Raw genomic sequence first — 243,793 nt, 5'->3', positions numbered from 1 at the left:
GCTAGGCTTCAATACAAGGGAGCATATAAAACGAAAACATTTATGGACTTACCTGAAATTTGGCGAGATCTCAATGTGATTCTGAATGTATGGGCTGGCTTTGGACATTGAAATATGTGATGCACGATGTGGTTCCAGTACTACAGGTCAGAAATGACAGGCCTTTCCGTTGTAGCACTGGAAACTCTGTTACGCACTCGGCTATGCACACTATCCTACGGAGCAACTCTATGGTAATTCTGACTACATGAAATTTGACGTTATCTAAAAGCTTGTAAAACACAATGGGCTGCTAGCTATGTTGCACCAGTGGACTTATGAAGTGCATCCGCAACAAACATTGCTTCACGCGTGTGAGCATAGCCCTGCACGTGGCATGCAGTGGTTACTCCGCAATACTGGAGCCGCAGATTCTGACTGACATGCCTCTTGTCATAGCATTCACTAGGAAAATTAAACTTTCAGAATATGAAAATAAAATTGTAAAATAAGAAGGTATACATTAAAATAAGACTGTCCATCAATAAAGGTATTTTAAGCCCTGGTCAGGCCAAAAATACAATATAAGTTATAACTGAAAATAAATTTTAATGTTACAATTTTATGTAGAATGGACACCGCTACTGTAATCCTTTTTTCTCTGTTCAAAAAACTTTTCCAACAGCCGTATATTTTCGGTTATTTTATTTTATATATCGAATGCTACCAGTTTCGGCAACTCAATATTGCCATCTTCAGGCCCCATACGCTTATTTCGTATTAACAAGCTTATCGTATGGTGCCATTAAACTGGAACTGTGAATCCGACTGTTATGCAACTGATTCATATGAAAGGGTCACACCGATTTGTGAATCAGTTGCATAACGGCCGGATTCACGGTTCCAGTTTAATGGCACCATACGATATGCTTGTTAATACGAAATAAGCGTATGGGGCCTGAAGATGGCAATACTGAGTTGCCGTAACTGGTAGCATTTGGTACATAAAATAAAATAACCTAAAATGGCTGTTGGAAAATTTTTTTTGGATGAAGAAATACGTACCAGCCGATGTCACCTGGCCATAATGGACTGACAGAGAACTAGTGTAAACTGTCGGTCCAGTAATCGGGGATCACGCCTGCACACGGTGGGGGTGGGGGTTGTGCAGATGTATTGGAACTTATGCTGGTTTATCTATATGGGTCTATGTTTCATTTTTATCTGTTTATTTCATCCATTCATTTGCCTGAGTAGTTTACATCAGATATTAAAACACGGTATACCCACAGCAATCAAGCCTGTGGAACTAGTGAGAAAAGATGAACATTGATTTTCTTATATCTGTAAAGAACTCCTATTAGATGTTCATCGATTTTGCGCTGTCTGTCTTTGCCAGTCCATGATAGAGAGAGGATGTGGACTTCTGTTTAGTTCACTAATAACGTGAAATACATTAATTCTTATAGTACAAGGTCAACTTCATTTACTAGTTCCTTACTTCATCTGATCTATCTGTATTGCTGGTATTTGTAATACTTTGGAGAAGCACAAAATTTAAGCAGAGCAATCTGGATGCCATAACATTGTCTTCAATGAAGAAGAAGTGCTAAATAACATAAGACTCGAAGAACTATCATCTAATAATTCAATACTATACGTTACAGATTTTTTGTGTACATGAAAAATGTGAGCATCACTGTGCGTAAATTATTTAAGACACACACTCTGGAGTGAACTCATCACTGTTGTATCTCTTGTGCGGCACCAGCGAGTTTCCATAGTAATACACTCCTGGAAATTGAAATAAGAACACCGTGAATTCATTCTCCCACGAAGGGGAAACTTTATTGACACATTCCTGGGGTCAGATACATCACATGATCACACTGACAGAACCACAGGCACATAGACACAGGCAACAGAGCATGCACAATGTCGGCACTAGTACAGTGTATATCCACCTTTCGCAGCAATGCAGGCTGCTATTCTCCCATGGAGACGATCGTAGAGATGCTGGATGTAGTCCTGTGGAACGGCTTGCCATGCCATTTCCACCTGGCGCCTCAGTTGGACCAGCGTTCGTGCTGGACGTGCAGACCGCGTGAGACGACGCTTCATCCAGTCCCAAACATGCTCAATGGGGGACAGATCCGGAGATCTTGCTGGCCAGGGTAGTTGACTTACACCTTCTAGAGCACGTTGGGTGGCACGGGATACATGCGGACGTGCATTGTCCTGTTGGAACAGCAAGTTCCCTTGCCGGTCTAGGAATGGTAGAACGATGGGTTCGATGACGGTTTGGATGTACCGTGCACTATTCAGTGTCCCCTCGACGATCACCAGTGGTGTACAGCCAGTGTAGGAGATCGCTCCCCACACCATGATGCCGGGTGTTGGCCCTGTGTGCCTCGGTCGTATGCAGTCCTGATTGTGGCGCTCACCTGCACGGCGCCAAACACACATACGACCATCATTGGCACCAAGGCAGAAGCGACTCTCATCGCTGAAGACGACACATCTCCATTCGTCCCTCCATTCACGCCTGTCGCGACACCACTGGAGGCGAGCTGCACGATGTTGGGGCGTGAGCGGAAGACGGCCTAATGGTGTGCGGGACCGTAGCCCAGCTTCATGGAGACGGTTGCGAATGGTCCTCGCCGATACCCCAGGAGCAACAGTGTCCCTAATTTGCTGGGAAGTGGCGGTGCGGTCCCCTACGGCACTGCGGTCCGGTCCCAGGTCGACGGGCACGTGCACCTTCCGCCGACCACTGGCGACAACATCGATGTACTGTGGAGACCTCACGCCCCACGTGTTGAGCAATTCGGCGGTACGTCCACCCGGCCTCCCGCATCCCCACTATACGCCCTCGCTCAAAGTCCGTCAACTGCACATACGGTTCACGTCCACGCTGTCGCGGCATGCTACCAGTGTTAAAGACTGCGATGGAGCTCCGTATGCCACGGCAAACTGGCTGACACTGACGGCGGCGGTGCACAAATGCTGCGCAGCTAGCGCCATTCGACGGCCAACATCGCAGTTCCTGGTGTGTCCGCTGTGCCGTGCGTGTGATCATTGCTTGTACAGCCCTCTCGCAGTGTCCGGAGCAAGTATGGTGGGTCTGACACACCGGTGTCAATGTGTTCTTTTTTCCATTTCCAGGAGTGTATTTATTCTAAATATTATTTTATCAGTAGATCTCCTTCCTGCCCTGCTCCCTCCAACAGGTTGTGGTAGGGACTGAAATCCCCAAGTAGGATAAAATGGACAGGGTGGGTGGAGGGGAATTGAGATATTTAAATGTGGAGCTGCACGACCCACAAGTAGGAGGGCCTGCCTCCCTCATGGGCTAATTTTCTTGCACGAGTACTAGAGGTCAGACACTGAGGGAATGGACGGAGTAAGTAACCGAGGTACCGACGATCTAGCCTCAGTAGTGGCTGCACTTTTTCTGGTTTCCAAATATTACAGATAATCGAAGGCCTTTAGTTTCTGGGTTTTACGTTCTTCAATTAAAGTAGCACACTTTGGAGATGTGTGGTGGTGTGTCTGCAAATGACACAGAATGGTGATTGGTCACATGTTGAGTTTTCGAACAGCTGACCAGTTCCTACAAATTCATGGAACAAATAAAATGTACCCGAAGTATAGTCGTGGATGTGAAGTATGGCTTTGCATCACAATCACAGACTTGTTTTTATATTTCTCAGAATATAGGACAAATATTCTGGCCCCAACTTTGTTGTATGTCAAGCAAAGATGTACACAAACTACAGAGTGACCCCTCACTTCTCCAGGTTTTTGTAATTCCTCATCCACCTGCAGCTGTTAGTCCTTGTGACAAAATTACACCCTGTATCATGTTCAGGCTCTTAGAGGTGTTATGGTAATAGGTATGTCACCAAGTTTCTCAGAGGTAAATAACATTTGTGACTGGGTAGGAGTTGCTGTTTTAATTACGATAGAACCACTTTGTAGTTTACTGACAGAAGAAATTTTTCCAAATACATTTTCAATATTATCTATAAAGATTGCAGACTTGATAGATAAAAATGACCCTCGAACAATTAGGGTGCAAACCAGGAAGTGAGGGGACCAAGTTTCTACACTTCACTTGATTTTGCAATCGTCTCACTGTGTGGTCAAAGAGAGAATGTTCTCAGTGTCCTAACAATCTGCACTGAATGATTGAGGTCTGTCTGTAGATACTGTCAGAAGCTCACGGTCACTCCATGATAACTCTGGCCTTCTTACTGCACAAGATATCTGCTATGGAGCCACCTGCTCTGAATGGGCTTATCGCACCAGCACAGTCCAATCGGAGCAATGACCACACGGCTTGATGGCAACTGCTCGGAGTCCACATGCGCCCAAATGGGCAAGCACCAACTCTCTAGCATGTGCAGGGAGGTAACAACTCCAATGTCAATAATAGTTCGCTCCCTTGTCACAGGACTGCCACTGTACAGGTACCTGAAGAACTGGCATGGAGTGGCTACTGTGTTGAGTATTGGGCAATCTTCCCTGTCACGAGCTGCACTTCTGTAAAAACTTGTGAATTGGAGGTCAAATCCACATGCTGGGGACTAAACATGAGTAAACCAAAATACTTGTGAGAAAAAACAATAATCCATGTCTCTGTAGGACTGGTTGCCAATGTCAATAAAATAATGCAACTATGGATGAGGGTACCTTCAAAAGACAAGTAGTGCATATTTAATTGGCTAGGAATGTTTAAGAATATATAGGCTTTCTGAGTATAGTAATTATCATTGCTAATTGTAGACATACCTGTAAAACATTTTCTTGAAATATATTTGGAGTGCCAAATGCTTGAACAAAGAAATAACACGTCTTACATGTGCCTCATCTTGGTAACAATAGAAATTATATATACATTGGCTGTTTATGATACAACAATGGGTAATACATGCATTCAGCTGGCCTTGAAATAAAAATACACTTTTATTGTACAATGGTAACTGACAAATCAACAATCCACCAAATTTTGTACAAATTTATGAATGCAATATGTTAATGTACAGATGAGATTCCCTGCGTAGGTTCATCACATAATATTTGTGGCATCCAACTTCAGTATGAGCATTGATCTAGCATATAAACACACATGTACTCTTTCATGAAGAGCAGAAAGTCTAAAATGAGGACCATTCATTTTGAATGCAAGGAATAAGTACAGAATACTAATTACCACAATCTCAAACTGTCAATCCAAAAAAGTTATACTGATACATGAAGATTAATGTTTTCATGGCACTTTACAGCGGAATCACTCACGCAAGTAAATGCAATTACTGTAAGAAAAAAATCAACAGAGATACAAAGAGTGGAAAATGAATCTTGACTATTAGTCACAGCAAAAAAAATCTATACAATGATACAGACATCTACAAAAATTACTTGAGCAAAGGAAACAGTGAAATTTTACAATACAACAAGAAGAATGCAATTCTTAAACATTTACTACAAAAGCAGCAGCACCACATATTTTTAAATATGTCCTTGAGAAATTTTTAGATGATATCTGTGAAAAAATATTCACACAAGTTTGATATCACAAGATATTGTGCTATCAGAAATCATCACCTTCTTCAATCTTTTTTGCTCCTTCAACACATTTACAGCTGGGTTGCCATTTTAAGTTTCCTTTATCAGAAAATAAATCACAGAAAACTTGCTTCACTACACCGAAAATAGACCTAGATACCATACAACCCACTGAATGACACAGAATAATACATATTTTTTTCTTACAAAGCTGACACTATTTCCTACATCCTAACCGCATACATAAAAAAATACAAGTCTTATAATGTATTCAATTTCTGTTGATTTTCCTTGCAGGTATGCAGCAATTACTAATGAACATCAGACAAGCCTCTTTTTGAGTTAATCAGCTCTTATTTGTAACTGTTAACATTTCACAGCACCAATAAGTTGGCATTATCGCAGGCGTTTTCACTAAGCAAGTCCAAGAAAGTTTGGATATTTTTCCACCACCGATCAAAGTTTTGTCAGTGTAAATCAATGAGTGAACCACTTTAACAATCCACTTTATCACCATCATCTACTTTCACATGACTTTTTGTTTCCTGATATTTGTAAGTATGTTATTTGCTGTATGTAGAAACTAACCATCTTTCCATCAGACACTGCACTTTCTCTGAGGAGCAGCTGCTTTGAGGTTTCTTCATCTTAGGACAGAGTAGGGAAATTTTTCTCTTTTCAAAGAGATTTATCATTAGGTAAATGACAAAGACAAAGCTTCTGAATGGCTGTGGTGCTCCCTGGTAGTTATTCACATCTTGGAAGCCTGTTAATGTCTGCAATGAACAAAAACAAAATCTGAACAGGCCTCGAAGGTCCTGCGGTACTGACCGTCCGCCATGTCATCTTCGGCTGGGGACCCATCCAAGAACTAGTCCAGCCCGACATTGCTTAACTTCAGTAATCTGATAGGAACCAGTATTACCATTGTTGCAAAGCCAGCACCACATAAATCAAATTATATGGCAATGACACTAAGTATGAAGGTAGCTGTGGTGCACATGACAGTTATTAAGAACATGTAAAAATATTATTTATGTAACTGGAATGTATGTCTCTTATTTACCAATAACATGTTAAGTGTACAAATCACTGACAGAATAAATTTTTAAGCTGTTGGACAATCTAGACATTAAGCATTTCTCATTATTTATAGCAAAAACATTCTCTCCTACTGTTTACTACACACTCGATGATAAGTGTAAGTAATAATGTTTATTTACTTTGTGTTCTTAAAGTATTTTCTCTTTCCAACATTTTATAAAAGATTGGGCAGGCTCTGAATCATTCCTGCAGAAAAAATTTGGTGCTGTTAATAATCAATACTACTGATACTAATTTTGGGGAACATCACAAACTGTGAAGCAATATTGTTTATAGAATTAATAATTTTATGAGAAGCTTATGGCCCGGGAAAGAAATTTATTACACAGGAGAATCTGGTTCACTATATGTAGAATGGTCTGCTTCATCTGTGTCAGTGACACCCATACAATTCGTAGATACAGAAATAAAAGGCCAAGAAATTTTTCAACAGACCATTTTAAAGTGGCAAACATTTACACTACACAGTAAATCAAATTTAATGAACACTCAAAATTCTTCCATGAATAAATCAATAAAAATGTTCTCACAAACAAGACAGGTGGTGATGTGAAATTTTTTTGTTAATAAAAAGACATTTGTATATTTTTAAAGAAAACCTCTTTCTATTTAAATATGGAAGATTTATAACACAAAGAAATAGAAATCAGACTGGTTCTATTTTCATATTGTCTAAGAATAATGACAGTAATTTTTTATTTTGGAAATTTCAAGAACACTTACAAGATGAGTAAAGTAGCCACTCACACTGACAGAGAATCACAGTATCTATTTGCAGTACAATCCTACATATTTGACGCTGTCAGAAGGTCATATGGAGATGGACAGGATCTTACAATAATGCAAAATGAATAGTGCAAATACAGCTGTAAGCTGGAGCAAGCCGAAGGATAAAGATTGATCAAAGTAAACAAGTTCATGCGGCCAGTTTAAAAACATGGTAACTTTCTCCAATGAGAGAAAACATTGTGCTTACTAGAGCAGTAACCTAAAGAAAACTCATTAATGATACAAACTGGATAGAATGCTACTCACCACAAGAATGCATTAAGCATCAGACATACACATGACACCCCCCCCCCCCCCCGCCCCCCACACACACACACACGGCCACTGTCATCTCCAGGCACTAGTGTGTGTGTGTGTGTGTGTGTGTGTGTGTGTGTGTGTGTGTGTGTGTGTGAGCGCGCGCGCGTGTCCCCCACCTGATGACTTCGTCTGGAAGCTAGCATTTTCCAACAGACTACTTTTAAATGTGCCCATATATCACTCAATGCCTCCCCTGTGTAGTGAGTATATCCTATTCATATTGTTATCTCATTTTGGACTTTCCATTCTTTCACAACATTATTATTTCAGTATGCAACACAAATGACTGTACTGATCTTGGACTGTCAATACACTTATCATCTTATCACATCAACAGCAACAGTAGCAATCACCTGACAATTGAGCTTGAGAATAAGGCATATAACACAGTTTGTCATAAGCAGTCATATCAAGTACAGCTTGATAATGATAGCATTTCAAGTTACTAAACTGTATATTTTTATTCTTAATTGTTTCTTGTGATCACCAATATGCACAAAGAAGGAACCTGTTATGAATTTTACATATATTCATAAAATGTCATCCTTTTCGAAGAAACAGACAATTTAATGTCCAACTGTTCTTACACAGTTCCTCCAAAAGAACAATACATAATGCTCTTTGATGCCAAAAGCTCTGAATGAATCTAATTAACAAGCCTCTCCTGAAGTGGAATAGCATATCTTGAGTTTTCACTGTCATTGTAGATTCAATTACACAGCTATAAAATTGGTTTATTTATATAAAAATTTTCATGTGAAAATGATGGTTTCATAGGAGTGCACATCAGCTTTGCACACAGACACACGAAAAATCACAAAGACAGGTCACTGTTGGGATACGCGTCATACCTTCTGCTTACACCTTTGCTAAATGTAAGGCCAGATTCTGAATAAAACAAGGAACGATTCTCAAGTATACAGGACAATTTTTAAAAGTAAATACAAAATTTGTTACCTATCTGTCATCCCCCCTTATTTACAGGTCCTTACCAGGCTCAAATTAGTGGACAATGTCCACATACTTATACGTCTGTGTGTGACGAACAGTCTTCTTAATACTCTGTTGAATCCTCAGTAGTCCAGAGCCCATTCATTTTCTTGCAAAAATCCATCAACAACTTCTTTCATGGCAAAATTTGGGATCAGCTGGTCTTGGGTCAATTTTACCCTTGTAACTGGGTCAAAATGGCCAACTCTCTGCAAAAGATATACTAACTATGAGACTGAGATCATGTGATATGAGAAACTTAAGATACCAGCAATAACACAAAAGCAGTGATGAGTCAGTCTGCCTCTACAGAGAAATGGAAATGTGTAACTGGAAGTAGAGATCAAAGCATTCGAAAAGTAAGCCTTGACAACATTACACATATAAACCTGAGAAAGTTGTAACATTAAGGAATTACCAGAAAAGCACAACCATACCCCATATATAATGGGTACTAGGAAAAAATCTGCAATACACCCTACTTTATTTAATCTCTTCAAAATAATCAGTTAAGTCAATACATCTTTTTAAAGTGATTTTTAGAACTCACTAGACTGCTAAGTAATATTCTGGATGAGATGAAAAGGGAATGGCATATGAACACAGTCTGTTAAAACCGAAGTGCAATTATAGAGTTCATTATGAAAGATACATGATAGAATGAAAAAACAACCTTTGTGTGTGGTATACTAAGTGTGTTCTCAAAAAAGAATATTGGTACTTAAGATATCAAGTTAGTAAAAGTCCGCCCGAAAACCTATGGCTGTCATACATGTAATAATATTCGAAAGGAGTACAAAGACTACCTAGTAGTAAAGGAATAATACAATATTCAGGTTTATATAATAAATTAAATATGTAAATAATGTTTTATGTGTAGCAACCACTATACATATCAATTGTCGTAGTTGCGCATGTGAACATTTGCACCATCCAGCGAAACTATTGCAGTGAAGTGCTACAATCCTCTTTCTGTATGTTCTTTTGTTGACATGTTTTAGAGTCGCCCTTAGCAGCAAAACTTGTCTAGCTTTCCAACTGATCAGTATTACAATAAAGCTGCATTCAGTGTATTTTCAGTATGCATACCTGAACATTATCTCAAGTATGGGAGCTTTAGGTACAATTATCCCATCAGTGGTGACCCCAATGTGATATACGCAAAAATACGGGTTCTGCAGAATTGTGAGATGGGCCAACCCTCAGTGTCATGACTGGCCATTCGTCTATCCCCGTTGTGGCCACATAATCCGGTACCATTGCTCAGGTGGAGGACAGTTTTTGTTACGCTGGTATCACAGCAGACGCATCAAATTTGTACTTGTAGTGAGTCAATTAGACCAACGTTACTCTATGCGTTATAAGTGCAAGAGATTATTACAGATCCAATTTTATGCATCAGGCAAGTACTGACACAGTAGGACACTGGCTACTGGAAACCATCACAGTACCTGCAGCATCTCATGGGCAAGGTGGACACCGGGACCAAGCCCAACAATCTTCTAGGCACTTTATGGAGCAGCTGGCTGTCGTTGTAAGTAAAGGAGATCATCACTTCGTGAGCAGTGATGCCCTGGAATATGGTGGACCGCATGCAAGAAGCCATCACTCCGTGCCAGATCAGCGCTGTGTCAGTGACAGCCCGTAAAGCAACCACACATTCTACAGTCTCAAGTTGTGATTTTGATGCTCTGTCAAGAAAGGTTGATATGCTGAGCACTCAGACTGGCACATTACTGTAACAAGGTGATCCCACACAGTACGAGGAAAGTAACCGCAGACGATCTAGGAGCCGTTATGATACCAGACTGTCAATATGTTGGTACCTCAGAAGATTAGGTGGGCAGGCTAAGAAATGCACTAGCCCCTGGGCACATTCAAAAGCTAATGGCGGTTGGTCACAGGTGCCTCCGATCATCCAAATGCGTTAAGAGACCTGTTTACAACTGACAAGAGTATCTACCTGGAAGTATTTACCAGATTCAGGCTCTGACCTCAGTAGTCTGCCCAGGATGTCTGTGCATTGTTTTGGCCACCAACATCATTTCATCTGTCAGTGGCAAACAATTCTGACATTGTGATGTATGGCATGCAACGAGAAGAATTAAACATAGTGCAGCACTGGCAATTTTCATGGTATTTCACAGTAGCGGACATCGTCAAGGTGATCACTGGAGCAGAGTTTTGGCACATTACCAACTCTTGCCAGACATGACCAACGCTTGGTTAGTGGACACTGTTACTTGGGGCCATCAGGTACCACCATAATGCAGGAGACCACCATGTCAAGGTATTACAGGTCGGCAACGAAGAGTTTCTGATCTGGTGCACCACAACAAATCTTACATGACACTGTACACAGCATAGACACCACGATGGACCACCTGTGTTTTGTAGACCTCAAATGTTGCGAAGATGTGAGGGGGTATTGTCAGACCTTCAAATAGCGCATGGGAATCTGCCCTGTATTTAATTCCAAAGAAGGGAGGAGCCTGGCACTCACAGGCAATTATTGTGTACTGAATGCCCAATCTGTACCTGATCGCTACCCAGTGCTGTTATTGAGGGCCTACAACTACGCACTCCACAGGGTGAAAATGTTCAGTGTACTCGACTGTGCCAAATCCTGAACTCAGATTCCTGTAGCAGGAGGATATACCAAAGACTATAATCATCACACAATTTGGGTTATTTGACAGCAAATATGTGACATTTGGACTACACAATCCGTGCAAACCTGGCAGCAAATTATCGACTCTGTCTTGTGTGGGCTGCTGTTTTGCTTGCAGAGTTAGATGAAGTGCTTGTGTTTTCATCATGCAAAGACCACCACTGTCAACATCTCATGGAGGCTTTCCAGTGTTTAGAACGTTATGGTGTGGTGTTGAACATGGCCAAATGCATGTTTGGACAGCCAGAAGATGAATTTATAGGATACCAAATTCTTCTGCAGGCTGGTCGCCACTGAAGTGTAAAGTCAAAGCCATTTTGCAGCTGTCGACCAGCTACAATTAAACAACAGTGAAGGTACTTAGGTATGCTGAATTTCTATTCATGGCATTTACCACAGGCAGCAGAACAACAGGAACCACTGACAGCAGCACTGGTTTGGCTGAAAGCCCAGAGCAGTTACCCAGTGCAGTGGACCGAGGTGATGATTCAGCATTTGATGCAGCAAAACACAGCTTGGCAAAAGCAGCACTGCTGGCACACCCCAAACTCAATGCTGGTGGGCATAAGTCAGTCAGCTACTGGCGTGGCTGTTTCCACAATGGGTGAACAATGCACGGCAGGCAGTCGTGAATTTTTCTCACAAATTATCACCACCACAACAGAGATGGAGTACCTATGATTGAGAGCTCTTGGCTGTTTATGAAACAATCAAACATTTCAGACCACAGATCAAAGCAAGGGAGTTCATTGTATACACCAATTAGAAACTGATAACTTACGCTTCAAGAGGAACAGTACCACCTGCTTTCCACATCAGTGCAATCACTTGGAATTTATTACCCATTTCAGCACCTACACCCATCACATTTTGGGCATTAATAACGTTGTGGTGGACTCTTTGTCTCGAGTAACCAGCATATCACAACCTGTGCACACTACAGTACTTGTCAAGGCTCAAGAGGAGGTTCTGGAGTTACACGCCCTGCTGCACGATGACACCAAAGTCTTGAAGTTGCAACTAGTTTATGCTCCTGGAGAAGGCACTCAGCTATACTGTGAAGTGGCACACAAATGATCTCGCCCCTTCGTACCAGCCATGTTCCAGAGATTAGGGTTCAACAGTTTTCACAATCTCTGTCATCCCAGAGTTCTACCAACATTCCAGAGTTCTACCAACATTCCAGTTGGTGTCACAGTGTTTTCTGTGGCCAGGAATGGAATAGACTGCCTTGAATGTACATGAACATGCCAACTCTAAATTTCCAGCCAACTGCAGGCACTGGTAGGTTATTTTCCAGATGCATCCTCACATTTTGCTCACGTTCACCTCAATGTGGTGGGACTGCTTCCCCTTTCAGACGGCCAGTGGTATTTGCTAACTGTGACAGACATGTACACACAGTGGCCAGAATCAGTTCTGACTGATGACATATTGGCAGAAACCATAGTCTCTGTGTTTACATCAGCATGGCTAGCAAGGTTTGGCCTCCCATTGCATATAACTGCCTATAGGGGCCAACAGTCTGAATCAGGCTCGATTCCCCAGCTCGTGAAATTCTGTAGCCACATACAATATAAAACAACAATTTACCATTCAGCCAGCAATGGCACAATTGAGCAACAGCATAAAACACTGAAGTCAGTCCTCATGTGTCACTGAAGTTCATGGACATCTGCACCTCTGCTTGTTTACGGTGATACACTGTGTCTGCTCAGAGAGTTTGTTGAGTCCGACCCCCTTACAAATGAAACACAGGATCAATCAGAGTTGCTGCATTGTTTGAGGGAGCATATCAACCTGATCAATCCTTCCAAGGCCTCCAGGCACGGTTCTTTGTCAACTTCTGTGCACGATGATCATGAGGACTGCTCGCATGTAATCCTACGGACAGACTGAGTCAAACTGCCACTCCCACCTCCGTATACTGTACCATATTGAGTTCTATGCACACAGATTCTGGACACAGCAGGTGAACAGGAAACCAACCACTGAGCCACTTTACCATGTGCAACCTGCTTGTGGCTTCCAAGAGATGTCACCTATCATGATGCCATTAAGAGTATTCTGTTGTTGTTTTTGTCCATGAAAATTTTACTAACACTACAGCCTTTGGTAGTGCACTCTTCTGTGGGCAGAATAATATGTCAGTTTTACTATCTTGACCTGTTCTTTCGTATTTTTCCATCAGTCTTTTATTGTATTTGTCAGTTACCTTCAAATTTAATCTTGCATCCCAGGAAACCCCGCTGGGCGACAAAATCTACAAGAGCAGCACTCATCTTGCACAAAGCCTTCTCGTTGGAAGTAAAATAAGCCATATTCTTTCTATGGTGCGAATGACTTCAAACAAACAATACTGTATATTTTACTGAGCTTTTCAATTATTGCTGCAGTTTTGTTATTTTCCTCAGATGGATCAATTTTCAGAGAAGTTCAGCATCTCCAGCTACCATAGGTTTCTTAACTGTTAACAATACAGAAGTACACTCCTAACAAGCTTTTGATGAACTTCTGTTGGTAATCAATCCTCACAAACAAAGAATATTATGATATTTCAGGTTCATCACAGACCAAATTGAAACTTGAACCATTTCACTGCAAGTGTACCATCAAAAGAAAATGCTGATGATTTCAGCATCTCTGTGCCAGGCTGAGAACTTTTCACCTTACCCTTACAAACACCCACTCTGTGAACAAAGGGAACATAATATTCGTCAGGCTTATTTCTAAAATTTTATTGGGCCATTTGTAAGGTGCCTCTTACGTGAGGAAGACATTTTTACCACTTTTAATAAACTACTGTGTCTTATTCATGTATTAACGATAGTTAGGAAGTGCTGTAGTCCGTAGCCGACCACGAATCGGTGAACATTTCCCACGCTGGCTGGCTAGATGATGAAGCGACCATACGTCGCGCGTAGTGGGGTGGGGCTCGGCGCTGGACCGTAGCAACAAGCGTTAGCCTGGGAAATATACATGATGGGAAGTACCGCCATCTTGGCGCCAAAGTCACCGATTTTGTTTATTTATATTTAATAATTAAAGTCAATTATGACAACATGAATACTAGGAGGAACCTCTGGATGTTTAAAACTATTTATTATAATTCTGCCTCGTTAAAATTCACACCCATTCATTAACAAATGCATATCTTAGTAAGTACAAACTTGATTGGAAATCCACGAACTATTACGAAACTAGTAAGAGATACGGACTGTGTGCCAAAGTCGGCAGTCGGCATTAAGAGCTCTTCCTGTCTTGTTCGATGGTAGCCATGCTCTCGGTTACGCGTAGTTTGTGACATGGGCGTTTCATTATTGATGTAATAAGAATAAAAGTGATATTACGGCATTCTGAATGTTAATTTCGAGTAAATAGATACCCCAAAGTTGATCGACGGCAATTTCAGATAATTAGCTTCCACCAACAGAGACAGCCAATGCGCCAATGATGAATCTCCATGGGACGACATTTATGAGAGCTGCACCGCGCACAGGTAGGAGGAAATCCGACGACACGACTCACCAAGGCGGATCAAGGAAGGTCCGACTCACACTCACAAATTCCAGGTGGAAATGCTGACCAGTTATACTGTATGTCACATATACCACCCTCTACGGACTCGTGGCTAAGCTGAGTAATAACAGTATCAGTTTAGAAGCAAGGGGATCTTGCACATTCCACACCAAGTGGTTTAATTTCAGAGAAGATTCCTTCCTGCATGACCACCAAGGATATTGTTGAAATTTTGTTTGAACATTCACACATTCCCAATGAACACAGCGAAAGTTTTACTTTCACCAATATAATTCTTTCAGAGATTTAAGCATTTGTTTAACCTTGTTATGTAGCTATCGACAGTGCACTAGTGAGTTTTTGGCAACTTTGAAACGTAGTATATTCAGAAATATTTTCTCGCAAGAAACAAAACTTTGTCACTTGTACAACTTTTTGGGCTCTGTCTTAAGCGAATTAATAAAAAACATGGATTCCTGTGTGATTTGCATGTGGGTAATTAGAAGCAAAGACAACTGACAAAATAGACGCATGAAATAAATGTGAAGTTTAGCTTTTTATATCTCTGAAAGTAACTGTGGGATAAACCTGAAACAAAATTCTTTTTATAAAAAAAAAATTAATGGAACAAAGAATCCAATAAAAATCATTATCTCTCTCTCTTTTGCGGCTCTAATAATTTGAGGAAATCACTTTTGAATGTGTAATTTGTTGGGTTCTGTCCCATCAAAATTCCTTTCCAAACAATCCCATCAGTGACAACATCTAGATGGTAGTATAGTTTTCCTCAGGAAAGTTACAGCATATTAATAAACGTCTAAAAACTTCAAGTAGCTTGAATTAGACATAAGCTTAGGGCTCTGAAAGAGATCTTTTCTACCTGTGGCCTCTGATGCTTGTAGAAATGTAACACCTGCTTGGGATCCTGAGTAAAGAAACCCTTAGGTTGTTGCACAGCAATTGGGTGTAGCCCCTATGGTGATGGGGATGCTAATTTTCTCACTTTAAAAGGAACCAACAGTGGTTAAGCCACCATGAACCATAGCAACACATTTATACAATTTTTTGTGTGTATACTTATGTTCCACATTAATTGTAAACTATGCTAATGAAAAGTACGGTATTCCATAAACCAGAATTAAAGTAGCGCTTCAGTCACATTACACAGTAAAAAGACATACTAGTAATTCTCTATAACATAAAAAGGGTCAGGAACACTGCTGTGAACTTCACCATACGGGCTATTTATACAATGTGTGCCACAAGTGTTATGTAATAATTGTACTGTCATCATCTCCATAGCCTTGGTAATGCACAGCTGAACTGTGGGTTTTACAACCAGTTTGATTCTGTAGCTACAACAGAAAAAGACAATGTCACGATGAGCAGTGGCAAAAGTTTTGAAGTTTTCTTAAATTATTAGGATTTTATCTCATTTCCTACTCATCAAGGCTTTTGATATTGTCTTCCCAAGAGAGTACAAAACAACTGTACAACATAATGATAAATGTCAGATATAATGTGAGTACCAGTCAAATATGGGCTCATTTTCAGTGCAACTCCATCTTGTCGTTTTTTACGGCCTTATATGGTTGCATTGCAAAACCAAATCTAGTTTTTCAGGTGGTTAAGAACATGGTCTTTCTAATGAAAATACACTACTGGCCATCAAAAATGCTACACCACGAAGATGACGTGCTACAGACGCGAAATTTAACCGACAGGAAGAAGATGCTGTGATGTGCATATGATTAGCTTTTCAGAGCATTCACACAAGGTTGGCGCCGGTGGCGACACCTACAACGTGCTGACATGAGGAAAGTCTCCAATCGATTTCTCATACACAAACAGCAGTTCACCATTGTTGTGATGCCTTGTGTAAGGAGGAGAAATGCGTACCATCATGTTTCCGACTTTGATTAAGGTCGGATTGTAGCCTATCGCGGCTGCGGGTTATCGTATCGTGACATTGCTGCTCGTGTTGGCCGAGATCTAATGCCTCGTAAGAATAATATGGAATCGGTGGGTTCAGGAGGGTAATACGGAACTCCGTGCTGGATCCCAACAGCCTCGTATCACTAGCAGTCGAGATGACAGGCATCTTATCCACATGGCTGTAACGGATCGTGCAGCCAGGTCTCGATCCCTGAGTCAACAGATGGGGACGTTTGCAACACAACAACCATCTGCACGAACGGTTCGACGACGTTTGCAGCACCATGGGCTATCGACTCCGAGACCGTGGCTGCGGTTACCCTTGGCGCTGCATCACAGACAGAAGCGCCTGCGATGGTGTACTCAACGACGATCCTGGGTGCACGAATGACTAAACGTCATTTTTCCGGATGAATCCAGATTCTGTTTACAGCATCATGATGGTTGCATTCGTGTTTCGCGACATCGCGGTGAACGCACATTGGAAGCGTGTATTCGTCATCGCCATACTGGCGTATCACCCGGCGCAATGGTATGGGGTGCCATTGGTTACTCATCTCGGTCACCTCTTGTTCGCATTGACGGCACTTTGAACAGTGGACGCTACATTTCAGATGTGTTGCGACCCGTGGCTCTACCCTTCATTCAATCCCTGCGAAACCAACCCTACACTTCAGCAGGATAATGCACGACCGCATATTGCAGGTCCTGTACGGCCTTTCTGGATACAGAAAATGTTCGACTGCTGCCCCAGCCAGCACATTCTCCAGATCTCTCACCAATTGAAAACATCTGGTCAATGGTGGCCGAGCAACTGGCTCATCTCAATACGCCAGTCACTCACTACTCTTGATGAACTGTGGTATCATGTTGAAGCTGCATAGGCAGCTGTACCTGTACACGGCATCCAAGCTGTGTTTGACTCAATGCCCAGGCGTATCAAGGCCGTTATTGCAGCCAGAGGTGGTTGCTCTGGGTACTTATTTCTCAGGATCTATGCACCCAAATTATGTGAAAATGTAATCACATTTCAGTTCTAGTATAACATATTTGTCCAATGAATACCTGTTTATCATCTGCATTTCTTCTTGGTGTAGCAATTTTAATGGCCAGTAGTGTAGTTTAAAAGAGTTTGTAGAAAACTCTTTTTTGTAGAAGTGGGCCAAAAACAGCCTTTTGGCATTTTTACAAAAATCATTATCTTTGCCCTCAATTTTTCAATTATTGAAAAGCGGTAGGAGAATGAAATATTATTTTCTAAGACTTTGTATTTACAAGTTATCACAAGAAAAGTTTCAGCAATTACTTCCACTGCTCACAAAAACTCATGGTTGCATTGTCGTCGGTAGCGGTACAGGGTCACACAAGTGACTATACCTCTGAAGTACTGAATTCATGATCGTGAAACTTTACCACAGTCCCCCGGCATCATGGGCAATTATTCATAGGAAATTTCATCAAAATCTGTGATGGTGATGTGGGCACCTCTAGACCAATTGGCATGGAATGACCCTACTGTGTTCCTCTTACACACTTGCTACAGGTTGTGTACAAATCTCCATTATTTTTAATTTGCTACTTCTCTTTTGCAATGAAGGATTCCTTCCACATTCACTTACAACTAGCATATATGTAGAGGAAATAGATGACTGTTCTTTCATAAATTCGTGTTGCAACAGTTTGCTGAGTGGGATATAATGTAACGGATCTAACATTACTGTATCTCAAATCCAGTTCACACATCTGGATTCTCAGAGTGCATGCTGCAACTATAAAACTAATATTTTGATTGGCTCTTAATTACTAATTTAAGAGCAATTACCAGACAGCTAAAAACAGATTGTAACATCAGCAAGTTACAATGTCGTAAATAGCAGGCCTACGAATAAAAGAGAATTGTAAAATTTGTTAAGCAATGGGATAAATTGCATCAGTCACAGGAAGATTAACTGATAAAAATAGTAATTTTTATTACTTTTTAATAAAACTCATTTTCCTAGTATCATACAGAAAAAATAATACACAAATTGTGTAGGGAAAGAAAAGCTGTTTGGCAATAAATCATGGATGTGTCACAGTGAGAGACAAAACTGAACAAAAAATTAACCAAAAAGTAGTCGCGTTAATAACCAGAGTATCATATGACCTATTGTATTACACTGTGAACACATATTTCATTTGTGGACTAGGTTGTAGGTTGGATTAAACATATTGTAACATGAAATGAGTTCATAACTTGAGCTTTTTACACACACACACACACACACACACACACACACACACACACACACACACACACACACACAGAGAGAGAGAGAGAGAGAGAGAGAGAGAGAGAGAGAGAGAGAGAGAGAGAGAGACGGGGGGGGGGGGGGGGGGGGGGGCAGACGGGTGCGAGGGGGATGGGGGGGGGGGGGGGCGAATCGAATCAATCACACATCATCTTTCAGTAGAGTCCACGCAGGATATGGTGGCCAATGTGCAGTGACCAACTTTTGTACAAAAGTGCTGGGTGAGTTCATTTGTTTGTTCAGAAGAGGTGGTCACCTTTCAGCTGGTCAGTGATGACAGAATTGACACCTTTTTGCAAGTACACAAATTATTGTTTTGTTTTATCACCTAAACATGTTTCACCACAGCTGTTGCTTCCTCAGTCAGTTTATCACTGTTTTCCTGAAATATATACTCACAGGTTATTTTTAGGTTAAGGAATATGATAAACAAGATTTTGCTGTCATTTAAATTGTAAGTGGACATTTCCTTTTATTTTACATTGGGTGTGTCCTGGACCTGCCAACCAAACTCAGCCACGGGTCTAAAATAGTATACCATGTCATGTGTAAATGTACAGATGACATTGTGTACTAATTTAGACCTGTGGCTGATTTTGGTTGGCAGCCACAGGTCACACACAATGTAAAATAAATGGACAAGTGCACTTACAATTTAAATTACAACAAAATCTGATGGATCATATTCCTTAACCTAAAAGTAACCTGTATGTATGTACACTATGTGATCAAAAGTATCGAGACACCTCCAAAAGCATACATTTTTCATATTAGATACATGGTGCTGCCACCTACTGCCAGGTACTCCATATCAGGCAACCTCAGTAGTCATTAGACATCGTGAGAGAACAGAATGGGGCGCTCCGCGGAACTCACAGACTTCGAATGTGGTCAGGCGATTGGGTGTCACTTGTGTCATACGTCTGTACGCGAGATTGGTCCACACTCCTAAACATCCCTAGGTCCACTGTTTCCCATGTGAAAGTGAAGTGGAAACATGAAGGGACACGTATAGCACAAAAGCATACAGGCCGACCTCGTCTGTTGACTGACAGACCGCCGACAGATGAAGAGGGTCGTAATGTGTGATAGGCAGACATCTATCCGGACCATCACACAGGAATTCCAAACTGTATCAGGATCCACTGCAAATACTATGATAGGTGGGAGGTGAAAAAACTTTTCTTTTTCTGATTCCTTACTTCGCCGAGTGTTTGGCTCTGTTACACTTCTAATACAATTTGTGGAGTACCCATTGCTCCTGTAGAAATACAAAAATACGCGAACACCTTCAACAAGAAAGAGGAAAGACTTAAGGTAAACAGATCCTGGCTTCCCATACTGCATCGAACAACCGTCACAGGTAGCAAGAGGAGAACTGCACCAGAAACGACCGCGGAGAAGCCCTCGGACGTTGGCGCGCCAGGTACATATAGTCTGTGGCCGCGAGCTCGGCTCCGGTTCACCACCGGCAATGGACGGTGAAGCTTCGACTATGCCAGCCACTCGTCAGTAAAATCATTAGATGAACATCGGCCGAAGAACCCGAGATAGAAGCCAATAGGCAGTTTGTCAACAAGTGGCCACGAAAGCCTTAACAATTTTGAAATGCCACAGTAGAGTAACTTCAGAACAATGCACTAATTCTAAACAAAGGGCTGGATTATAGTGATGTTACCTCACAGCAGTACAGACAGATACAAGCATTAGCTTTTGCTCACCACCTGATACAACAGACACCAGACAGAAACAGCCAAACAAGTCTTTCAAGCTGTAACAGGATGCAAATTATCAATTGGAACAGTCTGTAAATGTTTTGTAAAGATGTTCTCTAAGCAAGGAAGCACATCATGCTTCCATTAACAACATAACCTGACAGTGAATGAAGACATGGCCATAGGAACCCTGTTGATGACAACACAGTGAAAAATCTTTTTATCTGAGGAGTTGTTATTTAGTACTTAACCTGAGAATCAATATATCTCAGATGGTAATATACACTCTGTTTTCAGAGATCATCCAAACTGATTTAAGGAAATTATGATTAACATAAATTGAAATGCCCGGTCTCAGATAATGCAAATCCCATGTGCTAATCAGTGTGTTAGTTTGCACAGTAGATTATCCTGAGTGAGGAAATATTCTTAAGAAACTCTTTAATAATCTCTGTGTAGTTGTGGAACAGAAATGCCGGACAGTAATGATGACATAGTGTATTCAGGAGCAGCAATGGTAACTGCTTCATTTATTCCATGAATGCAGACATTATCCTCTCATCTTGTGGGTAATGTAACAATAACAGCAGAGCACTTACACCAGTAGTAAATCCACAAGAGAGATGACTAAGGAAAAATAATTGGTAATTTCTATTTATCCATCCTTTCTCAGGCTGTACTTGAAATAACTTTCATCACTTGCCCACCAGTTTAAAATATTTCATCTTTGGTTTTTCTCAGACTTCCAGAAAGGCAATTCTGGTACTGCAAACATTATGAGCTCTTTTGCAATTTGTATGAATACTAACATAATCAATTTACAGTACATAGCTTATGCTGGCAACGTCTCACAAGTACCATTCTGATATCTTATGCTCCACTGCACAATTTAATTTATCTTTTTATCAGAAAGATCCTTCATCACGAAAAGTTATCAAGCTCTGTATTAACTTGTATTTACCGAATAATTATTTATATCATTCCCTGTTTATTAATGGTATAATACTGTGGTCTGATATTTCTGGCATTTTTGTTTGCACTAACAGCCTTCATTTTCTTTCTCCGTCTTCCTCCACCTTTCCAGTTTTATATTGCTCAAAAGAATTAATTAATAAAATACATTTTAGTAATATAGAACTAGTTTACCTGCAAATGTTCTTCTATATCCTTCCTCTCATAAGTTATACCACTAGGAGTAATTACTGGTTCACGAAGGATCTCAAAGCTTATTTTTCCACACAGATAATCTGGAACATCCCGCTTCTGTAAAATTAAACTATTAGACATAATACTCAGGTTTCACATATAACATATGTGGCATAAACTTCACAAGAATAATAAAAGTGGAAAAAACAGCATCGCTTATAAATGAACAAATTTATAGTTTTAGAATCTGGATAGATAATTTGTTTATATGAATTAAGAGTGTGGTTATCCAAACATAATCTAAAATGTTACATTTGGTTCTAAATGAATTAAAGATCTTACACTAATGCATAATGATAGGCTTCTACAGTTGAAGTCAATTTGGCTGGATTTCACAAGCACCATAGAAGACAGTGATCTACTGAGGCAACATTCTACGAATTAAATACAGAATGATACAGGCCAGAAATTGTTATTCTTCAGAGTACTCTACTCATCTTTTAAACATACCACAACAGATATTCCAGTGATGAAAACATGAATCCATCCACTGTAAGTTTGACTAGGCATCCAGGTAAGTACTACAGTCTGAAAAATGCCTAGAAAGGTCTGTGCAGGGTGTTGCATAAGGTTACAAAAATGTAAGGACTACGAAGAAGAGTAATGGTAACTTTCTTCAAGGATTCCATGTCGAACATCAGCATTCAAAATTTGCACAATGATTGTATTTATAGGACACTGGCCTCAGATTAAAGAGGATGGAGGCCCATGCTGTGTCTGGCCATCCCGATTTCTTTTATCACTTAAGGCAAATACTGAGATGGTTCCTTCAACAAGGCCACAACTGACCAACTGTCCTGTCCTAACAATTGTAGGTGAATATTCGAGTTATGTTTGCAAACAATGGAAAACATATGGTGGAATAACAATATGGCTCCTCCTGAAATTCAGTCCTGCTGGGTTTCTTGTAGACCACCTCTCCTCCTCCCAGTCCTAGCAGTGGAAACCTATTTTTGCCACCAACACTACCAATCACACTCAACTCAAAATGAATACTGAACTCTGTCTTACTTTACTCCCTTTAACCATAATCCACCACTACTTGCACTGAATCATCCCCTGATACCAAAATTTCATAATCTCAAAAACCTCCCCTCACTATCAGCCCCAAACCCCTCTACTACGTGAAAACCAATGTCAAATCCTCAGAAAGAACTGCAAACCACCACCTAAAAACTGATCCAGACTTTATAACACTACCTGCCAAAAAAGGCTCCACCACTGTGGTTACAAGCCACAGGGGTTACCAGGTTGATGGGCTCCTACAGCTGTCAAGTCATGCCCACCTATAAGCTCCATAGTTATCCTATTTCAGAAATTCAACACAATCACCAGTCCCTCCTCAAATCCCTTGACCTTTTCCAGAAACACTTCCCTAAGTCCAATACACTCCTCACCCTTGCAATCCCTGGACTCCTATCTACTACATACTTCCTACAATATATATTTTTTATTTACACATCAAGTTCCATAGGACCAAATTGAGGAGCAAGTCTCCAAGGTCATGGAACATGTCAGTACATGAAATTACAACATAAAAGTAATAACAAATAAAAATAAAATGTTTATGAGCCCGAAAAAAGTCAATCCATAAGTTTAAGTAAACGCAATCAACAATACAAGAATGAGCTTAATTTTTTCAAGGACAGAACAGAAGAAGTGATCCATGAGGAAACTCTTCAGTTTCAATTTTGAAAGCGTGTGGATTACTGCTACGATTTTTGAATTCGAGTGGTAGCTTACTGAAAATGGCTGCAGCAGTATACTGTACACCTTTCTGCATAAGAGTTAAGGAAGTCCAACCAAAATGCAGGTTTGATTTCTGCCGAGTATTAACTGAGTGAAACTGCTTATTCTTGGAAATAAGCTAATATTGTTAACAAGAAATGACAGTAAGGATTATATATATTGAGAGGCCAATGTCAAAATACACAGACTTGTGAACAAGGGTCAACAAGAGGTTCGTGAACTTACACTACTAATTGTCCGAACCCCCCTTTTGTGAGCCAATTTTCTTTTAGAATGGGAAGAGTTACGCCAAAATATAATACCATATGAGATAAGCAAATGAAAATAAGCAAAGTAGACTAATTTTCATGTCGAGCGATCACTCACTTCAGATACTGTTCGAATAGTAAAAATGGCAGTCTTTGAGCAAGATCCTGAACATGGGCTTACCACGACATTTTACTATCTATCTGAACACCTACAAATGTTTCGCTAATCATATGCCTATTCTGTGAAATTAAAATGTCACATTTTGTTGAATTGTGTGTTAGAAACTAAAAATTGAGTCTTACTGTCATTTAGTGGTAGTTTATTTTCTACAAGCCATGAACTTAGGTCACGAACTGCGCTATTAGAAACCGAGTCAATGTTGCACACAACATCCTTTACTACCAAGCTCATGTCATCAGCAAACAGAAATATTTTGGAGTTACCTGTAATACTAAAGGGCATATCATTTATATAAATAAGGAACAGGAGGTGGCCCCTGATTCCTGGGGCACCCACCACTTGACTGTACCCAACTCAGACCCCACATCACAGCCATTCTCAACACTGTAAATAATGACCTTTTGCTGCCTGTTGCTAAAGTAAGAGGTGAACCAATTGTGAGCTACTCCCCATATTTCGTAATGGTCCAACTTTGGACCAATATTCTCTGATCAACAAAATCAGACACCTTAGTTAAATCAAAAAATATGCCTAGCGTTCGAAACCTTTTATTTAACCCACCCAGTACCTCACAGAGAAGAGAGAAAATAGCATTTTCAGTTGTTAAACGACTTCTAAAGCAGAACTGTACATCTGATAGCAAATCGTGTGATATAAAATGATCAATTATCCTTACATTCACAGCCTTTTCAATAACTTCTGCAAACACAGATGGCAAATGTTTCAAAATAAATTTAGTTCTAGTGGTACCTGCCGAACCTTTGGGTAACATTTTCTTAAATTGCTCCAAAAATGTCACTGAGCATATAGAAACATCTAGTTTGAACTTTATAAATTCCTTCTGGTGTACTGCAATATTGTCCATATAGTTGGTGGCTGTGCTAGTAACCTCAAGTCTCTCTCACCTTTGGTTCATCTAGTTCCAGTAGGTGTTTGTTCAAACTAGCCACACTATTTGGGGCACTACTTACTTTATCGAAATCTCTATTTTGTTCTAATGTCTCCACACACACACACACACACACACACACACACACACACACACACACACCCGTGTGTCTGAGATTTGATTATACAGCAACTTGGGGTTTTCATGTACCTCTTTGAATGGCATATTCACTTTGTTTCTACTGCGTTACTAGTTTGGCATGTAACATCTTAATTAAATATAAGATTATTGTTCCTACATCAAAGTTTTTTCTACTTTTTAGATATCCTTTCCGCTTTTGTTTTTAAACCTTTAATACTATTACATAATTCCTGTTTGGTGACTTCCCCTCGAGTCTGACACACACTGAAAGATAGAGATAGAGATAGAGATAGAGAGAGAGAGAGAGAGAGAGAGTAGTGGCAACTTCTGCCACTGAATGTATCAGGATGACCAAATGTAGCGGGAAGAGGTAGAAGGCACCGTATTAAGACTTGTCCGAGCTTTCCAAATGATTTATTGTTTCCAACCACAGTGCCCCTGTACATCCCGTCTACGTTCAATGCAAAGCTGTGTCGAGCCGGCCTTCGCACGCCGCAGAGTTCCAATGGCGTCAGGGTGCGCCGGCTGCCATCTCAGCTGCCCCTGTCATTGTTGCCTCAGCGCCGTTTGGAGGAGCCGCCGAGCGGCCCGCTGAGAACTGCAAGATGGTCCGCGCCGTGTTCCCTCGCCGGCGTGGCTTAGGACGGGGCGACAACAAATGCCTGTAATCTGCAGCCGAATCTACAACCCTCGCCCTGGATGTCACCAGTGTGTGTTGGAGCACGGAAGACTGCCTGTGGTAGTGAGTAGAAGAGTGGCTCGCTGCTGGCTGGCTGCCTATAGACCCCGCATTGGCCTCAGACTGTCGAACCAGCGACCTGCCGTGGACTGGAACACTGGTGCCCCGTCTGCTGCTGCGTGTAGCTGATGGTGTGTAATGCCCCGCCGTCCAGGAGAGCTGCCACACTCGAATGAATCTCGTTAGAAACCCGCACCTGTTTATACACTGCCATGTGCCTCTGTTTTGCCACATGCGCCGTTTCACATCACGTACTCGTAACATGCTATTTTGAGCAGTGAGCCCCTTCTGCCTGTGGTTTGCAACATGCAAAACAGCTACGTATACTCTTTCAGCAATCTTTCGGCCCTGTGACCTCTATTCTACATCGCACTGTCAGTACACGTAAGTCACTGCAATCCGGCCGGCACCTGGCTGTAACTTGTGCTCAGAATATTGTGCAAAACTGACTTTCCTTATCCTAAACGGTGGTGCCGCTACATTATTCCCCTCTTCAGAAAGACCCGGTCCCAGGGTTGACCCTTAACTAACTCTTAACTTGCTTGGGTTGACACCTATGGCATATTTCCTTAATATTAGAAAACTTAAATGTAGTCTAGTGCCCCTTAAAACCATGACATGAAACAAAACATAAAAATTCCTTACTCGACTACCACTGGTCGATCGACCCCTTACCTACTCGTCTCACGTCCTCGGTATCCAATCCACTGGGACTTGGACTACCCTCGGTTCTCTACTGGAATTAGCTCTCCGCCTGATCAGAAAGAAAACAAAACATAAGGCTGCGATGACACTTGGCACAGACTTGCTCAAAATGATCGTTATTTGCCGTTGCCTTTCCCTATAACAGAGCGACTTGTTGCACAAGCTGTTTGGCTGCAATGCGGCCCTCTTGCTCTAAAATGATCTGGTTTACGGATCTCAACAGACCTGGCTCCAAAGTTTGATTTAACAAGGTCAGGTTCTGCCTTGGCAAAAACTCTCAAGTGGCTTCTGGCCAGTACAGCTGTGGCTGTGTAACACTCAATTGTGAAACTCCTGAAATTGACGCTGGCAGATGGAAAGTTGGACCTATTATGTTACACTTAGGTCCATAGATTAAAATTCCACTCCCCTTTGGCTCTATACATTTTGCTCCTGCAAATACTCCCCGCGCAAAACAACTTGCTACTCCTACCACATTCTCGTAGGTGGAGAAGGTCCAATGCATCCCGACCTGTTGCAAGCTCAATTTTTTCTCTCCATGATGTCCCTTGGACAGTCTATTCCATTCCTCCCTCAACAAAAAGACTGCTGTCCCTAGCAGGCTCACAATACTTGAAAATACATATGACATATGAAAATTCAATGCCTAATTACTCTACGCAAACCCAATGATACATGACAAGAAAAAAAAAGTACAAATACTCTACTACTTTCTGCATCACAGAGCATACGGTACTTAATGCTGTACTCTATCTTCCAGGTTTTCTCTGTGCTTAGCACCCCTCTTCATTCTCTCTTTCTTCCTCTTTCCTTCCTGTGACACGCCTGGAATCACATCCGGGCAACCCTTCAATGGCCGTACATTTCAGATTATGCTGATACAATAGCTCCCTACTTAGCAATTATATACAACCGCTTGCTCATCGATAGATCTGTACCTACAAATTGGAAAATTGCGCAGGTCGCACCAGTGTTTAAGAAGGGTAGTAGGAGTAATCCATTGAACTACAGACCTATATCATTGACGTCGGTTTGCAGTAGGGTTTTGGAGCATATACTGTATTCAAACATTATGAATCACCTCGAAGGGAACGATCTATTGCTACGTAATCAGCATGGTTTCAGAAAACATCATTCTTCTGCAATGCAGCTAGCTCTTTATTCGCACGAAGTAATGGCCGCTATCGACAGGGGATCTCAGGTTGATTCCGTATTTCTGGATTTTCGGAAAGCTTTTGACACCGTTCCTCACAAGCGACTTCTAACCACGCTGCGGGCCTATAGGGTATCGTCTCAGTTGTGCGACTGGATTCGTGATTTCCTGTCAGGAAGGTCGCAGTTCGTAGTTATAGACGGCAAATCATAGAGTAAAACTGAAGTGATATCAGGTGTTCCCCAGGGAAGCGTCCTGGGACTTCTGCTGTTCCTGATCTATATAAATGACCTGGGTGACAATCTGAGCAGTTCTCTTAGATGATGCTGTAATTTACCGTCCAGTAAGGTCATCCGAAGACCAGTATCAGTTGCAAAGCGATTTAGAAAACATTGCTGTATGGTGTGGCAGGTGGCAGTTGATGCTAAATAATGAAAAGTGTGAGGTGATCCAGACGAGTTCCAAAAGAAATCCGTTGGAATTCGATTACTTGATAAATAGTACAAGTCTCAAGGCTGTCAATTCAACTAAGTGCCTGGGTGTTAAAATTACGAATAACTTCAGTAGGAAAGACCACATAGATAATATTGTGGGGAAGGCGAGTCAAAGGTTGCGTTTCATTGGCAGGACACTTAGAAGATGCAACAAGTCCACTAAAGAGACAGCTTACACTACACTCGTTCGTCCTCTGTTAGAATATTGCTGCGCGGTGTGGGATCATTACCAGGTGGGATTGACGGAGGACATCAAAAGAGTGCAAAAAAGGGCAGCTCGTTTTGTATTATCACGTAATAGGGGAGAGAGCGTGGCAGATATGATACGTGAGTTGGGATGGAAGTCATTAAAGCAAAGACGTTTTTCGTCGCGGCGAGATCTATTTACGAAATTTCAGTCACCAACTTTCTCTTCCGAATGCGAAAATATTTTGTTGAGCCCAACCTACATAGGTAGGAATGATCATCAAAATAAAATAAGAGAAGTCAGAGCTCGAACAGAAAGGTTTAGATGTTCGTTTTTCCCATGCGCTGTTTGGGAGTGGAATGGTAGAGAGAGAGTGTGATTGTGGTTCGATGAACCCTCTGCCAAGCACTTAAATGTGAATTGCAGAGTAGTCATGTAGATGTAGATGTAGAACTGCCCAATGTGTACTATTGTTGTTATAGTTGGCAGCTGAAGCTTAACATTAATGGGGAAAGTGGTTTCAACAACTTGGTATGGCCCTTAATACCTCTTGAGGAACTTCTTCGTTTTTTCCTTTTTGCATACAGGTGCTGGACAGCATTACCCATTGCCTTACTCTATACTGCGGTAAAATTCCTTTCCACTTTACTGCATCTTCCTGCCTTTCCAAAGCCTTTGTATTCATTCACCTTTTGTACCCGTTTACAAACATCCCGAATTGTGCTTGTGAATTGATGTACAGATTCACCGGTCCTTCCTTTCTGTAGCCTCACCAAATCAAACGTTGATGGCATTTTTCGCCCGTACAGTATCTCATATGGAGACAAACCAGTATTTGTATGGACTTTTGCATTGTACGCACATACAATATGCTGCAAATACTCGTCCCACTGATGGTGGTGATAATCCACATAAAAACTCAGCATCTTCCCGATTGTTCTGTGTACCCATTCTGCCCTTCCGTTGGCCTGTGGATGCAACGCACTCATCCTCAACTTCTTTATGTTCAACAATTTATACAGTTCCTTCATTAAATCCGACATGAAGTTGGTCCCTTGGTCAGTAATTGTCTCCGGTACATCAAACTTCAAAACCCAGTTGTTTACTAATGCTTGCACGACCATTGCTGCTTGTTGATTTGGCATAGCCACCATCTCCACATACCTCGAAAAACTGTTTATTGTCAGAACGAATCTGTTCCAAGATGGTGTTCGCCTGAAAGGTCCTAAGACATCAATCCCCAGCAAGGAAAATGGACATTTCGCTTCCGGTTATCGTTGTAGCTGTATCTGTTTCCGACTCAAATCTGCTCTCTGCGCACGTGGTATACAATTCTTGACATACTGATCTACATCTACTTTCCTTCCTCTCCACCAATATCTCTCCATCACTCTCCTATTTATTGCTCTACACCCTCCATGACCAGATAACACATGATCATGTGCTTCCTTTACAACCTCATCCCTCAACTTTACTGGCACTACTACCCTTGACCCTAACTTCGTTTCTTCCCTGCACAGAAGACCATTGTACATACTAAATTGTGGCTGTGTCCGATACATTTTACAAACGTTGTCTGCATCCTGTAATTCTTGCCATACTGCTAGGTCATAACCTATGACTTCTACTTTTGCCACCTTCCTACTGTGCATCCGCATGACCGTGCTTCTTCCCAGGCTTGTGCACCACCTCGTAGTCGAATTCACTAAGGCTCACAGCCCATCTAGCGAGTCTAGTGGACAGATCCTCCAACTCCAACAACCACTTCAATGCAGCATGATCTGTCACTACCTGAAATCTTCTCCCATATAAATAACATGTAAAATATTTGATTCCATGGATTACGCTGAGCATCTCCCTCCCTGTTGTTGAGTAATTCCTCTCTGTTGCATTCAACTGCCTAGACGCACAGGCTACAGGATGTTCTTTCCCATCAATTTCCTGACTAAGAACACACCTTAATGCTCGATTCGATGCATCGCATGCTAGTATAAACTGCTTTTCAAAATCTGGAAACACACAAACCGGACCTGATGTTAACACTTTTGTCAAACGCTTTCTCACACTCTTCTGTCCACTCAAATTTCACACCCTTCCGTAACAATCGTATTAACGGCTGTGCTAAATCTGCAAAACCATTCACGAACTGTCAATAGAAATTGCAAATTCCGATGAATGACTGCACTTCCTTAATTGTTTTCGGTTCCCAAAAATCCCTTACAGCATGTGCGAACCTCGGATCTGTTCGCACTCTGTCCTTACTGATAATATGACTTCTTCTAAAGCAAAATGACACTTCTCCCGGCTCAACGTCAAACGAGCTGCTCTTTACCTCATAAAGACTTCCCTTAACCGCTGTCTATATTGCTCCATACTACTTGATAACACTATAATGTAATCCAAATACACCAGACACTCCGTGGTTTCAAACCCCACAAGACACTGTTTAGCAATCTCTGAAACATTGCCAGAGCGTTTTTCAAAGCGAATGGCATTCTAATGTACAGGTAATGGCCTCCAGGAGTACAGAAAGCAATTTTCGGACAATCCTCTGGAGCCACCTCTAACTGATGATAACCATTTGTCAAATCCATCATAGAAAAGTACTGGCACTGTCCTAAGTGATCCAAAGTCTCTGATATGTTTGGAATGGGGTATGCATCTATTACTGTCTTATTATTGAGGTATCAGTAATCACAACAGAACCTGTATTTCTTAGTTCCATCCATAGATTTTTTTTAGGCACAACGACAATGCCCACTTCCCAGCAACTATTATTAGGCTTTATAATACCATCCGCAAGCTGCTGATCAATGAAATCCTCCACAATCGGCTGCAAATACCTCGGTATTCTGTATGGTTTATGGTAAACAGGTGCTTCATTCCCTGTTTGTATCCTATGTTGAACTAATGGAGTTGCTGGTAACAGCCTGTGTGGAAATAACAAATCCTTAAATTCCCACAATAATTCTTCCATATGCTCTCTCTGTCACGCAATGCAGTTCTATCGGCAGTTAGTGGTTGATCACTTCGCCTACCTCTCAAACACCAGTCTTCGTCATCTGGCACATCCAAATTTGCTACTAAAACTCCTTTCCTCAAATTCGCATCTACAGAACTAAACTTATCCACGTTCATGGGAACTACTCATCGTTGCCCTCCTGTACGCGTACAACACTACGTTCCACAAAACAACCAAATGGACCCAAAACTTCATTATCCTGCAATGGTTCAATAACACATACTGTACCCACTGTTATATTTGACTTCACACTTACCCAAAGCGACTTCCAGGTGCTACTAGACACACACTGATGCGAATTAAGCCTTAACGCTAATGTACGCGGTTCAATTGGTTTGTTCATTACGTTTAACGCCACTCGCGACAGCTCTGCATTGACAACAGTTTCCCCTAGCTGAAATAACAATCCACCAAGTTCCACAGTTCTTTGTCCAAGGTCAATTTTGGTATGATATTCATGTTAGAAATCTACTGCTGGGATCATGTCGTAGCCCTCGCTTACCCGTGGTACTACTTCCATGCATGCATTAAATCGGACTTTCTCTATTCGCAAGTCAACTGTCACCGACCCCAAAGGCGCGACCTACCTATCCCCTACTCCACACAACCTATAACGTGGTGGGTCTAGCTTCCTTCGTCCCATTATATTCCTAGTAGCCACTGACACTTGCACCTCCATGTCCAACAAAATCTTAAACTTTTAGTTCCTACGGATCCTACCACTGCACATTCCAACTCTGCATACATATTCGTAGCATTGAAATTAAACAGGAGCTCCCTTAGGTGAGTCTTGGGCCCCCTCTCCTGCTTAACGCTTGTCCACCTCTCCTATCTCCACTTCTCCAATCTCCCCACTGACGATTTCCACCGCTTTCTTTATTCCTTGGTGACTGGGTACATTGCCTCAGCACATGCCCCGTGCGACCACACTCAAAACATTTTATACCCACTGTAAACACTGTTTGTCTATCACGTACCCCTGTTGCCATGTCTGTTTCCTCGCATTGGATTGCCAGTTGAATGGCTGAATACAAATCTTTCGGAGTCCCTTCACGCACTTTCTGTGACATATGCGCCGGTAACCCTGTCAAAAATACATCAAGTGCCCTTTGCTCGGCCTCCTACAACAGAACACTATTTGCGTCATCGCTCTGACCCAACTCATAAGTATACTCATTAATTTCCCTTATCCTGTCTGCAAATTTCTCCACCATCTCCCCCTGTCTCTTTGACATGTACCAAGTTTTATTCTGTTTTTCGTACCTTTGTAAAAGCCATTCCTTTAACTGCTTAAACTGTCCTGCCTTCCTTAAGGCCTCAGAACACCTTACATATGTTTCCCTTCACCCATTAATCTAATCTTGGCTATATGTAACAACTGCTCATCAGACCAACCATTCATCACCGCTGAAGTCTCCAAGTCCTCCACAAATGCATCCACATCCTCAGATGCCTTGCCAGAAAACGGAATAATCAAACTCGCGGCAGCTGGATCAATCTCCTGCACCCAAGGCAACAATGATTGATCAGATTTGGTTTCCCACGCACTTCTAGATGTTAATTCATTTCTCAACTGTGTACTGTCTGCTGTCGATTGTGCTCCTTTTTCCAACAAAATCCGTACCGCTTCTGGTTCCGACACACCTCGCGTCCCTGACTCTGCCATTGTGTTGCTTTCGTTTCCAGTTATTCCTGAAACAAAATATTTAAGTACAAGAATAACCCGACTCCCTACACCTCAGTATCATCATACTCGGTAACATCATACTCAGAACAATACAAAAGTAATTAAATGCCAAGGAAAAAAAAAATAAAAAATCTCACTGCCCGGAATACACTTATTCTGACAATAAATAAATAAATAATAAGCCTACACAAAACATCAAAAATGGGGCCCCTGGCAGGCCATACTCGAAGCACAAACAAGAAAGAAAACGCCCAACACTCAAAACAAAACTGGTCAAAACTAACCACATCTTGTGACTGTAATGCAGGCAGTGGGCTCGAATGTCGTACTGGACAGATGACATCCGCTATTCTGACACCAAATATTGTGACTACTTCTGCCACCGAATATATCAGCGGGAAGAGGTAGAAGGCACCATATTAAGAGACTCGTCCGAGCTTTCCAAATGATTTATTGTTTCCAACAACAGTGCCCTCGTACACCTCATATGCGTCACAGGGCCCCACAATGCTGAGGAAGCACCCCAGCGGCCTGTGCAATGCAAAGCTATGTCGAGCCGGCCTTGGCCAGCCGCGGAGTTCCGATGGCATCAGGGTGCGCCGGCTGCTGACTCAGCTGTCCCTGTCCTTGTTGCCTCAGCGCCGTTCCGAGGAACCGCCAAGCAGCCCGCTGAGAACTGCAAGATGGTCCACGCCGTGTTCCCCCGCCAGCGTGGCTTAGGACGGGGCAACAACAAATGCCCGCAATCCGCAGCTGAATCTACAACCCTCGCCCTGGATGTCACTGGTGCGTATTGGAGCCCAGAAGACTGTCCGTGGCAGTGAGCTGAAGAGTGGCCCACCACTGGCTGACTGCCTACAGACCACACTTCGGCCTCAGAGGGTCGAACCAGCGACCCGCTGTGGACTGGAACTCTGGTGCCCCGTCTGCTGCTGCGTGTAGCTGGCGGTGTGACATGTCCCACCGTCCGGGAGAGCTGCCACACTTGAATGAATCCCATTATAAACCCGCACCTATTTATGTGCGGCTGTGCGCCTCTGTTTTGCTTCGCGTCACATACTCTTAACATGCTAGGTTGGCCAGTGAGCCCGTTCTGCCTGTGATTCGTGACATGCAAAACCCTTACGTAGACTCTTTCAGCAATCTGACAGCCCTGTGGCCTCCATTCTACTTCGCAACTGTTGGTATGCGTAACTCACTGCAATCCGGCCCGCACCTGGCTGTAACTTGTGCTCAGAATAATGCACAAAACTGACTTTCCCTACCCTACAGAGAGAGAGAGAGAGAGAGAGAGAGAGAGAGAGAGCAGTTACTGCATAATTAGTTAACCTGCTGCTGTCCAGTGAAGTGAAGTAGTGATGCGGTTGGGTCAGTCGGTTTCTACAGAATGATTCTCAAAGACTGCTGCTGCAACTGCAGCCTCGGAGTCAGTACACTAAAACCTTCTGTTTCACCGACATATTTCCAGACTCACATGCAAACTGTTGTTTCAACACGTACATATTTCTGGTCATTGAGTTGGTTGCTATGGTCAACTAATCTTGTTTATCTTTTCTGTTGTGATAATTCCCATTCATCTTGTTTTTACCAAATCACGTGATTACTTTCCCTTAAATTTTGTAGTTACATTAGGCAAAATTGCACTGTGTGCTCATCTAAATCACCTCCAGTTTTTACTTTAAGTTGCTCTAGGCAACAATTTCTTTAAGATTCTTTTTACTGTCACAAAAGTTCTTTTATTTTAGTGTTTCTTATCCGCATGCTGTCAGAGACACCAGAATGGAGTGTTTTTCACTTTAATCGTGGGTTTTAAGTGAACCAACAACTTCACTAATGATATTTCACCCTGATATTATCCTTGAGCATTTTACCACTCATTATTTTCCTACAGCAACCTTCTCATTGTTGTGAACATGCTATGAAGTTGGTTGGTTGGTTGTTTTGGGGAAGGAGACCAGACAGCGTGGTCATCGGTCTCATCGGATTAGGGAAGGATGGGGAAGGAAGTCGGCCGTGCCCTTTCAGAGGAACCATCCCGGCATTTGCCTGGAAAGATTTAGGGAAATCACGGAAAACCTAAATCAGGATGGTCGGACGCGGGATTGAACCGTCGTCCTCCCGAATGCGAGTCCAGTGTGCTATGAAGTGATACTCCTCGTATCGTATGACTTTGTCTCCACGTACAAAGGGTTGACGGATGTAAGAGAGCTTACACGCCAACTCTCTATGAAATTATGCAACTGCCTTATTAGAGAACCTTTCTGTATTCGTTTGTTCTCGTATTTAACATTTGCAATGTTAGGTGATAAACCTTTTATTACTGAGAATTGACTGAATCTCAGGACAAAACATACGAGAATGATATTTTTCCTCCACTTCTTTCAGCCGTTCTTCCAACATTTACATTGTTAACGGAATTGCTTGCTCTGTGCTTTCCAAAACATTGCTAACAATATTTCATCTGATAGGAACAACCTGCTAAACCACATTATGAAGCTAAAAAACCCCTTCAAGTTATCAACCAACTGTGAATGTTGTAAGATGTGATTTTTTTCATCTAAGAAATGAAAATTCAAACCTGCAGTAAGTGTGTTGTGTTCCAAACAATGGAGCACGTCAAATGGGAAAAACCAGAGTTATGAGAAACACAAAGGAAGTGCTAAACAGGTTTCATATTTAGCACATGAAAAAATGGTCCTAGATACGAGCAGGTACAGCGTACTGTAGTACCAGCAATGAGTGTGAGAAAGACGACATAGTTTCATGAAGAACATGTGGATACAAAAACAAACTAATCTTTGAAACAAGAATACAACAGAAATCTATCTCCAGTGACAAAAGAGTAGTGAACTTGTACAACCAGATGGAAAATAGTCAACTAATGGAGTTAATAAACCCTGTGAACAGTGTGAAGGAGGTGGCAACTACCACTGCATCAAAAATCTTCAGTGACGTCCAATGTATTTTTGCTTACTGATAACCATGCAAGAAAGTTAGCTGATACTCTACAAAAAATAAATAATAATATGCCAGTCTGCAGTGTGGTGTAGCCAGGAATGAGAACAAGAAATACAGTAGATGATGTAGATTTTGAAGGTAAAATGTTGCATGACAGTGGTTCTGTTGTCAGTGTATCAGTTACAAATAATGTGCTTGCAATGAAGCTGATATTTGTATTCTTCACTGGTAAGACCTGGTATATACCTCATCTGTTAACAGAGATATAAGCAAAATAAATACAAGAACTGAATTGATATGCTCAAATTATGAAAGATGTTTGCCTCTAGACACAGGTAAATTAGATGAAAGCCTGCACACGAAACACACGTTTGAACTTCAAGGATAAGCATTTTTTTGTGTGAAAAATTGAGCAAAATAATTATGGAAGAGCTCAAACTGAACTGTCTAACGTATGAAAACCATTCACCTGCTAGTAAACTTTAATAAAAACGGCGTGGAATATAGTCCATAATGAATGGGAAGGGAAGGATATCCCAGCTGTGCCATACTGAAGACATGGCGAGAGTTTCACCCAGGAAGGGCACAAGCACCGAGAGGGCACTGAGGAAAGAACGAAAGAAGAAAATGTGTAAGTATTAATCAGAGAGATACACAAATTTTCCTACCATTCGTGGTCCTATCTCCTGTCGGCAAGAAAAAATCTCACTCACACACACACACACACACACACACACACACACACACACACACACACACTGTTGTCATAGTGTCATATTGTCCACGTAGCATACTAAAGAAGTGACTACTGTCCAACAGCCGTCCATGGCTAACGTAGTTTATGTGACGACAGTGTGCTTTGTTCACACAACTGCCACCTACCAGCTTGATCATATTCAATGGTGGAGTTCTTGCTGATACTTTGCCACGGTTTTGCAGGATGTCAACAGTCGGCAAGCTGGTTTTGAAGCAAATATACTGTTCAACTAAACGCTTCCAATTTTTCGCAATATCTGCTGATTTCTGATGACTAAAGCGAGGCGCAACGATGGAGGAAACGAGCAAAATAGGTGTAGGGCATAAGGTATGTAACTCACTTGTCCCCTTGGGCACTACGTTTGCTACTCAAAGTTTTGGTTAGTATTATCTGCTGTGTAAATAAAGACAAATTCAAGAATAAACTTTCTGTGGCTGATTAATAATATTACAGGAGCTACCAGTCATTGGGCCTAGCCTATTCATCTAAGCTCAACACTCACGTAAACAAACATTCTTTGTCATTGGTCACGCATCTGGTGTCTGGAGACTACTGGATATAGGTCTTACTTATGAACTAGGTATTTTGCTGTTACTTTGGTGTGAACGAAACTCATGACACAATCTAAAGCAAATCAAATCTTAAGTTTCTTTGTTAATCACTAGGCTAAATGATTAGCCCATGTATTTCTTGCACCAAATCTCACTGTACAGCCAGTTGCACTGTGCCTGCCAGTCATGCCAATACAGATGGGTCATTCTAATGCACATATGCATGCAAAGTGCATCAAGAAGGTAGCGTTGGGTTTGTTTCATGACCGCCCGACTGTTACAGCAGCAGGGACGCAACATAAAATTCCACAATCATATGCAAAGAGGAAAGTCCAATGATGTAACAGCACACACGGAGAGGAGTACATAGTGCATTGCTGGGAACCACTGAACAGTGTATAGTGACTGCAAGGTACTGTGCAAGTTTTTCAACAGTGCACTACTGTGAAGCTGTGCACCTCATTGTCATTATTTGTGCTCTTTGGTTATTAGAAGTATCACTCTCTCTGTACCTATGAAAAATTAGCTGTTAATTGTTTACCATGTGATAATATTTTTATTTCTGAAGTGAATGAGAGTCACTGTTTTCTATTTTTTATTTTACAGGTGATGTTTCCAATCATGAAATATTGAAGTAATCTCAATTTCAGGTTTTTTAATCAAAATACAGGGTTCATTCGTTTCCAAAGCTCCGCATTTTACAAAGTAGTACATGAGCAAATGAGAGTGATGCATGAACACAACTGTAAGCTCACAAAGTTTACATTTTGCACTCTACTAATGTTGTTCCACGAGGGCCCCTGTGGTCACCCAATCACATATGTCCAAGTAGTAGTTGACTTCGTTCCATACTTCATGTAGCAAAATCTTGTCACTGGTCATCACAGCAGCATGGTCAGGAAAGAGCCCCGAAGCGAAAGGTTAGGCAACCTGGGAGTGATTGACGGGGCATGTTTCAAGGGAACAGAGCCAATTTTTCTTCACCAGTATGCCCAGGGCAGCAAGCGATATGGAAGTTTAGGTAGTGACAAACATCAATGCTCCAATGAGGGAGTGCCTCGTCTTGCGAAAGATGAAATTATCAGATTCAGCAGTTAGCTACGGTAACAATCACAATTGCAACATAATATGGCAAGACGTACCTATCACAGTCTTCTGTCACAGAAGACATGCCCGTGATGGGTGTACAGAAAATGTTACCTTCCAGAAAATCATGTTCATGTGCCACAGTTTTATGAGGATTTTCAGTGCCACACACACTCATAGTGTGGAGATTAACCTCCACAGATAAATGGAAGGTTGCTTCATTGCCAAATATCAGCTTGGAGGCGAAATGTTCATTTCCAAGTGCTTCCAGGATGGTGATACAAAACTGAAGGCACCGGCTATAATCTGGTTTTAATTTTTGCACAAGCTGCAGGTGGTGGGGTTTTGTAATGCGACTGCCATCGCAAAATCTTCCGTGCAGTTTGTTGCAGTATTCAAGGTTCATGTCTTAAAGAGGACCATTGCTTTTCTGTGGACTGCATATAATATATATATATTTATTATTATTCACGTTTGGGCCCTACTGGACCACGCGAAGTACAATCACGGGGCATTCAGTTATTTTCTTTTAGACTTTCTCTCTGCCCAAATTGTTCTCATTCTCTCGGAATGAGCTCTTTTCCTTTCATCAGACCATGTGGTTCCAGTTTTCTTTGGTTTTTCAGCTTGACCAACTACCCAGTCATGAATTTTTTGCCTAAATAATTTTCTGTCTTGAATTTCATCTTGTTTTATATCTGCCTCTTTCATGTCCTCTTTTATAGCAGCAATCCATTTTATTGTCTCAAATTTAGCTTTACTTCGATTTTCGTAGAATTCCACTACTTGTTTAGTTAGTCTGGTAGCATCCATTCTTTTAATATGCCCATAAAATTTTAATCTGCGTTTTTTCATATCCGAATATATGCTGGTGTATTGTTGAATTTCACTATTTGCTCTTAGCCTGTATGTTCCTTCTTCAGTATATTTTGGACCTAGAATTTTTCTGATTACTTTTCTTTCTCTTTTTTGGATTTCTTGAATGTCCTTTTTTCTGTTTAAAATTAGCGTTTCAGCCCCATAAAGGCACTCTGGTTTTATGACCGTGTTGTAATGTCTCAATTTAGAGTACCTCGAGAGACATTTTTTGTTGTAGATGTCTTTTGTAAGTCTAAAAGCTGTCTCCATCTTTTGACAACGAATTTCATTTCCAATTTTTTCTAGACCAGTCTCTGAGATTGTTTCACCTAAATATTTGAATTGCGAAACTCTTTTGATTTTTCCATACTTAGTTTCCAAAAGTTTGGGTGCCAGTTTGTTGCTAGTCATATACTGTGTTTTTTCAAATGAGATTTGGAGACCTACTCTTTCTGCTGTTTCTTTAAGAATTTCTATTTGTTTCTGAGCAATTTGGATGTCCTGCGTTAGAATAACCAAGTCGTCTGCAAAGGCCAAACAGTCTATTCGAATATTTGTTCGTCCTAATTTCACTGGTTGGTCAATTTTGAACTCCAATTTTTGTTCGCGCCACTCTTGTATTACTTTTTCTAGAACGCAGTTAAATAGCAACGGAGAGAGTCCATCACCTTGCCTCACGCCTGTTTTTATTTCAAAGGATTCTGAAATTTCTCCTCTGAACTTTACTTTTGATTTTGTACCAGTTAGCGTGTCTCTGATAATTGCCGTGGTTTTAGGATCCAGGCCTTGTTCTTTCACAATTTGGAAAAGAGATTCACGATCCACTGAGTCATACGCCTTTCTAAAATCTACAAAGGTACAAACTAGTTTTTTATTGTAAATTTTTTGATGTCTGAGAATTAGTTTGAGGACTAAAATCTGTTCTGGGCAAGATCTATTTGGCCTGAAACCTGCTTGATATTCGCCAATTTTCCATTCAAGTTGTTGTTGTGCTCGGTTCAGAAGACATTGAGAGAGGATTTTGTATGTGACTGGAAGAAGAGAAATTCCTCTGTAATTATTAACATCAGTTTTGTCTCCCTTCTTATGAAGTGGGTGAATCAAGGCGGTTTTCCATTCATCAGGAATTTTTTCAGTTTGCCAAATGTTTTGCATGATTGAAGTAATTTCTTTAACGGTTTTTGGACCAGCTGCCTTTAAAAGTTCTGCAACAATTCCATCTTCACCAGATGCTTTGTTGTTTTTCAACCTATGAATTTCTTTAATGATTTCCTCTTCATTTGGTGCAAGTGGAACTGGATTGCATTGTTGGGGAATTTTTGGTGGAAATCTTTCTGTGGGCTCGGGGCAATTTAGAAGATTCTTAAAATATTTAGAAAGTTCTTTGCAATTTTCTTGGTTGTTAAGAGCCAACTGTCCATTTTCCTTCTTGAAGCAAAGATTCTGGGGTTGGTACCCCTTTATTTTGGTTTTAAAAGTTTTATAAAAATTTCTGGTATTGTATTTCTGAAAATCTTCTTCAATTTCTAAGAGTTGACTATTCTCATATTGTCTTTTTGTTTGTCTAATTAGTTTTGAAGTGTCTTTTCTAGTTGTCAGGAATGTATCATATGTGTCTTCTGTCTTGTTGCTATTCCATGCTTTAAATGTCTCTTGTCTGGCTTTGATTGCATGATCACAGTTTTCATTCCACCAAGCATGTTTCTTGTGTTTTCGTAAAGGAATTTGATCTTGAGCTGTTTTGATAATCTTGTGTTTGAGTTGTTCCCAATTTTGTGCACTTGTTTTGTCAAATTCGTCTGCTAATATATATATATATATATATATATATATATATATATATATATATAAAAACAAAGATGAGGTGACTTACCGAACAAAAGCGCTGGCAGGTCGATAGACACACAAACAAACACAAACACACACACACAAAATTCAAGCTTTCGCAACAAACTGTTGCCTCATCAGGAAAGAGGGAAGGAGAGGGGAAGACAAAAGGAAGTGGGTTTTAAGGGAGAGGGTAAGGAGTCATTCCAATCCCGGGAGCGGAAAGACTTACCTTAGGGGGAAAAAAGGACAGGTATACACTCGCACACACGCACATATCCATCCACACATACAGACACAAGCAGACATATTTAAAGACAAAGAGTTTGGGCAGAGATGTCAGTCGAGGCAGAAGTGTAGAGGCAAAGTAGTTGTTGAAAGACAGGTGAGGTATGAGTGGCGGCAACTTGAAATTAGCGGAGATTGAGGCCTGGCGGATGACGAGAAGAGAGGATATACTGAAGGGCAAGTTCCCATCTCCGGAGTTCGGATAGGTTGGTGTTGGTGGGAAGTATCCAGATAACCCGGACGGTGTAACACTGTGCCAAGATGTGCTGGCTGTGCACCAAGGCATGTTTAGCCACAGGGTGATCCTCATTACCAACAAACACTGTCTGCCTGTGTCCATTCATGCGAATGGACAGTTTGTTGCTGGTCATTCCCACATAGAATGCATCACAGTGTAGGCAGGTCAGTTGGTAAATCACGTGGGTGCTTTCACACGTGGCTCTGCCTCTGATCGTGTACACCTTCCGGGTTACAGGACTGGAGTAGGTGGTGGTGGGAGGGTGCATGGGACAGGTTTTGCAACGGGGGCGGTTACAAGGATAGGAGCCAGAGGGTAGGGAAGGTGGTTTGGGGATTTCATAGGGATGAACTAACAGGTTACGAAGGTTAGGTGGACGGCGGAAAGACACTCTTGGCGGAGTGGGGAGGATTTCATGAAGGATGGATCTCATTTCAGGGCAGGATTTGAGGAAGTCGTATCCCTGCTGGAGAGCCACATTCAGAGTCTGGTCCAGTCCCGGAAAGTATCCTGTCACAAGTGGGGCACTTTTGTGGTTCTTCTGTGGGGGATTCTGGGTTTGAGGGGACGAGGAAGTGGCTCTGGTTATTTGCTTCTGTACCAGGTCGGGAGGGTAGTTGCGGGATGCGAAAGCTGTTTTCAGGTTGTTGGTGTAATGATTCAGGGATTCCGGACTGGAGCAGATTCGTTTGCCACGAAGACCTAGGCTGTAGGGAAGGGACCGTTTGATGTGGAATGGGTGGCAGCTGTCATAATGGAGGTACTGTTGCTTGTTGGTGGGTTTGATGTGGACGGACGTGTGAAGTTGGCCATTGGACAGGTGGAGGTCAACGTCAAGGAAAGTGGCATGGGATTTGGAGTAGGACCAGGTGAAACTGATGGAACCAAAGGAGTTGAGGTTGGAGAGGAAGTTCTGGAGTTCTTCTTCACTGTGAGTCCAGATCATGAAGATGTCATCAATAAATCTGTACCAAACTTTGGGTTGGCAGACTTGGGTAACCAAGAAGGCTTCCTCTAAGCGACCCATGAATAGGTTGGCGTACGAGGGGGCCATCCTGGTGCCCATGGCTGTTCCCTTTAATTGTTGGTATGTCTGGCCCTCAAAAGTGAAGAAGTTGTGGGTCAGGATGAAGCTGGCTAAGGTGATGAGGAAAGAGGTTTTAGGTAGGGTGGCAGGTGATCGGCGTGAAAGGAAATGCTCCATCGCAGCGAGGCCCTGGACGTGCGGAATATTTGTGTATAAGGACGTGGCATCAATGGTTACAAGGATGGTTTCCGGGGGTAACAGATAGGGTAAGGATTCCAGGCGTTCAAGGAAGTGGTTGGTGTCCTTGATGAAGGATGGGAGACTGCATGTAATGGGTTGAAGGTGTTGATCTACGTAGGCAGAGATGCGTTCTGTGGGGGCTTGGTAACCAGCTACAATGGGGCGGCCGGGATGATTGGGTTTGTGGATTTTAGGAAGAAGGTAGAAGGTAGGGGTGCGGGGTGTCGGTGGGGTCAGGAGGTTGATGGAGTCAGGTGAAAGGTTTTGCAGGGGGCCTAAGGTTCTGAGGATTCCTTGAAGCTCCGCCTGGACATCGGGAATGGGGTTACCTTGGCAAACTTTGTATGTGGTGTTGTCTGAAAGCTGACGCAGTCCCTCAGCCACATACTCCCGACGATCAAGTACCACGGTCGTGGAACCCTTGTCCGCCGGAAGAATGACGATGGATCGGTCAGCCTTCAGATCACGGATAGCCTGGGCTTCAGCAGTGGTGATGTTGGGTGTAGGATTAAGGTTTTTTAAGAAGGATTGAGATGCAAGGCTGGAAGTCAGAAATTCCTGGAAGGTTTGGAGAGGGTGATTTTGAGGAAGAGGAGGTGGGTCCCGCTGTGACGGAGGACGGAACTGTTCCAGGCAGGGTTCAATTTGGATGGTGTCTTGAGGAGTCGGATCATTAGGAGTAGGATTAGGATCATTTTTCTTCGTGGCAAAGTGATACTTCCAGCAGAGAGTACGGGTGTAGGACAGTAAATCTTTGACGAGGGCTGTTTGGTTGAATCTGGGAGTGGGGCTGAAGGTGAGGCCTTTGGATAGGACAGAGGTTTCGGATTGGGAGAGAGGTTTGGAGGAAAGGTTAACTACTGAATTAGGGTGTTGTGGTTCCAGATTGTGTTGATCGGAATTTTGAGGTTTTGGAGGGAGTGGAGCTGGAAGTGGGAGATTGAGTAGATGGGAGAGACTGGGTTTGTGTGCAATGAGAGGAGGTTGAGGTTTGCTGGAAAGGTTGTGAAGGGTGAGTGAGTTGCCTTTCCGGAGGTGGGAAACCAGGAGATTGGATAGTTTTTTGAGGTGGAGGGTGGCATGCTGTTCTAATTTACGGTTGGCCTGTAGGAGGATGCTCTGAACAGCCGGTGTGGAGGAAAGATTAAGGACTTTTATTAAGGATAGGAGTTGACGGGTGTGTTCATTGGCTGAGTTGATGTGTAGGTAAAGGATTAGGTGGGTGAGGGCAATGGATTGTTCAGTTTGGAACTGGTATAGGGACTGATGGAAGGAAGGGTTGCAGCCAGAGATGGGAACTTTGAGTGTGAGGCCTTTGGGGGTAATGCCAAATGTCAGACAAGCCTGAGAAAATAAAATATGCGAGCGTAATCTGGCTAGGGCGAAGGCATGTTTGCGGAGGGAATGTAAATAAAACTTAATGGGGTCATTGTGGGGGTGTTGTGAGGGTGACATGGTGTTAGAAGGTGGAAAGTGTAACCTGAGGTGAAATGAAAATGAAAATAAAAATATATGGGGAGAGATAAAGGTGAACCGGAAAGAAACTGGAGATCTGGAATGAAAAAAGGCGAAAAGGTGTTGGTTACAGCTGGGCTATGTTGGACTTGGGTTGGTAGACAACGATGTGCATAAAGGTTAGGTGGTTGTGTTGCCGCCAAAACACGTTAAAGGACGGAGAAATTCGGGAAAATTTCGAAAAACTGCGTGTAGTATACTAAAAGGAGTGGTATTGTGGTGGCAGATTATGAAAATGAGGCTAACAATTGTCTGACGAAGAAATAATGGCGTTAAAACCTGTGGGAAGCGGCTAAAAATGATCGGTGATGTGGGAAAAACGGAAATGGAAATAAAGCGAAAGTTATTAGAACTGGCCGAAATGGTTGTTTAAAAGGTGAAAGGAGCTGTTTGTGAACTAGAAACGGTGGATATTATATATCCAATGGCCAACTTCACACGTCCGTCCACATCAAACCCACCAACAAGCAACAGTACCTCCATTATGACAGCTGCCACCCATTCCACATCAAACGGTCCCTTCCCTACAGCCTAGGTCTTCGTGGCAAACGAATCTGCTCCAGTCCGGAATCCCTGAATCATTACACCAACAACCTGAAAACAGCTTTCGCATCCCGCAACTACCCTCCCGACCTGGTACAGAAGCAAATAACCAGAGCCACTTCCTCGTCCCCTCAAACCCAGAATCCCCCACAGAAGAACCACAAAAGTGCCCCACTTGTGACAGGATACTTTCCGGGACTGGACCAGACTCTGAATGTGGCTCTCCAGCAGGGATACGACTTCCTCAAATCCTGCCCTGAAATGAGATCCATCCTTCATGAAATCCTCCCCACTCCGCCAAGAGTGTCTTTCCGCCGTCCACCTAACCTTCGTAACCTGTTAGTTCATCCCTATGAAATCCCCAAACCACCTTCCCTACCCTCTGGCTCCTATCCTTGTAACCGCCCCCGTTGCAAAACCTGTCCCATGCACCCTCCCACCACCACCTACTCCAGTCCTGTAACCCGGAAGGTGTACACGATCAGAGGCAGAGCCACGTGTGAAAGCACCCACGTGATTTACCAACTGACCTGCCTACACTGTGATGCATTCTATGTGGGAATGACCAGCAACAAACTGTCCATTCGCATGAATGGACACAGGCAGACAGTGTTTGTTGGTAATGAGGATCACCCTGTGGCTAAACATGCCTTGGTGCACAGCCAGCACATCTTGGCACAGTGTTACACCGTCCGGGTTATCTGGATACTTCCCACCAACACCAACCTATCCGAACTCCGGAGATGGGAACTTGCCCTTCAGTATATCCTCTCTTCTCGTCATCCGCCAGGCCTCAATCTCCGCTAATTTCAAGTTGCCGCCACTCATACCTCACCTGTCTTTCAACAACTTCTTTGCCTCTACACTTCTGCCTCGACTGACATCTCTGCCCAAACTCTTTGTCTTTAAATATGTCTGCTTGTGTCTGTATGTGTGGATGGATATGTGCGTGTGTGCGAGTGTATACCTGTCCTTTTTTCCCCCTAAGGTAAGTCTTTCCGCTCCCGGGATTGGAATGACTCCTTACCCTCTCCCTTAAAACCCACTTCCTTTTGTCTTCCCCTGTCCTTCCCTCTTTCCTGATGAGGCAACAGTTTGTTGCGAAAGCTTGAATTTTGTGTGTGTGTGTTTGTGTTTGTTTGTGTGTCTATCGACCTGCCAGCGCTTTTGTTCGGTAAGTCACCTCATCTTTGTTTTTATATATAATTTTTCCCACGTGGAATGTTTCCTTCCATTATATATATATATATATATATATATATATATATATATATGAATATAATAGAGGGAAACATTCCACGTGGGAAAAATATATCTAAAAAGAAAGATGATGAAACTTACCAAACAAAAGCGCTGGCAGGTCGATAGACACACAAACAAACACAAACATACACACAAAATTCTAGCTTTCGCAACCAATGGTTGCCTCGTCAGGAAAGAGGGAAGGAGAAGGAAAGACAAAAGGATATGGGTTTTAAGGGAGAGGGTAAGGAGTCATTCCAATCCCGGGAGCGGAAAGACTTACCTTAGGGGGAAAAAAGGACAGGTATACACTCGCGCACACACACACATATCCATCCACACATACACACACACACACACACACACTGCTTGTGTCTGTGTATGTGTGGATGGATATGTGTGTGTGTGCGAGTGTATACCTGTCCTTTTTCCCCCTAAGGTAAGTCTTTCCGCTCCCGGGATTGGAATGACTCCTTACCCTCTCCCTTAAAACCCATATCCTTTTGTCTTTCCTTCTCCTTCCCTCTTTCCTGACGAGGCAACCATTGGTTGCGAAAGCTAGAATTTTGTGTGTATGTTTGTGTTTGTTTGTGTGTCTATCGACCTGCCAGCGCTTTTGTTTGGTAAGTTTCATCATCTTTCTTTTTATATATATATATATATATATATATATATATATATATATATATATATATCCCTCTACGCAGCTGATATTGCCACACTTGTCGACTGGTACCGCGGTGGTCGATGACGTCACCCGGCAGCAAACCCGTAAGTTATTTGAACATTCAAATGGCTCTGAGCACTATGCGACTTAACTTCGGAGGTCATCAGTCGCCTAGAACTTAGAACTAATTAAACCTAACTAACCTAAGGACATCACACACATCCATGCCCGAGGTAGGATTCGAACCTGCGACCGTAGCGGTCGCTCGGTTCCAGACTGCAGCGCCTAGAACCGCACAGCCAATCCAGCCGGCCTATTTGAACATTCAATTCGCCGCGAAAATTTAAGGTCTCACATGGTACTTTCCTGCTGACAATAACAACCAGTATTCATAAATCATTGATACAAATTCACAAAGCTCTGTATATGTGAGGTTATTTTGAATGTACACTGTGCTGTTGTAACACCCACAAATCTCACATTTCCAACAAGCAAAAACTCTTTTCTCTTCACATCAACTGTTGGGCACGGTGTAAACTCTTTGAGTTTACTATTTGGAACATAGTGAAAAGCGAGGCACGAAAATGTAAACAGGAAACTGAGGACATTTTTACAACTAATTAAGAACAGGTCTAAGATAGTTCTGTAAGTAGCATTTAATTTATGTGAACCACGATCTATGTGGGGAGGCTACAGGTTCCAATCAAAAATATTCTAAAACAAGTGCAACACATTTCAACCCACATTTTTGTGCGTATCAGTCAACATACCCAGTTTTGGTGAATGTAGCAGATAATTTTCAACAACAGAATTTCCTGACAGTGGTGTTCAAAATATTGGTTAAAACTGCTCGGTAAATTGCTCGCTTGTGACCCCATTGCAGATGATAATTGCTTGGAACATTGACAGCAACATATATATTGCGTGTGGGGCACTCAACGTGCTTACCATCGACAGAACTATTATCTGCATCAGCTAGCCGTGTACACAGTGGCGTGAAAAAATATTCAAATGTGTGTGAATTCTTATGGGACTTAACTGCTAAGGTCATCAGACCCCAAGCTTACATACTACTTAAGGTGCTGCAGTCATAGACTGTGCGGTTGGTCTCGGCGGAGGTTCGAGTCCTCCCTCGGGCACGGGTGTGTGTGTTTGTCCTTAGGATAATTTAGGTTATGTAGTGCAGCGCCTTGGTCAATTGGAATATGCATACTATGTCAAAGTATGACTCACAAATGAGCCCTCAAACTTTCCTCAAGATTACACGGTTTGCAACAATTACTTGCTTCAATCACTGCACATAAAAATGATCTCCCAGTCTCATATCCATTCACCTAAACTCACATAATCTCAACAAACTGTGTAAGTTGTTGACCAGATGAATGCATACGACACAATCTGCTGCTGGAGGGAAGAAGTATTTCCGTGTTGCCCCGTGAGGAGAAGCGTTTACTCACCACCCATAGCCACAGTAGTGATTCCTCATCTAGCCACATAAGCCTCGCTTCTGAGCCTACACAAATTTCTACACACCAGTGAATGACTTTACAATATTCCATCTAATTGTATCCTCGTAAATAATCCAACAAATTCCCAAGTTGGCAATAGTTTTGCAGTATTAACCTATAAAAGGATGTAGCTTTTAAAAACTCTGTCAAATGTCATCTCTATCCAGTACAGTTTTTCTCACCAGCCAATGCTCTAGGCTCCACATTTGGATTTTATGAAACTAGCATCCAACTTCTCCTCTCTGCTAAATGACTGCTGTTAACCAAAATGCTCTGCTGCAAATTTTCAGCAAGTGACCTCCCTGCCACTAGTGGAGTCACCATACCACAAAGTGACTGCTGTCTCGCCCCGCTCTCTTCTGGGAAGGACTTTCCATCAGGAAAACAGACTCCTTTTCAATAGTTACAGTCAGCTGCTCGGCTTGTTAAATCTGTTGGTCATCACAAATTCAGGCTGTCATTCAATACGTTATCTGCTTTTCTCGAGAAGGCACTGGGCAGCTGCTACACAGCCAGCAGCAGGACTGATGCAAAGCCTACATAATGCCATGGCTTGGCCAGCACAGTTGCACCAGATCACGCCACCTCCTGCCTCCTAAGCTAGACGGGTGCTTGTCCCTGTGGACCTTATGGGATCTCGATGTAGCTGTAGACAGACAGAGTTCCCATCTGGGATTCAGCAACTCCAAGAAATTTACAGAAAGAACTGCATGCAACAGATGTAAGATGATAATTGGCATCCTAATCTCCACGAGCACAGAGGTCTCTTGCTATAAACATGAGCATGACCACGTTTTTAATTCATTTAAATTCAAACCAAATAAATAAAATATGGAAATGAAACATCTGATTTGTCAGTACAGCAATGGACTGTCATGTAACAATTTGTGTGTGTCCCTTCATTCAAGTTACATTATTAAGAATCTACTACTAAAGTCTATAGCTAACAAAGGTTAATGTGTCAACAATGCTCTCAATACATTCAGCTGCCGCCTAGACAGCTCACTCGTGTTCAGCAATGCAGTTCTTGCTACTGCCTTGCTTTTGGTATTGTAGGATCTCATAGGTAAGTGAGTGAGTGCCGACAAGTATGCTAGAGGTTCCCAACATTTGCGTATTTCTGAAAGACTGGACAGAGACACGATGGTGAAGGAAGCAAGCAAAAACAGCTAGAGAATACGTAATTTACGTGTCCCTCTAGACAGTAATTTTGCTGCTCTTAAGTTTTGGGTGGTATGATCTGTTGTATAATTATACAATTCAAGAACAAGACTTCCGCAGTTAATTAATAGCAGTATAAGAGTTCTTAGCCCTTGTGCCCATAGACAGGTGTGTTCTGTTCATCCACACTGAACTGTCGTGTAGACAAACAAAGGCTCTGTCGCTAGTTGTCTGCTGCTTGCTGAAGCATCTGGTGTTGAAAGATTTCTGAAAGCAGGTCTTACTCATGTATTTTGTATACGTAATTAGAACAACAGTGGCATTCAAAACTGTTGCATATATACTGTAACTCACATGTAAATCAATTTCCTCCTCCTTAAGAGGACGTACCACTTTGCTTTGACTGTTTTTTTTATGTTGACTGTGGAATGCTGTCCATGAACTGATTTTATTATGATACATGCTAAAACATGTAAAATGTTAAGTTTCTTTGCTGTCACCGCGTTAAATGTTTAATCCGTGTAGTTCTTGTATTAAATATTACAGGGCAGTCAATTCCTTCGTGCTTCATTTTTATTAACTATACTTACAAATTTACTAAACCTACGTAGAAAAAATTGTGGGAAGTTAGTTTTATTGGGGAGGGAGGGGGGCACCTTTGGCAGTTTCTGCCAAGGAAACAGGATTGACTTTGCATGGCTCTGTACCAAGGCTGCAGTAATGTAGCACTAGGAAAAAATGGAATGTTGATGAGTGAACCAAAGACAGTATGCGAGAGCTTCTTACAATATTTTAGTAAAGCATGTACAAAAGAAATACATGAACAGACATTAGCAATAAATTCAGATGAAATGATGAATTCATCTCTCCTAAAAAATATAACAGAACATGAGGCACCGAAAACACTTCTAAGCTCAAAATAAAAACTTTTGGTCGCTGAGATTACGAATCACCTAGACTGTTTAACGAAAGGAGAAATGCATTAATAAAACCACTAACACAGTTCTTAAACAATTCATTTTGCCAGGCAACTTATCCTGGTCTTATTTTTAAGAATCACTGATGTATGACAAGATGGAGAATTTACTGACAAGTAACTATTGGCTAGTTTGACTTCAGTGTTTGGCTAGTTACTTGAAAGTGTAATTCTAGACCAAATGAAACTTTATTCTGTAAACCCAATCTGTTACACACCTCACAGCACAGATTCTGAAAGAAGTTATTCGCAATACCAGCAAAAGCAATTTCTCCCCCCCCCCCCCCCCCCCCCCCCATAAACCGCTAAACAAAGTGAACGAGGGAAACACAATCATTGGGAATTTACTAGATTTGTCTACAGTCTTCAATACTGTGAATCATTTGGTACTCTCATGGGATGTAGTGGCACTACATTGCCTAAGTTCTTATCTTCATGATAAAAGACATTGTGCTAAACTTTATAATAAAAAGGAGGGCAAGAACCTAACAATAAACTCAACATACAATACTCTTAACTGTGAAATTCCACAGTGAAGCATTCTTGGGCCATGCTTGTTTCTTGTGTATATATTAATGACATAACACAGACACAAAACTCAAAGTTAGTGAACTAAGCTGATCATATACTATGTCAAAACATGAGAAGAGTGACATACATTGAAACGTAACGACAAGCTCACTCAGCTGGAAATGTGAGTGCATTATATCCAATCAGCTTGCTGAGAAAGGCAATGAGATCGTATCCAGTACCTCTAAAATGAATAAATAGTCTTCAGTGGCACATTGCAGCAGAAGCCGTGTATCAGAAAAATTAAGCCTCTTAGTGTCCTGACCATTCTAGAACAGTTTTGAGACATGGAAATCTTTCATCAATTTACACATCTGCAGCATCTTGTATGACAAAAAGGCAGATTTTATGCTGCAGAGACATGGTCATTGTCAGGGAGCACATACATTACACGTGCTGAACAAGACTGCACGTATACCACTTCGAGTCACTTGTGTCTTGCCACAGAACTTGACAAATACACGGGGAAGTGGTTAAACACCACTTCATACAAAACAAGGATGACAAGACTGGCAGGGGTGCGGATGCACAAACCGTGGTAAGTGTTGTATCCGCCCAGTAGCCGCTTCCTCCACACAATGGGCGTATCGTGTGGGCAGCTGCCCCACTAGGATGCCAGCTCTCACCCAAACAGATACATTTCCCTCGTATGGTCTTGGCTGTTTACCCTGGGGTCACACGATGCCTCTACAACATCTGGGGTTGACAACCTCATCGACACGCAGTGTGCCTGTCACAGCAAAGGGCACTGTCGGCAGGACACTATTTTGCTACACCAGGTCACGTGCCATCACAACACCACACGAATATCCATCTGCACCAACTATTTAGGCCATCAGCAGACCGTGCAAAGTCAGTTACGGCCTATACTTCAAGGCAGCAGTACCGGCAGTTCTGTCCACCCACATCAGCAGTTCAGTCCTAGTCCCACAAGTTAGCACTACTAACAATTTCATATGTGAATGCAGGCTTTCCTGCGTGTACTGTTGATGAAATCTTCCATCTGGGTCGCTACGTTCAAATTCCACAATGTTTTGATGAGTGTCATTCTTATCTTCTTCTGAAACTTCACCAGAAGGCGATGAGAATGACACTTGTGGAGATGTCACAGAATCTGAATGCAGTCACCCGGATTTCATTCATGAACAGTTTTGTCGCAGCACTCCATGCCTGCAGAACTGGTCCAATTCACAGTGGTGTTCACCAGCAGTACAACAGCAGTCATATGCCGGCGGACCGGCCCAGTATCGTCCCGGTTCTTCACCCCTCTGCCTACCACAGCTCTGGCATTTGTCGTGTAGGCACATCACAGACAACATCAAAGGAGAGACATTTCTGTTGCATTAAGTTGTACGGATATTCACCCAAGGACATAGCTGAGTTTTGGTTTTGTTAGTGAACAGTTATTCTTTTGAAGTATCTTTGATCACTCCTTGGTACGAAGTTACCTAAGTAAACCTCCAAGACAAAGAACTAAATGCAGCGACAAAACCAGTGTCATCCAAAGGCCTTAATTTCACACTAGCTCTGAGAGCTGTGCCACATAACTGGCGTGGAACAGGTCATTCAGGGTCTGCCCCTGAAAGCAGCAAAATGAGATAAAGCAAAAAACCTGCAGGACTGTTAGTAAATCAAAACTGCCAAATACAGACAAAACAGCTGCAGAATGTAAAGCGCTTCACACCATGCACGAGGATAGAGGCACTACTGTGCTGTTTGTGGGTAAAGGCAATGTAATGGTTTTTTGCTCCATATTGTTGCAAGACCAGGCATACCAGGAACTCACGAAGGATGTGACATCAGCTGTGATAAGAAGACCATTGCCCTTCTGAAGAACTCTGACTTGCCACCAGAAAGGGTAAATCAGCTACAACTTGAGGCACCAGCACCTCCTCGCTTATGTGGCTTTTGAAAGTACATAAGGAAGAAATGCCCTTATGGCTGATAGTAACATCAGCAAACTGCAGTACAAGCTGGTGAAATACCTAGCAGAATTATTGAAGCATTTATTGGGACACTATGACCATCACATGCAGGGCGCCTAAGAGTTTGTGAAACTACTGAAGGACATGCAGTTCAAAAAGGACGACCTGCTGGTGACCTAATGATGTAATGTCATAATTCCCCAAGTGCCCCTGACGGATTCGTTTGCACTCCTGACGCAACATTTTGAGCGACAGATGGTGAAACTTTTCCAACTTGCTCTCAATACCATTTACTTTCAGTGTGGCAGGCATTTTAAGGAGCAGATGAAGGCTGTGTCTATGGGGTCCCAACTGGCACCAGTAGTAGCCAATATACAAGCTGTGATCAAAAAGCATTGGGAATTTTTGTTTTTCTTGAATGGAAATTTTTGTTTTTCTTAAAGACACTATTTATTCATCAACACCAAATTTGTCCCCTTCAAAGTAATCCCCCTCAGATAAAATGCACTTGTCCCAGTACTTTCTCCTATCTTGGGAGCTCTTCTGGAACTCACTTTTCATTATGGTGTTCAGCTCCGTCAGCAGTTCTGTTTTTATCTTATCAATGACGGCAAAACAATGACGTTTCACGGTTCTCTTCGGACTATGGAACAGAAAGAAATTTCAGAGGCCACGTCCAGCGAATACGGTGACTGACGCAACATAATGTTTTTGTTTTTTGGCAAAAAATCACAAACAAGCACTGAGATATGAGCGGGGGCATTATCGTGATGCAATTTCCACGAGTGGTTTTTGCCACCATTCTGGCTGCTTTCATCGGATTGCTTCATGCAAATGGTGCATAGCTCCCAGGTAGTATTCCTTATTAACTGTACAACCACAAGCCAGGAACTCATGATGCACTATCCCACTGTAATCTTAGAAAATAGTGAGAAGAACCTTCTGAATGAATTCAACAACTAACTTCGCTGCTACACATGTCGCGCCATGACTGGAAGCACAAAAAATAAATATTTAGGACAATGGGATAAACCTTATGGGAAAAACCTTATGGAAGTTATATTACAAACAATTTGTATTTAGTGAAGTATAAATTCTGATATTTGACATCACTGTTAATATTTCACCAAAATGTATTTTAAAAAGCAAGATTTGATATTGAGCCCAGACTCCCATAAAACTTAACATTTCACTAAGGCTGAATGTGCCGTGCTACTCGGCCAAGGAAATGCTGATGTCCACTCACATTCTTACACTGATATAAATTACACAAAGATTCACAAAATGCTCATAGCAAATAGGTCCCCCTTTTTCTCTTCACTTAATTTGTTTCAAAGTGGTAGTCAGTGCACATTTCCTAACGACAGCGGATCACTGAAGTTCTGTCCCTTTTTGAACACATATGACTCGGTCCAGTCTGCTTCATCAAAATGAGTTTTCATTAGAAGCTTGCATTTCTTGTATGAAGTAGAATGTATTGCTGAAGTTCTGGTTATCTTTAGCTTGATGATAAGATACGTATTAGCTAAGCCAGATCCAAGGATTCACTTTCGCCCATGTTGATCATCATTAAAGGATTTTTTTTTACACAATTTGTGGTCATTGTATTTTCCAGTTCTTCAGGCTCCATGCATTTAACATTCTTTTCTCTATAATAAAGTCTTTAATGAAAGCATGTAACTATGACCAGACACTAAAAACTTGATTTCCACACTTTCAAAGATATCTTCTGAAACAAGCAACATTAATGTCATCAACATCATATGATTTTTGTTCTGCCAGACATGGTGATCACACTGCAAAATGAGTTTCTTTTTGTGTATAAATCCCAAAGCCATAACCTTTAATATACAGGATACCACTTCATTATCTCTTCAACCAGCTACACCCTCATGCCACATGTACATGAATGAATTGCCTAAATCAGCATATATGCCCAAAGTTACAATTTGAGAGCTGTTACGAGTAAAACATGCTGTCAGTATGGGTTTAAACATAACATTTTGCATACCTATGGATATAGTGCATGTCTCAATGTCATCTGTGAATTTGTACAGTCAATTTTCATCAATTCCTGAGTTTCCTGTCATTTTCATGAGTCTGCATTGCTGACTCAGCAGATTCATCATGGCAAATTTTAGCCTGCAAACTCAGCTTATCACATGGTTCACATGTGTAATTTTTTGGCTTGCCAAAAGATATATTGCTGAAGAATTCCTTGAAGGCTGTAGAATAAAATTTGTAGTAAGTCACATGTTTTTCTTTAAAAGAAGCACACATGTAGCTTATATTCAAGTCCGGGCTGAAATGTTCTTCACTCGACTTTCCTTCTGTCATTGTGACTTTCTCCTCTGGGAAAACTGTTGATGTGTGCTTTAATTTGATTCACACCCCCACCCTTGAACTTTTTTGAGGTTGAGAACTTTCAGTGTGTCCTCTACAGTCCTTGTAAATTGTTTCCCCCTGTTTAAGTTTCTCTTGAAGAGTCTGTAGCTGTCAGGAAGAAATTCTAAAAATATCTGGGAACATTTTACTACATAACTTGCTGTTCTTCACAGAGTGGGTAAAAATGCAGAAATGGATGTTCTCTGTGTTTATACGGTAATGATTAGCAGGAATAGCTACATTTACACACAGAACCTGAAAACAAACTTATATAATAGCAATGAGAATACTATTAATGAAACTAAAATAGGTATATTCCTTATAGGTATTTTATTATGTAAAACACATTGTAATACCTATGGTTCGAACTTATATCAAATGTTGGTGGCTGCTCAAGAGCAACAGCTGTCCTTTTGTTCTTGAATATGGACTTCCAAGAATTCTTAGCTCCGAGTTTCTTTTTAAGTCAGCAACCTTTCTTTTCCTTTCTCTTATAGCAATAAACAGTACCAAAACAAATACAGAATATTCAAAGTACAACAATGATAGGAGCTCACACCAGAGAGGTTACAGCAATCACTGCCTTTAGGTGAATGACACCATGCGGCTGCCGATGGAACACCCATTCTCCAACATATATTGGATGTTTTGTGAACTAAAAGAAAACCTTTGTGGTACTGCCAACTTTTCCCATGTTATTCGCCTTGGCACGTACAATGGTTTCCACCAAAAATCTGACACTGCACAGTTTTGGCGCTTCGGGGCATTTCTTATTTCCTGTCCAACTGATGTGCTAGGGCATGCAGGGCAGTCGTCGTCCTCAATGTCTTCTAGACACTCTTTGAAATGTTTCTACCATATGTAAACTGCTGTCTTACTCATAGTAGATTTGCCAAAAGCCACAGTCAATATTAAAAATGTGGTGCTGCACTTTATTCCATTTTTCAAGCAAAATTTAATGCAAATTCTTTAAGCCATCTTTGTCGAACGTAAAAATTTGCCGAGCAGTCAAAAACACATATAACCCTTCCTACTGTCAACAATAAACTAAACATTCAAAACCACTGAAAATGCAAACATACATCAGGAATATGCGTAACAGGATAAAAAAAAAAGTTTGAAAATCGTATGTATAAAGCACGCAAAATTAAAAAAAAATTCCAGTACTTTTTGATCACGCCTCATATACGGAATATTATGAGGAAATTGCTACGGAGTCTGCACACCTCAAACTCCTTCACTTCTATGGATATGTGGATGACACTTATCGTGTGCCAACATGACAGGGAAGCTCTCTACAAATTTCTTGGAAATATCAATACCATCCACAAGAAAATACACCATGGAGGAGGACAATAATGGCTGTCTCCCAATTCTAGACATCTGGGTGTTCAAGTAGCAAAATAGCTTATTAGGCTACTCTTTGTAAAAGAAATTGACACTCGCTTGCCTGTATTTGCATGCATTTAGCTGCCAACATCCAACACAGCCCTGGTTTGAGAACTTTGTGTACTGGGCTCTGATACACATTTTATAAAGGCAATGCATATCCTGTGTAGCTCCAAAATAACACAGGAAAAGGGCAAGTGACTTGCAATGCAATTCTTCCACACAGCAAAAATTGCAAGGATATGACAATAAAACAATACTTCAACCACCACAAAATATTCACGACGTAACTGGCTTGGCCGAGGATCCAGTGGGGCTGCATATGCCTGGCAGCAACATAATTCAATTTAGTGTTTCACGTCCCATTGACAATGAGGGCATTAGAAATAGAGGGCAAGCTTAGAAAAGGGGAGGAGGGATGGGGAAAGAAATCAGCCATACCCTTTCAAAGGAACTATCCCAGCATTTGCCTGAAGTGGTTTAGGGAAATCATGGAAAAGAATTCAATTTGTTGGAACTGCAGTGAATCAGGCACACACAGCACTGCATTCCACAGTGCTTCACAGAGCATGTCAGGTACATCTACCTGGGGCAGAAACAAATAGTGATGGTCACTGAGCATAGTTTGGAAAGCAGACACGGGGTTGATTTTAAGTGGGCAAGCCAGGGCACTGAATTTTGGGAAAAGTGTAAAACAGAAAGCCATTGAAATTACAACTAATAATGGCCACATAAACATCAGAGGTGGTGGCTACCACCTAAGGTCTCCTTGGGACCTGTTTGTGGACACAATACACTGCACACACTAACTGTCAATATGGCATGGAAAGTGGAGACTAACTCAACTTGCCAGTTTTGAGAAACAACATTTCAACACTTCACCAGAAGACAATAGGATTGACACTCATTGAAACATTGCATCATATTGATGAACTCACTCAGCCACACATCCGAGAGCTTCAATTTGCTGAGGAAGACATTGATGTATATTGTTTATTAGCTGGGGTCATACTGAACAGCTTAAATTGCTAGACAATATCCATAAATTTATCTTTTCACAGAATATCTACTCACGAATATCCTTCATCAAATAAGCGATGAAGTTCTTGTTAAATTATAACCAATTCAAGTGGGCATAATAATGAATCGCTATCTAAAGCCAAAACATATGATAGGTATAAATCTCTAATCATTGTGATGGTTGAACATCCTACACAGATACAGTACATACATCAGTTAAAACTGCAAAAATATTATCTGTGCCTTTCACTTTTTTTTAACCTTACACATGTAATAACTTCTCCAGTCTTCCTAAAACAAATACACTGTGATTAATCCACTCACATTTGCAATGCAGTACTGAAATTTGAGGTGGGGCACCCACAGTCTACATGTATTGGGTACTCAGGTGGTGTGTGTGTGTGTGTGTGTGTGTGTGGTTAAGCATACATTTGTTCCCTTTTTTGTAACAGGCTCAAGCATACACTTGTTCCCTTTTTTGTAACAGACTCATGCCTTAATAGAACTACAAATGGTATATGTAAATAACGATAAGTGGATCCTGGTTGCGAAGGTATTATTGTTGGGATATATTGACTGTAGCTGAAGTTAGTGGTTTACATACCAGATAGTGATTGTTTTAAAATAAAATACATCTAGGAAATAGCTGATGTAATACACGGAACAATATAAACACTTGGATATACTCTTAAGCAGGCTGAGGTTGACTTGGTTGGTATGTCAGTGAATCTGTTGGGTTTTGTAAGGCCAGCCAACTGCTTAAATAAACTACCATGGAAACATGCAAATCACTAACTAACTATCAGTAAAAAAACAAATTCAAAATACTTAATACAACAAAAAAATTCAACCATCCATAGGTCCCATTAAGGAGAAGAAACTTCCATGATGTGCAATGAGACAAGGAATACATTAACATGAGAGACAGACATCACAGAAACTTAAAATGATCACTACATTATATAATGTTTTTCATACTCATTCAATCTAAATAATTAGTAAGAAACCTGCTAATCTGGAAAGAGCTGTTGTTTCCCCAGTCTTACTGTGCAGCTGCTGCTTATCTATTATTAGATGCTTCATTCAGGATATTTCAAAATGAATATGCACATACATTTTAAGGCTTTGTAGTACTTATTACATTCAAATTCCAATTATAAATCAAACAATAGAAACCATACGTTGGAATATCAACCATACAAGGAAAAGGATTGATTGCTACTAACCATAAATATGATGATGAATTGCAGACAGGCACAACAAAAAGACTCATTTAGCTTTCAGCCAAAGCCTTCTTCAGATATGGAAACACACACATTCATTTACACATGTGAGCACACCTCACACACACCCATCTGCCATCTCCATCAGTTTGGACTGGAATGCAACTGTCGTGTGAGCAAAAGCAGAAATCTGGAAGAGGCAGGGAAGGGATAGCAGGGTACGGGTGGGGAGAGAAGAGCACTGCCTGACGGAGCATGCACGGAGGCATGAAGAGACTCCCACTAGGTGCAGCGTCGAGAGGCTCTGTGCGACAGAGGTGTGAGGCAGAGGAGAGGGGAGTGGAAAAGAAGACAAATGCGGAATGGGAAAGACTGGTAGGTGCATCGGCAGAGGGCAGCACACAATGAGAGTGAGGAAGTGAGAATAGGGAGCAAGTGACAGGACAGGAAGGTGGAAACTGTTGGGTGCAAAGTGTAGGAACAGTAGGTTACCATAGGTTGAGGCTGTGATATTTTCAGGAAAGGAGAATATACAGGGTGAGTCACCTAACATTACCACTGGATATATTTCGTAAACTACATCAAATACTGACGAAACGATTCCACAGACCGAACGTGAGGAGAGGGGCTAGTGTAATTGTTTAATACAAACCATACAAAAATGCACGGAAGTATGTTTTTTAACACAAACCTACGTTTTTTTCAAATGGAACCACCTTAGTTTTGTTAGCACATCTGAACATATAAACAAATATGTAATCAGTGCCATTTGTTGCATTGTAAAATGTTAATTACATCCGGAGATATTGTAACCTAAAGTTGACGCTTGAAACCTCCGACGTTCAGTTGCGTGTTGTAACCAACACGGGCCACGGCCGGCGAGCAGCATCTGCAGGGACATGTTTACAATGATGACTGTGTTTGCGAGTGTGGCTGTAGTGCACTGTTGTGGTTTGGTCTAGCTGTCGTAGTGTCAGCATGTAGCGCTTGCTGCTATTGTTATTCTGCATTCGTCTCCGCACGCAGACCAACTGTAGTACATTGTGTTACCAGACGTCTGTGATAGTGTAGTGTTGTAGGAACTGTGACCATGGTGTATTCGAACTCTGAAAAGGTGGAGATGATACTCATCTATGGCGAGTGTTGACGAAATGCAGCTGAAGCCTGTAGGGTGTATGCAGAACGGTACCCGGACAGAGAGCATCCAATGTGCCGCACATTGCAAAACATCTACCGCCAACTGTATGCAACAGGTATGGTCGTAGCACGCAAACGGTTCCGTAACAGGCCCGTCACAGGAGAAGCGGGTGCAGTTAGTGTGTTAGCTGCTGTTGCCATGAACCCACACATGAGTACATGGGACATTGCGAGAGCCGGTGGACTGAGTCAAAGAAGTGTCATGCGCATACTGCATCGTCACCGCTTTCACCCGTTTCATGTATCGTTACATCAGCAATTACATGGTGATGACTTTAATCATCGAGTGCAATTCTGTCAATGGGCATTAACAGAGAATGCGTTGCAGTTCTACCTGTTTACCGATGAAGCGGGTTTCACAAACCACGGGGCAGTGAATCTACGAAACATGCATTACTGGTCTGTGGACAATCCTCGCTGGCTCAGACAGGTAGAGCGACAGCAACCGTGGACTGTAAATGTATGGTGCGGAATCATTGGCGACCACCTCATTGGTCCTCACTTCATTGCAGGGGCGCAAACAGCTGCAACATACATCGTGTTTCTACAGAATGATCTGCCAACGTTGCTCGAAAATGTCCCACTGGAAACGCGTCACGTATGTGGTATCAGCATGATGGTGCACCTGCACATTCCGCAATTAACACTAGGTTGACCCTTAACAGGATTTTCGACAGGTGTTTCATAGGACGTGGAGGGCGCATAAATTGGCCAGCCCGTTCTCCTGATCTTACACCTCTGTACTTCTTTCTGTGGGGTACGTTAAAGGAGAATGTGTTCCGTCATGTGCCTACAACCCCAGAGGATATGAAAAAACGTATTGTGGCAGCCTGCGGCGACATTACACCAGATGTACTGCGCCGTGTACGACATTCATTACGCCAGAGATTGCAATTATGTGCAGCAAATGATGGCCACCAAATTGAACATCTATTGGCCTGACATGTCGGGACACACTCTATTCCACTCCGTAATTGAAAACAGAAACCACGTGCGTACGTGTACCTCACCCCTCATGGTAATGTACATGTGCGTCAGTGAAAAAGACCAATAAAAAGGTGTTAGCATGTGGACGTAATGTGCTGTTCCAGTCTCTTCTGTACCTAAGGTCCATCACCGTTCGCTTTGGATCCCTACGTAATTCGGTGCTCTCCAATACACACGATCGAACAGCGGAGGAGTTGTACTCAAGCGTCAACTTTAGGTTACAATATCTCCGGATGTAATTAACATTTTACAATGCAACAAACGGCACTGATTACGTATTTGTTTATATGTTCAGATGTGCTAACAAAACTAACGGGGTTCCATTTAAAAAAAACGTAGGTTTGTGTTAAAAACCTTCTTCCGTGCATTTTTTTTATGGTTTGCATTAACCAATTACACTAGCCCCTCTCCTCACGTTCGGTCTGTGGAATCGATTCGTCAGTATTTGATGTGGTTTACGAAATATATCCAGCGGTAATGTTAGGTGACTCACCCTGTATAGTAAGGGCGAATCCTATATGCGCAAGGACACGATCCCTGCGGCAATGGGCTGGGGATGAGGAGAGGCATAAAGCTGTAGTAGGATGTTGCGGGAGTCAGTAGGAGATGTGGGATGGATCTCAGATAAGATGCCCCTCATTTCATTCACGTGACAGTTGCATTCCTGTCTGAGCTGCAAAGATGGCAGCCTTGCATGCACGAGGTGCGCTTGCTGGTGAGACTGAATGTGTGCACATTTCCTTTTCCGAAGCATGCTTTGGCTGAAAGCTAAATGTGTGAGTCTATTCACTGAGCCTGTCTGCAGCTCAAAATGTCATCTTTATCTACCCTTTCCCTTATATTGTTACAATTGTAAATAATACCTCCAATTAAAGAGCAACACAAACAGTTTTTCTTACAAGTGTTCAATGCTCATTTAAACACACAAGAGGTCCTGGTGGAGAATGTGATTCAGTTGCTACAGTGCTGGGATGCACCGAATCGAGAGGGAAATGCTCCTCTGCGGCCAGACTGTGGGACTATGGGAGGTAGTGGGTAATTGGAGATAATGCACGGGAGAGCTCTCCACTCACCCACCACTTTCCACCATCTGACCATAGATGAGCATTCCCCTCTTGACTCAGTGTCTCCCAGAATTGGAGCAACTAAATCACATTCTCCACCAAGGTATCGACTACCTCTCATCATGGCCTGAAATGAGCAATGTCCTACCCACCATCCTTCTCACTCCTCCCACAGTGGTATTCCACTGCTCACTGAACCTACACGATACCTTCGTCTATACCTACACAACCCCACCTCCCGAGCCCTTGTCTGTTGGTTCATATATGAACTGACAAGCTGTCTGTCCACACAAATGGCCACCAACAAACTGTGACGAAGAAAACCTGGACCACCCAGTCGCTGAGCACACTACCCAATACAACATTATTCATTTTAATGACTGCTTCACAGTCTGTGCCATCTGGATCCTTCCTACCAACATTAGCTTTCATGAATTGCACAGGTGGGAACTCTCCCTCAATGTATCCTATGTTACCATAACCCACCAGGTTCCCACAAGAGACAATATTTCCAGTTGGTGTACTGAAGGGCAGCCAGCTCTAAATGAGGAAAAATGGAAGTTAATGCAGTTGAGTACGAAGAACAAACATGTAATGTTCGGATACAGTATTACTAGTGTCTTGCTTGATACAATGTTGTCATTTAAATATCTGAGCATAATGTTGCAAAGTGATATTAGGTGGAATGAGCATGTGAAAACTGCAGTAGGGAAGGCAAATGGTCAATTTCGGTATACTGGGAGAATTTCAGGAAAGAGTGGTTCACCTGTAGAGGAGACCATATATAGGGCACTGGTGCGACCTATTGAGTATTGCTCAAGTGTTTGGGATTTGTACACTCTCAGACTGAAGGAAGACATCAAAGCAATTCAGAGGCGGAATGCTATATTTATTACCGGTAGGTTTGAACAACACGATGCTTCGGGAACTCAAAAGGGAAACACTGGAGGGAAGGCGATGTTCTTTCCAAGAAACACTATTAAGAGAATTTTAGACAGCTGACATTTGAAGCTGACTGTCAAACAATTCTACTGCTACCAACATAAATTGCACATAAGGACCAGAAAGATAAGATACAGGAAATTAGGGATCATACGGAGGCATATCGACAGTCATTTTCCCCTCACTCTATTTGTGAGTGAAACATGAAAGGAAATAATTAGTAGTGGTACGGCATACCGTCCGTCACGCACCGTACAGTGGCTTGTAAAGTATCCATGTTGATGTAAATGTAGATCTAGATGTAGATGATAGAACGTGAGAGGAATGACTGTTTAAAATATTCTGTTTGTGCATGATGTAATTAATCTAGTCTTGTCCTCACGATCTCTATAGCAGTGATATGTAGGGAGTACTAGTATATTTGACAAATCTGTTGTTGCCAAACACAGCCTTATGGACAAACATATGACAGTGTTTGATGAAACAGATGTGTTATTCCATGCATCTACCTACTGTGTAAAAACAACTTTAATCAGAAAGATCTTACTGGTGCATGAAAACACACTTGATGCTGGAAGGTAACGGAGAAATATGCTGTCATCCACCATCTACCAAAACCTGCATCACTATCAATGTTCTTCCATCCATCAGACAATTGGCATGATTTCTGGCAGCATGTGGTAGTTCTGCAACTTTGGGACATTTCCAAGACATAACTTGGCCACCTAAATAAAATACATAATAGCCTACTGAAATCTCCTGACAATGGCAACAGATAAAAGTCAATAAAACCGCAAGATCGAATACAAATATGACGTGGCAAGAACTTTTGTGAGGCATTTATTTGAAAACGTCGCAGCAAAACACTACGTCGTCATACTGACATACTTCCCCCCCCCCCCCCCTTTCCTTCTTCTTCTTTCATTTCCTTCCTTATAAAGAACATCTGTTGTTCTCTGAAACTCATACCAATACCAGATGATTCAAAAAGGAAGTGCCGATTTCAGCTGTTTATTACAGATGAATTACAAATGCCAGAAACACATTGCAAGTCACTAGAGAGACAAAGGTTCAAAGTTTTGACGCAGCTGCGCTGTAATATGTTGGCAGCAACATGGTACCAACATCACTATAGAAATCACTGTGTGTGTTGGGATTTGCAAGAAGTCATCCATAGTTCAAGTGCAATAGGCATTCCCGTGCCAACTCAGCAAGAAGCTGCCTCTGCACACGCAGGTTTACGATTGGCACAAAAAATTCTTGGAAGTTGGTTGCATATGCGAAGGGACTGGACAGCCACCCACATCTGAGGAAAGTGTCAAGTGTATCCGGGATGCGTTAACATGGAGCCTTCAGAAGTTCACAAGATAAGCAGGCCAGAAACTTCAATTTCCTTGAACTCCTCCAGAATATGACAAAGGACTCTCTGCGAGCGACTCATCCTTTTGGACGAAATGACATTTTGTGTATTGGGTAAAGTAAAGCATCATAATGTATGAATCTGGGGGTCACAAAATCCTGGCATCATCATAGAATAAGAAAGACACTCACAGAACCTGAATGAGTTTTGTATTGTTTCCATTCATTAAGTTTACGAACCTTTCTCTTTAACAGAGAAAGCTGTGACAGGATTGTCATGCTTGGACATACCGCAAAGTAGTTGTTTCTTCAACTTCACAAAGATTCCAATGATTACTTTTTGATGCACGATGGTGCGCCACCCCACTTTCAACTTGAGGTGCAGCATTACCTCAATCCCACAACATTGGATTGGAAGAGGTGGACATCAAGATCCTGTTCATCGCCTTCGGCCTCCCAGGTCACCAGACCTCACACCTTGTGATTTTGTTCTGCAGCAGTACATAAAAGACAGAATCTTTGTCCCACCTGCTACTCTTCAAGAGCTGAGAAATTGAACTGCTGAAGCTGTCAATTCAATAAATAGGGACTAGAGTAACATGTTAGTTCATGAAATATTCCATACATAAAATTTGTGTTTCTAGAAATTTCTTGGAGTACTTTGCTAGAAAACAGGCCTTGGTGCTATTCTGCTATTTGAGAGGAGTGAACTGTGTACCACTATCTGGTTTCTTCCCCTTCATCCATAACACAACCACCCCAAAACTATACTGTCCAGGTATTGATCACAATAATCTGCATATTGCAGAGACATACTTCACACCATACAAAAGGTCGGAGAGAGAGAGAGAGAGAGAGAGAGAGAGAGAATGCAAATCATCTCCAACGAGATTCCTACATCTGCTACCACATGCTTATTCCCCAAATATCGAATTGCTCTGACTTTTGATGTGTTTATTTAAGTTGGGTTCCCTGAAGTCTCCATGCATTACTGATTTGTGACAATTATGAGTCTCATTATCTGCAACTGTACCATCAATGTGACCAGTAACAATATCCGAGCAGTGTTCGAAAATTAAGTTTGATGTATCGATTCATAAAGAATTGTTTAAAGCGCCAAGCAGTCACCTACTGGACACTGACTGAAGATGATGTATGATGCCGCAAAAAGTCCGTCCTGTAACAGGGTCCAGCACAGTTAGTTGCTTTCAGCAGCATGAAACTACATCACCTGTCCAAAGTACTGCCACTCAGGCCCATTAGGGTGCCTGGTCATGTGTATGAAAGTGCACTCTCACACTAGAAAGAATGTGGTAGCTCAAATGGTAGTGGAGCTACTATCCTGTTACGTGCATGTATGTGCTGTGCATCAATCAGCTACATCTGAGACTGATGACCATAGATGTTAAGTCCCATACTGCTCAGAGCCAGAGCTACATCTGAGTGATTGGCTACCCGGGAGGTTTGTTTGTAACTTTCATTATTGTAAGATTATTAATGTTGTTCATATGAAAATATTAACACCTGACAAATCTGAAAGTAACTTAAGTTCAAAATGCCATGGGAGAAAGGAAGGAGGATTACTGTTTGACGTGCTGATACTTACAAGATCATTAGACATATGGGAGCACATGCTTGGATTGGGAGAGAAAATCAGTTGTGTTTTTTTCAAATTAACTATTTGCCTTAAGCAATTAAGGATAATGATGGAATACCAGATTCTGGATGGATGGACAGTGATTTGAATCACAACCATTCCGAACTTCGAGTTCAGTGCCTTAACTCTGTGCCACCTAGCTTGTGTTAATTGTGTTTAACACTAGAACTGCCAGACCTAAAACCACCGATGCGGTCATTTTCGCCGCTATATTGGAATTCTTATTTTCGATTTCATAATAATCATTTCAAATATGTATTACAAAGTTCAGAAAACATTAACTATGGGATGTAACACTAAAATGAGGAAAATTTATATAATTTTATTGCAAACTAAATATTTTCCCCATTTATTATAAAAATGAATGTGTTCCCTTTTTTTGGGAGTTCTTTTATCTAAAAAATATGCACAGATTTTATTTCAAATTCTTGTAGTACAGAAAGCGACATAGTTATTACATACTCATTATCATAAAATACTGCAGTGCTCTATTTAGTGCAATTAAAGTTACGAAACAGGTTTGCCAAATACACGTACCACCACATATTTGTAAAACACTGTCTTATTTTTTCTTCAGTGTATTTGCACATGCTGATGTGAATCGTTTATCTTTAGTAGCGGGAACTACATACCATGTCCTTAGTTATGTCCTTTGAGAAAGAACTACACACGTATAATTTCACTTTTTGAAGATATAGCTTGTCTTATCCCCCCCCCCCCCCCCATTTCTTCATTTATATTGACTCCTCATTTTATTCCCTTCCACACGCTCTCCAAATTCTGGTTCTGTTTCCACTGGCTTAGGTTTCGAACCAAAGTATCCTGCACAAAGCTCCTCAGCTAGCTTCAGGATGTAATTAAGTGATCCTCTTCCCTGCTACTTTCTTGAAAATGAGCCATGAGTTGATAGCTGCCAACGCAAAAATATTATTCAGTACATGAACTGGCCATTTATGTGTACCGGCTCAAGCAGTACATTTTCTTCCCACTTCATCCACCATGTTTTGTATTGTCGGAGAAGTCTACGGCTTCCAGAATTCTTTTGGGACAAGCTTGACATTCAACTTCCGAGACAAGGAGAACAAGGATGTTCATTTCTTTCCTCCCCTCCCCACAAACCTTGAAACATTGTGAGAGTGCCATTGAAATGTTTCAAGAGAGCTGTGTCATAAAGATGAGCTTTCATTCCCTTTCAATCATTAGGAATGCCTCTCCTTGATTGCGTAGTTGTTCCAAAAAGCTGTTCCATTATGTTTCAACTTCTTGCCATGTTTCGCTTATTTTAGTTGTCTGTGGTCATGTTTTGCCTCTTCTTTTGAAATGGCTCACGAACTTCATTAATACAATTTTCGGAAGAGTCTCATCACATGGTCCGAGATAGTCTTTTCTTAGGTACAGAAACCCACTACACAGAAGCTTTGAGTCCACGTCCACATGAAGATAAAATATTATGTCAAATTTATCTCATTCATTGGGCATATACTGTAAGAATGGCCACCTTGTTTTGCTTGGGAAAAGCTGCTCATCAGCACTCAGATTTTCATCTGGAATATCTATAAAATGACAGTTTTTTAATGAATTTGTTCCAAGTTTTTGAAGGTAATGCAAATTTATCTGTATTCATGCATTCTGGTCTTATGTTTAAAATGTCAAAATGCAAAAATCTTAAAGAGTTTCTTGGAACCATTTACTCCTCATTATTTCACTGAAGAAAAGTAGCTCAAAAACATCACAAGCTTTCAATACAGCAATGAAGGCCTCAAATTTTTCCAAACTTACACTCCACAATTAATTTTTTTAGAGCATGTTTTTCCTTCCATTTCTGTAAAGTGTTTTGTGTGTTTCACTATTGACTCATCAACAAAAAGATGCCATGCACTCGCTACAATATCATTAGAAACTGCCACTTTGAATATGGAGTAGATCCTGAATTTCCTTTCGAGATGTTATGACACGCCAATCTGTCAGATATAGTCTTTCCAAACACAGCTACAGTCCGCTACGCAAAGCCATCTGTACTTAGTAACACATTACGAGGTCCTGGGAGACACATATTTATATGTCCCCTCTGATACCTAGTTTTGTGTGTTACACTTTCTGCTGCTGTAATAGAACAATAGGAAACTTCAAATTATAAGCATATGCCCAGAACAACAGCAATCTAAATAGTGAAGTTTATGCATTAGTTGAATGAAAATAACAATATCAATAACCAACCTGGCTGAACTTCACCTCAATAATCAGAATCATCTGAATCACTGCTTTCAGAATGGTCATTTGGTTGGCAGTAATCTTCATCTGCTGCTTCTTCTCCTAAGTCCTCTACATCTAGGTCACATTCTGCTCAGACATATGATCTGGAATATCATGCAATAGAAGCGAACAATTCTGCACCGGTAAGGGACAGCTCTTTAAGAGCCACGATTACTGTGCTGTGACAAGCTGAAGAATAACAACACTACTGGAGACGAAGGGGAAAACAACTGATGTGAATAAACAATAACAGTTTCATTGTCAATCATATTACTGCAGTTTAGAGAATAATTATAACAGATTTAATCTCAACCATAGTAAGGAAGGAGGACATGTTGTAGCATGTTTTATTATAATAATCAATACAGTAGTCGAAACGACTGCTCCGGCAGTTTTAAGTATTCTCATTAACATCATCCTGTCCAATTATATTTTGTATGGATGAGTCTGATTGGTAATTTGAAAAAGTCACTGAAGCCCATAGCACTACGAAAAAATTGCAGTCAAAAAATGTTTTCAAAGTAATATGCAAAAGTCACTGAAGCCCATAGCAATACGAAAAAATTGCAGTCAAAAAATGTTTTCAAAATGTGTAGCAGTCATTCTGACAGCTATGGCTGTTCTAGTGTTAACTAATTGCCCCTCCCCACTCTCCCCCTACGCACGCGCACGCACACGCACACACATACACACACACAAAGAGGATACTTTCTGAAAGGTTGTGTCTAGTAAGAGAGGGGGGGGGGGGGGGGGGGGGGAGAAAGAGAGAGAGAGAGAGAGAGAACAGAGACTTATTCTTTATGGAAATCCGACGTACAATAAAGTCAACATGGAAGTGCGTGATGGGCACATTTCTAATGCTGTGAACCTTCTAAAACAAAAACAAAAAAACACTCTGGTAGCATGGCTATGCCTCAAATTTTAGAAAAAAAAAATATCTAACAGAATCTCTCAGCAAATAGGTCTCCTACACCTTTCCACCTGGGGTTTGTCTATAACTGAATGCTCCTATACAACACCACTGCACTGACCTGGTGGGAATCAGAATTTATCTTTGATGCATTAGCTACAGCATTCGAAACAGTTGTTATTTATTTATTTATTGTATTCTGCTTTATTTTTCAGTGTGTGGGGGTACCTTCCTCCATCACCACAATGGCTGCAAGTAGTTGTAACATTCTTCATGAAATGGAACTATCAGAAAAGAAATTGTGACACACAAATAAATGTGTTATTTTTTTTAGGAACCTGTCCTATTATCCAAAGAGGTTCAGATACAACATTTGTAAAGCCTACGCGAATCTTACCAAGTTCTTCTATTGTTATAGCTTCAAAGTAACTTACATCGTGTTAAAAAGAAACAATGCTGCACTACAGAACAACTAATCTCATAAGTTCCAATAATGACAAATCCAAGATAGAAGATAAAAAGGCATAAGAAAGTCTATACCACTACTCAGTAAATAGTGGAGGCACTGAGCAATGGACACGCATGGAAAATCAAGGAGAAAATGCTTAACCTTATCCAAAAGTTAAAATTTTCCATTCTCTCTCCCCTTTTTTACAGTTAAGTCTACTGCTCAGTGCCTCTATTTAGTGGGTAGGGACTCATCAACTTGCACCCAAGTTCTCATAATTTATTTTTCTTATTACTTACTCTTCTCCTTTCATCTACTTTGGCAAATATAGCATTTAGTTCACTTGTATTGTTGTCCTGAAAAAAAAAAAAAGAAGAAAAATACTTAATTTCAAAACAAGGCACTGTACTGATGATTCTTTCTTTTCTTTTTTTTATTTTACAAAACAGATCAACACACAGATACATACACACTGTTGCTCCAGCTCCATCACTTTGTCCTGGACAAGTTCTTCATTTCCACCACTTTCTTCACGCAGTTTTTCTATCTGCCGCTCGGTGTCCTCCCTTATCAATCTGTTCAAGTAAGACTGAAATGTAAAACAGTATGCCTTGAGATAAGGGGTAATTATATCCTAACCGTTACTTAGACTTATATTCAGAGGAGATGTAATAATGTGTATTCAGTTTTTTTATAACATATCACAGTGAAACGTTACTAATTAGCAAATACTGTCATGCAATCACCAACACAAAAAAGGTAAAAACTTTACTGAACACTGGAAAGCATTAACAGCACAGCAGATAAGGTGACAAAGCATACTAATTCACATCACAAACTTTCAAGAGAAATCGGAATAGACCCAAGAAAGACGATCAAGAAAGTTAATTGCAGTTATTTCTGTTCACGAAAAGAATACAGCAGTTAAATAATTCCTCAATGCAACTCACAACTAGTAAGTACATGTTACTTTGCAAAATATGTATACTGATTTACAAAACACAATATAAGGAAAAGGTAGATTGCTACTCACCATGAAGATGGCACATGAAGTTGCAGAAAGGGACAATGAAAAGACACTTGCACGTTAGGCTCCAGATAAGGCCTTCTCCTGAAAAAGGAACAAGCATGCAAGCCCCCCCCCCCCCCAACACACACACACACACACACACACACACACACACACACACACACACACTATCACCATCTCTGGCAGCTCTGCATTCTGGCCCAAGCTGCTGATGATGGCGGTCTTGTCTAAATGAGGTGTGCTCACTTGTTTAAATCTCTCTCTCTCTCTCTCTCTCTCTCTCTCTCTCTCTCACACACACACACACACACACACACACACACACCGTGTGTGTGTGTGTGTGTGTGTGTGTGTGTGTGTGTGTGGAGAGGGGAAGGGGCGGGTGGGTGGATCTGCAAGTTTCCTTTTCTAATGAAGGATTTGGCCAAAAGTTAATGTGTCAGTGTCATTTTGTTGTGCCTGTCTGCAAGTCAACATGTCTTCTATATGGTGAGTAGCAATGTATATTTTTCTTATATTTCAACCTGGAGTTTCCACTATGTAATTTACAAAATACAAAATTTAGGAAACACAAAATTGAACTAGTAATAAGTATAACTTCTTTTTATGCCTCGATCTTCAATGACCCTTCTTACACTAGTAACAGGTTCCCTTCTTACACTAGTTACAGATTCTGTTACAGAACAGCAATAATTTGATTTTGTTTAATATGTGTACAACAAAAGTTCTGTGCAACTGAGAAATTGCACACTGTATGTATACAAACAGTGACCTGCCAGGCTTTCATTCTACAGATCCTAAATGGTATGCACTGGGTGCAATCAAATGAAAACTAGCCATCAAGATCAGAAATTCAGAAAATTACAGCCTACTATCGCTAGGGGCAGAGGATAAGGTAACAACAGATGCCAAGGATGCACACAGGAGTGCTCAGCTACCAGCAGCTAGGTATGTGGCCAAGTGTCAGGGACACAAAATTCCCTTCTACCATGATATGTTAAGCCTGCATGCACAGAACGAAACAGGTGTCACGGCGAGAACAGTTGTTGAAATAAAACATATCAACTCAAAAATCTTGGATATTTAGTGTCACACAATCCAGTAATGCTACATAATTTCAAAGCTACTGTACTGGGTGTGCCCGCAAGACAAGCCCATTGCTACTTATAATGTTTTCTACTTCAGAAACTATGCGAGTTACAGCTACATTAATTGTCATTTACACTAATTTCCTTCACAAATTTAATTATGCAAAAATGTGATGAGCTACGGAGTCAAATGTGGTAGCAACTGAAATTTTTACTATGACCTCTGAGACATATGCTCTAATACACTAAATAAACTACAACCAATAAATAATTCTGAACTTAAAAAAAATTCAAGTTAGACTATGCAATTTTCCACAACAATACATTTTATGAAACCATCAAGAGTGCAGGCATATCCATTAGCTGTTCTTTGTCTAAGTGAGTCTACCATATTCAGTGATTTAACAGTAATATTAAAATTGTTGTAATCAGCTACTAAGACAGGCGTTTGCTATATCTGAAAACTGATAAACGTCTTTTCTTTGCATAAGGCAATGGTCTAAATTGTCTCACCGTCTTTTATCAATAGTAGAAGAGAACCAATGGACTTTAAACATACTTTGCTGGCAGGAAATGGCCACAACAAAGGGGGGTACCTTGGCTCTGAGCACTATGAGACTTAACTTCTGAGGTCATCAGTCGGGGGTATCTTCGTACAGGAATAGTTTCAATGTTTTGTTTATGAAATCCGAATGGTGGTCATAAGTGTAATGTTCATCATAACACACACGACAGTGAGCTCAATGACGTTCTGTAAATGCAACATGCGAGTGACAGGGCTTTGGGATTTGTGGTAAGCCACTAGTCTCGGTGGTCAGTTTTGTCAGAGTTCAGCAGTAGGAAGCATTTTGTTTCACTATTGGCATGTGATAAAGTAGGTTGCAATTGCGAGAACTTAAAACTTTCAATATGAGTTAAGGGTTTGGAGTGAGCTGAAATATTACTTTTTGCAGTGTCGCAATGTGTTGCAGTGAACTAAAGACCGTTCAAAAATTTTCTCCTGAACTATTATTACCACGCAGAATCTAAATAGATACTGTAAGCGTAGACTTCGACGTCAGCTGTCACGTCACTAAAATTCTTTAGTGGATTTGACTGCATTGTCAATACATTAAATTCTTCTACGTTTCAGCCACTGCTGCAAGTGGCCTTCCTCTGGATGTTCTGCTTACTGCTGAATGAGAAAACTTTAATCTTACACAGTAGTGGTAGAAGCTGTTTTCATAATACGACAGTGTACTGGGGATGAGGAGGAGGGGTGTTACAGACGTCCTTTACTCGCATCTGCTTTATTTCTTGTTATCAGCGGAAATAAGACGTGGAGACATTTGAAGGAACAGCTCTTCATTCTGCCCCATTATGCCCAGAACGCTTATTCCAGTATGCCGATGATACCGTATCTGGCCACGTGAAAAACAACAGCTACAGAATTTCCATCAACACCTCAATCAACAGCACAGTAAAATCCAGTTTACCATAGATATAGAAAAGAAGGGTCACTGCCTTTTCTCACATGAAAGTTTACCAAAACCCTGATGGTAAACTTGCCCGCAGAGTATATAGAAAATCCACCAACATCGGGAAGTACCTACATCCCTTCTCCCACCGAAATCCACCCTGCTCACATTAACAACGAGGGCCCACAGGATCAGCGATAAAGAACACCTGAATGCAGAACTGAAAAATCTCAGGTCCACCTTTGGACCCTATGGTTAAGGGATGAAGATGATGAAGGCAACACGGAAGAGCAAAGGAACCCATGTTTTCTATTTAAGAGGTTTAATCTCCTGTATTGTAGCCGGAAGTGTACATTCATTCAGTTTGCAGCATAGTAGTTGCTAATTTCTTTTGTTTTCAAGAAATCCGTTCATTTAGTAAGGCATCCGTTCATTTAGTAAGCCAGCCAGGCCCTCCCTCAGCTGTTGCCTCGTCACATCTCCACAGCAGCCAGTTACGTAGCTAGCTTTTCCTGTGTTTTCCTAGTACTATACTTCTTAAATCTCATGCATATTTTTCTATTCACAAGGTTTCATCTCGTGTTCCTAAAGGTGAGTGTAAATTCAGGCAGCCCATAACACAGGTTCCATTTCTTTTGAACAGCCAATCATACAGTTCATGGAGGTATCAAGTGTCCCTTGGTGACACGTCAGGAGTATAGCGAGTTGCACATCTAGGTTTTTGTCTGTTTTTATAGTTTATTTGTTCAGTTAAATTTACTAGGATGGGCAGGATGTGTTCCTGCCGTACAAGGATGCTGGAAGAGCAGGCCACAGTTCGTGAATTGTTGAACGCACTTTTGGCTATGATCAGCTGAGTTCAGGCTGCAACCTAGGAGTGAGTTTGTTTTGTTTTAGGGTGCAAAAACAACTAGGGTAATATGCACCAATGCCAAAACTGTGAAATACAAAGACAAAGAGAGGAGTTAAAAACAACTATACGTCACTGCCAATCGACGGAAGATAAGCCAGCTAAAAACAGGTACGTGGAGAAAGGTCTATAAAGTACACCCTAGAGAAACGGAGGTCCAGAACTAATATTGCTATGACAGATAAAAAAACATGGTTGGCAACCCATGCATCGTTCGCTAAAACAGCCGATAACTCAGATGGCAAACCCAAACAGGAATGTAAACAGTTTTCTTCTTTAAAAAAGAGGAATTCAGTCACGAAACGACAGACAGTTAAAAGTTGGGTGCAATGTGCACGAAGTGATGGGGAAGCACCACTTAACATATGGAGATGGCTAAAAGGGCGTGCCCAATATGCAACCTAGTTAAAATGATCACCTTGTGGCAGGAGGGCCAAGAGGAGGTTGTCCAAGCTGCTGTGAGAGGCTTAATGACCTGGAGCTTATCCCCACGAAGGGAGCAACAGTGGTGATGCCAAAGCAACACAACCTCCTGACAGACGACAACACACAGATCGACAGAGTGAATATAAGAACAAGTAGGCTGAGGTACGAGGACTGTAGCCTTGGCAGCAGCCTCATTTCCCATCAGATTGGCATGACCACGAACCCACACAAACATCACAGCGGCTCCATCAAGAGTGAGTAAGTAACACTTTTCCTGGACGCGTTGCATTAATGGATGGACGGTGTACAGTGCACAGAGAATTTGAAGGGCACTGATAGAGTCTGAGCAGATGATACAATTGAAAAGCCTGTGTCGCCAAATGCACTCCATGGCCTGATACAGGGCGAAGAGGTCTGCTGTAAATACTGAGCAGTGTGTCAGAAGCCAATACTGAAAAATGTTGACGCCAATGACGAAAGCACACCCGACAATGCAGTCAGTCCTAGAGCCATCAATTTACACAAAGGTACTATTACGAAGTTCCGTGTGAAGGTCGGGAAACTGATGGCGATAAAGAGAGGCTGGAGTAGTGTCCTTAGGATAGGAATGAGGCCAAAGTGAACACGGGCCACTGCACGAAGCCAAGGTTAGAGCTGGGTTCACACCCACCGGGAAAGTTGCAGGGAGCGAGAAGTTAATCTGCTAGAGCAAGAGCTGAAAGCGAACTCCAGGAGGTACGATAGAAGAGGGATGCACCCCATACTGGCGATCAAAGGAGTCATCGAAGAAAGAGACACGGGACGGGTGGCCACACGTGGCACACTAACAGCACGCGTATCGGCTGAGGAGAAAGTCACGGCAGTAGAACAGCGGTGGTTCGGCAGCTTCTGCATGCAGACTTTCAACCGGGCTAGTGTAAAAGGCGCCAGTGGCAAAACGGGTGCCACAATGGGGGACAGTACTGAGACGGTGTAAGAGGGATGCACAAACAAAGCACCCCCAGTCTAGTTTTGAACAGACAAGGTATCATTACAAATGTATAAGGGTGTACGATCTGAATCCCAGGAAGTACCATTATGGACACACAGGACATTGAGGGACTGCATACAGCAGGCTGCCAAGTAAAACACGGGGGACGACAAAGAAAGTTGCCTGTCGAGCAGGAGCCCCAGGAATTTTGTAGGTTCAACAAACGGAAGAGCAACAGGCCCGAGATGTAAATATAGAGGGAGAAACCAACAGCGCTGCCAGAAATTCGTACAAATGGTTTTGTCAGTGAAAAAATGAAAGCCAGTGTCAATGCTCCATGAGTAAAGATGATCTATACTCACTGAAGACCTCGCTCAATGAGACAGGTTCGTGCAGAACTGCAATAGATGCAAAATTGTCAACAAAAAGGGAGCCCGAGATGATCGGGCAGGGGACAGGCCATTATAAGATTAATGGCGAGAGCAAAGATGACAACGCTCAAGATGGAACCATGAGGCACACAGTTTTCCTGGCTAAAGGTATCTTGAAAACTTGGTCTTTTAAAATTTCCTCAAGGAAATGGGGCTGGAGCTCACGGTAGCCACATGTGTACAGTGTATAGGGGATACCAGTCCTCCAGCAGGTGTTGCAGGCTTTCGGGTCATTCCATATCAAATCACCCAATAAAAAATAAATTTTACACCCACCTCCTTAGATTTTCATGAAATTTGGCTCAAATGGTTCTAATACCATCCTGACAACAACTGCAAAATTTTTTGCTGTATCTCTTATAGTTTTTTTTTATAAATTTTTAAAGTTTTTGTTTTGCGTTTTCCGAACCTTTGGAAATGGTAAATTTAATTTGTATTCAAAACTTTAAAATTGCTTATCTTAAAAACTCTTTTAGATAACATCATGAATTTTTGCAGCAAGTTTATTTATTATACATATTTGAAGATAAAAATGATACTATTAAAATATATTAATATTTTCTATGAAAAAAAATATATATATGTATTTTTTTTTTTTTTTTTTTTTAACGGATGTTTTGTTTTATAAGAATTGCAATATCTAGAGTCTCAGACCTGATAGAATGCTCAAATTTGTTTTAATTTACTCTTAAACATATAGGCTACTTGATAAAACAAAAATAATGATGGCTTTTTAACATGTTTATTAATTATAGTAGATTACATTAGAATTATGTACAAAGATAGTGTTCTTACAACACTTATGTATAACCCAACTGATTGCTTGAAACATTGAATTTTTTGAGTAATTTTGTCTTTTTAATAAACATTAATGCTGATTCAAACTGTTTTTCCACTTCATCCAAGAGCTTTCAGGTCTTTTGATACAGTCTTTTTTGAAGTAATACATTCTTCCAGTGCCGCTTGATTGAGGTGCGTCTACTACACAGACTATGTGCTCCAAAGGCACTATGCAAGAATCTTCTCTTTCAGGCCAATAAAATGATGCAGCTGGTCCTGAAGGATGTAGAAATAGAATTTCTGCATCTTCTTCATCATTGAATATTGTTTTTACCTGTCCAAAGTACCAGTTACCATCATGATTTGCATGGTTCAACACGAATCCAATCAGAAGAAGAATGGAAGGAAAAGACTAAGGAGGGTCTTACACTATCTGTAGTCCTTCTTATTTCAAGGTTGTTTGTTGGAAGTGGTTTGAAGTTATGAAAACTTCTTGTTCCAGGTATGGTTCGGGTTGCTGAAAAAACGATTTTCTAGTTTTAACCGTAGCAAATCAGCTTCTTTTTTGTCAATAAAGTGAAAATGAATGTTTTCAATATTTTTTTCACAAAACTTGTACACATCGACTGCTGTCATTATTTGTTCTTCATCTGAAAGCTGTAGACTGGCATTCCTTAAAATTCTTTTAATAGTTCCTACTAGGCCATCACAAATTAACTTCCCATGACTTGTTGCAAAAAAAGAGTGTTGGGCCTTCAAATTAAAGTCTCTCAAGTGTTCAGTCAAATTTTTAAAACTGTTTCTATTTTTGTACTGCCCAGCACAACCATCTGTAAAGTAGTGAACTGAGTCAGTGTCAGTATGATGTAATGACAGCCACTTTGTAATTTCTTTTTGTACAAAGTTAACAAAACCAGTGTCATGTTCTTGGTCATCACTACTAAAACAGTGGTTGGAAACAAAAACATTGTTTTCTTCATTTCCTAGGAAAACTCCAACTGGGTGTAGAGTAGAACCACCTCTATTCCAGTGGTAACTTTGGATCTCATTTGTATAACAAAGGAATAATTTTCACTGAAATCCATCACAATAATTGCTGTTTTGGGTGGTGGGTCTTCTTTCAATCTTTTAAAGGCTGCTGATTGGGATTTTGCTATAAACGAGTGCGAGGTGAGCTTTTCCAATGCCCTAACCAATAAAGAAATGTAGTCTTCAACACTGATAGACTGTTTGATCATTTCTGCCCTGTCTGTGTTAACCCAATGACTGATTACAATTTCTTCTTCTAAATCATAATCTTCGCTTAGTTTTTCAATTAAGTACTCAGTTAGTGCAGCATTTGCAGGACAGCTGTCGCAATGATGTAGCATGCAGTTTTGGTTTTCCGTGTTGCACACAAGCATCTTAATTAGGTCTTTATAAGATTCTTCAATTTTCACAGCATCCAATAATAGTTTAACATTCTGGTGGATACTGCATACACATACAGTGTGTGTGCCTGCAGCACCAGCAAGGATACACCATTTAGGTCTTAAGAAACAAAATTTTGAAAATCCTACTTCTACCTTGGGATTATCCCATTTGAAAGAATAATAGAGTTCTCTCAAGTTACACAAAATGAGTCTTTTTTGCATGTACACATTTTTTTGAACACTTACTTTGTCTTTTGTTCCAGGTAGCACTCTGGAACTTTCATCCTTTTCATGAAAATCTGTTACAAGTCTTACTGTATTTTCAGAAAGTGTTTTACCTTTTTTTTGGACCAGGAGTTTCCAAAATACCCTTTTCAGATTTTAACTTTCTAGCTTGTCGCACCATGTACTCACTTACATTAAATTCTTTCATCACTTTATTTCGACTCCAAGAATCTGGAGCCAAGGTCAGAATCTGGATTTTTCTAGACCTCCAACAGATGACATCTTCTCTTTCATAAGAGAAATCATTACATCAAAATCCTTTGCTTTCTCAACCACACTTGTATCTTCTTCGTCGTCATCAGAACTTGGTGCATCATATTTTAATGCTTTTGAAACCGCCTTTTTTGCAGTCTTTTCAATACTACTAACCTTCCTTTTAAAATAAGACCCTTTACTTTGTTCTGACAAGCCATGAAGCTTTATCGGTGTTAAACCTAAATTATCAAGAGCAATGTTTGTTTGTACAAGGGATTCATTTCTGGATTCCCATGATTCTAATTCAACCATGACTTCATCATCTGTTTCACTTTCATTGACTTCAACTCTTAATTTTTCCTCACAAAAGTTACGGCATGTTGAGCAAAGCTTTTGTCCAGGTTTTATGCTACTATTTTTTGTCAGTAATTGTTTAGAAAGATCCAAGCCTACACTTCTCAACGACTTTTGATGGGCTTTTTGTGTTGTGTTTTTTTTTTTAGTGGGTCTACACATGTTGTTTGATACTTTTCAAAAACATTTAAAAAGTAGTAGCTGTGGTGTGAACATATATTCTTAAATTCACACAGATTAATTCCAGATCGTAAGTGGATCGAATTTTTTTCTTCCTCACTCAATCCAGGTACCGGTTGTAACTTTTTTGAAGGTGTGTAGGTTGTTTGGAAACAGTCAGATTTTTTAAATAACCCTACGCTACGGGTCTGAATATCTGACATACTGATTTCACTTTTGGTCTGATTACTGTTCTGGTTACTTTTATAGGATATTGGAAAAGAATCTCTGTAAACTAAGTAACAATACTTACTGAAAGTTCGAATAAACTTAATAAAATACTATCCAAGCACTATTTAACACTGTAATAATTTTTTACTTCAAAACACAGGAATAACAAAACAAAATCCAAGCATACATTGTTACTCCAAGAAGACAAAAACATATTTTTGGTGTCTAAGTCACTTGGTAGTTTTTATTTTTAAAATATAATTAATATTATTTAAAAAATTAGATAACTATTGAACAGGTTAAAAAGCCAACATAATTTTTCTTTGATCTAATAGCCTATACAATTAAGAGTATTTTAAAACAAATTTGAGCTTTCTATCAGGTCTGAGACTCTAGATATCGCAGTTTTTGTAAAACTAAACAAAACAAAAAACCAACAACTACTTGTAATTTTTTTTCATTTGGAAGATTTTAATATATCTTTATGGTAATTTTTTTAACATTTAGATACAATACACAAACTTATTCCAAAATTTCATACTGATATCTTGAGTATTCTTTAACATACAAATTTTTTTAGTTGTGAGGACACGTTTAAGTTACGATTTCCGACTGCTGAAACAACGCCAAATCTAAAAACTTTAAAAATTTATTAAAAAAAACTATAAGAGATAGAGCAAAAAAATTTTACAAGTGCTTTCAGGATGATAAAAGAAGTAATTGTACCAAGTTTCATCAAAATCTGACATGGTTGGTGTCAAGGCTTGGGTGACTTGACATGGAATGACCCTTTCTCCAAATCAAAAAACATGGCCACAATCTGGTATTTCTGCAGAAAACCATTCATGACATGGGTTGACAAGGTAACAAGATGGTCAACTGCAGAACGGAGCACCTGAAATCAAAATCCACACTGTGTAGTGGTCAGGAAATTGTGAGACTTGAGCTACCATATCAGCTGGGCATGAATCATACATTCCATCACCTTGCAAAACCAGCTGGTGAGAAAAATGGAGCGATAACTAGAAGGAAGGTGTTTGTCCTTACCACGCGTAGGTATGGGTACGACAGTGGCTTCACGCCAGCATCTGAGAAACATGCCCTCTGCCCAGACACAACTGTACGTGTGAAGGAGAAGGTGCTTGCCCGTAAAAAAGAGGTTCTGCAACTTCTGAATGTGAAAATTTTACAGCCCCCGGGGTGGAGGATTGGGAAAAAATGAGAGCATGGTCTACCTTCCTCATAGTAAATGTGACATTGTAGCACTCATGATTCTGAGAAAAGAAGAGTATTGCCCAAACCTCTTCCACTCATTTCCAATGGAGGAAGGCAGGGTGATAGCGAGCAGCAGCTCAAAATCTCCACAAAATGGCAGCCCAACGTGTTGGAGATAGCAATAGGGTCCATTATAACACCGTCTGCTACTGCCAGGCCCGAAACTCTGGAACGGACCGTGGTCCCAGACAGCCATCAGAGGCTGGACCACACAACAAAAGAGGGAGTGGAACTGTTAAAAGAACTAGCATATGAAATCCAGCTAGCTTTTCTTTGCATCCAGAAGAACACGACAAAACTGTACACACAACTGTTTATAACGAATGAACTTTGTCATTGTAGGACGATGGTTAAAAATGGAGAGAGCATGTCTCCGCGCATGAATGGCATCATGGCATGCCTAAGTCCACCAAGGGACCTGGACACAGCAAGGTAAAGAGGAAATGTGAGGAACGGAAGATTCTGCAGTGGTGGGGAGAACACTTGTAAGATATGCTACCTGGTCACCACAACTGGGTAAATGTTAGATGTCGAAGATCACCAGGGAGGAGTAAAGCCTCCAGTCAGCCTTAGAAAGCTGCCTAGGTGTGGACGTATGTAGAGTACGAGTCAGCAAACTGATAGCACACGGGAAATGGTCGCTTGAGTATGTGTCAGAGAGAAGAGACCACTCGGGTCAATGGGCAAGCTGGGCAGTGCAGAAGGATAGTTCCAAATGAGAATAGGTGTGCGTGGAATCTGAAAGGAACGTGGACGCTCCCATGTTAAGGCACATATGGTTAAGTCGATTACGATCAGCAAAGAGGGCACCTCTCTAACAGCTTCTGGGAGAACTCCAAAGAGGATGGTGCACATTAAAGTCACTGAGCAGCAGAAATGGGTGAGGTAGCTGCCCAATACGTTGGAGGAAGTCTGACAGAATTATGGAGGGATGCAAACGGTACAAAGGGAAAAGCTCAAGGGAGGAAGGAAGAGGTGAACTGCAACAGCTTGAAGACGGGTAGTCAGGGGATGGGTTGACAATGAACATCATCCCGTATGAGCAGCATGGCTCCCCCATGAGATGGAATGCCGACCTCGAGGCGAATGCCAAAATGGACTGGGAAGAAGCGCGAAAGCTCAAAGCGGATGTGAGGGCACAATTTTATTTCCTGAAGTAAGACTACAAGTGGGCGTTGCAATTCCAAAACAGGGTGTATATGCGGACAAGGAAAAAAATTCCCAGATTTCCTGGTTAAAAATACATTTTCTCCCGGGTGAAAACATACTTTTTCCCTGTTAACTGACAGTATATTTTCTCTCGGAACTGTATAACTTACAGTCCTTTGAATGGTTATGGTTTTATACACGGGCGTAGAATTTCCTGGCACTTTAGAAAATGAAACACAGGGAAAAAAACACTTTTAGGAAAGATCTTGGATGTGTAGCAACTTGTAGGCTGCATATTTTTGTATTACGAAAGTATAAATTCAAATTCCATCAAACACTGCATGTTACTTTCCGAAGCATTGAAATCGAGTTGCTATGCACTTTTGTAAGCCAGTCATAGTTCATGTCATGTGATCTCGCCAGCCGATGACAGCGGGTATTCAGGGCTTAGGACACGTGATGTAGTCAGCCAATAGCAACATCACTGTTCAGTAGCGCGAACACACAAACAGAAAAAGTTAATGGTTTACCTTATACATAGTGTTGCTACACAAAAAGTAAAGTTTTCACATATAACATTGGTCTATAAGATTAATACAGTGGAAGAGAGGCTAAGCTTTCACATATAATGTTGGTATTTTATGCGCGTACTACAATTTAAGATACATCACACAAATGTGCTGCTAAAATTTTTAATAACGACATAAATGTCTGATCTTCTGGGCTCGAAATTCATCTAAATGGCTCGCCACCAAAGAGTTTATTTTTAAATGAGAGTCAAACTGTCTGTGATTTAAGAAATTCATCGTACATCCTCGCACATAGTTCAACTTGTGTAAAAGGAAATTTACTTCGATAGTAACGTTTTTCAAACCACCATTCGAAATATTTTCCTGCAACCTGTTAGAAATAGGTTTGTTTTTGCAGTTGCCAGAGAGCGCCAGATGACAGGCGTAACCGCACGTGTGCAGCTACGATGTTGTAGGGAGCCCTTGTGTTCATACGTGTAAAATATTAAAAGATCTTACATTATGTCATTAAAGAAACAAAACATAACATCAGAGGATACTCCACGAGCATTGGAATTTCGTTACCCATACTAAAATGCGCACATTCGTTTGTCCAGATTCCTAGTGAAGTAGGCCATGACCTGATATTAAGCTTTTCAATGTGGTTTTCAGAATGTAAATTTTCTTGGAGTAGCAGTACTGTGTTATCTCATGTTTGGTTCTTTTTTTTGGCACAATGCCATACGTGCTAGAAGTTGAAAATGTGCACTTGAAATGCAGCAAACAGTGTGTGAAATTAAACACTTTGTTTCAAATATATTGTTTGCCCCAGCAGAAAATATTAATAAAAAAAAATTTCTTTAGCAAACTGACAAAAAGAACTTCATAGTTCTGCAAGGCAATTAATGCTTGACTGTCAGAAAGGTGGAAATAAAATAAAATCTGAAACTAATAACACATTTTAGCCTTCTGTAATTATGTAATTAGAGGTCTGCTTGTGTCTGTATGTGTGGATGGATATGTGCGTGTGTGCGAGTGTATACCCGTCCTTTTTTCCCCCTAAGGTAAGTCTTTCCGCTCCCGGGATTGGAATGACTCCTTACCCTCTCCCTTAAAACCCACTTCCTTTCGTCTTCCCCTCTCCTTCCCTCTTTCCTGATGAGGCAACAGTTTGTTGCGAAAGCTTGAATTTTGTGTGTATGTTTGTGTTTGTTTGTGTGTCTGTCGACCTGCCAGCGCTTTTGTTCGGTAAGTCACCTCATCTTTGTTTTTTTATATATATGCCTTGGTGCACAGCCAGCACATCTTGGCACAGTGTTACACCGTCCGGGTTATCTGGATACTTCCCACCAACACCAACCTATCCGAACTCCGGAGATGGGAACTTGCCCTTCAGTATATCCTCTCTTCTCGTCATCCGCCAGGCCTCAATCTCTGCTAATTTCAAGTTGCTGCCACTCATACCTCACCTGTCTTTCAACAACTTCTTTGCCTCTACACTTCTGCCTCGACTGACATCTCTGCCCAAACTGTTTGTCTTTAAATATGTCTGCTTGTGTCTGTATGTGTGGATGGATGTATTTGTGTGTGTGCGAGTGTATACCTGTCCTTTTTTCCCCTAAGGTAAGTCTTTCCGCTCCCGGGATTGGAATGACGCCTCACCCTCTCCCTTAAAAGCCACATCCTTTCGTCTTTCCCTCTCCTTCCCTCTTTCCTGATGAAGCAACCATGGGTTGCAAAAGCTAGAATTTTGTGTGTATGTTTGTCTTTGTTATTGTTTCTATCAACGTACCAATGCTTTCGTTTGGTAAGTTACAGAATCTTATGTGATTTACCAAACGAAAGCGCTGGCAGGTCGATAGACACACAAACAAACACAAACATACACACAAAATTCTAGCTTTCGCAATCTCCCATTTCATCTTTTGGAGCCAACGGTTGTGTCTATCAACGTTGGTTGCGAAAGCTAGAATGTTGTGTGTATGTTTGTGTGTCTATCGACCTGCCAGCGCTTTCGTTTGGAAAGAACATCATCGCTTTTGATATACAATCGAGGACACACAGCTTCACTTTTCAACAAAGTTCTTTTATCTTCTTTTCGGATAGAGGTAGATGACTTAATCAAATTATTTGTTTTCTTAAGTACACTGGCTGTAGGATCTCTCGCAAAAGAAACTTGCGGATATGTACACCTGAACATTTGGACGCTGAAGTGAAACATCTGAAGCAGGCTTTTGAAAAAAACGGCTACCCAAGAAAAGAGATAAATAGAATTTTGCATCCAAGGAACAGAAGACCAAAAGATAAGAATGAACCACAACGACAGAGAAATACAGTAGTTCTCCCTTTTATTAAAAAAGTAACAGATCGGATCGGTAAGATTTTACGAAAACACGACATAAAACCGGTCTTTAAACCAACAAAGAAAATAAGTCAAGTACTACGATCTGTGAAGGATAAACGCCCTCCCCTGTTGACATGTGGTGTGTATAAAATTCCATGTACCTGTGGTAAAGTTTATATTGGTACTACAAAAAGAAGCGTAAACACGCAACTGAAAGAGCATAAAAGTCTTTGTCGACTTGGAAAAATAGAAAAATCAGCTGTAGCGGAACACGCTCTTCAACCAGGCAACCACCAAGTGAAGTTTTCGGATACCGAAGTTTTATCTACTACGTTAAATTACTATCCACGGCTATATAGAGAAGCTATTGAAATTTATAAACATCACGATAATTTTAATAGGAAAGAGGAGGCTATGAAACTTAGCGATACATGGACAGTGGCTCTACAAAATTGCTAACAATTTTTATCTTTGACAAGGTGGTAATCGATAGTCAACCTTATCTTTGCTACGGATTATCACTGCTCATCACGTGTTACCTGAACCACGCCCTCTTTCTCACAATATATAAGTCGCTCTCAGACACCCAACCAGTCAGTCGGCAAGACTCAGCGGAGCAGCGCCTCTGAGGAAGTCCAGCGCAGCCCTGGACGAAACGTAAGGAGCAGAAAAGTGCTTGGACCACGACCTCACATCCCGGAAAGTATATCAACAGCCATGTCACCCGGTCGTGAAAGCCTTCATCCTACAGTCACATCATCTTTGTGTGGTTTTTTTTTTTTTTTTTTTTTTTCCAGAAAATTTACACTCTTTATTCCTTATCAGCTAACAACTTGCTACTTTGTGTGACATAACATTAAATATGTTGTTGTTGTGGTCTTCAGTCCTGAGACTGGTTTGATGCAGCTCTCCATGCTACTCTATCCTGTGCAAGTGTCTTCATCTCCCAGTACTTACTGCAACCTACATCCTTCTCAATCCGCTTAGTGTATTCATCTCTTGGTCTCCCTATACGATTTTTACCCTCCACACTGCCCTCCAATACTAAATTTGTGATCCCATGATGCCTCAGAACATGTCCTACCAACTGGTCGCTTCTTTTTGTCAAGTTGTGCCACAAACCCCTCTTCTCCCCTATTCTATTCAATACCTCCTCATTAGTTACGTGATCCACCCATCTAATCTTCAGCATTCTTCTGTTGCACCACATTTCAAAAGCTTCTATTCTCTTCCTGTCCAAACTATTTATCGTCCATGTTTCACTCCCATACATGGCTACACTCCATACAAATACTTTCAGAAATGACTTCCTGACACTTAAATCTATACTCGATGTTAACAAATTCCTCTTCTTCACAAACACTTTCCTTGCCATTGCCAGTCTACATTTTATATCCTCTCTACTTCGACCATCATCAGTTATTTTGCTCCCCAAATAGCAAAACTCATTTACTACTTTAAGCGTCTCATTTCCTAATCTAATTCCCTCAGCATCACCCGACTTAATTCGACTACATTCCATGATCCTCGTTTTGCTTTTGTTGATATTCATCTTACATCCTCCTTTCAAGACACTGTCCATTCTGTTCAACTGCTCTTCCAAGTCCTTTGCTGTCTCTGACAGAATTACAACCTCAAAGTTTTTATTTCTTTTCCATGGATTTTAATACCTATTCCGAATTTCTTTTGTTTCCTTTACTGCTTGCTCAATATACAGATTGAACAACATCGGGGAGAGGCTACAACCCTGTCTTACTCCCTTCCCAACCACTGCTTCCCTTCCATGTCCCTCGACTCTTATAACTGCCATCTGGTTTCTGTACAAATTGTAAATAGCCTTTCGCTCCCTGTATTTTATCCCTGCCACCGTTAGAATTTGAAAGAGAGTATTCCAGTCAACATTGCCACAAGCTTTCTCTAAGTCTACAAATGCTAGAAACATAGGTTTGCCTTTCCTTAATATTTCTTCAAAGATAAGTCGTAGGGTCAGTATTGCCTCACGTGTTCCAACATTTCTACGGAATCCAAACTGATCTTCCCCGAGGTCGACTTCTACCAGTTTTTCCATTCATCTACAAAGAATTCGTGTTAGTATTTTGCAGCTGTGACTTATTAAACTGATAGTTCGGTAATTTTCACATCTGTCAACACCTGCTTTCTTTGGGATTGGAATTATTATGTTCTTCTTGAAGTCTGAAGGCATTTCGCCTGTCTCATACATCTTGCTCACCAGATGGTAGAGTTTTGTCATGACTGGCTCTCCCAAGGCCGTCAGTAGTTCTAATGGAATGTTGTCTACTCCTGGGGCCTTGTTTCGACTCAGGTCTTTCAGCACTCTGTCAAACTCTTCACGCAGTATCGTATCTCCCATTTCATCTTCATCTACATCCTCTTCCATTTCCATAATACTGTCCTCAAGTACATCGCCCTTGTATAGACCGTCTATATACACCTTCCGCCTTTCTTCTTTGCTTAGAACTGGGTCTTCATCTGAGCTCTTGACATTCATGCAAGATTAAATATAGATTACATAAAACCAGTGAAGACACGAGACAAGCAAGAGAATACACATTTCTTCAATTCTTAGCTCCTAGAATTTTTTTCTCTGATCTTGCTAAAGCTTTACATGGCATGCTTTCCTTTCTGCGAAAGAATCTATTACCTCATCAAAGTAAAATCGAAATGTCATCGTTTAATACTGGAAAAGCTGTTAATACAAATAGGACCCAAGACTGGTGTGATTTCCTGATCTGATTACACCTATTTTGTCACTGTCTGCTAGCTAAAACAAAATAGGCCTTTCTAATACTGCGACAATTGTAACACACCAAATAAACGGGACTGTTTTGGCACAAACGGTCATTTTTATAATGACAGAATATAATTCACAAAGTACCAATATCAAATGTTTGTTAGGTCTACTAAAAGCAAAAAGCTTTACGTTAGGAAATAGTTTCACACTTCATTCATACGCTCCAGTTTCTCAGGCATGATATCGAAAAGTAGTACGAAATTTTTATACAAACTTGGAATCTTCATATTCTTCCATAATTTGTGTGATGTCCCCGTTTCTTCTCCTTCCTCATTCTAACAAACAGTCTTGTTACCACTAAGTCCGTAACTATTCCTGCTAATGTCAAAGCTTATTCGCCGGTTAAGTTCACTAACTCTGCCAGAATCACTGGGACCACGCGATTATGCCTCCGTTACGCGTTATTACGTGTTCGTACAATGCGTTTTCCGCCCTACTTCCAGAATACAATTTAAAGCGGCTGTTAGCCGTGGACTGTACAATTGACCCTTACTAGTATTGTGATCTGGCCAAAAATTTTGTGTCAAAATTTCATTTTCTTGGATACACCGAGAAGGTAATACGTAATCTTTCTTACCTGTTATTCGTTTATTTCCACTCCGGTAGTCTGAATCAATGGATTTTGCTAGTAATTATAACAACACTCATCATTCGCAAACCCAGTGAACTACACAATCAGACAGCGGTTGGCATTCATCCGTTCGGCCTTACTCCGCTCAGCTCGTATAGCCCCTTTTGTCTGTAGAAAAGTTTGCACACATTCACAAATCAACTTACAATCCATTCAGAAATCAACTTAGAATGTGTTCAAAAATTTTCAAAAACCATTTCAAAGTCATATGAAAATTCGATAGAATAACGTGCGCTAGATGCTAGGCGCTTTGTGAAACGAGGTTGTTTCCCTCAAGAATATGGATTTGCCCCCACCCTCCCTCCTCCCAGATCTGGGCCTGCTGCGCATGTATGAATCTGGCAGCTTGGATGCTCCAGTAAAATTTTTCCTGGTAGCATCTAGCTGCTTGCAGCGTCTGCTTACACATTTCTGTAGCCAGAATCGGGAGAAGGTACTACTCAACTGTGCATGCGCATGATCCCGCTCGTGACTGCTAAAACGAATCTAATGTAAACAGTTGTGACGTCACGCTCATCGGAGGCAATTTGTTGTTACGAAGCATTGCATATTCTTCCTAAAGCCTTTGACATGTTTTGGTGTTGGCAGACGCTTGTATGAGCACTGTATTTTGTTGCTGTATATGGTACATTTCCTTTTGCAGTTTAAGTTTTATTTTCCTTTTTTTCTCTCGTTCATGTTTTATTGCGGCAGTATTATTCTGCAGTAGCGGGACGCAGTAGTACCCTTTGTTAGAGTATCGGTTCTTACAAGTTAAAATTAGAAAAATTTAACTCGAAACAAAAGCAATGAAAAATTCCCGGAATTCTAAAAAACTCCCGGGTTTTTCCCGGTTTTCTCCTGGATGAAAAAATTCTCGGGTTTTTCCCGGATCTCCCAGTTGTCCCGGGTCGTATGCACCCTGACATATAACTGTTTGTACAGAGGAGAACATGCTCGCCATCGGAAGATAGGATCCACAACATCTGGAGCATCATGGAGCAGGTTCATGATGATGAAAGGGCACATTCTATCTCCATCACAGTAAACACAGCACTGTAGCATTTGTGAGATAGGTAGGCGGAATAGTAAAGAGCAGAACTTAAGATCTCTGCAGAGTGCCTGTCCGAGGAGTTCGAGATAGCGACACAACACACTATTCCCGTGTTTGCAATGGTCAGATGGGACATTGTAAGAGGGATCTTTCAGTCAGTAACGTGACAAAGATTATACCAAAAAGCAGAAGGAGTTAAATATTTAAAAGAATCAACAAAAAAGAACCAAGATGCCTTTTTGCTATCTTTATAAGTTTGACATCTAGTCACACGAATTTGTTTACAAGGCTCACAGTTATCCTCTTTGGAAATTGGTTGAAAGACACGGCACCTCTTCGCACAAAACTGTGTCTGGGATTCGTCATGGAACATTCACTGACAGTGAGAGTGGTTTTTGTAAGGTACTCTATCTGATTGTCACTGCTGTGAAATTGTTTGTCCAAAGTCACCAATAAGGAGCAGTGCCTACAGTCAGCTTTAGAGAGTTGCCAAGTCTATCGTGTTGACACGAAGTTTAAAAACATGTTCCTGTTTGTAACATTGTTTATGACTGAGACAACATGTTTGCAACTTAAGTGTTCATTGTTCACATCCATGTCTATACTAGTCCAAACATTTAGGTTTCTGTATTCGTATCATACTAAACAGTGAAGCTGGTCACAAACATTTCACGATATGTTTTCACATTGTGTACTGCACTACATCCAGCAGAGGATGAATTATATGTTGTGCTGCATTATTAATAGTTAATAATATAAGCTTACTAATGCAAAGCCATAGTCACTGGTATGTCACATTCTGATTTTAAAAATCTAACAAATTTTATGGCGGAGCAATTCCTATGAATCAGAGAATCCGTGTTAGTCTTTGGCTTTCGCCAATAAAAGATTCCTTTCAAAGCTTTGAAAGTTTATTCAGTATTTCAAAGCCAGGTACATTTTTCAGTCACGGCATAGCATCGACAGTGCTGTAACTGCCAGACAGTGATAGAGACAAGTTTATATGAAAGGTTGCCAGTCCACATCCTGCTTTCTGCATACATTATATATAAAAACAAAGATAATGAGACTTACCAAACAAAAGCGCTGGCAGGTCGATAGACACACAAACAAACACAAACATACAACACACAAAATTCTAGCTTTCGCAACCAACGGTTGCTTCATCAGGAAAGAGGGAAGGAGAGGGAAAGACGAAAGGATGTGGGTTTTAAGGCAGAGGGTCAGGAGTCATTCCAATCCCGGGAGCGGAAGGACTTACCTTAGGGGGAAAAAAGGACAGGTATACACTCGCATACACACACATATCCATCCGCACATACACAGACACAAGCAGACATTTGTAAAGGCAAAGAGTATGGGCAGAGATGTCAGTCGAGGTGGAAGCAAAGAGGCAAAGATGTTGTTGAAAGACAGGTGAGGTAGGTGTACACGATCAAAAGGCAGAGCCACGTGTGAAAGCACCCACGTGATTTACCAAGTGACCTGCCTACACTGTGAAGCTTTCTAAGTGGGAATGACCAGCAACAAACTGTCCATTCGCATGAATGGACACAGGCAGACAGTGTTTGTTGGCAATGAGGATCACGCTGTGGCTAAACATGCCTTGGTGCACGGCCAGCACATCTTGGCACAGTGTTACACCATCTGGGTTATCTGGATACTTCCCACTGACACCAACCTGTCAGAACTCCGGAGATGGGAACTTGCCCTTCAGTATATCCTCTCTTCTCGTTATCCGCCAGGCCTCAACCTCCGCTAATTTCAAGTTGCCGCCATTCATACCTCACCTGTCTTTCAATAACATCTTTGCCTCTTTGCTTCCGCCTCGACTGACATCTCTGCCCATACTCTTTGCCTTTACAAATGTCTGCTTGTGTCTGTGTATGTGCGGATGGGTATGTGTGTGTATGCAAGTGTATACCTGTCCTTTTTTCCACCTAAGGTAAGTCTTTCCGCTCCCGGGATTGGAATGAGTCCTTACCCTCTCCCTTAAAACCCACATCCTTTCGTCTTTCCCTCTCCTTCCCTCTTTCCTGACGAAGCAACCGTTGGTTGCGAAAGCTTGAATTTTGTGTGTATGTTTGTGTTTGTTTGTGTGTCTATCGACCTGCCAGCACTTTTGTTTGGTAAGTTTCATCATCTTTCTTTTTAGATATATTTTTCCCATGTGGAATGTTTCCCTCTATTATATTCATATATATATATATCTAAAAAGAAAGATGATGAAACTTACCAAACAAAAGCGCTGGCAGGTCGATAGACACACAAACAAACACAAACATACACACAAAATTCTAGCTTTCGCAACCAATGGTTGCCTCGTCAGGAAAGAGGGAAGGAGAAGGAAAGACAAAAGGATATGGGTTTTAAGGGAGAGGGTAAGGAGTCATTCCAATCCCGGGAGCGGAAAGACTTACCTTAGGGGGAAAAAAGGACAGGTATACACTCGCACACACACACATATCCATCCACACATACACAGACACAAGCAGACATTATCTGTGTATGTGTGGATGGATATGTGTGTGTGTGCGAGTGTATACCTGTCCTTTTTTCCCCCTAAGGTAAGTCTTTCCGCTCCCGGGATTGGAATGACTCCTTACCCTCTCCCTTAAAACCCATATCCTTTTGTCTTTCCTTCTCCTTCCCTCTTTCCTGACGAGGCAACCATTGGTTGCGAAAGCTAGAATTTTGTGTGTATGTTTGTGTGTCTATCGACCTGCCAGCGCTTTTGTTTGGTAAGTTTCATCATCTTTCTTTTTAGATATATATATATATGAATATAATAGAGGGAAACATTCCACGTGGGAAAAATATATCTAAAAAGAAAGATGATGAAACTTACCAAACAAAAGCGCTGGCAGGTCGATAGACACACAAACAAACACAAACATACACACAAAATTCTAGCTTTCGCAACCAATGGTTGCCTCGTCAGGAAAGAGGGAAGGAGAAGGAAAGACAAAAGGATATGGGTTTTAAGGGAGAGGGTAAGGAGTCATTCCAATCCCGGGAGCGGAAAGACTTACCTTAGGGGGAAAAAAGGACAGGTATACACTCGCACACACACACATATCCATCCACACATACACAGACACAAGCAGACATTTGTAAAGGCAAAGAGTTTGGGCATTTTTTGGGCAGAGATGTCAGTCGGGGCGGATGTACAGAGGCAAAGATGAAGTTGAAAGACAGGTGAGGTATGAGCGGCGGCAAATTGAAATTAGAAATTAGCGGAGATTGAGGCCTGGCGGATAGCGAGAAGAAAGGATATGCTGAAGGGCAAGTTCCCATCTCCGGAGTTCTGACAGGTTGGTGTTAGTGGGAAGTATCCAGATAACCCGGACGGTGTAACACTGTGCCAAGATGTGCTGGCCGTGCACCAAGGCATGTTTAGCCACAGGGTGATCCTCATTACCAACAAACACTGTCTGCCTGTGTCCATTCATGCGAATGGACAGTTTGTTGCTGGTCATTCCCACATAGAACGCTTCACAGTGTAGGCAGGTCAGTTGGTAAATCACGTGGGTGCTTTCACACGTGGCTCTGCCTTTGATCGTGTACACCTTCCGGGTTACAGGACTGGAATAGGTGGTGGTGGGAGGGTGCATGGGACAGGTTTTACACCGGGGGCGGTTACAGGGGTAGGAGCCAGAGGGTAGGGAAGGTGGTTTGGGGATTTCATAGGGATGAACTAAGAGGTTGCGAAGGTTAGGTGGACGGCGGAAAGACACTCTTGGTGGAGTGGGGAGGATTTCATGAAGGATGGATCTCATTTCAGGGCAGGATTTGAGGAAGTCGTATCCCTGCTGGAGAGCCACATTCAGAATCTGATCCAGTCCCGGAAAGTATCCTGTCACAAGTGGGGCACTTTTGGGGTTCTTCTGTGGAAGGTTCCGGGTTTGAGGAGATGAGGATGTGGCTCTGGTTATTTGCTTCTGTACCAGGTCGGGAGGGTAGTTACGGGATGCAAAAGCTGTTTTCAGGTTGTTGGTGTAATGGTTCAAGGATTCCGGACTGGAGCAGATTCGTTTGCCACGAAGACCTAGGCTGTAGGGAAGGGACTGTTTGATGTGGAATGGGTGGCAGCTGTCATAATGGAGGTACTGTTGCTTGTTGGTGGGTTTAATGTGGACGGACGTGTGAAGCTGGCCATTGGACAGGTGGAGGTCAACGTCAAGGAAAGTGGCATGGGATTTGGAGTAGGACCAGGTGAATCTGATGGAACCAAAGGAGTTGAGGTTGGAGAGGAAATTCTGGAGTTCTTCTTCACTGTGAGTCCAGATCACGAAAATGTCATCAATAAATCTGTACCAAACTTCGGGTTGGCAGGCCTGGGTAACCAGGAAGGCTTCCTCTAAGCGACCCATGAATAGGTTGGCATACGAGGGGGCCATCCTGGTACCCATGGCTGTTCCCTTTAATTGTTGGTATGTCTGGCCTTCAAAAGTGAAGAAGTTGTGGGTCAGGATGAAGCTGGCTAAGGTAATGAGGAAAGAGGTTTTAGGTAGGGCGGCAGGTGATCGGCGTGAAAGGAAGTGCTCCATCGCAGCGAGGCCCTGGACATGCGGAATATTTGTGTATAAGGAAGTGGCATCAATGGTTACAAGGATGGTTTCCGGGGGTAACAGACTGGGTAGGGATTCCAGGCGTTTGAGAAAGTGGTTGGTGTCTTTGATGAAGGATGGGAGACTGCATGTAATGGGTTGAAGGTGTTGATCTACGTAGGCAGAGATGCGTTCGGTGGGGGCTTGGTAACCAGCTACAATGGGACGGCCGGGATGATTGGGTTTGTGAATTTTGGGAAGAAGGTAGAAGGTAGGGGTGCGGGGTGTTGGTGGGGTCAGGAGGTTGATGGAGTCGGGTGAAAGGTTTTGTAGGGGGCCTAAGGTTCTGAGGATTCCTTGAAGCTCCGCCTGGACATCAGGAATGGGATTGCCTTGGCAAACTTTGTAAGTAGTGTTGTCTGAAAGCTGACGCAGTCCCTCAGCCACATACTCCCGACGATCAAGTACCACAGTTGTGGAACCCTTGTCCGCCGGAAGAATGACGATGGATCGGTCAGCCTTCAGATCACGGATAGCCTGGGCTTCAGCAGTGGTGATGTTGGGAGTAGGATTAAGGTTTTTTAAAAAGGATTGAGAGGCAAGGCTGGAAGTCAGAAATTCCTGGAAGGTTAGGAGAGGGTGATTTTGAGGAAGAGGAGGTGGGTCCCGCTGTGACGGAGGACGGAACTGTTCCAGGCATGGTTCAATTTGGATAGTGTCTTGGGGAGTTGGATCCTTAGGAGTAGGATTAGGATCATTTTTCTTCGTGGCAAAGTGATATTTCCAGCAGAGAGTACGGGTGTAGGACAGTAAATCTTTGACGAGGGCTGTTTGGTTAAATCTGGGAGTGGGGCTGAAGGTGAGGCCTTTGGATAGGACAGAGGTTTCGGATTGGGAGAGAGGTTTGGAGGAAAGGTTAACTACTGAATTGGGGTGTTGTGGTTCCAGATTGCGTTGATTGGAATTTTGAGGTTTTGGAGGGAGTGGAGCTGGAAGTGGGAGATTGAGTAGATGGGAGAGACTGGGTTTGTGTGCAATGAGAGGAGGTTGAGGTTTGCTGGAAAGGTTGTGAAGGGTGAGTGAGTTGCCTTTCCGGAGGTGGGAAACCAGGAGATTGGATAGTTTTTTAAGGTGGAGGGTGGCATGCTGCTCTAATTTGCGGTTGGCCTGTAGGAGGATGCTCTGAACAACAGGTGTGGATGTGGGAGAGGAAAGATTGAGGATTTTTATAAAGGATAGGAGTTGATGGGCGTGTTGATTGGCTGAGTGGATGTGTAGGTGAAGGATTAGGTGGGTGAGGGCAATGGATTGTTTGGTTTGGAACTGGTATAGGGACTGATGGAAAGAAGGGTTGCAGCCAGAGATGGGAACTTTAAGTGTGAGGCCTTTGGGGGTGATGCCAAATGTCAGACAAGCCTGAGAAAATAAAATATGGGAGTGTAATCTGGCTAGGGCGAAGGCATGTTTGCGGAGGGAATGTAAATAAAACTTAATGGGGTCGTTGTGAAGGTGTTGTGAGGGTGACATGGTACTAGAAGGTGGAAAGTGGAACACGAGGCTGAAATGAAAATGAGAATAAATATGAAAAAATATATGGGGAGAGATAAAGGTAAAATTAGAAAGCAAATGGAGATCTGGTGTGAAAAAAGGCGAAAAAGGGTTGGTTAGGGCTGGGCTATGTTGATCCTGTGGTGAACTTGTGCAGGTAGATAATGATGTGCATAAAGGTTAGGTGGTTGTGTTGCCGCCAAAACACGTTAAAGGGTGGAGAAATTCGGGAAAATTTCGAAAAAACTACGTGAGGATGTATTAAAAGGAGTGGTTTGGTGGTGGCAGATTATGGAAATGAAGCTAACAATTGTTTGATGAAGAAATAATGACGTTAAAACCTGTGGGAAGCGGCTAAAAATGATCGGTGATGTGAGAAAAACGGAAATGGAAATAAAGCAAAAGTTATTAAAACTGCCGAAAGGGTTGTTTAATAGCTGAAAGGAACTGTTTGTGGACTGGAAACGGTGGATTTTATAGCAGCAAAGCGGAAAAAAATTTTTTTGGTTATGGTTTGGAAGTGATTTACGTATTATTACGTATTATTGAGTGTATATCGACGGGATAAAATTGTATACTCCCACCACCACCTATTCCAGTCCTGTAACCCGGAAGGTGTACACGATCAAAGGCAGAGCCACGTGTGAAAGCACCCACGTGATTTACCAACTGACCTGCCTACACTGTGAAGCGTTCTATGTGGGAATGACCAGCAGCAAACTGTCCATTCGCATGAATGGACACAGGCAGACAGTGTTTGTTGGTAATGAGGATCACCCTGTGGCTAAACATGCCTTGGTGCACGGCCAGCACATCTTGGCACAGTGTTACACCGTCCGGGTTATCTGGATACTTCCCACTAACACCAACCTGTCAGAACTCCGGAGATGGGAACTTGCCCTTCAGCATATCCTTTCTTCTCGCTATCCGCCAGGCCTCAATCTCCGCTAATTTCTAATTTCAATTTGCCGCTGCTCATACCTCACCTGTCTTTCAACTTCATCTTTGCCTCTGTACATCCGCCCCGACTGACATCTCTGCCCAAAAAATGCCCAAACTCTTTGCCTTTACAAATGTCTGCTTGTGTCTGTGTATGTGTGGATGGATATGTGTGTGTGTGCGAGTGTATACCTGTCCTTTTTTCCCCCTAAGGTAAGTCTTTCCGCTCCCGGGATTGGAATGACTCCTTACCCTCTCCCTTAAAACCCATATCCTTTTGTCTTTCCTTCTCCTTCCCTCTTTCCTGACGAGGCAACCATTGGTTGTGAAAGCTAGAATTTTGTGTGTATGTTTGTGTTTGTTTGTGTGTCTATCGACCTGCCAGCGCTTTTGTTTGGTAAGTTTCATCATCTTTCTTTTTAGATATATTTTCCCACGTGGAATGTTTCCCTCTATTATATTCATATCATTAATTTGAAGCCAACAATCACGTTTGTTATTGTTATCGTTATTGTTATTGTCACTGTTACATTTCGAAGTCTTTTCTGTCGTCTTATTTCCTCCTCCTGTTTTTGCCATCACTTTCTATTCACCTTCTCCTTTTTTACCGTAATCCAGTATACAATTTTATCCCGTCGATATACACTCAATAATACGTAATAATACGTAAATCACTTCCAAACCATAACCAAAAAAATTTTTTTCCGCTTTGCTGCTATAAAATCCACCGTTTCCAGTCCACAAACAGTTCCTTTCAGCTATTAAACAACCCTTTCGGCAGTTTTAATAACTTTTGCTTTATTTCCATTTCCGTTTTTCTCACATCACCGATCATTTTTAGCCGCTTCCCACAGGTTTTAACGTCATTATTTCTTCATCAAACAATTGTTAGCTTCATTTCCATAATCTGCCACCACCAAACCACTCCTTTTAATACATCCTCACGTAGTTTTTTCGAAATTTTCCCGAATTTCTCCACCCTTTTTTCCGCTTTGCTGCTATAAAATCCACCGTTTCCAGTCCACAAACAGTTCCTTTCAGCTATTAAACAACCCTTTCGGCAGTTTTAATAACTTTTGCTTTATTTCCATTTCCGTTTTTCTCACATCACCGATCATTTTTAGCCGCTTCCCACAGGTTTTAACGTCATTATTTCTTCATCAAACAATTGTTAGCTTCATTTCCATAATCTGCCACCACCAAACCACTCCTTTTAATACATCCTCACGTAGTTTTTTCGAAATTTTCCCGAATTTCTCCACCCTTTAACGTGTTTTGGCGGCAACACAACCACCTAACCTTTATGCACATCATTATCTACCTGCACAAGTTCACCACAGGATCAACATAGCCCAGCCCTAACCAACCCTTTTTCGCCTTTTTTCACACCAGATCTCCATTTGCTTTCTAATTTTACCTTTATCTCTCCCCATATATTTTTTCATATTTATTCTCATTTTCATTTCAGCCTCGTGTTCCACTTTCCACCTTCTAGTACCATGTCACCCTCACAACACCTTCACAACGACCCCATTAAGTTTTATTTACATTCCCTCCGCAAACATGCCTTCGCCCTAGCCAGATTACACTCCCATATTTTATTTTCTCAGGCTTGTCTGACATTTGGCATCACCCCCAAAGGCCTCACACTTAAAGTTCCCATCTCTGGCTGCAACCCTTCTTTCCATCAGTCCCTATACCAGTTCCAAACCAAACAATCCATTGCCCTCACCCACCTAATCCTTCACCTACACATCCACTCAGCCAATCAACACGCCCATCAACTCCTATCCTTTATAAAAATCCTCAATCTTTCCTCTCCCACATCCACACCTGTTGTTCAGAGCATCCTCCTACAGGCCAACCGCAAATTAGAGCAGCATGCCACCCTCCACCTTAAAAAACTATCCAATCTCCTGGTTTCCCACCTCCGGAAAGGCAACTCACTCACCCTTCACAACCTTTCCAGCAAACCTCAACCTCCTCTCATTGCACACAAACCCAGTCTCTCCCATCTACTCAATCTCCCACTTCCAGCTCCACTCCCTCCAAAACCTCAAAATTCCAATCAACGCAATCTGGAACCACAACACCCCAATTCAGTAGTTAACCTTTCCTCCAAACCTCTCTCCCAATCCGAAACCTCTGTCCTATCCAAAGGCCTCACCTTCAGCCCCACTCCCAGATTTAACCAAACAGCCCTCGTCAAAGATTTACTGTCCTACACCCGTACTCTCTGCTGGAAATATCACTTTGCCACGAAGAAAAATGATCCTAATCCTACTCCTAAGGATCCAACTCCCCAAGACACTATCCAAATTGAACCATGCCTGGAACAGTTCCGTCCTCCGTCACAGCGGGACCCACCTCCTCTTCCTCAAAATCACCCTCTCCTAACCTTCCAGGAATTTCTGACTTCCAGCCTTGCCTCTCAATCCTTTTTAAAAAACCTTAATCCTACTCCCAACATCACCACTGCTGAAGCCCAGGCTATCCGTGATCTGAAGGCTGACCGATCCATCGTCATTCTTCCGGCGGACAAGGGTTCCACAACTGTGGTACTTGATCGTCGGGAGTATGTGGCTGAGGGACTGCGTCAGCTTTCAGACAACACTACTTACAAAGTTTGCCAAGGCAATCCCATTCCTGATGTCCAGGCGGAGCTTCAAGGAATCCTCAGAACCTTAGGCCCCCTACAAAACCTTTCACCCGACTCCATCAACCTCCTGACCCCACCAACACCCCGCACCCCTACCTTCTACCTTCTTCCCAAAATTCACAAACCCAATCATCCCGGCCGTCCCATTGTAGCTGGTTACCAAGCCCCCACCGAACGCATCTCTGCCTACGTAGATCAACACCTTCAACCCATTACATGCAGTCTCCCATCCTTCATCAAAGACACCAACCACTTCCTTGAACGCCTGGAATCCCTACCCAGTCTGTTACCCCCGGAAACCATCCTTGTAACCATTGATGCCACTTCCTTATACACAAATATTCCGCATGTCCAGGGCCTCGCTGCGATGGAGCACTTCCTTTCACGCCGATCACCTGCCGCCCTACCTAAAACCTCTTTCCTCATTACCTTAGCCAGCTTCATCCTGACCCACAACTTCTTCACTTTTGAAGGCCAGACATACCAACAATTAAAGGGAACAGCCATGGGTACCAGGATGGCCCCCTCGTATGCCAACCTATTCATGGGTCGCTTAGAGGAAGCCTTCCTGGTTACCCAGGCCTGCCAACCCGAAGTTTGGTACAGATTTATTGATGACATTTTCGTGATCTGGACTCACAGTGAAGAAGAACTCCAGAATTTCCTCTCCAACCTCAACTCCTTTGGTTCCATCAGATTCACCTGGTCCTACTCCAAATCCCATGCCACTTTCCTTGACGTTGACCTCCACCTGTCCAATGGCCAGCTTCACACGTCCGTCCACATTAAACCCACCAACAAGCAACAGTACCTCCATTATGACAGCTGCCACCCATTCCACATCAAACAGTCCCTTCCCTACAGCCTAGGTCTTCGTGGCAAACGAATCTGCTCCAGTCCGGAATCCTTGAACCATTACACCAACAACCTGAAAACAGCTTTTGCATCCCGTAACTACCCTCCCGACCTGGTACAGAAGCAAATAACCAGAGCCACATCCTCATCTCCTCAAACCCGGAACCTTCCACAGAAGAACCCCAAAAGTGCCCCACTTGTGACAGGATACTTTCCGGGACTGGATCAGATTCTGAATGTGGCTCTCCAGCAGGGATACGACTTCCTCAAATCCTGCCCTGAAATGAGATCCATCCTTCATGAAATCCTCCCCACTCCACCAAGAGTGTCTTTCCGCCGTCCACCTAACCTTCGCAACCTCTTAGTTCATCCCTATGAAATCCCCAAACCACCTTCCCTACCCTCTGGCTCCTACCCCTGTAACCGCCCCCGGTGTAAAACCTGTCCCATGCACCCTCCCACCACCACCTATTCCAGTCCTGTAACCCGGAAGGTGTACACGATCAAAGGCAGAGCCACGTGTGAAAGCACCCACGTGATTTACCAACTGACCTGCCTACACTGTGAAGCGTTCTATGTGGGAATGACCAGCAACAAACTGTCCATTCGCATGAATGGACACAGGCAGACAGTGTTTGTTGGTAATGAGGATCACCCTGTGGCTAAACATGCCTTGGTGCACGGCCAGCACATCTTGGCACAGTGTTACACCGTCCGGGTTATCTGGATACTTCCCACTAACACCAACCTGTCAGAACTCCGGAGATGGGAACTTGCCCTTCAGCATATCCTTTCTTCTCGCTATCCGCCAGGCCTCAATCTCCGCTAATTTCTAATTTCAATTTGCCGCCGCTCATACCTCACCTGTCTTTCAACTTCATCTTTGCCTCTGTACATCTGCCCCGACTGACATCTCTGCCCAAAAAATGCCCAAACTCTTTGCCTTTACAAATGTCTGCTTGTGTCTGTGTATGTGTGGATGGATATGTGTGTGTGTGCGAGTGTATACCTGTCCTTTTTTCCCCCTAAGGTAAGTCTTTCCGCTCCCGGGTTTGGAATGACTCCTTACCCTCTCCCTTAAAACCCATATCCTTTTGTCTTTCCTTCTCCTTCCCTCTTTCCTGACGAGGCAACCATTGGTTGCGAAAGCTAGAATTTTGTGTGTATGTTTGTGTTTGTTTGTGTGTCTATCGACCTGCCAGCGATATATATATATCTATATACACACACACACACACACACACACACACACACACACACACACACACGAGTGCTCTCCATTCAGGAGTGAGCTTGTCTGACAGATGATGTAAAAGCATTTAGCAGTAATATTGCAGTAAATAAATGATTTTTTGACTTTGTCTCTAAGAGAGACTGTACCCTTTAGCCTTTTATGGTCTTCACTGATACTGAAGTTTCCATTTGCGTGTGCTACAGACAGAATGCCGAAGCTAGTATTTGGACATGGATTTCAATAGAGCTTACCTAGCAATTTTACACATATCCATTTTCGTAAACAAACTTTTTGTGCCCCAGTTATAGTTAACAACTACTGCTGGAGAGTGATGAGAAGTATTTTACACTGTCATTGCACCTCATTTCTGAGCATTCCTCAAGCACGACGAAAACAATGAGAAACACATTCTGTTACAAAATACTTCTCTATTCTTAAATTAAATGATATTCCTTTAAGTGGCTGGTATATTGTACAGTATGAAGCAATGCTCACTCGATTGTGCAGGTAACGGTTGTTGTTGTTGTTGTGGTCTTCAGTCCTGAGACTGGTTTGATGCAGCTCTCCATGCTACTCTATCCTGTGCAAGCTTCTTCATCTCCCAGTACCTACTGCAACCTACATCCTTCTGAATCTGCTTAGTGTACTCATCTCTTGGTCTCCCTCTACGATTTTTACCCTCCACGCTGCCCTCCAATGCTAAATTTGTGATCCCATGATGCCTCAAAACATGTCCTACCAACCGATCCCTTCTTCTAGTCAAGTTGTGCCACAAACTTCTCTTCTCACCAATCCTATTCGATACCTCCTCATTAGTTACCTGATCTACCCACCTTATCTTCAGCATTCTTCTGTAGCACCACATTTCGAAAGCTTCTATTCTCTTCTTGTCCAAACTAGTTATCGTCCACGTTTCACTTCCATACATGGCTACACTCCATACAAATACTTTCAGAAACGACTTCCTGACACTTAAATCTATACTCGATGTTAACAAATTTCTCTTTTTCAGAAACGATTTCCTTGCCATTGCCAGTCTACATTTTATATCCTCTCTACTTCGACCATCATCAGTTATTTTACTCCCTAAATAGCAAAACTCCTTTACTACTTTAAGTGTCTCATTTCCTAATCTAATTCCCTCAGCATCACCCGATTTAATTTGACTACATTCCATTATCCTTGTTTTGCTTTTGTTGATGTTCATCTTATATCCTCCTTTCAAGACACTGTTCATTCCGTTCAACTGCTCTTCCAAGTCCTTTGCTGTCTCTGACAGAATTACAATGTCATCGGCGAACCTCAAAGTTTTTACTTCTTCTCCATGAATTTTAATACCTACTCCAAATTTTTGTTTTGTTTGCTTCACTGCTTGCTCAATATAAAGATTGAATAACATCGGGGAGAGGCTACAACCCTGTCTCACTCCCTTCCCAACCACTGCTTCCCTTTCATGCCCCTCGACTCTTATAACTGCCATCTGGTTTCTGTACAAATTGTAAATAGCCTTTCGCTTCCTGTATTTTACCCCTGCCACCTTCAGAATTTGAAAGAGAGTATTAACATTGTCAAAAGCTTTCTCTAAGTGTACAAACACTAGAAACGTAGGTTTGCCTTTTCTTAATCTTTCTTCTAAGATAAGTCGTAAGGTTAGTATTGCCTCACGTGTTCCAACATTTCTACGGAATCCAAACTGATCTTCCCCAAGGTCCGCTTCTACCAGTTTTTCCATTCGTCTGTAAAGAATTCGCATTAGGATTTTGCAGCTGTGACCTATTAAACTGATAGTTCGGTAACGGTTGGCACAGATAAAATTTTGAAATAGTTTGTAGGAAAAAGGCAATTAAACTTGCCACCGACAGTGACTATCAATATTGCCACACCGTTAGCTGCAAATACAAGCTGTGCCACACAGATTTTTTTATTGTGAAATGAAAAACAGTTAATCTTCCAATCTGAAAATAACTATGCTGACACTGTAGTACAGGGTTAAGTCTCACCATAAGCCAGTGTAGACATTTCTTTGTATCTTCAATTGTAATCCAGAAATCAAAATGTAAGTTCTGAATAATAACTATAGTAATCTCTCAGTCCAATTCGACACACCTACAATATTTATCGTGAGCGATACAATGTCTCAATATTTCATTTGTTTGCAAGAGAATTGATAATGAATGAAAGACTGGCAGCAGCAAGCATAATATGCATTGGGCACAAATGATCAGTACTACAGAGACAATAAAAATTCTTGCGAATAGGAAAATCTTATCTCGTAATACAACACGATATGCTGTACTGCGTAATGTGTGAGGACGCCTCTGTGTCACATCTCCCGAACTCCAGACGGAAGAGTCAATTAGTGATTGGGAAGATACCAACAGCTCAGGCAATTACACCTCCCTGAGCCTGGACTTTATCGGTGGTACGCACCAGCCCTACCTGCCAACCTACACGCTGGGAGCTACACGTTACTCACCCACCGTGCATGAAACCTGTGAGCTGTCCCTCGGGAACCCGCAGTAGTCAAGAAGAGAGGCAAAAAAGAAGACCTCGATTGCCAAAATGGAGGAAAAACTTCAGAAGTCCGAACAAGAAAAGAAAGAAAAGACATTCTCGCACAAAGAGAGTCAAAAGAGTCTGTTGCAACATCAGAAATGAATAAGCAGTAACTAGCAGAGAAGATGAGGATAGAAGAGAGGACCTGGCATGAGGAAGGGTAAACAACAACAGCAGTACCAGCTGGGGACCCAGTGAGTACCAACCACTAGCTCACCCCATGTGAGGTCTCTGGTGGACCAAACGTAGCATTAGGTGCTGTAGCCACAAACATTGTGGATCCGTGTTCTTACAAAGAGACAGCTGCTAAGTTCAGCCACACATTCTCTATAGCCACCTCCTGCCATAGAAAAATTAGATTCTTCTTTACCAAAGATCCTCTCGAGCTACTCCCATATTGTGGAATGATCGACGAAATGATGTTTTCATTCTGTGATACACTGACCAATCAACTTATCACTGGAAAAAGAAAAAATTGAAAAAGAACTAGATCTTCTCTGAATCCTGACTACAAATACCAAGTTAACCTAAAAGCTTAGAGGACACATTATGCAAAAAGAAAACCAATCAAAAACACGTCAATCTCGTAGATAAAATAACTTTAATCAGAGACACAAAAGAATAACAACCAAAAACAGTTTTTAATGTTTGAAGGATACAAAATTATACACTAGCAACAGAAATACTAACAATCTGTACGATTATTGAGACATAAAAACAATTATATAATATCACAATGAAGATGGAGTACGTGAGCTGTTATATTTGTATCTGCTCATAGATAAGTCACGATTTTGCTCCCGAGGTTTTTAAAATGATGAATTATTGGATTTTATTCCACCACACAATTAATTATACTCAACTGATAAGCCAAAAAGTGACCATTCACGAACTTCACGTAAATAAAAATGCTGCTGTTTTAATAGGAATGCCCATTACATACCACTATTCTAGGACTGTTGATATTTTTTAAAAATATCGCGAACCCGATATGTCGGTATTTAAAGAAATATCTTTATCGGCCATCAGTATACCGAAAAAAGTATCGATATATCACCGGCAAAGGTACTGAAGTACTGATTTATAAAAATATCAGCTTCACACTGTAAATATACTGCCCATTTTCGTGCTGTATATTTAAAAATTGATTTATTATTATATATTCTGTACATCAACAAGCTAGCAACCTGCTTGTCCGCCTTAGAGCAAGTACTGAAAGGAAAACGAGGCATGCTCACACTCTGTGATAAGCACTTTGCTAACAATGACAACTGCATGTAAGTGGCACATTAAAAGGTGTCCAATGGCTCCATCACTCGGTTTTGTCACATATCGGAACTGTCTGGAACACTTTATGTGACTTCCCAGTTTTTTTTAATTTTTCCCTAGCAGTTGTAGTGTCAAAATTGCGTGATGATGTTAAACATTATGGTTTCTGTTAGTAACATGGAGCGGCGATTACGTCAGCATTCCCTCTCACACGTCTCCACCCAACACAATAATCAATCATGTCATTTAGATATTTGTTCATAATTTACAGCAATTGTTTCTGAAGAATGTCAATGTGAGGAAATAGCACACTACTTGCGTTAAAAAATTGCATCTGGTATGTTATTTCTTCACATCGGAAACCTTGTTATTCCATTCACACCATCAGCCTCCCAGTGCAATCTGACTACTCCTTTGCGCCACCGATGCTTGCTTCACACAGTCAAAGGGAAAGACTGGATGTGTGAATGTAGTAAGGCTCCTTCGTGCATTGAGAGTAAAACTATGTTCTACTACAATTTTAAATATTTACCGAAAATTGTTTATATCAACATCCGTATACTATGCAACTGATAATACTTCAACAAAATTGAAATATCAAATCTGTGGTAAGCTTACCTGTAGTTCTATCTCTTGTGCAATTCGTTTTTCTTCTTGTACATTCCACCTCTTTTTCCGGGCTGCCCTTAGCTGACTTGCAATGTCATCACCAAAATTTAATTTCTGTTCCTTAGCTAGATCATTTGCTGAAAGAGAGGATTACCAAATATCAAATAGAAGTTGAAGATGTAGTGGAGCGTATAATTAAAAACTAACACAACTGCAACCCAACCTCTCTGTAAATGTTTTATTGCTTCATCATAATTATCCATTTCTAATAAAGCTTGCCCCAGAAAAAAATGTCCTTTGACTAAATTTGGATCCATGTCAAGCGCTCTTCGGCAGTCCTGGCACGCTTCCTCCCACCTTTTTGTCTTCAGGTGGCATAGTGCTCTGTTTGTGAAGTAAGTTGGCACATTTGGATTTTTTATCTGAAATATATTTAAACAACAAAAATTTAGAAGATAAAAATATAGGCTGCTCTCCTTCAAAAAAGTACTAACTGTTAGAAAATACTGGCTTATTTGTAAGTTTACTTCGAGAAACAGCATAAGTCACTGAATAAAAAATCATTACAGAGAAATGCTAATTCTACTTTTTAATGGAAACTCCAGACAGGAATATCAATGACGTAGGGAAAGAAAGATTGCTACTTACCATAAAGAAGACATGTCAAGTAAAAGAGGCGCACACGCACATATACATGACTGCCAACTCCAGCATCTCTGCCCTAGATGCTGAAGTTGGTGTTCGTGCGTGTGCGTGTGTGCTGTGACCGAAAACTATATGTGAATGTCTTAATTGTGCTTGTCTGCAACTTGGAAGTGTCTTCTTTACAGTAAGTAGCAATCCGTCTTTTCCTAATTCGACTTTTCAATACGTATATTTCACGAAACAATGAAAAGATTCATTATAAGGAAAGAATATAAATACATCAGGTGTATGGAATGAGTAGGATCCTTTAAAACGTAAACCACTGACAAAAACAGAACTGAGTTCACTCATCAGCAATCCTTTCATTGTGGTCCTGCCAGCTGACGAGGGCAACAAATCCATAACTTTGGTTCCAGCTGGCTATTGAGTGCAAACATTTGGATGACGGTAGGAATTTGAAGAATAGTAAATGAAGCAGATGCATAAACTCCCTTAACCTATTAAAATGGCATTATGCTGACATAAAACATGGATAACCTGCCATGTGTAACACATCTAAAACTACAAAAATTATATTCAAGGAATATGCTAAATAGTGTTCTAATATAAGAAACTTCATATTTTACTGATATTAATGTTTCAGCAGAGTGTTACAAGTTATGAGTGAAGAAATGTGTTACATGTGATTGTCAATTTGCCATCCAAACAGTGTGAACAATACATTTGGTAAAATTAGTTATACAGCTCCTAACATCAAAACATTGCAAGCACCAGAGAAAATTAAGTCCTCTTTGTATTCTTGGAAGAATATGGTGCTCATTCCAGAAATAATTTATTCTTCTACTTGTTGACAGGGTCTCATTTGCAATGATACTGGACTACACTGGTTTCACATTTGATCACCTGCCTATGTGCAGTGCACTGAAGTCTGCCACGGTCAGTTTTTTGTACAGCAGCTGCATTTCAGTTTCAGTGAACGAGTTTAGAGCATCACAATTCCAGTGACTAACACTAGGACTGCCCGATTTTTCCAATCCCTGAAAGCACTACTGGGAGAAAAATATGCCCTTTTCTTGTTGATGCATTTATGGCTTGTTTTTACTCTTTATTTTAGGGGATGAGTTTTTTTGTAACAGTCACTCTAATGGTCTGTTATTTTATTTTAATTTTAAACATTAAGTACAGTCATGTTAGATACTTACAAATTCTTTTGAAATATTTCACTGTAACTAAATAAAAATTGAATATTTTTATTCTTGTCCAAGTAACTTTAAATATGCAAATCTTTGAAATTTGTCCCAATTGTCATGAAGAAACCTTGTACTCTTTACAGAAATACATCTGAATCAAAATGTTTTTGGTATAAAATGATATTTTCCACAAGTAGCAATAAATCAAATCAATAAACGGAAACCAGCAATAAATCAAATCAATAAACGGAAACCAATGTTACCATAGTCTAATACAGGTCTAATTTTGACACAAATTGCCTGATCGCAAACATTTCAGTCTACATGAATATGTTCCTTTAAAATACCTACAGATCATTATCATCAAATAGTCTGAGATTTACAATTGGCACAGAACAGGAAAATATTATACAGATCTTGCAAATTAATTTGCCACGCAACACTATCAACAACGCAGGAAAAGCTAAATTGCTACTCACCATAGAGAATACTTGTTAAGTTGCAGACAGGCACAATCAAAAGACACTTACACAAAGCTTTCAGCCACAACCTTCAGCAAAAGAGAAACACACACCATTCATACACACAAGCAAGCACACTTCACCTCACAAACTCACGACTGCCACCCATGGCAAGTCAGGCCTAGCCCGAGCTGCAGGGGTTGGCGGTCATGTGTGCGAGAGATGTAGGCCTGAGCTGCTGGAGATGGCGATTTCACGTGTGTGTGTGTGTGTGTGTGTGTGTGTGTGTGTGTGTGTGTGTGTGTGTGTGTGTGTGAGAGAGAGAGAGAGAGAGAGAGAGAGAGAGAGAGAGAGAGTGTGTGTGCTTGCTGTTTTTATGAATGGTGTGTGTTTCTCTTTTGCTGACAAAAGCTGTGGCCAAAACCTTTGTGTGTCTTAACTGTGCCTGTCTGCAGCTTCTCATTTATATTGGTATGCATATGACAGCACGCGTACCTTGTATGTTCCAAAATGCCGCACATTAAAATGGGATTTTCTGGTGCTCGTAACTCAGATCTTATTGGTGATGATACGTGTTTTGGATAGCCCTTGCACTAAAGAACATTTGAATATCCATCAAAAGAATTGAGTTACTGTCATGATCCTCTATTACAGGGATAAAGTATGATATTAAACACTACCTCTTTCCTAGGCAAGTGGAGCAAATTAATTGATTCTTCTTGTATTTGATGTGGTCTACGGTGGGCTTGATCAGAATTACGGAGGCACTATTAGTTCACGGATGGTTTCTTGTAAAACACCACAAAAAGATTTTTTTTTACTGTATTTTTGCCATTACCCACAGACCAAAATTCAGGCGAGGATTCCGAGACAGTCACGCACAGCAGTGGCTGTAATTTTTACATTACATTCCTAAGATCCTGATCTCGAACAATCTTGAAAATTTTCTTGATATCTTTATCCATTTCCAAGATATACGAGGTTCAGAGTTACCCTACTTCTACACACAAAAGCTAGTATGAGGCGAAATCTAAACAATAAATAACTGCAGCAAATTGCTTGAATTTTAACAATACATTCTTTAAGCATTGTCTAGAAGAGCCATCTTCCCACTTTCAAAAGTCTTTACCCATTATCAAGAAATGTCTCAAAAACTAGTGTTTTAGTACCAAAACCTGCTGTGGATTCTGAGATGGCTATGCACAGCAAATGGTTGTAATTTTTACAATGTATTCCTCAGATCCTGATCTCAAACAAACTTGAAAATTTTCTCGATATCTTTATCTCTTTCCAAGATGCAGATATTAAAAGTTACACTACTTGCACATGTAAAATACACACATAAAATCTGATGCGAGGCAAAAACACGGTTTATAAAGTGACGTAGCATGGAGAAATACGCTGTGAAGTGTCTCCATTAACATCTGGTAACCCCATGTACCGAGGCACATGTAAAAGATATTAAAAGTTACACTACTTGAACATGTAAAATACACACATAAAATCTGATGCGAGGCAAAAACACGGTTTATAAAGTGACGTAGCATGGAGAAATACGCTGTGAAGTGTCTCCATTAACATCTGGGAACCCCATGTACCGAGGCACATGTAAAATTTTTTTGCACATGTAGTCTTGTTTGAAGTATAAAATTAGTTTTGTGTTATTTCAATTTGCCATAATTAGAAACTATCTAAATTTTACTGACTACTACATTTTCTTTCATATGAGAAACTTGCCCTGCTGCAGCCAGGAGAAGAAGAGAACCAGCGGAAAAAGGCTCCTATCAGAGGGGTACCAGCTGCCTCGTTCTACCTTCTGCAAAACCTTTAAAAAATTTCCCAAAAACTTATGGCATGTGAACATATTCACAATTATTTTTGCTTGGAGAGAAGAAGACAGTGGCAGTAGCAAAGAGACGAAACAGAAACTGAAAGATGGCAGACAGTGACTGTGTTTCGCCTCCGGTGACTGGAGGGCTCAGTCTCAGACACTAGCGCAGTCGCTCCGTCACTGACGCACTAATTCACACTCCAGTTTGGTGTCTGTCATTCATCACGTAGCAGGTCTTCTACTTCACCAGCAGTGAGGCTAACGTGGACTATTACAGAAGAGCTTGTAGATTAACACGTGGGCACTGTTAAAGATAAGTTGCTTCCTGTTCATCTAAATAAAGAACCCTGGTTAATACATGTGTGCAGTTGTGTTGTGGAAAGAGGACACCAGCCACCAAACATTAACCTCTCCCTCAATTCCTACAGTACAAGATTCTACACAGACAATACCAGTGTTAGACAAAGAGAGGGTCAGGTGGCAGTGGAACATAGCTGACAGTGATAGAATAGCGATAGGCTAAGAGTTAAGTAGGCAGAGCTGGGGGTGGAGAGGAATACAGAGGAAGTTGGAGTGGGTGGGAGCCAGTGGTAATGAGAGACAGAGTGTATGATAATGACAACAAGGAAGAGAGAGACAGTGACAGTGAGAAGAGGGAGCAGCAGTAGGAAGGGATGAGGTATTAGTGGTAATAGAGAGCAAGAGGGAGACAGTGACAGTGAGAGGTAACTCTTGTTGTAGGACATAACACACAGGATTGTGGCTGTGACACAAGTGACAATGACAGAGAGACACAAAAGGGATAATGGCAATGAGCTGCACTGAATGAGTGAGTGAGGTAGGAAACTGGAGGTGGATGGGTATGAGAAACTTACAGTGATGGACCAATGGGTGTGGGTGAGTTAAGGCTAAGGGAGCTTGGGAGTTCAAGGTGAGTTTCACGTACAAAATGGTGAGAGTATGCTCGCATGCCAAATTTATTGGGAAAAATTTTACTGGTGCTGTGGAAGGTAGCAGTAGTGACTTCTAGGTACATCTGATGGTTCAACATGAACAACTAATGCTCTGACGAGGTTCCTATATAATGTTTGGCAAGTTAGCGCACCAGCTTGAAAAGAAAATCTCACCTTGTTGTTTTCATGTTTATTACTTTTCTGTAATTACCTAGGCACTGATGTCTGTTAAAACTAGTATATTCTAAGAAGGATGAACAGACCATCTTCTTGCATCAGCTTCATAGAGTGCTTGCAAGTCATCTAGTCAACATTCATTCTGCACTTAGTTTCATCGAAACACGTCAGTGTCAGGCTTTTATTTTGTGTTAGTCCCACTTTGTACATTTGAATGCAAAGAATTGAGAATTATTAAATTCTTTTCTAACTTTCCTCGAAACACTGACGAACATACCAATTCTGAAAGCTACATTCCTGTCTACGTCCTCAGGAGCTTTCTTCTTGGACTTTTTATTTTTTTTATTTTACTTTAAATTTTGGTTATTGTACCAAGCACACTTATTTGGTGTTCTTTCAGTTGCCACGTTAGCAAAAGGGAGGAGAAAAAGTTGTTACGTGTGACATTCCTTCATTTAGGTATGGTCCTACAAGTTTTTCTGTACAAGGACACTAAGACGTTTACCACAATGACGAGTTTCATCCTTATCACGATTGTAAAAGTATTTAGCATGTATCTGGAATCTTTCAACAACCATGCTCTATATGAAATGACTGAAAGCTACACAGACAGGAAACACTGCTCATCGTCCTAAAAACTAGATTTGATTTTGCAACGCCCTAGAAAAACAACAACAATGTGTAGGTGCATTGAAAGTCAGGCCATATACTGATGGTACTGAGATTAAATCTGACTTCTTCCATTATGTTCTACAATTGTTTAGAACTCTCTGCTGAGACAACAAAAGTCTTGATGGTTGGGAAATGAGCTTGAGTCAGAAAAACTACAAATAAGTAGTCTTTTCTGTTTCTTTAAGACATAATTCAGCTCTAAAAAATTCTGTTCATAAAAAATGAATTGGGATACGGAATCTAAAGAGAAGAAAAGTTTTCTCTCTTTTTGTGGCTCTACCAATTTGAGGAGTGTACTGGAAAGTGTAATTTTTCGGTTGTCTCAGGAAAATTTCCTCCCAAACGATCCAATCAGTGATACCATCTGGCAGGCAGTACAGTTTCCTCCATGACATTCCACAGCAGATTGATGAAACACCTAAAAAATTCAAGTAGCTTGAATTAAACATAAGCTTAGGACCCTAAAAAAGACCTCTTCTAACTTTGGGCTCTCACACTTACAGAAACATATCATCAGCTTGGGATTTTGTGTAAAGAAACAGTTATGCATGGGAACCTGTGGTAAAAAAAAACACTCATAGCTGTCATTGCACAGATATCTGGTGTGGCCCCTGTGGCGATGGGAATGCTGGCTTTCTCACTTTATATGGAATCAGCAGTGGTTACGCCACCATGAAACATGTCAACGCATTTATACAATTGTGGTTAGTCTTCACGGGTTTGCTGCTGGATCACATTGTGCAAATTCCAAAATAATTCCTCAGAGCAACTGTCCGACATCTTCAGGTGGTTCAGTCTTGCTGGTGGCTAGGTTCGTAGCAAGGTTGAACCACTTGAAGATGTTGGACAGTTGCTCTGAGGAAAAATTGTGGAATTTGCACAACTTGATCCGGCGGCAAACCTGTGAAGACTATTTTTTACATTTATACAATTGCCCGTGCGAACACTTATGTTCCACATTAACCACATACTATGCTAACACAAAGTGTGGTATATCTTAAACCAGAATTAAACTAGCACATCAAAGACATTATACAATAAAGAGACATACTAGTGATATTCTACGGCTTGAATCCATTCCAATGTCAGGAAGACTGCAATGAACTTCACCGAAATTTACACAATGTGACAATGGTATAAAACCTGCAAACTATTTATAAGATGTATTCTGCAGCTGTTGGCAACAATTTTACAACCTCCATTTCCACTACCATGGTAATGCAGAGTTACACTGTGAAGTTTATAACCACTTCGATTCTGTACTCATAGCGAAAAACAGACTCAAATTGTCACAATGAGTAGTGACAGAAGGCACTCCTTTTCTGATATTTTTTGAGTTATTTGAACTTTATCTCATGTTCCACTCATCAAGACTTTTGATATTTGCCTTCCCCAAAGAGTATTAAACAATTGCAGAACATAATGATAGATGTCAGATTTAATCTGAGAACCAACTGAACATGGGCCCATTTTCAATGCACCTCTACCTTGTTGCATCATTTTTAAGGCCTTATATACTTCCATTGCAACATCAAATCTAGATTTTTAGATGGTTTAGAATATGGTCTTTGTAACAAAAATGGTTTAAAAGAGTTTGTAGAGAATACTTTTTTCAAAAAAGTGGGCCAAAAATAGCCATTTTGGTATTTTTAGAAATATCATCAGCTGTTTCCTCAGTTTTTAAATTATTGGAAAGCAGAAGGGGGATGAAATTCTATATTCTAAGTCCTCGTATTGGTTATTATATGCAAAGTATCAGGTGAACCCCGCAATTACTTCGGAAATATAAATAGCTAAACTTCACATTTTTCCGTGCGTGTGTTTTTCAGCCGAGTTTACTTAAAATTACTCATACGAAAATTGCTCGGAAAATCTTCACTATTGTTTTGCTTAAGAGCACACAAAAAGTTGTACAAGATGGTCTAGTTTTGTTTCTTTCAAGAAAATATTGTCGGAGATATTACGTCTCAAAGTTGCGAAAAGTCACGGGTGCACACTCAATAGCTGCACTGTGGAGTCAAACTATTGAAGACATCTCCGGATGTACTGAATTATTAGTCACGAACCTCCTAAAAGGACTAGAAGTGGGGAAAGGATTAAAATTTTGTTACGGGACAAAAATGTCCCACTGGCAGTTCTAGTCTAGAGAGAGAACACGATTTGTTTTTATTGTCTTGTCATTCTTTGTATATCGTAATTTTAGCAATATGGTTTTGGCCCCCTGTAACGTAAGTCGTGATGTAGTTCCATTTCTTTTTGTTGTGGCTTTTTTGTTCCTCCCTTGCCCTCACCACAGGCATCTGGCAGGAATTGTTACCCAACAAAGGGGAGTCAGTGCGTAGCTTCTTTAAGTTTTGGAAACAGATGAAAATCAGATGGAAGCGGTATCAGGGCTGTATGGAAAATGATCAATGAACCCGGGGCATCAGATTGCTGTAGATATCGCGGCGCTCGTGTGGTCTGGCATTGTCGTGCTGAAGGAGAGGGTGCTCCACGTGTGGATGAACTGTTCAACTTTGTGCTTTCCGTTTTCTCAATTACAGCAGGTCGGTTCTCACGCACTGACATAGTTATGTTACACATCACCCTGTCGCATGCTACAATTCAGAGCCCTCTAGTGGCAGAGGTTTGCCATCTGCGTCAGCAAAGTTGAAGAGAGGATCGAGTAATATGCATGGCATGAAATATCTCAAACACTATTGAGATAAGAATAAAAAATTCAGAAGTATTAATTTTCAGCATGCCCTAATATTTTCACTTAGGAAGTGTGACAGGAAACAGAATGCACCAAAATTAATCTCTAGGTCAAAAATGTGAAATATCAGTGGATAAAATCCAAAAGTATTACGCTCTACGGTTCGGTTTGGACAGTATGTGCCGAGCGAGGTTGTGAGGGATGGGAAACACCCACTGTGGTTCGACAACTGTGTTAAAAAGTTGCTACAAAAACAAACTCGGCTTCATAACAAACTCGGCTTCATCACAAACTAGCCCGAGTTATTTCAAGCAGACCAATTTGTTCGCAACGTGAAACTTCCTGGCAGATTAAAACTGTGTGCCAGACTGAGTCCTGAACTCAGGGCCTTTGCCTTTTGTGGGCGAGGGCTCTACCAATTGAGCTCAGTCGGTGGAGCAGTTTCCGATGAAACGCGATGGTCCTAAGTTTGAGTCTCGGTCAGGCACACAGTTTTAATCTGCCGGGAAGTTTTCTATCAGTGCACACTCCGCTGCAGAGTGGCAATTTCATTCTATTCGCAAAGCACTTTTCCTGGATTAACTCGAACACGTTACTTTCTTTTTGTATCTTGCAATCTACCGAGCATTATTTCAGCTGCAGTTCATCTCAGTTGCACAATTTGCACGTAAATATCATTTGCATCAGTTTCTGCACAATTTCGCGAGTCCCCGTTTCACGTATTCTCGACAGACCTTTGCTGACACTACCACTACTTTCTTTCTGAAGGGGTAGGAAATACACTAGCAATGCAAGTATCTGACTGTCGAAGAAATACGCCCGGGATATTCTCTGCCGCAAGTGTTAGGCTCGATCACGGTTACTGTTCTGCCGTATGCATTTAAGATACGGGCAGTGAAGTAAGTTTCGACTGGGACAGTGACTCTAACATCTCTTTTTCTCAGTCTCATAATTATTCATCAATATACAGCAAAATGATTCCAAGAATGATAACTTCCAGTTCAATCCATGAAATCATTCTGATTAGAAACTGAATAAATTATGTTGAACTGACCAGTATCTAGGAGAAAATTTAAAAATTGTCCTATGCCCAACAGACATATAACTACTACTTTACAAGGGGGCAGATTGGTTGAGTGCACTAATTTATGCCATTAGAAATGGCACAATTTACTATAAAACTATGATCAGAAACTGCTTGAAAAGCTTTTAAGAGTTTTGCAGGGTAGGCTGTGCTGAGAAATAATTTTCAAGAAAAAAATTTGATACGTGCACCATTTCACAGTTAATTAGCACTGAAGTTAGCAAATCAAGCCATTGTCCATGCACATTCAGGTGGCCTGCCATAGACAGTGTCACCAAACACGTTCTTCACTTTGTTTCCTAAAATCAAACAAGATGATACAAAAATTGGACATGGGACAGTAGTTAGGATCAAACTCAAGCCAAAGGCTGAGCAGTCTCATGTGCTACCATCTGTGCTTTGAGAACAACTTACACTAACTGTATGTGGCAGGCCGCTTGAATCTGAAGGTGCAATGGCCTGATTGGCAGATTTCAATGCTATGTAATTCGGAAATGGCAGAAAAAATCTTTTTTTGGTTACAAGTTTTCCAAACAGTTTCTGACCACCATGTATATGCTCTGTGAATCAAATAATGGTGTCTCTGATTATTTATAATCTATAAAGGAAATGGAAGAATGTGGATTGAGAATTTGACAACTTTCCGCCATTTTTTCACTTATAGTTCTAATAAAACAACAAATCTCAGTACAAGAAATCGGTTGACAATGACCAAGTTCTATACATCTCCTCAGCTCAGCTCACAGATCTTCTAACCAAAAAATCAATGGATATTGACAAGAAAGTACATGCCACCAGCTCTCAAAAACAAATCTCAGCACAGGAGAAACCACTGAATGCAAAATTGGAAAAATGCTTGCAATACAATGGAAGGACAACGAAAATGTTAAGTTTATCCCCATTATCCACAATTTCATAAAAAAGAGGGTAATTTTAGATTACTACCAAACACTGAAAGAAGAACATCAAACAGACCGGCAGATGTCAACATCAGACACTCTGCAATCCTTTCAGTTTACAGCAGGGAAGCCATTCCAACAGTATATAAGAATTCCAACCCAACCAGACAATGCCTGCTCCCATGCAAGACCTGATGGGAAATGTGTAAGAAGAGATACACATTATTATCGTAAGGAATATGATGCTTGTGAGTGTGTAATGCCTACCTTCATGAACTACCACTCAGTAAATGACCTACAAACAATGCATACACGTAAATAATATAAATAAAATTGATGAAAATTTCTAAGCTTGATAGGTTTTCAAACAGTCCAAGGTATCTCGTGTTAGCGAAAGGGTGATTCAATAAATAATGCAACACTATTTTTTCAAAGCAGGGTGGTTTTATTTTGTTATTTTTTGTTACTTGTTTAAATTTAATCCTTTGAATTAACGAAAAAGGAATTAAACTGTAAAACTTTACCTATGAAATTCTAATGAAAAGTTCTTTGCTGTATGAGCAGACGCATTGAGAGTTACAGAGAATATGAAGTTGGAGGCCACTAAACTAGATGTGATCAGATGGTCCTTGGGAATATACAGAGAAGAGAAAATACTTAATAAAGAGGCTCAATTATCAATGGGTGTAGAAAGGTTATTGACAACTGATGTCAAATGGAAACAATTAATATGGTATGGTCATGTCCAATGGATGGACAAATCCAAGTTACCTAAGAAGCCTATACTGTGGATACAACCAAACTCACGGAAAACATGGCAGGCTGAGGAAAACTTAAAATGAGGACATTGTAAAAGCAATGAGACCCAGAAAGTTAAGAAAAGATCACTGAGATGACAGAGAATAATGGAAATTGGACACACACTGTCGTGTTCTAAAACCAATATTTAAAAATAAAAGAATAGTTTTATTCGTGATTTATTAACACCATACTTTCTCCCAATTCTCTGGCAATAAAATCCTGTTTTGGAACGTAATCTTCATTGAGATCTACAGCCTTAGGCCAACTTAATTTGGGAGCCTCTATGCCGTAATGCACTCTACTTGTCTACATCTCAGCCAAGTTCTTGTTGCATCAGTAACTTCCCCATCAGTGCTGTAGTGCTTCCCACAGAGTCAACCCTTGAGTTGGCCAAAGAGTTGGAAATCAGAAGATGCGAGATCCACGGTCTTGTGTGGATGAGGAAGAACAGCCCATGTAAGTTCTGTGATCTCCTCTCGTACATGCAGACTTGTGTGTGGCCTTGCATTATCGTGGAGAAGGAGAAGTGGATTCACATTTTTGTGGTCAAAAATATGCTGTTATCATTTCTTTAGTTGCCTAAGACTCTGACAATAGACTTCAGAGTCAATCATTTGACCGGAAGGAAGGACATTGAACAGAACAAACCCTTCAGAGTCCGAGGGGACTGTAACCTTGAATCTACAAGCTGAAGGTATTGTTCTGGACTACTATTTCGAAGGAGGCTCCATGGACTGGCATTTTATTTCAGGCTCAAAGTGGTGAATTCAAGTTTCACCATCTGTGACAATGGTTGACAACAAAATGTCACCATCAGTCTCATAAGACACAAGAAATTCAGCACAGATGTTCCCTCTTTCCTTTTTAGGTAGGCTTCAAGGAACCCAATGGTCACAAACCTTGGAATATGGTAGGCTTCAAGGAACCCAATGGTCACAAACCTTGGAATATGGTGGGCTTCAAGGAACCCAACAGTCACAAACCTTGGAATATGCTAACTGCTGGACAAGTGTGACAGCACTAAAACAATGGAAATGTCCAGCTGAGCAATGAAATACTCAATTGTTATTCATTGAGCACCTCGAATATGACTTCTGCCCGTTGCAATATTGCACTTATCACAGCTATGTGTGACCAGCTTACTCTGAGATCAGGCAGATTTCCTTCCCCTTGTTCTGCTGATAATAGATACTTTGCCCAGTGATTTATTGCACTTTTATCAACTGCCTGGTGTCTGTAGACATTCTGTAAATGCCTATGAATATTTATGATGGTTTGGTCTTCTGTCTGAAGAAATTCAAAACTGCTCTTTGCTCACAATGTACCTCACATGCAGATGCAAAGTTTGAAGACTGATAACAGCACTGCCATCCACCACAATTTACTGGAAACAGAGGAGATGGTGTGTGAATGTATACGTATTTCAGAACAAAGTTACATATTTTTTAACTAATTAGGTCGAGAGTAAAAAATGCATCACATTACTTATTGAACAACCTTCATATCATACCAACAGTTCATTGCGATATATTCTGAAAAATCACAACATATAAATCATAAACTGAACAGAAGTCTAAATACATTTAAGAAAAGTATGCATAAAATCATTAAAAAACTGCAAGTTTCTAATCAGGTCATTAAAATAAGCATAAGGCGAACAATGTGAGACATGTTCAGTGAAGTCAAAGGTAAGATTTTGGTCATCTAGCTGATGAAAAATCCTCAGGAGTTTTGGTCTTGAGCTTTGTCACCAAAATGTATCTAAATCATCATCTGTACACACACTGATTTTTCTGTCAACAGAAGGTAAAATAACAGAGATAAGATCACAATACGGAATTCATTCTTCTAAATTTATTTAACTGCAGATGACCATTATACCGTGCTTCCTCTCAATCCTTGCACATATGTTGAAGGAATAGAAAAGGAACTGAAATTGCTTAACTGAGAAAATGCAACTGGACCTGACAAAACACCTGTACAGCTCTACACAGGTTACATGAAAAGAACTCAATCTCCCTCAAGCAGCATCTCATTGAAGGCTTCTGAAACAATGAAGGGTTCCAACTAAATGCGAAAAGAGGCAGGACATTCCTTCTTTCAAAATTTTTGGACAGATTACCATTATTAAAGGAATGTACACATGATATCAATCCACTGTAGAATTGTGGAACAAACTGTTTGCTTGCACATTATGGCCTTTATGAAGAAGAAAACCTCCTTCGGCAGGAATTAACATGAACTCCACACACTGTTATCTTGTAAAACTCAATTCTTTCTGTTTCTCGATGAGATACAGAGGGCAACTGATGTCATGTTTCTTGATTTCTGGAAGGGATTCAATATCATTTTGTACTATAACCTAATGTACAAAATAAGAAGTAACATAATAACATCCAGTGTTGCGACTGGATTTAGGACTTTCAAACAGAGGGGATTCAACATTCATTTACAGTCAAGAACATATAGTACAAAATTTTGTGTGTTTTCTTTATATTTTCTTTACATACAATACATAAAATACAAATCAAATAAATGCATTCCAATTTTAAAACTTCATTTGTTAACATGTTCTAAAGGTGAAGGCATTTCCATCAACAAATTCCAGCACCTTCCACAGCAGTGAACAAAGCGCATTAAAGAATGGAATCAAACACAACTTAATAAACACATACTGAATAGAGAAAAGAATTGCTGTGGGATAAGCCCCCCCCCCCCAAATCCCCTACCCCTCAACGCAGAGAATACCTCAGCACTGAAGTAGATAGAGAGGACGACTGAAGAAGAAATTACACCATATGACTTCCGAACAACTTACTTTCTGATAACAGAAATAGTGTTAAACAATATCTTCATATTAGTTCATCAAATGTTCAAAACACGAAAAACAAAATATGAAACTGTAAAAAATTCTCTGTCAACTGGGAACTAAACTCCTGGCTGACATTCTCCACTTTTTAAAAACATTGCATTTTCACTGGTTAAATGATGCAGTTTCACTTTATGCTCTCGACATAAGTATGTGTCATCTGACCCAATGCCTGTAGAATTATATCTAACTATGCATCATACAAGGTAAATTCATTTGGTAAATGAATCTTGAAGCCACTGTCAGTGATGGTTGGTTGGCTGGATTAAAAAAGGGGGGGGGGGGGGGGATAAGGGACGAAACTAAGAGGGCATCAGTCCCTTGTTCCGAATAAAGCAATGCCACAAGAGTGAGAATAAAACAAATGAGACTGACAACATAAAATGGAATGAAAGGAAAAATCACAAGAACGACGAAGGGCAACAAACATGTATATGGAGCAAAGGGTGAAGAGAAAACCACAGAAACACAAAAAACGGGATGAAGAGAGTAAAACAACAAAGCAGTGACCATGGCTGGCTGACCATGAGAATAAAAAGGAAAAACCAGCCACTCTGCAACACATTAAAACCTCCACCTAGAGTGGAGGACACAGAGGGACAAAGGACATGTGCTAAAACTTAGATCAAATGCTAAAACCCAGCCTCACAAATAAAACTTAACACTAAATCAGCCAATGAGGCATTGTCAGATAAAATTAGCGGCAACAAGTCCAGTAACCCAAGATTCCATTGCTGGGCAGTCAAAGTGGGACAGTGCATGAGAAGATGGGCCACTGTCAACTGGGTGCCGCACCGACACTGAGACTGGTCTTCACAGCGCAGGAGGTAACTGTCGGTCGCCCAACTGTGGCCAATGTGGGGGCGGCAGAAGACAACTGATTCCCTGCGAGAGGCCTGCATGGAAGACTTCCACACATTCATAATCTCCTTAATACACTCCTGGAAATTGAAATAAGAACACCGTGAATTCATTGTCCCAGGAAGGGGAAACTTTATTGACACATTCCTGGGGTCAGATACATCACATGATCACGCTGACAGAACCACAGGCACATCGACACAGGCAACAGAGCATGCACAATGTCGGCACTAGTACAGTGTATATCCACCTTTCGCAGCAATGCAGGCTGCTATTCTCCCATGGAGACGATCGTAGAGATGCTGGATGTAGTCCTGTGGAACGGCTTGCCATGCCATTTCCACCTGGCGCCTCAGTTGGACCAGCGTTCGTGCTGGATGTGCAGACCGCGTGAGACGACGCTTCATCCAGTCCCAAACATGCTCAATGGGGGACAGATCCGGAGATCTTGCTGGCCAGGGTAGTTGACTTACACCTTCTAGAGCACGTTGGGTGGCACGGGATACATGCGGACGTGCATTGTCCTGTTGGAACAGCAAGTTCCCTTGCCGGTCTAGGAATGGTAGAACAATGGGTTCGATGATGGTTTGGATGTACCATGCACTATTCAGTGTCCCCTCGACGATCACCAGTGGTGTACGGCCAGTGTAGGAGATCGCTCCCCACACCATGATGCCGGGTGTTGGCCCTGTGTGCCTCGGTCGTATGCAGTCCTGATTGTGGTGCTCACCTGCACGGCGCCAAACACGCATACGACCATCATTGGCACCAAGGCAGAAGCGACTCTCATCGCTGAAGACGACACGTCTCCATTCGTCCCTCCAATCACGCCTGTCGCGACACCACTGGAGGCGGGCTGCACGATGTTGGGGCGTGAGCGGAAGACGGCCTAACGGTGTGCGAGACCGTAGCCCAGCTTCATGGAGACGGTTGCGAATGGTCCTCGCCGATACCCCAGGAGCAACAGTGTCCCTAATTTGCTGGGAAGTGGCGGTGCGGTCCCCTACGGCACTGCGTAGGATCCTACGGTCTTGGCGTGCATCCGTGCGTCGCTGCGGTCCGGTCCCAGGTCGACGGGCACGTGCACCTTCCGCCGACCACTGGCGACAACATCGATGTACTGTGGAGACCTCACACCCCACGTGTTGAGCAATTCGGCGGTACGTCCACCCGGCCTCCCGCATGCCCACTATACGCCCTCGCTCAAAGTCCGTCAACTGCACATACGGTTCACGTCCACGCTGTCGCGGCATGCTACCAGTGTTAAAGACTGCGATGGAGCTCCGTATTCCACGGCAAACTGGCAGACACTGACGGCGGCGGTGCACAAATGCTGCGCAGCTAGCGCCATTCGACGGCCAACACCGCGGTTCCTGGTGTGTCCGCTGTGCCGTGCGTGTGATCATTGCTTGTACAGCCCTCTCGCAGTGTCCGGAGCAAGTATGGTGGGTCTGACACACCGGTGTCAATGTGTTCTTTTTTTCATTTCCAGGAGTGTAATACACAGTTTGTTGTGCGTACTGTATGCCATTCCCTCTCCCAAAGCCAAAAAACCCTGCGGCGTTAAGTCAGTACGCAGGTCAGGTTCAGAGATGTCCATTTCCAGAGGCAGTTTCTGCGTAGCCTGTTTAGTCAGCCTGTCGGCAAGTTCGTTGCCTGGGGTTCCGACGTGACCTGGGGTCTAGACAAACACTACTGAACGACTGGACCATTCCAGGGCATAGATGGACTCCTGGATGATGAGGGTAGCACTGGTTGACAGCTTGTAGCCTGCTCAAGGAGTCAGTACACAGGAGAAATGACTCACCTGGGCATGAGCAGATGTGCTCAAGAGCACGAAATATGGCCGCCAGCTCTGCAGTGAAAACACTGCAGCCATCAGGCAAGGAGTGCTGCTCTATATGTCCTCCACAAACATAGGCAAAGCCAACATGACTATCGGCCATTAAGCCATCAGTGTAAACCACTTCATGGCCCCGGTACATGTCGAAAATCAAAAGGAAGTGACAGCGGACAGTCGCAGGGTTAATGGAGTTCTTAAGGCCACATGAATGGTCCAGACGAAGCTGCGGCTCAGGTGTACACCATGGAGGCGTACGTGAACGGACTGCAAGTAGAGGTGGTAAAGGGAAGGACTCCAGTTCAGACAGAAGGGACCGCACGCGAACCACAATCGTTAGCCCTGACCTGGGCCGCCAATACGGGAGATGGACTGCCACGGGCAGGAAAAGGAGACAGTAATTCGGATACTCAGGGGAACTACGAATGTGTGCTGCATAACCGGCGAGCAGTTGCGCACGTGTGACCTGCAATGGAGGGACATGAGCCTCCACCAGTACACTGGTCACCGGACTCGTCCTAAAAGCTCCTGTCGCTAGTCGAACCCCACAGTGGTGCACAGGGTCGAGTAAATGCAACGCTGAAGGCACTGTCGAACCATAAACCACACTCCCATAGTCAATTCGGGATTGGAAAAGGGCTCTGTAGAGCTGCAGCAGCGTAGAGCGATCTGCACCCCAATTGGTGTTGCTCAGGCTAAGGAGGGCATTAAGGTGCTGCCAGCACTTCTGCTTAAGCTGACGAAGATGACGGAACCAAGTCAATCGAGCATCAAAAACCAGTCCTAGGAACCGATATGTCTCCACTACAGTGAATGGGTCATCATTAATGTAAAGTGCTGGTTCCGGAAGAATGGTACAATGCCAACAGAAGTGCATGACACACGACTTTGCGGCTGAAAACTGGAAGCCGTGGGCTAGAGCCCATGACTGCGCCTTGTGGATAGCTCCCTGTAGGCGCCACTCAGCAACACCAGTACTGGAGCAGCAGTATGAAATGCAGAAGTTGTCTGCATACAGAGAAGATTATACGGAGGGCCCGACAGCTGCTGCTAGACCGTCAATGGCCACTACAAATAGAGAGACACTTAATACAGTGCCCTGAGGGATTCCATTCTCCTGGATATCGATGGAACTATGGGGGGCACTAACTTGGACACTGAAAGTATGGAGCGACAGGACGTTTTTTATAAAAATCTGGAGTGGGCCCAGAAACCCCAGTTATACAATGTGGCAAGGATATGATGCCGATGTTGCCATCAGGAAAAGGCTGTTTGGCTGGCAGACTCGATGGACACAAGATTATCAGCAGTAGAACGACCCTGGCGGAAGCCTCCCTGACTTGGAGCCAGCAGGCCACTTGACTCCAGGACCCAACCCCACCAACAACATACCACACATTTCAGCAGTTTACAAAGAACGCTGGTGAGGCTGATGGTCTGATAGCTATCCACATAAAGCGGGTTTTTACTGGGTTTGAGCACCCGAATGATGGTGCTCTCCCCTCATTGCGATGGAAAGACGCTATCGCACCAGATGTGGTTGAAGATCACGAGGAGATGTCACTTGTAATCAGATGAGAGATGTTTAATCATCTGACTGTGGATCCTATCTGGCCCAGGAACTATGTCAAAGCAATGTACCAGGGCACTGAGGAGCTGCCACTCTGTAAATGGGGCGTTATAGGATTCACTGAGGGGTATAGTGAACGAATCACTTTCCCTTCCAGCCGCCGTATGAGAGTGCGAAGGCTGGGGGGTAATTCTCCGATGCAGAGGCTCAAACAAACTGCTCAGCAAAGTGCTCTGCAATCGCGTTTGCGTCGGTAGATAACACGCCATTTATGGTAACGCCGGGAACACACCTGTTGGGGTCCGCTACCCAAAAAGACGTTTGATCTTTGACTAGACTTGAGAAACTGACATATGGCACCCACTTGTTGAGACATATGTCTCCCAACACTCCTGCTTCCATTGTTTGATAAGGTAGCGAACACGGGCATGGTGCCATGTAAAAGCTATGAGGTGCTCCACGGAAAGGTGCCGCTTATGCCACTGTAGAGCTCGCCAGCACTCCTTAATTGCTTCAGCAACTTCCGGCAACCACCAAGGGACTACCTAACGCCTCCAGCACCTTAAAGAGCAAGGGATCGCGTTTTCTGCTGCAGAAACAACTGTTGCAGTAATCTGATCAACCATCACATCGATGTTACTGTGTGGGGGAGAGTCAATGGTGACAGCAGAGGTGAAAGTTTCCCAGTCCGCCTTGTTTAAAGCCCATCTGGGCATGTGTCCATGGGCCTGATGCTGGAACAGTGATATGAAGATGGGGAAGTGGTCACTACCACACAGGTAGTCATGTGCTCTCCAGTGTACAGATGGGAGAAGTCCTGGGCTGCAAACTGATAAATCAATGGCCGAGTAACTATCATGAGCCACACTGAAATGTGTGGCAGTCCCAGTGTTTGAGAGGCAGAGGTCGAACTGTGATAGTAAAGTTTCGACATCTCTGCCTCGGCCAGTAAGTATGGTACCACCTCACAAAGGGTTATGGGCATTAAAATCTCCCAAAAGTAGGAAAAGAGTAGGGAGTTGATCAATCAGTGCAGCTAATACATTCAAGGGTACTGCACCATCTGGAGGAAGATTTACATTGCAGATAGTTATTTCCTGCATCATCCTAATTCTGATGGCCACAGATTCAAGAGGTATTTGAAGGGGCACAGTGTCACTACAGATTGAGTTTAGGACATAAACGCAAACTCCACCTGACGCTCAATTATAGTCGCTACAGTTCCTGTAATATCCCTTATAGTCATGGAGGGCTGGGGTCTGCATTGCCGGGAATCAGGTTTCCTGGAGGGCAATGCAGAGGGCAGGTGTAAAGCTTAACAGTTGCCGTAGCACAGCCAGACGGTGGAAAAAACCTCCACAATTCCACTGGAGGATGACATCATCATGAGACTGTGAAGGCATGGAATATTCAATGAGGCAGTTTACACCTCAGTCACCTGCTGCCACTGACTTATCGCCTGAGCAGTCTATATCCACTGTGTCTGAGGGTCTGGCGAGATCTAGGTCCTAGCAGACGCCAAAATCACCACCCCATCCTCAGACACGGAGCTTGTAGGTAGTGGTAGTGTGGGTGTGGGTACCACCGCAATTTCCTTGGTCTTAGGTGTTTTCTTTTTGGATTTCTCTCACTGCTTCTTGGGTTTCCCTGGCTGGGAGGACTTCACTGACTCAGTCTCCGTTACTGAGGATGAGTGTGAAGCCCTACGACCAGCTGCTTTTGGGCTCTTCAGCCACTGGCGGGTGTCGTCTTTCCCACTAGCAGAAACCTGGGAAGGGAGTGACCCAAGGGGCCCCTTCATAGCAAGAGAAGCCGAAGAAGACTTATGGTTCTCCGGCCTTAGAAGTGGGGATGGATGTCCCTGATGGGGTTGGGGGGGGGGGGGCGGGGGGGGGGGGGAGTTGCTCCCAAAGCAGGTGGTGCAGGAGCAACAGGGAGGGAAATGCCCCCACCATCAAGGGGCCAGGTGTAGTCTTCCGGCTCTGAGAGGTGACTTGGGTTGGCGGTGCTGATAGTGCCAGAACAGTTGCAGCGGCGGCGTAAGACGATGTCATACGCACAGGATGCAGGCGTTTAAATTTTCTCTTAGCCTCAAGAGTAGGTCAGTCAGTCCAGGGCCTTGTACTGCATGATTTTTCTCTCTTTCTGGAGAATCCTGCAGTCGGGCAAGCAAGGCGAATGGTGCTCTCCGCAGTTGACACAGATGGGAGGCGGTGCACACGGAGTATTGGGATGTGATGGGCGTCCGCAATCTCAGCACGTGATGCTGGAAGTACAATGGGAAGACCTATGGCCGAACTTTCAGAACTTAAAGCACTGCACAGGGGGAGGGATATATGGCTTTACTTCACAGCGGTAGACCATCATCTTGACCTTCTCGGGCAATGTATCACCCTCAACGGCGAAGATGAAAGCACTGGTGGCAACCTGATTATCCCTCGGACGAAATGTACACCTCGCCGCTCTAAATTGCCGCGCAGCTCATTGTCGGACTGCAAAGGAAGGTCCCTGTGGAATATAATACCCTGGACCATCTTTAATGTCTTATGGGGCGTGATGGTTACAGAAACATCCCACAGCCTGTCACAAGCGAGTAACGTCTGTGACAGGGCAGAGGATGCTGTTTTGATCAAGACTGACCCAGATCTCATTTCGGACAAGCTCTCCACCTCCCCAAACTTGTCCTCTAAATAGTCTAAAAAAACTGTGGCTTCATCGAAATAAAGGAGCCTATTCAGTTCTCGTACATATGAGATACCGGGATGAATAAGGTTCGCTCCAATCCTTAGCCGGCGTTCCTCCCATGGCACAGCCAGGGAGGGGAATGATTTTGGGTTGTGCTTCTGTGCGTTGAATTGAGCTCATGAACTCTTAGAGACTGCTGGTGTTTGACCACCAGCAAGATGACAAACTATGCTTCATCGCGCGTCACCTGCCCCGATGCCACCCTCTCCGACCAGGGGCCCTCCCCACGAGTGCCATCCAGCCGCAGCAATGGCCACCTGGCAAGATGGCCATTGCCGGGAATTCCAATGCCACAGGGGGATGGGCATCTACCCCTTGGCATACACGGGGAGCTAACAGGGCAGGCATCAGCAGAGCAATCCCTGTGTGGTCAGGAGGCTACAACCAACAGGGTACATGGCGGCTCCACCACAACAGACTGGCTACCGTGCTGGATATCAGGTGCAAAGAAGTCCACGGTCATTGTCGATGCAAATTGTGACACTGCATAGTGCATGGTGGAAAATGCACACAGGAAGGTGTCCCCGCCCAAGAGATGAAGAATGAGTGGGACTGAAATGCGATGACGAGAAAGTGGGCTAAAGATCTCAATGCACAATGGACACACTGGACCATGTAAGGTGCCCTTCCCCAACTGGCTCGCTCTTCGGGAAAATTTTGAAGAACGGAGGTCAAACCCTACAGGGGACCATCACATAATGGCCGAAAAATGAGAGACACCTTTTAGTCCCCTCTGACGACAGGAAGGAATATCTCAGGCCTATTCTTACCCCCAGAACCACGGGGGGGGGGGGGGAGGGGGGGGGGGGGGGGGGGGGGGGGGGAGGTCCCAGAGCAACCACAAGAGTCTCTCCACTGGACACATCTCTGAATTCTGTCAGTGTTAATATAGTATGGGAAGTTGTCATATAATGTAAATATTTTAGGAGTAAAGCAGATCACTGACCAAACAGCATAAACGCAGAGTCGTCAACAGGCACACACAAAAGCGAATGAAAGCTTTGCTATCTTTCAGAAGAAACACACACACAGGTGCTCCCATACCGTGCCGTGGGGACAAGCAATGCCGGGATTGCCGTTCAGCAGACGAATTGGACTGTTGTGGTGTGTGAGTGCAGGGGAGAAGGGGTAGGTGCAGGGGGAAGGGGAAGGGCAGTGGCATTGGGAAAGGGAAGAGGAAGGGTGTCGGATGCGGTAGACCCAGAAAGAGGCATGCAGTAGGAGGAGGTGCAGCAGGGGTGGGGGGGGGGGGGGGGGAGGGGAGGGGAGGGGGGTGGTACGACAGGTGGATGGGTTACATATGTAACTCTGGAATGAATGATCACTGGCAAAATCTGCGGTCAAGAACAAAGTTGACCACCCAATGGCAAAACATGCTCTATTTCAATGGCTGCTTCTCAATCCGAGCCTCCTGGGGTCAATCTCTGTTAATGCACTTTCCCCACACCCTCTTACCAATAGTCTCTCCTTCCTCTGTCTTGTCGCCCCTCTCAATCAACACACCCACATCATCATCATCATCATTATCCGCCACTCTTCACCAGCTGCAGTGCTGCTATGTCAGATGCCTAACCTATGCAACTGCTGCCCTGACGGCCCCCCCCCCTCCCCCAACCCCCCAAACCATGCTTCATAAAGTTATAAATCTATCCAGCCAACCCTTTACATCAGTAGGTCTAAAACAATAGTGAGTTTCTGCAACAACCAGTTTCAGTGCTACCACCCTAATTTAGAGCTGGAAGTTAGACTACAACATACTTTACAAAGAGCCAATATAACCTCATGATTCACTGATGATTTAAAAAAATCACTTTTGTAGCTGGAAAAGTCAGTAGCCTATAGTTCAAAAGAGATGAAATGGAATCAAAGATTTCATAACAAGTATAACGAGATTCTGGAAATAATGACACAGATGAATAAAACACTTCAAGGTATGAAGAAATTAAGGGAACCTGCAAACAACTGTTTCAAAAGAAATGGTAAAGAAGAAAACAAGGTAATGAAAAAAGTAACTGCGCGAGTGCTTAATTTATAAATAGTTATTTTCAAAGAAAACATTACCAGTCCTAAGTCTTTGCCAACTTACATAAATTATAGTAGGAAAGTTCTGGTAGACTGTAAATACTTTAGGAATAAAGGACATCATTCATGCAAATGCAGGGAGCCATTGACAGGTACACGAAAAAGCAAGAAAACCTGCTAACGTTCAGAATAAATCCTTTCTCAAGTTAAGAGTACAAATACACACATGCCGTTAGTATACAAATAGACACACATGTGCCTGTGCTCTTACATAGTGCTGGCTGGAAACAGTGTAAGGCTTGCAGTTCTGCAGCTGGACTAGAATGGGGTGAGGGTGTTTCCGATGGAGTGGGTAGAGGAAGTGAGAGGTAGAAGGCAGGAAGAGGGGTTGAGGTTGGGGTTGGGTAGCTGGCAGCTCAGTGTGAGGCAGCTGGTTTGCTGACTAGGAATGCAGGAGGGTGTTGGAGCCAGAGGGAAGCAGTACACGATGAATGTGACATGGCAACATGGATTGGGAGGCAGTGATAGGACAGAGGAAGGGACAACAGTCGCATTGAGTGGGGGACAAGGATAACTCGTATCTGGTAGAGGAGATCAGATGCCCCAGGTTGTGAAGCAGCCACTGGCATCAAGCAAATTGTGCTTAGCTGCACGGTGAGCCAGCAGGCATTCAACTTTGTTCTTGGCCGAAGTTTTCAGTGGCCATTCATTATAGTGGGGTGGCTGAAACTTCCTGACATATCAAGTGTGCTGGACCAAGACTGATTGTTCATCATACTGGCATAAAAAACTTTGCAATGGCTGCAGCAGGGTTGGTATATGACATAGCTGCTTTCACTTGTAACCTTACTTCTGATGGGATACGGAAAGCATGTGACAACTGGAGTAGTAAGTGCTGTGTGAGTGGATTAGGCAGGTCTTGCACCTGGGTCTTTCGCAGTATGGCAAGGGGTTGGGAGTGGGACTGGCACATGGAGGGCTAGGATGTTGTGAAGGTTGGGTGGCAACGGAACACCACATTACGAGGAGTGAGGATGATGTTGGGTGGCTGATTCACAACTTGAGCCATCTAGATCCTTCCCTGCACTACTAGAGTCTCAGTACTGCGCACACGGGAACTACTCTTGCAACACATCCTTCACTCCTGCCATCCTCTCAGTCTTAATCAGAGTTAACCCACGGTCCCCACATCTTCCACTCGGAAGGTTCCACTTCCTTTGTCCTACCACCGAATCCCAATTCACGTCTCCTTGTCACCTTCATTGTGTGCCACCTCTCTCTCCCGCATTGCTAACCAGCAAACCAGCTGCTTCCCTCTGAGCCACTAGAAGATTGGAAAAATAGTGCATTTTACCACACTGATTAACAATGCAGGTTTACTTCTACCTCCACTACACAATTCTTTGACTGTACATAGCGAGCTCCTGTGGGCAAAAGAGTGTCTACGAAAAATAAAAACAGAAACTATGGAAGTTTTGAGTGTGGTGCAAAACTTTTTTTGAGAACAGCTTATTGCAGTGCCTGTGTTATTCTGAATTATAATGCAAAATTCTTTTGGACATGTGCAGGAACAGGCACTGTGGCGACTACAGCCATTAAGAAATACATGAAATGTATTCGCAACTGCGAATATGGACAACCACCAGCAGTATAATGGAGTGACGACAATGAAAATTTGTGCCGGACAATTTCCGTCGTCATCATTCCATTCTACAGATGTTGGTTGTCCATATTCGTAACTGCGGATACATTTAATATAATTCATAACAGCTGTAGTCGCCACTGTGCCTGTTCCTTTGGACACGTGTGCCTATGTTATTCCGAATTGCATTCTAATTTAGAATAACATAGGAACTGCAACATCGTATTTATCTGCCGACACCAGGCAAGCGACTTTCAAGTAAATGTCTCACCTGTAAGGAACATACATAATAGATGTACAAGTCAGGTCGTAGATTCATGATTGATGGCATATGGAAGTTTGGGTCTGGCCATGAGTCGTGCACAAATAGCCAAACGGTAAGGCGACCTTCGCAACGGGGTTAATGGAGAACAGTGAGATACAAAGACACCAATATAATGTTATATCATTACAAGGACATGCAAGGCATGAGGTGGACAAAAGAATTTCACGGTTCAGAAAAGTAGAGGACATAATAGTGTGTGTTATCAAAAGTTTAGGAAATACGGAAGCGTCCGATCCTGCCCATCTGCTTTGACCCATGACGTCACAAATATGGAGGAAACAAAAACAAACACACACACTTTCCACAAGAAGCCTAATGACACTAACGGGACAAGCGCGGGAAATGGGGTGTTTTGGGTGGGGGGCAAACTAAATATAAACAAATTTAGACGCCTTGCGTAGCTACAACTTGTCAGTGAAGACAGCCATGCATGAATACCCACCCACCTCCCCAGCGGCCGTAACCCCTGCAACCCATAGAAGATAAAGATGCTTCAGTAGCTGATTAGTGTTTTTTGTCTTTTTAAAAAAAAAAATCTCATGGGATAGAACGAACAGATCAGAAAGATAAATATAATAAACTAAAACAGAAATTGGAGGAAACAGATAATTAAAATAAGTAATAAGTGTTTTTAAATTAAAAAAAAAAAAAAAAAAAAATCTCATGAGATAGAACGAACAGATCAGAAAAGTAAATAAAATAAGATAAAACAGAACTGGAGACAGCCACACTCAAACCAAACTCCGCGCCGTCATGACGTCACACACGACAACACCCTTACATCACGTGTCAAAGCCGACGCGTTGGATCGGACGCTTCTGTCGACCCAAAGTTTAATGTAATTCGCACAGAAGACATACAGTTAGTTTTCAATATAAAGGCAAGCAATGAGAGGCTGTTAATCTAGCTTTATCCGTAATTTGCAGTGCTAGAAATGACGGCATTCAGTATGCAGGAAATCTGCCTCCAGTCAGAAATTTTTTCATGTTTCACCAACACATAAAAAAAGGAAAAAAAAACATAACTCACTGAAAACAAATCAAACACTTCCAAACCCATGTTACAGCACTGACTAACCAGACTCAAATAAATCCACATTACCACAGTTATAACCAATACTCAAATGAACACAATAGCACAATTTAAACTCAACACATCACATCCGATAGATGGCACCTTGAAATGCAACAACATGACAACTACAAACACGATCCAACTCAAAAACACCGAACCTTAGTGACGTCACACACAACGCCATTACATCAAGGGCCAAAGCGGAAGGATGGAACCGAACACTTCCAATGAAACAATTCAAGTCATAAGCTTTGATTGGCTTCGCCAACTTACAACAGAATGTCAGCTTCCAATCGAACCTACATGTCAGGTCAAGCTACAGATCAGTATGTCACAAGGACCATTCTTTTTTTCCAAATTCATTGGCTTTGTCAATTAACAACAAATGTATGAATACATGCACCAAAAGGTGATGTGACAATAACCACAACATTAACGCTGCTGGCCAAAGCCGCCAACTAGTAGTGAACATTCCTCTTGCTCCTACAATTTCATAACAAATTAAATGGCATTCCAGAAACAGCCACATAAAAATCACAACATTATTAAAACTTACAAAACAGGCTGGTTAAGTAGCAGTGAATAAAAGAGAAGAAATTCAGAATTTGAAAGCACAGTTCTGCAACAAAGCACCACACCTATTTTGCTGACTCCCACCAAGACACGGCCACGACCTCTGTAAACAGGAACTCAAACAAAAACTCCTCAGATTTTTAATTATAAGTTTTAAAACAAACAGCCAGGGAATACATAAGGCAGCCGTACAAGTTGGAACACGTTCTTAGAATTTTTTAGGCTCTATATTGAACAAGTCAGATATGGATGATGGTTCTTTTAAATAAGGATAATCCAGATATTCAACTTATATTAATAGAGGTTTCAAATCTAACCTGGAAAAGCCATATCCTAACAGTAAAAAAAGCAAGCGCCACAACAGTATTATGTCAATCTAGATTCAGTAGGTTCAATTGACCAAATGGGTCAACTGAACCTACTGCTAGCAGATCTCTGCTTCATCCCACAATACAACGATTGTGTGACATGTGACGTCATACGTATGCAAACAGAAAGAGCAAAGAACACTGACAATATATCTTATTGAAGCATGCATAATGATAACAGACTGATCCATTGTGCAGCCCTAAGTCTAAATGGCATTACAGAAGTGTCTGATTCCACCTGTCTGCTTTGAAAAATGATGTCAAGATGGCAGACACCCTTCCTTCCAGCATACACTGCACGGTGACCATAAACTCACGATATACACATGCGAACAAAAATAGAAACAACACAAGAATGTGATGTTTAAACCTTTCCCGGCGTACTGATTGTTCCATAAAAACACGGGAGAACTGCCGGATATCAGTAACGTCCTGCCACGATATTTCGGCGCAGAGTCTTCTGGCCATCTTCAGGTGAGTACCACTGTAGTAGTATTGGCGAGTACGCGCTGAGCTCTGCTATTTAAAGCCATACTGAGGTGACATTGCGCATGCGCTGCTCAGCGTGCGCATTCATAACAACTCCGTGCGCTGCGCCTCGCACCTTCCGCGGTGAAAGCTTGGCGAATCGATATCAGGTCGATTTTCATCTTTATGCAGATAACTACGTTGACTCTGAAGTTTCTCCATAACAGGATTCCAAGCAGAGTTTAGCTGATAACCACTATCTCGATTGATGAGAGTCTCGTCGTCAGACAATCTTATTTCCACAGATTCATTGATAATCGAGCTCCAAAAGTTTGATGTATGGGCCGAAATTTTTGTGTCATTGTAATTCATGGAATGGTCTGTGGAAATACAATGTTCGGCGATTGCGGACTTGGTGGATTGGAGAAGGCGAGTATGCCATTGGTGTTCCACAATGCGTTCCTGCACAGTTCGTGTTGTTTGCCCTATATATGATTTGCCACATTCACACAGAATTTTGTAAACACCTAATTTATGCAGGCCCAGGATCCCACCAGTGGTGAAATTTTGGAAGGAGAGCGAAAGATGCTAGCTGGATGGTGTGACATGGGCTAAAGCAAACTGGAGCCATGATAAAGCTGTGACGAGACAAACTGCCAAGATTGACAGACTTTCTACACAGATGCAGCAGGAAGTTCCAACTCTACGATCTGTTGTTAATTTGACGGAGAAAACTTTAGATGATGCGACTGTGTCTGTGCTAGCAAAAGGACTGAATTTTGCTCCCACACCTGTGTCACCGCCACTAGTGGATTTCATCAGTGCCCTCGAAGAAGCTGTACGCTGTCTTGATACAGATGAAGCGGAGGAAGTTCGTCGAGAGTCTTGCCGTGTGTTGACCAGAGGTGCACCAATGAAGATTAACATCTCGCCCATGGAGAGGATAGCCCTCCGTAACTTACGAGCAGATGTGGATACAGTAGTCTTAAAATCTGACAAAGGAAATGCTACTGTCCTCATACCAAGGGATGATTATATTAATAAGATCAATGTTTTATTATGTGACTCAAAGTATAGCAAAAACGATAAGGATCCCACGAGCCGAGTGGTGCGAAAAACAGCAGAACTTTTATCAAATAGTTCTCTACTGAAAGAGGTCATCAAGAGACTGAAACCAAACATTTCAGTTCCACCTAGGCTATATGGACTGCCTAAGATCCACAGGGAAAATTTGCCATTACGTCCAACTGAGAGTAACATTGGAGCAGCCACCTACGACCTAGCAAAATTCTTGGCATCTTTGCTCAAGCCAATGATAGGCAAGTGTCCACATCACATAAAGAATTCTAGTGATTTTATCAGCCGACTTCAGTCACTAGAACTGGAAAGTAACGACTTATTGGTCAGTCTTGATGTGGTTTCACTTTTCACAAAGGACTCACTACACCTCATTGGCAATATGCTGGGTGTAGACATTACAGCATTGTTTGAGCACACTCTCTCCTCTACATATTTTATATTTAACATTGAATTTTACAAACAATCTGATGGTGTCGCCATGGGGAGTCCTTTGTCTCCCCTGGTGGCCAATCTTTTTATGGAAGATTTTGAGGAGAGAGCACTCGACTCTGCCACTTTCAAACCGATAGTATTTTGGCGATACGTTGCCAACACTTTCATAGTGAGGCCTCATGATCTGGACTGTCTCCAAGAATTTTTACGTCACATGAACTCCATACATGAAAACATACAGTTTACCATGGAGATAGAGAAAGATGGTTGCCTGCCATTTTTAGACGTCTTGGTGCGACGTAAGAGTGATGGCACACTTTGTCACTCAGTGTACAGAAAGCCCACTCATACACACCTGTATCTACAAGCTACTAGTTGCCACCATCCAGCACAAACAATGGGCATTCTCAAAACCTTGATCCACCATGCCCATACCATCTCTGACGCCTACAGTCTTCAAGCGGAACTGGAACACCTGCAAAAAGTATTTCTGAAGAATGGCTTTTCAACTAGGCAAGTGAACAGAGTGATGCAGACCTACAAACGATGGAACAAAGAAAAGGAAGAGGCCTTAAGGTCGACTGCTTATCTACCATTTACTGGGAATATTTCTTTACAGATAGGCATTATATTGAGAAAGTATCAAGTGAGAGTTATCTATCGCCCTCCTTCCAAAATTTCATCACTGGTGGGATCCATTAAAGACGACCTGGGCCTGCATAAATCAGGTGTTTACAAAATCCCGTGTAAATGTGGCAAATCATATATAGGGCAAAAAACACGAACTGTGCAGGAACGCATTGTGGAACACCAATGGCATACTCGCCTTCTCCAATCCACCAAGTCCGCAATCACCGAACATTGTATTTCCACAGACAATTCCATGAATTACGACGACACAAAATTGTTGTCCCATACATCAAACTTTTGGAGCTCAATTATCAACGAATCTGTGGAAATACGATTGTCTGACAACGAGACTCTCATCAATCGAGATAGTGGTTATCAGCTAAACTCTGCTTGGAATCCTGTTATAGAGAAACTTCGTAGTCGACGCAGTTATCTGCATAAGGATGGAAATCGACCTGACACTGATACGCCAGGCTTTCACAGTGGAAGGTGCGAGGCACAGCGCACGAAGTTGTTATGAATGCGCACGCTGAGCAGCGCATGCGCAATGTCACCTCAGTATGGCTTTAAATAGCAGAGCTCAGCGCGCACTCCCCAGTACTACTGTAGAGTGGTACTCACCTGAAGATGGCCAAAAGACTCTGCGCCGAAATATCGTGGCAGGACGTTACTGATATCCAGCAGTTCTCCCATGTTTTTATGGAACGACACAAGAATATTTCACTCCAGCAATAAAATGAAACTAATGGAACAACTGCAATCAGTATGGGGTTTAGGACGGGGACACCCTAAATACAGAACAATACGAGGAACAGCACCACCCCGAAACAAATATTATCCACAAAATCCAACAAAAGAATTCTCAACATATGCTGGACCTGATGGGATACCAGTTCGATTTTACACAGAGTACACTAAGGAACTTGCCCCCCCTTCTTGCAGTGGTGTACCGTAGGTCTCTAGAAGAGCGTAGCGTTCCAAAGGATTGGAAAAGGGCACAGGTCATCCCCGTTTTCAAGAAGGGACGTCGAACAGATGTGCAGAACTATAGACCTATATCTCTAACGTCGATCAGTTGTAGAATTTTGGAACACGTATTATGTTCGAGTATAATGACTTTTCTGGAGACTAGAAATCTACTCTGTAGGAATCAGCATGGGTTTCAAAAAAGATGGTCGTGTGAAACCCAGCCCGCGCTATTCGTTCGTGAGACTCAGAGGGCCATAGACACGGGTTCCCAGGTAGATGCCGTGTTTCTCGACTTCCGCAAGGCGTTCGATACAGTTCCCCACAGTCGTTTAATGAACAAAGTAAGAGCATATGGACTATCAGACCAATTGTGTGAGTGGACTGAAGAGTTCCTAGATAACAGAAAGCAGCATGTCATTCTCAATGGAGAGAAGTCTTCCGAAGTAAGAGTGATTTCAGGTGTGCCGCATGGGAGTGTCGTAGGACCGTTTCTATTCGCAATATACATAAATGACCTTGTGGATGACATCGGAAATTCACTGAGGCTTTTTGCGGATGATGCTGTGGTATATCGAGAGGTTGTAACAATGGAAAATTGTACTGAAATGCAGGAGGATCTGCAACGAATTGACGCAAGGTGCAGGGAATGGCAATTGAATCTCAATGAAGTCAACGATACCAAAACCCCACAAACAAATCAAAAACCCAAAACCAGCGCCCTCATTCATTTAAGCAATTAAAATAAACTATACACCAAAACAAAAAACCGTAAATAATCCATTAAAAATGAAATAAAACAAAACACTTGCTAACAGCCAAATCCATCAACAAAACAATTAAGTTGGCCATGACAACCCCCCTCCCCTCCAAACACACACACAATAAAAACAAAACAAAATCATCCAAACGACCCCAACATCGTCCCTCCCCCTTTCACCAATGTTAAGTCCCATAGTGCTCAGAGCCATTTGAACCTTTCACCAACTCTAAGCCACCCAATACCACTCCTAAACCCAACATCCAAAAGAAATGGAACGAACAAAAACTGCAACCATTCACACACATTTAAAAAAGAAAGAAAGAAATAAAAAAGCACAGTCCACAGAAAACAACAAAATAATTCCTCGAAGACATACAAATGAACGATAACAATAGTAGTATGTAAGTAAAACAATCTCCCTGACGGCTATGCTAAGAAATCTCAAAGCACGTCCCTCATTGGACAGATCACCAAATATTGTCATGGTTGCATGGCCACATACAGAGGTCCATGGTCCAAGAAACTGGGACTCTAGTGAACTTTGCACACTCAGTACACACAACACATCACATAGGCACCAATTAAGCTGAACCTCTGCAGAAAACTTATTGTTCCCATCATACCAATGCCCAGGGCAACATGGAGTGAATAATTATTAATGTTTTCTGCCAACACTACTACAGTTCAATCCACAAAAAAACACATAAATCTAATCATACACACCACAAATACAAACCAATAAATACCCGAAACAATAAATCAACATAACTCACCGACGATACAGCACACACTTCCAACAACTTCACCGAATGATTACACAATGCCACATTACTGAATACCACGCATAACACAAACATCTTCAAACATGAACATATACTCCACAAGGGGAGCCCTATATACCACAAAACACCATCTACAAAGCTGACCCAACTCAAGAGCACTGTGTCACAAGAATGTCACACACAATAAACTTATGTCATGGGTCGTGTAGATGGGTGCAATTGGGCGCTTTCCTTGACAAGTCTAAGTTACGTTGTAAGGTGGCAGTCTGGTTGCGAGTTGGGAAGGCGAACATGTGTGAACTGAAACCATAGATGAAGTGAAATATTGATCTCCATCTCAGCCCGAGGTCAATGTTATGTTAGAAATTGACAGTCTGGTTATGATTTGGAGAACTGGTATTAAAACATTTTAGTTAATTCAACCAATTTATGCCTTTACTCCATTTAACTTATTGTCCAACTGTATGCCATGGAATTTTAACCCCTAGCTACTACAGACTGTCTCTCAGACCGCCACAATTTTTTGTCTGGTGATATTTCACACACCCCTGCAAAATGAAATGGAAACTTCTGTTTACCTTCTCATTGGTTGACAAGCTACATGTGCCAGAACTCTTGGATTGTTGCTGCTCTTTGTTTCTTATTTACGGGTCTTGAGAGGTCTCACAGCCATACCATGATGTTTGGGTGTCATTGTCCTGTTGAATGCCACCATTTCTCCGTGCAGGAAAGACTGGACCTTCTACGGAACGTGTTTTACGTAAGACAGATGTGGCTCTTCCTAAACATCTCAGTGAATCCTAAGACAAAGACTTTGATAAGAGTGATAATGACTCTAATTTCAAGATCTTGAGTGATCACGACACTAATTCAGAACAGGAAACAGAAAGTGGTGAAGATGACAGCTGATGATGATGTAGACGATTACTTCTTCACTAAGAACAGATGTTTCCACTGGAGAAAAAAACAGCTACCAGCTAACATAAGAACATGACAACACAATATTGTCTTGCAGCTTCCTGGACTGTACAGATGGTGAAAAGACTCAAAGAAAACCCTGCTCTTTTGGAGGTATGGAAACTGTTCTTTACCTAAGATATGTTAGATGAAATCATACTATGGACGAACCCGAAAATATTTAAGATCAGAATACCATACACAAATGATCGCTTATGTTATCTACAAGATGTTGAAGTCACTAACTGTTCTACTGGTGTATTCAGCTATTTTCAAATCGGGAAATGAATCACTTTACAGCTCACCTGTATCCAATGGGACAGGCAGAGGTGTTTCCAGATCCACTGCCAGTAAAGAAAGATTCCTATTTTTATTAACTGCTTTCCAATTTGACTATCCATATGATCAACAGGAAGGAAAGAGTAGACAAGTCAGCAGCAATTTCACAAATTTTTCTGCATTTCATCAAAAACCATCAACTTTGCTACATTTTAAGTGCAACAGTGTGTGCCAATGAAATACTTGTACCTTTCAATGGAAGGTGTGGGTTTAGAATGTATATGCCAAACAAACTGGCAAAATATGACTAGAAAATTCAGTGCTTGACTGATGCTTGGACAAATTAGTTGTATAATGCGTACATTTATTCCAGAAAAGGCAGCGATGTTCGTACCCTTTGAAATTATAAGAAAGGTCACATTGTTCCCACACGCACTGTCCTGTTATTGTTGAAGCCTATTGAAAAGACCTGGAGAAATATTACAGGTGACTACTGGTACATATCAGTAGAACTAGTCAATGTACTTTTGAAAACAGTCTCATTTGTTGGCAGACTGGAGAGAAATAAAAATGATTTATCACAGCAGTTTCTACTTAATAAGAAGTGAGATATGAAGACAACTGTTTATTGTTTTACAGAAGACATGACACTGGTTTCTTTTGTGCCCAAGAAGTTGAATTCTTATGTGGTACATCAATCTTATCCAAAGGCAGATGTAATGAGATTGATCTTCATGAAGACTCTAGCAAAAGATCTTGCCAAGCATCATATGAAGTGTATGCTTTCTATAGGACGTTTGCCTCCATAGATGAGTGACATCATGAGAGTACTTCACATACAAGATGAGCCACAGACACAGTAAGAACAGTTCTAAACTTGCGTGCCTTTTGTTCTCCTCATTTCCCTGCCAACAGTGTGGCATTCCAATCTGTTTAGAGTGTTCTAGTAAGGTCTGTATGAAGTGCACGCAAGTTGAAACTGACTGAAATATGATTCAGGTCCTCATATGACTATGTAATTAGCTTTTACTTGTTCTTTTATAGGTAAAATGTGGCAAAATTTTTCCCTTTATTGAATTATGGAATGCAATAGCCACTCTACTTTGAAACAATGAGCTGTAAACTCAAAGCTGATTTTGATTCCAATTTCTCATAAATGAAGCGTGTTTTTCCAACTACTTATTTTGCAACTCTGTAATATCTCTCTGGTGATAATCAGTGAGTGAGTACAGAGCCAACTATCTACTGTTATTTTCGTGACATGCATATTAAAATAAAAGCGCAAATTCTGCTGTTTTATTTGTCTGAATGTTTAAAATTCTGCGTTGTCGAAAAAAATCCAGGTTCCCACAAAATCTACTTATAAGAAGTGTAATGAATAACAAGAAGACACGAAAATATGTATTCAGCAAAACACTGGTTTTATATGTAAAAAATAAAAAGATGTCTGAGACACCCCTCCATTGTAACAGAGTTCCTGTCAACGTCCATAGCACTTAACAGTTAAACAGTCACGTGACAGGACTAGTCATCGTAAACCGTATCTGACTGTAACAAAACATTTAACAATATTAATAATATCTATCATGTCATTATTATGACGAGGAAAATGTGTGATGCTCGAGAATATGGCAAACACCTAGTGATACAAGCTGCACAACTTTCTTAAGTTTTCCAATCTCAGTAAGCTAATGGTCACTGATAATGCCTCTGCAACAGCAAAGTAATATGCATTGCTGAAAAATGAGTTCTTATTGCATGTTACTCCACCTCTAGAGCTTTCTGTGCAGGTCTGCAGAATCTTCTGTGCAGTTAATGAGATATATGAAAACATTAAACAAAGTTAACTCAAGATATCTCACAGCGGAACGCATTTAACATTTCCTTGAAACACAGAATTATATCTTGAATACCAATACCAATAACACAATTCCCATAAATTCAGGTAGGCATAGAAGTAAATACTGCCACAGCAAACAGATGGCACTTAGATACTTTTAAGTACCAAAAACAAGCAACACGAGACAAGTTTGATCCCGTAAATGCATAATGTAGGCTGACTATGTTGTGCAACAATCAGCAGCAACGTATAAAAAAACTTGTTATACTGAGAAAGCACCCGCAATTGAAAACAAATCACAACAGAACAAAAATAACTTCATATACTAGTGAAATCGACGCAAGAAACGTCCTTAAATTATTGAACTAAAGAGGTAAAAAATTTCAACATAGTCATGACATGTAAAGCAGATATTCAAAAGAGGTTTCTCACAGTATCAAGCAGCTGAGCTGAGGTAATACTGTGGGATACACCCAACAACATTCTGCAGAAGACAAAAACCACGTATCAAACTTGGTATACTCATCAACATAACTAGTTCCAGAAAATAACTGTAGTATCTACTTCAAATAAAAGACGAAAAAAATCTCACATGTGCTGTCACTTGCAGGAATTTATCGTGGAATGAGTGCATAGAAAATGATTAAACACACTTTTAGATCCTCCCCCCCCCCCCCCCAAAGCACTGTTTAGGGTAAAAAACCTGACCAGGATAAAGAAGTTCCTGTTTCCAGGTGAAAGTCTACAACTAGAATTATATTAGGCCTACTTATTTTTGTGCAACACACTGACATTACTGTATGTGTACTTCTCCAACTTCCACACCAAAATAAAATAACTTACTCGTCTATGAATTGTGGTGAAAAATACATACAACGTGTTTCTCACGATATTAAGTTTCAGATGGCAAAGAACGAATCTCGCCCACACCTAGCTTGTAAGGGTAAAAACAGTGATCACAGCAATAACTGTTCTACAATCACACAACAAATACGATTTCCTATGAAAATGAGCTGATAAGCTATGGTTATGAGACAGAACTTATTACAAAAAGAACGCAGAATTGTGACTAGTATGGAATTAACACATACGATGGCTTTCGTGTAACAATTTACTGCATCCTCGTATTTCCTTAACGTGAAAAGTCTGTTTCCCTGGTCCTTTAACTCCTTGTCTGTTAAGTTCGCAGTGGAGTACATATATTTACTCATTTTATCCTAAAGTGTCTCCACAATTTTTTCTTTTTTTTGGAACGTGTTATTTCGATAATTTTAAAAATCTACCACAACACTCAAACAACACTATTCCCCAAAAGCCATTTTTTTCACAGCTTCCGAAAACTACGCAGGCGTGCACTGCATTGAGCATTAACCAATTGGGTTGATGCGCTATCGAACATAAGACAATCGCTGGTTAATAGTGGCGTAAAATACTGCAGCGTTTATTTCGCAAAGCAGAAATATCATTATAGTATTATTGCTTGCTGTAGTTCAGCAAGCACACAAATTCTATGACGGGAAGCAAATAGTTATCGGCGATCATTCATGTGCGAAGATTAATACTTATTCTTCTTACGCAAGTTTCACGCTCTCAGAAAACCTTTCAAGAATGGCTACAAGACTCTCGGTAATTACTGTTGGTTTTTTTAACGGTATTTTTATTTCTTTACTTGGCTTCAGCGTGAGTACATTAATTAGCCATTAAACAGTAATGATGAGATACTCAGGCATGAACGTATTTCGTTAAAAGAACTAAACATTTTTTTAGCTGTTAGGGAAATGAAGATAAGCTTTATTTCTAAACTCTGAACTAAAAACCAGTTTGTAAATATACGATTTCTTAAGTAAAATGGTGATTGCACTTTGTTTATAGTTCTGTGGCCAGATTCTAAAATTGCTCACAAGAATAAGTCTGTGTCAGACAATGAAGCACTGCTGTATCATTTTTGTTAGAAGACCAGTTATGATTGTTGTGAATGGAACCGTAAGAATTCTAAGATGACCGTGATCGTACTTCGGCCAGGCGAAGATTGAATTACTAATGTTGCAATCTCAGGTATCAAAATTCCTAAGATTTAGACGAAATAAATGGGAAGATGCCGTGATCAAATCCCATTCTGATTGTAGAAATAGCTCTGCTGTGCTGTATACAGACATGTGAAACCACTGTAATCTGGGTATTTAGGGTTGTATCCAGCTATAATACGAGAGTTGTTCAATAAAGAATGATCATAATTTTTTTTTATATATTATGCCTTTACTCACCCTCATTATTTTGATGGGCCTTCTCAAAGTAGTCTTCCATAAATGAGATGCACTTGCCCCAGCGTTTCTGCCAGTCTTCAGATACATGCTGGAAACCATTTTTGAGCGGTCTTTCAAAATCGCCTCCGCAGCCTTCACCACTGCTTCTGATGATTGATAATGCCTCCCACGAAGGCGTTTCTTCATGTTACGGAACAGAAAAAAGTCACATGGGTCTAAATCCGGACTATAGGGAGTGTGAAGGATGCACTTCACGTTGATTTTTACAAGATACTCAACAACAACATTGGCAATATGCGGCGACACATTATCGTGGAGCAGCCTCCATCCTGCTTCACGAAAACTTGGTCTTTTGCGCCTGATATGGACTTACAATGTTTTCAGGACATCCCTGTAGTACTGTCCAGTTACTGATGTGTGTGCAGGTACAACATATTGATGAACCATTCCATGGATATCAAAGAATGAGATGATCGTAACTTTACCAGCAGAAGCAACCACTTTTGCTATTTTGGGGGTTGGTAATGAAGGAAATTTACACACTGAGCTTTGCTGTTTGCTGTCAGGATCAAAATGATACAGCCAAGTTTTATCAGCAGTGATTACATGTGAAAGAAATCCGGACCTTCCTCTAACATCAACTTTAATTGCATGCAGACCTGCACACTAACGTCCTTTTGTTCTGGGATCAAGTCTTGGAATCCATCGCGCACAAACATGTGTCATGTGTATTTTTTCTGTCACCAACGTGTGGGTGTCACCCAATGAAAGGTCCAGCATTCCAGAAAATGATCTTACGGTAATTCGTCGATCCTCTCTCACAATGACAGCAGCAGTGTAGATGGTTTCTTCCGTAACAGCAGTAACTGGAGCACCGGGTCCACTTTCCTTTGAAATTGATTGTCTCCCCTCTTAAAAATTTTAAACCGCCTTGAGGAGCTGTGTTGTGAGGAAGAATATTGTATAGGCCTCAGCTGAAGATTTGTTGAGATGAAAGCAGAATTTCAAAGTCGCATATTGTTCCCCACTTCTTACCTCCATTCTAGCGGTAGACGATACTGAACAGGTCTGACTTTGCCTGACTCTCACAGGCGGGAATCAGGAGTCCCAACAATGAAACTACTGCAGTGTGACTGTTGCACATAACATAAGATTAAATTTCAGAGCGAAAAATTATGACCATAAAAAATTACGATCATTCTTTATTGAACAGCCCTCATATTTTCCTTTATTTATAGTCGATGCATCCTATTCCTTTACCAGTTACAATATGACTTCCATTTTTACTTGATGAAGGAAGTTTGTGAAAGTTATTGGATATCGAAAAAGATTCCAGATAGAGCAGCTTCCTTGGCCAACTGGTCTACAGTTTCGTTACGCAAAATGTCTGCATGAGCATTAATCCGAAGTTAATGGATATATTTTTTCTAGAGCATTCAGTTATCTGATGAGCTATTTCGATAAAAAGCTTATTGCTGTGTTTACCCCAATTACTACTCTTTATGGTACTAAGAATACTTCTCACGTAAGAAATCATCAAAAACCTTTCGTCATTTTAGAGTTACAGAGTGCTTAATGGCCTATATGATTGCCATTGCTACCGCCATATAAGAAGACGCTGACAAAGGAGGTTTACCGTATGCTGTTCTTGGACATAGGATAGCACACCCAACGTTACCTTGTGATTCGATTCTTGAACCGTTAGTGAGTGTATAGAGCGCTTCGCGCCATTTTCACGAAGATTCGTGTTGGCTATCACATTATAATGGCTGCTGCCAGTGTATACGCCACATTCCAAGTAAAGCACTGGAGCAGAAAATGTGCAGAGGCTTTAGTTTAGTTATGTCATGTTCCATAGATCATTTTCACGATTATTTTATCCATATGATGTGGAACAAGTCAGATTACAAGATATACACTCCTGGAAATTGAAATAAGAACACCGTGAATTCATTGTCCCAGGAAGGGGAAACTTTATTGACACATTCCTGGGGTCAGATACATCACATGATCACACTGACAGAACCACAGGCACATAGACACAGGCAACAGAGCATGCACAATGTCGGCACTAGTACAGTGTATATCCACCTTTCGCAGCAATGCAGGCTGCTATTCTCCCATGGAGACGATCGTAGAGATGCTGGAGGTAGTCCTGTGGAACGGCTTGCCATGCCATTTCCACCTGGCGCCTCAGTTGGACCAGCGCTCGTGCTGGACGTGCAGACCGCGTGAGACGACGCTTCATCCAGTCCCAAACATGCTCAATGGGGGACAGATCCGGAGATCTTGCTGGCCAGGGTAGTTGACTTACACCTTCTAGAGCACGTTGGGTGGCACGGGATACATGCGAACGTGCATTGTCCTGTTGGAACAGCAAGTTCCCTTGCCGGTCTAGGAATGGTAGAACGATGGGTTCGATGACGGTTTGGATGTACCGTGCACTATTCAGTGTCCCCTCGACGATCACCAGTGATGTACGGCCAGTGTAGGAGATCGCTCCCCACACCATGATACCGGGTGTTGGCCCTGTGTGCCTCGGTCGTATGCAGTCCTGATTGTGGCGCTCACCTGCACGGCGCCAAACACGCATACGACCATCATTGGCACCAAGGCAGAAGCGACTCTCATCGCTGAAGACGACTCGTCTCAATTCGTCCCTCCATTCACGCCTGTCGCGACACCACTGGAGGTGGGCTGCACAATGTTGGGGCGTGAGCGGAAGACGGCCTAACGGTGTGCGGGACCGTAGCCCAGCTTCATGGAGACGGTTGCGAATGGTCCTCGCCGATACCCCAGGAGCAACAGTGTCCCTAATTTGCTGGGAAGTGGCGGTGCGGTCCCCTACGGCACTGCGTAGGATCCTACGGTCTTGGCGTGCATCCGTGCGTCGCTGCGGTCCGGTCCCAGGTCGACGGGCACGTGCACCTTCCGCCGACCACTGGCGACAACATCGATGTACTGTGGAGACCTCATGCCCCACGTGTTGAGCAATTCGGCGGTACGTCCACCCGGCCTCCCGCATGCCCACTATACGCCCTCGCTCAAAGTCCGTCAACTGCACATACGGTTCACGTCCACGCTGTCGCGGCATGCTACCAGTGTTAAAGACTGCGATGGAGCTCCGTATGCCACGGCAAACTGGCTGACACTGACGGCGGCGGTGCACAAATGCTGCGCAGCTAGCGCCATTCGACGGCCAACACCGCGGTTCCTGGTGTGTCCGCTGTGCCGTGCGTGTGATCATTGCTTGTACAGCCTTCTCGCAGTGTCCGGAGCAAGTATGGTGGGTCTGACACACCGGTGTCAATGTGTTCTTTTTTCCATTTCCAGGAGTGTATATACGCACATGAATATTGCTAATATTAATATTACTGAAATTTTTAGTTCTACACATGCAACTACATTTAGAGGTACAAATTATTAGCCGACTGCTGTAACCGAGCGCTACTAGACGCTTCTGTCCGGAACCGCGCTGCTGCTAAGGTCGCAGATTCGAATCTTGTCTCGGACATGGATGTGTGTGATGTCCTTAGGTTAGTTAGGTTTAAGTAGTTCTAAGTCTAGGGGACTGATGACCTCATATGTTAAGTCCCATAGTGCTTAGAGCCATTTGAACCACAAATTATTATTATTATTATTTATTTTACCAGTTCTGAAACAGAAATTTGTCCATGGAATAGAAGGAGTTGTCCAAAAGAAATGATTTTAAGCTAGATTTAGAACTTGACCTGCTACCTGCCAGACACTTTATGTTGTTGGGCAAATGATCAAAAATTTTTGTTGCAGAATAATGTTCGCCTTTTTGAGCAATTAACAGCTTCAATAACGGATAGGAAAGGTTATTTTTCCTTCTAGTGTTGTTTGTATGAACATCACTGTTCGCAAATTGAGATGGATTATTTATAACGAATTTCATTAGCGAATATATGTACTCTGATGGTGCATTTAAAATACCTAACTCCTTGAATAGATGCCTACATGACGTCCTTGGATGAACACAACTAATTATTCTCACTGCCCTCTTTTGTGCAATCAATACTTTATGTCTAAGTGAGTAGTTACCCCAGAAAACTATTCCATAAGGCATTATTGAGTGGAAATATGCAAAGTACGTTAGGAGGCTGATCTGTTTATAGCCAAGACTAGAGATTATATGAAGAGCAAAAGAAACTGAACTTAATTGTCTGAGAAGCTCAGTAATATGCTTCTTCCAGTTCCAGTTGTCATCATGCGAACACCCAAAAATTTGGAAAAATCTACCCTGTTAATGGAGCCCTGTTCATATGCTTCATCAATTGTCGGTATGGCTCTATTTGGTGTGCAGAACTGGATATAGTGAGTTTTTTCGAAATTAAGGGAGAGTCCATTTTCTGAGAACCACTTAATAATTCTTTGAAAGACATACTTAATAATATCTTCAGCTGCTTTTTCTGGAATGGTATTTATTATAACACTCGTGTCATCTGCAAAAACTACCGGTTCTGCTTGCTGAACGTTAAGTGAGACATCATTCACATGAATGAGGAACAGCAGAGGACCCAAAATTTAACCCTGTTGGACTCCCTTTGTGATAACTCGCCATTCACTAGAATTTACCCCCCTCCCAACATTATTTGTGTTATTCAGCTCAAGTTGTTGCTTTCTGGTCATTAAGTGTGATTCAGACAAGCTGTGTGTATAGCCTTCAATTCCTTAAAACCTGAGTTTTTCTAAGAGTGACATGATCCACAAAGTCAAATACCTTGGAAAGACCCCAAAAAACACAAACTGGTGATAATTTGTTATTTATGGCTTGTACTATTTGATGGGTAAATGTGTAGATAGCATTCTCAGTCGAGTAACCGTTCCGGAATCCGAACTGTGACATGCTGAGTAAATTATTTTCACTTAAATGTGAGATTACCTTTAAATGCATAATTTATTAGAAAATTTTAGAAAATGAAGTCAGCAATGAGATTGGTCTATAATTATTTAAGTCACTTCTGTCCCCTTTCTAATGAAGAGGTTTGACAATTGCATATTTCAATCTGTCTGGAAAAATTCCCTGTGCCATCGAAGCATTACATACATCGCTGAGGACTCCACTTATTAAGTTAGAAAAACGCTTCAAAATTCTGTTAGAGACTCCATCAACACCACATGAGCTCTTGTTCTTAAGTATATTTGTAATTCCCTTAATTTCAGTGGGGGATGTTGGTGCTATTTCTAAAGGCCTAAAGTCCTGGGGAATGACATTTTTAGCATATTTTTTTGCTTGTTAAACTGACCCCTTTAACACTATTTTTGCTGCTACATTCTGAAAATGATTGTTAAAAATTCTTGCAACTTGCGAATTATCACTCACATCATCATCATTTAGCTTTATTGCTATGGTATGCTGTGCACTGTCAGGCTGCCCCGTCTCCTGTTTGACAATGTTCCATATAGTCTTAATCTTATCATCCGCATTATTAATTTCTGTCAGAACACATAAGCTTCTCGACTTCTTAATGGCTTTCCTTAAAATTTTGCATTATCTTTCGTAGTAAGCAAGTAATATCGGATCCTGACTTATTCTGGCCTGTCCATATATTTCCCTCTTCCTCTTAAACAATATCTTAATTCCCTTAGTGAACCAAGGCTTACTTGACTTTGTAATGACTTTTTTGGATAACGTTTCAGGAAAGCAACTCCGAAATATTGAGACAAATTTACGGTGGAATAAATTGAATTTTGCATCAGCATTATTTTCTGTGTAAACTACCTCTTATAGGCTGCTCTTAAAACTCTGTACCCCGTTCACATCAATAAGCCTCCCTGCCTTGTACGAACCTGCCTGAAGCGTGTAGGGTCCTATATGTGTTATTTCCAATAACTGTGCATCATGATCAAATACCCATTAACAACAGGGTACACATTAATTGTGTCTACGTGAACACTATCTATGAAAATGTTATTGATAAGTGACCTACTATCCTGGTGCACATGAGTTGGAAAATTTACAACAGATACTAGATTGAAACAACAGAACAAAGATTCTAGCTCATTTTTCCTATCCATATCGTTTAAGAAATCTATATTAAAATAACCACAAACCACTAACTGCTTCTTTTTGTCTGACAGATAGCTCAATAATGCCTCTAGATTTTTCATGAATAGCTGAAAGTTACCTTGATGGGATCTGTAGATTGTTACAATTACTATAGAAGTATATTGCAGTAGCAACTCACAAGCACATACTTCAAGGATCTGATCTACACAAAAACTATTTGTTTCAATGTTTTTGACTTGTGTCCAGTTTTTATATAAGTAGCTACTCCTCCTGTTCCATGTTGATTCTACATGAATAAGATCCTAATCTGCAATCCCTTAAATTTAACTTCTCCATCCCTGCAATTACAGGGTGTTCAGAGAGACAGAAAACATCTATACCTCCAAAATTTACCCCGTTTTCTACACACACAAGAAGCTCATGTATCTTATTTTTCAGTCCTCTAATGTTCTGATGAAACACACAAATTTTATTTCTTTGGATACTGCTACAGACATTATGGAACTGTTCTGTTTTAATCTCTTTCAAAACTCTCTGTCTGTAACCTGACTCTATCCTAAAAAATGTGTCCCTCTGACTCCAGTGATCACAGGTATCTTGTCTTGTGAGGATGTGGCTCCCCTTACATTTTGTGCAGGAAGATCAACTAATCTGTCCTTCCCCCTCCTATTCAGGTACAGGCCATGAATAGTGTAACCACATCTCCCAATTTCACCAACAGGCACAGCAGAGATATGAGATTTAGTTTCTGCCTACAGTAGCCCCCCACCCCCCAGCTCTCTGTTAACACAGTTGACAGCCTTATGAACCCAGGGCTGGTCATGACACTGAAAAACATCCACAAACCCCACACGAGTGTGAGCTGTTCCTGTTACAAAAGCAGTTCATTTTCTTGTTGTTACAATACTTTTGGACAGATGTTACAAGGTCTGAAAGCTTTCAATAAAAAATGTGAAGGTCGATATTATATTGTTATCCAAGATGTAGTGTGTAGTATTTCACATGTCTTAATTACTGGATGACTCATTAGCAATATTTTTTCTAATATATATTTGTTGGCGAGCTTTGGCGTCTAAAATGAACTGTTATTTCCATTCACTCTAGTAAGAGTGCATTGGTAATAATTAATCTCATCCCCCTCCCTCCCCCCCCCCAAAAAGAAGCCCAGATGCAGCTATATTGTAAAGTATCTAATTTACAGATGGATGTACTTGATGCTGGCATTCCAAAAATTGTACCATGCAACCATATTCGAGCCTGCTCCAAATTAATGCCCTACAATTAGTCAACAGAACATTGAGGTTTGTACACCACCAAGCTCTAGTTAAAGAACTGATGATATTCATCATTGGGAGACAAATATTAATAATGGACTTGATGTGAGGAGACCAATTAAGTCTGGAATCGAACCACATCCACAAGAATATGAATATGATGCTCATGTTGTCTTTAAAAAATGACGACTTCGAAAAAGAATTTCAAAGTCACTCTTCAGGCTTTCCCGGCGAGATCTTGACATGTGGAACAATCGGGTCTACTGCCGGATGTTTGTGTCGCTCTGGCACAATATTTCGGCCACGTAACTCGTTGCCCTCTTCAGGTGCTACCTGAGACTGCCGTGTTGGAGGATCTCGTCCAGTATTTATGCCCAGAGGTCGCTGGGTGCTCTCTTTGCCGTCCGCACCCGCCTGGCGGGTCCAGACAGCTGCCACGACCACAGATGATGGACGAGCCGGGCGCGGACGTCCGTGGGAGTACCAGGGAGGGGCCAAAACCTCAGGAGCAGCACCTGGCGGGCGCGGACCGCGAATGGAACGCTAGACACAGGACAGGCCTCAGAGAGTTGCCACAAATGGCGCCCAAGTCGGGCGCGGACGTCTGAGGGGGCACCGTGAAAGAGACAACACATTACAAGCAGCGCCAGGCGGGCGCCGACGGCAAAGAGAGCACCCAGCGACCTCTGGGCATAAATACTGGACGAGATCCTCCAAGACGGCAGTCTCAGGTAGCACCTGAAGAAGGCAACGAGTTACGTGGCCGAAATATTGCGCCAGAGTGACACAAACATCCGGCAGTAGACCTGATTATTCCACATGTCAATTTCAAAGTCATTTGCACATATCTATTGCAAAATACTGAAATGTTGTCTGAAATAATGCTGACTGCAGTCCAGTTGAGCGCTTTTGTTTTGAAATAGTGTGTACATTTAATCTGGTTTCTAGTGCTATACGAGATTTTTATTTATTTATTCTTTTTTTACCAGGAAATATTAGTTTGAATGTTCTCATATGTCTCGCCATTACATACGAGTTTCGTTATAAACATAAAAGGCGTTTTGTTCATGAGGCATGTAGCTCTTCTTTCAGGGCTTGCCTTCTGTATTAAGCCAGATTCACATATCCAGAGGAATGTGTTGCCACATCTAGTGGCATACTGAAGTTGCAGTCCAGTAGCATGTGTGAGCTGACAGTCTTTATTGGCGCAACGTTAAGTTATTCGACTTTTGCCATGCAACAAGAAGTTCAACTGCTCCCTCGTGGCAGTATTTCGAAACACAAGCATTCTGTGGAGATTATTATGGAGTAATTGCTACTGTACTCCATTCGATTTCAGTGTGTTTTTATTTTATTACTAAAAAAAGTGAAAACAGTGGTCGGCGTTCGTTACAAAGCCAGATCAGTCAATCATCCAGGCTGTTGCATCTGTAATTCCTGAAATGCCTGCTACCCCTCTTCAGGAACCACACGTTTGTCTGGCCTCTCAAGAGGTACCCCTCCATTGTGGTTGCACTTACGGTACGGCTATATGTATCGCTTAGGCACCTTCTGCACCTTCTGGAACTACAGGAATAGCAACCCATGTTTGATTTTCTGCAGCTGTGTGTATAAGGGTGGAGGGACAATATTTGCAAGCGAGTGACGTATCTCACAATCTTAAAAGATTTTTGGATGAATATATAAATAACCCTCCCCCCCCCCCCATGAACCATGGACCTTGCCATTGGAGGGGAGGCTTGCGTGCCTCAGCGATACATATAGCTGTACCGTAGGTGCAACCACAATGGAGGGGTACCTCTTGAGAGGCCAGACAAACGTGTGGTTCCTGAATAGGGGTAGCAGGCATTTCAGGAGTTACAGATGCAACAGCCTGGATGATTGACTGATCTGGCTTTGTAACATTAATCAAAACAGCTTTGCGGTGCTGGTACTGCGAATGGCTGAAAGCAAGGGGAAACTACAGCCATAATTTTTCCCACTGGCATGCAGCTCTACTTTATGATGGCATCCTCATGCTAACATATTCTGGAGATAAAATGGTCCCCCATTCGGATTTCAGGTGGAGACTACTCAGGAGGATGTCGTTATCAGGAGAAAGAAAACTGGCGTTCTAGGGATTGGAGCATGGAATGTCAGATCCCTTAATCAGGCCAGTTGGCTAGAAAATTTAAAAAGGGAAATGGATAGATTAAAGCTTGATAATGTGGTAATTAGTGAAGTTTGGTGGCAGAAGGGACAAGATTTCTAGTCAGGTGAATACAGGGTTATAAATACAAAATCAAATACGGTAATGCAGGAGTTGGCTTAATAATGAATAAAAACATAGGAACACAGATAAGCTACTGTGAAGAGCATAGTGAACACATTATTGTAGCCATGGTGGACGTGAAGCCCATGCCTACCACAGTAGAGCAAGTTTATATTCCAAGTATCTTCGCAATGTAGAGATTGAAGAAATGTATGAGGCGATAAAAGAAATTATTCAGATGGTTAAGGGAGACGAAAGTTTAGTACTTGTAGGAAAAGGAGGAGAAGGAAAGGTAGTAGGTGAACATGGACTGGGGGTAAGGAATGAAAGGTGAAGAAGTCGCCTGGTAGAAATTTGCACAGAGCATAACTTAATCATAGATAACACTTTTCGTTTAAGAATCATGAAAGAAGGTTTGTGGCGTCACAACTAATGCACAATCGCCCATTTGTCTATTAAAAGCTTTACTTCAGAATGTATGTGGGCTGCAATGTAAGCCAGTAGAGTATTATACGGTCAGTAACAGACGAGTTGTGTCCTGCAGACTGACGTTGCGACCATCTGTTGCAGCTGCGTGTGTGAAAGCAGTGGAGTAGCACTGGCAGGCCAGTTACATTATACGAAACTAAAAATATTAATAACTAATAAAGGAATAACCTGAGGAAAGTCATCATATTTGATGTACATTCTTCTGTTGTGAAAACAAACAATATGTCAAAGTCTGAGATCAAAAATAGTTGTATTTTGGAAGTTAGTAAAATTTAAAAAAAACGTAATTTTCCGACAGTCAAGAATTTAAATAAATACAGTGATGTAATGGTTCACCTTCAGTGACTATGTACGATGATCTGATAACACTTTCAGTGTTCATATATAAATTTGGAAAGTTTTTAGTTTCAGAAAACCTCTGTGACTTTTCTATAATAATAATTTCAAGAATTCTAAATAAATATGTGTGTTGTGTGTTAGGGTGCGTGTGAATGAGAATGCGTGCGTGAGAGTATGTGGGACGTTCGGCATTATTAAAAATCATTCATGTAATTCTCTGCAGGAACTGGCAAGTGTTCCAATTCTATAACGTGGGAACGAATCCAATAGTGGTTCCCCTACTAGTGGATGTCGGATGTCCAAGTATGTATGCTTATGTATAAGACAGCCAGAACATTCGCGACTACATAATAAATTTCCAGATGTAGAGTAAAGCTTATAGTTCATTTTGTTTTGTTTATTTAATTAGGGAGTTTTGTGTTACTTAATTTGGTGATGTCAATGAGCCTAGAGAAGTGGTTGGTGCTTGCTAGATTTTGGCGCGAGCCGCGCCCTAAAAGTGAGTCCTCATTGGTCGTAAGTGCTGAAGGCCAATGAGAAGCGAGACGGTTGACCGACTAGCGAGGAGATATAGTTTGGAGTGCGGGAGAGTGAGAGGAGAGTCGCGAGCTAGCTTTGATTGGAGGCGGATATACTGGATGTGACTTTTCGCATTATGTGTAAGATGAAGTCTTGGGATGACTTCCGCGTTTTGGTCCAGTGTTAATGATATCTTGTGACCAGAAACTGTTTATGAAAACTTTAGAGTGTTGCGATAATTCGTTCCGACGAAAATCGCGAGTGAACTTTGAATTATATAGCGTGGCGGTACTGAGTATATTCTTATTGAGTATTTTATGGCGAGCATAAACTTTTACTAAAGACAACCACTGAATATCGTGTGCAGAAGTAATTGGCCGATCATTGATCTTGTTACAAGTAATTGGTTTCGGAATTTGGGAAGGTAAAATTTCTGACTGTTTTACGTATGGTGATAACTGTGAGCAGAAACTTTAGTAAATTTCGTAAATGTGGGCTGATGATCTTGCTTAACGGCAGTAAAGATTTATTGAAGGTTTAAATTTGAGCTTCATGTTTAAAGTACGAGTGACATCCCCTTTCCGAATCACTTCTTTAAAGTACATAGACAATTTTCAGCAAATTTTACTTATAGCGGCCTCCGGCGTGTAGCTATGAGGTTACAGTTTCCTCAACACTGCTTTTCTGTGACCTCGTAAGTCGCTGCAGTCAGGAGTTTACGTGCGAAGATCTACCGCTGTAAAGAGGTAGGTGAATTAAAATTATAAAAGAAATTGCATTGCAGCAGCAACGTATAATCCGTCGCAAGTGGTGCATCGCACGCACGTACGTAAAAATCCGTCACAGGTTGTGTACATGGAAGAGGTCTGGAGACATTGGAAGGTTCAGATAGGTTATATAATGGTAAGACAGTGGTTTAGGAACCACATTTTAAAGTGTAATACATTTCCAGGGGCAGACCATAATTAATTGGTTATGAACTGTAGACTAAAACTGAAGAAACTGCAAAAAGATAGGGATTTAAGGAGTTGGGACCAGGATAAACTAAAAGAACCAGAGGTTGTACAGAGTTCCAGAGAGAGCATTAGGGAACTATTGACAAGAATAGGGGAAAGAAATACAGAAGAAGAAGACTGGGTAGCTTTGAGAGATGAAATAGTGAAAGCAGCAGAGGATCAAGTAGGTAAAAATACGAGGGCTAATAGAAATTCTTGGCTAACAGAAAAATATTGAATTTAATTGATGAAAGAAGAAAATATAAAAATGCAGTTAATGAAGCAGGCGAAAAGGAATACAAACATCTCAAAAATGAGATCGACAAGAGGTGCAAAATAGATAAGCAACGATGGCTAGAAAACAAATGTAAAAATGCGGAGCCTTATATCACTAGGGGTAAGATAGATAGTGCCTAAAGGAAAATTAAAGAGACCTTTGGAGAAAAGAGAACCTCCAGTAGGAATATCAAGAGCTCAGACGGAAAACCAGTTCTAAGCAAAGAAAGGAAAACAGAAAGGTGGAGGGAGTGTATAGAGAGTCCATAAGAGGACTATATACTGGAGGTCAATATTATGGAAATGAAAGAGGACATAGATGAAGATGAAATGGGAGATACACTATGTGATTAAAAGTATCCAAACAACTGGTTGAAAATGACTTACAAGTTCGTGTCGCTCTCCATCCGAAATGCTGGCATTTAATATGTATTAGTCCACTCTTAGCCTTGATGACAGCTTACACTCTTGCAAGCATACGTTCAATCAGCTGCTGGGAGGTTTCTTGGGGAATGGCAGCCCATTCTTCATGGAGTGCTGCACTGAGGAGAGGTATCAATGTCGGTCAGGAAGGCCTGGCCCAAAGTCAGCGTTCCAAAACTTCCCAAACGTGTTCTATAGGAATCAGGTCAGGACTCTGTGCAGACTAGTCCATTACAGGGATGTTATTGTCGTGTAACCACTCTGTCACAGGCCCTGCACTACGAACAGGTGTTCGATCGTGTTGAAATATGCAGTCGCCATCCCCAAATTGCTCTACAGCAGTGGGAAGCAAGAAGGTGCTTAAAACATCTGTATAGGCCTGTGTTGTGATAGTGCTACGCAAAACGACAAGCGGTACAGGCTCCTGCCATGAAAAACACGACCACGTCATAACACCACTGCCTCCGAATTTTACTGTTGGCACTACACGCACTGGCAGATGACATTCACCTGCCCTTCGCCATACCCACATCCTGTCACTGAATCGCCACAATGTGTACCATGATTCGTCACTGCACACAACGTTTTTCCACTATTCAATCTTCCAAAGTTTACACTCCTTACGCCGAGCGATGCGTCGTTTGGAATTTAGTGGCGTGATGTGTGGCTTATGAGCAGCCACTCGACAATGAAATCCAAGTTTTGACACCTCCCGCCTAACTGTCATAGTACTTGCAATGGATTCTGCTGCAGTTTGGAATTCCTGTGTGATGGGCTGGATAGATGTCTGCCTATTACACATTACGACCTTCTTCAACTGTCGGTGGTCTCTGTCAGTCAACAGACGAGATCGGCCTGTACGCTTTGGTGTTGTACACGCCCCTTCACTTTTCCACTACACTATCACATTGGAAAAAATGGACCTAGGGATGTTTAGGAGTGTGGAAATCTCGCTTACAGCCGTGTGAAACAAGTGACACCCAATCACCTGACTACATTCAAAGTCCGTGAGTTCTGCAAAGCGCCCCATTCTACTCTCTCACTATGTCTAATAACTACTGAGGTCGCTGATATGGAGTACCTACGATTTGGTGGTAGCATGTTGCGCCTAATATGAAGAACGTATGTTTTTGTGGGTGTCCAGATGCTTTTGATCACAAAGTGTATGATACTACACGAAGAGTTTGACAGAGCACTGCAAGACCTAAACCGAAACAAGGCCCTGGGAGCAGACAATATTCCATTAGAACTAGTAATAGCCTTGGGAGAGCCAGCCATGACGAAACTCTTCCATTTGGTGAGCAAAATGTATGAGACAGGTGATTTACCCTCAGAATTCAAGAAGAATATAATAATTACAATCCCAAAGAAAGCAGGTGTTGACAGGTGTGAAAATTACCGAACTATCGGTTTAATAAGTCACCACAGGAAAATACTAACACAAATTCTTCACAGACGAATGGAAAAACTGGTAGAAGATGACCTCGGAGAAGATCAGTTTGGATTCCATAGAAATATTGGAACACGTGAGACAATACTGACCTTATGACTTATCTTAGAAGATAGGTTAAGAAAGGATAACCTACGTTTCTAGCATTTGTAGACTTAGAGAAAGCGTTTGACGATGTTGACTGGAATACTCTCTTTCAAATTCTGAAGATGGCAGGTATCGAATAGAGGGAACGCAAGGCTATTTACGATTTGTACAGAAAACAGATAGCAATTGTGAGAGTCGATGGGCACGAAAGGGAAGCACTGGTTGAGAAGGGAGTGGGACAGTGTTGTAGCCTATACCTGATGTTATTCAATCTGTACATTTAGCACGCGGTAAAGGAGCCAAAAGAAAAATCAGGAGTAGGAATTGGGATCCATGGAGAGGAAATAAAGTCTCTGAGGTTTGCCGACGATGATGTGACTCTGTCGGAGACAGCAAGGGACCTGGAAGAGCAGCTGAACAGATAGGGCAGTGTCTTGAAAGGAGGATATAAGATGAACATCAACAAAAACAAAACGAGGATAATTGAATATAGTCGAGTTGAATGAGGTGATGCTGAGGGTATTAGATTAGGAAATGAAACACTTAAAGTAGTAAATGAGTTTTGCTATTTGGGGAGCAAAATAACTGATAATGGTCGAAATAGAGAGGATATAAAACGTAGACTGGCTACGCCAAGGAAAGCGTTTCTGAAAAAGAGAAATTTGTTAACATCTATTATAGATTTAAATGTCAGGATATCTTTTCTGAAAGTTTTTGTGTGGAGTGTAGCCATGTATGGAAGTGAAACACAATAAACAGTTTAGACTTGAAGAGAACAGAAGCTTTCGAAATGTGGTGCCACAGAATAATGTTGAAGATTAGATGGGTATGTCACATAACTAATGAGGAGGTACTGAATAAAATTGGGGAGAAGTGGAATTTGCGGTACATCTTGACTGGAAGAAGGGATCGGTTGGTAGGACATGCTCTGAGGCACCAAATGATCACCATTTTGGTACTGGAGGAAGTGTGGAGGGTAAACATCGTAGAGGAAGACCAAGAGATGAACACAACAAGCAGATTCAGAAGGATGCAGGTTGCAGTAGTTATTCGGAGAAGAAGAAGTTTGCACAGGATAGAGTAGCATGGAGAGCTGCATCAAACCACTCTCTGGACTGAAGACCACACAACAACATATAGATAAACGTAATATATGAAACCCAAGAGGCGAATTATAAAAACTTTGTGATTTGTGAGACCAAGCAATGTACAAATTGTGAATCATGTGCAAGAAATAACTCCTGAATTTGATTGGGCTGCTGTTAAACTAGAAGTTAGTTATTCTAAATGACAATATCCATGAATACAATCTTGGAAGATTGGCGTGTCTACAGATGATATTTACATGCCAGCTGTTGGTTAGTTTGCCATTGCAGACAGCTGTTTCGTCTCTGAGTGCTATTTCTTTATAAATGTGTTTCGGCCCTGATTTATCCCTGTGTGAAATCTATTCTCGGATCCAACATTTGGGTTTCATGTTCCCTATATTTAATTTTTGTCGCAGCTCTAATGCCATAACCTGCACTATAACAGTCATACCCATCCATATGATTTCAATTGAGGCCATACTGAAAGCTCTGCAGCTATACAGCATTTGTGGGCTCCTGTGTGAACAGCGGCTCATGTTGCCGCTACAGAAAGCCGCAAGCTGTGGCGCCACATTAGTTGCATGTGTGAACCTGGCTTTAGGAAAAGACATTCATTATCATTATTGTTATTACCATTATTATTATTATTATTATTTGATGTTATTCATATTAATTCTCATTTCATGATATAAGTGAAATTTAATTATATAGTCACATCACTCTTTAAATGAAAAATTTACTGTAAAGGGTTTCTGTGAATAATTAATACACTTGCTGACTATCAATCGAATTTCGCTCAGTTGAGCGACAGTGAGGAAAGAGAGGTAAAAGTTATATATCTAGTGGTTCTGCACAAAATGCAACAAAGACGAATGAAGAAAAAACTAAATAAAACAGTGTGTAAAGAGGGCATTAATGGTGTGTTGTGAGAAGAGGTGCATGCTTTAAAACAAAATCTGAAGCAACAATATAGATAACAGCAAAGTGAAAACACAGTGAGCTGCTACTAAACGCAAGGTCTCTGGAAAAACTAAACGACAAAATTGTCTAAGGAATGTGGAGAAGTGATGACAAGTGGCATTGAGTTGAGTGAAATTAAGTTGCATTCAATGTGGGAAAGTAGATCCATGACTTAAAGGATATGAAAACGCTAGGAAAAGGTTGAAATGTGATATATGCAGAAAAATACCAAATAAGGCCAATTCATGCTGGTCACAATGTCATGTCACGTCTCGTCAAAACATTCTGCAATGCTTTTCAAATGCCAGCATCCGCTTTGGCCATCACATGACATCACATCACATCGCATCATGTCACATCATGGCAGCATCAAGGTTTCTCAGGAAGAAAGTTTTGATGGCTGATGTCTTCCATCGGTTGTTATTCACGTGACTCCTGTGGTCGTTTCCTCCTTTTACGTGGCCATGTGCCCATCCCAATATTTTGTTGCATTGTGGTTTTCTTGGCTGATATCAGATGTTTGTTGTTTTTGTTATTATAAATAGGTTTGTTTTGCCATTTCTTTTGTTAAAATTTATAATTTTATAGTAAGTGACAAAAGATTAACTGAAGCAGTGAGAGTTCAGTCTGAATTGTGCAACATGAGCTTACTAAATTAGTCGCCATATGCTACAATGATAAAATTAATTCTGATATATATTGATACGATATTTAGTATTTTACAATGAAATAGACTACAATATGGGTGCAACATGAAGTGAAAAAAAGTACTATGGGTAGAATCATATTGATTAGTAAGTGGAATTTACTTGTATATTGTCAGACATTTGTAATGGACTGAAACCTTCAGACACTGCAACAGTATCAAAATGCTTTTCTTGTGAAGTATACATTAGACATTGTATTAGAGTTGTTTGTATAAGTATGTGTTTGTGGTGGGCTTATTTATTGTTAAATACCTCGCTGGATTGCCTGTGCAACAGTTTTGCAAGCATCAGTGGTCAACATTTAACCAGTTTCACTAGCTAATCCCAGTACAAATAAGACATATGAGCTATTAAAAGGTACATACAAGATGTAAAGAAAACCAATAATTCCAGTAGGGAAAAGTACTGAGGGAGAAATGACTGTTGCACACAAGTTTGCACTGGACTGGAAGCAAAACTAATTTAAAAAGTTAATCATGATGTGTGTTGGTAGGTTCTAAAACTTTGTTCCTTTTAGTAATTTGCCTTAACAAATTAAAAAAACTGGTGCTTTTACTGTTCTTGTAAAATACACGTTCCACTTTCTCGTGCTCCTCATACAGTGGGAAATTCTTGTTCTGTACCACACAGTGACATTTTTGCTTCCACTCTCTTTTTTGCCTTGTTTTGCACTTCTGTCTAATTTCACTAATATACAAGCTATCCCTGCAGCCTGCTAACCAACTGAGTCCAACAAATGACATTTTCATACAAATGTTGACTCCAGCAACTATATATATTAGCTACAGCATTGTATATGTGCACTTCACATGTAAAAACAATCGAAAATCATCTTGTGAAGATCTCAGTTCTCGTGAAAAAATCAGCCATGTGAGTTAATTTGAATTGACTTCACATTCTATGATGTGACACAGAGTGGTAATACACCTTGGGATGACAGAGCCATGACGTGATGGAGTGTGACAGCCAGTGTGAACTGGCCTTTACAGATTTTCTTTTACTAAATAGGCAAGATTTTCTTTTACTAATTAGGCAAGGCCCCCCCCCCCCCATGAACCATGGACCTTGCCGTTGGTGGGGAGGCTTGCATGCCTCAGCGATACAGATAGCTGTACTGTAGGTGCAACCACAATGGAGGGGTATCTGTTGAGAGGCCAGACAAACGTGTGGTTCCTGAAGAGGGGCAGTAGCCTTTTGAGTACTTTCAGGGGCAACAATCTCGATGATTGACTGATCTGACCTCGTAACACTAATCAAAACGGCCTTGCTGTGATGGTACTGTGAACGGCTGAAAGCAAGGGGAAACTATAGCCATAATTTTTCCCGAGGGCATGCAGTCCTCCATTTAGATCTCCAGGCAGGGACTACTCAAGAGGACGTTGTTATCAGGAGAAAGGAAACTGGCGTTCTACGGATCGGAGCGTGGAATGTCAGATCCCTTAACTGGTCAGGTAGGTTAGAAAATTTTAAAAGGGAAATGGATAGGTTAAAGTTAGATATAGTGGGAATTAGTGAAGTTCGGTGGCAGGAGGAAAAAGACTTCTGGTCAGGTGAATAGAGGGTTATAAATACAAAATCAAACAGGGGTAATGCAGGAGTAGGTTTAATAATGAATAAAAAAATAGCAGTGCGGGTAAGCTCCTACAAATAGCATAGTGAACGTATTATTGTGGCCAAGATAGACACGAAGCCCACACCTACCACAGTAGTACAAGCTTATATCCCAACTAGCTCTGCAGATGACGAAGAAATTGAAGAAATGTATGATGAGATAAAAGTAATTATTCAGGTAGTGAAGGGAGACGAAAATTTAATAGTCATGGGTGACTGTAATTCAAGAGTAGGAAAAGGGAGAGAAGGAAACATAGTAGGTGAATATGGATTAGGGGTAAGAAATGAAAGGGGAAGCCGTATGGTAGAATTTTGCACAGAGCATAACTTAATCATAGCTAACACTTGGTTCAAGAATCATAAAAGAAGGTTGTATACATGGAAGAATCCTGGAGATACTAAAAGATTTCAGATAGATTATATAATGGTAAGACAGAGATTTAGGAACCAGGTTTTGAATTGTAAGACATTTCCAGCGGCAGATGTGGACTCTGACCACAATCTATAGGTTATGAACTGTAGACTGAAGAAATTGCAAAAAGGTGGGAATTTAAGGAGATGGGACCTGGATAAACTGACCACACCAGAGGTTGTACAGAGTTTCAGGGAGAGCATAAGGGAACAATTGACAGGAATGGGGGAAAGAAATACATTAGAAGAAGAATGGGTAGCTCTGAGGGATGAAGTAGTGAAGGCAGCAGAGGATCAAGTAGGTAAAAAGACGATGGCTAGTAGAAATCTTTGGGTAACAGAAGAAATATTGAATTTAATTGATGAAAGGAGAAAATATAAAAATGCGGTAAATGAAGCAGGCAAAAAGGAATACAAAAGTCTCAAAAATGAGATCGACAGGAAGTGCAAAATGGCTAAGCAGGCACGGCTAGAGTACAAATGTAAGGATGTAGAGGTTTATATCACTAGGGGTAAGATACATACTTCCTACAGGAAAATTAAAGAGACCTTTGGAGAAAAAAGAGCTACTTGTATGAATATCAAGAGCTCAGATGGAAAACCAGTTCTAAGCAAAGAAGGGAAAACAGAAAGGTGGAAGGAGTATATAGAGGGTCCATACAAGGGCGATGTACTTGAGGACAATATTATGGATATGGAAGAGGAGGTATATGAAGATGAAATGGGAGATATGATACTGCGCGAAGAGGTTGACAGAGCACTCAAAGACCTGAGTCGAAACAAGGCCCCGGAAGTAGACAACATTCCATTAGAGCTACTGACGGCCTTGGGAGAGCCAGTCCTGACAAAATTCTACCATCTGGTGAGCAAGATGTACGAGACAGGTGAAATACCCTCAGACTTCAAGAAGAATATAATAATTCCAATCCCTAAGAAAGCAGGTGTTGACAGATGTGAAAATTACCGAATTATCAGTTTAATAAGTCACAGTTGCAAAATACTAACGCTAATTCTTCACAGACGAATGGAAAAACTGGTAGAAGCCGACCTTTGGGAAGATCACTTTGGATTCCGTAGAAATGTTGGAACACGTGAGGCAATACTGACCTTACGACTTATGTAAGAAGAAAGATTAAGGAAAGGCAAACCTACGTTTCTAGCATTTGTAGACTTAGAGAAAGCTTTTGACAATGTTGACTGGAATACTCTGTTTCAAGTTCTAAAGGTGGGAGGGGTAAAATACAGGGAGCGAAAGGCTATTTACAATTTGTACAGAAACCAGATGGCAGTTATAAGAGTCGAGGGGCATGAAAGGGAATCAGTGGTTGGGAAGGGAGTGAGACAGGGTTGTAGCTTCTCCCCAATGTTATTCAATCTGTATATATCTGTATATTGAGCAAGCAGTAAAGGAAAAAAAGAAAAATTTGGAGTAGGTATTAAAATCCAGGGAGAAGAAATAAAAACTTTGAGGTTCGCCGATGACATTGTAATTCTGTCAGAGACAGCAAAGGACTGGGATGAGCAGTTGAACGGAATGGACAGTGCCTTGAAAGGAGGATATAAGATGAATATCAACAAAAGCAAAACGAGGATCATGGAATGTAGTCGAATTAAGTCGGGTGATGCTGAGGGAATTAGATTAGGAAATGAGACGCTTAAAGTAGTAAATGAGTTTTGCTATTTGGGGAGCAAAATAACTGATGATGGTCGAAGTAGAGAGGATATAAAATGTAGACTGGCAATGGCAAGGAAAGCGTTTCTGAAGAAGAGAAATTTGTTAACATCGAGTATAGATTTAAGTGTCAGGAAGTCATTTCTGAAATTATTTGTATGGCGTGTAGCCATGTGTGGAAGTGAAACATGGATGATAAATAGTTTGGACAAGAAGAGAATAGAAGCTTTCGAAATGTGGTGCTACAGAAGAATGCTGAAGTTTAGGTGGGTAGATTACGTAACTAATAAGGAGGTATTGAATAGAATTGGGGATTAGAGGATCACCAATTTAGTATTGGAGGGCAGCGTGTAGGGTAAAAATCATGGAGTGAGACCAAGAGATGAATACACTAAGCAGATTCAGAAGGATGTAGGCTGCAGTAGGTACTGGGAGATGAAGGAGCTTGCACAGGATAGAGTAGCATGGAGAGCTGCATCAAACCAGTCTCAGGACTGAAGACCACAACAACAACAACAAATAGGAAAGAAGTAGAGAATGGTGTCACATATCAAACTAATCCGTCTACAAAAAGACATTGAATCTAGATCACTCTTGCAACTCGTTCTACAATATTGCACAAGTGTGTGGGACTCATACCAGTTAGGACTAACAAGTGATAGTGAATGTACACGGAGAAGGGCAACACAAATAGTCATAGGTTTGTTTGATTGATGGGAGAGTGTAACAGAGATACCAAAGAAACTCAACTAGCATGTTCTTGAAGATAGATGCAAACTATCCCAAGAAATGCTATTAACAAAGTTCCAAGAAACAGTTTTGAATGATGACTCCAGGAAAATGCTGCAGTTCCTTACCTATCATTAACATGGGAATCGTAAGGATAAGATCAGAATAATTAATGCATGCCTAGAAGCGTTCAAACAGTCATTCTTCCCGTGTTCAAATGTGAATGGAATGGGAGGAAACCCTAATAACTCTTATAATGTGACATGTTGTGCAAATATTTATAAAAAATAATTAAAGAAATTAATTACACTATTGTCATGTTTGTTTTATATAGATTGTGCAGATTGATATATTATTTAATATTTATTTATTAATTATTTCTATATATATATATATATATATATATATATATGTGTGTGTGTGTGTGTGTGTGTGTGTGTGTGTGTGTGTGTGTGTGTGTGCGTGTGTAATAATAATAAAGGGTACATAAATAAAGAGATTAATAGAAATAAATTATTTTCAATTAATGCCCAAATTCTGACACACTCCTGTTAGATGCTTCTTCTTGCAACACCGTAAAACTTATTCTTGACACTGTAGGTAGTGTAGTTTTCATTTTATCAGACTTCTTCCTTATAGACAGGCTGCTCTTGTGACACGACATTTACATATTGTTCGGAAGATACCTGAATAGTTTCTTGGTTTTGATCCAATAATTATTATTATTCAGACAACACAAATGGGTACCAAACACATCTTACAAAAAACACGTCTTCCCCACTCGAGAATTAAAGACAGAGTCTGTCTACTAATTGACAACAAAAATGAATGAGGTTTCCCTCATTTGTTACCGCCTTCCATCATTGTAAAATACATCTTTTGCTGACGCTTGCAGCGGTCGTGAAATGTTTTTTTGTCAGAGCTTTCCATGAGGGCGCTCCAAGAGCGGTTACTTGTCTATTTGGCAACATTGCTAGTCTCTGAGCGCATGCATGTTAAATATGTTTGTTGACTGCGCAACAACCGTTAAGTGTTGCGCATATTGTTGGGTACGGTCGTCCGCGCTCCCACTCACACTTTTAGTGCCATACTATCCGTCAAATAATTTTCTGAAGCATGGTGTTCCATTGTGAGTGCGTTGCACGTGCGATTTTTCTCCAAGAACCAATGCTGCAGCAGATAATTCACCTTTTATACGGCCCAGGGAGGATCTTCTCTGTCGTATCCACATTTTCAGTGGGGTTAACACTGCACATCAACACCTGACGCCAAGGTAAGTGATACTTGCACAACTGTAGTTTGCTGATTAATATATCAGACGTTGTGTAGCATGACATTACCATAATTGATTCGTTGCACTATTGCACTTGCATTTGGATATCACCACCTATTTTGTCGTTCACTTTGGCATGAGAATTGTTTTTAGTCCTTGAGGTTTTTCTTTATTTTTTGTTAGCTTTTCCAGTTACTCTTTTACATATGGCTCAATATACACATAAAATTCACATAAACATTTTGACGTAACAATGCATATTACAATGGCTTACATGTAAGGCTGACACTCCACCCATTATTTGTATCAAATGTAGAAAACACTTATATACTAAAACGTTACAAAATTCCTTTTTCAGTTACAGTTGCTGGTTAGTATAGCTTGTTAGCTTCAAAAAAATTCCTTGTTACATAAGTACAAGTAACTTATTTACATTCCATTACATCATGTTACTATATATGCATTTAATGCATCCACATTTTATTTTCCAGTCATGCAAACATCAGTTATGAGAGTTTAATATTTTCCTAGGGAGAAACAGAGAAAAACATTTACATCAGGGTTTTACTTTACGCGTTGCTGGCTTAACTGTGCTTTGGCGCCGCCTCCTGCATTGGGGAGGGAATAAGGAATACTATTCTACTGGTTTATGGATTACTAACGAAATGCTATTCGTCCTTTCTTAAATGACTTATCAGGGAACTCCCTTATCATGGAACCGAAATGTATTAACGATCATGGACTATATACCATTGTGTTGCTTATAATTGTTTATGTGTAGCTTCATGTTTGCAATGCAAAAGTTTTTGCATTACGTCATGGTTACCTCTTTACGATTATGTGGAAATGTCATCGTCTATATTCGCATGTGACGCGATATGAAATGATTAGTTTTATTTGAGGTCACATGACTCCGTGTTTATGTGCACTTTGTAGTCAGTAGGTATGGGTAAATATTTTGTAGTTGCACTGCGACGATGTATATTCTTATTCTTCATTTGCTTGATGACCAAAATATACACATACACATACTAATAACTAAATCATTTCTTTGAGGTGCGGCCCGTTTTTTTTTTATCTGGTACCTATAACACCTGTCATAAATATATTCTTCTGTGCTGCAATATAAAAAACTTATAACTAACTTAAAAACTAATTGTGTTTCGTAGCTCATAGGATACGCATGACAATCGTTTGCAGACGTTTTTCATATTTCATTCTTATTTGTTTATATATTTATTTACTTGTATTTGTATTCCTTTTATTCATTTACCCTGGACAGAAAGTTACTTTGACATCTCCTACAGTATCTTATTCTTTTGTTAGCTAACACATCCTGTATGTTTTGTTGTAATGATTGCTTTTAATTCTAGTTACAGTGTATATATTTTAGTACTGGCACAATTTCGCATGTTGATATAAATGTAATATTACATTCATTCGTTCCCTGATAGTAAATATAGATGTTACATGTTATTATTTATTTTGAAATTGGGCTTAATACTTGCGCAGCTTCGCGATTCTATTCGGTTGCGCTGCGAGTTAGCCTGTTGCGCTTGCTCAAGGTCAATATCTGCTCCCTAGTACTGACGTAAACGTGCATTGTTGGGCGCGCTCAGCTGAGTTGTACACTGCTCCAGTTTGCATTTCGCTTTGTGTGAAGCTGTGTTTTTTCACTTCCTCCCAAACAAATGTTCATCTTTGCTTACAAAACAAGAAAATTACTTGAGTTCACACACATTTCATGTAAAATACACATAATAAAATTCCTTACTTATAAAACTATGACATGAATTATAAATATATTTTATGACAAGAAAACTGCTGTGACATTGTGTCACTACTCATGAAAAGCATTTAAGTCTTTGTGAGGGGGGAGACATTTGTCTCTCCCTGTTCTTTCATATACGAACCTACAAGTTCCAGGAAGGGTGTTTTAGCAATGATATAGCGCCCTTAGTTTAGTAATTGCCATTTTTTATTTAGCTTACCAATCTTTGTCGATTTGGAATATGTTCTCAAGAGGACTCGTTGAACTTATAAAAATATGTAACTCGTTTTAACTTTTTGTTGTATATTCTCTTTTTGTATTCTGCTCTATTCTCTCTCGTAATTACTGCTTGTTTTACTTTATCCTGCAAAGTTAACTCTTTGGTAGTTAATTTTGTATGGGTGATTCTCATTCGTCAGTTTGCTTTGTGTTAAACATAAGTTCATTAGGAGTGAAACCTGTGGAAGAGTGGGGAAGATTGTTTGCTTTTTTTCATAAATGGAGTTACGTATTCAATGCGTCATGAATGCTTATTATGAGTGTATGTCCTTATAAATCTATTGAATTCTTTAAACACCCTCCCCATGGGACTTGCTCCCGGGTGGAAAAAACTTACCAAGATGTGTTTAATGCCCTGTGTATTCATGAATTGTTCCCATTTCCTTCCTACAAAATAAGCTGCATTGTCTGTTAATATCACTTTGGGTCTACCTACTCTTCGTAAAAAATCCTCTTCAATTCTCCCTATGATGCCACTGGCCATAGTGTTTTTGATAGCATAAAGTTTGATGTATTTTGTGAAAATATCCTATTGTGTATTTGACACCACTTTTTGCTCTGGGATATGACCCTGCAGATATGCAGAGAAACCATTTCCAGTGGGGCTTTGGGTAGTTTGGGGTGTATTTCTGTTATGTCTGAAACATTGGATGGTTTTGTTCTTTGGCAAATAGCACACTTTTTTTAATGTTTGTGAAACACATTGTCGCAAATTAGGAAAGTAACAAAGTTTCGAAATCTTTTCTGTACATTTTGTTACTCAGTAGTGTCCCCATACTTCGTGTGTATGATTGGTAAATTCGTCGATATATTCCTCTGGGAGGCATATACACCAATGGTTAGCACATTCGTGCTTCCAGTGAAACGAAACGCCTTTGTATAACTGATATCATTTACTTGCTTTATGGTTTGTATTATGGTTAGGATTTTGTATTACCATTTTCCACCTATTGTGTTGGTGTTATATCATTCCCGTCTGTTTACAAAATTTTTTGTAGTCTGATATTTGTATATTACTTTGCATTAATAATATTCGGATTTCTGAATTGTGTTCAGACAGTTCACAAAAAAAACGACAACAACAACTTAAACATTAGTTTCATGCAATATTTTGTGTAATGTAATATCTTGTTCAGACATCTTATTAAGCTGACACGTTCCACATCATTACGAAGTGTCATATTCATTATCTATGGAACAAGTATTAATCTAATCTAATCCCTGTGGTAATCTGGATAGTGCATCTGCGGTAATATTCTGACTGCGACTGCCTTTTCTGTGTATTATTTCAAAACTGAATTCCTTTAGGTACAAACACCACCTCGCTAGTCTTCAGTGTAACAGCTTACATGTTAAGAGAAAAGGTAATGATTGGTTATTACAGTAGACTTTAGTGTTTTTAAGCCAAAGAAAATACTCGAATTTCTTAAACGCCCAAATTACTGCTAAACTTCCCAGTTCTGGCACGTAATATGATGTTTCTGCCTGTGATAAAGTGCTGCTGGCAAAGCTGATGACTTTGGGCTCTGTTTTTCCTTCTTCTTTTCGTATCTGAAACAAACATGCCCCCAGCTCCTGAGACAAGGCATCCATACTTAAACAAAAGTCCTTAGACATGTCACGATGACCCAAAATGTTTCCTGATATTAATACATTTTTAATTTTGGTAAAGTCCTCCTGGCATCTCTCATTCCATAACCAAGGCTTATTCTTTCTCAATAGTTTAAGTAGGGCATCACTATTCATAAGTTGTCGTGGTATAAATTTTTGGAAAAAAGAGGTTAGTCCTAGATATGCTTTCAATTGTTTTTTGTTCCTTTGGGGTGGGCAATTATGTATGGCATCTAGTTTCTTTAGGTCTGGTAGTATACCCTGTTCAGATACAATATGTCCTAAAATTTTTACTTGTTCTTTGCCAAAGTTAGATTTTTTAAGTTCGGTTGTTTGGAGGATGAGACCAAACTATGAGGTCATCAGTCTCATCGGATTAGGGAAGGACGGGGAAGGAAATTGGCCATGCCCTTTCACAGAAACCATCCTGGCATTTGCCTTGAGCAATTTAGGGAAATGACGGAAAACCTAAATCAGGATGGCCGGATGCGGGATTGAACCGTCATCCTCCCGAATTAGGTTTTTTAACATTTGCTGATACTTTGTACTCTGTAAATCTCTGAAATACTTTTTCCATTGTACTGATGTGTTCTGTCCAAGTCGATGTGGCTATTAACATATTGTCAACATAAATGGTAACTTTACTGAGCAATTCTGGTGCTAAGACCCTGTCCAAATCTAATATAAATATGCCTGTGCTGATGTTTAAGCTAATAGGTAGAACTTGAAATTCATAACTCCTGCCATTGCAGACAAACGCTGTGTGTTTTCTACTCTCCTCGTGTAACTTAATTTGCCAGTAGGATTTTTTTAGATCGAAGGTGCTGAAATATTTGATGTTACGAAATTTTAGTAACTGTTCATCTAAATTATCTGGTTTTGTTCTTACTGGTACTAGGATTTTGTTTATGCCTCTAGGGTCTAAAACTAGTCATACTGATCCATCACGTTTACTAACTTGTAGTACTGGACTGCAATATGGTGAAAATGATGGCTGTATGATTCCCCATTTTCACATCCTATTGTTCCTACTTAACTGGTTCACGCTTTGTCCATGGTATGGGGTAAGACATAACACAAAATGTTTCATGAGGATGGACATTAAGTTTATGTTCATAATCTTTGATTACTCCTGGATTATTATTAAAAACAAAATATGCAAAAAAATTGCATATTTAAAAAGTAAGTCAGAAAGCTCTTGTCGTTGTGTAGCATCTAGAATATTTGATTCGTTCAATTTTTGTTCTACTAATTCCTGGTTATCTTCAGTGTCGGTATTGTGTTTGTTCAAAAAATACAAGATGGGATATGAATACTGTACCATGACGTTGGGTTCTGGGTTTACTTTGTCATACCTCTCCGGTGTGGTAATCAGGCTGATAGAAAATCATTAGGCAGTTGACTATTAGTTTGTCTACTACTAAGAAATTACACTTCACAGAAAATTGTTCAATGTGGAGGGTGATTAGAGCTTGGTGTTTTACTAACTTGGTTTTGCCGCCAGTAGCTGTTTGTACTTTGCAATTTTGTACTGTAGAACAGGAAATTTATTCCATCTTTTTAATTCAGTGGAAAATGTTTCAGACATTAAATTAGTTGTAGACGCTGTATCAAGAAATATCTCTGTTAAAGTTTTGTTTAAATCTTTTGCTCCTACCATTTCCATTCCCGTATTCGTTACCACGGTTAATGTATCCTTGTGATTGTGCGTACCATCCTTGCTGTATGTTTGCGTCTGGCTTTAAGTATTCACCATTTGAGTAATGTTGTTGTGCCGGCCGGAGTGATCAAGCATTTAAAGGCGCTACAGTCTGAAACCGCGCGAATGCTACGGTCGCAGGTTCGAATCCTGCCTCGAGCATGGATGTGTGTGGTGTCCTTAGGTTAGATAGGTTTAAGTCGTTCTAAGTTCTAGGGGACTGATGACCTTAGAAGTTAAGTCCCATAGTGCTCAGAGCCATTTGAACCATCTTTTTAATGTTGTTGTGGTGTTTGGCTGTCTGACGCACTGTTTGTTTTTACTTTCTCCTCATATATTAGGTCGATTGAATCTAAAGTTAATAGAAAATATTCTGCGTCGTGCTCAGGTGTAGTAATTAATTTTTCACGAATGTATGATGGCAAACGACTTTTTAAAATTTTTAAACATCAACATGAGAAATGGGATTCATCAAATAACGTGTTTCATTGAGATACTTCTCAAAGTACCCACGCCAGCTGCCATATTTGCTATTAAAATGGGCGGGATTAAAAACCTCTCTCCTAAGTCTGTCCTGTACGGCTTCTGGTCAGTATTTGTCAAGAAATTCCCGTTCAAATTGTAAATATGTGACAACGCTCAGCTACCTCAGTCTCCCACAAAAGTACATCGCCTGGCGTGTACCCAGCAACAAATCTGATCTTTTGTGCTTCCGTCAAATTTCTAGGAAACACATGTCAAAAAGCACTAATAAACACAACAGCATTCATCTTACCTTCACTCATAAACGTTGGAAATTGACGGTGTCTTAAAAGACCTTCATCAGCAAATACACTCCTGGAAATGGAAAAAAGAACACATTGACACCGGTGTGTCAGACCCACCATACTTGCTCCGGACACTGCGAGAGGGCTGTACAAGCAATGATCACACGCACGGCACAGCGGACACACCAGGAACCGCGGTGTTGGCCGTCGAATGGCGCTAGCTGCGCAGCATTTGTGCACCGCCGCCGTCAGTGTCAGCCAGTTTGCCGTGGCATACGGAGCTCCATCGCAGTCTTTAACACTGGTAGCATGCCGCGACAGCGTGGACGTGAACCGTATGTGCAGTTGACGGACTTTGAGCGAGGGCGTATAGTGGGCATGCGGGAGGCCGGGTGGACGTACCGCCGAATTGCTCAACACGTGGGGCGTGAGGTCTCCACAGTACATCGATGTTGTCGCCAGTGGTCGGCGGAAGGTGCACGTGCCCGTCGACCTGGGACCGGACCGCAGCGACGCACGGATGCACGCCAAGACCGTAGGATCCTACGCAGTGCCGTAGGGGACCGCACCGCCACTTCCCAGCAAATTAGGGACACTGTTGCTCCTGGGGTATCGGCGAGGACCATTCGCAACCGTCTCCATGAAGCTGGGCTACGGTCCCGCACACCGTTAGGCCGTCTTCCGCTCACGCCCCAACATTGTGCAGCCCGCCTCCAGTGGTGTCGCGACAGGCGTGAATGGAGGGACGAATGGAGACGTGTCGTCTTCAGCGATGAGAGTCGCTTCTGCCTTGGTGCCAATGATGGTCGTATGCGTGTTTGGCGCCGTGCAGGTGAGCGCCACAATCAGGACTGCATACGACCGAGGCACACAGGGCCAACACCCGGCATCATGGTGTGGGGAGCGATCTCCTACACTGGCCGTACACCACTGGTGACCGTCGAGGGGACACTGAATAGTGCACGGTACATCCAAACCGTCATCGAACCCATCTTTCTACCATTCCTAGACCGGCAAGGGAACTTGCTGTTCCAACAGGACAATGCACGTCCGCATGTATCCCGTGCCACCCAACGTGCTCTAGAAGGTGTAAGTCAACTACCCTGGCCAGCAAGATCTCCGGATCTGTCCCCCATTGAGCATGTTTGGGACTGGATGAAGCGTCGTCTCACGCGGTCTGCACGTCCAGCACGAACGCTGGTCCAACTGAGGCGCCAGGTGGAAATGGCATGGCAAGCCGTTCCACAGGACTACATCCAGCATCTCTACGATCGTCTCCATGGGAGAATAGCAGCCTGCATTGCTGCGAAAGGTGGATATACACTGTACTAGTGCCGACATTGTGCATGCTCTGTTGCCTGTGTCTATGTGCCTGTGGTTCTGTCAGTGTGATCATGTGATGTATCTGACCCCAGGAATGTGTCAATAAAGTTTCCCCTTCCTGGAACAATGAATTCACGGTGTTCTTATTTCAATTTCCAGGAGTGTATATTGGACAAGCTGTTCGTATTTTGTGCTGTGTTTACATAGCTGTTTTATTTACATTTATCGTATGTACTGGTTCTGGTGTTATGCCATGTAAACTTACACTCTGTGGTCTGTCATTACTACTGGCATTGTTTGTGGGGTTAGCAATGATCGGTGTGCATACATTACTTTGGTTTGCTGTGGCTGGCTCCTTGTTTATGTGTACAACTTGTGTCTCTGTATCACTTTCACCTAAGTAGTTACGTATCCTGTGCTCTGTAGCTTGCAAATCGTTTTTCACTTTATCAATAATGTCATTTTCCTTTTGCTGAATAACTTTTTCAACTATGTCATTGATTAATCTACATTCCTTCAATACTTTTTCCGCTACAGTACTGATTTTGTCCGAAGTACCTGCTTCAGCTTGTGAAATTACATCAGATAAATTTTCACTAAGTTTGCCTCTTTCCTTTGTGGCACAGACTGATTCGATTTCAAGTTATGCTACTTTTAAAGTGTTGTCATCAATAGCTATTGGTATATTTTCGTACTCCTTGTGCAGTTTGTTTACTATGGTAGAGATGTTCTCTATGCCGAAGTTAAATGTGTTTGAGCAGCTTCCAAGTTTGTGTGTGTGTATTTAATCGCTTTTATTTGTTGCTCTACTGTATCTTTCTGCTCGTTAAGAGCGTCAAATTTCTGTTTTATTTCCGTAATGTCATTGTTTACTTCGGAAAGTACATCTTGCTTTAGCTGTTTTTCTATGTCTTTGAATTTTACATTCATTTCCTCGTGAAAATTCTGTGTCAAATCACTGATCTGTTGTGTGACTGTATCGTGAAAATATTTTAAAACGTGTTTCTGCTCTTGTTTTATGTTGTTTATCTCTTGTGTGACTATGATAAGGTTTTGCAACAAACTGTCAAATTTTGTATTTATGTCTGTACGCAAATTGGTAATTGTATTTTTTATTTCGGTGCTCAAGCTATCGAGTTTTTGTAGTATCGCGGCAAGTGCAGTATTTTGGTCGCTACCTAATGGACTTTGGTCGTTAACAACTCTATTGTGCAAATCAACATTTTTGGATTTCGTATGATGGGTGACAGTAAAGTGTCGTCAAAAATCATGTTATCTTCGCTTTCTATGTTTTCCTGTGCGAGCAGAACGTTGCTCGCAGAGATACATGATGTAGTTTCATCTATTGTCATCAACGTATCATCAAACTGAGAAACCTGTGAAAGCTCACTAGCATTTGTTACTTCGATTATATTCATCTCTGAACTACTTCTGAGTGTGGAAGACATGGCGGTGGTACTTCAGATATTCTGCCTTGCAATTGTACGCCATCTTGGCTTATTGCGTTTTCGCCATGTCAACAATAATTGAAACTGATTTTTGTTCCATTGTGATTGAATATTTTAATCAAAATTTTGAAAAATAGAAAACTGAAATATATTATTTTTGGAAATTTAAACATATGATTTACGTGTCCTCAAGTGTTAATTGGCTACTTTTATGATGCACGAAATGTTGTGACACAAAAACTTCAAACATTTCTCTCGCTAATCATTATGTAAAATTTCTGAAAATTTCACTACAATACATTTAGGAAGGGAAATTAAGGAAAGGGAAGTCTAATTATTACGCAGGAGACGCTAGCAACCATAACTAAGCAAGCGCTTGTGTTGCGGTCCTACCTTTGCTGCGATGAAACAATTATCACGTATCCAAAATTTTCTGTAAATTCCGGTTTCATTTTTGATTCTGTTTTGAATTGGGTACTTCATCCACAAGAATTTTTGGGTCTGGTTATTTTGCTCCTAGTCATGATGTTGCACATGAAAATTTAAAAACAATTAGTACATGCAAAAAATTTCATATAATGTAATAAATAAATCTGAACAATTTACAAAAGTGGTTTCATAGCTTTCTCAATGTCATGTTACCAGGTTGCTAGTTGTGCAAATATCTATAAAAATATAATTAAACAAATTAATTACACTATTGTCATGTTTGATTCTTATAGATTTTGCAGCCAATGAATTGTCTTTCACTTTTAATTCACAGATCTCGTAAATTGTAAGTCAGTGGTGAGGTGAACTTACATCGATTCGTGTATTGTCTATGCTGTTGAGATTTACGCAGTTTGGTTATATGCTTCTTCTTCCACCATAATTACTTCCCATTTTTGACGGTGAATACAATACTGATTTTTCGGACTTCCTCTTCAGATGCAGGCAGCTACAGTGATATGACATTAACATAATGTGCGGAAAAGAAAACTTTCGTGGTTTTGCACTAAAAAGAACTCTCACACAACATACATTCATAAAAATATTACTCATGTAACACAATGTCAACTACACAGTTCTCACAACAATATGTCTTGTCCGTAAGAGAACTAAAGACGGAGTCCATCTAAAAAAATTGAATGGAGTTTCCATCATTTTTCATTCGCCTTCTGGTGTAGCAAAATATATCTTTGCTGTTGCTTACAGCGCGCACACTGGTGTTTATTGTTATTGGTAATAACTTTTATCGTACCATGTTGGGGCTTTTTCTTATCTATCTATACAGTACCCTGTGCCATGCACTTCCCAGTGGTTTGCAGAGTATAGACATAGAGTCGATCTGCCGACCTTGCTGGTTAAGGTAGGGTTTGGGAAGCACAAAGACAAACAGTAGAAACTCACGCCATGTACAACGGCATTATCTTTCTGAAATGTAAGCCCAGGATGGTTTGCCATGAAAGGCAACAGAACTGGGCACAGGAAATCGTCGAAGTGCCGCTATGATGTAAGAATTTCACAGATGGCAACCAAAGCGGTCCTGCTGGGAAAAGAAATGACATCCCAGACCATCACTCCTGGTTGTCAAACCAGTCAGGTTGTTATCCCACCAATGTCCATAGCACCCCCAGACACGTCTTCGCTGATCATCGGGGCTCAGGTCCACGCTGTACTCGTCACTGAAGATAATTCTGCTTCAATCAATGAGACTCCAGGCTGAAAACATGTCAGGAGAATCCCTAGATAGCGGTGGGATACCAACCTGACTGTTGCGTCCCATATAGCTCATCAGAAAGGAGTGATATTCTGGGGTTCTATTTCTTTTCATTTAGGACCCTTTTGGTGGTCATGTGCAGCACCCTTACAGCACGGTGGTCCATGATGATATTGTATGCCGTGTTTTGTTGCCCTTCTAGGCAAGCCATAACTGCTCTCATAAGAGCCGGAGGTGGACCAATGCGTTATTGACTTCCTCATTTTCTGAAGCTCTTTCTCTTGAATAAATCATTTAATTTTTCTCAAATTTTAATCATTTGTTTGTCTGTACTTGTAGTTTGTATCTGACAATTTCCGTCCCATTCGGATAATTCCTTTGTGGTGCGACATCAATTTTTTCCTTAGAGTGTATTTTCAAAGGGGACACCTGCCTGTGCTAAAATTGGCAAACCACTAACTCCCCCACCGCACCCCACATAGGATGATCAGCTTTTTGTTGAAAAACGGGTTCCCACTTTTTTTCCAGATTTGTGTTCTGCACGAAATATACCTAGGGTTTATCTCAAGAAACTTTTTTCACTCATAGTACATAGTGCCGTAATCAGAATGACAGTTATGGCTGTTAGGCAGTGAAACATACCGAATTCAGTCACCTCTATGATGAGATCAAAGGGATTCACCGAAATCAAGCACCCTGATCATGTGGGAACTCTCTGCTATCGACCCCAAATGGTACAGAAAACTACATTACATTAAATTTAGGTTATTTGCCAGATTTTAAATGTCTGAATGTAAAGATTTTATTGTATAATCAGATTTTCACTAAATTAATTTTTATCAATAATATCAAATGTTCAGGTAACAGTTAACATTTTTATCGAAAATGTAATGTAGATCGAAAGAGTCGGTTCATAACTTAAAAAATCAGAAAATTTAATTATGTCAATTACAGCGCTATCTACCATGAATGAGTAAAAGTTTCTAGTCAACCATAGGTATGTATTGGTGTTAGATCCGAATTTGCAACGAAATCGAAGGTTCCCATTTTAAAATCCCCCCCATATGGGGCAGCCAGAGATAGTGGTCATGTGTGTGTCAGTTGTGTCTGCATGAATGTGTATGTGTATGTGTGTGTGTGTGTGTGTGTGTGTGTGTGTGTGTGTGTGTGTGTGTCTGTGTGTGTGTGTGTGTGTGTGTGTGTGTGTGTGTTTGTATGTTGTCTAATTCAGTAATTCAGAAGAAGATTTTATGGCCAGAGCTTACTTCCGTAACCATATTTTTGTTGTGACAGTCTGTGACTCAGCATTTCCACTATATAGTGAGTAGCAATAATACTCTCATTATTCCATTCTGATTTTCTTTTGTCTAAAAATATGCTTAACAACTTGTCAGAACATTCTTCACATAAAAAACTGTTTCATGAGCATAGGTAATTTTCCTTGCACCATACTATAAACCAAATTCTAATGTAATACCATGTACGAGGGTTATTCCAAAAGTAAGGTCCGATTCGCCGTAACTATTGAAATTTGACGCCAATGACAAAACACGCATGCGCGCCGACTCCCGGCAAGCCTTGCGCGTCAAACGCCGCCATTCGCTTTGTTACTGTTGCTGAGTGTAGTTCACAGTGTCACTTTACAATGTTTAAGACAATTGATCAGCCCGCCGATTGTGAAGTAAGGGCAGTGATACGGTTTTTGTCTGCAAGAAACAATTCAGCGGCGGAAATCCATCGGCAGATTACTGAAGTGTACGGTCCTAACATAATGAACGACAGTAAAGTGCGCAAGTGGGTGCGAGCTTTTAATGAAGGACGGGATAATGTGCACGATGAACCACGGTGTGGCCGACCATCAGTGATTTCAGACGATTTGGTCAATGCGGTTGACAAAAAAATTCGTGAAGATCGCCGATTCACTATTACAGACGTAGACATGCATTTTCCGAATGTGAGTAGAACAACTTTGTACAGAATTGTGTCTGAACATTTGAAGTTTCACAAATTGTGTGCCCGTTGGGTTTCCAGGCTGCTTACTGAGCCCCAACGAATGAAAAGAATGGCTTTTGCTCTTGATTTTTTGGAGCGATATCATAAGGAAGGTGACAGTCTTTTAGACAATGTTGTCACAGGGGATGAGACATGGGTTTCTCACATCACTCCAGAGTCTAAACGTCAGTCAATGCAATGGCGTCACACGTCATCGCCAGTCAAGGTCAAGGCAAAGCAGACAATCTCAACACGTAAGGTTATGGCGACTGTGTTCTGGGATAGACGTGGAGTATTGTTAGTCGACTTTATGGAGAGAGGAACAACGATTAATAAAGCCGCCTACTGCGCTACCCTGACTAAACTTCGACGTGCAATCCAGAATAAGCGACATGGTCTTTTGTCGTCTGGAATCTTGTTGTTGCATGACAATGCCAGACCCCACACTGCAAATGAAACGCAAGCTCTGATCAAGAAATTTGGATGGGAACAGATGGACCATCCTCCTTACAGTCCGGACCTGGCGCCAAGTGATTTCCACCTGTTCCGTTACTTAAAGGAGTTTCTCGGCGGCAAGCGCTTCGACACAGATGATGAAGTGAAAGAAGCAGTTAAGGACTGGTTATCGTCACAGGCGGCCGATTTCTATAACATGGGCATTCAAAAGCTTGTTGAACGATGTGACAAATGTTTAAATAAGTATGGAAGTTATGTAGAAAAATAGATAAAGATGTAAGGAATGTAAATAAAACAATTGTTTTGAAAAAACATTTTAGTTTTGATTTTTTTTATAACCGGACCTTACTTTTGGAATAACCCTCGTACAATAATAGGTGATGTAGATTACTTAAAAACAAAATACAAATGTCTCATGCTCTAGCCCCCGTCAGTGACTTACCACTTCTTTAAGCAGTGTTTGTTAACGTGAAATTGAGGAATTGCACTGTAATTTGGAGTCCATGTTAAACTGTAGGTCTCCTACAAGTGGTGAGGTAAGTCAGTCCAGAGGTCAGAGGAAGGTAACAGCAAGGCATCTCCAACACAACCATGCTAGTAAAGTTCTGTAGTGTTCAAACTAACAGGCTAGCTTTACCATTTTATATATATAAATGTAATTTGCAAAAATGAGTTATGAGGGATGGTATTTTATTCTTTTTTAGTGTTTATTACATAAATTTGACTTAATACACACAATTTACAACATTGTCTTTGGATTCAATAAAAATTAAAATTGCAATTCCTACTTTTCCACACTCCCTCAGGGGCAGTAATGTGTGGTCATTCTGGACATCACTTTGTACATTGTGTGTTAGACATAAAACTTTTTCAGTTCCTTGTAGTCGAGATTTCGACATTGCCAGTGCAACAGTTATTTCATAAAGCAGCTTGTGTTTTAAACGTCATTTTTGTTGGGTGTAAGTTATTACTGACACTGTCTGAATTCATATATGCCTCAAGTGTTTAGCAGTGTAGTACATTTATGCTTAGATCCATACATTTTGTGAAGTAGGTAGAGAACATCATTTAAAGTTGTAAACATACTGCATATATTGCATACTGCATATATGCAGTTGTGGCCATTCTATCACTCTCAAGCATGACATTTCTGGCAGACCCTTGGGGTAAAAATGATAATGCTTCTGTCACAACTTTATGTTTCTCACTTATGTACATGATTTGAAATCTGTATTCTTGAAGCGCTAATGGCCACCTGGCCAATCTTGCATTCAGTAACTTGCAAGTAAGCAAAAAACTAAGCACATCGTGGTCGCAAAATACTTTAATCTTCTTACCACATTTGTAGTAATGAAATTTTCTCAATGCCCAACTACTTCTAGGGCTTCTAATTCAGTAACTGAGTACGATCTTTCACAGCTGAACAGTCCTCTACCTAGAAAGTAAAAGATCATTCTCCATATTACTATGATACAGAATATCTGAATTTAGCAATGGTTGCTTTATGTCTTCAAATTCTTGTTGACATCCTGTTGACGAAATCAAGGCATATTTGTATGCAATAAATTCAGTGGATCCTCACTGTTAAGTATTTGGTCAAGCATGAATCTACAGAAGAACGAACCAAGTCTGATGAATGCTGTTAAACATGTTTTGGTTCTGGGTCTTGGAAATTGTTCTGTGGCCTCCATCTTCTTTGGGTCAGGCAGTATTCCTAACAGTAGGATGATGTGACCTAGAAATTTTATCTGATTTCTACCAAATTTCGATTTTTCTAAGTTAGCTGTGATCACAGTGCCCAAAAACGTCTTTAAGACTCTTTCAAGTCAATGATGTGTTCTTCCCAGGTAGAAGCTGCTATTAATAGAGAGTTACTTTGTCACGTAGCTGTAGACCTAATGCTGCCTCCAGTGCTGTGATAAATACTCCAGCACTAACATTTAAGCTGAAGGGAAGTACCCTCCAATGGTAACTCCTACCTCCAAAAAAATGTGCAGAATGTGAAAATACTTTTTACATTGATCAAGTAATGGAAACTGCCAATAGGAATATCTCAAATCTACTGAAGTTAAATACTTTACCCCAAATATTTTTGTATCTGTTCTTCTAACTTTTCTGGCCTAGTGCGCACTGGCACCATACATTTAGTTTATGTCCTTGGCATCTAAAGCTAATCCTACTTTTCCCCCTGGGTTCGCCACAGTGACGACAGAGATGGCTCTATAATTTGCCATTGTCATATTTTTCTTATTTCTTTGGTAACTGTTTCTTTCTTTTTCCATGGGACAGAGTAGGTAACATGACAGAATGTCTTGTGTGGCATACGTCAGTATCGTATGTATATCCTTTTGTTATTCCTGGTTGTTCAGAAAACACGTTTATGTATCCAGTTAACAACTGAGTTAGTTCACTTTGTTGCTTGGTGGTCAAGAATTCCGAATCTGTCACATTTGATCTAATCAGTTGAGAATTAAAGGTAAATCAATGTTTTCTGTTTTACTAAAGCTTCAATGAGAGCAAAAAGGACGATACCCAGAGGACATAGGGAACAATACATCCCAGGATGAGTGTGATCAGCAATACGAGGAATATCGGTTTACACATACAAATCAAACAACAGACGAACTTTCCCAGCTCCGAATGACCACAGAAGAAGGAAACAGCAAGAAGCTGCAGACTTCTGAAGAAACAGTTAGAATTCAAACGCTCTCAGCTAGTCCCCCATCCAGATCTCTCATGCAAGTTCACAACCGATGAGCTGGAGGGAGCTTTGGGAAGTGTGTGTACAAACAAAGTGGCTGGTTTCGACGAAATGGATCCAGAGTTCCTGAAAAACCCAGACCTGAAAACTAAGCAGTGGCTGTTGTTACAGGAATATAATACGATACTGATCAGTGGAAAATTGCCAGCAAAATTTAAGGCTGCAAAGCTAACAGATCTTAAAAAACCTGGTACAGATGACAGCGAAGCATCACATTAAGGATCCATATCATTACTTAGTATAGCTTACAAACTATGAAATGATGTTGCTAAGCCAAATTCAATCATTACTTGATGAAGTAACTCCACTGCATCAAGCTGGTTTTCAAAAGAATTGCAGTTGCCATTATCAGGTATTGGCACAAATGTCTTTCATCGAACCAGCATAGCAATGGAAATTAAAGACTGCTGTAGCATTTGTTGATCTTATGGGCGAATTTGACTCCATATGGCGCTATGGCCTGCTACTTAAATGTGCAGAAATCATACCGTGTAAAAAGTTGGTCAATTTACTGGATAGCATGTTCAGCAACAGACAATTTCAAGTATTCCTAGGAGACAAAGAAATCAGATGGTGAAGGCTGAAAAATGGGCTATCACCAACCCTTTTTAATCTTTATACCAATGATATGCTCAACACTGGGTACAATTTACTGACAACCTAGCGCTAGCTTATCAAGTAAGAAAGATGGAAGAGTTTGAAGGCTCTTTCACCACAGATTTACACATAATGGGAGATTGTTTCAAGAACTGGAGATTCAAGCAAAATCCATCTAAAACGATGGTAAGTGCTTATCATCTTAATAACGTTGAGGCAAATCACAGATTAGATGTGGTCTTTGAAAATGTCCCCATGGAACACAACCCATACCCAAAATACTTGGGTGTCATGTTTGACAAGGTTTTTAGGACCATTTGGGAAATGCAGCAAGAAAATGTGAACACCAGAACGATACAGCCAGAAACCTGGCTGGGTCAAGACGGGGTGCAAATGGATATACCCTTTGTATTGCTACATTGGCATTGCTTTACTCCAGGGCAGAGTACTGTGCTCCAGTACAGAAAAATAGTACACATGTGCACATACTTGACGTCAAATTGCATCATCCAATGGGAATAATCGGTGGCACTACCAAATCTACACCACTTCCATGACTGCCTGCGTTAGACAAGAAGCAGGAACAATAAGACAGTTCCAAACATATTTCACTCACCAGAACTCACTTCTGTATAAACAACTACAGAGTACACCTACCAGCAGACTGAAATCTGGAAATTTCCATGGCCAACGCCAGACGTGCCTCTCGCATATAATGTTTTTCAAGAATAAAAAGAGGGTTGGCCCGACTAATTCTTATCTTATAACTGATCCTAACAAACGTATGAGTGGATTTGGTCTGCCCAGAAAACTATGGACACACCTGGATCGATTCCGTACAGGGCATGGAAGGTGTGCTACCTGTTTGTATGAAAGGGGGTTCAAAGACACCGAAGCATGTGACTGTGGTTATCCTGTGTAAACTATGCAGCATCTGACTGAAAAGGGTATACTATGAAAATTTCCTGGTGGCCTCAGCGAGCTGCATTTGGTGACACAAAGAACTGTAGAGTGATCAACAAACCTAGATATTTAGTTATAATTCTTTCTCTGGTTTGTTTACTTGTTTATATTACGTTTATTTAGTGTATATTTAACCATTTATATACAAAGTCCATAAATAAGACTGTAAAACGACTATGTAAGACGTATGAATAAATAAATCAATCATTTTCTGTGTTGACATCATAATATTCTCTGTTTAATAACTCGCTCCTAATTTGCATTATACTTCCATTTCACCTGGGTAACTTGACAATATCTCCTTTGTTTTAACTATCTATGCTATTATTCATTATTTTCATCATGGCAGCGACAACAGTGTTGTTGTTGTTGTTGTTGTCTTCATTCCTGAGACTGGTTTGATGCAGCTCTCCATGCTACTCTATCCTGTGCAAGCTTCTTCATCTCCCAGTACTTACTGCAACCTACATCCTTCTGTATCTGTTAAGTGTATTGATCTCTTGGTCTCCCTCTACGATTTTTACCCTCCACACTGCCCTCCAATGCTAAATTTGTGATCCCTTGATGCCTCAGAACATATCCTACGAACCGGTCCCTTCTTCTTGTCAAGTTGTGCCACAAACTCCTCTTCTCTCCAATTCTATTCAATACCTCCTCATTAGTTATGTGATCTACCCATCTAATCTTCAGCATTCTTCTGTAGCACCACATTTCGAAAGCTTCTGAACGTTTTTATTTCTTTTCCATGGACTTCAATACCTACTCCGAATTTTTCTTTTGTTTCCTTTACTGCTTGGTCAATATACAGATTGAATAACATCGGAGACAGGCTACAACCCTGTCTCACTACCTTCCCAACCGCTGCTTCCCTTTCATGCCCCTCGACTCTTATAACTGCCATCTGGTTTCTGTACAAATTGTAAATAGCCTTTCGCTCCCTGTATGTTACCCCTGACACCTTTAGAATTTGAAAGAGAGTATTCCAGTCAACATTGTCAAAAGCTTTCTCTAAGTCTACAAATGCTAGAAATGTAGGTTTGACTTTCCTTAATCTATTTTCTAAGATAAGTCGTAGGGTCAGCATTGCCTCACGTGTTCCAACATTTCTGCGGAATCCAAACTGATCTTCGCCGAGGTTGGCTTCTACCAGTTTTTCCATTCGTCTGTAAAGAATTCGCGTTAGTATTTTGCAGCTGTGACTTATTAAACTGATAGTTCGGTAATTTTCACATCTGTCAACACCTGCTTTCTTTGGGATTGGAATTATTATATTCTTCTTGAAGTCTGAGGTTATTTCGCCTGTCTCATACATCTTGCTCACCAAACAACAGTAACCATTACGAAATTGTCTCGAATGAAAAACAGCCCACAGTTGCACTAAATTATGTTTATTTTAAACCTTGACCATGATTTCTGCTATAATAATATAGCCTTCTTCAGAAGTCCTAAAAATGATTAAAATAACATCAAGACCAGTGATAAAATCTACACATAAACTTCAAAAATACGTTACTGATAACATATTACTTACATACACACTAATAAATAAAAAATGCCTTAGCCCAGCAGCTGTGTCAAGACCAATAAAATAACTTCAACAGACATAAGCCTGTTTCGAACATAAGTAAAATTATGAGGGTGAGTCAATTGAAAACCCTAAATTTGTTACAACAAATCGAAATTTCGCTCCGTTATCCTATAAATTGGTAAGCTTGCTACAAACAGCGTGCAGAATGGCCTGTAGGTGGCAGCATAATGCAGATGTACAAATACCGTCGCAGTATCAGTATAAAGATGGCGGCTCCACTTGCGACTTGCACCAGGGAAGAACAGCGTTCTGTTATTCGGTTTTTGCGTAGTGAAGGTGTGAAACCTATTGCAATTCATCGACGAATGAAGGCTCAATATAGTGATGCAAGTTTGTCACAGCAGCAAGTCTACAAATGGAGTAGCAAGTTGGCAAATTGTGTGACTTCAGTGGAAGATGCTCCTCGTCCAGGTCAGGCACAACAAGTTGCGACTCCACATAACATTGTAGCAGTTGAAGCCATAGTCAAGGAAAACCATCGAGTGATACTGAATGACGTTGCAGCATGTTTACAGATTAATCATCGGTCAGCACACCACATCGTGCTTGATGTGCTCCAGTTTCACAAAGTGTCTGCAAGATGGGTGCTATGACAGCTGAGTCCTGAAATGAGAGAACGACGTGTTGATGCTTGTGAAGAACTTCTTCGGCGCTTTGAACGAGAAGGTGATGGCTTCCTTGCAAAAATCGTTACTTGGGACGTAACCTGGGTTCACTTCCACCAACCGGAAACCAAGAGAGCGAGCAAGGAATGGCGCCATTCCTCATCACCAAAACCGAAGACGTTTCGAACAGAAACGTGAGCAGGGAAGGTTATGCTGACCCGCTTATGGGACGAAAAAGGCGTCATTTTGGAGCAATACACACTGTCACCAGTGCATCAGACACAGATCTCCTAAAAAATTATCTGCGGCCAGCAATCAAATCAACGTGACGTGGATTGCTTTCAGTAGGTGTCTTTTTGCAACATGACAATGCAAGGCCCACACTGCCTGTACAACAGTTACAACAATCACAGACCTGCATCTGGAGTGTCTTCCTCATCCACCATACTCACCAAACTTGCCCCAAGTCATTTCCATATGTTTGGACCACTCAAAGACGCAATGGGAGGAAAGAAGTTCTGTTCTGACGAAGAGGTACGCCACACAGTGCACGAGGGGTTGTGCAGACTCCCAAAGAATTTTTTTCTAAAGGAATTCATGCACTTTGTAAGCGCTGAAGGACTTGCATTGATCGTGGGGGAGATTATGTTGAAAAGTGATACAGCTTTGTACCACTTCTGCACTATAAATAATATTTTAAAAAAATTTAAGGTTTTAATTTGACTCACCCTCGTACATATGGAACTGTATGTCCTCTGCCACTGCCTCTTGCATATAATCATATGCAAAAGTTGACCCACTCTTATTCATAACCATCCTCGACAGCATATGTTCTTCATATCTTATGGCTATAGACCTACCTGTTTGCCCTATGTAATATGCCAGGCAATCAACGTTTGCTAAACACATCATCGAAGAAGGACATACGCCCCAACCTGTTAACAACACTGGTGGAATTGGTGGAAACAGGCATCAGAGTATCAAATTTTATTAATAAAAGATAAAAATTATATGTAAAGAATTTAGAAAATGTGCAAAAACACGGATCAGTTGCAAGACGCATACCCCGCTTGAGGTAAACAAAACAGTCCATTATCCAGATACCAGAGAGTATATGCAACAAACAGTATATGGTGGAAATAATATTCTGTTTTTAAGAGGTATGTACATATAGAAGTGGTGTGTGAATGTGTTCCAAACACTTGTATAGAAAACTTTGTATAGCATATGGACATTAATGCACCCCAGTGCATAAGTGCGACGGCACAAGATAACAAAGGGCGCATTAACATATCTGTCTCAACATAAACCACTGTTAACAAACAACAGTTCATGACTCTTCATGACATATTTCTATTGGAGCTTTGTCCTAAAGAAGCAAAGGGTATGAGGAGGTGCAGATATATAAGCACAAAAAATTGGACAATAGGAATTTACTGAATCACCAGTGTTTTTTGAAAAGTACCAGCTTTCTTGAAGGTTTTCAGCCCATATTGGGCATAGCAGATAGGCACTAGCAGTTACTTGATTGTGCTGTATGATTGTATGATTATCTTTTGAGTTAAACTAACGTTTTAGGTCAAAGCTCCAGTAGGAATATGTCATAAAGAGTCATGAGCTGCTTTTTTTTTTAAACCGTGGTTTATGTTGAGACAGATATGTTAATGTGCCCTTTGTTATCTTGTGCCATGTTACCGTGATAGAATCAGCCCTACAAGCTATTAGAACGTATAATGTAAGCGGCAGCTATATTTTCATATGATAGTCTCGTTTCTGAATGTTGCATCAAATAGTGATACAACAAACTTTGTTGTATGAAATTGTTAATGTTCCACCACTCTAGTGATCATATGCAACAGTATTTCATCTGTTGGACATCCGTAGTAATAAGTATATGGTCCTTCATTTGCAAATATAGGCTTCTTATTGATTTATTGTTGTATATATTGACTAGTTGCCTGATAAACAATATGATGTAGCTGACTGTGGTGAGTGCCACCTATGGTTCACAGGGTGCAGCACATTTGATGACCGTGCACCCAGTATTACACAGGTAGTGGAGGAGGACATACGGTGCCATATGTAATTTTACTTATCTTCGAAACATGCTTATATCTGTTGAAGTTACCTTATTGGTCTTGACACAGCCGCTGGACTAAGGCATTTATATTTATTAGTGTGTATGTAAGTAATATGTTATCAGTTACGTAATTTTGAAGTTTATGTGTAGATTTTATCACTGGTCTAGATGTTATTTTGATCATTTTAGGAATTCTGAAGAGGGCTATATTATTATAGCAGAAACCATGCTCAAGATTTAAAATAAACATAATTTAGTGCAACTGTGGGCTGTTTTTCATTCGAGACTACGGTATTATTCTTGTTTTTGCTATTCTTAAAGATGAATTTTCTACTTGAGAGGTCTATCTCAGCCTTCCTCCCTTGCAGGAGCTCACACCCCAGGATGCAGGATACTGTCAACCCTGTCACTATCAGAAAAGTGCAAAATAGAGCTACCTTTCCAATGATTATCTCAACCTGCACTTGGTGCTTTATTATTTGTGACTGAGTACCAATAGTGCCTGTCACCTTACAATTTTGTGCTGGAATGAGGGCAGTTTGTGGGCTTGCCTTATTTTGTTGAAATATCATAATTTAACACGTTAACTGATACTCCTGTGTCTATAACTAGATTCACAAGTATTGATTCGATCGTAGCTTATGCTAATTCAGCATCAGAGTTTTTTACTTGTTTGAGGTTTGGTCAAAAGTTCTTGTTCTATACCGATGGCCGCGTTGTACCCCAACATGTCTAAACTTTCCTTGGTGTTATTAAGTGTGCCCTCCTCCATCCTGTGATCGACAATGGAGAGCTTATTGTGGTCGGTTCTAGTTTGTTGAATGTGATTGACATGGATGGCTATTTCGGCCACTTCTACTATCCTTACATTGTTGGTTCTTGTTTTCCAAGTTCAAGCATTTTTATTTGCACCTTGTGCTTGGTTACTTTTGTCATTCCTAGTCATAATAGTGGGTGATCTCTTATTTTGGTTCTAGTGCATGGGATATCCACTATGCTACTGGCTTCTTGTATTTCTCCACTGAGAGTTACCATTGTAACTTGCACTTACCCTGTCATCATATCTATGTTTTCTGTAAATTGAGTGTGACCATTTCCACTCGATGATCTTCCATTGTTCTAGTTATAAACAGTTTTTCTACCAATACCGTTATTATTGTGCTTGGTAATATTGTTCCTACTTGCATGTTCACATGGAAACAAATGATTTTTTTCGTGTTCACTGCTTTGTTTCACTTCCTCTTGTATTAGATCTATTGAATCTAACACATACAAAAAGTGTTCTAAGACATGCTTGGATACATTGATCACTTTTTCTGTGTTGTTTATTCAGCAGTCATGCCTTTGGTAGCCGAATTACATCTCTGTTAAAGATGTTATTTACATATCTTTCAAAGTATTTGCGTAGGCTCCCTTGCTTGGGATTGTACAATTTCGAAATGTATACCTCTGTTCTTAGCCACACTTGTATGCAGGGTGACCAATGTTTTGACAAAAATGCCTTCTCAGATTGTTCACAAGAGTAACAGTTGTTGGCAGTCTCTGTTGCCCACAGTGCGGTGTCACCATGAATATGAGATATGATAAATTGAATGTTTTGTTTGTCAGACCAAGCACTGGGCAAGATGTTTTTAAATCCTGTTATTAACACCACTTGGTGGACTATGCTTTTATTCACACTAAATATTTGAAACGTCCTGTGCTTGATTAAGGTTCCACCAACCATAATGTTTTACATAATAGGAACTGCCCCCACGACAGGAGCTGATTGTTCAATTATTGGGCTGTAGCTCTCTGCATTGCACTGACATTAGTGTTTGTAATTGCCAAGAATGCTATGTGCATTTCCAAAAACGTACATTCGTGGCAAATCATTATTTCCACTTTTCTACTACTTGTTACCCTTTTTCCGGCTCTGAAATACGTTTTGTGAGATCATGCTGCCAGCGTGGTTTTTCAGACTTTCTTTCTCTGTCATGTTCTCTTAGCTTCTGTTCTAATTGCCTATACTGTTCTGCTTGTCTTTGCACACGTTCTGTCTTCTGTTCTGCTAGTTTAAGTTCTAGCGGCCTATATTTTTCTTGAAGTTTCCTTAGAAATTATGCAGAAAGATCTGGTATGGACGAGTATATAGGCGCAGTCTCTAACCTGTCTGTATGTAGTTCAACATTCACTGTTGTGGGCTCTACAGGACATATTTCATCCGTTCTTTGATTGTCAGCAGGTGGAAGCCTCCACTATGTTTGTGCCATATGCTCCCAGCGTTTCATTTGATATAGTGGAGGCTACACTGTCATTTTGGTCATTGCTTACATCAGGAGTACTTCCTAGTGACATTATCCCTGAACGAGCTTTAGATTCCATTTTTCTGCATAGCTCTACCATATATGATTATATACTGAAATATTTCTTACTATACACTTGTACAAAAATGGTAATCACACAAGTAAAGATATAGTCACAATATGCAAGAAGGAATGGATATTCAATTGTAGAACCTCAACAAAAACATTTCAGCTTGCCTGCGTAAAGAAGATAGTAAAAGCTTTTGCTTTCAAGTATTTGAGATATCTGTAAGATATTATTGTGGATCCAAATTCAAAATACCTTGAAAATTTGTTATGCACCACAAGTAATATGATGTACTATCACTTCCAAAATCAGATGCAAAAACAAGAGTGCATACACTGTTGCCCTTACCTTTTTATGTATCTTTTCTGCTGTTGTTATTTTCCAAAAATTCAATTGCACACTTCTCAGGGTCATTTGTGTTATATATTCATCCTATTCATGGATAAATTTCCTTTTTCTCAACATTTCTCAGGGATTACATGTAAGAGGAATTGCATCGAAAATAGCACATAAAATAATACATATGTACAAATTACCATTTATTTTTATGCATTACATATATTTGAGCCCCACGTTATTAGGCACAGCACCAATTATACTGTCTCTCTAATATTAAATATTTATCTCCTTTTACTTGTAAAATAAATCTTTATGTGTCATGCTTATGCCAATGTACCAGAGAGAGAAGGATAAGCAGTAGCAAAATGTGGAAAAATTATTCATTTACTCTTTTTGTTAATTGAGATCATAATCTCTGAATTTAAATTTGTATTGTCTAATTTTTAATGATTTAGGGCCTCAAAGAAGATCAATCAATAAAATTCTCAGTGAAAATATTTCTATCATTATGTAAGTACGGGCCAGAATCTGTCGCAAAAATACTCAAATAAACTGAGAATGACTTTATATTATATTACACTCATTCATGATATGCTGCAACTCAGAAACTGTAATTTACTTTACATGTTGCTGTGTGCCTGTCTCACAACTTAAAGAAATCTGAATCTGCCATATAATGGCAGTGTTTTGTTGCACACAAATGATGTTATTTTTCACTCTTCAGTAAAATCTGAAAATGCTTAAATATTTGACATGGAGGGTGCCATTATTACATAAATAATCATAAAAGTGATGCTTAATACATATATTATCTCATGTCTCGCAGCACAGACTGTATACAACAGCCTAATTTCGTCTACATCCAGAGAAAAAGTTCTGTAATGTCTGATCTTGTTCATCATTTCACAAAGAAGATCTCATAATTTATTACACAGTAATCTACTGAAAGACATTATGACATATTATTTAATCTTTGCCTAGATAACTAAAATTATTTTGCAATTATTTTCAAATAATCAGTGTTTACCACATTTTCATCATAACAAGTATTAAAAATAATAATCATATGGCACACACAATTTTCTTCATTGTGGTGTGTTTTACATTTTACATTATTTAATATATCATCCATATGATGGTGCTATAGTTTGAAAATAATTTTCGAATGTGTAAAACCAATTCTGAATTACTTTTGAGCGCTATTTCTGGCTCTATACAAAAGTATAATACAAGTATGAGAAATGTCATGCCAGCTTGCATTAAATTACAAGTACCATTCCTATATCTAGCAAATGGAGTCACTGTAATACAAGTATACCATTCCAAAGTTCAGTGATTCTAAATTTTTATATGATGTAGTGGATGTTATCTATAATACGTTGAATGTACATCATAAAGGAAGGCCTTTGTCTCAACAATTCTACATTATTTTTATTTTTAGAGTTAGTCAAGGTTCTGACAGGTCACAGGTATTTTTTTACAGGGTAGTCAGAAACAGTGTGAACATTTTGGGAAGATGTTGCAGGGGAAGTTGTTCTGAGAAATAATTTCTAAGAAACAAATTCGATACGTTACACTGCTTCAGAGTTATTTAACATTGAAGTTAGCCAATCAAGTCGTCATGCATGCAAACTCACGCAGTCTGCCAGGGAAAATGTCGCCAAACGTGTTCTTCATTTGGTTCCCTCAAACCCCACAAATGTAACTTTTGCTCACATCAGAAAAACATGTACTTTAATTGGTAATGAGAATATTAAAAAGTGATAACTCATGGACCCACAGATGTCTGTGCATTACCGCATTTTAGCACCTGCAAGTGCTTGAATCTGCACACACAATGGCCTGAGTGGTTCACTTCAATGTTAAATAACTCAGAAACGGTGCAACGTATCAAATTTTTTTCTAACAATTATTTCTCAGCACAACCTTCCTGCAACACCCTTACAAGCTTTTCAGACTGTTTATCTCCACCCTTCACCAGTATGGTACTTAATTTTGTAATCATATTTTTACTACTGTGAAGAGCAGTCATTACCCCATAACTGCATCAACATGAACCCTGTTGTATTTATTTGGGTTTTTAATCAGAGTCAAAGAGTGGTTTTAAATCTTTAAAGTAACAAGTTTTGTGTATCTATACCACCATAATATTTATGCTCGATAACTGATGCAAGAAATTATCATCATTAAATCGAAATAAAATATTGACTGTTCTGCAATAATATGAACCTCAGCAAGACCACACCCTCAGTAACAATAATTTTCAAATCTGTACATCATTTCAAACGATGCAGTGTTACTGTACTACAAATAAGTCGCCATAAGGAATTGCTGTATGCTAGAATTTGATTTCTATAGCTCTGTTTAAGAACATTTTGCCACTTTACAAAGTATTTTTTTATTTAGTTGAAGACTAAACCCTTTATTTTGTCATGATGCTGACTACATGCGTTTATTAAAAACTGTGCAAGATGTGGGCTGTCCAACAAACGAGTGCAAAATGACAGCAGATCTCCTTTCCAGCAGTTACAGGAGCTCTTAGGGGATGGTGAAGGAAGCAACATCATGCAAGAAAGTTAAATTGCTTTTTAACTTTCGTATCTTGCGCGTTACTTGGGAAGACAGTGTGCAAGTAAGGCGTTTCCAAATGTAAGCGGTCTTACACAACTGGTGGTGCGGTTATGCCAGTGTAAGTAAGTTATGGCTGTTGAATTTTGACTTTTCTCACAGGAGTTACAGCTGTGAACTAAATTTCAATCAACAACTTTCTTTTCTGATGCCAAAATTTTTTATGTCTCTCTCTTATATGGAGAAGAAACATCATAGTGATAAAGTAAGAGAAATCATAGCTCGCTCAGAAAGACTGATGTATTCATTTCTCCCACACAGATTTCCAGAGTGGTATGGTAATTTTTGAAAGGTGCACCTTGCAACTTCTGCCAAGCATTTAAGTGTGAAATGTAATCATGTAGATGTGCAAGGTATCCCACTAACCTTGTGACAAACGTCAAGGGGTTGTAGAGGGCATCCTGAGGAAACGCTAAAGTGTTACAGAGTGTCGAAATTGTGGGCGCCTGACACTGGGACACCACTTCAGCAGCAAACGTGATGTTATATGGCTACAGGCCATAGGTGGAATGCCTCGCAACTTTGTTTGTTATTCAGTGATCATGACTGGTCACAATCTCCAGTTGGCTAGACAGAGCTAACTGCTTCGTAGGCAAGCCCTGTCTTCGTTGAATGTGATGCTTTATTGCCCTGGTAGACGACAGTTTTTGACAGTTCCATCCACTGTTTATTTTTCTCCTGGAACCCTGTAAGATCTCCAATGTTTTTCGGTATAGATGAGAAAAATAAACTTCAGGTGGAAACCAGTATCTGAAACTGTCACCCACCAAAGCAACAGAACATTGCATTCATAGGAGACAAGACCTGTTCATGCAGCAGCTAGCTTCTCCACTGGCAAGTGTGGCAATCAGTAACGATCACAACGTTGCGAGACGATCCATCTATGGTGCAGCAGCATACAACGTAACTTCTTCTGGCAAAGGGGTGTCCTAATGTCGGACGCTGGCGCCTGTAATTTCAATGCTCTATTGTGTCGTTGTATGACGTTTCTGTACATGTGTCTGTTTTCTCGTTTTGTTCCTGAAGACACCTTCTATTACCCCTAGGAGTTTGTTGCAACATTTCTGAGAACCTCTGTAGACTGTCTAGCATTTAGGTGAATGATAAATAAATTAGGTGATTCTCTGTACATGTATACACACATACATTAATACTTGTTCCATAGATCACGAATACGACATTTTGTAATGTTATGGGACATGTCACTTTAACACATGTTTTCTTTACACGAAATAATAATTCAGCTATCAAATATAAATTCAGCTATAGAGTAGAAGGAGTTGTCATTCAGAAATTCTTTTAATTTGTTTATAAATATTGGTTGGCTATCTGCCAGACTCTTAATGCTAATTGGCAAATGACCAAAGATTTTTGTGGCTGCCAAAGTCAGATTTAATCCAAAATAGTGAATATCATCCTTTCTTCTAGTGTTCTAGCTATGCACTTCGCTGTTACTTTTGAATTGGGATGGGTTATTAATAACAAATTTCATAAGTGAATATGTGTATTGCGAAGCTACTGTGAATATCCCAAGTTCCTTAAATAAATATCAGCAAGGTGATATTGGTTGGACTCCAGCTATTATTGTGATTACATGCTTTTGTGCCATGGATACTTTTTCTCTCAGTGATGAATTACCCGAAAATATGAAGCCATATGAAAGCAGTGAATGAAAATAGGTATAGTAAGCTAATTTATTGTTATGTTTATCACCAAAAAGTCCAATAACCCTAATAGTGTAAGTAGCTGAACGTAACCATTTCAGAGGATCATCAATGTGCTTCTTCCATTTCAATTTATCATTAGTGCACACCCAGAAATTTTGAATATTCTGCTGTAGCAACAGACTTCTGTTCATAGTCTATGGTGTTACGCCATTTACTGCACAGAATTGTATATACTGTGTTTTCTCAAAATTTAGTGAGAGTCCATTTGCAGAGAACCACTTAATAATTTTCTGGATGACATTATTTAGAATTTCCTCAACTGTTTCTTGTTTGTTGAGTGTGATTACTATACTTGTTTCATCAGCAAAAAGAACTAGTTTTTCATCTTCATTAATGCAGAATGGCAAGTCATTAATATATATTAAGAACAAAAAGGGACCCGAGACTGTACCCTGTGGGATATACCCACCAGTTATACCTCCCAAGTTATAGGATTCTGCAGATTTTTGCAGACTATGTGCACTATTAATTTCAACCTTCTGCATTCTTGCAGTTAAATATGAGATAAACCATTTGTGCACTGTCTCACTCATACCACAATACTTAAACTTATCTAGAAGAATTTCATGATTCACACAATCAAAATCCTTTGAGAGATCACAAAATATCCCAATGGATAATGCTCGGTTATTCAATACATTTAATATCTGATATAGCATTTTCTGTTGAAAAGCTTATCTGAAAACCAAATTCCCATTTTTTTGGTAGTTCATTTTTTTCAAATATGTGATGCTATTCGTGATTTCATTACTTTTTCAAGCATTCTGGTTACATTTTTCAGACGTGAAATTGGGCAGTAGTTGGTAGCATCAGACCTAACCCATTTTTTATGCAGTGGTTTAACAATGGCATATTTCAGCCTATGTGGAAAAACGCCCCATTTCAGTGAGCTACTACATATGTGGCTGAGAATCCTACTTATCTGTTGGGAAGAAGCTTTCAATACTCTTTTGGAAATGACATCAATTCCATGTGAGCTTTTACTTTTGAGTGAATTTATCATTTTCCTTATTTCAGGAGGAGAGGTGGATTGAATTTCATTTTAATCAAACTGCGTAGGTCTTGCCTCTTCTGTATACTGCCTTGCATTTTCTAACGAATAGCTGGATCCTATTTTCTGTACAACACTTAAAAATCATTATTGAAAATGTTTTCTACTTCTGACTTCTTGTTAGTAAACTTTTCATTGAGTTTGATAGAAATACAGTTTGCCTGTGCTCTTAGTTGCCCTGTTTCCCTTTTAACAATATTCCAGATTGTTTTAAGTTTATTATCAGATGTGCTAATCTCAGATATAATGCACATACTTCTTGACTTTTCAGTAATATCAGTTAATAGAGTGCAGTAGTTTGTATATCGTTTCACTGTTTCTGGATCATTACTCCTCCTAACTAAAGCTGTGGCTGGTAGGTATCTTTCCAGTATTTTAATCTGTCCTCTTACATTTTTTATGTATTTATCTCTTGCGTGAGTTTGTTCCCTCATACAGCTTACGTTTCCTTATCTGATTCAAATACGCAGCGTATGTTCTGCATTACTGTGCCCCTGTACTTGTCTATGGCATTCAAAGTGTTTATTTTAATTATGAAGAAAAAATGTATCATGGTCTCACTCTGTGTCAGACTCAGTCAGCATGTAGCAAATACAGATACGTTACTCACTCCAACTATATTCACAACTGTTATACTTTGAAAGGTCGCCATTATCCCAAGAACAACAGGCTGAGTTACAACGCTTCTGGCAATTGAAACTGCAACACCATGAAGGTCAGAGATAATGAACATCAGTTTCTAAATGGTAAAACCATTTTAAATATCAAATTCTTTATAGAAAATGACATTCATTTATTCATGGTTTGCAGTACATTGCCTGCCAGTTTCATCTTGTGAGCATTTTGAAATACCTCTAGTAACAATATGAACAAAAGTGAAAAGCTGAAACCACTCATTTAACATAGTTACACTCTGCACATTATAATTTCTGTCACATTACGTATTTGCTTTGTCGAAATGTACATCATATTTAAAAACAATTTAGTGACACACACACACACACACACACACACACACACACACACACACCGAAAATCTGCATATATGGAATTGAACATCATATACTATGTACAGGAACACATTTTTAATATGTCATCTAACTAAGCTGCTATTAACATACGGCCTCTAAGTCCCTTGCCTAATGAATATAACTTCTTAGTGCCAATTGTTAACAGCAATTTAGTTACGTGCTATATTACAAAATACATTTCTGTATGCATGGGGCCTATGTGATGTGCAAAACTGTATAACAGGCCTGACAAGGTGTGGCTCAGGAGCCATTCACCTCCAGCGATTGCTCCCCCTTCCAATTCTACTCGCATTGTACCATCACGGTCTCGCTGCAGCCTAAAGTTCACTTTTTTATCAGTAATAGAGTGGGTCATCCAAACTTATTTGTGAAAGCTCAGGCTGTCGCATGTTCACTGGCTGTTCGACTTAGACGATGCATAGCTGTTTTGTTAGTCCACTTACTCTCAGTGTTTTGTTCAGATTTACTCTCAATAATGTTGTGCTATCGTTCACCTTGTCGTTTTGGTTGATACTCTGGCTATTATTCTGGATTTGATTGTGGTTATTACCGTGGCTATTATTCTATTACAGTTCTCAAGAATGTCGAAACGAAAGAATACTGAAAACAGTATTTTCAGTGAGGAGGTGGAGACTAAGTATTTCTTTAGGAGACTAAGTACTTTTGCACATAATTCTGAAGAAAAACCCCAATGTTTAATATGCAATAAATGCTCAAGTCTAAACAAAGGTAGTAATATTGCTCAGCATTTCTCTTAATTCTTTGAAACAACTTAGAGACCACGAGCATTAGTAGATAAGTAAGAGAAGCAGATTCAAAAGTTCCCTGAACAATCAAGTTTAAGGAAAACAGTTTAACTGCGTCATATGCGATATGTTTAAAACCAGCAAAACGTCAAAAATCTTTCAGCGATGGCGTACTTGTGAAAGAATGTGAACTAGAAATGGCAGAAGCATTTGGTTACAATGATACTGATGAGCATTTAAGACAGTTGCTTTGTCATGTAACACAGTAAAAAGTAGAGTTCTTGATATGGGACACAGCATAAAAAGATACTAAAATTAAGTCGCAAACTGTCCGTATTATTCTTCTTACCAAGGAAAATCGCCAACCAGCCATACGTTTTAGGGGGTATTGTATTTAGACAACCAATTTCAGCATATCGATAATGTCATAGTCAGACTCCATATGCATTTCATGTAGAGATATCAGATGTATCGATACTTAATATTGGAGCCATCCTTCAAAGACTTGACAACAACTTATAGATGAACGAGACTAGTGATCCAACAGATCTTAGTAAACTATTAATTTCTATTCGTCTAATAATGGACGACTTTCCTGTATGTTACTAGCTTTAGTTCTGTTACTTAGAACAACAAGTTTGGATATTTTTAATGCAGTTAAAATGTGATGAAAAATTGGTGGTTTTAAAAAGTGCTCTGAAATTTGCACCATTACAAAGCTGCAGTGAGAAGCGAAAATGACTTCGTTGGTCAGTTAAGTAAAAGCACAATAAATTGTTCAACTTTTCATTTTATTATAATCAGGAAGCACTATATGAAAAAGTGTCAGAATGCAGCGTGAAATGAAATATGTGACGAAAATTACTAATCTAATTCCATGAGAAAATCGATGATTGTCTCATAAAAATTTAAATAATTTTGGGAAGAAATTGATTTGGAATATGAAGATTTGCTCCTTCATTCTGACATTCGTTGGTTGAGTGTAGGAAAATATTTAGTTCTTTTCTTCGCTCAGAAAAAGATTTTCAGCTTTTTGAATGAAGAAGTAATTTGAAAATAAGCCGAAGGATTCACTTTTTTGTCAGAACTATCATTTCTAACTGGTTTTACTAATAATTTCAATAATTTGAATTTGCCTTTGCAAGGAATGGAATGCACTATTTTTGACATGATTAAAAATATTAATGGATTCCAGTGTGGGTTTATATTGCAACTAAACAAGAAAAATTTTATCTTTCCCGAGTACCTGTGAACTGAAGTACGAATATGTGGAACGAAAATTTTCAAGATTTACTTCCATTATTGATGAACTCTCCAATGAGCTTCAGCGCCGTTTTCAAGATTTTAAATGTTAAGAGATGGATAACATTGTCTTTAAGATTTCAGTGAAAATTACTCTTGAAAGTTTTAGAAGTTATCTTCAAAAAGAGAACTGCAGTTTACAAAGTAATCCATTCATGCTATCCAGAACAGAAAGAGATGCAGCAATTTTTGAAATCATGCCATAATATTGATTCCCAAACTAGCAGACTTTGTTCTTAAAAAAATATTTTCTGGATCAACAAACATTTGTGAAAGTAAAATTTCTTCAATGAAGAATATTAAGGATACAGGGTCCTTTTCTGGCTCAAGGTTATGTAAAAATCAACACCTATTTCTTTCAGGCACTGTTTATAACGTATATGTTTTACAGATTTGTTGTTGATAACAGGTAATGCAGCACACTTTCTAAACAAATCAGAGGTATTTTGAATATTTTTGAACCTGCTTAGGGTTATTAAAAAAATTACAATGAAATTGATGCAATTTTTTTTCAAAATGCTTCCTCAAATTGGGGTACCATTTAATCCAATGTTGTTTGAAGGAGACCAAATGTTTACTGGATATGCATGATATGATGGCTGAGGTACTAGACCTATTTAATTCCACCTATTATGTATATTAAAAGGATAAAAAATATCACATCCTACATTTTAATTTTTATACATTTTTTTTCGTAATAAAAATATTATTTTTTCTGTAATTTAGTTGATTCTGCAATAAAGCTTAAGTCTACTACATAAGTATGGACTATTGCAAGTTACAGAAAAAAAATAGAGGAATGCTTTATAAACTTTAGGAAATATTTTTACCTGAATTCTAAAAAAATACAACGTGCGGGGAAATTGCGAATGAAGATATGAGACCAATTAAACGGTGCCTCAGAACATTCCTGAAGCATAGTCTTCATCATGCAGCATTTCTTCATCTTCAAGCTTCCTCTTGGCATTCCTTTAAGCACTTCTTGCTTCTCTGGCAACTTGAAGAGCCAATCTTTCAGCTTCATGCACCTATTGTGTCACATGCAAGCAATGTATCTTCCATATTAGAGCCACATTTTATGCTTAAATTTCTAAGGACTTCCAAGCTTCCTATCACTCCATCATTGAAACATATCACTGCATCTAGTACACCAACTTTTAATGTATTTACTCCCACAAACACATTTGCGGATAATCTTTCCCATACACAATGGTTGAAACTTTCATTTGTATTCTGAGTGTCCCCATGAAGATATTTACTAAGCAAAACAGGATCACTCAGGTCCCTAAAAATTGATTTTATTTCATTCATAACAGGCTCAGGAAGAGAATGCTTATGATGGTATATTTGGCCACTTTATTTTGCTTTTTGGTAACCACGCCAAGTATTTGCTCCAATAGTGCAATATCTGTGAACAGGGTGGTCATCTGTGGATTATGAAAGTAGGTTACCCATACAGCTTGTCTCAATGCTGTAACATCATTCAGAGGTGCAGTTTGTCTAATGGCCAGTGCATAATAACTCTGAAGAAGGTCTATTTCAGTTTCTGTCAATCTGCCTCGGACAGACAGAGATTTTCCGTCATATAACAACTTTGCTTTCATTTCTCTTCATTGCTTCATTAATCTAGAACTCATCCTCTTTTACACATGTCCACAACACTCCAGTTTTGTTACCAAGGTATCACCATAAACATTGAACTCATTAATTTTATTGAAAGCTTTAGAGTCCCCATCGCCTAGGTACTTTGTATATCTAGCGTTATAAACGGGCACCGACCTCTGAAATATTTTTAGAGCTCCATCACACTCCATGCTTCCACTGTAACCAACATAATTCTTAGAACACTGATGTTCAATATGTCCTTCAGTGTTACTATGGCAGGTGTGGCAGTACTTGGATTAGCACCCAACATCAACAACCTTCCCATTTTCCAGAGAAGTAGCAATTACAACACCATTCAAGGAACAATGTCCTCGAATTGCCATGTCCCATCAAGTGCAACAGCGCGTCCCTGGTTCCACTAATGTTTACAGTTTCTTCTACTTCACGTTTCATAGATGCTTTAGACACAACCGTAAAGGCATCTAAAAGTATTTTTGTGTACTTGCTAAACCTACTGGGAGGAGAAGGAAGGTCTATTAAAAGCACAAAACGTTTGAGCAGCCTTTTTTCCTTTTCCTATTGCACTCATTGCATACGCTAACTTCCCAATTCACTTCATATGAATTATGCAGAATCTTTGAAGTCATTTTCGAGGTAGATTTATTGCAGGATCTACAAAGAACAACTAATTTTGACGTTAAACCCTTCCTGCTACTTTGTTGTTCAGTTATTTCCAGACAGCCTACACCATCACATTGTTTACATTTCGCTACTTCTTTGTCAAACAACAACAACAACAACAACATCAACAACAAGTCCATTACAAACAGCATCATTGTTAATACAAAAATTTGAATCACCAGCAGGCATGCTATGTGGGAGTTTGTTCCCTAAAGAACTGATACATAGGTTACATTCAACAGTGTGGCTTGCTTTATTTGTGAAATTGTTACCACAGAATTTCCTTTTGTTGAATTTCTTGATGCGCGGCATCGTTAGTATTTATTGCAGACTAAAGGTTATGTACTTCCACAAATATATGTAGCACTTGGGTAACAAACATTCAGAAACACGTGAACAAACTGCTTTGGCGAAACAAAAGTAAATACTAGAAAAGATAATCATTTACACACACTAGAAACCTGCACTGTTACCATCATATACAATGTATCATATGTATAATCGCTGGAAACAGAAAGTTCACAATACTTTTCTAAATAATACTGGTTTCTGTAACACAAATAAATTGGGCGAGGCGGAATACACGACCGCAACTTTAAAATTTGGTATATATAGGTCATTTTTCACTTGAAACCCTAGAATGTATATATGAATGTAATCAGGAAGGATTATAGATTTCATAAAGCCATGAGACATTTCGATTTTTTCACCATTTGTAAGTATCCTGTATCCTTAAATTTGCTCATCATAATGCAGTGACCAATGAGTCTTTGGAACTGCAGCTTCCAAAGGGTGATTGGTCGCTGCATTATGCTACAACAAAACTGAAATCGTTATTGCAAAACTTGTCAGCATCAAATTAAATACATCTAACCCAAATGCTTAAATATCTCAATATAAGCACAAGAAAGTTAGACAATAAATAAAAATGAAAGTTTTAGTAGTCCATGTTTTATGACATTTAGGTATAGTGGCTACGTAAATCTCACGATCCGTACTGGCTGTCAGTATTTAATGTCAAAAATACGATTTCTGTTTCATGTGACAAAACATTCAAAATGAAAAAAAGAAACTGAAAAGAAAACACACACTACCACACATAAAATTTCAGAGCTTTAAAAAATCGTTCGCACTTGTCATAAAACACTTGTGTGTCTGCAACAATATTTGCACTTTGAAGCATCATTGTATAATGTTTTGTATGATTAGTAATGCCTCTAAATTTATACTAAACGTTGTACAATTCCTGTTAGTGACGAGTAGTTTATGAGACGGCCGTGTAATATTTCTGCTATATTAAAGTGCCCAAAGGGAAGTTTTCCGATAATTCGACTTCAGTACATACATCCACAGCTCCAGTCCTTACCAACTCACATTGCATTGAATATGTGGGTGATAATTTCTTAAACTTCTTTGGGCCAAGGGTGCATCTGAAATTATCATCAATATTGTAATACAGTGTGTAAAATCGTGTGCACATGTTATACAATATATGAGCTTCTGTTCTAGTCGAGCAGTAAATTATTGTGTGAAAACATTGGAAGTCCAGGTAAATTCTAGCATTCGTTAGTTGAAAGGTCTCTGTTGGATTCCTTTCATGTTAATTTCTTAAAACTGTTGTCATTTACGGCATACATTCCACTTCTAAATTTACTGTGGTGTTTCTGACTATCTGGGAGGAGACTGAGCAGTGGAACGTGTTACTTTTACACATAATGAAGAACGATCTGTCACACTACTACACTTTAAAAAACAGTTTATATGTAATTCATGTCACACAGTCTCATATGGAACCTACATCCGCTTTCTTTTATATAGTGTATATGGTAAGATACTGTCATCCCCCTTCCCTTCTGTGTGAAAGGATGAACGAGCAAATGTATTTCTAGTTGCATGCTTGATGGTAGCAGACAAGCTTGTGTGCTAGAGAACATTAGGACCAACGTCGGAACAGGTAGCTACGCTTTCTAAAAGCAAAGAGGTTTCTACTCTTAGTATGGTCCTGTCTGTCCCTTGTCATGTTGGTATAGGAAGCTGCCTCTCTGGTCACTTCCGTCTGTATCTGTGGAAGCACCCTCCGTAGGGGCCCACGGCAGTCTGTCTGCGGCGAGCATCTGAAGTGGTAAGATCTCCAGCTAAGCACATCTCTGCTAAGTCCGTAGGACAATGTATTTCTTAAGTTCAGCCTAACTGAAAATTTAATCACCTTTATTTCAGGTTTAGATCTAAAATACTAATGGTATCTTAAATTGCAATGCAGTGTAATTCGAGTGTGAAGTTCAGAATATCTTCCAGTAGTTGCTTTGTCACTACATTGTGAGTAAAGTGGAACCACGTGTGATGATCCGTAACTCTAACTAAGATCATCAATCTTAAATGTGAATGTACATGAGATTATAACGTCTCGTCTTGACAATATTTTTCAATATAGCAACTTTTCTTTATGTTCAACCCACGTGGGGTGTACTTTGTGAGACCAGTACTATGTGCTTATACAGTTGTTTGACCCATCAGGTTAATAGTAAGACGATTGGAACCAGTTCGAAGTTTTTCTTTTGTAATTTGTGTTTCGATGTAATTTATTTTAATTATCAAAATTATTGTGGAGTTACACTCTCTGCATAAACCAAGTTGACCACGTGAAGCATGTGGTGTAATCATCAAAGTAGCTCCCAGCTATTCTTTTCGTGAAGATTTCACAGAGAGTTAGTATGAATTTAATATACCAGTGTGTGGTAATTTCATGACGGACAGGATTGCGCTACGAAAGTAACTTCTTTGGGTGAAAATTGAATTGATTGGTTGTGGTTAATTTCCACTTGCATATGTTTCAACGTTCTTCGTGTGTTATTTTATGAATGCAGTGTTGTATGCAATCTCCCAATCTTGGCTCCATATTTGATGTGTTCCATAAGATTACAAACTCACATTTTCACAATCCTAAATAAGGCACCAGTTTAGTTACAAATCAAGTTTAATATGCTGAAATTTTAACGGAACAATGATCAATGTTAAAATAAATGTCCAAATATAAACTTATTTATTTCTTTTTATTTAAATTCTCTTTTTATATATATATATATATATATATATATATATATATATATATATATATATCAACAGTTATCGTAAGATGTCTACTAAAAGATTATAATTAATGTTAGTCTCGTTGGCAATTTGGTAAGCTAGACTGGATACCTGGTGAAACAGTTGCTCAGTAATGAAAGGTTAACTTCCCCAGATAGCTCACAGCTTTTAACCCAGTTTTATTGTCTTGAATATCAGCACCGCTTTCAGAACAAATTAATGAATCAACATTACATAGTTTACAGTTGCTAAATACTCTCGAATCCTTTTCAGGATTATCCTTTCTGGCTGTCTGCAGCAACCAAATGATAAAGCGAGGCGTTTGTAATTGGATTGAAGTCTGAAGAGTCTATGCTTGATGAGATAACTGTTGAAGGATTGGATAGTCAAACAAGCCTCATGAACAGAACGTTAAGGACAACTGCACGCCTAAACTCAGAACACCTAAAAGTTTCAGATCTCCTCATCTGATAACTACAGGTGCAGTCTTTTCCACATCAATTTATCCAGCACGGTTTTATATATCTCTTCTCCTTGTCCTAGAATGTGTGAGTTATTATCTCCTGCTGTAGCGTTCATTACGCTGGGTAGGTACAGCACAGGTTCTACAGCAAGCACAGAGGTGTGTACTCCTGCACTTGGCATACGAATTCAGTACTGCTCTGATTGAGCCACTGCTGGACCTAGCCATAAGAGAGAGAGTTGCGCAATATTGGCTCAGAAATGGTAAATATGGAACAGTTAAGGAAATACTGGGCACAAAAGCCACATCGAATAAAGAAATAAAGGTATGCATTGACAGAGATTGACAGAAATCTGGGACAGGACAGAAACAGGGAGAAGAACTTGCTAGTTCCTTCCCAACATAAAAGCAAGACCCAGAATTTCATATTTCTTTCTGAGCAAGGCAGCTGTACACAACCTGTTAGGAGATGATCCATCATCTGCCAGTTGTGACAACACACCAAAGACACCCTGCATCACATCAACAGGGAGGGTGTCATTAGATAACATGTTACAAACCAGGACACGAACATATTTGGTAATACAATGGTGTATAACATCATAATGAATGAGGAGCTGCGGTATAAAATGAACTTGCTGACAGTTAAATATCAGCTTATGAACTGCGAGCCTGCACTGCTAAGAGACAAACAAGAAGAGACCATACATCATGACAACGAACCCTACCATGGCAGAACATCCACCTGTGCCAACATTCTGGAAGCAGTGAGGAGATAAATCACAGGAAGGACTAGGAAGGATTTCCTGACATCCTGAAAGCCATCTCCCAATTCTACACATTGGGTGGCACAGCAGCACAGCTGCTGTGAATCCTGAGTTATGTCTTACCACGATGGAGGCTAAATATCCAGACAAATGAGAAATCTAGATTCCTTCTGATACTGAGAACAGTAGCATATGGTAGTAGTGCATAGTTTGGTGTTGTAGTGTGGTCCACGTTGATGAATTTCAAACATTGTGATCCAGAAATACAGCATGGTATAGCAGAACAATAGACTGTGCCTTCTAGATTCCACATGAACATAAATCTGTGCACCAGATGGCAAAGTATAGTACGTAGAAGTCTTATAACGATTTTTATGTAGTTCCATGTCCCTTGAATACCATAACGCTTAGTTACACTAAGTCAATTGAAATTATGTCAAAATATTGTTAGTTATTGTTGTAACCTTATACAATGAACTCATCTACATGACTGGCCTGTAGAGTTCGCTGCGCATCGGCACAAATGACGCAGGAAGCCCTCCGCCACGTGCAAACAGCCCTAAATGAGCTTGTGTGCCAGGGCCTCTGCAGACTAGTGTTTATGTGACAGATGTGTGCTCAGTGTTCATCTACATGTACATGGATACTCTGCAAATCGCATTCAGGTGCCTGGCAGAGGGTTCGTCGAACCACCTTCACAATTCTCTGTTGTTCCAATCTCGTATAGCGCACAGAAAGAATGAACACCTATATCTTTCCGTATGAGCCCACATTTCCCTTATTTTATGATGATCGTTTCTCCCTATGTAGGTTGCCATCAACAAAAGATGTTCACATTTGGAGGAGAAAGTTGGTGATTGGAATTTCACGAGAAGATTCCGTCGCAACGAAAAACGCCTTTCTTTTAATGATTTCCAGCCCAAATCCTGTATCATTTCTGTGACACTCTCTCCCTTATTTCGCGATAATACAAAACGTGATGCTGAACTCTTTTGATGTACGCCGTCAGTCCTATCTGGTAAGGATCCCACACCGTCCAGCAGTATTCTAAAAGAGGACGGACAAGTGTAGTGTAGTCAGTCTCCTTAGTAGGTCTTTTACATTTCCTATGTGTCATGCCATAAAACACATTCTTAGGTTAGCCTTCCCCACAGCATTTTCTGTGTGTTCCTTCCTATTTAAGTTGTTCGTAATTGTAATACCTAGGTATTTAGTTGAATTTACAGCTTTTAGATTAGACCGATTTATCGCGTAACCGAAGATTAACGAGTTCCTTTTAGCACTCATGTGGATGACCTCACACTTTTCGTTATTTAGGGTCAGTTGCCTATTTTCGCACCATTCAGATATCTTTTCAAAATCGTTTTGCAGTTTGTTTTGATCTTATGATGACTTTATTAGTCGATAAACGACAGTGTCATCTGCAAACAACCGAAGACGGCTGCACAGATTGTCTCCCAAATCGTTTATATATATATGGAACAGCAAAGGGCCTGTAACACTATCTTGGGGAACGCCTGAAATCACTTCTGCTTTGACTTTCCGTCAATTACTACGAACTGTAACCTCTCTGACAAGAAATCACAAATCCAGTCACATAACTAAGACAATATTCCATAAGCACGGAATTTCACTAGGAGCTGCTTGTGTGGTACAGTGTCAAAAGCCTTCCGGAAATCCAGAAATATGGAATCGATCTCAAATGTTTCATCCACAGCCCCTGCTGTCGAGACATCTTCACAGGTACCGGACGCGGTTGGGCCACCCTCTCCCCGAGGGGAGTGGTGGGTTCAATGGTGTTCGCGTCGCATGAGGCGGAGGATCAATGTGGAGGCTGGCCGTGTGGCATCGCCTGCTCTGCTTATGAGCGAACATGTGGCCACTCCTTCATCAAGGTCCGAGCAGGCACACGGGGGAATTGGTTTATTAGTGATTGGGAGCTCCAATGTTAGGCGGGTGATGGAGTCCCTTAGGGAAATAGTGGAAAGGAAGGGGAAAAAGGCCAATGTTCACTCTGTCTGCTTGCTGGGGGGTCTCTTCCGAGATGTGGAACAGGACCTGCTGGCAGCTATAGAGAGCACTGGGGGCACCCGACTGCAAAATGTTGTTCATGTGGGCAACAGTGACTCCTGCCATCTGGGTTCAGAGGTCATCCTCAGTTCATACAGGCGGTTGGTATAGTTGGTGAAGGCGGAAAGCCTCACTCGCGGGTTGGAATCTGAGCTACCTATCTGTAGTGTCGTTCCCAGAACCGATCGCGGTCCTCTGGTTTGGAGCTGACAGGAAGGCTTAAACCAGAGGCTTGGACGACTCTGCTGAGATCTGGGGTGCAGATTTCTCCACCTCCGCTATCAGGTGGAGAAATGTAGGGTCCCCCTGAATAGGTCAGGTGTACACTACACGCAGGAAGCGGCTACAAGTTTAGAGGAGTACATGTGGAGTGCACATGTGGATTTTTTACCACATTCCCTCCCTAGGCCCGACAAGACGCCTCCTGAGACACGACAAGGTAGCAGTAGGCAAAACGCAACAGGGAATGACGATATTAATGTGGTAATAGTAAACTGCAGGAGCATCTATAGAAAGGTCCCAGAACTGCTCTCATTAATGAGCGCTCACAATGACCACATAGTACTAGGGACAGAAAATTGGCTGAAACCAGATGTAAACAGTAATGAAATTCTAAACTCAGATTGGAATGTATATGACAGAGACAGGCTGGACAGTGAAGGGAGAGGCGTGTTTATAGCGATAAAAAGTGGAATAGTATTGAAGGAAATTGACGGAGATCTGAAATGTGAAATAATTTGGCTGATTGTCAACAGTAAAGCAGCCTCAAACATTGGATGTCTCTATAGGCCCCCTGGCTCAGCAGCTGTTGTGGCAGAACACCTGAAGGAAAATTTGGAATATATTTTGAGTAGATTGCCCGGCCATGTTATAGTTTTGGGTGGAGATTTTAATTTACTGGATATAGACTGGGAAACTCAGATGTTTGTAATGAGTGGCAGGGACAAAGAATCCAGTGAAATTTTTTTAAGTGCATTATCTGAAAACTACCTTGAGCAGTTAAACAGAGAACCAACTCGTGCTGATAACATATTAGACCTTCTGGTGACAAACAGACCCAAACTGCCGGCCAGTGTGGCCTGCGGTTCTAGGCGCTTCAGTCTGGAACCGCGTGACCGCTACGGTCGCAGGTTCGAATCCTGCCTTGGGCACGGATGTGTGTGATCTCCTTAGGTTAGTTAGGTTTAAGTAGTTCTAAGTTCTAGGGGACTGATAACCACAGATGTTAAGTCCCATAGTCCTCAGAGCCATTTGAACCAAGACCCAAACTATTTGCAACAGATAATGCGGAATAGGGAATCAGTGATCATAAAGCGGTTGCAGCATTAGTGATTTCAGCCGTAAATAGAAGTATTAAAAAAGGTAGGAAGATTTTTCTGTTTAGCAAAAGTGACAAAAAGCAGATTTCAGAGTACTTGATGGCTCAATACAGAAGTTTTATCTCAAGTACAGACAGTGTTGAGGATCAGTGGACAAAGTTCAAAACCATCGTACAATATGCATTAGATGAGTATGTGCCAAACAACATTGTAAGGCATGGTAAAGAGCCACCGTGGTACCACAAACGAGTTAGAAAACTGCTACAGAAGCAAAGGGAATTTCACAACAAACATAAACATAGCCAAAGCCTTGCAGACAAACAAAAATTACATGAAGCAAAATGTAGTGTGAGGAGGGCTATGCGAAAGGCGTTCAACGAATTCGAAAGTAAAGTTCTATGTACTGACATGGCAGACAATCCTAAGAAATTTTGGTCTTATGTCAAAGCGGTAGGTGGATCGAAACGAAATGTCCAGACACACTGTGACCAAAATGATACTGAAACAGAGGATGATGGACTAAAGGCCGAAGTACTAAATGTCTTTTTCCAAAGCTGTTACCCAGAGGAAGACTGCACTGTAGTTCTTTCTCTAGATTGTTGCACAGATGACAAAATGGTAGACATCGAAACAGATGACAGAGGGATAGAAAAACAATTAAAATCGCTCAATAGAGGAAATCCCGCTGGACCTGATGGGATACCAGTTCGATTTTACACAGAGTACGTGAAGAAACTTGGTCCCCTTCTTGCAGCGGTGTACCGTAGGTCTCCAGAAGAGCGTAGCGTTTCAAAAGATTGGAAAAGGGCACAGGTCATTCCTGTTCTCAGGAAGGGACGTCGAACAGATGTGCAGAACTATAGACCTATATCTCTAACGTCGATCAGTTGTAGAATTTTGGAACACACATTATGTTCGAGCATAATGACTTTTCTGGAGACTAGAAATGTACTCTGTAGGAATTAGCATGGGTTTCGAAAAAGACGATCGTGTGAAACCCAGCTCGATCTATTTGTCCAAGACACTCAGAAGGCCATAGACATGGGTTCCCAGGTAGATGCCGTGTTTCTTGACTTCCGCAAGGCATTTGATACAGTTCCCCACAGTCGCTTAATGAACAAAGTAAGAGCACATGGACTATCAGACCCATTGTATGATTGGATTGAAGAGTTCCTAGGAAACAGAACGCAGCATGCCATTCTTAATGGAGAGAAGTCTTCCGAAGTAAGAGTGATTTCAGGTGTGCCGCAGGTGAGTGTTGTAGGACCGTTGCTATTCGAAATATATATAAGTGACCTGATGGATATCATCGGAAGTTCACTGAGGCTTTCTGCAGATGATGCTGTAGTATATCGAGAGCTTGTAACAATGGAAAATTATACTGAAATGCAGGAGGATCTGCAATGAATTGACGCATGGTGCAGGAAATGGCAATTGAATCTCAATGTAGACAAGTGTAACGTGCTGCGAATACATACAAAGAAAGTTTCCTTATCATTTAGTTACAGTATAGCAGGTCAGCAACTGGAAGCAGTTAATTCCATAAATTATCTGGGAGTAGGCATTAGGAGTTGGTGCAAATGGCTGTGAGCACTAACATCTATGGTCATCAGTCCCCTAGAACTTAAAACTACTTAAACCTAACTAACCTAAGGACATCATACAACACCCAGTCATCACGGCATTAGGAGTCATTTAAAATGGAATGACCATATAAAATTAATTGTCGATAAAGCAGATGCCAGACTGAGATTCATTGGAAGGATCCTAAGGAAATCCCGTCTGATAACAAAGGAAATAGGTTACAGTACGGTTGTTCACCCACTGCTTGAATACTGCTCACCAGTGTGGGATCCGTACCAGATAGGGTTGATAGAAGAGATAGAGAAGATCCAAAGGAGAGCAGTACTCTTCGTTACAGGATCATTTAGCAATCGCGAAAGCGTTATGGAGATGATAGATAAACACCAGTGGAAGACTCTGCAAGAGGTACACTCAGTAGCTCGGTACAGGCTTTTGTTGAAGTTTCGAGACTGTACCTTCACCGAGGAGTCAAGCAGTATATTGCTCCATCCTACGTATATCTCGCGAAGAGACCATGAGGACAAAATCAGAGAGATTAGAGCTTACACAGAGGCATACTGACAATCTTTCTTTCCGCGAACAATACCAGACTTTAATAGAAGGGAGAACCGATGGAGGTACTCGAGGTACCCTCCACCACACACTGTCAGGTGTCTTGCGGAGTATGGATGTAGATGTAGATGAAATATCTTGTCAATAGCACTCAACGCTTCATGTGAATAAAGAGCTAATTGTGTTTCACAGGAACGATGTTTTCTAAACCCATGTTGACTGTGTGTCAATAGACCGTTTTCTTCGAGGTAATTCATAATGGTCGAACAATATATGTTCTGAAATCCTGCTGCATATCGACGTTAACGATATGGGCCGTAATTTAGTGGATTACTCTTACTACCTTCTTTGAATATTGGTGTGACCCGTGCAACTTTCCACTCTTTGAGTACGGATCTTTCGTCGAGCGAACGGTTGTATATGATTGTTAAGTATGGAGCTAATGCACACTCCTAAAGGAACCTAATTGGTATACAGTCTGGACCAGAAGACTTACTTTTATTAAGTGATTTAAGTCACTTCACTACTCTGAGGATATTTACTTCTACGTTACTCATGTTGGCAACTGTTCTCCATTCGAATGCTGGAATATTTACTTCATCTTCTTTTGTGAAGGCATTTCGGAAGGCTGTGTTTAGTAACTCTGCTTTGGCAGCACTGTCTTCGATAGTATCTCCATTGCTATTGCGCAGAGAAGGCATTGATTGTTGTCACTAACATACTTCACATACGACCAGAATCTCTTTGGATTTTCCGCCAGGTTTCGAGACAAAGTTTCGTTGTGGCAACTGTTATAGGCACCTTGCATTGAAGTCCACGCTAAATTTCGAGCTTCTGTAAAAAATCGCCGATGCTGAGGATTTTGCGGCTGTTTAAATTTGGTATGTTTGTTTCGTTGTTTCTGCAACAGTGTTCTAACCCGTTTTATGTACCAAGGAGGATCAGCTCCGTCGTCTGTTAATTTACTTGGTGTAAACCTCTAAATTGCTGCCGATACTATTTGTTTGAATTTAAGCCACGTCTGGTCCACATTTATATTACTAATTTGGAATGAGTGGAGATTGCCTCATAGGAAGGCATCAAGTGAATATTTTTTGAATAGTGTTATTTTTCGCTTATTTTTCGAGGATTTGGGGATTACAATATTTAATCTCGCTACGACAACTTGTGGCAGGAGGAACAAGACTTCTGGTCAGGTGAATACAGGGTTATAAATACAAAATCAAATAGAGGTAACGCAGGAGTAAGTTTAATAATGAATAGGAAAATAGGACTGCGGGTAAGCTACTACAAACAGCATAGTGAACGTATTATAGTGGCCAAGATAGACACGAAGCACACGCCTGCTACAGTAGTGCAAGTTTGTATGCCAACTAGCTCCGCAGATGACGAAGAAATTGTAGAAATGTATGACGAGATAAAAGAAATTATTCAGGTAGTGAAGGGAGACGACAGTTTAATAGTCATGGGTGACTGGAATTCGAGAGTAGGAAAAGGGAGAGAAGGAAACATAGTAAGTGAATATGAATTGGGGGTAAGAAATAAAAGGGGAAGCCGTCTGGTAGAATTTTGCACGGAGCATAACTTAATCACAGCTAACACTTGGTTCAAGAATCATAAAAGAAGGTTGTATACATGGAAGAATCCTGGAGATACTAAAAGATATCAGATAGATTATATAATGGTAAGACAGAGATTTAGGAATCAGATTTTGAATTGTAAGACATTTCCAGGGGCAGATGTGGACTCTGACCACAATCTATTGGTTATGAACTGTAGATTAAAACTGAAGAAATTGCAAAAAGGTGGGAATTTGAAGAGATGGGACCTGGATAAACTGACTACACCAGAGGTTGTACAGAGTTTCAGGGAGAGCATAAGGGAACAATTGACAGGAATGGGGGAAAGAAATACAGTAGAAGAAGAATGGGTAGCTCTGAGGGATGAAGTAGTAAAGGCAGCAGAGGGTCAAGTAGGTAAAAAGATGAGGGCTAGTAGAAATCCTTGGGTATTAGAAGAAATATTGAATTTAATTGATGAAAGGAGAAAATATAAAAGTGCAGTAAATGAAGCAGGCAAAAAGGAACACAAACGTCTCAAAAATGAGATCGACAGGAAGTGCAAAATGACTAAGCAGGCACGGCTAGAGGACAAATGTAAGGATGTAGAGGCTTATATCACTAGGGGTAAGATAGATACTTCCTACAGGAAAATTAAAGAGACCTCTGGAGAAAAGAGAGCCACTTGTATGAATATCAAGAGCTCAGATGGCAACCCAGTTCTAAGCAAAAGAAGGGAAAGCAGAAAGATGGAAGGAGTATATAGAGGTTCTACACAAGGGCGATGTGCTTGAGGACAATATTATGGAAATGGAAGAGGATTTAGATGAAGATGAAATGGGAGATACGGTACTGAGGAGAAGAGTTTGAGAGAGCACTGAAAGACCTGAGTCGAAACAAGGCCCCAGGAGTAGACAACATTCCATTAGAACTACTGACGGCCTTGGGAGAGCCAGTCCTGACAAAACTCTACCATCTGGTGAGCAAGATGTACGAGACAGGTGAAATACCCTCAGACTTCAAGAAGAATATAATAATTCCAATCTCAAAGAAAGCAGGTGTTGACAGATGTGAAAATTACCGAGCTATCAGTTTAATAAGTCACAAGCGCAAAATACTAATGCGAATTCTTTACAGACGAATGGAAAAACTGGTAGAAGGCAACCTTGGGGAAGATCAGTTTGGATTCCGTAGAAATGTTGGAACACGTGAGGCAGTACTGACCTTACGACTTATCTTAGAAGAAAGATTAAGGAAAGGCAAACCTACGTTTCTAGCATTTGTAGACTTAGAGAAAGCTTTTGACAATGTTGACTGGAATACTCTCTTTCAAATTCTAAAGGTGGCAGGGTTAAAATACAGGGAGCGAAAGGCTATTCACAATATGTACAGAAACCAGATGGCAGTTATAAGAGTCAAGGGGCATGAAAGGGAAGCTGTGGCTGTAAAGGGAGTGAGACAGGGTCGTAGCCTCTCCCTGATGTTATTCAATCTGTATATTGAGCAAGTAGTAAAGGAAACAAAAGAAAAATTTGGAGTAGGTATTAAAATCCAGGGAGAAGAAATAAAAACTTTGAGGTTGCCGATGATATTGTAATTCTGTCAGAGACAGCAAAGGACTTGGAAGAGCAGTTGAACGGAATGGAAAGTGTCTTGAAAGGAGGATATAAGATGAACATCAACAAAAGCAAAACGATGATCATGGAATGTAGTCGAATTAAGTCGGGTGATGCTGAGGGAATTAGATTAGGACATGAGACACTTAAAGTAGTAAATGAGTTTTGCTATTTGGGGAGCAAAATAACTGATGATGGTCGAAGTAGAGAGGATATAAAATGTAGACTGGCAATGGCAAGGAAAGCGTTTCTGAAGAGGAGAAATTTGTTAACATCGAGTATAGATTTATGTGTCAGGAACTAGTTTCTGAAAGTATTTGTATGGAAATGAAACATGGACAGTAAATAGTTCGGACAAGAAGAGAATAGAAGCTTTCGAAATGTGGTGCTACAGCAGAATGTTGGAATTAGGTGGGTAGATCACGTAACTAAAGAGGAGGTATTGAATAGTATTGGGGAGAAGAGAAGTTTTTTGGCACAACTTGACAAGAAGAAGGGATCGGTTGGTATGACATGTTCTGAGGCATCAAGAGATCACAAATTTAGCATTGGAGGGCAGTATGCAGGGTAAAAATCGTAGAGGGAGACCAAGAGATGAATACACTGAGCAGATTCAGAAGGATGTAGGTTGCGGTAGGTACTGGGAGATGAAGGAGCTTGCACAGGATAGAGTAGCATGGAGAGGTGCATCAAACCACTCTCAGGACTGAAGACCACAACAACAACAACAACAACAACTACTACTCTGTGTTCACTAATCTCTGAATCAGTTTTGATGCTCCTTATTATCTCAGGATTATTTGTTGCTAAGAGGTAAAGTGTGTTTTCACAACTGTTTACTATTCGAGTGGGCTCATGAACTAACTGCTCGAAACAATTTTCAGAGAATGCGTTTAGCACAATTTCTGATGATATTTTAATCGTATCTCCGGAATTAAACATGTATTTTCGCCAACATATCGAGGGAAAATTAAAGTCACCACCAACTATTATGGTATGAGTCGGGTACGTGTTTGAAATCAAACTCAAATTTTCTTTGAAACTTTCAGCAACTGTATCATCTGAACGTGGAGGTCGGTAAAAGGATACAATTAATATTTTATTCCGGTTGCCAACAATGAACTCAGCCCATACTAACTCAAAGGAAGTATCTACTGCAATTTCGCGACAAGGTAAACTACTTCTGACTGCAACAAACACGCCACCGCCTACCATGTTTAGCCTATCCTTTTGGAACACCGTTAGGTTCACCTCAAAAATTTCGGCTGAGCTTATATCCGGCTTTAGCCAGTTTTCAGTTCCTATAACGATTTGAGCATCAGTGCTTTCTATTAGCGCTTGGAGCTCTGGTACTTTCCCAACACAGCTACGACAGTTTAGAACTGTTATAGCAATGGTTCCTGTGTCTACGTTCTTCCTGTGTTCAGTTTGCACCCTTCGTTACTGAAGCCTTTCTTGTGTTTTCCTGAGACCCTCTAACATAAAAAACAGCCCAGTCCACGCCACACAGCCGCTGCTGCCCGTGTAGCCGCCTCTTTCGTATAGTGGACTCCTGACTTATTCAGTGGAACCCGAAAACCAACCACCCTTTGGCGCAAGTCGAGGAATCTGCAGCCTACACGGTCGCAGAGCCGCCTGAGCCTCTGATTCAGACCCTCCACTCAGCTCTGTCCCAGAGGTCTGCAATCTGTCCTTTCCACTATGCTACAAATGATCAGCTCTGCTTTTATCTTGCAAGCAAGACTGGCAGCCTTTACCACTTCTGTTAGCCACTCAAAACCAGAGAGAATCTCTTCTGATCCAAAGTGACACACATAATTGGTACTGACATGAGCAACCACCTGCAGTTGGCTGTACCCTGTGCTCTTTATGGCAACCGGGAGGACCCTTTCCACATCTGGAATGACTCCACCTGGTATGCACACGGAGTGCACATTGGTTTTCTTACCCTTCTTGTCAGCCAAGTCCCTAAGGGGCCCCATAACGCGCCTAACGTTGGAGCTTCCAACTACCAGTAATCCCACCCTCTGTGATTGTCCAGATCTTGGAGGCTGAGACGTTTCCTCTGAAACAGGACAGGCGACAGCATCTGGCTCAGCGACAGTGTCAGCCACAGACAGCACCTGGAACCTGTTTGTCAGACAAACCAGGGAGGCCTTATGTGTGGCCGCCTGAGAAGTCTTTCGCCACCTGCTATGCCCCGGGGCGACCTCCCCTTTGCCACAGGTGAGGGATGAACCTCAGTGTGAGCAGTAACTGGGCTGGCCTCCGGTGAGGACCGACTGGAGGACTCCGGCATGCTGGACGTCCGTTGGATCCTCAAGGCTGGCCCACAACAGTGGTGCCCATCCACTGCAGTCTCAAGCTGTGTAGCCGAAGTCATCACAACCTGAAGCTTAGAGCAAAGTGTCACCAACTCGGCTCCCATCTGCACACTACAATCGCAGTCCCTGTCCATACTAAAGACCGTGGAAAACTGAAGTATGCAGATAAACGGACTATCGGCATGTGCTGCGTAACTCTACTCTAGGCTCTGACGGAAACGCATGAACTGTGTCTAGTAAAACGCAGATTTTCGAAAACCTAACTACCGAAGATCTCAGGTGAAACTAAATAATTTACCCCTGATTAGGAACTTGTAATAATTATGTTACAAAATCGGTTTACTTTCCGACGCAAACGAAAATGCGACAACTGTGGCTATTAGATATTAAATGCATGTTGATGTAATTGTTGATTATGTGTGTTCATATGAAGAACTACGTAACTCAGCGTCAAAGTACATCGCTGCATGTAGAAACCCAATAAAAGTTTGTAGGTTGGAATTCTGATATTGTGTTTCTGTAATGTTACAATATTATTGATGACGAGTGTGGTATTCTACTCCAAATGTTTCGTTTCTCAATTCGCTATGGCCAATGTGTTGGCAGAATAAATTCTTCAATCTCTTGTTGAAAAGCAGTGTGCCCTCATCAACCAGCTACAGGCTCTCTGTGAGGCACTAACAATGTGGAAGCTTCTTTGATGTACCAGGATCCACCGCCATTGACGCAATACCCACAGTTTCCTCTTTATGATGATTCTGCAGAAGACTGTGATGCATATGAAAAGCATCTTTGGCAATATTTCCAAGCTTTAGTAGTTACTAAACCCAATGTGTGTAATGCTTTCTTTCTGTCATGTATTTCTCTCCTTGTTTATCACTTTTTGTGTCAATTGGCTGCTCTTCAGGAACCCGTCAGTCTCTCTTTTGATGAAATGTTTCATTTACTCTATATGTATCACTGTAAACATACTTGTGTTGCGGGACGGTGTGGCAGAGCGGTTCTAGGGGCTACAGTCTGGAACCGCGAGACCGCTACGGTTGCAGGTCCGAATCCTGCCTCAGGCATGGATGTGTGTGATGTCCTTAGGTTTTTTAGGTTTAAGTAGTTCACAGTTCTAGGGGACTGATGACCTCAGAAGTTAAGTCCCATAGTGCTCAAGCCATTTGAACCATACTCGTGTTTTCACTGCTTCTGTTGAGTTACTCTTTTCAAAAGCAGCCACATCAGTCGTACAGAGCTTACTGAAGCTCACTGGAACTCATATGCTGATTGGATGGTTCGTAATGCTATAATACTCTTGGTTCCTGATAGAGAAATTTGTGCACATGCTTTGTAATGTGAAAATCCCTATCTCACAGAGTTTTTGGACTTCCTTTGAAGGATCTAGGGAAGAAGGAAACCAGACAGAAGATTGGTATTTGCTTCTCCTTCTCAGCTGCCAACGGTGAGCTCATAGGGGAAGATGATGTCATGGCTGTACAAACGTGGTCTCTACAATGCACAGCGCAGCACTGTGCTAAACAGCAACAGCAGTCAGTGTCACAACAGCGGCGGCATGCTCCTCTCCTGCCATCCACTTATTGTTTTGTTCAAGATGAACAGGGCACATGCCCAAAACGTTGGCCGACATGCAACCATTTTAAAAGAAAGGGACATACTGAGTTAGTGTGCAACTCTCAGTCTCCTTCATCAGACATGAACTTGAATGTGAACAGCGTTTTGCAAGTGATAATAGCCCAAAACAAACTCTATGCTGAGGTTCACATTAAAATGCAAGTGGACACAGGCGCAGCAGTGACTTTGTTAAATTCTCAAACCAATGTGGATCTTGGATCACCAGTGTTTTCCCATCTCTTGTTGGTGTGTGAATTACAACCAACAACAAGTACCCGTGTTGGGACAGATTTCTACTCCCATTGTGAATGAAACAGTTGTTCATCCTTTGACCTTTCTGTGGTGGGTGAGCCAGGTATTGAAAACTTATTTGAGTTAGAAGCCTTGAAAATGTTGGGATTCTCTATTTCTGTTGAGGTGCATCTGGTATCACTTCAAGTTCCCTATCAACAACTGGACAGGTTTCGTAACTTGTTTTGGATGATTTGGGGTGTGCTACCAATTTCAAAACTCACATTACGGTGAATCCTATGGCGTGGCCTCGTTTTTTCCATGCGCTCCCCATCCCCACTGCTTTACAGGAGCAAGTCAAATCGGAACTCAATCGACTTACTGGTTGTTGTTACACCCCTGTCTCTTCTAGAGAACAGTCTACTCTGATGGTTATTCTCGCAAAACCTAACGATAACCTTGAGATCTGTGTCGATTTTAAAAAGTTCGTAAATTCACAGTCTATTATTGATATCTATCCTTTACCCTATCAGGATGAACTCTTATTGCAGCTTTCTGGGTGCAATATTTTCCCAAAATAGACTTGTCTGAAGCCTACTTGCAACTACCTCTGGATGATGATTCTAAATATATTCTCTTATTGATAGCCCATCTAGTTTATACGAATACCAGCGCCTGCCACTCGACATAGCTAACACCTAAGCTATTTTCCAACTGTTTTTGGAGCAACTAATGGCCTTCATGCCAAGGTGCGTCAACTACCTCCATGATACTGTGGTCTTCAGTTTCTCAAAAGATGAACACTTGTGGAGACTTTATGCCTTGTCCACGGTGCTGCAGGCCACTGGGTTGAAATGTAATTTGGACAAATCGCAATTTTTTTAGCCATTTATTGTCTGTCTCAGTTTTGAAGTAGTGTGTTCTGGCGTCAAGCCTAAAGCCAGCAAGTCAACGCCATTGTGGTTTTACCATGTCCTACCAATGTCAAGGAGTTGCAGGTCTCTTTCAGAGAGATTGTATACTACCACCAATTTCCTCCTGATGTGGTCACAGTGGCTCAGCCCCCTCATGCTCTCTTATATGAAGGTGTTCCTTTTCACTGGTTACCCACATGCGAGCATGGTTTTATCCTCCTTAAAGTCAAAAACGCACTCAGCACTTTGCTTGTGTACATTTCAACCAGGCTAACATTTTTTTGGCCACAGCTTCATCCCAGTATGGTCTTGGGGCTGTGCTCACACACAAATACGTGAGCAGTTCTGAACGCCCTCTTGTGCATGCTTCCAAAAACCTGAATCTGGTGCTACAGCGCTACTCGCAGAGAGAAAAAGAAACCCTTGCTCCTGAGTGTGCACTCAAAAAAATCAGGTTTTCCTCTATGGTTCTAAATTTAATTTGATTATTGGGCATAAACCTCAGGTTCCTCATTTCCATCCTATGGCATTTCTACTGGGCAAAGCAACCAATTGCTTGTATGCTGGGCTCTGTTTTTGTTTCGCTCAAAGCCCAACATGCTAATGCTGATGGTCTTTCTTGATTGGCGATTGGCACCAGTTGAGCATTTGATCAGAATGAACTATTGTGTTTCCATTTAGACATCGACACCTAAAACATGATGAATGGTTCTCCCATTATCAGTTCTTGGATGTCCCGCCACCACTAGTTTTGGACATGTACTGACAATGAGATCATGGATTTTGTGTCAGCTTGCCTCTCTTTTCCCATGGCCTACCTCCCAGCGCCTCTGGGTGCGTATTCATGTTGATTTTGCAGGTCCATTCCTTAACTGCTTTTAGCTTGTAGTAGTTGACACTTTCTCAAAATTTCCTCATATGGTTCCTTGCCCATAAACATTCATGGTGGCTTCAGCCATCCATCAGCATCCTGCCTCACAGCAGTTCTATCTGGGCTCGTGGATTAGGTCGGCACCAGAAACTGTCCATCACTGCCGAGGCTGCCGCCTTAGCATCATGTGCATCTCTGATGGCTTGGTTCATGACACAATGATCAGCTCTGTCCACGCATGACCGACCAGGTGCCAGAGACCCTGCCACCCTGTGGCCATCTGTCTACCCTGGTTCCCATGGTATGCTCTGTACCCTCTCCATTACTAGCGCTGTCTTTGTTCTGGGTTCTGCCACCAATGGGCAGTGTGGTTAGAACTGGGCTACCTCCATCTGCCACTGTAGCCCCTTAACTACTGCTTTTGTCTTCTGTGCTGCCTCTGTCACTGTGTGGCACACAGATGTGAAAGTGGACACAATGCCTCCATCACCAGTGCTCAATGAAGGTCTCTCATGGATGAGTAAGTGGCACATCAGTCCATGAAGGTCTCTCATGGATGAGTAAGTGGCACACCAGTCCATGCTGATGCCATTTCAGACTGTATCTTCATGTGATGGTTTGTCACCTGCTCCAGCACTAATCCCCTTCCTATGGCGACATGGACATCACAATGGTGAACATTTTTCCTCAAGTGGGAAGGAGTGTTTGACTTTATACAGTGAACACACATTACTAAACAGCATGCACTTCCACAGCTGCCCTAAAGAGGCTGCTGTGCATCAACTCAAATGGTACATAAAGCACTGTGCCCTGAGCCAAGCAGCCTTACGCACCAGGGCCCTCAGCAGACTAATGTTTATGTGACAGACTGCGATGGGGCGGTAAATAAAGAAGGAGTGTGGTTGAAGTGTGGTTGGTCAAAAATGTTATTCCAAATTTTTGGCTCTCACAAAAGTCTCAGGGGATGATTTTCACACTCGGTGCATTAGTACACATTTCCACATCCGCGCATTAGTTATAGTTTTTTATTTAATTATTCACTCAGACATGAGTACAGTTTATGCTAGGGAACATACTGCATACTAAAATCAGTTTTTCATGACACAGTTCAATCACTATTTATTGGCATTTTTCTTTTCTTTCACACAATGAAATTAGCACTGGTGAGACGGTTTACAGTTCTACCTTAATAATAATTTGACTCTGAGCCGCCAACAGCAGTAATGTAGCCTGCTATAAACGAAAATTATTCAAATAATTCGAACAGAATCACAAGTCCCACTGTCCTCTTTGTTCTAGCAGTTTTGGGGCGAAATCACAGATCGCCATATGTTCACTTACGCCGATGTACAACCCGTAATTCGCACTCACACAAATAATCGTAGTACTTCCAGTTCACCAAATATATGCTTGCGCACTTGCACTATCAACCAATACTCTTTGTCGAAATAAATCGGCGCGAGGATAAATTCTCAGACGACCACATGGACCACCCTCAATTGGGGCTTGCTCGCCACCCACCCTCCAAAACGACTGACCAACGACCGACCCTTGGCCAAGATGGCCGCTCTCTTATATAGCCTCCGACGTCAACCCCTCTGGTTATGCAAGTACCAATCTCACCAGTTAAGGTTACAAATTTTGATACATACATCCCTCGACAGAAATAAGTACACCGTAGGAACCCTGTTAAAAAGTACATCTTAATTAGTATGTTACTTTAATTTCTAGGATTATTCTATCGCCCTTAAATCAAGTATTAGTTTTTGCAAAATTTCGCCACTTAGCGCAAATTTGTTTGTTGACATCTGTGCTGCAAGGTTTTAAGGTAGAACTGCATATAGCACCGTTTTTACATGTAATCTATAGCGATCTACACATTGCGCTAATCAAAATCTTCGTATCTATAATTATTAATTAATTATGGGCGATAAATGTCAATGATAATTTGCAAACAATGAAAACTATTGCAGGTTAAGTGTATAGTATAACTTAACTAGTTTAAAATACGTGTGATGCCACCCAAAATATTATATAGTGCCGTCCTTTACATCTTGAATTTCCTATTGAATTTTATAAACAATTTTCCCTCAAACTTTGTTTATTGCTCTTTACGGGCTAACTCGGTCCGCTATGACGAAACGTTTTTAATGAGTGCTCGCTCATCCCTGTAAGTTGTTATTTACTATTTTTATTGATCTTTCAGTATTCGTGATATTAACCGATTTTGAGGTTACTGTAACTTTTGCGTCTCGTGACTTGAAATAACGATCGATCTTTCAGAAGGTGCATGTTTCTGACCACAATCCACTGCCGCATCGCTCTTCACCGTAAGTTACATAGTTTTCGCGTAATGCGCGAAAAACCAAACAATGCCCCAAGTTGCAGGCCACATGGCCGCCCGGCGACCGTTGCAAATCTCGCGCGTTATGTAGCGCGCTCGCTCTCCACAAAGCAATCCTTACAGACTAGAAAAAATTAATCTAGTAACAGGGGTTTGTACCGTCACAGGACGTATGCTCAATGTTAGACTGCGCGTTAATATACCTCCTGATTATGTGTGTTTGTACCAAGTAGTACTTCACTCAGTGTTTGAGTATGTCCCCGCATGTGAAAATATAAAGTTTGTTGGTCTGAATTCTGATATTATGTTTGTGCAACATTGCAATAGATATATTCATGCCAATTCATGTACAACATTTGGTCTGTTCTTCTATGTAAATAACAGACTAAAAGAATATAACAAATAAATAAAAATATTGATGGGTGCCTGGTTTCATCGACTGGGGCACATTGAAGTCTGGAATGTCACAACAATGTATTTTAATGCCTTTACAAATCAAATCAAATTTTATTGTCGTTAATAGACAGCGTCAAAAAATAGAAGGAAAGGTATCAAAACACAATATAATACAAACATACAGGTTTTTTTAAGGTACCAATTAGTTTTTAAAAAATATACAGAAAAGAAAAGTATTTACAGTTATACATCTCCTCGGATCAAATTTGTCACAGAATATGATACCACCTATATTTACACTATATGCTGTAATCATCATTCATTCTGGAGGCGTCTCAAGTTTTCTTCGAATTCCAGAATGTTGTAGGTTGTATTCAGAATCAGCCAATTTTTTAGTTTCTTCGCTAGTTGCTGTACTGGCATTTCCCTCAGTGCTATAGGCAGTTTGTTCAATAGCTTAATCCCCATGTAGTTATGGCAGTTTTGGGTTGCCTTTAGCCGTACCCGGGGCGTGTCAATCTAATGTTTATTTCTTGTGTTGTGTGAATGTACCTCCCCCCTTACTGTGAAGTTACTCTGGTTTTCTTTGATGTCTATCAGATAGTGGTACATGAATATTGCAGAGAGAGTCATTATTTTCAGCTCCCTCAATAATGGTCTGCATGATTCGTTGTCAGGTAAGCCCTTTATACCCCTAACTGCCCTCTTCTGCCACTTAAAAACGTCCTGAGCCCCTGAAGAGCTCCCCCAAATTATTATGCCATAGACCAGATGCGAGTGGAAAAAGCCATAGTATGCCTCTAACATTTGGCTCTTACTGACACAAGTCTAAGTCTGTGCAATAAAAAAGTTACTCTGGACAGTTTCTTGCATAGTTGTTATGTATGTTCGCCCCAGTTCAAATTCGGGTCTAAATAATACCTTCATAAATGACCTGCTATGTACAAATACTGACAGCAAACTTTCTCTTTTTGCCACTGTCACTACTACAATATGTGAAACCTATATTGACTTGCTTCACAGTATATTTTTCCCTCATGAAGTTAGTTGTAATGTAAATAATCCACTACAGTTCAAGATGAACAATGAGGTACATAATTACAGTACCAGAAGGAAATAGGACATTTATTACTCCATATTAAGGTTGTCTTTAGCAGAAAAAGGAGTGCACAATGCTGCAACACAAATTTTTGTTCACTTAACCCAGTGATATGAAATGTCTGACAGACAGCAAAGTAAAATTTTATAACGAACTGAGAAACAACACCTTCTGTTTCATAGAAGAATTTCTATTATTGTAATGCGTAAAAGGTGGTGGGTAGGAATTACTAACTCACATCTGTATATCATTTTTTCTTTTCGTGTGAAAAAATTAGTAATGTTCACAATGTAACTGTACGTACAAATTAATTTGGCATGTGAATGCATAATGACTTGTTCCACATCATTACACTCTATCAGATTAGATTAACTTTCATTCCAATTGATCCATAGTGAAGAGGTCCTCCAGGATGTAGAACATGTCAGAAAAACAATAATACATGACAAATATTTACAACTAAAACAAAGACGCTGATGTACCCTCCACAGGTCCCAAGTGGAATGATTGTCATTTTTTTTAATGAACACTGTATGAAAGAATCATTTTACCAACACTCATTTACTAAGATTGCATTAATGCACTGAATTTAAGAAAATATTTTTTATTATTTATAAGGTAATAAACATATAATCGTGCAAAATGATTCCTGGAACATATGTTACTAACTAACTCACTCCATCCTTGAATATTACCACTATGAAGGACAACCAGTACCGGTACAGTACCTTCTTCTTCCGATCTTAGAACAAATTTATCGAGTTTGACTTTGATCTCATTGCAAATTCCCATTTTTCACATGAATAAAAAAAAATTGCCTAGCAGTAGATTCGAACACTGAAATTTCGAGTTGACTGCAGCAGTACTCAACCGACTTTTTTTTTTTAATCTCATTTTGTTCATCTATGTTCTTTGTATCTGCTTGGGGCAGACGTCACATGACACTTGTTTCACTTCGTCGTTGATCCATTAACTCAGTTTTTTTGTTACACAGGGCAGCTGACCCTCTGACCAAACACACTGAGTTACCGTGCCGGCATTGACTGAAACCGGGGTGTTCGTATGAAATGTGGTGGTTTAAGAAAATATGGCATAGTTACCATTGGGCGCTCATTGTCATTTTTCGTAATACACATGCTAATAACTAGTATGGAGTTGGCAAAATCCCACTTTCAAAGAAATAAATGGTAAAATAGCTTCCAAAATTGCAGTTACTTTACCAGTTGAACATAAACTAAACTATTGTTTTGATTTGTCTGCTACAATTGCTACAGTAATTTACTAATTTAGGAATAGGAGGGCTGACAACAGTGACATCCATCGGTGTCTTCAGTAGTCCACTACTCCATGGACTTGCATTCGGAAGGACGACGGTTCAATCCCGTCTCCAGCCATCCTGATTTAGGTTTTCCGTGATTTCCCTAAATCGTTTCAGGCAAATGCCGGGATGGTTCCTTTGAAAGGGCACGGCCGATTTCCTTCCCCATCCTTCCCCAACCCGAGCTTGCGCTCCGTCTCTAATGACCTCGTTGTCAAAGGGACGTTAAACACTAACCTCCTTCCTCTCCTCCATTACTCCAGTGTGTCCAAATCTGGTGCTGCAAAACACGTTTGAGAGCGGCAGGTGTTTGGAAAGTGGAATTTTAAATATAAAGGATAACTTGTGGTTCATAATCAGTTATCATATCAGACATAGATGCAGATCGGCAGGTATTTGGAAAGTGGAATTTTATATATAGAGGATAATGTGTGGTTCATAATCAGTGATCATATCAGATGTAGATGCATATCTCTAGATCTCTGTTCACGCTAGCCATATACATACAGTGGAGCAATTCGTTTGTGGAGAATAAATGAGAGTAAGAGCAGGAAGCCATAGTTCTTAATAATGAGTCTCAATTCAGTTCAGTCTCTTTATACAACCATTGTTTTATGTATGAAGTCAATTCGTAGAATGGGGAAGTTAGAATAAAATTTCTTATATTTACGTTGTTTACAAAATTACATCTAAGTGCAATTGTACCTGATTTTACTTTTTCATTTGCACATATTCTTCAAAGTTATAAAAGCTATATGTTATTAAAAATGGTTTTACCTCCACTTTGAGTTTATGAACTTCTGCAATGCAATATTAGACTCTTCCTCCTGCTTAGGCAAATGGGCCAAATTGCTTGATTCTATTAAATTTCATATGGTCTATGGTGGACTTGATGGGACTTATGAAGGCTCCATCCCCCCCCCCCCCCCCCCCCCCCAAAAAAAAAACCTTTTGTTTTACTAGTTTTCGCCATCAACAGGGGACGAAAATCCAGCCGAAGATTCCAAGATGACTATGCACAGCAACTTTGAGAATGTTTTTATCTGTTTCCAAGATACAGAGGTTCAAAGGTACCCCACTTCTGTAAGCAAAAATCCGTTCTGGGGCGAAATCTAAATAATAAATAACCGCTGCAAATTGCTCAAATTGTAGCGGTGTATTCTTTAAACGTTTATCTGGAAAATCTTTATCTGTTATCGAAAAACACCCCAAAAATTTATTATTTGGGTATCAAAACTCAGCGTCGTATTCCTAAGATCCCGATCTAGAACAACCATCATATCATGAGACACAGAGGTTCAAATCTACTGTACTTGTACATGTAAAATACCTGTGTAAAACTCCAGTGTGAGCCGAAATCGTTGTTTATAAAGTGTCAAAACATGGAGAAATATGCTGTAACGTGCTTCTGTTATTATCTGGGAACATGGTGTTGTTTTACCGAAGCACATGCAAAACTTTTTGTACGTAAAATCTGGTCTGAGGTGTATAATTAGTTTTGCATTATTTCGGTTTTAAGTAAGTGAACTTTCAATTTTACTGACCAATGCATTTCTTTTCATCTGTGTTGCATGCTGTGCTGCAGCAAGGAAAAGAAGAGAGCCAGTGTAAAAATGCTCCTATCGGAGCACAAAGAATGTTAATGTATTTCTGTTTATACAAAAGACTTGACAGAAAAATGGGGTACCGGTTGCCGCATGCTCACTTCCTCAATACCTTTAAAAATTTGATGTGCGTATGTATTCACACTTTTTTATGCCGAGAGGAGAAGACTGAGGCAGTAGCAAAAAGACGAAAAAGCAATAAATATTGGAAGACAGTAGACTGTGTCTGTGTTGTAGAAAGAGTGAAGGAGATATTGTATGGTGTGTGTGTGTGTGTGTGTGTGTGTGTGTGTGTGTGTGTGTGTGTGTGTGTGTGAGAGAGAGAGAGAGAGAGAGAGAGAGAGAGAGCGAAGCAGTGGCAGTGGAACATGGTTGCTTGTGACAGAATAGTAATATAAGAGGGAAGGAAAAAATAGCGGAGCGGGGGGGGGGGGGGGATAAAAAGAAAGTAGGAGAGGGTGAGAACCAGAGCCAGTAATAACGAGAGGCAGAGTACAAGGCAGTGACAACAAGGAAGAGAGAGATGATGACAGTAAGAAGGGAGAGTGGAAGGAGCAAGGAAGGAATGAGGTATTAGCAGTAAGAGAGAGCTAAACGGATACAGTGACAATGAGAGGAGACAGTAGTAATGCAACAGAAAGAAGGGGATTGTGGGTGTGACACAGGAGGCAATGACACAAAGACAGATGGAGATAATGACAATGAGTTGGTCCAAATGAGTGAGTGAGAATTAGAGCAGCTGGGAGTGGATGCGTATGAATGACATACAGTGATGTTCTAGTGGGTGTGAGCTAGTTTCAGTAAAGGGACCTGGATGTTTGATATGAGTCACATGTTAAAAAAATTATGAATATGTTCACATGCTAAAATTTTTGGGAATACTTTTAAAGCTGCCGAGGAAAGTAGAGTAAGGCAGCTGATACCCCACTTTTCAGTCACTGTCTTTTAAGTAAATATGAACATATGCACACCATTGGTTTTAAATTCTGTAAACATTTCCCTACATGGCCACCTATAGGGATGTTCGTTTGTTTTTCTGGTAGCCCTTGTTTGAAGTTTGAAAATTATTTTTCCATAGCAGTATTTTCCCGGAAGATCACAATATATCTAAGCAAGTTGTTTATATATCCATAATAGGCACACAACAGTGATCCAGTGCTTCAGCAGTCCTGAAGCATTCTTAGCATATAACAGCATTTGCTTAGTTTTTTATTCAAAACTTCTCAATGTTTCTTCCATCCCAAGTGTTAACCCACCCATATCGCTAGAAATTTTGTGTATGGTGCTTGTGCAATAGCATAGTTCCCTAACTCAGCTTTTATGTGACTTCGAGCTTTACTTCTAATATTACTGAAATTCATTGCCATTTTTTCTTTATTTATGACCAAAGTTTTGTCCACAAACCATTCTCCTGTCTCTCTTATTGGTTCAGAGACATTCTGTAGATCAGTCTTAGTGCATCATTTTATAAACATTGGCAAACATCAATTTCTGTGGCTCTCAAATGGTTCGTCAGATCATTTATATATTTGAGGAACAACAGGGAGCCTAACATGGACAGCAGTGGTATTCCATAGCTGATTTTGAAGCGATTCCTTACCTTCATGGTATATTTGTTCACTCTGTCGTCTGTCAGAGGTATAAGACTTGAACCATTTGAAGGCCAGTCCCCAGACCCCATAAGAATCTAGTTCATAAGCAGTTAAGTCATGGCTGATGAGACCAAATGCTTTGTGGCCATCTCCCCATCTTCATTCGGTCCTTTCTTTCCCACCGTCTCTTACGATATCGGGTTGGTAATGTGCTATCTGATTTGTACGTGCAGGAGAATGGTGTTCCTCAGGGAAGCGTTTTAAGTGTCACACTCTTTGCTGTCGCCATTAACAGTATCATGTCCACTATCCGGAGTCCTTCCCAGTGCTCCTTGTTTGTGGACGATTTTGCTGTTCTTCTGCCGGTCTTGTCACTGTTAGTCGGCAGTTGCAGCTTACAATAAAGCGATTAGAGGCATGGACTGCGAAGACGGGTTTTACCTTTTCTGCAGACAAATGTGTGTGTGTCCATTTTAATCGTTCTCGACGTCGTTTTCCCTTCCCTGAATTGCATCTGAGGGACACCATTCTTCCTTTTAGCGACACTGTGAGGTTCCTGCACCTGACTTGATTCCAAGTTGTTGTGGTTGCCGCACCTTAAAGACCTCAAGGTGCGGGCCCTGAAGGCACTGAATATTTTTAAGTGTCTGAGCCATCGGTCCTGGGGAGCAGATCGGGCGCGTCTGCTGCAGTTTTATAGGGCTTTCGTCCGATCGCGTCTTGACTATGGATGCACCGTGTATGGGTCAGCGAGGCCTTCGTATCTGAAGATTCTTGACGCAGTACACCATGAGGGTATCAGGCTGGCCACTGGTGCCTTCCGTACCAGTCCCATCCCCAGCCTGTGTGCTGAGGCAGGGGAACCACCGCTCGCCATCCGGCGGAAACTCCTCATGGTGCGATGGGTGTGACAATTCCTTGCCTGTCCTACCTCCCCTGCATACCCTACCGTTGCCCGACCGCCTTTGGAACGTCTCTTTTCCAGTCGTCCCAGGGCAACGAGACCATTTGGGATTCGTGCCAAGCATTTGCTTGAGTCCCTTGGTGTGGAGTGTGTGGCCCCCCAACGACAAGGTTTTATCCGCCTGCCTCCCTGGTTGCTCCAGAGGACAAGCGTCCTTTTAGACTTGTCGGAGTACCGGAGGAGCTGCACTCCTGCGTTTGTTTTTACCTCCTTATTTTCTGATATTTTACACCAGCATCCTGACCATGTACCAGTATTTACGGATGGCTCTAAACAGGGGGACTCTGTTGGTTGTGCTGTTGTTTTCTCTGATCGAGTCGTCAAGTTACGGCTTCCTGCGGCGTTTACCATCTTTGATGCCGAATTGTTTGCGATCTTGCGGGCATTGGAGCAGATGAGATGTGTTCCCAGTCTTAAGTTTCTCATCTGTTCTGACTCCCTGAGTGCCCTTCAGACCATGCAACACTTGTACCTAGCGGATAAGGTCGTCCAGAACATCCATGATGCTCTACTCCACCTGCAACGGCAGGGAAAGGAGGTTTCTTTCTGCTGGGTGCCGGGGCACGCGGGTATTAGGGGAAACGAACTGGCGGATGTGGCTGCCAAAGATGCATGTTCCCTCCCTCACGTTGTTGAATGTGCCGTCCCCCTCCATTCTGTTACCTCCCTTTTAATTTTCGTGTTATGCATCAATGGGAAAAGGAGTGGCTGGCATCGGTGACAATAAACTGCGTCTGGTCAAGGTCACCACGCGGCCATGGCGTACGTCCTGCCAGTCATGCAGGCGGGATGAGGTTCTCCTCCTCACTCGCCTCCGCATCGGGCACAGTCCCTTAACGCATGGTTTTTTACTCCAGCGGGAGGACCCCCCCAATCTGCAGTTCTTGTGGCGTCCAGATCACTGTCCGCCACATTTTACTTGACTGTCTTTTATTCTCTGACCAGAGGGTGGTGGTTTCCTTGCCACCGGATTGCCCTCTATTTTGCAAGACGACGCAACGGCTGTGGTTAAGGTCTTACGGTTTTGTGTCCTGCCAATTTGTTGCCTCGGATTTTACGGAGAGGATTTTAATGTGCTGCTGGGTGACTGGCTCACCCAGGTTTTAGGTAAGAAGTCCGCCAGTCACGATTACCTACTTGTTTCACTTCGATTTCTGTTCCCTTTTCCTTGTGTTTCCTTTCCTTTTTTAGTGCGTTTCTTCTCCTCTCGTTTTGCCTCTGTATGTGAGGATTTGGAACTGCATCAGGTCTGTGTCTTTTAGCTGTTCTCCTTGTTCGCTGTCTGTCTTCGTCCCTTCACTGCATGTGTTGCTGTTTCTATGCGTTTGGGCGCTGATGACCACGCTGTTTAGCGCCCGAAAACCTTAAACTACACACACACTTTGGATAAATCTAAGAATATCCCACAGCTTAATTCACTCACATGCCAGACAATTAGGACCTTTTTTCATGAATTGAAAAACTGCGGTTTCGGATGAACTGTTGTCCCTAAACGCATTTTGAGCATCAGTCAGTTTTTTCATGCATTACTCATTCAATTACTTTGCGAAAACATGTCATTAGTGATATTGGTCTATAATTATTTATGTTAGCTGTACTATCCATGTTTTAGAATGCTTTTTATTATGGATAACTTTAGTTTTGATGGATATACCCCTGTCCTGAAAGAAGTATTAATAATGTCAGTTATCTGAAAAACTATACTGGCGGAATTATGTTTTATTACCTTGTCTGGAATTCCATCAATATCATTTGACATTTTTTTTTTTTTTTTAATTTATTAATAGTGTTTCTCACATCAGATTCTGTTCTCGCTACAGAAGCATTGTCTTTTCACAAATTGGTACTTTTAAGTTTTTACTGTATGAACCAAACATACCTTTAATTAGGTTTGATGCTGTGATTACGTAATGTTCATTGGAGCACTTCACAGATATCTTGTGTTTGTGACCCATCTCTGATGACCTCAATATCAACAGGACATTAAACCCAATCTTCCCTCCTTCCTTCCTTTCTTCCTTCCTTCAATTCATGATATATTTGGTAACAGCAATATCAGCCGACATGTCTCTAGGGTCCCCAATACCCAACTAACAGTTGTTGTTGTTGTTGTGGTCTTCAGTCCTGAGACTGGTTTGATGCAGCTCTCCATGCTACTCTATCCTGTGCAAGCTTCTTCATCTCCCAGTACCTACTGCAACCTACATCCTTCTGAATCTGTTTAGTGTATTCATCTCTTGGTCTCCCTCTACGATTTTTACCCTCCACGCTGCCCTCCAATACTAAATTGGTGATCCCTTGATGCCTTAGAACATGTCCTACCAACCGATCCCTTCTTCTAGTCAAGTTGTGCCACAAACTTCTCTTCTCCCCAATCCTATTCAATACCTCCTCATTAGTTACGTGATCTACCCACCTTATCTTCAGCATTCTTCTGTAGCACCACATTTCGAAAGCTTCTATTCTCTTCTTGTCCAAACTAGTTATCGTCCATGTTTCACTTCCATACATGGCTACACTCCATACAAATACTTTCAGAAACGACTTCCTGACACTTAAATCTATACTCAATGTTAACAAATTTCTCTTCTTCAGAAACGATTTCCTTGCCATTGCCAGTCTACATTTTATATCCTCTCTACTTCGACCATCATCAGTTATTTTACTCCCTAAATAGCAAAACTCCTTTACTACTTTAAGTGTCTCATTTCCTAATCTAATTCCCTCAGCATCACCCGATTTAATTTGACTACATTCCATTATCCTCGTTTTGCTTTTGTTGATGTTCATCTTATATCCTCCTTTCAAGACACTGTCCATTCCGTTCAACTGCTCTTCCAAGTCCTTTGCTGTCTCTGACAGAATTACAATGTCATCGGCGAACCTCAAAGTTTTTACTTCTTCTCCATGAATTTTAATACCTACTCCGAATTTTTCTTTTGTTTCCTTTACTGCTTGCTCAATATACAGATTGAATAACATCGGGGAGAGGCTACAACCCTGTCTCACTCCTTTCCCAACCACTGCTTCCCTTTCATGCCCCTCGACTCTTATAACTGCCATCTGATTTCTGTACAAATTGTAAATAGCCTTTCGCTCCCTGTATTTTATACCTGCCACCTTCAGAATTTGAAAGAGAGTATTCCAGTTAACATTGTCAAAAGCTTTCTCTAAGTCTACAAATGCTAGAAACGTAGGTTTGCCTTTTCTTAATCTTTCTTCTAAGATAAGTCGTAAGGTTAGTATTGCCTCACGTGTTCCAACATTTCTACGGAATCCAAACTGATCTTCCCCGAGATCCGCTTCTACCAGTTTTTCCATTCGTCTGTAAAGAATTCGCGTTAGTATTTTGCAGCTGTGACTTATTAAACTGATGGTTCGGTAATTTTCACATCTGTCAACACCTGCTTTCTTTGGGATTGGAATTATTATATTCTTCTTGAAGTCTGAGGGTATTTCGCCTGTCTCATACATCTTGCTCACCAGATGGTAGAGTTCTGTCATGACTGGCTCTCCCAAGGCCATCAGTAGTTCTAATGGAATGTTGTCTACTCCCGGGGCCTTGTTTCGACTCAGGTCTTTCAGTGCTCTGTCAAACTCTTCACGCAGTATCTTATCTCCCATTTCGTCTTCATCTACATACTCTTCCATTTCCATAATATTGTCCTCAAGCACATCGCCCTTGTATAAACCCTCTATATACTCCTTCCATCTTTCTGCCTTCCCTTCTTTGCTTAGAACTGGGTTGCCATCTGAGCTCTTGATATTCATACAAGTGGTTCTCTTCTCTCCAAAGGTCTCTTTAATTTTCCTGTAGGCAGTATCTATCTTACCCCTAGTGAGACAAGCCTCTACATCCTTACATTTGCCCTCTAGCCATCCCTGCTTAGCCATTTTGCACTTCCTGTCGATCTCATTTTTGAGACGTTTGTATTCCTTTTTGCCTGCTTCATTTACTGCATTTTTATATTTTCTCCTTTCATCAATTAAATTCAATATTTCTTCTGTTACCCAAGGATTTCTATTAGCCCTCGCCTTTTTACCTACTTGATCGTCTGCTGCCTTCACTACTTCATCTCTCAGAGCTACCCATTCTTCTTCTACTGTATTTCTTTCCCCCATTCCTGTCAGGTGTTCCCTTATGCTCTCCCTGACACTCTGAACAACCTCTGGTTCTTTCAGTTTATCCAGGTCCCATCTCCTTAGATTCCCACCTTTTTGCAGTTTCTTCAGTTTCAATCTGCAGTTCATAACCAATAGATTGTGGTCAGTACCCACATCTGCCCCTGGAAATGTCTTACAATTTAAAACCTGGTTCCTAAATCTCTGTCTTACCATTATATAATCTATCTGATACCTTTTAGTATCTCCAGGATTCTTCCAGGTATACAACCTTCTTTTATGATTCTTGAACCACGTGTTAGCTATGATTAAGTTACGCTCTGTGCAAAATTCTACAAGGCGGCTTCCTCTTTAATTTCTTCCCCCCAACCCATATTCACCTACTATGTTTCCTTCTCTCCCTTTTCCTACTGACGAATTCCAGTCACCCATGACTATTAAATTTTCGTCTCCCTTCACTACCTGAATAATTTCTTTTATCTCGTCATACATTTCATCCATTTCTTCATCATCTGCAGAGCTAGTTGGCATATAAACTTGTACTACTGTAGTAGGCATGGGCTTTGTGTCTATGTTGGCCACAATAACGCGTTCACTATGCTGTTTGTAGTAGCTAACCCGCACTCCTATTTTTTTTATTCATTATTAAACCTACTCCTGCATTACCCCTATTTGATTTTGTATTTATAACCCTGTAGTCACCTGACCAAAAGTCTTGTTTCTCCTGCCACCGAACTTCACTAATTCCCACTATATCTAACTTTAACTTATCCATTTCCCGTTTTAAATTTTCTAACCTACCTGCCTGATTAAGGGATCTGACATTCCACACTCCGATCCGTAGAACGCCAGTTTTCTTTCTCCTGATAACGACGTCCTCTTGAGTAGTCCCCGCCCGGAGATCCGAATGGGGGACTATTTTACTTCCGGAATATTTTACCCAAGAGGACGCCATCATCATTTAATCATACAGTAAAGCTGCAACTAACATTACAGACCAATAATGTGCCAATTATTTGCTCCACCAGACCTCAGAAAATATCTTTTCACAGTATGTAAAATTTTAAATAGGCTGGCTGGTCAAGATTTGCAGGATTGTCGAATGACAAAGTATCTCGAATAGAAAACGTCGTGTCCGACTTGGTATGCAACGGTAAGGAGAGGTGGGCTACAGAGTGCTGTGGCAACTGTTGTAGGAAAGCTGGAAAGGAGCAGAAAGGATTGGCGAAAAAGTTAACACCGTAAACAGAAGATTTACTTAACTTGTAATTCTCTAAGTGTATGAAGACTTGTTACAAATAATGCAGCAAGAAACTGTCACAGTAGCAACTTGGATCAGGCTTACTGCACTAAGCACGAATGGTGGCATCATTGCGCTGAGGCTCTGAGTGCAAGTGGGTGAGCTGCTGCCCCCAGTCTTCCTGTATTGTGATACAGGGCGTGCTCGTGGCACAGAGCCACCGGAGATGTGGCTTAGCAGGTCCGCCGAATCCCATGCGAACACTGTTGACATCAGACGGAAACTTGCAATTCTGTTAGCGACTGTAGAGCACCAGTGGTACGGTACTGATACGTGCTAACACAGAACCTTTACCCAGATGCTATGACGGCTTTGACGTGGCTCTAAAGAGACTGTCGAGAATGTCTATCCCTCTTTGCTGTCAATCGTGTTATCTCTGGGCTTCGATAGGACTGAGCCACTCTACTCGCAGAGTACAACAACTTATTTGATGAATATGCTTTCAGTGAAATAACTGTGGAAGCAAGAAACCACCTCATTTCCTCTATAAGGGAAAAACAAAAGGATAATCAGATAAAAACTGTAGAAAACTAGAATTTGAAAAGAGACAGACATAAAGTTTGGAGAAGTCTGAGATGTCTAAGCAATGAACTGACTCAGACCACTGCACATCGTAGTATCACTGCAAATCACATAGCACATCAGTTACTGCTGAATGGGAAGGCGACCCACGAATCACAAAACCCAAAACTCCAAAGAGAAGAGCATCATTCAACATAGAAGAATTACAGAGGGCTATCAAAAAGAGCAAAAATGGAAAGTCAGCTCGCTTGGAGCTGAAGAAATTAAGCACTTTTGCTTGACAACAAAGAAACTTTTCATCAACAGTGTGAGCGGAAGCCAAACGGAAGAGCTGAGTAACGGCTTTGCTGAAACCTGGCAAAGAACGAAATAATCCAAAGAATTTAAGTCAGTTGCAGTGCTACTATGTCACCTGTACAAATTGCTGGTAAGATTGATTTTAAATCATCTGTCACCCATCGCTGACACTGTACTGGACAACTGCTGAATCTCACTCACTTTACAGAATGTAGGCTTGAAGCTTTTAAGGTGATGGGAGTGCTATTTGTTGACTTTTCAGCAGTGTATGACACTGTTAGTCACCAGCTACAACCAACCAGCCAAGACCTACACCCTGACTGAGGGTTTTAGCCTAGCTATGCTCAGTACCACTCTTTCACAGGTTCTGTGTCAACTTCCAGGGAAAACTACAGGAAAACAGCCTCCCACAGAGAAGTCTGCTGGCTCCAATTCTGTTCAATGTGTACATGACTCATCTAGAACCCAATAACCAGATCTTCTTGTGTGCTGGTGACCTTCCTCTAGCCACCCAGACCACAGATTTTGAATCAGTGGAGAACACCCTCATGAATGCCCTTAAACAACTTTCTAGGAACCACCACACAAACCAACATAAACCAAATCGCATAGACACCCAAGTGCAGGTTTTCCCTTGTTAAACAGAGAAGGTAGTTAATAATTAAAGACTGGCGGTCAGGTGTTGAACTGGAACACCGAGAGACCCCGAAATATCTCAGAGTAACACCTGATAGATCTCTTACTTCCAAGAAGTGAGTCAAAAGTTTCTACTGTGAACAATCTTCTTTGGGAACTGGCTGAATCACAGTGGGTAGTCAACCTGAAACTCTACAAATCTCTGCAGTGGCACTATGCTATTCTGCGGCAGAGTACGCATGTTCTGTTTCGTGTAATTCAACACGTGCCAAACAGGTGGACATACATCTCAGGGACACATGCAAAATCGTAACAGGTTCCTTGAAATCCCCTCCAGTAGGATGGCTTTACCACCTTACAGAAATAGCACCACTCCTTATTTGAAGAGAAATACCTGTGAATGAGGACAGAAAGAAAGTGGAGCAGGAGAGAATGCATCCTCTGTATGGGCACAAATCGCGCTCAAAGTGTCTCAAGTCGAGGAAAAAGTTTCCTTAGAACATTGACAGCACTTAGAACAACAACAATGAAGGGCTATGACCTACCTTCTACCTGGCTGGAAAAGAGTTTCAGAAACTCTACCTCCTGGCTGTGGTGAGAAATGGACGATGTGGGAGTCCCGGAATAGACTGAGATCTGGAGTTGCCAGATCAAATGTTAATTTGGCAAGATGGGCCTACACTGATCGAGATGATATTCAGTGTAACTGTGGGGACAACCAGACTGTTCATCATGTGCTTCAGTGCCGACTGTGTCCGGCCTCTTGCACATAAGATGAAATTCATCGAGGAACAGAAAATGCACTGAAAGTGGCCAAGATTTCGGAAAAGAAATGTAGTCATAACTGTGTATAGTATGTTCATTTCTAATGTGAGAATAAGTAAATAAAACCAACTAGAAATTTGACTAAGTCATCTCGTGTTATCTTACAGCTACTTAACAATGACGTTTTTCCATACATCGCAGCACCATCAGCAAACAGCCGCAAATTGCTGCTCACTCTGTCCATCAGATCGTTCACGTATGTAGAGAATAAGAATGTTCCAAAAAGTTCCTGCAGGAACTCCCGACAATACTCTTTATCTCTGACGAACGCGTGCTGTCGAGGACAATGTACTGAGATCTAATACATAAATACTCTTCGAGCCACTCACATATCTGGGTATTGATTCTGTATGCTCATACCTTTGTTAACAGTCTGCAGTGGGGCACAGTGGGAAACACTTTTCGGAAATCTACATGTACAGAACCTACCTGTTGCCATTAATCGACGATTCACAGGATGCAATATGAGGAAACGGCAAGCAGAGTTTCGCGTGAGCAGTGCTTTCGAAAATCGTGTTGATTTGGTCACAGAAACTTTTCCATTTCGAGGAAATTTATCGTGGTCGAATGGAAAATATGTTTGAGAAGTTTTGCAGCAAACCAATGTTAAGGATATTGGTCTGTAATTTTGTGGGTCTGTTCTTTTACGTTTTTTATACACATGAATCACCTGTGCTTCTTTCTAGTCACTTGAGTCTTTGTACTGGGCAAGAGATTTGTGATAACTGCAAGCTAAGTAAGGGGGAAATGCCATAGAGCAGTCTCTGTAAAACAGAATTCAGATTTCACTCGGTCCTGGTGAGTTACTTGCTTTCAACTTTTTCAGTTGCTCCTCTATGCCAGGGATGCCTATTACCATGTCGTCTATGTAGGAGTATGTATGATGGTCAGGTTAGTAGATCCTTCTGCTGAATAATTTGTTGAATGTCAAATTTAAAACTTTGGCTTTCCTTTTGCTATCCGCTACTACCACACGAGACCTGTCAACAAGTGACTGGATAGGAGCCTTCCACCCACTTAGTGATTTTATTTGGGACCAGAATTTTCTTCAGCTCTCGACAAGATTTCCTGCTGATGTATGATGGTGGTGGTTGTTTGTTTCGTACATTGATTTCTGTATAGCCACATGAATTTCTACTAACTTTTCCCTGTCGCCATTTGTGCATTCTCTTTTGAACCGAGAGTGCAACAGTATTTTCTTCCTCGACATTTTCTGGATTTTATTATTAAACCACAGTGGGTCTTTTCTATCCTTAATCTATTTACTTAGCACGTACATTTCCCGAACGCAATTTGCAAACTGTTTGAACTTTGCCCGTAATTCCTCTACGTCCGTCATACTGAAACTAAACGATGTCCAGTCGTGGTCCAAATGAGATGCTAACAACTGCTCATCTGCTCTTTCTAACAAAAATACTCTCATAGCCTTGTTGATTGACTTATTAACTTTAGTAACCAATACTTCTGTGAAGACATCATGAACACTAATCTCTGTTTCTGCACTGACACTGTCAATAAGGTGAGACCTGTTTGTAGCTACAGGGCCTAAAATGTTTCCATTGTGTGTGGGTTGTCTGATTATCTTATAAAGACAGTTTTCAAAAATTTTTTCAAAAGTGCTTCACAAGACTGATTGTCCGTAGCCCTGTAATGAATCAATAGACGTTCTAGTCTGTACTCAGTCGGTTAACGTCGCCTCCAAGTAATATTCCATGATGTGAGTGTTACCACATTTCTGAGTGTAGACTTCCTTTAAATGACTCTAAAACTGTAACAGTGGAGTGGGTGGCTGCTAAAAACTTCCAATAATTAACTCGATTTCACTTGGTCCTGTTATGCGCGTCCGGATAACTTCTCTGTCACACTCAGCTTTGACCTCAAAATGGAGAATATTTTTGTCTACTGCGATGGACTTTCTCCATTCTGTGGCATCTAATCTGTCTTTATGCCATACATTCCGTGATGGGTTTCAACCAGCTCTCAGGCCAGAGAATAATTTGAGTGCAGGGCAGTAAATTTTGGAAATTTGTTGTGACTTCTTCAACAATTTACTGATAAAATTTTACTCTGAACACGGTACGATTTCGCTGTCTGTGTGTCGACTGGACAGTGTTCATCAAAGTATCTATGAATACCGTCTAGCCTAGAAAACCTACGTGTGTGCTCCACGAGTACTCTGCTTCTCGAGTTAGCTGCTTCCTTTGTGTAGCGTGCTTCCGTCCTATCGAAGACAGTCATACACTTATCCACTTGATAACACAGGTTCAGAAATCTGCAACAAAGACTGGCACAGAGTCAACGAACCATTTGGCTGAGACTCTCCATTCAGTTCCAAAGCAAAGGACCTCAATGAACTCTGGAGCAATGCTGCAAACTGTGAGCTCTGCTTGCACTCCACGAGCAATGCCAGCAGTCTTCATCACTTCTGCTAGCAACCTGTACGAACTGAGGATGGTCTCAAAACACAAGCAACAGGTGTCATTGGTGCCAGGATGAACCACGACTTGCAGATAACTGCATCCTGCAAGCTAAGTAACCGCAGGCAAAGCCTTCTCCACATCTCGGATAAGCCCCCTCCCCTGGCAGACATACCGAGTGCACATTGGCTTTCTTTCTGGTCTGAACAATACTCTCTAAATGAGCTCCATGACAGAACATTGGAACTCCCAGTAACTAGCACAGCACTTCCCTGTGTAACTTCTTGGACCCTGCCAAAGGAAAGGCCACCTGTGAGTGGGCAAGGCCAGACAGTCGGCCTCCACATTGACCCTCGGCCTTGACTGATGTGAACGTATTACTCACCCTGTCGTGAGGGACAATCCACCACTTTGGGAACACTGCAAGGTGCTGTGTCAGCAGAGCCTGTGAGCAAAACAAGTGACAGCTGAGGTGTCCCGTGCAACACACCAGATACTCTGCTACTGCTACAACCTGAAGCATGTAATATATCTTTATATTCTACTAATTATCCCTGCATAATTCTATGAATTCTCTAATTGGAAATTAGAGCGGTCAGGGGATCTGTTAGGGGCGAGTAACAAATGTTATGATATAATGACGGCGAGCTATTAACTGAAGAGTTGACGAAAGATTTAACAATGTGTCAGAATGTAAGATCGAGTGTTCATGTATCGGAGGTATTTGTCGAAATAGAGGAGAATCCAACGAATGCAATACTAGACACCGCCGCTTCCGCCAGTGTCATTTCAGGCGATCTATTTTGGATAATTGTTAAGAAGAGGAAGGTACCAATTTTACCGGTACAAAACTGTAAAATCATCGGAGCTGTAGGAGTGCGCTCTCCCAATGTCAAAGTACAAACCCAATTGGAGATGAAGATGGGAAATGTAGCAATAAGATGCACGTTCCTTGTAGTACAGAAGTTGTTAGTGGATTGTATTTTTGGTATTGGGAGTATGCAGGAGTATGATTGTCAGATTGATTTTTCGGAAGGGAAAGTTAAATTTAGAATAAATGGAGGAGAGATAGCACTGGACTTAAATAGAAAGGAGATGTGCATAAGAATTATTGTCACAATGCCACCATTCAATTAATTGATACTACAAACGGTCGTTGGAAGGATTTTTCAAATAATTCGATGCAGAATGAAGACTTTAATCAAACAGCAATACTTAAAGCCACTGAATCAAAGCAGCTTACCATAGAACAAAGGCAGCAGCTTCATCATCTGTTAGTGGCTTATGAAGAGATTTTTGATGAGAAACCGGGAATTATCAGAGGGTATATTTGCCACTTGCAAGTAAAGCCACATCAAACTTACTGTCACACGAACTATCCAATCCCCTGGCGATTAAAACAATCTGTTCAAAAGGAGGTAATTAGAATGCTAAAATGGGACCTGATTGAGCCATCAATGAGCCCATATTGTTCTCCGTTGTTAATCGTTCCAAAGCCTGGAGGCAACATAAGATTAGTTCTTGATGCGAGAGAGATCAATAAAATAATAGCAGCGGCCTGTATTGATTATTTTTTAACAAATTATGTGTTTGAAGATGTTAATAAGTTTTGCTTGGATTTAGGAATCTCTGACCACTCTGCATTATTCATTGAACTACCAAAACTCTATAAAGAAATTTCACGTAACAAAAGCCACATGAAAAGGAACTGCAATGAAAAAAACCTAACTATATCTAGCAATAAGTTAAGAGAGGTTGAATGGCCTTATGACAGCTGTATCTCAAGTAGTACTAACTTTAACAAATTTCTTGGTAGCTTTCTTGAAATATTTAATGAAACTTTTCCACTTAAAACCAAATGTAACAAAATGACTAGGAAGATTAAATGGATAACTCAGGGTATAAAAATTTCTAGTGCCAGAAAGAGGCAACTACATAATGAACTGAAATCTAACAAAAACAGACATTTTGCTGTGTATGTGAAACATTATAAAGCCATATTCAAAAAAGTTGTAAAGGCAGCAAAACAAATGGCAAACAATAAGTTTATTTTACAGCATAATAGTAAGACAAAGGCAGTGTGGTCTGTTGTCAAATCAGAATTAGGTGTTAAAGTCAGTAGCAATGAAATAACTAAGATTAAAGTAGATGATAACGTTGTTGTAAACCAAGCTCAAATATCAGAGTGTTTAAATGAATTCTTCATAAATGTAGCAAAGTCAGAAGTTGATGTAGCATGATATCAGAGTAAAGTAAATCCCTTTGGACTCGATCAAGAAGCTGAGTATCTCACAGATTTTAAAAAAGTCACAATAAAGGATGTGAAAAATGTTATATTGTCATTAAAAAATAAACATTCTGCTGGGTGGAATGGGACACCAAGTAAAGTGATTAAAACAGTATATTACATAATAGCACCCCCACTAGCTAAAATAATCAACCAATCTTTTGAACAGGGGTGCTTTCCTGATGTGTTAAAATATGCCGAAGTGAGACCTCTGTTCAAGAAAGGGTCAAGGGAAGATATGGGAAACTATCGCCCTATTTCTATTCTCCCAATCCTGTCAAAAATATTAGAGAAAGTAGCTGAAAATCAGATCAAAAATTTTATCGCAAAAAATGATATTATTGTAAGTAACCAATTTGGATTCCAACAAGAAAAAAACTCACTGGATGCAGTAAATAACTTTATTGAGAAGATATACAAGTCATTGAATCAGAGGAGTAAAGTCGCAGGTATCTTCTGCGATCTTTCAAAAGCATTTGACTCGGTGAACCATGACTTGCTTATCTACAAATTAAACAAATATGGGATTAAGGACAAAGCTCTGAAATGGCTCACATCATACTTGCACAACAGAAAGCAAAGGGTAAGTGTCACATCAAATGCAGTGAATTATTATTCTAAATGGAGTACAGTATCACAAGGTGTGCCTCAAGGCTCCATTTTGGGGCCAATCCTGTTCCTATTCTATGTAAATGACTTGCCCATAAATATAAATTTCCCGTCAGTTCTGTTTGCGGATGATACTTCTGTTTTAATTGAAGATGATGCAGAAAAAAAATCAGAGCTCCATTGTGAGCACAATGGGTACTCTAGAAAACTGGTTCCAGTTAAATGGCTTGAAACTGAACATTGCAAAAACCAATATGGTAAATTTCAAACCAAACATTTGAAATGTGTGGATCTTAAAATACATCATCACAATTATCCTATGGAAGAAGTTAACACAGTCAAATTCCTAGGACTAAATGTGGACAACAACATAAGCTGGAGTACACATATTCAGTTCCTATCAAATAAACTAAGGGGCTTTGCATTTGCAATGCACATACTAGCAAACTCTACTGACATGAGTACATGAAAAATAGCATATCATAGTTATTTTGAATCTGTCATTAGGTATGGTATCATTTTCTGGGGAAATTCAAGTAGTTTATCTCGAATACTCAATCTGCAAAAGAAAATTATAAGATACATGTGTAGTGCACAACAAGCAGAATCTTGTCGCCCATTATTTCGGAATCTGCAAATCCTAACAAGAAATAAAAATAATTTTACGTTACCCACACACCATTTGAAATTATATGCACGAACTCTACAGTGTATGGGGATGACAATATATAACAAGCTAATGAGCAAAAATATATTTAATATGAAGCCAAAGAGTCTAAAAATAAGGCTACAGCAAATTCTCTGGGAGAAATGCTACTATTCAGTAGAAGAATTCATAGAGGATGACATGATAATTTGAGCAAGGGGTAATTAATTGTTAGCCATTTATTGTATGTGTAACAAAATTGTATTATTATTGTGATACCATTTGTTAAAATCAGTTGTTGTAATTAATTGTTAGTTTTTTATTGTATGTGTATTTTTATATTGCATTATTGTTATGGTACCATTTGTTAAAATCAGGTGTTGTATGTATATGGTAAAACTTTACCAAAATTTTGATGTGTCTCCTGTACCTGAATCAAATGATTTAGATTATGTATGTTATGAGACTAATAAACCACAATTCACAACAATTCGCCATTAATGTTCATGAGAGAATGACAAAGATTCTCCAAGTGGATGCTGAGATAAATGAGCATACATCACCATTAATATTGTTTAATTGCAGGTGGATCTGCAGATCAAATAACAATAATACCAAGATGAAAATTTTTCAGATATTTGTACTGGAAGAATGTAAT

General features: G+C 40.9%; 1 protein-coding gene and 1 long non-coding RNA gene across 3 annotated transcripts; both read right to left on the bottom strand.

The window, feature by feature from the left end:
- Nucleotides 1–4,927: 4,927 nt before the first annotated feature.
- LOC126456754 (uncharacterized) lies at nt 4,928–7,735 on the bottom strand. The gene is made up of 2 exons (XR_007585385.1): nt 5,620–7,735; nt 4,928–5,589 (listed from the first exon to the last, which is right to left on the bottom strand). It is a non-coding gene; the product is annotated as an uncharacterized LOC126456754 (long non-coding RNA).
- Nucleotides 7,736–7,737: 2 nt separating this feature from the next.
- LOC126456753 (E3 ubiquitin-protein ligase CHIP) lies at nt 7,738–142,606 on the bottom strand. 2 transcript variants are annotated; one of them, XM_050092500.1, is made up of 7 exons: nt 141,823–141,900; nt 105,960–106,158; nt 105,746–105,873; nt 70,506–70,625; nt 70,336–70,392; nt 22,011–22,127; nt 7,738–8,942 (listed from the first exon to the last, which is right to left on the bottom strand). In XM_050092500.1, exons 1-7 carry the CDS (start codon nt 141,862–141,864, stop codon nt 8,817–8,819), a joined length of 789 nt encoding a protein of 262 aa, XP_049948457.1. In that variant the 5' UTR covers nt 141,865–141,900; the 3' UTR covers nt 7,738–8,816. The 2 variants fall into 2 exon arrangements, with proteins under 2 accessions (XP_049948457.1, XP_049948456.1); XM_050092499.1 differs by lacking the exon at nt 141,823–141,900 and adding an exon at nt 142,322–142,606 and having other exon boundaries at nt 7,739–8,942.
- Between the last annotated feature and the right edge of the window lie 101,187 nt (nt 142,607–243,793).

This window comes from Schistocerca serialis, chromosome 2 (assembly GCF_023864345.2).
Source record: "Schistocerca serialis cubense isolate TAMUIC-IGC-003099 chromosome 2, iqSchSeri2.2, whole genome shotgun sequence".
Classification (NCBI taxonomy): domain Eukaryota; kingdom Metazoa; phylum Arthropoda; class Insecta; order Orthoptera; family Acrididae; genus Schistocerca; species Schistocerca serialis.
This window is presented reverse-complemented; position numbering and strand designations above follow the sequence as displayed.

Coding starts and splice junctions, on each gene's coding strand:
- LOC126456753 (XM_050092499.1), bottom strand. CDS start 142,441: ATGAGTAAATATATGTACTCCACTGCGAACTTAACAGACAAGGAGTTA. Junction 105,874..105,959: donor AATAAAACATTTACAGAGAG/GTTGGGTTGCAG, acceptor CCTCTCTTTCAG/CAAATGATCTAGCTAAGGAA. Junction 70,393..70,505: donor TGGAGCTGGAGCAACAGTGT/GTATGTATCTGT, acceptor TTTTTTTTTCAG/GACAACAATACAAGTGAACT.